Source organism: Labrus mixtus, chromosome 3 (assembly GCF_963584025.1).
Source record: "Labrus mixtus chromosome 3, fLabMix1.1, whole genome shotgun sequence".
Taxonomy (NCBI): domain Eukaryota; kingdom Metazoa; phylum Chordata; class Actinopteri; order Labriformes; family Labridae; genus Labrus; species Labrus mixtus.
In genome coordinates this window covers 7533724-7768164 of record NC_083614.1, presented here as the reverse complement: position 1 = coordinate 7768164, position 234441 = coordinate 7533724, and the positions used below count along the sequence as shown (strand labels likewise).

General features: G+C 39.2%; 1 protein-coding gene across 4 annotated transcripts; it reads left to right on the top strand.

Moving 5' to 3' along the window:
- Nucleotides 1-14886: 14886 nt before the first annotated feature.
- On the top strand, nucleotides 14887-197004 carry lpp (LIM domain containing preferred translocation partner in lipoma). Of its 4 annotated transcripts, none has more exons than XM_061030555.1 (12): nucleotides 14887-15097; nucleotides 20869-20937; nucleotides 37108-37151; nucleotides 73283-73482; nucleotides 90190-90290; nucleotides 95556-95678; nucleotides 117009-117596; nucleotides 140309-140405; nucleotides 157001-157170; nucleotides 182406-182584; nucleotides 186272-186392; nucleotides 189320-197004. In XM_061030555.1, the coding sequence occupies exons 4-12, from the start codon at nucleotides 73287-73289 to the stop codon at nucleotides 189446-189448; spliced, it is 1704 nt and encodes a 567-aa protein (XP_060886538.1). In that variant the 5' UTR covers nucleotides 14887-15097; nucleotides 20869-20937; nucleotides 37108-37151; nucleotides 73283-73286; the 3' UTR covers nucleotides 189449-197004. The 4 variants fall into 4 exon arrangements, with proteins under 4 accessions (XP_060886538.1, XP_060886535.1, XP_060886536.1 ...); XM_061030552.1 differs by having other exon boundaries at nucleotides 14888-15097; nucleotides 90187-90290; XM_061030553.1 differs by having other exon boundaries at nucleotides 14888-15097; nucleotides 20862-20937; nucleotides 90187-90290.
- The last annotated feature ends 37437 nt before the right edge of the window (nucleotides 197005-234441 follow it).

Genomic DNA, 234441 nt, shown 5'->3' with positions numbered 1-234441 from the left:
AGATATTGCTCTTTATAACTTGTCTAGAGGAGGGGGGTTATTACATCACACCAGCTGTCACTTCAACCTGCCACAACCAATAGGAAGGTCAGAGATGAGGCTGCAGGAGGGAAATTAGAGAGGAAAATCCTGAAAACAAAGAATTACATTTTGGGAAAAAGCTCCTAATAGAACAACAATCACGTTATATGCTCTTGGCGAAAGAAAATCATTAGAATATACAGTAGCTGCATGTATTTAAAATGTGATAATTTGGGTTTATTTAGAAGTGAAGGTAAATTTTGAAAAGGATTAGAACAGATATCATCTGCTTGTTAAAAAAAATGTGCTTAATGTTTAAAAATCCCAATGGCAGTAAAGGAAATCTTGGGGAAAGGGTTGATAATAGAATGGGATTCATTTTGGATTGTTTTGTGGAAATATTAAACAATTAGATGTAGCTGCATGTAGAGAAAGTGAAATATATTGAATTATTGAAGTTGCAAAACTGTTAACTTTGTGGTTGTAAAAGATGAAACATGTGATTTTGTGCACAACAATGTTTTTGCAGAAGGCTATATGAAGGAGAATCACAAAACTCAAAATCAACATTTTAGGAAAATGCACGTCATTATTTGAGCATTTCTTATATAAGCGTGGAGCTGCATGTTATCAAAATGTAACATTTTGTGTTTTGCAGTTGCAAAGGAACAACTTTGGTCGCTGCAGGAGGAAACATTAGAGAGAGAAAAATTGGAAACAATGAAGCAACATTTTTCATGATGGTGAAACATTTTAACAATTTGTGTTTTCCAAATTGCAAAAGTGCAACCTATGTATTTGCGAAATAGGGAAAATCATCTGAACCTTAAATCAAACTTTCGATTAAATGCTACAAGATTAACATTTTGTTGAAAATGTCAGGAATACAAAACAATTTGAGCGTAGCTTAATGAAATCATAATGTGCTAATGTGTATTTTTGCATGCTGCAAAGGCAAAACACATTTGGGACTTTTAACATGAAGTCCCTTTTAAGCACATGAATCCATAGTGTAAATGTAAAAAGCAGTGGTATCAGTGAGCACTGGAATCAGTGTGTAATCGTTCCTGACACCTGATGTTGAACTCAGATTAAATGAATACACATGCTGTCTGTGCAGATAAGCTCACCTCAGCGGGTAAGAACTCCCAAAGCTCCTGCTATTAACAGAGCTACATGCTGCACAGCTTTACTGTGTCAGCATCAGGCTCTGTGTTGCTTATGAGTGCTGTCATCCGTGCAGAAAAAGAAGACATGAATGCATCAGAATGTGTGTGCTTAATGAAGAAATCAAACCAAACATGGGAGGGAAAATGTTGTGATTGATTGATTGAAAATGAGATACAAATAGACGGTATATGTGTGTGTGTGTGTGTGTTTGTGTTTGACAGATCTGTAAAGTATGTTCATACAGCCATGGGATAATCTACTGGATGAGTGGACTAATATTCAGCCAATCCTGCTAAAGCCAAATTAGTCCAACACATTTCCATCATATTTCAGAATAAAGCGGCCTCAACAATCTGAGCTCTCGGGAAAGTGACGGCAAATGACCGGTGAGCCCTCAGATCCCCGTGATCCCGGGATAAACTTCTCATGAAGGAGCTTACGTCTCTGAACTAACACACAAATGGAAGCCAACAACAGGTCACACGGCCTCATAGGAAAACTTTGATTACTGTATTGTGCTCTTCATGTCGCTGACGGCCACGGCGAGGCAGAGAGAACCTGTGCAGGAGAGAAATGACAATAAAGACTGACTGGAGTCTGATACATGGACCCCCGCCTCTTCTCTGTGGGGCTTATAAGAGGATGGCTACAGCAGTGTATGAGTGACCTTAATCATCAGAGGGATATTTGGGTTTTATTCGGCAGCAGCGATGCAATGCACGCGGTCATCGCTGTGCTTGACTGGCAGGCATAAAAAATGAGAGGGGGGCAAGGTCGGTTTGCAAAGTGTAATCCATATCATCCCGTTATAGAGGCTGCACTGACGTCGGCCCCCGGCCAAACATTTTGATGTTGATAATGATGTTGGATTATGCTGTCATCTGATGTAATTTCAGCCTGCATCAAATGAACAAAAGAGGGATCAACCAAATTCTTTAAAAGGGACCCTTTTTTTTTTTTTACACAGCAACCTTCTCGATGCAAAATGGATTTGATTCCATGATGTGTTCATTTCAGCTTGCTCAACTCGACAGACTTATTTCTAGCTCAGTCTTTTCCTTAGAAATGTAAGATCAACTATTCATATTATCCTTGCTCTTTACAGCATGCCTTCCAGTTATTCAGACCAGCAGGGCCTGAAAAGACACATGGTCTGAAAGTTGAGAACATTGACCCCTCACTGTCTGCACAACACTTACTGTTTTTTTTCCAAGAAAAAGAGATGCAGTTTGTTTATTATTAAACGGAAACTAGCATACATATTTGCAGCTCTGTATTTTTACTAGAGTAGCGCTAAATCATTCACAGTGCAAAGAATGTGTCTGTTCTGTAGCCCGTCATGTCTAGCCTCTGAAAGAAACATAAGGTATGTCCCATTTCGGGGGCTGCATTATGTCACAGCGACGCGTCAAATGCCAGACCATATCGAAGGCTACTTCAAATCCGGCCAACAAATGTGTCCTATTTTCCCTGGCCAATGAAGACGCTGACTCTCAAGCGACCAATAGTACAAATCGAAACGTAAGTAATTTGTTTAAAGTCAATTGAATAGCTACAGATAGCTTAAGTTATGTGGTGTTAATTAAGTTAGAGTTTGGATGCAGCTATTGAGGTTGCATGGTAACACGAACAGCACTTAGTAACGAACGGTAAGAGCAGGGACAGCTGTTGATTCAAACAGGGAATCCACTGAAGACTAGATCGCCTCAGCGGTCTATATCACAACTGAATGGAGATACAGCTATAGACTGTAGTACGATGGACAACATGTTAGTCCTCCAAATGTGAAGCCAAAATATTTAGAGCTGCCCCTTCTGACTGGATGCACAGTACACTTCACCGCGCCTCCTCCATCTTAACAGACGGGAGTCAAACTATAAAGTTTAAATACATGCTAAATATATATTTTTTCAAACATGGTTTCTGTCATAGTTCTTAAAACCCATATTTAAGTCAAGGTTTCCATTCTTCTGAGATGTTTACTTTTATTTTGTTTTTAGATACTTAAAAAAAAGGGGGAGGGGCATAACGTCACAATTGGAAGCCCTGCTGAGCTGTTAAGTTTTTTTATTGTTAATTAAATTCTGAATACATTCAAAGACCTTCTATTAACAATCTGATATATTGTGATGATACAGTTTCCTGGAGCGTTTCCTGGTTGTCTGTGTGTGTGCATACGTATACATAAGATAACCTTTCAAAGGCAGTGCACGTCAGGTAATTATCACAGCAGTATAGGATAGTTTTCATTTTCACTTACCTGTTATCAGACAGATCGGTAATCTAGCTGCACTATACTAGCCAATGTTGTGCCAACATGGAGCTCCATGGTATCCATGCTGGCTGCTATCAGCTCTAACAAAGGTCACGACTGCCTAATCTTGTGCTTTGCATTATGGCTGGCATTTATAGAGTGAATATCTGAGAGAGACACGTTACATATAACTGATGATTGACAGTGACAGTTTCGTCATAGACATTCAAGGATTGCCTTTCTTCATGAAACACAAAAATCTCTGAGAATTCATTAAGTTTCATTTTCAGTATCGTGAATAATTTGAGGCTTGCATGTTTTGTCTCTGTGTCACTTTTCCTCAATACTGATGATTGATCCAAATAACCTAAACTCTAACAAATATCAAATATGTTACATGTGGGAAGAAATCATATTCTTTTTTAAAAAGCCTTTGGTACAAATAAGTCATCTGAGTGGTAAATTCCGGTGTCGACAAAGAAGTCAATACAGAAGTGCAAAAAAAAAAAAAGAAAAGTTTACTGGTTGAAAACACAAATTTGGTCACTATAGCTAATTTCTCTAATGGTTCACACTGAATGGGAGGTGAATGTTTTGAGGGCTCATCCATTTTGATTATATTAATCCTAAAACGTAATATGCTTAAAATAAGCTAAGCTCCACATATTTGCCTGTTTCTAGATTGATGGAAAGTTAGGTTGAAATAGCATTTCCAATATGGCGGCCGCCATCACTGTGCATCGTGACGAACAGTGCAGTACAGTAATTTACATTATTTCACACCACTTGCATAAAAAGTAGTGAATCTTTGTAAAGATCATTTTAATGTTGTTCTTCTTTGGAATCATCCTTTATCTTTGATGTGTCATTCATGATCATCAATCCGTTCCTGGTTGGTTAAGGTTTAGCCATCATATTTCAACTAAAAAAGACTCTAACAAGAAACTCACCAGGTGTGGACAACTGCTTCCCATTGATGACACTGCTTCACAATCTGCCTTGTTTCTTTTTCTGAGCTGAAATTACAAGTAAACTTAACTGTGACATAATTCTAAAGCCTTTAGGTATTTTTAGCAGCCAAAACTAACCCATTCATTTTACACATAATATATTTTACATCTGCTAATATATAGATAAAAAAAAAAAAAAAAGAAGCCTTTTATTATTTAATTTACTAACAAATATCCCTTTGAGATGAATCATTCATTTTTAAAGCTAAGGACGCCACCAATAGCTAACGTTAGCTTTGACCATTTGAAACTTCTCCTGTCCTTCTTTTGGACTTAAACCGACTCAAAGATTCAAACTGGTAAACTGCTAAGACTTGGGACTTCTTTTCATTTTCATCAGTCATCAGGTCCTCCTGTAATTCTAAGAGCCTTGAGTGACAAATATGCTCTAAAACGTCATCACTATCCATTCTAGCTTAAAGTGGAGAACTCCATGATTCTCTGCATGGTCTGGCCTTTTCAAATCAGCAGTTTCCTAATCCTTTGTCCAGCCATACAGTCCTGAATCACCACTTAATATACAGAAAAATGTATATCTAAAACCAGCTGTGTCCGCGTTTATATTTGCTTTTAAGGGCTACCTTTCACAGAGCAATTTTACATTTTGACTCACAAAGCATTTTAAAATACGTCAAAATTCAACGACCAAAATTCACTTTTGGCTTTTTATTTAAAAAGCAGCAAATTGCTTGGTTTCAAATACTTGCAGCTTGTTTTACTGAAGATAAACAACGAATGAATGAATAAGTTATGATGCTGTCTTAACTTCACATTTCACAGGCTTTCCAAGCAAACACAACAAACAAATGGTTGCATCTTGTTGGAATACTTGTGTAAATAAACGTTCTTTTGTCTTTTGTTTTAGGTAAGTAATGGCAGTCGTTTAGAAAGACTGAACTCCCACATTGTTTTTTATTCATGATTACAAGCTCGTGCACAGAAATCCATGGTCTCTGTGTTTATATGAGGAGTGCAGTCCCTTAGATTGTAGGAATGTCCTTCTGGTTTGTTTGTAATTTCACAGAGCAGGAATGTTGTTTTATGGTCAGAAGATGCTGGTCCACTTGTTCTTTTACCTCATTCAGGAACAGGATACACATCAAGAACACTGTGTCCCAAAAAGAAAAACAAACATTTAGGAACTATGAACCTAATTCAAATCCTTTGTTTTGATAAATAACAAATAAAGTTGATTTGAAAACATTTAACAAGTGTTTTACTTGTCCTAGCAGTTCACTTCCTTCCTCTCTGTTTCTTTTTTTTTCCTGTTTCCATTTATATTATCTTATATGATAACATGTTCTCTGAAGCAGAGATAGTTTCAGGCTAAAAAGGTTTTTCAGTGTTCAACATTGTTAAATAATTACTCTCACGTTTTTTAGACAACAAAGATGTTAAGGCCAAAGGAAAAAGGAAAGTTATGAATATCCAAGAAAAAGAGTAAATAGATTGCAAATTATCCATAATATTTTCTTGTCTGATCACTGTCTGGTAAAACAAATGGTGGCGGGGCACCGGTGGCCCAGTGGTTCATTTGGCTGGTGTCCTTGAAACTGGCAGTGAGCTGGAATTTGGCCTGCAGCTCTTTTCATGTCATCCACCACTACGCTATCTCTCCCTGATTTCTGACTTGACCTACTGTCCTGTTTCTCTTATGAGGGCATAAAAAGCCAAAAACTATATCTTGACAAACATTTTTTTTGCAGTTTTATAGGGATTTTTAACCAATTTTCAACATTTTCTTTCCCCCTTGAGGGTAAAATATGAACAAGGTTAGCAGTTGTTTTCAATGTTCTCTGTTTCTTCACAATATTGTTATTCTTGTACAAATCCCTTCATTTCACACAGTTGGTGGCCTGGCAGAACTACAGAGGGAGTACAAGCATTTTTTCTGCCTCTGACTTGAAAACTAGCAACAAAAAATTACACCATGAATACCAAAAATGTGCAATCCATTGGATGTTTGATATATTTATTGAAGTCAAATGCTTCCTTTAATCATTTTCTTACACTCAAGGGTTGTTCTGCAAAAGCATTTTTGGTCTGATTCAGTCTTAGTACCCATTACCTATTGTCTGACAACTCTATATATGCCTCTGGCCAACGATAGAAAAGGCTTCCGTGTGTTGCATTGGTCGTCGTTCAATTAGAAACTGGAGAAGTGTGTTCAGATCAAGGGCAAAGAAAATTCAGACCAAAAGGTGTCTGCAAAGTCAACACAATCATCCCATCACATCCCTCAGAGGAGTGCCTGTTCATTAGTTTCTGTTGAATCTCAGTTGAAAATGTAAATAATAAGTCACACAGAGGCTTAACTCAAGCTCACTTCAGCAGAATGAGAATTAAATTGATATTCCAATAACTTACCTGCAATTAACAGATCCTACGTTTTGATTGAAGCTTGTTAGGTCTGTTTTCAAGAAGACAAGAGAACTACTTTGAAAATGCTAGTTTCATGACTCAGTGTCAAGTGAATTTTGTTGCACAAGTTGATACTTAGGATCTAGAAGGGATTGATAGCTTTACTTGAATGCACATATCTATTTAAAAGACATCGATGAATCGCTGTCAGACATCTACAGATGGGATGCAGGATGTCCGTACTGCAGATTGTGTTACGGCATTTTTTACTCTCCTTACGAACACCATACCCCAAAGCCTCCTAAAACATGATTGGTCAATACTACTTGAACTAGAAACATAATACAAATGTAAACAGGAACAAAATGATCATAAAAAGAGAGATTATGTATGTTGTTTATGCTATATGCCAGCTAACATTAGACAACTTTAGGCAGATTGTGTTCTCTAGAGCTGTTTTCACATGCACTCCTGAAAATATCTAGAGAATTTCAGGAGGACTGCTGCGGAGATTCTCCCGACCTGGCTGTTCACACATGCAGGTTTGCATGTGTTCACACATTTGAATATTTGCCTTTATATCAATGCTATGTGTAATCCAACGGAATGACAACATCAACAAAATAGCAGAGAAGAACATACTGGAGGACAGAAAGTGTAATGCAGCGGCTTAATTACGTGCACAGAGATCGTAGTGGTCACATGCAGACACTCTTTAAACCGTGCAGCAGTAACCATGTAGAAACGTCACTCCTCCTTCTATTGGCTAGAGCTGAATTCTCCGGAGAATATGCTGCGGCGTTCTCACGTCAGCTCACTCGCACTTGCTGCGGAAAAAATACTAGGGGTCTGACAGGAGAAACTCCGGGTGAAGTCTGAGCGAACAATTCAGCTGTTTGCATTCACATACACAGCTCCTCCTGGAAATATACTGAGTTTTTCAGGAGATTTCTGCTAGTGTTAAAGACCTACATCTGAAATGATTGACTATTTTTACTGTTCCATCCCTGATGGTGTCCTGGGGTACTGTTGAACTTTTATCCTGATTATCCTGAAAATACCAACTACGTTTGCAGCAGGAAACTGTTCAGCAGAAACTTTTCCTGCTAAAAAAACAAGCTTTGAATCTCCAAATGCTCTCACATTACACAGCTATAGCAGTTTCAACACCAATGCCATGGTTATTGATTTTTATTTAAGAAACACAACTGACCCCTTCTGCATCCAACACCCTTCTGCCGGCTAAGCCTGTAGGCCTCTGCTTCCTGCAACAAATTCTTATTTTACACGGTTTTGGTTCAGAAAAGACCAACAGTTTAGTGCTTAATGTTTCTATTTGTTTTAAAGTGTTATTGAAACCATACAGTCCTGATGGCTTCATGTGTTGTCCAGGATTCCAGTCGATAATATCAACCAGACAAAGTGCTTAACTACTCTGTTGTTGCCAAGGAACAGAGCCAGCTGAATCCATAATGCTCATTGAAAGAAAAATAAATGCCATTTTAAATGGCAAACCACAAAAAAAAACTGATTTTAGGATACAACGACAAAATCCGGCTGCTTTAAAAATGCTTCAAAGGTGCAGCTTGAAGCTCACAAGCATGGATCATTTATGCTAAAACCTTTGCTGTAGGCAGGGATTGTCTCCGTCTACCGTTTTAATACATATTTACATGCTAAAACATAGGAATTAGAATTCATTAGTGTAATCTGAGGTCTAGATCTAGATTGGGAGTTGTTTGATTAGTAGCTTTGGGACATTGTTTTTGTAGTGAGCCTGCCTGTCTCCTACTTTTGTTTTTTCCTTATTTGGCATGACTCTCTGTAATATGGTTGTGCTTGAAGACTAATCTCCTCTATCTCAGCTCTAATTAACACAGCATACATAGTTCCCAGACACATTTGTTGTTTTTCCCTTTTTTTCTGCAGAGATCTCTGTGTTGTTTTTGTGCCAAGCACCTGGACTTGCCTGCCTTCTGACAATGATTTTAGTCAGATACCAAGTGACATTTCCTCCAAATGAACAAAAACATCATTCGACTCGTCTTGCTTTCACATGACAGAATGAAACCTGCATGATGTAACGTTGTCATCATCAGGTGTAGATTCCTGAAAGCTGGGCCTTTTTGAAACTCAGAGAGCAGCATTTAGAAGACAATTGCTTTCTTGTTTTCTCTTCAGCATGAAGGTGCCAAACACATGCTTTCACTCGCTGTTTAATGAGGAAGTGCACATCGACTGTGCAGCTGCTGCATTTTGTGTTTGAGGTTTACCTACTGCAGAGGAAGTGGTGTAGGGGAGAAGACAGTGTTACAACCAGCAAATAAAACAGGATATCCGACGCTGGAACAATTGAAACACTAAAATAAGACAAACGAGGTGATCGACTTTCCTTTTGGTGCTATATTTACTGTCTGAAGCTAAAATTAGTGAAGTTAAACATGCCAAAGTTAGATCAAACTTATCACCAATGTGAATTATCTATTGAGCCCGTGTGCTCATTTCTTTTCATATGTTTTGGTACAGTGAGTTAAAAAATGAAGCCCATGATATCAATGACATGCATAGCTACACTCCCTAACTGCCGAACATCAAAGAGCTCTTGATTTTCTCTAACCGAGCATGTTAATTGGGGCTTGATTGATAACTTGAGTTCACAGGCGATGGCATGTGTCGTCTAAACTGTTTCAGGGTGTCTTTTTGAAATCAGTGGAAGAGGAATCACTGGCGGGCCCATTAAGAAATTGCCAGTGTGCACACTTGCAAATAAGCTGTCACACATTACAAATGAGATTACCTTTTTCAGAGTGCCCTGGAACCTGGAGACGAGGGGATGCACGCTATATAAGACACTAAAATAGCTCAAATCGTTTGGTTTTTTTTTATCAGCATGCACAATCTGCAAGTGCTGTTTACGCTTCCTTCATGCACGGGGGAAAAAGTATAGTCACAGCTTGGAGCACAATGTAATCAGTTGCAGTAAAGTAAAAGATATCGCTTGAAAAATAGGTCTCTCTGTGACTGATTCTTTTTACATTTTGGTCCCTAAAAAGACTGACAAAGCTTCAATTTCTGTAAATATGTTCATCAAAAGTGTTTGAAGACACAAATCAGTAATTAGATCATTCATTTTTTTAATTTGTAAGAGATAAAGGCAACAATATCTGAACATATTGGCATATGCAAATACACAGACAAACAGTACCAGTGTTATGAACTGTGATAAAACAATAGGAACCAAATTGGAGGTGAAAAAGCAGTTACTGTATTTGCATGCAATCGTGCGCAAACAGAGTAATTGTCTAGTTTGCATAGCAAAGATCACTGAGGTCAGGTAAAGCCCACATGAGGCAACAGCTTTGTTGGACATCTGATAGTGGTTTGCATGTGTCAAACATCAGACGCTTTTTGAGCTTTGACATACGAGAAGCGGCAGAACAACTCCACAGTCAAGTGAAGCAGAGGATAACGAGTCGACACAGGAGATCAGTCATTATGAACTCCAGTTGTTCGGCTAAATACTAACCAGGAGAACTTCTTGCAAAAAATGTGACAATCCTATATTGAAAAAAATACTGATTAAGTGAGATATCTGCCACTGGGCCTTAAGCGCAGCACAAATCTTGACATGCAAATCAGAAGAGAAATGTGAAAATATTACCTGAAATGTGAAAGCGTTTGCTCTATGTAAAGCATTAATATGGAAAATGGTAATAATCTATGAAGCAGAATACATCTGCTCTGTTCCTGCTTTAACCATCTCAATGTCAAACTACTTACTAATACTAATGCTTAGTATAGGTTTTGATAAAGGCCAGTCAGGTGAGAAAAAAAAAAAAAAGTATAGTTCAATTCTCAGTACTGTTCAAAAAGTTCCTTTTTGTTTGCTTTTGTAAGTTTAAACAATGGTGCATGGAAAAGGAATTCAGTGTCATACAGCATCAAGGAGCTAGTTTCCAATGAAAAAATTCCAATCATTTTTCAGATGGTGGTGGTACAACCTTCAACGATTTTGTAGAAACAAACCAAAAAATGGATTAAAACTTCACTCTTCACTTACTTTTTTTGTGTTAACAATAGCTTTCAGAGCAGACTGAATCCACCACGCTCAGAGTCTTTTATTAACTTTCAGCTCATTGTTTTGGTGTCATGGCTGCAACTTTCTTGTTTTTAATTCAGTCTCAATGCTCTCTTTATTCATCTTTATGTCACATCCAAAAGATGTTTTCAGCAAAGAAACTGATTAATCCACTGTATGCTACCGAATCCCTGAGCAGACTGCTGACACACACAGCAGGCAGCTAGCTGGTGAATATAGCATGTCATATTACCTTGGCCACATGCCCACTTTAAATTGCATTAAGTTGTTGCGGCATATAATGTGTTAAAATAACTTTCCAGCATGGCTGGAACAATTCCAATACAATGTGCTTATGGGAGATCTATTATGCCTTTCCCATCAAAACTTCATGGTTAGTTTTGAAAAAAGATAGTGGTTTGGATTAATTAAGTTCTTATGTCAGTAAGAAACTATGTTTTGTCACGTCAAATAAAGTCAAGTCCTGCACGTAGCGCCATGTAGCGTCATGTAATGTCAAGTCACGTCACCATAAGTTACAATAAGTTATGTTAAGTTACGTTATGATACGCTAGTTACGCTACATTAGGCTATGCTAGGAAAGGCTACAATACGCTATGCTAGTCTATGTCACTCTGCGACAATATGTTATATCACATGATGTTATCTTACCTTACCTTATATTATAACAAGTGGTCCATGATCCAAACCAGAGAAAATCAAGTAAAGGAGTAAAAATATCCTTAATCTCACTTTTAAAATGATTTGTGTGTCCACCATGAGGGTTCCTCAGTTATTTCCATTCGCATTGTTTCCGCTGTGCCGGCACGAATCTTACATATGAAGCTCTACCACTACTTAATGCAGGTTTGTGGTACTATCACCTACTTTAGTGAGACCTTGTCGTATCAAACACACTTTTTAAATCATCATTTATCATATAAGGAAGCATGATATCAAACTGTCATATCATTGCTTTCCATGTAATGTTTAATGTATTACTGACACTTTGATGGACATTTATCATTTCCTGTCAGTACAATATTGTTAGGTTCATAATGACAGAAACAGGATATAATAATGAAAGGTAGACTTCAGGTACCGTCAGGTAGACTGGGAACCCCCAACACACACACAAACAGGCTGCTGAACAGCTTTTTCCCCAGAGCTGTGGACATGCTGCAAACACACACACACACACACACACACACACACACACAGATAGAACTCACCCGCGGACTCAGTGCAATAACTGTCGTGTTTTAAACCTCATTGCTCCCTATATTTTTATATTCAGAGTATTTATTACATTCTTTTACACATTTTTATGGGTTTGTTTGTATGAGCATGAATGTGTTAGGGTATGGGTGAGATGTGCTGGCTTGTGTTTGTGTGCGTGTGCGTGTGCAGGTGTATGTGTATACTTTATATTCTATATGCTGCAGCTGGATTGCTCCAACAGAATCTTGTTGTATAACATGCAATGTTATACAACAAGATGCATAATTATCTATCTATCTAAATGAAAGATCTTCACAGAGGACATGTTGACACGTCAGACGTCAGGTGTAAATATTACCATTAGGAATGCTTGAAATCCATTGAGCTGTAAGGGCTCCCTGGAACATGTGAACAGAATGGAACTATTGTTAATGTTATCAGTAACAACTTTGATCGTACTGCTGTGAAAGGTCAATATGTCTGCTGTGAAATCAAGTCCATCAGCAGTAAGTACTGCAGGCTACACAGTGCTTTGTAAATACGCTGACTCTCTGTAATGATGGAGGCAGACTGGTGTTATGAGAACGAATAAATACTTACAGTATGAATATTTATTTAATTTATGGATATTGATCCTCTAATTCAAAGCCCCCATGATTTGTTTAACCCCCAAAATCATATTTATTCTGCTTATAAGACAGACAGAAAACACAGAAGTGATACTGTTAAAAACAAGAAAGGTCTTCCTGTCAGATTATTTCACTCAATAAACTGTGCATCCATCGACATTTAAAAACAAAAATCATGGAGTATGAAAAACCTTACATTGTTGCCATTGTGACAAAAACACATGTGTCCAGGTTCTCATATGCAGTGCATGCATTCAAAGCATTTTAATTACCATTACTAAAAGGAAGAAATAAATGAGTCACACCTGACCACATTTCTAGTGTGACTCATTTACCTTAAAGTGTTTGATGGGTACAAAGACAGTGCACGTCACAAACAGGGGGAAAATAAATAAAATGAAAACAACACAGTCCCCTATGTATAACTGAATATATGTGCCCAGTATACTAAAGCCAAAATAACCCTTATTACTCTGTCTGTTGTAAAATCTTTGAATATAACAAGTCATATTTAAGTATTCACTATGGAAACCAGCCTAAAACTCAGATTATAATTAACAAATGAGTCACACTGTAACTCTGAAGTGGAAACCCCATCAAGTATTCACTCTTTCTCACGGTTCCGGGAGACAGACCATGACCAGATAACACAAGATCACAACACATTGTGGATGTATTTGAATCTGTTCAAATTACAGCATGTGGCAATTCACATGTCATTGGTTGAGTGATTTATGTTAGCTGAGCTGCTTCCTTTTTTCAAAACACACCTTGCATTTTCAAAGCCATTTGTTTAATTATCATGTATCGTGTTTCCGGCAAGATAAAAAAAGTCACCCATCCTTATGAAGACGACCTTTTAAGTGTTTAATACAAGTAAGAATGAGCTAAATGCACAACAGAAGTCTCCCTCTCTGACTGAAATGTATAGTTTTAATTTGTATGTAATGCAGTTTAGAAGCTCATGTGCCTCTACATTTCCAGTACACTAGTCATTATAGTATACAGTGACTCTTATAGGAAATAACTGACAGTCAGAAAAGTGTCCATTAACACATACTGAATCATAAATGTACAAACTCAAAGATATACAAGTACACGCAGATATAGATACTGATTCTAGTCCCAAGTGGAGCAAATACAGCCATGCTCTTTGTTTTAAAATAATCAGTTCCCCTAATTTTCTGCAGTAATTTAAACTCAATTTATAAATAAAAACAGATAAAGTAACCTTTGCATACACTAAGATACTAAGACAACTCAGCAGTTATGAGCAATATAACAACGTAAACTGTGAATCTGGCTTCTTTATTTACACCAGGTGAGTGAAATAACAGCATATACAAAGTGTGCATTGATTTATTTAACAGTTATGATATTTGTATGCTAAAAACAGGATCCAAATAAAAAGTGCAAAGTTAGCAACATCAAGCAAGCAACAGCAGCAAAGAAAAACTTCCTTTAAACAGCATTAAAATGATTTTTACAAGACATTATATCGTTAAGAGTTTCTGTTTTGTTATAGCCTGCACCAACTAATGAATGTCAGAAAGTCTAACTGTGGGTTGATAATTGCACATCGTTAAATGGAATTTAATTACGTTAATGTGGCTCCTTTATATAACCTATAGAAACAGGAAATATGTCTTGATGTATCAGTTCATGAAATAATGATTCATATTTTATATACCATGAATGGGTCATATATAGGGTACAGAAGAGGATTAGGGTCAGACATGAGGAATAAATAATGAGAAGAGGAAGATTTTTTTTCATTGTGCACTTTGTCAGGATGAAGAGAAATATAAGAAAAAAGTCAAAATACAGATAAAGGAAGTTGAAATGTCCAGAATGAAGTCGAAACGTGGGGAATAAAGTTGAAACACAATTTTGAGGAAAAAGTCGAAATGTTGAGAATGGATTTGAAATAGGCCTACTATTACGTGAAATTTCAACTAAACTTTATTCTTGACAATTCAACGTTTTTCTGATAGTGCATAATGAAAAAGAACACCTTCATCATCTCCTTATCTATTTCTCATGCTCTTCCGTAAAAAGTGTAGATTAAAAAAAAAAAGGAAAAAAAAAAAGCATTACAACTTATATATTCTCCTTCATTTCCCCCCCTGTCCCATACATGTATGTGTCTATAAACAGAGGCAGGGTGAAGTGTTTTGGCTGGGTGACACCGCTGGCCTGCTGCCTTACATGGGCAAACCTCTGAACTGACTGAGACGGCTGGAATTTCAGAGCGTGACGTCACTGCCTACAACTCTCCCAGAATTTTGGATCAAGAAGTTTCACTTTTTTTGGTGGGATTTTCGACCTCCTGTTACATTTCCTAGAAAGCGAGGTAAGCGAAACTATCGAGCTCTCCTCTTTCGCTTTAAACCTTTCTGTGACTGTCGGCTGTGTTGAACTGCTGTAACTTCTAAAATATGAGGGATTTCCTCAGTGTTTGGAGCAGCTCGTCTTCAATTTGTTCGGCCTTGTTAGGCTATAATATGATCTTTTACTGTAGTTCACTATGAGGGCGTGGACTACTCTCGATAGCCGTGGCTGGTACTAATGCTACATGAGGATACTAACTAACCTAACTTGTCGCCGAGCCAGGCTCAGTCATGCGTTTGAAAATACGATACATTGTGAACAAGTTTTGCCGAGAGGGACTCTGGGCGTCTCTGGTGTTTCTGTTTTTAGCCGAGTGGTCTGCTGCTGCTGAGCAATGCGGAAGACACACTGTCACCGGGGAAACATGAGAGCCCCCATCTGCACAGAAATATGTCGCTGCATGTTACCTTAGCATACAAAGTAACCTACATTTACTAAAGCGTCCCGTTACAGGAATATCTGTTAGCTGGGTGTTTGACTTTTGGGATAGCCGTCAAAGGTTAGCTCAATAACTGTGTGTCTGGGCTTGTTTACGACAGTGTAGATTCGCCACGTTGTTTAAGTTGTATTAAAGACATGTTTAAATGTTAAACTAGAGAGAAATGTGGGTTTAAACTGTTTGTATGACAATGTAAGTACTTTTAAAACGCTCCAACAGAGCTAACGCAGTGTTGTTGACATGCTCTTAGAGAAGTGGACTAACTTTACAGCACAGGCCTCATGTGTACTTTTACCCCAGGTTTAGATTAAAAGATAGAGCAGGAAACCATCACTGCTTTGATTCGTGACACAAAAATGCACAACCAGGCCCCACCCAAGTGAAATAGTAATTTAAAGTCTCTGCAGGGGGCATCACACTCCCTCAGCCTGATGCCGTAAACTGTATCTGTGACAGTGGTGACATCCTTCAAATATTGTCTGTCATGTCATTACCATTTAGTTGGATTTTCTTTGTAAAGTAACCTCACTTCCATGACATAAAAAGTCACTTTGAATGTTTCACGAAAGAAAACCTGGTGTCCTTTAGTTGCATCCTTTCTGTTGACAAGCGTTATTTCAAAGGGCACTTTGTTAAAGCCTGGCTCAGACTGCAGGATAATCTGGCCGATTTGAGGTTCAATTCCCCCTCAGGACAATCGCGGGGATGTTCCCAACTGGTAACCAATTATCTTCCCAGATTATCTTGTAGTGTTAGTGGTATAAAGGTCAAATATTAAGGTCCCTGATTTGCTCAGAGATTGTTGGGGACGACCCGATTTATATCAAATACGTTTGACATTTAGGATTTAAAATCTTGTCCTTCACAGGAAGGAAGTTTTCCCTGTCGGACGGCGAGGGTGGGAGGGCGCTCAGGAGGAAGGATGACTTAAAAAGAATAATACAAAAGTGACAATATCAACCAAGAAAGGAGGAGAACATACTGGCAAATAGAAAACATAATGAAGCATTTTTATTATATGAAGGTCGCACCTGTCATGTGCATACAGACCATTTCACATACATTTTCCAGAGTATTCCCTGCTGCGATCTCAAATCAGCTCACCCAGACTTCACGCGGATAACTTACTAGAGGGCTGGCATGAAAAAGTGAGGGCAAAGTCTGAGTGAAAAATGTAGCTGTTTGCATTCACACATGCAGCTCAACCTGAAAAACCTGAGTTTTGGACAAATGTGAAAGCACTTTAAAAGACTATTCAATCATCAAACTCCTGATCTTCTGATTGAAGAATGACCCACACTACCTCTGAGCTGCCCATGAATAGAATAGGTCAATAATCAATACTTTTTTGTGAGTGAAAAACAAAACCTTTAACTGTACCTTACATTTTGTTTTCCTGCTATAAAATGTTGCCAACGTGCAAAAATGAGTCTGACTTCCTCTAAAAGACAGAATTCAAACTCTGACTTGTGTTGGGTGTCAAACCAATAACAGCTTCCTCCCCTGAGAGTGCTGTCATCAAACTGAATACATCTGCGTCACTCCGACACATTTTTCACAACATTAAACGGAAGTGTCTTTAAAATCTCTGCCTAAAAAGGACTCATTTGACAGCGTTGATGATGTTAAAGTTAAAAGATGAGTGCTTCTGCTGCCTTTGAGCTCAGGCCCCCCCGGTGTTCTCGGTAGTCGTGTTATTCTACTGTTTGTGTTTCTTGGCATATTTTAATGAGGATGTCCCTCTCTGAAAGGGACAGCAGCAATTTCCCAAATTTAAAGTGTACGGTTTAAGAGTAGAGCCTGATGCCACGACAGTTGGCTTTCAAAAAGTGTCACCTTTGTAAGCAGCTTCAGTCCAACCAGTAGTTTGCATCTCTATAATGTTGGTACCTTTGATATATTTGTAAGATGTGCATACCTTACAATCTGATTTTATCTGAAAAAAGAAATGCCTGACAAAACTTAAAGCTCCTGTGAAGGTATTTCCAGAATCCTGAAAGACTCCTCTAATTATTTGGATGAAAAAGATTATTCCAGCTGCTGCAAGATAAGACTGGTTTGTAACCTCTGTCCAATCAACAGTGCTTTGTTGAAATGACTGATCTATATTTTTCCAGGATAAATCTGTCGTACTGGAACCAGAACAAAATATTTCTGCATCTTTCTAATTATTCATATTTTGATACAAAATAAGTTGCTTGTTACCTTTAATTTTCTACATTAGCATTGTCACAATACCAGAATTTAAGACTTTGATACTATTGATTTTATAATAGTACCAATCAATCATGGTTTGGATACCAAGGTAACAAAGATTGTAAGTGATAGGTAGGCAACCAATATTGGGTTATTTCTTGTTTTTATGTGCAAAAACTGCAAGCAAACTCCTGCACACTGTGTAATTCAACAGTGCAGGTTTTCTCTCTTTGGGCTTAATGTTTGACTAAAGAGTAGGACTGTCCTGAATACCATTTTTTGTTTCCAGCGCGTGCCACCAACGGCACTACGTTTCATATAGCCTACGCTGCGGGTCTATTTTTGCCGGAGTACGCTGCAGGCATGTGTCAAGCTGGAAAGAATATGACAGCCCGGACAGGAAGTCAGACAAGGAAAAGCACAGAGCATCCGGTCAATTACAAAATAAAACACAATATATGGACTCGCGATTGTATTTTTCATCACTTTATCAACATTACGTTAAAGCAGGCACCGAATGAACACCAAATCATCTTCAGAAAGACAAAGCAACATGTTTGCACATTTCTCTCTTTATATGCAGTGACATCTCTGCAAACTGGTTAAAATTCTTAAAAAAGAATGTTTTAATTCTCGATGGTAAGGAGACACTTGGAGGAACGACAGTTCTGCAACACCTTCAAAGATCATGGGGTATTTCTTCATCTCTGTGACTTGAATCATATGGTTGCACGCTCAAGGCTCACACTAACAAAGGCTCAAGTTGTTCTAGTGAAGGAGGAAATGTGTGTACAGTATATCTCCATCTTCCTCAGAGAGTCATGTTGATGATTTATCTCTCCAATGGCAGTGAACTGACCTTTAATGTGCACATGAAAGGAATCAAAAACTGAGGTCCAAAAAACTTGTCAAGCATTAAACTGATTTGATCTATCTTACATACATGTTTTTTTTATATATATATATATATAGAACCCAGAGGGAGGTTACATAATCATATTAGAGGAAAAACAAACAAAGTGTTTATTCTGACACACAAAGATGCATGACCAGACTCATGACACATCACACAGGGCATAGCATGGACATGTCAGTGCCCGCCTGCTCTGTACTCACATGCACAACAATCCTGTTTTCTGTCGCTTACATTCACATGCATTTGAGAACAATACACTGTCAAACCTGCATCGTACTTATAGGACTCATCTGAAATATTTGTCCATCAGGAAGAGTGTAAAGCCTCACAGTGCTTTCTTTAGTTTTGCACTATACATGCTACTTGCAGCATCAACTCTTCACGCAGCTTGTCCCTTCCTTAAAGAAAACATGGAAGTAAAAAAACTTGTGTAGTCTTATGCAATTTGTTTGCATGTTTGTTGCACCAGACGGTATGCTTCGTGTGTTTCTTTAAAAGGGCTTTTGCTGTTGCATCAGAAAAAAACAAAAAAAACCCATCTACTATCTTCAAGCTCCGTAGAAGAATTTGGGGTTTTTAAATAATGAGAGAGGAAGGATATACACATCCTATCCAAAGTCTGCAAAATTGGTGGTGTGAAAAAAAACCCAGAATGTAATAGAGATAAGAGTTGTCTCGCAGAGTATGCTGTTGTTTTCACCATCTGGAGAGAGCCTCATCTACTCTAAACTGTTTACTTAATGCAAGTTACAATGCAAACAGGATTGTTTATTACTACAGAGTGAAAGGTATCTCACCAGACGAGATCATTCTGAACATGATAACTAGACACATGCTCAATCAGGTAGATTAACTCAGACAAAGAGCACATCAAACGACTGAAACATCTCGTAAAAATGAAACGATTATCAGTGAACTAGTAATGGTTACTCTTCACAACATGAAGCATTGACGCAGCTTTTCAATGCTCAGTCTGTCAGATACACTAAGCCTTTTATGGGACATTTCATAGCATATAAGCTTAATAAAAAGCATCACTTTATGAACAAGCCAACCCATACATTGCTTGTAATTAAATTTTAAACCACACACACATTTCAACAAAGAGAGAAAAGATCACAAGTGAAACGTTTCCCCACTTATCTTTACAGTCATCAGTATGAAATTAAACACTGAATACCACAATGATGTAAAAACCATTATAAATATGTAGATAAAGATGTATTGATTAGAAATGTATAATGTAGTCACAAAACCTGGTTTATATAAATATTAATATAATAATAATTAGAATACAACTTTTGATAATTGAATAAAAATGCTTCAATGCAGATATATTCAAGACTGGATCATCAGTGCAATAAAAAGTTGGATCATTTTATTTTAATCCTGAGCAAAATCTTTCTTATGAATTTATATAGTCTTTGTTTTCCTTCTTTTTTTAAAGAGTATTTTTCAGGTTTTATTGACTTTATTGTAGAGGAGGACAGTGGATAGAATCAGAAACAGTGGGGAGTGAAATACAGTAAATTGTTTAGGGTCGGAGTCGAACCCGGATCACCTGTGTCCTGGACTATAGCCTCTATACATGAAGTGTGCGATATCACTGCTATAGGCTGTCCAGCAGCGCCTGAAGCTTGTGGTTTATTTTTTTTCAAAGTGTATTTTTGGACCTTTAATGCCTTCATTTTAGAGACAGGGCAGTGAGCAGAGTCAGAAATCGGTTGACAGAGAAAGAGAGTAGGGAATGACATGCGAGAAAAGAGCCACAGGTCGGATTCATACCTGTTCTGCCCTCTTAGAGGACTACAGCCTCATGAGAATGGGGCTCACACCCGAACCACTACGCTACCAGCACTCCGGTCTGTTTTTTCTTTAATAAAAAGTTGTTACACTGAGGTGACATATTTTCTTTTGTATCCCTTGTCAACATTGTTTTCCTTGTAAAAGGTGAAAAATTAGTGCAGCAGGCTGAGGCAGCTACCTGGTGGGAAATGTCAGAGTCAAAGTTAGATGGACAGTTTATGTTCAGTCAGGAGGATTCATAGCAGTCTGCTCGAGGGTTCATATTTTCACTGAAATACTCTGAGTTTATCCTGAGACATGTAATCCTTCACAGTTCAACTGCAGCCATGAAATCACTGTGAGTAATACAGACATGTCTCTGTTTCTCAGTCAACAGATTTCAACACACAGTGAAGGCTGACGCTTCAACAAACCAGGAAACCCACACATCCAGACAGGAGGAAAGGTAAAGGAACTTTTGCTTGTATGGTTTCATAACTTTATGTAGGATTTATTTTGTGTTTTAACATTTTGTTTTAAGGTTGATTGTTTTGGGCTTTTTGATGCCTTTATTGTAGAGATAGGACAGTGGATAGAGTCAGAAATCAGGAGAGAGAGAGTGAGGAATGACATGCAGGAAAGGTGCCACAGGGCGGATTCAAACCTGTGCTGCCCGCTTGGAGGACTATAGCCTCTGTACATAGGGCATGCGCATTAACCACTACGCTACTGATGTCCCATATTATTTATTTGAAGTAAAATGAATGAACACGTCACCCTCAAAAGGCCTCACAAGTGAGCCCATCATAATGGTGAACAACTGAGCCAAATAAGCTCTTTTATTCTCCAGTGTGAGGTAGTGTTGGTGAATGTAAGTGTTTGTGGGTAATCTTTAAAGTCATGTTTTGTCTTTTTATCGCTGTAATCTCTGAGGTAGCTCTCTCAAAGCTGGTGTAATGTCACTTCTGTGTTAGGCCAAGTCAAAACCTGGTCCTACTATTCTACTGCAATGCAAACCAAGTAGTTTAAGGCTTATTGCAGCTCCAAGGGGTTCAGGATATCTGAGAAATTACCTCATTTCATTTCTCTGAAGTTATCCTCAGTTGGGTCTGACTACTATAAAAAGTGTAGTCTATGTGTACTCACTCTGTAGCCCACTGTTCATTTGTGCTTAAGGCTAGCAACTCAAGGCTACTTTTGTGATACTTAGGATGTTCTTAAACATGTTTTTTTTTAATTAATTTAGCTTTGTGTTCAAGCTTTAGAACTAGAAGTGTCATCATGTATCATCAATAAGAGGTAATCACAGGAACAACTCCTGTTTCTACCACAGGTAACCTTTGTATTGTATTAGAGTCACATAAAAGTTATATTTATTCCTATATGTCTGTCAGGACTTATCGCCAGATGTTGAACTATAGTAATAGGAAAGGAAAGAGAAGTATTCAAGTTCACTGAATATCTGTGAACATGAATTTCAGTCCTCTAAACGTGCTCTGTCCTTTGGGATTTTTGATGAAGAGCTGTTTAAGGAAACAAGGGCTCTCAAGCCCAAATTGCTCTTCAGCATAATTCCCATCCAGGCAGGGTGGTGTAATGTTCTTTCTAAGCGTTTCTTAATGTTACCCTGATCTCCTCTGACCTTCGGCACTCGTGGGGAGTAATCAGACTTTAATTATACCTTCTTAATCATTGGAAGACAATCTGGGTAATAAGACAGCTTCTCACGATAAACGGGCTGTCTATAACTTCTAATCGGGCAATGACAGAAAAAGATGAAGTAAAAGGTAAATAGTTTATATTTTCTTTTCCAGGTTCCTTTGAGCAGTTTTAAGCGACCTCTGTTTCGCTTCTCTACAAAGTGGCTGTAAAACCAGAGCTTGCAGTGCAGGCCTGCAGTGTTACCCATCTTAGGTCAGACTGAACCCAAAGCAGTTGTGAAAAGTTCTCTACAGTCATCATTATTATTATTCCCAGTGAAAGGTATGCACCACAGAGCTGGCTGTGTGGAGCGACTCCCACTCTCAGAGTTTGGCATTCCAAGTTAAAAGCAAACCAAACTGATATTGCCCCTCAATACTGGCTTCATATTTTCTCCATATTTGGGAATGTTTACCTCCTCATGATGGTTGACAGAGGTTGGAAGAGGGGATGTGAGTCATTTCAGCTGCATAAGGCTTTCTAAGGGTGAGAGTAGTCTTCCAAAAGATTGCCATTCAGTGAAGCTAGCAGCTTTCTGTGCTTCAATGATCTAAAGAGCAACTGTGAGTATCGTTCTGTGTAACATTTCTGTTTTTAAATGTTGATTTGATGAGGGCATGTGCGTGTACAATAGGAGCGAGCTGCTTTTACTGTTGCATAATAATATAATAAGGTTGAAAAAAGCTCAGTTGTGTATTTTTTTAGTAGCATTATCTAGTGCTTGAACATATATGCTATGAAGGGACATGTGTAATCTTTTATCACTGCACAATCTTCTGGAGCATCTCTGAAATTATGGAAAGAAGGCATGAGTTGATTTTGAATGTTCAGATCTCCAGATAAATGTTTTAAAGTTTGGACAAACTCAGCTCTGCTGTAAGATTAGTTTTTTTGTCTTGAAGAGTGAGTGTATATACAGCTGTCTGTGAGTAATATGAGACAAAGAAGAAGTGTGATGTAATCTGTTGTGACTGATTGGTTGTATTTGTATGAGCGTTTTCCTTTGGATGGTTTCTGATTGTGCCATCAGTGTGTGTTGGGGGAATCTCGGTTCATTAAAAAATTCAGTTTTTGCACATATCCAGTCTGGCTGATCTACAATTCAACAGGTCTCACTTTACCTTCAGGCTCTTATGTTAACACTTCAAACATGTACCTGCTGGTGTCTGGCATTAGTATTGGAGGGAGGAGGTAAATGACTTGACTCAGTTTGTAGGGCTGGTACTGCTGACTTTATCGATCATCTGATGACTTTTATCTGTAAATGAAACATATACTTTATTAATATATAACCTCAGAGCTGTTCCCCTGTTTGCATGCCACTGTAAATGTACAAAGCGTCTTTCTTATTAGGTAGAAACACACCTTTTTTGTTGAGCTCGGAAAGCATTGTTGTTTAGGTTGTTACATTTTCAATACTTACATTTTTGCCATGTAATTTTTGGTATCAAAACAGTTCACGTTTTTGTGCAATTTCAATTTTAGACATTTTGTGTGTGTAGGAATTCTACTTTTGTTGCTGTGGAATCCAAACAGTTTTAGTTTAATTTGAACTAGTATCTAGTAACTAGTATCAAAACTATTTCTGGAACTTCCAGAAAACATGAGACAGAGATCTGCTAGTGAAATACAACAATACTCAAATGAAATGCTTTTTGACTGGTGAATAAATTTAGTATTATTGGCGCATATCTGCGATAAAATTAGACGATTAGTCACTTGATATGCTAATATCGTCCGCTATTATTGGCTGGCCAATTAATCAGTTTGGCTCTAAGTGTGACAACTCTAATATGTTCATATATTTCATACAGTTGCTTTATGTTTTCTGTCTGTATAATATGAACAAGTAAAGGAGAGAGGTCAAAGTATATAAGTATATAAACAACAATAGCTGTAACTCTTCATATGAACAGCAATAGGCAAGGACAGACTGATGATCATTGAGAATAGATACATTACCTTTGCACCTTGCTCCTTAGTCTGCATCCAGATAATGCATTGTGCTGATGGACACGATCTTGTGTTGTGCTAGCCCCATTCACTCCAGACCAGGCACGATACATTGTTTAAATCAAGCCCCTGGAGTGCTTTTTATGACCTGATTTCTTTTGAGTAGAGGCTAGTAAATGTATAGCACATTTCTATACAACCTGTCATATACATTGTATATTATAAGATTTAAAATTAACCAACAAAAATCCATTACCACTCCATTTAAAAATAAATGTAGATCACTTCCAGTTTTACTTCAAAGTTATGTTGCAGTGCAGAGTCTCTTAACAAATACACTTTCAGATGGTGTTATGAGATCGTTCTATTGCGTTCCTGGTTCAACGTGAAGTCAATGACGCTGATTATTGGTTACATCAGTCACTTAATCTGGTCTCAGTCTACTTCACCGTCTTTAATTTCAAGATGTTGGCATCCTCAGATTGAGAAAGATTGTCTGTTTTCAGGGCAAGCCATCCAAATGAATCTCGTCAACAAATTAAGGCCTGATTAACAAGAGCAATTACAGCGAGGATCCCACTGAGCTGAGGAGAATCCAAAGTGGAGGAGATTATCTCTCTTATTAAGGAGAATCACTTTAAGGGGTTTGATTACTTTCTGTTTTTGTGTTTAACTCCTGATTACTCTATAACTGAGGATGCTTGTAAACAGCTGTTTTTCTATACCACGGAGAGTTTAAGAGCGTGCAGATTGAACACAAGATTCTATGTAAACAAGGGCAGTGCTGCTTTTAACGCCGTTATACAAAATGTTGCTGAAATGGTGTCAAGATAGAACTGACATTTTCTGAATGGTTGTATAAGATGGAGTTTTGCTGGTTGATTTCTATTCAGATGCAGAAGTATCTGTTCTGCTCTTCTGAATTTTGGGACGTTTTACCTCTGTAAAGTTATCCAAATGATTTTCCAAGCAATTTCACTGTAGCTATTTTCACTTTCCTGGCATTGAGCTCAGCAGAACCAGTGATAGTTAAGAAGGAAGGAAATGCTTCACTTGCAGCCTGATAGCTAGTAATACCAACTCATCTAGCGGCCTCAATGACCACAGATGACAAACCGCTGCACACACCATAGCCCCTTATACACTGCCAGTTCATGACAGGATATTTACACCCCTGTTACCCCTCATTTGCAATGTGTTAACGCATTGAGGGGGAATGGTGAGGCAAGTTTTTCCACCCCTGATCCGCCATCAGCGGTAGTAACAGAGGCCGTAACACAACACTGTGTGTGTGCATGCCTGGGTGTGAGTGTGTACGTGAAGCTCCTGCTGTTTGTCTCCTGCTTCTGGCCACACTGTTTGTTAGTTCACATTGCGTTACAACATTGACCATGCAATGTAAACGCACAAAGGCGTAATGGCGGTGAAGCTTTTACGGCACTGTCACAGACCAGCTCTTAGCTAATGGTAGCTGTGACCTGAAGCTGCTTCTTTTCTGCTGTAATGCTTTTGTCCTTGTAATATGTGTACATTTCTACCGTGAGCCAGATTGGTAAGAACTTTGAGAGGAATCTAGTTGTTTTATTGTTAATAGTAACCCTGAAGATATCCGATGTTTGGAAAATCTTAGTCTGTGAATGAACTGTCTAAAAGCTCTTGTGAGAATTTTTAACTGAATTGAATTCCGATACCTATACATGACCAGGAAAGTAAACAAGAACATCGGCAATGAGGTTGTTCTTTTCTATATATTTATTTGTACTGCGTGTAACTGCTGCTGCAGGGTAGGTGTCAGAAAACTGAGCTTCAACCTTTGGTAACAAATACCAATAAAGATTTACAGTGAATGATATGTTTAAAGGAAGCAGGCTGACCTTTTTTGATAAGAAAACATTTAACATGTACGAGACAAGATCAGCAACGATATATAGGGTGTGTGTGTTTCAGTTATTATCAAACTTAATGGCAAATCTCACATTTGGTATTATTTTTCGATACATATTGTGCCTTGAGCTTGGTCCCTCAGTTTAATGTTGATTTTGCTGCATGCTGGTTGGCAGCTTTGTGTTTAAACATATATCATCACCTCAGTGTAAGGTCTTCGGCTCTTTGAAGGAGGTTCACCTCAAGACTCTGCCTGCATTTATTGTTCTCTTTCCAACTCAAAGAAATGACCCACACATGCGGTATGATGTCACGACTACCAAACATAGTAGAACATGGAGTGTCTCAAAATAAAGTTAAATATCACTTTTATTGATTAGCAATTTAAAACACTAATTAAAGTTACCTTAGTTCAGCCAAAGTTGCTTCTTCCCTATTAAAAAAAAAAACATTGATAGATTAAGATAAATATATAAATAATAATCACAATGTCGTCGGCCATATTGCATGTCGAACTTGTGTACTTTTCCTCATTTCTGGTCCAAAGTTCTGATGGTTTTTTCAGGAATTTTTATTTCCTCTGATTTATTTCTGAGCTTTTTATGCCTCTTTTTTTGAGAGGACATGAGAGGAGGACATTGGTTAGAGTAGAAAATCAGGGAGAGAGAGCGAGTGATGATGTGACCACCTACTTTGAGTACTATAGCCTCTGTACATTGGGCACGACTTGACCGCTAGGCCACATGCGCCCCAACTTTAGTGGAACTTTTATTTTATATTTTTTATTTTTGTTGCCTGTGTAGTTGTGTAGTATCAATTTACAAATCGAGTCATTCTGTGTCTTGCTTGTTCTTGTGTTGTTCCTTACATTTCTCTTAAAGAATATTGTATCCATTCTTAATGACGTTTTTAGAAATGGACAACACTGCTTAACAGTGCCTGGGACGTCAGACTTAGACTTAGCTCAGGGACTTTTGAAAAGTATAAACATTATCCAAGGGACCAAACAAGAACTTTTTGATGGACTACCAGGATCAGGAAAAGTTCAGGTCATTGATACAGTTTGACCTTGCATTGAGACCCGTTAAACCCTGAGGTGATAACTGTATTTCTGACGTTGGCCCATTGTCACTTTCTGGTGGGTAAATGATCGCTCATCAACACTTTTTCGTGACCAGTAAACATCAGTAATCTTTAACATTGTCATAATGACAGCGGAGTGATTGTGTGCCAGAAGTGACATTTTACTCCGTGCCCCTATCATTTAGGATCAGATGCCACTAACTGATTAATCTGAGATTAGGCAGAAGCTGGAGGCTAATGGGACACTTTAGTCAAAGTGACTGATACACTTGCTTGGCATGCAGCGACAGATGCCAGCCTCTAAAGACGCTCAAATTACTGAAGCATGTTGTCGGCAAAACACAGAGCCATTAATGATGTGCCAAAACATATAAACAGCAAGCACATAAATCAGATTAGAATGACAACAAGATGGATGTCAGAGGACGGAGTTAGTGTTACAACTTAAAACATTGTTTTACTCTTCAGTGCAACAAGAAGTTATTAAGAAATCAAACTGTGTATTTAACGTGTGAGAGTCATTTAATGTGAACTAAACTGTGAATGTCATGAAAGATTCTTCAGATGAATTTAACATAACTCGTGTCAGATCTGTTTTCCCTCTCACATGAGCGGTGAATATTACACTTCTTTACTGTTCAAACTTTTGAAAGACGGAGGGTGTAATGGCCAGAATCTATCTGAACGATTGGTACAAACCAATAAAATGAGATATGCTGCATTTATTCAAATTTAATTTAATTCTATTTTCTCACCTAAATGAAGAAGCTGTTTAAAAATAAAACTTGTGTATTTTTTATTGCTTAGAATATGTATACTATTAGTATTCTGAACAATTTTAATATAAAATGTAAAAACTCAACATATGATTTAGCCTTTTATTCTTCCAAAAATTCAAATAGTATTTTTTAATATGTAACTACCACAAGCGTTAATTTTTATTTATTCATGTTTCTAATCCTTTATTTTTTAAATCTTTTCCTTATTTTCTATTTCTTTTCCTTTTAAAGACCAATCTGTGATAGATCTACTAAATTAAATCATACGATGACCTTACAATATGATCAGACATTAAGAAAACATGATATGTTGTTGCTGACTTCTCTGACAACAACACAGCATCCAGTATGTCCTCCTCCTAAGTTTAGATTCTGGTCCTGAATGCTCTGTTTTTGTTTTGACCAGAGAAGGAGGCGGTTTTAAGGCACACCATTCTTCTGTTTTGGACCCCTCGGGTTGCCCGGTAAACGTCAAACCTACAGGTGTTGCAGCGATGGAAGCCGTCAAGCCAACTGGTTCAGATTAAACTGATTCAACCCGACCTAAAAAGCCTTTTTCTGACAAGCTCTACGAGCACAAACGTGGTCAAACTAGCATAAATATTGGATATGCTTTTGAAAAATGGAGAGAGGTTAGAACGCAGAAATGGTGAGATGGTTAAACACCGAAGCTTCCGTGTCCGCAATGTCTTGACATTAACATTTTAAATGCTAGCGTTACATATTGCTGCTTTTTAAAGACAGTGAATCAGCACTTTCTGGTTGGTCTCCCTGTCCACGATTTGTATTAAATTGTATAAAAATATTTTTTTTTTAAAGGAAAGGCATTTATAAACCTAAATTAAAAGAAACACATGGTTAAATAACTGTAATTAATAAATAAAGATCACTCTTTTGTTTTGCATTTTTTGCGCCTATTATTTATATTTGATTATTTATTCTGTAATGTATTTTACATATTTCCATATTTTTTCACTTTTCTGATTTATCCTTTTTTAGTGCATCATGAACATCTGAGTGTTTGAGATGTTAAGGCAGAGCTTAATTAAGTAGGACGAGTTCTGATTTCTAACATCACACTTTTTGTTCTGCTACAATCTTAATGCGTCATTGTAGCTGTGAGCAGCACAAATTATACACCATCACTCTTTGAAAGAGCCATGCTAACAGCGCTGCAGTTGTCAGACTACTGGCACACTGCACGTGTACATATTTCATGTGGCTCATTGGCAGGATTAATTGCCAGCAGGTCTCCTGTGGTCCAGGAACGCAATTACCTACTGACCCAGATCACTCTGCTGGCTGAAAGTCTGAGTTCTGACAGAGTCACACCTGGGACTGAGTCTTCACATTGCCTCTCTCTCACCCGTACATCCAGGAAGTCTATCATTTTTACATTTGTGAGAATGGCAGGATATTTATGAATAAAAGGAGCTTTTAGTGCTTTCTATGAGTCATGCTCAGGAACTGAAGATATCCAATAGCGTTCTGATTTTATCCTGTGCTCAAGTTGATCTGTGTCAAATGTGATTTTTTTTTATTAAATGAGCCAATTAACTGATTTAAAGTAAAGAAACATAAAAAGATTAGGGTGTTTTGCTCTGTAGTTTCACTTTTGAAGGTGACATTTATAAATATGTCATCCTAGATATGAATGTTTCCCTTTTAATAAATATGAAACATAATATTTCAGAGCAATCTGCCAAATTTACAATGTCATTGCAATGGACATTTTCAAAAAAAACGAGACATTGTCTCAAAGGTATCGTGGGTAGCTAGTCAGACAATCAACAATGGTGAGGAAGTCTATGCTAAGTTGTCTAAGTTTGAAAAAAAATCATTAACAGCTGGTTACACCACAAGCCTGGAAAAGCATGGGGGCCAACATATGGGTGCAAAGAGATAAAGTTAAACTAGATAGACAATGGTCATTAAAACAAAGCTGATCTTTGAAGAATTTTCATTCATTACCAGAATCCTCCTTCATGTTCTTCACAATTTCTTACATCGAAAAGCTCTGGCTCAAGAGTTTTTTGTAAGATCTGTGGTCTCATGCCGGGTCCACCAGATAGATAGATAGATAGATAGATAGATAGATAGATAGATACTTTATTGATCCCAAGGGAAATTCAAAGTCACCAGTCTGAATGTTTAAAACAGGGTCGGGGCGCTGGTAGCGCAGTGGTCAGTGCGCGCGCCCCATGTATGGAGGCTGTCGTCTCAAGCGGGCGGCCCGGGTTCACTTCCCACCTGTGGCCTCCTTCCCACATGTCATTCCCCACTCTCTCTCTCCCTGATTTCCAACTCTATCCACTGTCCTATCTATCCATTAAAGGCACAAAAAGCCCAAAAATAAATCTTTAAAAAAAAACAAAAAAACAGGGTTGACAGATACCAGATTTTTAAACTTCGATACAGTTGTATTAAAAAATGGAACAATACCTATTTCAATACCATGGCAACAAAAATACAAGGCGCCCATTATTGGATCTTTTCTTGTTTTTGATGACCAAAAATAGCCGGTGATCTTCTGCATACTGACTAAATTGCTCAAATATGTTTGCAATGTTCCAGTATAAAATAGAAATATGAGAGAAGATCCTACGTTTTTTTAAAGCTTTGATACATTTTGATGTTATCGAAAATTCAAATAACGGGGATGTTATCACTTTAAAAAGTATCTTTACATTTTGGAAATTGACTGTCTTGGGCAAGATGCTGTACATCAAAGTGCTCCCACAGGCTGTACCTTTGGTGTGTTAGTTTATGTGTTAATGAGTGTTATAATAGATCAAGACGAGTAGTACCTATACTGAAAGCCTGTGGCATCACTCAATGGAATGAACAGGACGTAATGTAAAGGACTCTGAGTAGCCTGAAGAAAGGTGCTGTATAAGTAAAAAAGTGTTGAAAGGTGACGTTTGTTGTTGAATAGCCTTCAACACTTCACGAGCTCTCTCTCCTCAATAGTATTGTTCGGGTTGATGATGAACCTAAATTGGATTCCACAGTAAAGAGACAAACAAACAAATATCAGAAACCAAGGCTTAACATATATAACGGTGCTGTCAGGAGCACTAATGCAGTCCGATTTAGACTTTAAAGCATTGTTAATACTATTTCAAGTGTACAGAAAGAGGCTGCTGGGACTTCTGCTGTACAGATCGTTGGTTTGTCACAGCACGAAGAGAAAAGCTCCTTTGTGTTTTGCATTTACTCTCACTGTTCTCATGTCATATCTGAATACATTAGAGGTTAAAGGTTGGGATCTGTGCTCTAAGTGACTTGCCCCAGAATCTGCTTCATTAACGGATTATCCAATTGTATAGCATGTAGCGTGCACTGTGGATCAAGTACTACAGTGCAGCCACTCTTAAGCACCTACACTCTGCATGTAATCTATACATTCCCTGCTTGCTATTTGAGCTCCCTGGCTGCTTTTTTAGGTTGCAGAGCGGGTGAAAGCGACCTGACGTGTCAGGTTTGAGGTCACTTGTGTTAATATCCGACAGATCCAGTGCATTAGAAGCACTCTCTAATCTCCTAAATCCCACCACTTGTCCAACTCACATTTGGTGTGGAAGCACAAAATTAGTAAGAATCACAAAGCAAAGCTCTGCATTTGTTTTGCCACCTTTTAGGGATTGCTTTTGTTTTCCTACAATTGTTGAAGCTTTAAGTAAATATTAGAAGCATTGAGAAGCGAGCCCCAGGCAGTTTTTTTTCTTCTTGGGAACGGGCTGAAAATCTTTTATAACTTACTCCCAATCATAAACAGATTTTGTTCAGCTTTGGTTTCTGTAAATGTCATTATGCAACAACAATATTATTCACAGAAGTATTTTCTGGTATTTAAAGACGGCAGGGTGATTGTTTTTGCTATTAAAAACTCAAAGTGAGGTGTACTATTTCTTACAAACTCTTTATTTTGAGCAGGGGATGAAAATTAAAATATAGTTCTTCAGAAATTTCTACCACTCACTAAACTGTTTTCTAGAAAACTTCAGTCCCTATTTCAGATGTTCATTTTCTAAAATTAAAAGTTTACATTTTGTATTCTATCCATGAATGTCTGAACAGAGAAGAAAATAATGCTTCCAAGGGACATGTGGAAGTTTGAGACAAAGTGAATAAAATGAATGTGCTGCTGTATGAGCTTTGCAACTTTTAACTTTCATGTCATAAAAGTAGTAGCAGTGGATAAGGCTAACAGGCGATCTCTCAACACCTCATTTGTTTGCAGTGTTCTTAAACAAAGACGATTAGTATGTGACTTGAAATCTGCTCCGGCTGAGTAAAGGTGAAGGCTTTGAGCTGTTGTTGTTTGTCAAGCTGCAGTACAAGCTGCTTTCGTGGAGAACAACAACTACGAGAAAGGCTCACGCACACATTTCTGCTTGTTTTTTTCTTCTTCTTGTAGATTTATTTTGACCTAAACTGCCTGTGATAGTAGGTTCACCTGTTGTGTCTTAAACATTAAAAAAGAAAGGAAAAGTAAACAAAAAGATGCAAATAATAAGCAGCAGAAATGAATAACACCTCCTGATTTCAAAATCTAAAATAAATCGAATGTTTAATAAGACAAAATAACATCTGTGCCTCTAGTGAAACAGTAAGTGCAGCGGTTACTCGGGCTCAATCTCTGTACGCCATTAAAGGGCGCTGGCTCATGTGCACATGGGATGAGACATTGTAACCAGGCTTAAGCACTTTTAGTAACCACTAGACAGGATCCTCTAGAAATGCATATGCACGCATATAGGATTAAAAATGTATTAGCTCCGGTAATGTCTTTGACCCTTTGTCTTTTTTTAAAACAGAGCAGACAAGTTGTTGACGCCTTGTTTGTTTTTCATGGTTCTGATGATCGGCCCCTCTGGGTGCTGCCGTCTTGTCTTCGTTAAAATGGTTGACGTGTTTCCAATAACACACTGCACATAATCCAGAAGTTTCCTCACACAACTGATTTGAAGATGCAAGCAGGACTTGTTGCTCCGCTGTGCCATCTTGCTTTGTTACTTTTCTTCTTGAAAAGACTGATGCACCGAACTGTGATGGTTAGGGATGAGTAAAAAATGCTGTTACACCCCGAGCTACAAGTACAGTTCTTCTTCTTCTTCTGTTTCTGCTCGTACTTCTTTTTATGTCTTTCCTCCTTCTTATTATCATCATTATGATTATTAATATGAGTTGAAATGCCCTCCACCTTTTTCACCTGTTTTTATTTTTTGTATAAAAAAGTGTAGTAATCAAACATTCATTCAGGGGTCTGAGTCACTCTGCTGCCTTCCTCCTGGGAGCACACTGTCCTGTGAGTGAGAGACCTGGATGTACTCTCGGTCAGGGTGACGCTCTTGTGAATGGTTTGCAGGTCAGGTATAAATCAAATGAGCCACATGCTTCCTATCAGAGGTATTTCCTGCACTCCAGTGTGCCCTCAGGCACATTCCTGTAAGCCCTGTGCTTCTTCTGTAATGTACCTGGTGCAGAAAAAGGTAACATGCTGTAATTTAATTCCAACATGCCTTTCACGTTGCTGCCATGCTGTAAAGAAGTGGTTATAAATACACCATAAAGCCTAGGTAAAAGGCCAAGGTGTTTCATGGATATGTATTTTTCATCGCGCTGGACTGCCTTTTCAGGTTGTGAACGTTAAGGCCCAATCAAGGCGTCCATTGTAGGAGCACTTAGAAAGCATGTGTCCACACAGGAAATGGACCCTGCAGAGTTCAGGAGCGGTGGGTCCGCGTGGAGCCAGGAGACGAGGATGAGCATGGGGAGAAAAAAAAAAGACCATGACGCATGTTCACTTGTTTTTAGTCTCTTTGAATCCGTCCATCATAACCTGACAAATGAAGACCTTTTCAGGGCCTAAATTACATTTCTTTGACAGATTGGGGGTCTTTAGAAATGCTTTAATGGTCTAATGTACTTGGATGATCACTTGTGTTTGATAGCAGATGACTCCATCTGAATGTTAAATGGCTTTGATAATTTGAGTATTTAGCTCATTGTGTGTGTGTTTTTTTCTTCTTGGTCTTAAAGGCTGGAAATCATTTAACCTAAGTTATCATAATGGGTTTGGCATTGAAGGAAATTGGTTCTTATTTGACCGTCAGAAAGAAAAAAAGGTCCGAAAATTTCCAAGGGTCTGTGGTGTGACGGCAGATCTTTTATGAAAATAAAACCTATTAAACACATTTAATCTGATATCAAAACATGCCCTGTCTGCAGGAGGAGCATGCTTAATTGAGTGCAGTTGTGTAAGGTCACATCCAACAATAGAAAAGTAGTCCAGCTCAGATTGTGGTAGCGTGTGGTATGTGTTTGAACGGGCACAAGATGTAAGTAGCTTTTCTACAGATAAATTAATAGCAGTTAAGTATATTTTAGCTGTGCACAGAAGGTCATAACATCAGTGCCTTTTACATTTTTAATGTCTGCTTCACAAACTTTTCTTTGCTCTAAGATGTAATGTGTTGTAAGCCAGAGGTTTGTACACAGTGAGGGTGGGCTGAAGGACGGGGATGTGGGACAAAGATTCTGCATGACATGAAAGTGAAGCAGGTTTTTAAGAAACATCGTGAACTTAGTTTGCCCGTCTGAACTGATGTTTTTTTTCAGCTTCATAGTATCATCCGTGGTGTAAAGCTCATGGTAACATTTAAGGCACTTTAAAAAGTCTTTGGAGACTGATAGCTGTCATTTGTTTGAATCATTGTTTTTCATCCATTAACATCTACAGCCTATGATCTGAGCACAGAGACATAACTCACATCTTTTTAAAAGGTTTTATGCAACGTTTAAGCAGGGTTTCTCAACACCAGGACTTTCAAGAACCATCACGTTTTAGGTTTTCTTAGGTTTTGCAGTTATGTCTATGTTCCATGGAGACTGCAGTCCTCCTGCAGCGGCTGTAGGTTTGAATCCAAATTCAGCCCTTTGCTGCGCGTCACCCTCAACTGTCTCCTTCACACATTTCCTGTCTCTCTTCAGCTGTCCTGTCCAATAAAGGCGAAAATGGCGAAAAACAAAACACCAACAAACACTGGACTAAAGTTGTAGCCCTCCGTGCACCACTACAACTTCTCAGGGAAAGAGACAAAATAAATCGTGCGGATATTGATGCTACTATTTGCCAAGAAAGTTTTTGCTTTTTGCGAGTAGAAAATCACAAACACTGGTTTTAAAAAGTGTTTTTTTTTCATGATCATGGTGGTTCTGCGGCTGCAGAAAGTGTGTCTTATTGTTTAAAAAAAGAGCTGTTTTTTTTCTAGTTTTTGATCCGTGACGAGTTAATTTTTCTGTGGTTGAAGATCATGTCCTAACCTTTGATCTACATGAAGATGCTTACTTTATTTCAAAATAAAAGCAGGCTTGAATTCAAACAGCAGTTGAAGTACTCTCATCTTAAGACAGTACAGAAATTCAAAATAAAAGCCTAACAATTTTTTAAATGGGAAATGATGACATTTCTAATATGCGGTTAAAACACGATAACCGTGACAAACCATTCAAATTAAGAGATTAATCACGATTCAAAAATGTAATATTTTGACAGCCGAAATTATTATCTTTTTTTCAGCAATAATATTAAAACATGTATTTTCACATCGTTACACTTTATTTTAATTTTATTTGTTTATCTGACATGGTGATACATATATAACATTTAACCATGCACAAGTCCCAGAAAACTGCTTTCAGTGTTTATAGCAAGATGCTAAAAGGGAGGGTTTTAGAAACAAGAAATAGAACAAAAGACAAATAATAAAGAGAAGAAAATGAAAACAGTTCAGTTATAAAAGCAGAACAGATCAAATACAGTTATAATTAGATGGCAGTAAAAAATAAACTACACACACTACACATTGGTGTTATAATAACATTTAAAACATACATTTTCCCACGGCACCCCGGTCTATAATAAAAATTAAAAAAAAATCTTAAGCTTAATAGTGCATTCACACTTTATCATGTATTTTTTTTACTTCCAATAATTAAAAAAAAAAGTCCTTGCATAATATTTTTCCACATTAAACTGATAGAAGTAAAGAGAAACATTTTGTTTCTGCTGAGGCTTAAAGTTTAAACTTAAACTTCATTTTAAAAGCAGGAAATGAAACCGATTCTTTCTACAATGAACACATTCAAATACCCTGAGTAGACAAGACCATACATTCTGGATAGTTTCAGCATGTCAAACTGTAAGAATAGACACCACAATGGAGTTCATTAACATCATTCTCTACAGTCACACGTCCACAGCATCCCTTCTCCTCTGCGCCCAGCGTCACGGCTGCTCGGTGTTTGTGGAGAACGCCGCTTCTGTAAATAGGAGGATGTGCTTCAACAAGGAGCACAACTTCAAGTAATACTTGTTCCTTAACATTAGCACGGCGTAAAGAAACTGGAGTGAACTTTAGAAAAGACTTAGTTGTCAGTTGCATGTTCCCAAAACATTGTTTTATATTTGAAAAAAAAAAAAAACAACATGCAGGAGGCCTGGATAACAATCCCGAACTGGCGCCCACCAGTAATTATGATGTGGGTACAAAGAGATTTTTGCCATTCTAAAGGGAGAAGGGGAGTGTAGGTGTATTAATTCCTATTCCTTCCTGCTTCCTCGACTTGGAAGTTCAGATTTAGAAAAATAGACCCCCTCCCCCTCCCTCAAAAGAAAAGAAAAAAACAACTGTCACATTGACTGACGCCGATCATATGTAGCATCTGTGTTCCCACCTCTGTTCCCCATAGTATAAGCCACACACAGCCAATGTGGGAAACTGACAATGTCAATTTATCAGAACAAAAGAATTCCTCAGCAAGAGGAATACACATCTTTGGGCCCTGGAGACGAAAAATCCTTCCACCCCCACCCTTACCTGTATCTAAACAGAATGTAGGACATTCACAACACCCGAAATAGAAAACTCACTCACAATTATCATTTTTGAATGTATCCCCTGCAGTCAAAAGTTAGGATTTCACTTTAGGAGTTAGCGCTGCACTTTAAATGCCAACTTTCTGAAAGTAAACAATCGAAGAGAAAAAAACACAAGGATGAATTAAAGAACCAAACAGCTGCTGCAACCCAGGATGGGACAGTTTAGACCAGCTGATCCAGATCCTTTCTGCCCTGAACAATTATTCTTTTTTAATGACTTTGTTTAACATTTAACATTTGTGCCTTTCATTTTGAGCTGTTGTGCTGATAATGTTGTGTCTCTTTTCAGGTGTCAGATCCTGAAGTCCCCGCCATCACTTCAAGTTCATATTTGTAAGTACTCGACCTCATTTCCTTTATTTTCTTTTCTGTAAAAAATCGTAATATTCACAGCAGAGCGACCTCGAAACACTAAACCTTACTCCACGCCTGTTTGGCTTCACAATTTCATTTTATTTGTTCAACTTAAACAAATGTGTTTTACAGTACAAAATGACATAGTACACCTGTTATAGCTTTAGAGTCTGTCTTTACTTTACACTGATTACCTGCAGAACGTTTAAAGTAAAATCCCTGTTAAAAAAATCAAAACCTGTTACATTTGTTCTGGTAGCATTTGCAAAAAATGGCTTATAATTATTATGAACTTTTCGGACATATGACATGCATATTGTCTAGATTGTTGAATGAAGTGTTACCTTTTTCTTGCCATTTTTTTTTGTAACCGTTCAACCTCCCTCACGTTTGAAAAAAAGAAAATCAAAAACTGAAATGCAGCTCATGGGTTTAACTCCAATCAAATCAGAATGATCACACATTTTACAAATGGTTGGACAATGAGACTTTACGTGGTGCTGAGCAGGATGGTGTGAAGGATGCCCAATTTTAGTTTTTTTGTGAAGCAGTATTTTCAGAGCTGCATTTGAGCAACAAGGGCTGCAAAGGTTTTACATTAGAATATACCAAAAAATTGTTTAAAAATACAACACTGAGAACATTTTTTTATATTATTTTTGTATGTGGCTTCCTGTTTCCATCAAGTATTTCTGCATTTGTGATAATTTAACATAAATGTTATTTTTATTTCTGCCTTTAGATTGTGGCACGAAAGAAAATAGTAGTTTACATTTAATTAGTTTGATTCTACATAATAGTGTATTTATCTCAGGAATTCTGGAAATATGTACGACTACTTATCATTCTATACTGAATTCAATTCTTTAGTAAATAAGTGATTCTGTTTTGGCGTCCGTATTTGTTTAAATTCCTCTGCTCAGGAGATGAATATGCGTCATAGACAATCTGCAAAGTGTAGAAAGCTGCACTCCTGACGTACAGTAGGTCTCCTCATGATACATGATTGAATTACACTATTAGACCTGTTGAAGAGAAAAACAAAGTCCCGTGAGTGAGAAGAAAACAACGCTCGCTCTATTCAGATGATTTCTCGGTACCCAGCTGAAGCTTTCTCCTCCAAAGGAACTTTTTCTATTATCAGATGTGACAGCGTGGTCACATGATGTCGTATGGAGAGTCTGCTGGGTTGGTGAACTTGCTTTATGATGTACTTTACATTTTATACATTTTTGCATGACTTCGGTCTATGTGATACATGAATGCACCTTATATATATTTGATCATCTCTGCACATTGTACATTTCTCTGTGTTTCAAGTTTTGCGCATTGTTCTCTAACACCTCGTTTTCCTTTTTAAAACATTTTTCTAACGTGATAAAACAACAACAAAAACATTAATGCAAACAAAAATGAGGGCATAATTTCTGTGATGTCCGGATTTTTCTTTTTGGAACTAGTCCATGTCTGAAAAGGGGGTAGGATGAGATGAAAAAACTCATCCAATTTGTTTTGTAAAGCTTTTTAAATGAATCCAAGACCCAAGCCTTCAGAATGAAGTCAAAGATTACCAATAACTATCTAAGTAACAAAAGCAACAACATGTTTAATACATGATACAAACCTTGTTTATTTTAGGCTCATAAGCCTAACAGCTCTTTACTCACACAGAACAGATTTTTGTCTTTTTTTTTCAGTACCTAACATATTTTGTAGTAGTTACGTCAAATACACCTTTTTTGTTGACCTTTCCTTTCATCATGACACTTGGTGTTAGATCAAGTAGACACAATATAAAAGTGAATCTGTGTCATGAAGTTGTGCCGTATTTGTGTTTTCATCTCAACATGCTTATGCTCGTGGAAGCGTAAGAGGAAGATGCTTTTTATGATTGTTTTCTTATCCAAACTTTTTTTTGTAATTCAAACCATCTATTGCATATTCATTTCTGCTAACTTAAGCCCTGCATGCTCATAAGTGACGCAAGAGTTGTTTTGATTTGAAAGTGTCCCTTGAACATGTATAAAGGTGAAGTGATTGTACATATGGGCAGACAGACAGAGAACCAAAATATTACTTACTAACAATAAAAGTATAGTGCTAAAGAAATAGTCAACACATGATGAAACCATTTACATATCTGAAAAGGAGCAGGAAGAAGTATAGTTATGCAGTTTTACATAGATCTTGTAATGTAGTGAATGCAGGGCCAAAGAGATGGATGGATAGGTGGATGGATAGATGGATGGATGGATGAATGGATGGATGGATGGATGGATGGATAGATAGATAGATACAGTATATGGATGGATAGAGAGCTTTGTGGATAGATAGATGGCTTGGCAGTTATATTTGATGACTTGCGTTTAAACACTCATTCAGCTTTTGCAGCACCAAAATCATTGCACAATATAGCATCTACATATTTGAAATCATATGGGATTAATTTCTAACATAATGAAACACACAGTGACCTCCTTTGCTTTAACGTTTCTGTTTGCAAAATGACTCCTTAAGACAGTAACTGTGATCATTTACTGTCTTTGTTTGGTTGATGTTACATGAACTGTCTGCTGCTTCTGATAGATGGGAGAAAATCCAAAGAAAGACCTCATCATTAAACCTAAAGTGAATAATGCAAACAGTGCTTGTAGACTTTGCTGCTGCATATTAATGAAGCATTTTCTACTTTAGTTCAGCCTTCAGTGAGTCTTTGTTTTTATCTGCAGATTAGCGGACTCTCTGTCGGCATTATTTTTGATAAGCTGCTGGAAAGTGCCTTAACAGCCACATCCAAATAATGGTTGCATGTCCTGATAACACTAATGGTCCTTGCTTTAATTGATTTCAGATAAAAGTCCATCAGTATTGTAATAATGCTTGTGTGTTTTAAATTCTAATAGAATAAAATAATAGAGTCATGATATGTTTTTTTTACTTGAGTCTTCTACTTTAACTCCACTCGCCCATCTTCACTTACATTAGGACACAGTAACGTTACTCGAATGAACCAAATAACAAACAGCAGACATATGAAGACAGTATGTAAACTGTGATAAACACACATTGAATTTAGGGAGCTCTGAGGTGTCTGTGTTTAGCAAAGCATGCACCGTGGTTGAATACCAAACTTTGATATATTTTTGAAACAGATGGGAAGGTGCTCATATGGGAACCTGAGCTCTAATTCACTGAATATGAAAATGTTGAACAGGTGGTCGGAGAAGCTTCCTCCCTACGACGGCTTTCATTAACACTTTTATTCTTCTAGTGATAATAATAAGTTATGTGTGCCCTCTGAGATATGGAGCACACAAAAGAGATGCTTCAGTTATTATAGGGAATAAATGGAAAAACCGAGGACTTTTTTGCTATTATTACACCATTGCAAATCCTGAAAAAAGACATGCACACTACTTGCACAGTGAAAGTGTGTGAAAGGATATGATAGGGGTCCGAATAGATGGGTTTATTAGAGTAAGTGTTGCAATGTTGCAACGGAAATGTAAAACCACCCTGCAAACATATTGGAGTGTATGCCTAAAAAAAAAGATATCCGTGTCCTTTACAACTAGGGCCTGACCAATATGGGATTTTAACGATATCGCTATTAAGAAGAGAAAAAAATCTGATACCAATAAATCTGCAGATATCGTTCTTTGATTTGATATCTGAGTGATAATGCTTTTTGTAATCCATATACGTAGCACACTCTGCTGGTGAAAGACAAATGATAGAGTAATACAATGAAACTCAAATGCAGTGCTGGCTCTGGCTGGTGAGTAAGTCTACTAATATCAGCGATGAAATTATCCGATACCGATTTGAATCGCCCCCCTCTCTGGAATTGGGAGCAGCAGAGTACCAGGTGTCAGTTTCAGTTTTGAGTTTTTCTTAAACAGTACTGTTCTGTAACTCAAGTATTGAGAGTTTTTAGTTTCTACATTAAAATCATATCTTTTATCTTTTGTGTTCATTTCCCTAATGTGACTAACAAACAAATTCAGATTTTTAACTACGACTTCTCTGACCGTAATTTGATGTTTTCTACGTTCTTACAAAAAGCTTTTAAACGTGGTTTATTCCCACAGTGTACAATATATTTTCTATTGATAAACAAATTAAAATTTCAAGCGACTCCTTTGAATTCCAGTTGACCCTACGTTGTGTTGGGACCCCAAGGTTGGGAAAGCCTGGTCTAGTGAGAGATATTGAAAGATAACTGAAGTTTTTATGCCATTGTCACATGTAACGTCTCAAAGCATTGTTCATGCAACAACTTGGATGAAATACTAACTCTACCAATATTCAGTTATATTCTTGTCTGTCAACGCACTTCGTTATCTTTTGTTTAATTTGATATTAAAATCATTGGTTTATATTTTGACCTCAAGAACATCTCATTGGTTAATTTTTAATAATTAACAATAGTCCATATTTCTGTTTATTTCCTCTAGCAAATTTTAAATTAGTCCTTCATTCAAATAATGTTTTAGTTTTGTTGAGTCGCCTTCATCTTTTGGTATTCATGTTGATGTTTTCTTAAAAAGAGCTCTTGGTATTGTTTTTGTTGTCTGCCGGTTGCATTAGAGTAAATCACCATGGAAACAATTGGCAATTGTTGTCAGATAGAATATATATCAAGGTCGTCTGCGATGGAAAAATCTCTTTGTCTTTTATACAATCAAAAATCTTCTAGAGTCTTTTGAAATGTATCTCCTTTTCTTTTTGTCAATAGCAGCCCAGCATCACTTTAGTTAAGACTGCAGAATGCATTGCTCAGCAGTCGAGGGATGAGTACCAGGTATAGATTTATTAAAATGTTATAACCACCACTGAGATGTCAGTTCACAGAATTTTATCATCAGACAAGGCCGAGCTGAGGGGCTTCCAATGAAAGACGTTAGACGGGGAAGATTGAGGTCCTTCATCCTTTAAAAACAGGATTATTCATCAAGAGGAACTGTTGAGCATTTCATTTGACAGATACAACACAGTGTACGAGATCATCCTGTTTATGAAGTCGAACCTTCATTTGGCAGTTTGTTCAATTTGAATTGACAGATGTAACTGAACTTGTCATGATATGGTCAAAATGAGCAATAACTTGCTGCTGCTGTCGATGTGAAAGTTAAAGATCTCATAGTAAACTCATTCTCACCTTTCATTTTGTCAGTCTGTGAAACCTAAAACATGCTCTGCAGTGCTGGGAGAAGAGAGCCTAGGATTCAACAGCTCAGGTGCGTGTCCAGAAGGAACTGTCGTGTGATTTGTAGAACGAGCACGAGAGGCACAGTGCAGATTTATCCTGGGATTACTCCCTACATACATTCACCTCATGATCTGAAACTTCGCTCATGTTTAGTTGTTTAGTTTGGGTATCCAGCTTTGTGACACTATATGTGGGTTTTAAAATAGGGTCCAGAATAATAGGTCAACTTTAAGACAAATGACAAGAAATAGTGGGAGACTTCAGATATTGAGCACCATTGTTGAATTAATTTCTTGGAAAACATGTAAAATAATCAGTGACAACGATGTTTTCACAAGTTTATATCAAGCGAAAAAATTCTAATTTTTATCAATATGATGTTTTTCTTTCAGTCTCACTGACCTTTTTATCCACTGCTTCATTCAGATGTATGTGCTGTAACACATACAGTATGCAACCTCTAATTTCTGAGCAAAATAGACGACTCAAGCATGCAGGCTCTTATTTTGTGGTGAATCCATAGAAAAGCCTTCATATTTAAGTCCTGGTTTAAATGCATTCATCCATCCAGCCTGTAATGACACTCTATGTGAATCCAACACATTTCTAAGTCCAACAGTAGAGTTGAAGTCAGCATTACACTGTAGCACAGAAGTGGATTGATGGAGACCACCTCACATGCTCGGGCCACAGCGATGCTAAACACAAACTTGCCAAGGATGCTTCTTGGTTTGTTTGTATTCCTGGCTCACGGTCGGTCTGCTCAGGCCAGGTTCTTGAAGCACACATCAAATCGACGGATGAGTAGCGAGGGGTGTCTGCCAGCTGAATTTCAAGAACAGTTTAGCTTCACTGTAGAATTGAAAACGCTTAACTCTTTGTTGGGAGAGTTATAGATGTTCTACTGCTTTTCCTTGACACATTTTACTATAAAAATGCTTGATAAAGATAAAAAAATCCTTCACTGATGGCTGAACTCTTAGGGAAGTGATATACATTGTGATATAAAGCTCTTTTCTTACTTTCTTTTTTTTAAACCAAACATTTCATCCCTACCTCATACCTCAAAACTGCATGTAAGCTAAACATCTTTTATAAATAGAACATGTTTCTCTGATTCATAGTTTTCCTCACATTTTCTTCCAAGCTTTTTCCAACAAGAAAATCTAAACAGTTTGTAAGAATTTTGTTTTAACGGCTTACAAGACTCAAAGTGAAATCCTTGTAGAGTCTTATTTAAATCTTTGTTTTTGCTTACAATCCAAAATACCATCTGAAAATCCTCTATTTGGCTCCTATCATTTCAAGAAAGTGCATTTGTGTAAGGTAACACTGTCAGAGTATCTACAATGTCTCCAAGATTCATATTTACCTTTTCAGATGTGTCTAAATCTCAAAAAGGGTTGTCACAGCCAGATTTTTAAACTTTGATCAGGTCTAGTAAAAATCTGTTGATTTGATACTTTTTTTTGATACCACGGCAGTAAAAACACAAGTCTTAGGCACCCAATGTTTGGTAATTTCTTGTTTCTAATGACCAAAATGTTGCAAGTCCTCCTGCATACTGTCCTCATTTCACAAAATACATTATGCAACATTTAGAATTGAGTACAAATTTCTGAAATTTAGACAGTTCTCTCTCTTTCGCCCTTGCAGCAGCTTTTCTTTTTGTCAAAATAACACAGTTTAAGTCATTTTTGTGGCCATTTTTGCCTTTTTTAGATATGGACAGTTGTAGAGAGACAGGACATGTCAGGAGGAGAGAGAGATGGGGATGACATGCAGCAAAGAGCCAAGGTCAGATTGGAACCCATGGCCACTGCAGGACTACAGCCTTTTTAAATGGGGTGCTAGCTTATCCTGCGTCCCAAAATAATATAGATTTAATCATTTAAAAAAAAAGTAACTTAAGTATCTAAAATTTGACAACCTTGATGTCATAACATCTTATCTGCCTCTCCAGAACATTTAAATGATCGTAGCTTTGTGGCCAATGAAACTACAGCATTGCTGGCAAAAGCAAATCTACCCATGTGATGTAACATGAAAAGACAAAGTGGAGCTCTTTATTTTCTGCCATGCAGGACAATGCAAAGGCAAGAGCAGTGGCTGAAGTAACATATGGCCGGCTCCATATCCAATGCATGATGATACACAAAGTATGCTTCATGAGGTGAAGTACATTCATAGGTTGCTTTGAATGTGGATGAGACAGATGTATAAAGGCACTCGTTTGGTGACTAAAGTCAGTCCAAAAACTTGCCTCCTCATCATTAAATTCAGCCTGTTTTTTTTTTTTTTTTTTTATAAATAAAAGTGAATATCTCCCTTTTTAACCAGCTCTCACTTCACCAGCCACAATATTGTCAGGACACACTATATCAATGCCACAAGTAAATATCAAACCTACCAAGAACTTTGTTTTTGGATTCTCTCTGGAAAAACAACATATTGGTTGGATGTTTGAAACTGTCCAAGTAGTTAAAGAAAAACCCAAAAAACAACACTTTACATCACACACATATGACTTTAAATTCTGCTACATTTCAATATGAGACATGATAGTATTGCAGCATTTCTAAGACAGGAACTTTCCCTGTGAGACTCTGTCCCAAGGGACTCTCCAAAATGTCACTGCAGTGGAGGCCTCACTTTCAAAAAGTACAGTCTTTTGGGGTCAATTGCAGCGAACACATTAACCTGATTGTTTCAGTTCATATGATTGTGGTAAAAACCCGGCTACAGACTCAAGTAACCATTTGGTACTGCAAAAAAGTAATCCCTGGAAAAAAAAACTTCAGGTATGGTGTGTTGAAATAGTTTTGTGTGTTTTAGTTTTTATACTTTTGACCTTCTAGTCAAACCTGCTTATCAAATTCAAAATTCCTGACAGCTCTAATTTGAAGTGATTTGAACCTTTGTTGTATGAACATTTAAACGTTTGTTGTAAGAACGTTAAACATAACATGTCTACTGTGCTCTGGTTGGATAGATCAGAATAAATGGCGTGTAAAACAGTAATATGGAAAAATAAATATGATACTCTTTAGAGTTTAACATTCAGCAGAACTGCTTAACAAAGATTCACACTGGCTCTCTTATGGCATCTTGTTTTTGGGATTGTGCACCTAATTAACAGTAAATATAGCAGGTCTTGATATATGACGCTGACAGTACAGGCCTGTAATATCACTTCACTCCCTTCTGTCTTTTCTCCCTGCCTGCTCAGCTTTTTAAAATTCTTTCCCTTTTCCTTCTTTACTCCAAAATATACACAGGATAAGAGTTTCTGTTCAGTCTGGCTCCACGCGATAAGGATCAGTGAGTTATGATGGTTTAGGTGCACATGGCCAAACAGTCCCAGCTTTATTACAAAGCTCCTGAAGTAAATAATCGCCCATCGATTGCTGTTCTAAAGATGTTATCACAAAGAGATGCACAAAGGGGAGGTACTCTATAAAAGAGTGTCTACTACGCCATCGACACGTAAAATGCTGTATGTGCCACGCTCAGGCTAATATGTGACGCAGCAGAATTCATCTTTTTGTAATGAAAATTAAGAAAACAACTTCTTTGTTCCTGAATGTCTAAGCCTCACATATTTCTTACTCATGGTTGTACCTGACCCAAAAGCAGGCTCTCTTCATGGAGGCCTGAAAGGAGGCTGCTTAAGATTGGATATTTGTTTAACGCAGGGAGGGATGTTTGTAACCACTGAAGAACCTGAAGTTCATCAACATGAAGGTCCTTTAAAGTTAACAATAAAATACTTGTATGTAATATTTGTAAAACTGGATGAACGTTTTTTACAATCAGTAATTTTCAATTTTTAAGCTATAAGGTCAGAAAAAGCAGGATTGTGTAAGGCACAGCTTTGCTAAATAAAAACTTTGATTACACTTTATATATTCATCACAATATTCAACATTAACTATTTGTTTATTAGCATGCTCATTAGTAGCGTATTAGCTGCTTATTAGTCATTATGAAGCGCTCACTTTTTTCTACATGACCATAGTCTAAAGGCCATTAACTAAGAGTTTGCGCTCAACACTCTCCTAATTACTGCTCATTGGTAGTAAGGAAGTTAGGAAGTTGTTGAACTTGAATTATGATCTTAAAATGCCTTTGTTTACTTTCTAAATCCATTCATACACATTCACGTGCTGCCGACGAAGCAGCGGGAGCAGTTTGGTGTTCAGTGTTTTGCCCAAGGACACATCAACATATTTACTGCAGGAGTTTGAGAGATGACGGACTCTACCACTGAGCCACAGCCGCCCCAGTTAGAATTCTGTTTGTCCTCAATGGTTGTTAAACACTCGCCTGGGCCTGGGTTCATCTGCATTCTCATTAAATGTTGTTGACAGTTTTCCCATTTGATCAAGAATATTAAACACAAGCTTCTCAAATGATGTAACATAAAAAAAACACTTCACAGTCTGTATGCTCAGTAAGTTCTAAAAAAAAATAATACAGTAAACTCTACTGAATAAGGCTGAAAACACGGCTTGTCGTTAATTCGGTTATAAAGAAGAAATCATCATTTTTAAAAGTTGAGTGTAGTATGTCTCTGAATATTTCTATGAAGTGTGGTATAGTTTGTGAAACACTTTGTTAGACAGCACAGCATTTATATATTTTTAAGGATATTTCTGTGCTTTTGAATGACTGTCAACAATATTTAGGCTTTACACAGACTTGAGAAAGATAAACATGTTAATATAAACTGATGCTGTAAAATTGTCCTCTCTTGTTCAGCCTCAAATTAAGACCTCATTGTGTTCCTCAGTTAGTTACAGTTGTCATTTTTAACATATTATATTAATTCAATGTCTTGTGCAGGAACAATATAACAGCAGAGGGAATATTTAAAATGCAAACACTGAGCATGAATGCATTGAACTGAATCAATGCTGCGGCTCTGTAGTGGGAGGGGCCACACGCCTCAACAATGCAATAGAAAATAATGGTGTATTGAACTGGCATATGATAGAGCAATTGTTCCCTTTGTTCTCAGCTCTGCAGATATGTTTGATGCTCGCTATCAAGCTGCATGTTGATACACTGAGGATGAATGGCTGCTCTTCAACAATAACCGCAGCCCTCCACAGGATGACATTCAGCCGAGCCCCGATCACTTTCTGCACGGAAAGTGAAGAGCACAAAACAAGTAAATAAGATGTGCTTACGATGGGGAGATTAAGACTCCCTCAGAGTGATTAAGAGAGCTGACATAGATACCCCGGCTGGATTTCTATTGCTGTGACCAGTGAGCAGGGGTTTAGATTTAAGCAGCAGGGACACATAAACAGCAACAGCCATCAGTCAATTAAGTTTAAAGCCTTCCAAAAACAACTAGTTTAACTTTGCTTTTCAATTAATCCTCTGTGGGTGTCACCGAGGGTCGGAGTGCTGCAGAGTGAGCAGTGAAGTAACAGATTAAATAAGAGTCCAAACAACCGGGCACAGAGGACTGAGGGTCAAAGCGTTTAACCCGGCCCGCTGATGCTGCACAGATGCTTCTGGACAGGCAGGATTTCAGAGCTTTGTTTTCCTCCTGGAGCTCCACAAAGATCCGATTTTTGTTTTTTGAACAAGTGATCCATGGATAAATCATGGAAAACCCAACTGTGTCCATTTGTTAAAGATTTACACAATCGCCTACACTCTCCTGTTTTGTTCAAGGACTTTAAAGAATATGTTCTCACAATAAAAAACACACACATCTGTGGTGTTGTGTGTTTGTCAAAGGGATCTGTAAGAAGCTAAAGTCCTCCTCTGCTCTGTGAAGGACTCTGCTGGGGATCTAAATAATCAAAGCACTTTGTTTACTGAACGAATGTGACAAATCTTATTGACCTTTTTAGAATTTAAGCAACAAGGAGGTGTTTGTCATCTTAACTACACTAAACTGGTATTGTGGATGTTTTTATAGTGTGTGGGACGTGGGTGGTAAGGCTGGCTATCCCCGTGCATCTGCTAAACAGTGTTGTAATATCACATACAGAATAAAAATGGAGCATGGCTCATTTAATTGGGGTCCCTAATTTTGACGTATTGACAGGTCAAAAGGAGTGTTGGGTAGAAACATTTTCGAGTTGCACAAACACATTAGTTAAGCCAGTGGCCACATCATGTAACATGGCTGTGACTAAATGTTTCAGGGCAAATACTAACCAATCAAAATAAGTCAACCAAAACCAGATTGTTATTCTAACTCTTTGACAACATTACAGAAAAGATAAAAAAACAGCTGTTCCTTCTCTCAAAGCCACCAGATCCCTTTGACAAAACAGTCATTTTTATCCCACAGAACACAGGAGGTGTTGGTCTACCCTGTCTCTATTTCTCATTTTGATTCGGTTTCTCTGTTTTTTTTTTAATGGTAAATGGACTTGAGCTTATATAGCGCTTTTCTAGTCTTCCAACTACTCAAAGCACTTTTACACCACATGTCACACCCACCCTTTCACACACTGATGGTAGTGATGATCGCTATGTAGTAGCATCCATCAGAAGTAACTAATCCCATTCATACACCACCACTAAAGCAATTTGGGGTTAAGTGTCTTGCCCAAGGACACATCGGACATTTGGCCAGCTGGGGATCGAACCCTCGACCTTCCTGTTGAGAGGTGACGACTCTACCAATTGAGCCACAGCACTATTTAAGACGAGAGAAAAAAATGAAGTCAGGCTGTGCAATATGTCGCATTGAAGGCAGCGAGCGGCGTTGAACTGTTAGTCTAACAACCATGATTTTAAATATGTAAAATGAATCCTTTTGGGAGCTTACCCCTCAAAACACCAAGACCAAACAACCAAACAAACAAACAAACAAACCCTGTGAGGCCGCTTTAGACCAGCACTATGTCCTGTGATTAGGTAAAGATTGTGTTTTTGTCAATGGAGTCTGGTGGCTTTGAGGTAACTAATGTTAACGGCTGGATCTGGTAAGAAGACAAAGCATCTGACCTAAACAAAAGGTCTATCTCTGGAGGGATTCTTTCTGTAACACTGTCAGACACTCAGCGACAGTTTGAGCCTGTTAGCTAAAAACAAAAACATTTAATGGACTGCTTCGATGAGGTCCATTTGCCCGCAGGGATTGTGTTGAGGCCATTACAGCCCATCTTCTTAATAAAAGGAATATACTGGAGTATATCAATACCACAGGATGTCCCCTTTAAGGATGGCAAAGCTGGGAAAATAATCAAATTCTTTCAGAGTATTCTGAATCCACTGACAACCTAATTCAAAGTGTTTCCATCAGTTCTCCTGTCATTCTCTAAAACTAGCTGATCAGGTTGCTTAAATAAAATGTATAGTGACTGGCAAGACCATGTAAGAATGTGAGTTTTTCAATTGTTTATAATAATAACACGATATAAGATAAGGCTGATTGATCAGAGGAGTCATTTAGTTATGTATATTTCAATGCACAGTCCAGTCTCTGCATACTTCTGGTTTCATTTCTGTAAAACAAACATCTAGTTCTGGCTGTTTTCAGTCCGTCTGTACTATGACCAGAGAAGATCAGTTTTCAACCCTGTGCTAAGTTAAGTGTGAATCCAGAAAAAGCAACCAAAGTTAACGGATAACAAGGGTTGTCACGACACCTGATTTTTCAACTTTAAAGGTGCACTATGTAGTTTTGGTAGTGAAATTTGAAAGTTGGAGAATTGAAACAATTCTATACTATATTTAAATACACAAATTTTACTCAAATAAAAATAATGGGTCCCTGGACACTGTTTGGAGCTTTAATGCTACCAGGAGAGTTACAGGAGTTCCCCCACCATAACTTCTCACGTATCATTTTATCTCAGCAGTTTTCCAGGGACCAAATTTTCCTCTGAGGACAGTTTGTGTATAAAGTTATGAACATATGCCACAGAATCTGTACAATTCTCCAACTTTCACATTTATCTACCATTTGTGCACATTTTAATACAATACCAGTAAATATCAACATATTCCAATACCTGTGTCAATACTACTGCAACAAACGAAGTCCAATCCTAGGCATTTTGTTACGGAGTAATTTCTAGTTTTTGATTCCCAAAGATTGCAAGCAAACTCCTGCACACTTTCCAAAAATGTTGAAATGTTGCCAATGTATTTGTGCAGCTTAGACAGTGTCACCTCCTCTGCTCTCTGTCTGTTTGTAAGAAACATAAATGTAACTTTTGTATCTTTTATAAAAGAGTCAATATTTGAGTGTTTCCCTACCTGGTTACTTGATTGGAACCACCACTGCTGTTTCTCTCTCTCTGTCTCTCTCCCACTCAGTCTCAGAAGCTTTTGGTTAAAATCTGAATAAAGATCTGTCGCTCTTTTGAGTTTCGGTATTTTAAGGGTGGTTTCACTAAGGGGCCTTAAAGTCCGGTTTATTTGATGGGTGTGAACACAAACGTACTGTACTAGGGTACTGTGCCTGAGTACACTTGAACAGCTGGCCTTGATTCAGGTGTACTCGAGTACGGTCTGCGGTGAACGCAACCGTGCTCAAACAAGGAAGTCGACCGCTGTATGATGTAATTGTAAACGGCTCCTGTCGCTTCAAAAACCATCGTATCCGTGCAGCACGTGCCTGTTTCATCCTCTGAGCTGATAGATGTGGAAGTAGGAACGGGGTCATTGTTGGCGTCTCAGAGATAACAAAAACATCTACAGTTAGCAGGATGGTCCTGGAGTGGTTGCCATGGTTACTCTTTCTTCTCTCTGCATTTTGGCAGATTTGCAAACCAACTTTGTGCATACTGTGTACATATGCTAGTGTACACATGGGTGGAGAACAATGACCACAGACCAGCTGTGGGGAGGGAAGGGAGGAGCAATTGTGCTTGGGCACGGTACGAAACAATCATGCCTTGCTTATTAATGAGATTATATCGTTTTAAAACTCATGGATTTCAAAGTATAGAACATGTTGACAATATTAGAGAAGAACCTGTTTTATGCAGCCCTAAGACATCAACTTTTAATCAACCTCTTGCTCTTGTCTTTGGAATAACGTCTCTGAGAGCCTTGTAGTGGGCTTAACCAGCAGTATTGTGAGAGTTGAAGAGAGTATGAGGAAACCCCGGCTCAGTGTGACATGATGAAGCTATGGACCTAAAGCTCCTCATTGTTATGTATCTGTGGTCCTGCAGTCCAGCTCTGCAGAATATATGAAGGAAACCACTCTGTGGCTGCCAACCCAGCGGCCCTTTCTCCGATCCTAAGAAAAGAGAGTACAATTGAAGCAATACCTGCAAGTCAAGAAAAAGGGCTAAAGCACCCTGGCTCTTTGTCGGCCTCTTTCATCGGGGCCAAACCAAATGATTCGTCTACAATTGTGATGTGAAATCTGTGTCTGCTGCAATTGCTTAAATGTCTGCTCAAGTGTTTAAAAAAGCTGAGATGAAATTGTGATGAGCTTACTCTCATTCATGTCTTTATATGGCGCACTGAGCTAAGGGGATTCCTGAGAAAAGTCATCTGTATGCAGTAAACAATGTGGTATTGATGAGTTGATTCTATGTGGCTTTGCCAGTGAGCAAGCCGGGGAAGGGATTATGTCCCCAAGCCAAAACCCGATACAAGTTTGAATAAGGGGATAGATGTGGCATGCTCAATGAAGCAGAGAGGATAAGCTGTGTTCAACATTAAATAACAGCTCAATACCTGCAAAATGAAAAGGTTTGGAAACCCCAGACTCTCTTAAAGGGGGGACATTTCAGTCTCAGAATTAGAAAAGGGTAAAAGTTTTTTTGAGAGGGTTCAAACTGCAGCAGAGTTTCACTAGATGTGTGTATTGATAACAGTAGAGATGGTCAGTAACTGACGGAGAGTTTTTCTTTTGCAGACCTTCAATGTTGAATTTACTAAAAGATTTAAGCCGCAGAGTGAGAATGTAAAGGTGTAGCTGCAGCAGCATATGGATGTGAGGAATTCAGAAATCCACTAATCCACCATCTATACAGTATAGGGATTATAATTCAGGGAGTTTTTTTCCCCCTCCCTCTCTGTTTGTAAGTGTTCCTTTCAATTTGTCTGTGCACAGTTCAGTTTCAGTCAGTCAGCTATGAGGGGTGTTACTTTCTGCATGATGTTGCATCTGAACGCCGAGTGAGAAACATCTCGTTTTTAACCACTGTAGAAGATTCTTTCCACCAAGCTTTGGATTTTTGCAGCACCTGCAAACAGTAAGCCTCTCCTTAAATAACCTGAATGGAGTGTGGATAACACTCGTGTTTTAGTCTCACTGTTCTATGAACTGGGGCTGAGTATTAGCACGGGTCTCATGATACGTAACATGATACATAAGTACCGATACGATACTTATTGTGATACTTTGTGAAACTAAGTTGCGCACCCCATGTACAGAGGCTTTAGTTCTTGTCATAGAGGCCTTAAGTTCGAACCTGGCCTCGGCCCTTTGCTGCATGTCATCCTCCACTCTCTCCTCTCCACATTTCCTGTCTCTCCTCAGTTGTCCTGTCCAATAAAGGCTAAAATGACCCAAAGAGTATCTTTAAAAGAAGTGGAACTTGGAAGTAAGCTTGCTGTGTTACTGAGTTACAAAATATATGAACATATACCAGACTAATACCAGACTACTTGAATCTTAGATTTTAAACAAGTAAAATAAAGCAATATAAATACTTGTTAAGATACCACCTCACAGCCAACACTCTGCAGGTCAGATTAAAGGAGAACTAAGCAGGTGACATCACCGTCTCTCTCCTGTTCTCTGTCAGACTCTCACAGTGACTATTGCATTTGCAGACCTGTCAACCATGTGAACGGTCTGCCCTTGTCCCGTCTGTGTGTGAAACAGGTCTGACTGAGGACAGTACAGAGACACACACACACACACTCACACACACACACACAGAGCAGGTGTATACAAACTCAATCTAGCTCTACTTGCATAATGAACTCGACCTCCATTGTCAATGTGAAATCTTAAATATTGTTCAAAGGATTAAATATTGACTTCAAGTTTATTTTTTATTCAGGAGAATCATACATTTTACATTGAAAATGTAACATAGCATCAGTTTGACGTGACATTATGCACTCTTATAAAATAAAACATAAAAATTGCAGCACATTGGATAAGATTTTTACAGCCTGCTTCTTCCAGAGGCTTTCCATTATAACATTAGTTTTAATTATTCACAAATAAGCACATGAAGCTTTCAGCTCAGACGCTATAAAGTGTTGAAAAGGAGAAAAAAAAGAGGAATATTTCAAAGGTCAAACTAAAGAGAGGGTTTTTAGATGTGAGATAATATTAAAAATCAAATCGTATTCCCCTCACTTATTCTTTAAAGTCAGAATAACTGACTGTCATTGTAGTGCCCCCAAATTTGGGGTAAAAAAAATCTTCCTTCTGGGACTAAATATATTTAAAAAATGATTCCTGTCCGTTCTTACAGAGTGTCCGGCTCTGATTTCAGCCACGTTATTCAGTTATATTACAACCATCAAATAAGTGCCACCAATGATCACTGTGACGTATCTCAAGGGAATGTCCCCTCCAAATATGTTATTCACATGTTTATGAATTTACTAATATCAGCCACAATAACCACTTACTTCCAGGGAATACCATATTCATCTGTTATTTATCACACAGTCCACAAACAGCTGCCTCCACTTCCCCGTTGTTTGTTTTCTAAATTGATTTAATCCAACAGATTTGTGCTCGTCACTTTTATTCCACAGCCCTCATCAGGAATATTATACTTTCTATTCAAAGGCAATGCACAACATCGAACTATAACATGTACCTTATTATTTATGGAGAGTTTCAAACTGTTTCTATCAGTCGTCTCTCTCATGATCGTGTGGGTGTGGTATAATCCCATTTGAATGACAACAACCAACAAGCAGTGTTAGGGACCAAGCAATGAATCAGGAGACACAGGAGTCATTTTAAAGAAAAGGCTGGTTTTTATTTTACCCAAAAAGATGGGACACCCCTCCCCCTGTCGAAAGAAATTGAAAAAGACGACACATCGCCCGTCATACCTATATCGAATAGGTAGTCCAATGAGCTTGCTCCAGTATAAGGCCATGCCTTTTGCCCAGATCAGGAAGTTCCCTTCCTCAACATCCAGGTTACTCAAAAGAAAGAAATAATGATGAGTACAACTGGAATGTGTGTTTCATCTTACAATGTATCAACTGTGTGCACTAAATTTAAAGAATGCAAGACTTAATGAAATAACAAATGAAATCAAAGTGTGTAAGCTGTTTGTGTGGATGAGTGCAATAACCATGTGCTGGTGAACAATGTGGTGAGAGTGTGGGTGAGGGATATTACCCCCGTGTGGCTCTGGCCATCACATTCAATTTTATTCTGAGTTGGTAGAAGGTGACTCTTGAGTCTGTGTGGTCTTTATGAATACAGTTCCTGGTGAACACCTTCTTAAATGTAATGAACATTCATAATTCAGAGATACTTCTTTTGTTCCCATATGCATATATATAGAAACATAAATGAGAGCTGACACGTCTCTGTCACCTCTTAGAAATACAACAAAAGCAGAGCTGACACTCACACAGAAAGCTGCGGAGCAAAACTTGTATTGGAGTCTACACTCGAAGTAAAAGACAATTTATTAAAAGCATTTCTCGCACAATTTCAGAGCCTTCACCCACACATGTTCCCTTTGAGCTTTGTGTTAATTCAGTCTGACTTCTAAAGATCTCTCTGTGTTTGGGATGTTGGAGAGATTACACTTTGACATCAAAGTTAAGACTTCAAGGCTTTATTGTGTTACAGAAATGGGATTTCTCCACTTGTTACTGAACCACTGATGATATTTATCTTCTCTTTCGTTACATCGATCCTGAGTTTTTATGGGTGACAGAATTTGTTCATCTGTGCATAAAAATGAGGGTGAGAGAGAGGAGGTGAATTGAACTAAATCACTTGGAGTAGCTGGTAATAAAATTGATAGAATTCAAACGGATGTGTTGTTATCATACGGTTAATCATGATGAGCTTATGCAAAATGGTGAGAACATTGGGGTATGGGGTATTTCCCTTTAATAATAGGAAAAATCACATTTAGGAAAGTCAAATATATATATATATATATATATATATATATATATATACATAGCCTACTGTAAACCTTCAAGTAAAAGCCCAGCCCATTAAGGCCCAGTCCTTTTTTTCTGGCCTCTTTCTGCACGTTTTGACAAATACAGTCAGGTCTTTAAGAGGCCCCTGTACATGTAGTTTGGAAAGAGTTTGCAGATCAGAAATAAGGAGAAAAGGCAGAAAGATACAGACTTTCTAGCTGCATAAATTCCCATAAAAGACTTGACTTGTATCCACAATTCTAATCTATTAAAGATCATAAATAAGAATCCCATTGGATGAAAGGATGCTGGCAACATGGTATTAGCTTTCAAACAAAACGCATATTTAGGTCTGTCTACAAGACGCCAACATCTCAAGTCACTTGTTAGTAAGCTAGGAGTTTAAATAACTAGATGGAGGGAGGTATATTAGCGGTGGCTAGCCAGATTAGCCTGTGTCTACATTTCTCAAATGTTATTATAACTTGTTTGATGAAAGGAGTTGTTCAGTTCTACTGTGTGCATGTGAAGCAAATGTACCCCCCTTTGCACACATGAAGTGTACTCCTGAAAATGTGCAGATATTATCCTCTGAGGGGCGAGAGTTCAGAAGACCAAAGAGACATATGAAGAAGCCTCCCCGCTCTGAATAACGAGAGTTATACTAAGCAGCAATGTAGATTAGAGTAAAAGTAGAGCAGTTATGAAGGTGAATGTTTAAAAGACAAAATGCGTTACAATGAGATCCATAGAGTGTTACAAGTCTTTGTTGAATTAGTGACCTTTGCAAATGCCTTTCAGAAGTTTTAAAGGAAGGAAGATTAAAGGAACGTCACCTGCTTTATTTTTTTAAATGTGGCAGCGAGCTGATGTACACATTACAGTTGTTATTGGCGATAGTATCTCGCCTGTTCAAGTCCTGGTGTGGACCAAGTCTGGAAATTGACCCCCCCCCCCCCCACCCCCCCACACATGTTCATAACAGAGTGTAAAATTGAATTCCCCTCTTGGGATTAATGAAGTCTTCTTCTTCTTCTTTAGTTAATTGAGCCTTGCCCGCCTCAGCTGCCGGTGTATCATTTATTTACTCTCGTGTATTGTGGATACGTCCTTGTACAGGTTGTAGTGATGTTGAGAGAATAACAGTCACAGTATCAGGAGAGTCCACCTCCTGCTCCATGCTCTGCCCAAACACTGCCTCTCACTGAAAGCAAACACAGTATTTCTAATACTTGAAAAGACATTGACAGTCTTCCTATGTTAGCTAAATGTGTGAAACAGCAGGTCAGGACAATGTCAGGACCTGAATGTCTCAAGTTAATATTTGGACATGGCTCTAAACTGCAACTTCTGGAAGAATCTGACACCATAACGAAAGGAGTGTTGTGTGTTTTTTTTTTTTAGGAGTGATCAATAAAATGATTAGTAAAACATGTTAGAAGTGTAATAGAAAATGATCATAAATACATATTATCAAAAATCGGTCATCCTGCAGCAATCCTTGCACCCAGAGCCATGTCGGCCTCTAATGGGCATCATACTTATTTTCATTTCAGAGACTGGATTTAAACCTGATTAAAACTGCAGTCAGATTTCATATCATCCCCATCACCAATGGTTTTAAAACAACATGTATTCAAAAGAGATTTACAACTCCTCCACCACACACATAACATTATAAAGATACACACAGCTGACAGTTTGATCCCCCAAATTACACACTTGGCTCCTTCTTGTCATATTTCATCTCCTCAGTGTCCTCAAGCACAGGCGGTTACAGTCGTACGGCCAGTCGCTCCACTTGTTTGTGAGTTCAGGATCATAATTAACTCTGTCCAAGGCTAAAATGTGAACTCTGCAAGTTCATCCTTTTCTCATGAGAGGAGGAATCCAGTCTGCCTGGGTCTTCATAAATTACTTTTCAGAAAGTTTTTAGAGAGTCTTTGTGTCGACTTAATTATCACCTAGACGCGCATCGTAGACTGTCCATGAAAAACGCCCAGCTTGAATGTATCTCTTCCACAATCCAGAAGTATTTGTCTTCCTTATAAATCTGTGTAACGACTGCTTCCAGCACCGAGAACAAATCTTAAGTGTGAGTCCAGCAGCAGACGCTGCGCTGAGAGTGACTTTTTTTTAACATCAAGTGCTCATTTCGAAATAAAAGGCAGCAATTAACACATCAAGGTTGAAGACCACACATTAATTCTTTTTTTGCAGGTAGCTACAGCAGAAAGTCTCTCAGTAGTTTGATAAGCGTTTCCTGTGCTGTGATAAGAGGCCCTGGGATAATGCCTGTCAGATGAGGCCAATTAATGATGGCTCCATGTGATGTTTTATCGGTTCAAGGCAAGTCTGCAGCTCTTCTCGCTCATTGTTGTTTCCCTCCCAGATAAGCTTTACTTTGTTGACTTTGCCCCGATCCGCTCCGACACCAAAGGCTCTTATTAGCTACCTATCCGAGAGTGACATGTGTAGCTAAAGGCCAGCGTTGGATAATGGTCCTTCATTGTCACGGCTCTAGTTTCTGGATTAACAGTTTAAATTACATTTTCAGCCATCACAACACGGCTGTTTGACATCTTTGGAGGCAAGGACCAATGATGTCCCTAAAGCTGCTCAGAGGGGAAGTTTGGAAGTTAAATCATGCGTAACACATGTGATACACTTTGATGAGAACTGGTTGAACAAAAAGTTTTGCTCATGAGAGGTTTTGCTAAAATAAGGAGACCTCTATAGTCCAATTTAAGCAATGAGTAGAAAACATGGGGCTTCTAGTATAAAAGCCACCAATTATTGTGAGATTTCTTTAAAGTTTCTGATATCCACAGTTAAGTTTTATACATCTAAAATATACTTTGAATACTAATTACTGTTTCAAATGTAGTTTTAGCTCTTTAACTCTTAACCTACCCACCTCAATGTCATAACAATAGTCTGTGGACTGTCTGTGAATCCTCGTCGGAGTGCCATCTCTGTTTTTGGAGCTAGAAGGGACTACATTTCTGAAAAGATCTTCAGATGTGTTTCCCTTTTTAAGTGTAAAAATGTCTGTGCCCCTTAAGGGCCAACTATAAGGTCCCTCCACTGATGTGATTTCATTGTGTCATGCATTGATAAGTAGCATTAGCACTAGCCTCCTGACTACCATTCGCTTTTTCAGCCTGGTATGATGCAACTTGAGGTGGGATTTTTACTAACTTCACTTACTAGAGGTCTCCATGCAGGTAAAGTCCTTCACAAATACATATTCAGTCTGCATGTTTTATTAGTTCATTTGTACAGCCAGTCTATTTTTTTGTAGCATCTTAAGAGTGTGGGCTCACATTTCAAATGAAGAATGTGCCGTTTTATTCAAAATAGAGAAACCATCATTTAAAATGTTCCATTTACCTCAAATTAAGGTTTCCATGTTCTGCTCTTTTATCCTCTGTATGAATACAGTTTTTAACACCTTCCCCCCTCACAACCTCTTGGAATTGCATTGCTTTGGAATCATGTAACCAAATGAAATCAATTATTTTGTTAGATTTGAGTTGTTGCAGTCAATCCATTTATTTGTCAATCTGTATGTGCACATCATTACCCGCTACAATCAAGTGAAGGTAGATCATCTTCTGTCATCTGCTATTGATTTGCTGAAAATGTGAAATATAAACATCCTTCCTTTGTTTGTTGATGCAAATATCTATATTTTAAAGTGAGCTATCTACCACAGAGGTATGTGGGAGATGGTTAAGGTTGTGTTGTGATATATTTACAGCTGTCACTCACTAACCTCCTGAGACTCAGATAAGATAAACTCCTGAGACGTCGCTTCTTACCACTTGCAGTATCAAGGAGCACATACTCCAGTCATGCAAGCCATCCGATTCTATTTGATACATCCCAAGCCAATAGCAGCTGTCAGTCAGCATTAAAGTCACATTCACATATTTACAGAAAAGTTGTGCTGCTGTCATTAGGGAGCAAAGGCCAACAACTCAAGTAAACTACTCAACAGCCGTGCTGAAGAGTCATGCAGATCTTGTTAAGAAGTTTTCAGGTGTTTATTTTAACAAACACTGTTCTTATCTGGTGGGATAAACGGTGTATTTTATGCCCAAGTGACTCAGGAATCAAGTTCTTGTTTTTTGCTCTAATTCTTGAACCCTGCAGATGAATGAAGAAACATCTGAGCACAAGAGAAGCATGGAGCCAAAAGTGTACTGAAGTATTTTAACCTCTCAGCCTTTCTGTTTGCTACTCTTTCAGTCTGAACGTAAACTTTATTAAAAAAAAAAACTTCAATCGAGATGATCACAGCCAAACAAAGGTGAAGTAGATATTAAAGAAGAGCTTTTGTGAGATGACTCTTAAAGAATCCCCAACGAAAGAAATGACTCCGAATTAGTGACTACAGAAAGAGACACCCTCTGTTGAGATCCTGGAACAAATAGAACAGGCTCATACAAATCTAAGAAATGTAAGACCTTGAAGTCCTGCTTTCACTTCCTGTACCGACAGTAAGGCACTCTAAGACCGAGCTGTGTAGCCATGTCTGTGAATCCTAGAGGTGGGAGAAATAATGGATACAGCATAGTATCGCGATATTTTGGTGGCGATATTATATCGCCTCATTGTCGCCATTGATCTATATTTTTATTAATAGCAAATATGCTTTTTTAAAATTTCTAAACGCTGAAAGGGTTGCACAATTCATTTTGAACAAGATGCATTGTTAAAAATGACTGCAATTGTACAGTCGTTGACTCTCATTGTGTAGAAAAAGAAAAGACTGAAGTTAGATAGACTAAGACTGAACAGTTCTTGTTTTAGTTAAATTTTGTTGACATATGATGCAGTTAAAAAAATAAAATCCTAATACTGTATATTGTATCGCAATTCTCAGCATATCGCAAAATGTTTAAAATCATTGAATCGTGACTCAAGTATCGCGATAATATCGTATCGTTGGGCCTCTGGTGATCCCCACCCCTAGTGAATCCATTTCTGAATATATACGGATAACAATAAAAAAGAATCAATCAGGTAACCTACAACCCAGGACTGGGAAATATGGCAAGAATTCAATTCATCTCTTCTAACCTGGGTCGCCTGCCTGTAGGACTATAGCCTCTTTACGCAGAGCGCGTACACTAACCACCAGGCTACTGGTGCACTCATTCAGCATATTTCTTATGGATGTTGTAGTGTTGACTCTATGTATTCCCCTGGCTGTGTCTTTTTACAGATCCATTCAAAAATGGAAACAAACATGCAAATGCTCACTTATGAACAGACATTAAGTAGGACGTTGATTGAAGACTTCAAGGCCTCGATTGTATGAAGTTATTTCTCAGGCAGAAAATGACTCCTTAAACACTTCTAGTTTCAATCTTAATGTAAAGGAGCCTCTGTAATAAATGTAAGCGCTCAGATTTAATGTCGCAGAGTATTTTACACCTTGAAGTTATTTTCTACTTAAAATCCATCTCATGTGAAGTCTAAACAGTTGAATGAAAGAAGCCCGGCCACCTTTTCATTTCTCACTCTCCTCTTTTTTTCTCTCGGCTTTGTTCAGTGAGGAGGTGCCGGGTGGTGGAGGTGGAGGTGGTGGGGTTGCTACTCTTTGTAGTAGTCACAGCTCCAAATCTCATTTGTTACGGTTATCAACTGGTTGGGGTCTTCACAATAGCTAATGGGGAAAACAAATCGGTGTTTGACATGTTTATCATCTGATTAACCTTCGTATTATCCCTCTGTGTAATTAGCCTGATTATGAGAGGCTTTACAGCGGCTGTCTGATGGTGCTTTGTACACATTTTCAGGCCTTTAACAAATTGAGCCCCCCTTGTGTTTTAAAGCTGACTCTGAGCCAAGTAGCTGTAAAACAAGTTTGAAATGCTTTCACATCAGTGATGAAAGATTAATTTGCAATTTAAAACAAACTCAGTGACGGTTTAAAGCTCTGCGTCCTGTCAGACCTCATTAAAGCACATCACATTAATCATTTTAAAGGTATGGAAAGGTTTTGTGGGTCCTTATAAAACAAAGAGAGCACTGTTGCATTGCTGATATAGAAGTGGATAAGTAACCGTTGTTGTCTGTTGCTGCAACCCACCAAACAAGTTTTCTCTCACCTCTGTGGGTGAACACGTGGGCCTGTGTCACACAGGAGGCAGCCTGCTCTCATCGGCTCACCGTCTGAGTGCAGACACGATGAGTTGTGATGGAGACCCTCTTTCTCTTTGAGCTCTCTGTACACCTGCTTTGACACAACAACAAGGTGATTTTGCCTGCTAGCCTGTTGTCACGGCTGCTTTGTGTAAAGTGGCCAGTGCCTGTGCGCAGACTGACGTACAGCAGGTCACTTGCAGACAGAGGTGTTGAAACCACATGGCTTGTTGTTGGTATCAGAGGTGAAGTCACTTCACTGTGGTATAACAAGAACAAATGTGACCTTTTTTCTCTCCAGGCAGTTTAGCCCCTTGTTAAACTTCTCTGTGAAAACTCCTTTTGTTCCCTTGATACAATCTTGAAGACTTCTTTTTCTTAAAAGTTTACCTTTTTTTAACCTGACTAGTTGTGAAAATGTATTTTTCAAGAGTGTCCTAGCCAAGATACAACAGAATAAAAGATAATGCCATTAAATAGCCATACAGTAACATGTAAAACCAGCAAATGTCCGTTAAGATGAACCACAATCATAAATATATGAGGGAGAGCACACATCTGAAGGGGAAAACTGGACCCTTACAAAAGATAATATGCACAGATGCATGTATGAATTCTTATTCAGTTGAGAGGATCATTGTTCTTAAAAGTTAGAGAAAACAAACTATTCAAATATAACAAGAAAGGATGCGTTATGAACCCTGGACCACCCAGCCAAAAAGCCCCCAGATTTGGTGGTCTTTGAACATAGTGTTGTCACGATACCATATTCTGAACCTTGATACAATTCTAGTCAAAGCCGTACGGGTATGGATACCATGGCTACCAAAATAAAAGTCCTGAGCAGCCAATGTTGGGTCATTTTTTTTTTTTTTATAACCAAATATTGCGGGCAAACTTCTGCACACATATATGTTGGCAATGTTAGGGTTCCACAACACTGTTCTCTCTTTCTCTCGCTGAAGCTTTTACTTTGAAATTTGATTTAAGTTCTATGGTCTTTTCAAGCTTTGGTACATTTACATACTGTTGTCATTAAAATCACGGAGATTGTGTTGTTTTAAACTCTGATACTGCAAAGTATTGAACATTTTAAAACCCTTAAATGTACATTTAGGAAGCCTGAGTTAGAGCTTACTAAAATAATAAACATAAAGGAATCATATAACACTTAACACAGCTGTCCCTCCTGACACTTTACACACTCAATCAATAGAATTTCATTTTGAGCCGATGTGTTTAATCAAGAACTCAACATCTTTAAAAACACATGATATACTCACATAGTCCTTTAAATCTCTTCACACACTCAAACCTGCAGACAGAAGGTGTCTGCTCTAAGTGTAAAAATCAGTGACCACAAAGAGCTTTATGTTCACACTTTAGCCTTTAGAATTGAAAGATAATGCTCATAAAATCCCACTGCTCTATTAATCAGTATGTACATGAGGACAGTAGCAAAAAGCCCGGTACAAAACTCTCAATAACTAAGTTTCAAATTCTGAAGCGAAATGTATACATATGTCTGATTTTCTACAGAAAGCTTCTTTGAAGGTTTCATTTTGTCTCCCCCTCTTTTTTCCTGCTCAGATTTGTCAGACATGATGAAATGTCCTCACTTTTTTAACCCCCCGGTGACTGACTGAGACCTCTCACTGTGCCGTAACTCCACACTGATGTTTTTACTTCTCATAATCCGAACCCTACACGCTTTATAGGGATAAGTCAAAAATAAGTAAGTGTCTCACATTTATGCAGAGCCAATCCCAGTCTCAGAGGGATAAGGAAGTCAATTCCTACTTACTTTTTTGTTTGTTTGAAATGACATGCACCTAAATCCTAAATACTTCAACTGGATAATCTGTAGGTCATTGTGTGATTAGGAACAGTCGACAATGTACAGATTACTGAATCAAGAGGCCACTTGTGCAGCAGCCGTCCATGTGTTTGCTCAAAATCATTCTGACGCCGATTTCCAGTATTTGTCATTATTTCACGTTTTTAATGTCGATTATTCAGTGATGCTTGGAGCGAGGAAAAAATACAGACTGAATTATTTGTATTTTATTTTGGCAAAAAAACATGGCAGTACATAATGACTAGGAGTATAAAATATAACTTCAGAAAGAAATGTGCAGGAGAAGCCAAGAAAGAGAGGGGCTTGTCGAGAGGACCTCCTAGTGTTAAACATTTGAACAGAAACCATTACACTAGTCCAAGCAAACACAATATAGTTAAACAGTAAGCATACTTAATAAGTGTTAAAACTAAGCAAACAAGAAGAATTTGAAGCAGATGGAAAATGGATTGCCTGCTATTGCGCTGAATCAGTATTTAAATCCTTTGGTCCTCAGCTGGCATGAAGACGGTCTTGTCATGTAGCTGTGCTGTTTGCAGTGGCTATGTTTCAGAACATGATGTTAGACTTGCCCAGTCCTCTGATGCCCTGACACTGGTCTTGCACTTCCACTATTAAACTTTTAGCACTTGAAAGAGGTCCAAAACAGCTTTCTGCTTTTATTAATACGTCAACAAGGCATGGTGTCAGACTTCCTGCACTTTCAAATATTTACCCCTTTTGCACAAAACATTTCCAGATCCATAATGACCACTTGAACTCTTTGCTCTCGGCTGTTTCCAAACAGCGGAACGTTGGGGAGCGAGCTCTTGTTTGTGTAATGTCGCATTAACCTGTTCAGCCATTCAACCAGCCCTCTAAAGCAGAGCGAGTCCAACGCTGGGAAGACTCTGCAGCAGCCTCATGCAGATGGGAACCTTTAATTTTTAAAGCGTTTTCTTCCGCATGACTGAGCCTCCGCACGTTGCGTCACGAACCGTGAGTGCTAATCCCTGTTGCCTACCATCCCTCTGTTTGGTATGAAAAATCTGCCAGCCAAAGTGTATCTCCATCTTCATCTCCGCAGTGTCTCTTTGAAGCGATGTTTTGATCGGTGCCCACTGAACCAAGGCTTGTGTAGATTTTACTGAACTCCACTCATGGGACTGAGCTCAAGGTGGGAAAAAAAAACCCTCCATAATTGCCCTTTAAATGTCAGTTTATGCTTTTTCATGTAAACTTAAAGATATACAGAAACACATACAGGATTATTTGGCAGCTTTTGTGCAAAGAATACTAGATGTCTAAAGGATTTAATTGGAGGTCACTATTCTCTTCTTCGGTTAAGTCAGTTACGCTAAGTCAGTTAGCAGATTGCTATCAAACTTGGATCTCAAGTATCTCAAAAATAATTTGGCATCAAAATATTAAAAGTATTTATTATTTTAAGAGGAGCTGCGTGGTGGTGCTGTCGGACAGGGTCTACCTGTGTGGAGTTTGCATGATGTCTTCATGTAATCCAGCTTCCCCCCACAGTCCAAAGACATGCTTCTTAGGTTCATTTGGGACTCTAAATTGGCCGTAGGTGTGAATGTGAGTGTGGCTGGTTGTTTATTTATATAGCTATATATCTATATATCTCTCCTCTTGCCCAATGAAAGCTAGGATCGACTCCAGCCCCCCGCGACCCTGAGTGTAAAAAAGCGCACAAGATAATGGATGGATGATTGAAAGACCTTTAAGACATCATTTAAAATATATCTACGTTCAGTTGTACTCTTAAAGTCAGACATTAGTGAACATATAAGTCTTAACAAATAGTAAAGTTCAAAAAGGCCCGACCCCTTGGTCAACCTCGTAACAAGCAAAGAGCTGGAGTTGAGATGGGCCTTAAGCTGACAAACAGCTATAATGTCAACCACACCTCTTATTAATAACTCCTTCATTGAGTTATAAAAATACTCACCCCCTGTAGTGTGTGCCCATCAAGAAATGTGGTATTCACAACAAATACATATTTTGAACCAGGCTTTAAAGATGTTTATTTCTGCTCTCTTTTTTGAATGGGTGTGTAATAGGCTTCTCATTCTTTTGCAGCCAGCCTCGAGTGGACACATGAGGAAATAGACTTTTTTGTAAAAAAAATTTTGTAACATTAGCTTCATTTTTTCCAACAGCTTGGGTTGCCTCTTGGACAAACCCCATTAAAAGTCCAAATCAACCAATGAAATGGTCCCTCAAAAATGATCGCCTCATTAGCCATATTGCTGCTTGGTGACATGTTCCTTTAAAACAACAAGACATACTCCTATTTATATGACAACAAATGCACATGCACCGTCCTTCTGTAAACACACAAAATGTGTATAAATTCATAGCTTGAATTAGAACCCAACAAATTCTCTATTTACTTTTGTTCTAGTATTTATTTTCTACTAAAGACTACATATCTCAGTGGATGTACAGAGTATTGTAAGCTCTCTAGCTTTTACTTAACCTCTGCTAAGTTGTTCATCTTTCACTTGCCTCACATTTTCAGAGTGAACAAAACACTTATGAAGGTAAAATACACTGGAGTCTACTGCAGAAACAGGAGTGTGTCGCGCATAGATCTTTGTGTATTTATCTATGTTTAGAAAGGCAAAAGAAAGAAACTATTGAAGCTACTACAGCTTTTTAGAACACTGCCAGATCAAGTTCTGCGGTTTTGTGTACGTTTTCAACATGTGATTCAGTCTCCCAGCCACAAAAGAAGATTTGCTAGACAGCATGTCATACCCCAAAAAAAAAGAAAACCTGTGAACCCCCTGCCATTTTATGTCAGAATTCTGTACTCTCTGTGGTCCTCTTTGGATGGGTTTGTTTGATAGTTTCCTTGGTGGATATGAAAGATTAATGCAGCAGAAACACCTGCAGCAGTTCCTCAATGACAGCTGTAAAAGTGCAGTGGAACAGCTGTGAGAAGACAGCCCGACTGCTGTGCCCCCATAAAGCAAACTGTTAAAACACGGTGTCACAGCTTTGTGAGTCATCGTGTAAGTGCCCCGGCAATCACAATCAACTTTCTTTTCGTGAGGCTTCAATACGGACGCAGCCTTTTCATCTGAATACATGTTACTTTCGACCTGGGCCATATGCCTACACGTCAACCAATATACTGTGTGTATCTCTATGTGGTTGTGCACTGTGCACGTCTTCCTGTGGCGTGTCTTCAGGGAGGGACTTTTCATTTTCATTACAGACACAAGAGGAGTAAGCAAATGTATAAATTTGCTTAGGTAGCAAAAGATCACAAAACAGAGTCAAAGTTAAAAAAAGCACTTTATTGGAACATACTAATTCATACAATATTATCTGTCCTATTGCAATGGGTTCACATCTGTTGAGCCATATAATGGGATTTTATAGGCTATACATATTGTTTCACATATATATATGTGTGTGTGTGTGGATTTCCTCTGGGTGCTCTGGTTTCCTCCCACGGTCCTAAGACACGCAGGGTGAAATGGAAACTACCATGTTTGTGAACGTGCTCATCGGCCTGTGATAGACTGATGATGACTGTTGTAGGAATACACTGTCACTGCTGTGTATTAGCTTAATCTCAGACCATGCTGTATAGAAAACAGATGCAAAGAAGACGCTCTGTACTGAACGTTTTCTCTGCTCCCCCAAAGATTTACACCGCCCTGTACACAGTACCATTTTTCCATCCCAGTACAGATTCTGATCTTGAACATGTGCATCAGCAATACAGAGTAGCAATATGTTTCCAGTACATTAAAAAAACATGACTCTAACAGCAGGTATATACTTTAACGCTGCAGGGCAACGTTCAGTGTAGAATAATGACAACCTTTTGACATTTTGTGAACTTTCTCTTTTCTTCTAGCACCACAATAATCTTGGTAGTTATTCTCACGTGTTGAATTGAATTCTGTTTTTCACCACTCTAAAACAGAAGTATAAAGTGGAAGATTAAATAAATCCCCGATGGAAGTAAAGTGAAACTTGCTGTGTAGGTTTTTATTTTTTTATTTTGGAGCTGCCAAAAATATTTGCTTTCTTTTTTTTCAGTGTGGGGCTTTTGATCTATCCACGCTCTTATTATTGTAGAGATAGGACAGTGGATAGAATCAGGGACAGAAAGAGAGTTGGGAACAACATGTGGAAACTTGTTGACATGTTGATTTCTTGAGGCTAATAAATAATTGTTATCAGTCAGGTTCATATACTAGCATACCTGCTCATTCTGATTCAACATTTTAGTCAGTGTGATATATTTCTGAATATATATTCAAACGGCTTAACTGGAAACCAAAATCAAAAGGAGTCTTGTACCTACGTACATTACGGTCATGTGCCTTTTATAAATATAAGAAACAAGTTTTAAACCAAATTCAATATAGTTTTTAAGGTTTTTGTATCTTTCTTGATGTTTGAATCAGATGTGGTCAGCTCAGCTCTTCACAGTGTTAGCATCATCTGAAGCTGAATATTTGACAGATGTGTTTAAGATATATTTGTAAGTTCTGTTGGTAAATGTTGGCGGGGGGAGTTTAGTTCCTTAACACAAGTTCAAAGTTGCTAACGCTTCATTTAGCATTTCAGCTGGTATTGGATGCTCTGTATGCTCACTGCTTCCAATGATATCGTTGGCAATCAGAACTCGTTGAAATTCTAGTGATTTCATATGTTGCTTTGGATACATATTTCTGTAGATTCTTAAAGAGACACTCCATATTTTAGCCTTGCATTTCTCCTATTCTTAGCCAATTTAAAGAGGCTATGAATCTGATGTGATTAGACATAAATGATCTGTGAAATCAAAAGAGGACTGGTATTCTACAAACATGTTTAATGAGAAAATCTTCTAGATGTTCAGAGTTTGTTGGAAGTTTCACACAAAAGTGTGGTTAAAAGTGTATTGGAAGAAATTAAAGACAGCAGACAAAGAATTAGGATATTTCCAACCTGCATTGAATGCCAAACAGGAAATCAGTCAGATGATTATAAATACTGCAACTCTTTGAGGAAAAAGTTGGCAGTATTTATAATCACTATCATAAATCACAACACAGAGAGCACTCTCTTACAGGAGCCATTGTCAATAGAATTTCTCCAGGCTGAAAATAGAAGAAGCAAACCATGCTCTATCCCGAAAAAGGTCAGATAGTTTCACTTCCTGTTCTAAAAATGGGTCAGTTTGAGGATACACATATAATCACATGAAAATTCAAAGCGATCTTCTTTTTATACCTTTAAAATGCATCTATTGTCATGACATGGTCACGCTAGACCAAAAAACAAACTCTGACTCAATCAAGGAGTTCGAAACCTGCCACTTCGCTCACATTTCTAAGCCCTTGAACGATTCAGTGGAGCTTCCCAATCAGCAGTTTCTGTCAGGAATCTCCAGAATTGTTTGATCCAAGAAAGTCACATTTTTCTACTGAGCCTTTTTGGTTTCTGATAAGCTGAGCTGGTACTTTTTGTTTAAAATTACATTAAAAAACTCTACATATGTTGTAAACGAAACAACAGCATTTTTTACAAGAGACTATTTCCTTGTAACTTATTTATAACTTTAAAGTTGTATTTGTGGGCTTTTTGTGTCTTTATTTTTAGATATGGGACAGTGGATAGAGTTGGAAATCACGGAGAGAGAGAGAGTGGGGAATTCACATAAGAGAAAGGTCAGACTTGAACCCGGGTTGCCTGCTTGGAGGACTGTGCCTATTGAGCAAGCACACTAACATAAGGCTACCAGTGCCCCCAATTTCCTTGTTTCTCTTAATACTGGACTGTAGAAAAAAAGTGGATGTAGCATGCTTTCAACAACAACGCTAACATGCTGATGTCAAGCACGTAAAACCAACAGACAGACCTGTACTACCATCTTTAGAGCTTTGCAGCTAATGTGGCTAAAACCAATACCTCATTACAATAAAAAGTCATGGAGCACTAATAATTATAATAATGATACATGAGACTTATAGTGCTTTTCTGAATACTCAAAGAGGCTTAAAAAAGAACAAAAACAAAGAAAACGATTGGCTCATTGGCAGCTGCAGAAAAACTGTCTAACTTTCAGTCAACCAAACGACAGGCTGAGAGCTGGAGCTGAGGCGTGTTTTAAGCCTCCTGATGAACTGTTACATTGCGCCCACCTGTCAATCATGTCAGCTATGTGCCTAACTATCCAGGCTGTAAACATGTATATTTCTGCTGGAAGAACTTGCTTTTTTGAATGTGGCGTGTATGTGACTTCCTGGCTCTCGGAGCCAGCCTCAAGCGGAGCCTCGATGAAATGCAGGATTTTTGCACTTCCGCAATGGCTTCACTTTTCAACACCGGAGGTTGCTGCTTGATCTATATGCTCTTTGTAAACCACAGAACCTTTGTTTTTGATAGAGGGTACATTTAATGTATGTTTGTCATTAGTTTACATGAGATTTATTTTGTTAAATGGAGGTAAACTGAGGTTATCACCATTTCTGGTCCAGGTTTGTGTTCCATAAAACGAGAAATACATTTTATTTTTTGAAGAAGGTTTCTTTCTAAATAACAAAAAATCTAGTTATTGTGGGATTATCGTGCACTTCAGGTCCCAGTGTGCATAAAATGACATCCCACTGGGAAATATTTGCCATCATCAAAGACCGTAACAGCATCCTGAAACATTCAGCATGTCGTGTATGGAGTCTTACTCACACACGCTAAGATCATTTCTTCTTTTTTTCCCCCTCCTCCTTTTAATTCATCTTGTGTTTTGTTAGCCATTTGAGCGACGACAAATGAAAGCATTTGCATTGAAAGGACAGGTGGGTGTGAGACACCAGCGCGCGTCTGAATCGCAGCATTAAGAGCAGGCAGAAGAATATCAAAAGTAGGAAGCATTCAGACGGCAGGAGGAGCAGGGATTTGAGCAGATATTAAAAGATGATTGTGCGTGGGCTTTTCTACAGTGCTCCAGAGAAAGAATGTAAACCCCGTATCAGTCAGACGGAGGATAATAAACAGCCAAAAACATCAGAACACAGCACAACAAACACAAACAAAAAGCAGGATGGGAAGAAGCGCGGCGTATAAATAGTTCAAATATTTCAAGTGATTTCAGAACGCGATGGTGAAACACTAGATTGTTGTGTCCTCAGCCTCAGCCAGTTGTTTTACTCTGTTGTACTGTTCTTCTCACTGTAACTGTATCCAGGTCATAAAAGTCCACATATTCATACACAACACATAATTAGATTCTGTGGTTCCTCAGTAACAGCTTCATTATAACATTAACATTTTACGTCACAATCTTAGTGTAGCAAACTAGACGAGAATGAAAACAATAATGAAGTCAAAATGATAGGTTACCCATCTCCATGTCTTTTCTTTTAGAGTTCAACACTGATCAGATTAACCTTTTCGACAGCTGCCTCAACACTCAAAAATGATTGCAACACTTTTCTGTTATTTTGTCTTTTTGTTGTTTTTTGTTGCTCTTTGTCTCAAACATCACTTTTTGATTTGTTATTCTGAGACGCAAAGTAAGAAGAGAACGGAGTCAAAAATCTTTACGATATCAAAGTGATTTCCTTTCAACTCTGACGTCTTGTTACTTCATGAAATCGGACACGTTTCACTCCGAGTGAATCACTCCGTCTTTTATTTCACAAAGTAGTTTCTCCAGCTAATAAAGAAAGAAGTGTAATCGTATGTAATGGTAGTGTGAATACAACCTCTACTCAATTCATTAAGACATTTCATTCCTGTTTCTGTAGTGGCGACAGAGGCCCGCTTCCTCCATTATCATGGAAATTTGTACAAACTGCAGGATGTCTTTGTAGTATACGTATGAGGGGTGATTTACACAGTAGGTTTGTTCTCTAATAAATTCAGATTGAGTTGGAACAAGTATGACAAGAGTGTGATAAACAGAAACTAACTCTATGCTGTTACTGTACAGTAAATAATGATTTACAGCTGATGGTTACTCTCTGTTGACAAAGGGACCACAGGGTTTTAAGAAGCTGATCATTTAAAACTGCCAAAATCAAGACCTTGCTGGGGCAGGAGTCGCTCAGTCTGGGGGGGACCTGGGTTGGGATCTGGATGGTTTGCTGGTTCAAGACCCATCGCCGACCAAGTCTTGAAATTTGTCTGGTTGCTTGAGAGATGACAATTCACTTCCTGAGTATTGTTGAAGTTCTCTTAAGCAAGGCACCCACCAACCCCCTAAATAAAAACAGCAGATTTAGGTAATATAGTTTGCAACTCAACTGGGATCCCACATGCTAAGTGCCAGCCCAGAGCTAGCTACCGGGCTTTAGCCAGGGGGGCCCTTAAGAATTCAATTTGAATCAGAATTATGTACTCGTACAACAACAATGAAAGCAAACATTACAACTCCTGTCCTGATTTTTTGCCTTGATTTATTGACTTTTAAGACCCTCTGGAGACATTTCTTAAGAACGTAAGCAAGAAATGTAGCAAATTGTTCACTCAGACTATGTTGATGGTGTAACAGGTTTGAGCTCAATGTGGCATTGAGATCTTTAAATGAACGGACAATGTCTTAAAGGGTATTATATGTGACATCCATACTCTGAATAAGCTGTTTTCCTGTTTAGTGAGGCTAGCTATAGAAGTCCAACACATGCCCATCTGCATCTTGTCCTCCTCACATCTGCAGTTTTTAAGGCGCTTATAGGATGTTCAGAAAATGGTCCAATGCCACCCCTCTTTCTGAATTTTGCCATCACAGAAGGGTGTTTAGACCTTGTTGGAACATTAAATAAGCACCCTGAACAAGCTTTAAAAATCTTCAACCAACAGCAACAACAACTTAGAACTTCTATCTAATCTGGAACTTATCAGTAACTTTGACATCCACTGTTTGAAAAGATACTATGTATGCACTATGATGGCTCATACTCTGTTTAATGAATATCAAGAAGTTAAAAGTCTCAGCACTCCTCTTCTTTAACCACGTCTCTGTTTTAGAACTGTTTCCCCACACCACACCACACACAACCACAACACCCACAGGTGCTACCAGCCCACTCTCCAGTAATGTCATCACATTGACCTGGTGGAAACTATGTGTAGCAGTGCAGCCAGCCAGGTTTCCATCGCTTAGCATCACTTTGTATACAAATAAACAAAACTCTTATTGTTGTTCAAAGGATCGCTGCAGATTGGTTTAGGAAAAACCTCTTAACATTTCTTTTTTTTAATTCTATGACTCTGTTATGTCACAATGCAGTCAAATATTTGGTTAGTTTATTGTTACCTTAGTCCTAAGGGTCTTATTAAGTTTTCAGAGTCTTAATTGCTTTTGTGTACTGACCATGAAGTTGTCAACATGTTCGATACACCAATAATTTTCTTTGCCTTTGGTTGTAAAACAATACAATCTCAGGTTTTTAACTATCAACAGTGTCAAAAAAGTGCTGAAGATGAAAAAGAACACATTTAATTTAATCGGATAGGTTCGTAGGAGGAAGTGAATCCATCAAAACTGAAGACAAACTCCTCCAAACATTGGCAATGTTTTGGTACCAAACAGTGCCAATGTTTTTGTGCAGTTTTGACAGTGTTCAGGAGTTTGCTTGCAATTTCCGATTCCTAAAAAAATAAATTTGCCAATATTTGGTGCCTAGAAGGACTCCTCTTTAAGTTACCTTGGTATCACAACAGGTATTGATATCATTTGATTCTTATCAGTGTTGTATGAAAGTTTGACCTCTGGTACTATGTCAACCCTAACTCACTAACAGTCACTCTCAGATGTTTTAATCCCTTTAGTTTCTTCTCTTTCAGAACAATGTGGAACTCACCGAACAGTACCGAGCAGACGGGACAAGTGGCAGCCAGGATGGAGACTACTCCGTCTTTGGGAAGCGCCAGCATCTCTGTCTCCCAGCAGCAGGCGCCCAAGAAGTTCGCCCCTGTTGTCGCACCCAAGCCCAAGTTCAACCCTTACAAACAGATGGGAGAAGACCTCCCCTCAGAGCTTGGAGGTAAAAAACAAGACATACAAGACATACAATCCAAAATATCAAACAACTTAAAAGAAAAACTGTATTTGATCTCTGTAGACAGTTACAGTCTGAACAGAGCAGACCCAAACTGACAAGATGAGAAATGTCAGACTTTACGTGAATCAAACTGATTTTAGGTTTCACTCTCAGTATTTTGTAGAAGTCTGCATAGATTCACTTTTGCCTAAATAACTTTTTATTGTATTTTTAGCTACAGTATATTTTTGCAGAGTATGACTCAGTCAGGCTGTATACTTAAAAAATCACATCACAGATTAGAGCCTGTTAAGCCTTTAAACTATGAATACATTGGTTAATAAAGACGAATAGCTATGCTACTAAGAATGGTATTATTAATGTGATAAACAGGATTTAACTGTACAAAGTTGTTCACTGACAACAGCTAAATTAGATTTAAGAAGACGCATGAAACATTGTAAAGAGAAGACTGCATCCTGTGGTTGTTAAGGCTCCTGATGTTATCAGTGAAGGAGGCCGTGGTGCATGTCTAATTTCTAATAAACAAACAGTGTTAGTGCTTTTGTTTGCAGTCATGTGTGAGCTCAGGAAGCTTTGCGAACGCTTTGTCCCTTGGGGAGCTGAGGGTTTGTACGTGTGAAAGGTTCCTGAAATTAATTTGCAAAAAAACATTTAACTGATAGAGATTAAGAACTGTAACTTGTACTTTTAACCTATTAAACATGTGTTTATTCCATTACAATGATGTGACTGTAGGGCTGCTCGATTATTGTGAAAATCGTAATCATGGTTATTTTGACTGATATTGAGATCATGATTATTAAAGGAACAATGTGTAGCAATGTGTTTACTATAGATGTTCAAAACATGAGAGAGAGAGCTGTCTCCCCCTCAGTCCCCTCAGCCCCCTCCTCTCTAGAGTCATTGTGCACGCTGGTTGGCATGTTGCGGACACTAAAGCTTCAGTGTTTAGCCAGCTCTTCATCGATCTTAAAACCTTTCTGAGTTCTAACCTCTCTCCATTTTTCAAAAGCATTTTTAATATGTATCCTCCTCCTTTTACCATGTTTCTGCGCTGGACTATTTGAAATGTAAACTCAATGAATTTCCCAGCCCTACGTGACAGTCTGCCATTATTAAGAGTTACATTTCAGGTAGAGATGATTTTAAATGATGTGGAAATAAGTTGAGCAAACACAGACCAGAAGCAGAACTGTGTCTGTTTTACATGAGACAGAAACGACTCCACTCTTTAAAAAAAAAACTGCTTTTATGATCATCTTTGATGAGTCATACCGAGAGAGAGAAAGGCTCACATACAAGATAATATTGAGTTATCTTTAAAGGACTTTTACTAAAGACAGCAGACTCCTGGTAATAAGACATATTACAGTATAGTATACAGTATACTACAGTATACAGTATACTATACAGTATATACTGTTTCAAATATTCACCATTAACTTCACTTATTGTCTATTTTAATGAATCCACCGAGACATCCACCGATCCACTTATTTCCTGCTCCGCTCTGATTCCGATACATATGCACAGATACCGATTCTGACTCATATTTGTTTTTAATCGTAAGTAATATTGTTATTGTTGTCGTCAGTATTATGTGTAAGGTAACATAAAGCTGTAGTAAACCCAACACTGCATTTCTTATTCAAAGAGCACAAAAAAAAAAGAAAATTATTCCCTTTGTGCTGGCTGCACATACAAACAGGAAGCAGCAACAACCGTCAGCTTTTCAAATTCTATATTTAAAACTGAAATGTAAGAATTGTAATTTTATCTTACAGAATTCAATTTTTTTTGTATAGCACATTTAAAACAGCCTACGCTGACCAAAGCGCTTTACAGACATGCCTTAAAAACAACAACAAAGAAACACACTTCAATTATTTCAAAGGCCATGGAAAAAAGATGGGCATTGAGAAGGAGCTGTTGCGTCTTGTCTGAATGTCTTGATGGAGACGATTTGAGGGCACATCAGCCTGAATGTCTTTAAAGCGAGTTAAGAATGTTTAAAGTGCCCAAAGATCTGTCTTGATCGGTGACGTGGATCAGCGGTGTAAGACCGATATGTAAATTTACTTTATTATCGGACCCGATACTGATATAAGATCAGCTCTGTTCCCTCTCTCTACTCATAATGCACTTTTTAAATATCTCATTCTGCCTGGAAACATTTCTACAACTATGAAGCTGTTGACTAAGCAAAAAAAAAAAAAAAAAAGTTCTAAATACAGATTATTGGTAGTAAGTAAGGAAGTTGTTTTGCATGAATTAACCCTTTAAGAATTATTTGTTCAGTATGGGCTTATAATGTTATCACCTTACAATAGAACTACAATACTCAGCAAAGCTTACTTTTCAGAAACAACACGTTTCCCGCTCTCTCTTATGAAGCAGTAACCAGAAGGTTAACGAGGTAAAACTCTCAGTTAACGTCCCAGTGTTTGTAGAGCCTGGTCCTGCATAAGAAGCCTATAATAGTTTATTATTAGTGTCTAATATAGAGCAAATATTCGACTGGTTTGTACGCTAATAAGAAAGTATTTAGTGTTTATTTGATCTACCATATTATGCAATTTTACAGTTTTCATAACTAATGAGTGTGCTGTTACTTTGGCTGAAGTCTTCAGTGAGGAAGTTATTCTACAGCGAAGGTAAACCATGGCACTTAGAGCATATCATCCAACCATATATCTCCCACCTCCCCATCTGCTGTGTGTTGTAATGTGAACATCATCTAAACCTCTGCCCTCAAACCCCCCCTGAGAACCCTCGATTTCCAAAACACGGGAAACGGTTATGAAATTCAGCGAGTGAGCGCACTGACTGGTTAAAAAACACGGCTGCCTGTTGGGGTTTGTGGTTTGAGATGTGGACCCGTCTTCTTTTCCAGATGTTAGTTTTGTTTTTAAAAAAGTTCTTAGATGGCTTCTGTTTCGGCTCTACCACCGCCGCCGAGAGAAAAACAACAACATCACCAGTGTAGCATTTGTAGCTCTCCATGATGTGGTTTGTTTTTGACTCCTAATTATGACTCTTGGTGTAAAGACTCTTGGTGTACTTCTCAAAAATTGTAGGAAGCAAGTCATGTTTGAACTTTTTTTTTTCGGTTACAAAATTGAAACAGAAAATTCCATTTAAGGCCGGAGACATCCACACAGAAATACCAAGCCTCGGGGCACCGGTAGAACAATGGTTAGTGTGTGCGCCCAATGTACGTAAGCTACACCTCCAAGTGGACGGGCCGGGTTCGAATCTGACCTGTGGCTCCTTCCCCACATGTCATTACCCACTCTCTCTGTCTGCCTGATTTCTGACTCTTTCCAATGTCCTGTCTCTAAAAAGCACCAAAAAAGCCTAAAAAAAGAAAGAAAAAAAAAAAAGAAATACTAAGTCTCAATCGTAGTTCTGCACCTTTAAGAGGACAGTATGTCAATTCCCCCACCAGGGGGCTCTCAACCAAAACAATAACAAAAAATTACACCAAGGCTAGCGGAGGATATCTTTAGTGATTCTCTCAGCAACTCCACCCCCACCCCCGATGAAAACAAACTCCACAACGATAAACATGTCGTGTCTGTCATTGCGGCGGCCACGAAAGACACGGACCATGACAATTATAAACTAAGGATTTCTCTGTCTTATAGTTGAGCTAATGTAGTTACTCAACTATAAAAACACATATAGCAAAGGCTGAGTTAATTATCAAATAGATATTTTAGTATAAATATTCTACATGTTACTCCTTTAAGGAAATAACAGAAGAAAGGAACCTGGAGTATTGATGTATTAATATTTACCTTTGCTCTTACTCACAGGTTTATTTTATTTTTTTAAAGCCTTCTTCTTCCAAAAAGAGATTTTCCTACAAAACATTTAATCTGGATTTATTGCCACCTTCTTCTGTTCCTTTATTAATCATTGTCTGGGTGTTAAGAGGATTACAGAAACAACAGAAAGAGGCTGGAGAAGCATGTGGAGATGATATAGTGGTTGTTATGTTGGACTTCTTAGTGTAAAATGTTGAACTGTTATGAGTTCAGTCATAAAAGAGTTGCTTTGTTAAGATCTCGTGACCTCAGCGACGTGCCAAAAATCCCTCTCTGTCTGTTTGATCTCTGACACGGTTTCCTTTGACTGTGACTGTCATTATAGAAATCAAGTAATGCTTTGAATATTTCACATTGTAAAACGTAGTTAGGGTCAACTTCAGAGGTGACTGGAATGTAAAATCTGTAGGAAACGTGAATGAATCGATGTTTTATAGTCCCTAAAGCTGCTGTACATTCAGCGTTTTCTCATTGCTTGTTACCTGCAGGTTGCACAGCTTGTAGTGAAACTGTAGCCACATGTTCAGACTTAAAGGCTGCTTGAGCATTATTTATTAAAACCACTTTTTAATAAAGACACTGATGACTGCTTGTTGTCAACATTTGGAACATGCACATGTGTAAAGCCATCATCAGACATCTCCACTTGTCAAAAGATAAGACGTCTTTATGAGCAGATTATCTGGGTCTCGCTGTATTTATTTATTTAATATCTTTGATATCAAATGTGGGGAGCGTCTGATGTCAAATTGAGGATTAGCATAAAAAATTAGGGGCGAGTCAGTTTGGCACCGCGCCTCGCTGTCCCTTTGTCTGGCAGAGGCCAGCAGCAGGGCCGCACTGCGCGCTCTGAGGACGTGTTTATTGTGCGAACAAAAGAGCCGGAGCAGACGGGGCGGTGCACAGTCGGAGAGGTCTGAACTCTGATTTCTTTTAATAGGAGAACTTGTTCTGATTAAAGTCCCAGCAGGAGGAAGTCAGAGACATATAGGACTTAGAGGGTGAGCCGGCACTCTGAGTTCTTTACAGCAGATCAGACTGTAGGCTTTCAGTCGATCTCGTATGGTACATGTACTGTAGGAGAGAACATTGATGTTAACATGTGGAGCAGCTGGTCGTCCACTTCTGTTAAGTACGCTTTGGAACTTTAAGATCTTTTCTTCTGCTGTTTTTTATGGTACAATGATACTTACTTCGGTTGTCACATTATTAGAATTTGATACGACACCAGTAAAAATAAAACAATATCAATACCAGTTTTGATAACACAGGAACAAAAACTGTATTGGTTTGCACCCAAATTTGGGTAACTGTTGTTCTGAATCACCAAACACTGAGGGCGAACACGGGCACACTGTCTTCATTAGCAGCTTATGAGACACAAAAAGGACTTGAGAAGTGTCGGTGTTTGACTATTCCCCTACCTGGTAACTTGACTGGACCACCACTGCTCTCTCTCTCTCTCTCTCTCTCTCTCTCTCTCTCTCTCTCTCTCTCTCTCTCTCTCTCTCTCTCTCTCTCTCTCTCTCTCTCTCTCTGCTCTAATAAAACATAGGTTGTATCATTTTAAAACACATTGGATTGAAAAAGTATTTAAGCGTCGGAAATGTAGATAATCTTTATACTTCAGGTTGTAAAGCGAGGTGATGAATGAGTTTTGTCATTTTTTTTGAATCTATGGAATATGGGTTCATTTCTTCCAGCCTGAGCTCTCATTGTTCATCTTAATAGGAGCACTCTCTCAGACTCAGGTAAAACACTCTACATGAGATAAAATGAAGAGTTTTTTCTCCTAACTTCCCTTTAAGTCTCCTGGAACTAGTTCAGTTTTACAGCAAACTACTGTCTTCTCTACTGTTTGTCTGAAGCAACACAGACATGAAGTGTGTGACACTCCATGTTGCACGAGGCAGTTGTAGTTTTGAACACTCACTAAATATTAGGCCACTTTAGTCGATTATATCAAATCAAATTTTTAATTCCGTTAAAAAAAAAACCCTCATAGATTTCATTATGAAGCTGCATCACTGAGTCATAAATTGTTTGATTCAAATCAGGAGCAGCACTAAAACTTGTGTTGGGAGAGGTGGACACAACATTGTGAACACGTGCAAAAAGAAATGCAATCCAGTGCAATAGTCCTGCAACAAAAAAACAAGGTTTTTTCAGCACATTAGGTTCAGTTTTGTTCAAATAATATTGACAACAATCTGTCTTTTACTATATGCCTCTAAATGAGAAAACTATACATGATAAAGCCTTCATGTTATTTTAGTGTCAGATGGAGTTACGCATGTAACTGTTACTGCCGGCTTTCTCTTTACACTTTCTTTTAGGTTTGATTTTGAAAAGCTTCTTTGATAAAGTGGTTTTCACTCATGCTATTAGATTGAAGTGCAGCTGTCTTCATAGATCAACACACACCGGTGGTGAGTTCGAGTGTGCTCCGTGCTCTCAGTGCAGGACTTCTCTGTTTCAGTGTCAGCTACACGTGAGGACGTTCTGGGAGTTTAGAATCTGTGGACGCTGATCAGTCATGTTTGTTTGATTTCACATCTTTTGATTTAATTTGACCTTCTCTTAACACGTGTGCATGACTTCATAATCAACCCTTTGAGAGATTTCTTGAGCTCTTAATGTTTAATTTACTCCTTTTGTTCCTTTTATGAATGATTGAAAGAGCAGCTTCAAATGTTTGTTTATACCGATTTGCCATGAAACGGGGATTTCTTTTCTTTACTGTATGAAGTTAATATAAACATCGATGGAGCGTCTGACACTATGAGAATGATTCACACATGAATGAGTCATTGTGATCGTATCATTCAGAATATTATAATATGAAGTGATTAAAAAGGATAACATTATTAATAACAAGAAAATGAACCCGAAACCACTTGAATAAACACTGAAGTCCCTTTGTTTAGTAACTCTTTTTAGAGTGTCTCATGGCTCCCGTCCGGCTGCTGATCATGAAAGTTGGTACGTTTTTATGTGAGATAATCATATTGAAAGTTCCAAGCATCCGAGAAGTGCTCTTTTTTTGAAACAAACTTTTCACACTGAAGTTACCACAAACACGCTAATTGTTTGCTCAGAGCAGTTCAAAAGTGTCGAACATGTGCAGAATCTGTTTTTTTTTTTTTTATTCCTCCCTGCTTGACTGGCCAGAAGCAAACTGACTACCGGTTGTTATGTCAGAGTCCCTCATGGGTGTCACCAGGAGAATTTACAGGAAATGTAGCAGCGCGCGTGTCAGTGTCCCCATAGAAACCACAGGCTCCTGCTCTGAGCGTACACAAAGGCCACTTTTATCTAAGTAGAGCGCATACCTCCACTCTACTTGTTGTATTTTGTCTGCAGTTTATGCAAAGTCTCCATCAGTGAACTCTCAGCTGTGTTTCATCTCTGCTTCAAAGTTTATTTTCTTCTCTTTGTTCTCACCATGTTTTTTAAAGTGTCAAACTTTTTGTTTAAGATTCAATCTGATCTGCGTCCCGAATAAGACATTTCACTTCTCTAAATCTAACCACTGTCCTAAAAGGGTCGGAGCATTATGAAAATGTTTTTCTTCATATCCTGTCTGTTATTTCAAAGTGTCCATATAATGATCGGACGTTGAAATGCTGAGTTAGAGTTTAAAGAACGTGTGTGTTGGAAAAAAAAGGATCTTCTTCATTTTGGAAGCATCAACACACTGTTGTTCACATTTTGTAATAAATTATACATAAACTTCAAATTTAGATCATATTTTTAGTTCAACTTTGCACAAACTTTGAGGCTTTGATTGAAGAAAGTTTGTAGGGGTTGAAACGATGCCAGAAGAGCAACCTGTTTGTGGGTCTTCCATCCCATTTGCACCTGGTATTAAAATGTGATCCCTGTCTGCACAAGATTGAAGAGTTGGTTTATTTGTCTTTATATACCGTAAAACTCAAAAAAGAAGCCCCAGTCCCTTTTACCAGCCTGGTGCCACACGTTTTGCATAATGAAAGCATATCTCAGTAAGGGGCCCTTAGATGCATTGAGTGTTGATTAGATTGTTGATCACAAATCTAATAACAGGGGTCTGCTCTCTCCCCAACAGTACAGCAGCTTGGTATAGATGGGCTGTCTTACAAAGTAAGACCAAAACATTGATTTGTAATTTTTAAAAAATTATCGATATCCTAATTTTGTGCAAATTAAAATATTGTTTTTTGTGTGAATTTATAATTTGATTGTCTTTCACATCTTTGCTGTACATGTTTTTTATTTTTTTAAGATTTACTTAAGGCTTTTTGTGCCTTTAATGGAGAGATAGGACAGTGGATATAGTTGGAAATCAGGGAGAGAGAGATGGGAATGACATACGGGAAAGGAGCCACAGGCTGGATTCGAAACCCGGGACCGCCCGCTTGGAGTACTACAGCCTCCATACATTGGGAGGTCCCAAACGTCGTCTTTCTGACTTGTTTCATGTCATTTAAAGCAACATTATGTTGGAGTTTGGTTTATTGTTCTTTGATGCCCTCCAAAGTTGAGTGCAACTGCACTGTCATAAGACCCATGTTGTCTGACAGTAATATGACTGGATGTTGTGCAGATATGACTCTGCTAGCATCTACAGCTCGTTGTCGAGAACTTTTGGATGTAAGACAGATTCATTGATTTATTTGTATGCAAGCCAAAACTTGGGTTGAATGACTTTCTGCACCCAGTGAAGCTGCCTTAAGTTACGCAGTCTTTTATGAGCGATATACTGCATGCATGGATGTATGTACACTCTGCTTCTTTCTCCGTCACTCTCTTAGCTTCATCTGTTACAATCGACTTCTTCTAAGCCTCAGCCATTGTATCAAACACTATCAAGACCAGCTAGGCTAGCTGAATGCACTTCTCCCCAGAGAAGGCCTGCTGCCAAACTTACATAGGGCTAAAAATAGGTGACTGGGCCGATCTGTGGACATGGGAGACACCCTATTCTCCATGTTGGAGGTTGTTGTACTATTAGATCGACTTTCAAACTTCAATTTCGAGGGTGTACAAGTTGCTTTCTGTTGCTTTTACATCCTCTTAAAAGCATCGAGTGGGACCAGCTCTTTAAGTGTCAGCTCTTTTGCTCCTAGTAAAGGGAGCAGTTCAGTTCTGACCTTTTGGAACAGACGGTAAGAAAAGTTCCTGGTACCAAAGATTATTAGTTCCTGTACTCCCTCTTGATTGATGTTGGTGAAAAGGTCCAAATGAAGCAGACCTAACAGTCATAATGGTTTTAGCTTTAATACATTACTGTATAGATGAGATACCTTAATGCAATCATTTGACTCACCCTTGTTTTTATGAATCTGAGAGGTATTTAATAAGGTCTCATAGCGGGGCTAACAAGCCCATCGGAAGTTCTCTCAGTCACATAACTTGAGACACCTAATTAATTACATTAATGATCCGTTAAATGGTAATCATGTTTAAATGTCACGTCTAGATTTACACAGTCAAAGTCTACTTGTTAGCCTGGGAACCCCCTCATAAGTATGTCGTTTTAAAGTGTCATGGAGCCACATGATACAGGTTTAAAGATGATGTATGGCCCGTCTCCTCACATGCCCTCTGAGACGCACTGTAAAGAAGAACTGGCTGTAAGTTTACTGTAGAGTCTCAGCGTGACAGAAGCTGCTTGGAAAGGCTTCATGTTTTTTTTTTTTTTTACAGCAGTGACTGACTGACTGCTGTGACATTTGACTGGCTTCATTTACTCTCTCTCCCATTTGTTTAGAGGAAATGACAGCAGCGCTCCTCCTCTCTCCGCCTTTGATGAATCACACTTTCACTCATCTGTAAACCTCACTAACATCACACTAATTCTTAAACACATTCCCTGCTTCTGCGTTGGCCTCAAACTGTTCACCTTTTCACAGAATTTGTTCCTCTGCTTTCATATAAAAATCATAATCTATCTATTATTCCTGATCCATGTGAATTCTTCTTAAAGCAGCAGCAGCAGCCACTTTTGGTCTGCTACTTTACACTTAAAACACGTCTATCTCCAAAGACCTCAAATCCCTTCCCTGCATCTCTTAAACCGAAATGAAGCCTTAAATCAGTCGTCTATACATATCATGCTAATTAAGAGCAGGGCTCAGCTGCTCCTCTCCAGCGGAAGATGGAATCAAATGGCTCCATAATTATATCCAAAAAATGTGCTCAAACCTCTGACCCAGAACTGTTGGACCAGTGTCTGTGGAGATAAAACATGTGGACTGACACCCAGGACTTTAACACTTTCTCAGGACGGGATTAAAGAGCCTTGCTTCTAAGCAAAGTTAAACAACGTCTGTGAATGTATTTTTCTTTTTAGTACAGATAAATCAATTTTTTGCAAATATAAAAGCAGGAACAATTAGGATTCTAGAGGACAGGTAAACTGGCTTTGAATTATTTCAGCACTTGAATTCAATTGGATTTGTCAAATGATCCACGTAAACCCCGTAGATCTCACTCCCCTCCCCTTATTTGGGCTTGAGCAGCATGTGTGAATGCAAACAGAGACAAACCACTCAAGCTTTCAGCAATAAATCAAGTTCAGATTTATGTTCTGTGCAGGAAAAAAAAGATACTTTTTTTATAGTGATGGGAAACAACTCTCCCCTCCCAGAGTTTCTTTACTTTCCTCTCCTCTGCTCTTACTTTTGCAAACACTTTCCCTCCACTTAACTATTGAAGGCATTATGCGTATAAAAAAAAATCAGTTGTCAGGCTTTGTCCTAAGTCCGTAAGGACCAGATGGCCGGACGCTAACCCACGTGTAACTCTGATAATAGTGTACATATGTAAATCTGTAAACATATGCTCAACCCTCAGCCCCCACAGAATGTACTAATCCATACCACAGAGCAGAACTACTTAAAAAAGACTCATCTGCATCCTTCAATGGGGTTTTTATCTGACAAATAAAACTTCTCTCTATTGCTGCTTCACACATGAACAAAAATCCTGAACATTTTCCAGAATTCTCACGTTGAGCTGCATCAGAATGCAAAAGTGGATTTATTTTTCACCCCTATATTACATGTTTTTTCCTTCCAGCCCTTAGTGAAATTAATAATAAAACCACCTGCCACTGGAATAAAACCACTTGATTATGTTTTCTGTTTTTGCCAGCATACTCTCCTGCCCTCTTTCATTGATAGCTCCCATTAATATGTCCAAGTTCACGTGTCAGACTCTGTTGTTTCGTCCTGCATTTCTGTGTGGTTCTTTTATGTCATTTATGTCATGTCTTGCCCTCTGAGACCCCCCATCCCCTCCCGTCCGACAGGAATAGTCCCTCGCTCAGGGGCAGTCTGCCTGAAGTCTTATATTTAAAAAAATCTGTACTTCATATGTGAACAGCTTATGCTGGTATTTCTCATATTTGTATTATATTGTAACAAAATAAATAGTTGTGAGGAACTTCTAGTTTGTGTTGATTCTGGCGCCCCCTGTGGACAAAGCAGTTCCTCTTTCATTTTGATGATTTTGTCCTGTACATTTATAAATCATCGTTTTTAAAAAAGAAAATCTCATCCTGCTCTCTTGTGACAGTCAACTGCATCACTCTTAGAGAATCTTTACTGTAGAGAAGAGGCTGTTTTCACTTTATAGCACTTTCTCTGGCCCCTACCCTGCAGCAGCTTTTACAGACATCAAAATTAACTTAATAGAAATAATCACTCTTCCTCTGGATGGTCTTGTTTGTTGTTGTAACTCATTTTGAGGCATCAGTATGCATTTGAGTGTGTTTCATAACCGTTAAAAAAGCCCTCACAGAAGCTTTAAATATGGGATGATCTCAGTTGCCAATCATTCATCTTGAGCAGTTTCTGTGTTTATTCTTACCACTCTGAAAAACAAAGTTTAATATTACATCCAGCTGACACAGCTGGATCCATCTCCTCTCTTTTATCTTCCCCTTAACAATACTCCGGTTCCCGATAACCAATTACACCTCTGATAGCCTCTCAAATAACTTTAATCACTGATTAGGATTCCTTGTTCACAAAGAAGCTACTTAAAAGTAATTGCTCAATAAAGAGAGGGGAAGTTGTCGTATTAAGTAGGTCTTCCCGCTGCTTCTCTCATTAGCGCTCACTTGGAGCTTTCAACTCCCCATTGTCACAAATGGAGCCAACTTCATTCACAGCACAGAGAGCTGCTCTCACTCTGACTGTGTCTAAAGCACGACGGCATCAGCAGCACACAAACCCGAGTGTGTAACAGCTCAAACACGTGTCTATTTTAGATACATTAAAAAAGGCGAAAAATATTGTTTTCATGAGTGACGTGGGGGGGGACGTTTGAGGGGACAGCAGAGGCCAAAGTCTGTAGTCCCCCAGAGATGGAGCCTCTGGGTTGGTTGTGTTTTCATGATCACAGTTTGGTTGTGTTTCATGGTGGGAACCAAGGGAGGGATCTTGTTTAAATTGAAAATAAAATATAATATTTTATTGTCTATTTTTGCATGCAAAGGCAGAAATTTGTCTTTGGCTTATATGTGTAAATATATGCCATTTAAAACACGAGATAACACGTTATAAAAGGTGCATAAAAAACATTTAAACCAACACTCTTAAAAACACAACATATACAAAAGAAAAAAACCAAAAAACTGTTTGAAAAACAGAATAAAAACACAATAGAGCTACATGAAGGCAAGGCACTAGGATCTTAAAGTAGGTATTAAAGGGGTATTTAATTATAACAGTATATTAATACTACATAACAGTCAGTGCAATGCGTTAGTGTATGCATTTGGTTAATGTTTTGCCACATTGGAATTAAGTTTTTCACGATACAGAATTTTTAACTTTAGTGTGATGCGAGTAAAAATCAAACGATATCAAAACTTCGATACCACAGCAACAAACATAGAAATCCTGGGCACCCAGTATTGGGCACTTTTGTTTTCAATTATCAAAAATAGAATCAAAGTCCTGCACACTGTCGGAAATTTGCACTGGCAACAATGTCAAAGTGCAATTTAGACCGTGCTCTGTCCTGCAGTGTATGGTGAAGACTGTGACTGGAGATCTAAAGTTTGTTTCAAGACTCTGTTTTTGTTTTTCTCTCGATACTATATATTGTATTGTTTTAAAAACAGGTTGTTGAAAGTATTTATAATGTTGCCAACTTTAGGAATTGTAGCTTGTTAAAGGAAATACCAGAAAGACAACAAAAATGAAAAAGATTAGTCTGTTTGTAAGATTATAAAAGCAGGAAAGTGTCAATTAAAAGGCTCTGTGGAGATTCTGGCCACTAGGAGTGCTATCGAGTGATGTTTTCATCATGCATGTTTCTGCACGTGGACATGTATTAGCAGACGGGGGGACATCACATGTTCCTGCTGCTGGTTAAACGATATATTGTCACTAGACACTTGGTGGTAATAAGGTTGAAAAAAAATGCAATAGAGGCCAAAAGTAGTAAAGAAGGAGACTGCAGGCTATAAAACAAGCATGTAAAACTGCTGGATTTGAAATATTTAAAAAATCTTCTTTGCCAATGTTTTATGAAGAATGAAATTCATTCAGCATGTTTGTCTAACCCTGAGGATACACACAGCATGTTCTGGTCAAATAAAGCACAAAAATCTCCACAGTCGCAGCTTTATGATGATGTTTTTTGCCGTGTGATAATTGTTCAGCCACAGCTATTTAAATGTGTGCGTATTATGAGGTATTGTGTTGAACGGGCGTGTTTAATAGCTCTCTGGCTTCAGCACTTTGAGCTCCTACAGTGCTTCAGTGACAGGTTCCACTTCTCAGTGTTTTGCTACATGAAGCCAATAAAATGATTATTTGATTAGATGCTGTTATTTTAACGGAGCAGAGAAAGATCTTTTGGCTGTGATGTCTTTTCAAAGCTAGATGATTCCTTTTATAGCCGTAAAAAAGCGATGTCTTTACTCAACGTTTCATTGAAAAAGAGCTTCTATTTGTTTCTTAGCGGACCCTGATTCAGCTGGAAACAACTTCAAGGTTGAGAGCGGGCTTTCTGAGAGAAAATAGTTTTACTTGGAAGGATTACAGGCTATAAAAACACTACAAGTGATCGTGTTTAACATTAGCACATTAACACTTTTCAATCTTTTATGACTGGCATGAAGTCAGGTACTAGAAAAGAAGGTCAAGGGGGAAGTAACCAGAAGATCCTTTCAGCAAAGACGTTTAATATCCTGTGTTTCTGCAGCAAGTCTTGCTTTCCACTGTTCCACATTCAGAACTCTAAGACCTCTTCAATAAAACATGGCCCTCTGAAACATTTACAACCCTTGTGTTTCCTGAAATGATAAACCCAAAACATCTTTGATGTTCGAGAGAAATGTACATGAAACTTAATGTTTTAATTCTCTGTAAGCCACAAGTTACAAGTGACTTATATTCTGGCAAAAAGGATCCGTGTGGAGCGCGAGGGGAGGACGGAGGGAGGGGGGGGGGGGGGGGGGGGGAGCACAGCCTTGTTGGACCAGCATATTTTATTTCCTCTCCCAGAGGTTTAGTGAAGCTGTTACACTCTGGAGTTTTAGCGGAGGTCACAAGGTTATTATATTAACAATTCACATGGAGGCCCTCGAGCACCCAGAGGGGAATGTTTAATGCAATGCTCACAATTTCTGAAATGTTGTAATGCTCAAGACGCAGACATGTGTACAATTTTAACCATGCTGCATTATCTCTCTGTCTTCCTTTTCACCCCTCCCCCCTTCCTTTCAGCTGTTTTGTCAAGGCAATGAAAACCACGCTTAATTAATTTGGTCAGCTGCCTTGGATAAACTACATTGATGACATCAATTAGATTCTAATGAAAACAGATAAAAGCCATGGAAAGCAAATGGAATTTCTGAACAGGGCTCATCAAAGTCTTAGCATTGGAACAAATTCCCATTACGTCTCATAAAAGCCTTTAATTTGCAAAGCTCATGTCTGGTTTGGTACTTAGAAGTACATGGTCAAATGATGCAGTCTTAAGTCCTGTGCCAAGAGAGGCCGAATCCCAATTTAATTTGGCACCAAACTCCTTATCCTGTGTGAAACATGTGGATGGATGCAATCCTTGGATTAGCGTGGACTTGTTTCTCGTCCTCTGGCAGAACAAACACCTAGTCCAACCCGTTTGTAACACAGCTTTTACATTTCCAATCTCAGGGAGAGAAAAAAACCACACATGCTTACTCCAGATTAGTGCTTCTTCGTTAACCAAATTGCTGCAATTATGTGTGTCAATCCATTGACGTGCGAAGTCAAGGCTTCATTTCTTTCTCTCTTTTGTAATAACTGCATAACCTCTTTCGAACGTCTGAATTCATTTGACTTTTCAAGACAGACTTAAAAGAAACTTATTTTCTTCTCAGCATTTTATATAGATATTGGTTTTAGAGAATGGTACACTTCATCGAGACATGTTATTCAAGTTGTTCTTTTCAACTCTTTGTCTTTCAAACCACACACTAGACGTCTGAGTATCTTTCATCACCATGTGTTTAATTTTGAGATCAGGATGATGCAGCAATCAAGACATTAAAGACTGGGGATTCAGCACCTGTATAGGTTAATGAGGTGAGCTCGTTTTGGGGATTTATTTTTGAGGTCAGGATACATTTCTTCAAGCCTCTATGTAGCCGTGTTCATTGGCTCTTCTACCAGCACACGACTAGCCCTCCCCTGGCAACCCTGCAGCGTTCTGCCCCTTTTAACGGCTTCCAGAGAGCTGGCCAATTAGCAGACGGTGGGCACGTGGGGAAAGGGGTCTTAAAGAGACAGCAGCAGAAACGAACAGTTTCACTGACGGCGGTATGAGATAAATAATTGAGCCGCAAATAACGCTAAGCTACTCTTTAGCTTTCACTGACGGACAAAATGAAAGGTGAACATGATGATAATTTGGGATCTTTAATGTCTAATATTCATGCTTTTTACTCTCTATCAACTCCTGAGAGAAAACACTTAGCTGTTTCGCTGTTAGATGTCGCTAAAAACTCACACTGATAAAATAAAGAAGTAAGGCCCAGAACCAAAACAATGAGCTGAAAGATGCTAAAGTACTCTGTAGAGCTTTGAGAAACTGCAGAGTTGGGTCATTATTCACTGTTGGAACATCACTTTACTTTTATATACGTATAATCATTTGATCCATTGTATTTAAAACATAATCATCATGGCAGCTTTAAACTTAAGGCTGTTAACCTCAAGCATCTGGTGCTATAAAATAGAAATATGTTAACTATAACAAACACATGAGTTCTTCCCTTTATAAAGTTCTTTGTGTTACAACTTCCACTTTTTAAAGAAAATCTACAGTTTACAATAAACTGCTTAGAATAGGGTTTTTTCTTTTTTTGAATGGATGGACATGATTTCTCAAGAATGTGTGAGCACTTGCTCCACACATCGGCTGAGCCACGTCCATTCATATATTCAAAAACAGTCATCTCAGGAAACTTACTGTGTAATCAACATCAAACCCTGACTGTGCAGAGTATCATTGGAACCATCCACTGTCCACATCTTAAATCTTACTGGTGTCCTCATGAAACCCTTATCCAATGTCTTTTTTATAACCCTCCTATTATTTCTTTAAATTAGATTTTTCTATATTTTTGTTGTTTTTTGCTTGAAATGTGAACACAATGCTAAAATGATCTGATATCATTCCTTTCATTCAGTGTCATTATGTCTGTTCTTTTAGGTTTATGACAGTTTGAAAGTAGTAAAAAAAAAGGGGAAGTATTTGATGAGCCGTTTTTGTTTTTTTTGTGTGCCTGTGTTTATGTGTGTGTGTGTGTGTGTGTGCGTGCGTGCGTGTGTGTGTGTGTGTGTGTGTGTGTGTGCGCACACCCCAGCAGACTACCCTCCCCCTCCACCGCCGGCAGACGACTCGGCTGCTCTCCCTCCATCCTCGGGCTCCTACCCTCCTCCTCCACTGATGAACTCGTACGATTATCAGGTGAGAGAAAAGAGTTGTTGTTTCCAATGTTCTTGGTTGTCAGTAACTCTCGAAGAGTCGGCGCAGAAAGCAAAGACAGCCCCGAGCTCTACACTGAGTTCATGCACCGAGTCCAGCAAAACTGTCTGTCCATTTGAGCTGCAGCCAACTGCAGAGACATCCAGCTGCAGAAGCTGCCTGGAGCCAGACACCCTATAACTCAGGGACCCACACACAGTCTTCACTCTGAGCTCTCCTGCAGGAAGGATAGAAGGCTGACACCTATTGGTGAAGTCTGGTCACTTGTCTCTGCTTTGCCTGTCATACTACCCACAGGCATGTGTCTCTCCGGGGATATCTGGCCTCTCTGCGCTCTCACTGACGCCCTCATCACTTGACCTCTGCCGTGAAATCCTCCGATTGCTTCACATTCCTTTGTTCAATGAGAGAAGGGGAAAACTCCTCCCTCCTCAAGCTCCTTTTTTTGATCTGAAAGGTGTTCCCTAACAGAATGCTTCCTGTGCTAATTTGAATCTTATATAATGTAAATAAGTTCTGCAATGTGTGTAAGTTCACCCCTCTGCCCACTCAAACTGTCAGTAAGGAGCTGCATCCTGTCAACGTGATGTTACGACCTCTATGTAAAGTGCGGAGCTTTACAACTATTTTACAAGGCGCGGTTCTGATAACGGTTATAGTTATAAATCATAAATAGTTTCATATAACCGAGGCGATGTCAGTCAAAGCCAATTAACAGAACTTGTTTCACTCAATTGACTGAGCACGAAGAAACGGGCACAAACAGTAAGACGACAAAAGATCAATGAGGAATCAAATCAAAACTGACAACTCATGTAAGAAATCTTTTCCCCAGTTTTTCAGCAAAGCAGGTTAACAGACAAATACTTTCATCGTAGATCAATTTAGCCAAATTCTGCGTGCCATACTGAGCAGTCTGTCTTCCATAGTACCAGATCTGTTTCTGGCCTGTATGGCATAATGTATTCCTCACTGTATGGAATCATACATCTGTGTTTATATCAATATGAGCCATTACTACCAGTTATTTTCTTTGAAACAGTCATACACAAGTCTTCATTTCAGACTTTCACAAGGTTTAATTGAAATGTCTGATAATATTCTGCTGTTAAAATTAGGAATGACCCTCAAAAGCAAACTGTACAAATCATCAGTGGAGCAGATCCTGAGAGGACTTGTTATTATGCACCGAGCCATGCAGGAGCAGTCGTAGTGGAAGGTGTAAAGTTTACAAAATATCTCTCAAATATCCTGTCAGAGTTGAATCCTTGGCAGTTTTCCTCTTCCAAAGAAAACATATCAGGTGATTAACACCAGTGCAAACAATGAATAAAGCAGTTCTTATTAAAAACCTGTGGGCTTTAGCCGAGCCTCGGCTAAACTCAACCCCAGAACATTAGCCGATCAAAATCCTCCGTCCTGTTAAATGAAAAGAAACACTAAAAGAAAGTCAGTTAGACATCTTTTCACATCCAGCTGACTGCTGAGGCTCAAGTCAGACTGATAATGGCTTCTTCTTCTTCTTCTTCATGTGAACATGAGACTCATGTGGTCTGTTGTCAGAGTCGGCTGTGGCCCTGAACTAAAACCAGAATAGTGTGGGAAATAATCCGTCACACCTGTCCTGGTGATGTGTTTGAAGACGTCTGTCTGGTCATGATCGTTGTGTTTTGGGGCTTTTTGTTTTTCAACCTGGATTCTCAAAATAATTAGAGATCCTCCACCCAAAACAAATAGGAACTTTCTGTTTGTTTTAATGCGATTTATAATCTATGAACAGTATGTTGATATGAATGGCTACTTGCAGAGCCTCCATGCACATACTGTACCTGACATCACATAAATGGCCTTCTTTATTCCGTATAAACAAGTTTCCCTGTTTCATAGAATTGTGCATCATGTAAAATTCAGATAATTGTCCCTGTCCTGTGCATTGTAATTTCTTTAGGCTAAAAGCAGTGAAAAGGTGTTTTCTATGTATTGGTAAAATGCCCGTACTTTTAAAGGACAAGTTCACAGTTTATCAAGTATGTCTTGAAACAAAGGTTACAGTGTGTGCTCTTATGGTCACTGAAACAGGTGATGCCTTCTTTAATCACTTCTCCTGTTCATAATGGTCGTTAAAACATTGACTGCTAATACAATTATTAAGTAAAAGGGAGACAAATTCTGGGTGCTGGTAGCGTAGTGGTTAGTCGTTAGTGCAGGAGTATGGGGGCTCTAGTTCTCCAAGCAGGCGACCTGGGTTCAAATCTGACCTGTGGCTCCTTTCCAGCATGTCATTCCCTACTCTCTCGCTCTCTCTCTGATTTCTAGCACTGTCCTGTCTCTAAATGAAGGCATATAGAGCCCAACAATAAACCTTAAAAAAAAGAGGGAAGGAAGCTGGGAAGGGAAGGAATTTCCCACGCTAATGGAAGAGATCCACTTCATCGATCTAACTCGGACTGTGAAGCCTCATGTGAGCCTCAGCTGAACTCTGGAATTTGTATGTGCTCAAAACAATGACTGTGTATTTGTCCCCAAATGACTTATATTTCCAGCAAATAAGAAAGAGATCGTTTATTGAACAGACGAAAGGGGGAAATTTTCCTGCAGCCAAATACAGTCTGGATGCATTTTATTGACACAAAAAGTAATTGATTAAATAAAATTGATCTCGTAAGGGCTAACTATTGGTGTCCCAGTGTGGGGGGGTTTACATTGCAATACTAACCTTATTCAGACTGCCATTTCAAAGCATCATATTTATGCCCCTGTGAAGTTTCTCCTGCAGTATGAATGTAGTGGAGGCGTAATTGGGGGGACACAGTGATCCCCCCCTCTGTATCGTCTTTGGAGGTAGTAACAGAGGAGTCCCAGGGGCGGTGTATGTGTCTTACTGTGTGTGTATGTGGAGCTCCCTCTGTGCCGTGCTCTCTCGCACTTCCTCAGTGCTGTAACACAGTCAGTATGTCTTAACACGTGATGACAGCGCATCTCCGTTGTGGAATTGCACTAAGAAAAGGGCTGCTGTATTGCAGAAGAACAAAGAGGCAAGACACGTAAACAGACAGCAGGAGCTTCACATACACACTCACTAAGACATGCACACAAACACACACACACACACACACACACACACAGTGCAGCTCTGCCCGGTCTGTCTCCCCCTATCACTACCTCAGATGTCAGCTCAGCAGCAGAGCGACTTAACTCCATTACACCTCCAAGTGTTTCACATTGTGTAAGAGGCGTAACAGAGGCGTTAAAGTCCCGCCTTGAACTGGCAAAGTAAAAGGGACTAGTAAGAACTATTAGTGTTAGTATAAATGTTGGCTCAACTCTGTCCCATTTTAAATCTTCAGACATTTAATGAAGGAGAATGAATGTCATATTGCAAAGGTTATAAGGTCTCAAAAGCCAAGTGACCTCCTGGCCGTGGCAACAGGAAACACACTTAACTTCTGTTTAGTCAAATGAACAAAGTAACACCTGGAATATTAAAACAAGGCACTTTTCTTTCTCTGGGTTTGCATCGTTTCCTCAGAAAAATATTCTAGCTGTTCTAAGTCTACAGTATAACAGAGACAATCAGGCAAACAATAAAGTTAGTTTACAATTTGCTTCCTTCTGTTTTCACAGCTCCTATCTCCTCATCTGTCCCTTTTCTCTTTAACCTAAAGATATCTGAGGTCTGAAAATTAAGAGTTCTGTACACTTTTTATCCAGAAGTTATTATCTGTGGAGTAACTCTGTCCAAGCAACATAATTCCTTAATTCCCTTCTGGTATCTTAAGTATGTGTCCTGTTGCCAGAGCTGGACTCTGTAATCGTTCAGAAAAAAAAAAGGGGTGGATATCAATCAAAATGTCTTCATATCTTCTTCTCAGTGCCACGGTGGAAAACTTTCACACACTGAATGAATAAATCAAGGATGAAATGGTATTTCCGCTGAAGAAAACAGAAAATATTCTCTTGTCTTTATCACTCTTTAAAGTGGGAGATGTCTGGATTGTGACGTGTTAATGCAGAAGGCAGCTAGTTCTCATCCTGACCGCTTTCTGAAGCTCTACACGGAGAACCAGCAACCATCACAAAGTCTGCAAAGTTTCCTTTCATCCTGCTCGTTATCACCGTGAAACAAGTTTGCCTGTTTTTCTTTGTGTTGATTTGAGACAAGCCATTAGTGTTTTGCTTTGTTTACCCCGCGCTCGTGATTGCTTTAGATGTTTTTAAGCAGTAGCTCGGCTCCAAATGGAGGCAAGCCCTGCCTGTAATAGATTGTGACAGGTAATCCAAACACATAACATTAGAATAAGAAGTAGTCACTGATCCAGCCAACTCAAAAAGCCCCCGCAGGCAAATTGCAAGAAGTCTTCTTGCAGTTGCAGCATAGTTCAGAAGACTAAAAATATATCTGTCATTCCGTGGAGAAATTCCCGGGAATTTTTTGCAGAAAACTGCGTGTCACTAATGGTCAAATCATTTTAACTACTTTCCAGATTTTTGGGCAACAGTTTTCTCCTTCATTTTCTACGATTTTTTTTTTTTTTGTGTCTTTTTTTTTTTTTTTTTTTTTTAAAGATTTTGAAGATGTGTTTTCTCTGAGGTGGAAGTAAAAAAAAAAAAAAAAAAAGAAAAAGTGGATGAATAAATCAGTGAGAGCTCAGAGTGCTGAAGTGATCCTGTTACTGACGCTTTCAAGCCTCCTCTGACAATAAACTCGTTAAATAAAAATCGCAGCAATGCTTATCATCTTTTATGGAGCACATTTTTCAAATGTGGAATAAAGAAAATATCTGACTTTAATTTTAAAAAAATTGACCTTTTTGTTTGAAATTCTGCTTCAAGAGAGTGTGCTGAATTATGCATGAAGAATGTGATACTGTAAATCCAAGTGCGCTGAAAGGCAGGAGGTGAATAGTGCACAGCGTTATGAAAGTTGTCTCTCAGACAATACATTGCTTCTTCTTTCTCAGAGCATTTCTCGCACACAGAAGTCTCTGCTATTGATGTGTGGCTTTCAAAAGGATTGTCTGAGGTCAAGGTGAAACGTGAACTCAGAAACTGTAATCTAAGGTGTAAGAAGTGTGACAAAAAAAAAAGCAGAAGAGAATATCTCAGAGTTACTCTGAGTCAGAAATATTTGTCATTGATGATTATCTGTCCTGAACTTTTCAGTGCAACAAGAAGAACTAAAGTTAAAGTGTAATGGCAGGCTGGTTCTGTTGAGTTCTCTCACTGTTCTGCCCTCGTTTGTCCCAGACTAAAGGACCAGAGAAGACTCTGGAGGAGAGGCGCTCCAGTCTGGATGCAGAGATCGACTCCCTCACCAGCATCCTGGCAGACCTGGAGAGCAGCTCGCCCTACAAGCCGAGGAGCACACAAGTATGAGACAAACACACACACACACACCTGTGCAGGTCAACACACACAGACACCTGACACATGAGCCTAACCTTTATTATCCCCACAGAAGTATTACATTTACTGAAATGAAAGCACTGCACTGTTTCTGGTTAGTTACACTTTAAAGTTGACCTCCACCTGTTTTCAAACAAGTTCAGTTTGCTATTACATGAAGATCAACATCCAGTGTGTGAATCCAGCTGTACACAGGACGCTCTCAAAAGCTGTGCTGTGAGGCCGCGACTTGATATTTTTCATCTGTTGTTAGCACTAAAATAACTGTTTTAATGGTTCAGTAATAATAATAGTAAGGCCACACTTTAAAGGGAAAAAGAAAGTTGACATAATATGTTTCTTATTTTGCATTTCTAGAGTTACCTGAACCTTTTTAGAATATAGTCAAAAAAGTTTGCTTTGTGGTTTTCTGGAGGATTTTACATTATATGCACTTTTATTAATTCATCTTTAATTTTAATTTTATCCATGATTAGTTTATATTCAGATACCCCCCCCCCCCCACACACACAGCTTCCTCTTTTTCCATCCAGTTTGTTTCCCTTGTCCCTCACGCCTTAATGCTCTTTGCATTTTAAACTTACATTGTGTTGTTTTTATAACGATTAGAAACTGTCCTGTATATATGAAACCATACAGTTATTCCTTAAGAGAGAGAAAGACAAGGGGAAAGAAGAGTAAAAGCTTAAGTGTCCTTTTTTAGGGGACTGAGCCCTAAACTGAGGACTGTACGACCTTCATCTTCTGTCCTGAAAACTCTCTACTTTTACATTTGACGTTTTGAGTTCCTTTTCTCTGATAATACTGGTTTACTTTTGTTAAAGTAGTATGAAGCGTGTTCTTCTTAACTTCATACGAGTAGAAGAAGGTGATCGCTCACGTTTGCTGAGTGTTTAAAGAAGGGCAATGAGTAAAGCATCTGCAGAAAAAGCATAGCATTGTTGAATTATTTGATATGATTGATCCCAAATGATTTATTGCACTAAATGAGGTTTCTGTATGAAAACAGACCCAGATGTTGCATCCATACAAAATGTTTTGCAGCAAAGACAAAATGAGTCATGACCTATATCATTAGTTGATATTAAACGGTATTAAGAGCAACTTCTAAAAGTCAAAGCCTTGGGCAGTTCACTAAATTGTTTGACACACAATAAATGTAGGACAGACGAATAAAAAAAAAAAACCCGAACCAATTGTGTTTGGAGAGGAGAGGCTCACGGGGGCTTTAAACAGCACGCAGATCCCATCTCTAGTGAGAGATTCGAGAAATCAGCTTTTACCTGAAAGGTTGTTCTCTCTGAGGGAATCAACGGGGAATTCAAGTTCCTAAAGGTTTAACTGTTTTTATTCGCTGAGTTATTTACTGTGTAGGAGCCGTGTCTACATGTTGTCTGTGTTATTTATTTATTAAAGGATGCATATGTAAGACTGAAAACAGGGTTAAGATGATGAATTATTGACCAAGTATTCGTTTATCTCCAGATGTGGGTTAATGCCCTTTTACAAGACGTCCACATTAACATCCACTGATCCATTATGTCACTTTCATTCTTTCTTTTATTGCACATCTGTTGCACTCTTTTCTAGAAGAATGCACGTACAGGATGCTACATTTGTGGAATAAATGACACTTGAAACATGCTTATTTTGGTGGAAGTGTGCAGCGTGAAGTAGCTGCATCCTTTGGTTTGGTGTCTCCTGGCTCGCTGGTTAGAGGGAGTGAGATGGGTGTACTTCACACAAAGTGAGAATTATTGCACCACACAGGGGAAACATGGCGGACGCAGGGTGAAAAGAGGAGAACCGTGTGGTTCTTTAATAACAGACTTTAAAGAAAAGCCAGTCACATCTGACTGAATGATTTCTAGCATGTGTATTGTTGTGGTGAGTCAGTGTGTTCATGGCTGCTGATGTGAAATGTGATGCTGTAATAACATAACATTATGGGCTCATAAAATATGATAAATTGTCCCTTTTTTCACCAATCAAGAAGACAGCTTGTAGTAAAACAAATTGATAGAGTTGACCCACGCTGTGCAAAGATCAGGGCCCACACAGGAATGTGCAGGATCTCATACTGTAGATAGAGGATTCTATTCTATTCCCTGCTGTGACCCCAAAAGATTCCTTGTAGGTCCTCCACCTCATTCACTTAGTAGGTTTACATGCACAGTTAAGTCTAGCTGTTGTTATAGCCGTTTAACTAGACTACTGTTCTTGTCCCACTATTCAAGCACCGGGGGAGAATCCAAATCCGCTACAGTAGGTGGCGATATGCCCCACACAGCTAGTTACTATTTGAGCTTTTTATGGTTGTCACATACCGAAAAATCAAGTCACCATTTCACATTTTCCTACCATTCATGTACTTCAACATTAACTGTCTTCTTGTCTATCCATTACTGCATGGTTCTCGATAAAGGACTCGCCATGTTGATACTTTCGTCTTACATTTTCCCAACTTTCCTCTACACATTTATGCCGTTCAAAATCTGGGTCAAAGCCTTTTTCATGGGAACTGTAGAGCGTGCTCAGTAGGGTCTGATTGTGGTTTATACATGCAAGAGTAAATCAACCCCCAACCGTGTTATCGAGGTGTGTTAGTCCATTTGGAGACATTCAATTAGTTTTTGCATGGATTTTAAAAGTGCAGTTTTAAACAAGCTAATGCAATAAATCGGCTTTTACTAACTGCATCTCAACAAACTGACTGTTTAGCCACTTGGACTCAAATTGTTATATGCGCTCACTTGTTCACCTTCAACCAAACACATCCAGATGTAATGTCTGTATGCACCTTAATAGAAAGACAAACAGTGAAACAATGACAACAATAAACATTATTGTTTCTTCCTCTGCAGAGCCTGGCAATAAGCCCGTTCTTTTCCATGCATTAAAGCGTCACTGCTAATGTCATGTTGCAAAAGTCAGTAGTCTGTCTGAAACATTTTTTGTCCTCTTTTTAAGAAAAGCCTGCAACATATTTGGAGCATCTTTGTATTATTTTTTTTCACAAGTAAGACAAGCCACTCTCAGGTAGATATGTAGAACGAGTTACATTAGCTTAGCTTAGTTTATTTTAGTTTATTTTAACTTAGCTTAGCTTAGCTTTGGGGGTTTCTTTGTCAGGGCTTTAACAGATAGCAACCAGAAATGTGAACTAATATTTAAAGTAGCAACAGCCAATGGGAAGCAATCACATGACCAAGATTATAGGTGACAGGTAAGATAAATATGCTGGACATCACATGGCATTAGACAAAAATACATTCACATCATGAAGTTGTGTTCAAAGACAATTGATGGAAAGGTTGACTGATATGTCACAACACAAAAAAAATTCAGCATTCAGAGTATGAAGAGAAAATTTAAAGCAAAATATGAAAGAATTGAGGCGCAGATGGTTTTCTGGGAAAGTCGCTCCACATGTACGGCGGCTTTAGTCCTCCAAGTGAGCAGCCTCGGGTCCAAGTCTGACCTGTGTCTCCTTTCCTGCATGTCATTCCCCACTCTTTCCCAATTTCCTACTCTATCCACTGTCCTATCAAATCTAGACAAAAAGCCCCCCCCCCCCCCCCCCCCCCAAAAAAAACAAAAAAAAATCCTAAAAAAAAAACAAAGCATCTGTTTTACTTTGTTGTTTGCTTGGTGTGTTGATTGTTTTATGTAAACAAACATTTACTTTTACATAACAAGTAAACCTAGTGAAGAAGTATGGATGATAAAGATAAACAAACGTGTTTTCAGGATGTGGTGCTGCCAGTTGATGAATCACATTGTACCTTTGTTGGTATAAAAACATGTGCGCTGTATGTTAGAGCAGCACTATGAAAAGCTTCTGTCAACATGACTTGAAAAATTGATGTGCATGCACCTGTACATCTGTGTGAGAGCCCAGCTGGCATACGAACAGTCATACTAAGTAATGCATGGCTGTAGTGCTGCTTTTACCTGTCAGGGCCAGAGTCGCTGCAGGTTTATTTTTATCAAGACCTGCTGTAAGCTTCTGGATGTATGGCTGAGGAGCCACACCACCTGTGTCTCAGCAGAGTACACATACATGCTGGGACATGTATTAACCATGAAGTGTTATGTATCAGACTTTTTGTTGACTTAACTCTGTTTCTGCAGTGTAAGGTCTGCAGCTCTCTGCCTTCATGTTGCCCTTTCATCGCCACTCTTTCTTCTCTCAGATTTTCTTTCATTTTGTAGTTTTTATTGTCAGTATTGCGAGCACATGCAAACACACACAATGTTATTCTCTCCTCATCTGACGCTGATTCTCGCTGATTAACTCAGGTTGACCTTTATCCCCCTCCCAGCTGCTCCTGTCAGTCCGCACTCCCCTTCCTTCAACCTTTTTATTCTAAAAACACAACGCTGTCCCGTGCCACGCTTCTTACTCCAGCTTTGGCAAAGTAATCTTCCGCTTGTATAAGCAAAGAGTAACCAGCAGTTTAGATTTACAGCTTTCTCCGCTCAAGCAATTACAGAGCCGAGTCTCCAAAATCAATAGGCCACCCCACGCTCTCTCCCTGCAAGTCTCCAGGAGAGGAATTCTCCTCCCCACGTTCAGTTTGGAATCAGCAAAGGGACCTTATGTGTGCTTAGCCTTCCAGATGAAATCGAAATGGACATTGCTGCTCATTCATAAAAATCTAAGTAGCATTGCTGCAAACATTGAGCCTGCACCGATGCCTCACAGACATCAAAACAATTTAGTTTGCTTTGGTTGGTATTCTCTGTGGCATAACAGTGGGTAATGAAATGTGATCATTATATAATTCCCATTTGTTCTCTCTCCACTTGTATCTTACATGCCATTTGTTGTTTGACACAGGCAGCTAAATCTGTGTTACAGTTTGTTAGCTTCATCCTGCGACAGCAACAATCAAGGCAGACCTGATAACAACACGATGATACTCTTTATTCTTTCTGGGCATCTTTTATTTATTCTTTTAACCTGTTTGAGTCACACATGTTTAAGTATATTTGCACTGAATATCACAAATGTTAATTTACTGTCGAGTCTTTGTCCTCGGCAGGAGTGGTGTCAGTAAAAGAGATGTAGCATCAGTTTGAAACAGACACCTTTGCATTCTCAGAATTCATGTCACACATGTGCAAGGCTATTCGAGCCATATACACTTGCACGTTTTGCAAAAGTGATTAACATGAGCCCTGCAGAGAAGACTTTTCAGCACATCCAAACGTCTTCTACAGCCTTTTTGGAGGTACACAATGTAGACAGTCAGACTAAAATCCTGCCCAGTTCACCTTAGTGTTGGCCTCACAGTCAATGAAAGACTAAAGCTCTTTTAAGAAAAGTTCAGCCTGCTTCTGAAGTCTTCCTGAGAAAGACGAGGAGGAGGAGGAGGAGGAGGGGGAGGGTTCAAGAGGCTAGACATGATGTTAAAAAAAGGAGGCATTGGATATCACAGTGTAACCTTCACAATGTATTCAAGATGATGAAGCAAAGACTCCAAGGCTACATGTTTTGCTTTTATATCAATGCTAAATCTAATTTGCCTGGATACCTGGTTGTATCTGGTTATGAAAAACACTGAAATGAATAGCGATGAGCTATTTAAACAAGTTGCACCATCAGCACTTCAGCAACCAGATTGATTATTTCTATACATTTGTTTTAATGCATGTTACACTGCTCGTGGTAGGGGTCAGGTAGAAACAGCTTGTGTTTACATTTTCCACTGCAAATATTGACAGGGAGTGATGATTGACTGTAACGAGGCGGCAGGCGGAGATTTCAGTGAGAAACACTTCTCACACGTGTACAGAACAAATTCAGCTAACAGGTAAGAGGCGATAAAATCAACGAACCTGCTTTATTCGGTCGGGATGAAGTTGGGGTCAAAAATTCATCTGTTGGCGTTCACACATGCAGTTTCTTGAAATTTCCAGGTTTTTTGTGCACGTATGAAAAGGTTATAAGAGAACTAAAGTAGTCTAAGTGGATCAAGTTTTTGTTGGTTGGTTTACCAGGAAAATCTTTGGTCCGTGGCAGCTCTTACACAATGTCATATGACAAGGCACTGCGTTGGCCAATCAGATAAGCCCAGTTAAAATTTCTTGAATGAAGCAGATTTTTTTTCTATTTCTTCTGTTAAATTCACATTCATACAACAAAAGTTGACGCTGATTTCGGCTGTGATTACTAAATAATTTGTGAAATTTGGTATCATAAGTAAGAAATAACAGTGCAGCAGTTAGCTGTAAAGGTAACCACACATCCATTTAAAAGGCACAGCTGAATAGTTACCTGGTGTCCTGCCTCAGCCATTACATTTTTTGTCCCTCATCACTCACAAATCAAAATCTGTTTTTTGGATTTTTTTTTACTTCAGTTCAAAGTCTGGCTCTGTGATTGGAGGGAACACAAGAGAGCATGTTTATGCTAAATCCTGCAAGTGTACTGCCGTGCAATCTGAGCCCAACCAGCCCCGCTATAACATGCAGCGTAGGCCTGTCTAAGCACATCAGATCTGTTGTGGGGGAGTTAACAAGGAAGCCCAGATGAGTGTCAAAATAGCGCTCACATCAAGCGCCCAAGCAGCCGCGCTGCATGGTGGAGGCCAGAGAAGCTTTGGCCATCGTGACCTCTAATTCACACTGACCACTGGTTCATTTCTAGTAATCAAAGGCACCACAAGCTCTCTATCACTGAGTTACATCGTATTCACGGTATGCTTTTTAAATTAACATGGTCAAAATAAGTTAAAGGTCAGGATGATCCTTTATTGTGACACATTAAATATGGGCCTTAAAGGCCTTATTAGCAGCTTTAAAACTTAGAGCCACCATTACAACTTAAGTCCATAAGTACATCATAATAGAGGAAATACAACCCGAGCTCTGCATATGAATGTGTCACAATATTTAAATCCTCATTGGCTCTTTCACATCTGATTAGTTTATTTTTATCCTAGTGATATGTCAGGTCCAATGTGGACATTCTTCATAAACAAAGAATAATTTTGCACATTTCTTTTAGCAGGTAGAGAATTGGTTGGAGTGTTGGATCCAAGTAAACGATCATCAGTTTAACTTGTTTTCTGGTTCTCTGAGTTGTAATGACCAACAGTGTTCAGTGCTTTGGTTGTTCGCAGAAAAACAGGATGAAGACAAAAGAGGCAGAAGCATCAACTCTAATTGTACATTTGATCTTTTTATAATCTATGAACATAAATCTACGCATGAATCCACGAGGAGATGTTTATTACAACTCCATTCTCAGCTCTCCATTACAGGTTACACTGTAAACATTTACAGGCTGCTGAAAGAGGAAGTCTTACCCCAGAAATCTGTCATCATTTTTTAAAGATTTCTACTGTCTACACAGGAGGCCAAAACATATTGGCTGTCACTTCCAGAGGATGAATTGTCTTCAGACTACAGCGGGTAGATTCTGAGTTTGTGTTAAGTGTAACTGGGGTTGGTAGTCAAGCTCAACATACCTGATTTAGAGACATTCTGAAAAGAAAAAGTCACATCGAGACACAGTTCAGTCAGGAACACTCACATTTATTGCATTTAAGTATTTATTGCAAAATGGGAACGAATCCATCAATCAATCTTTATTTGTATAGCGCCAATTCATAACAAATGAATGACACTTTAAAAAAGAGCAGGCGACGGACCTTACTCTTTGTTATATAAGCTACAAAGACACAACATTAATCCATGATCAGCACTAAGCAACATTTAGCAAAGTTACAGTGGCAAGGAAAAACTTCCTTAAAGAGACAGACACCTCTAGCAGAACCAGACTCGTGTTGAACAGCCATCTGATGAAACTGTGCTGGGTTTTGAAAGTGGGATAGAGAGAGATACAGGAAGAAGGAGAAGGATAGAAACAAGCAGAGAAACAACAACAATCAAGAAGGTAGAGTTCTAGCTACAATGTCAGTTATAATGGTAAAAGTATGTGAAGTATAAGCACTAATATCTAGTAATGATAATAGACTGATCAGTCTAATATTAATGTTTGCAACTGTAATGATGATAAAACGGTGATTACATTTACTATAGAGGATTAAATACTGTTACACTTTGCGTTGTTAAACTCTGCGCTCAATATTCTCTCTGCGTTAGCCGAGCAGTATGCCACTTCTTTCCAAGGCGCGATGCTAAACCTAAGGTTGAACCAAAGGCTTTTAGGGTTGAAAGGAGGAGGTCGGGCTGGTGGAAGCACAGCTTTGCCAGAAGCAGCGCAGTATTGGTGTAGCAGGGATCGATGAGGAGGAAGTCGGGGTTAAATGTACCGCCATGTAATGTGAATGAGCTGTGATTGGTTAGTGAGTGATAAGAAGCAATGACTCAGGTTATCAGCTGATTACAGCTCGGGTGTGTGACAAAAACAATATTATTTTCCGTTTGTCTTTCTTCTATTAAACTATGAAGATCACTTAAACATGTTAATTATACCACATTGTGTGGTTTATTTCTTGAGATGTATCCACAGTGTGGATTAAACTAGCTTATTAATAAAATCAATTAAGTGACCAAGTTTATAACACGAGCAGGGACAGTTTTGTCCTAATTTAGCTCTAATGCACTGCCTCCGTTAAAGCAGCGCCTCATTCTGATCCGATTCCATCTGCTGTGATAAAGATCTGTGCTGAAATTAAAAAGCTCTTCCTGTCTGATTCATCGGCACGCTGCAAAATGATAATGTGCAGCATAATAAATAAAATATTGAGAGCCTCAGCCTCATGCTTGACATACACTTACCACCACGATTAACTTCCCCTGTTGAACTGCACTTCATCAAGAGGTGTGTGTGTGTATTCTGCCAGAACTTCTGGGACCTGAGATGTGAGACTCACTTACAGTCATGGTTTCACTTCAATTAACAGTCGGGCAGTGAAGTGCACTGAAGCCGTCTCTTTGTTTGTGTTCATGTTGGGAGCTGAAGTCTGTTTTCACCCTCTAGAGATGTACATGGACGAGCTGTTTGGTGCCTCTGAGGTAAGAGGTTGTGAACCAGTGACATCACATGTAGAGTTCATGTGTACATTATTTAAATCTGGTGGTGAACATATGTTTTTCAGTTAAGACTGAAGCTCTGAACTCTCCAGACTGGGGGCTTGACTTGATTATAAAGTTGGTGAGGGCTCGTTTCTTAATCATGCCAGGTCTCATGAAAATTGGCTGATTTTCTCTTTTTAATGAATAGCTACAGAAATGTTTTGACCAAAATTCAGGAGATTAACTACGCAGGGCGTATTAAAACCTAAAAATAATCAGCTCTGCTTGACATCTTGTTGATTATTTGTATGTTTGTAGAATAATCGTTTTCAGGTTCTTTTCCATACAGATTGTGCAGTCGAGCTATGACAAAGCTGCGCTATTTACGCTGTTTTTTTTCTTTTTAAACTGTCCAGACAACACTGTCATAATGATGTCCCAGTTAGTGTTTTTACACAGAGATATGATTTTGTGATTGCAATAGAAGCGAGGCGCATAAAAAAAAAAAACCCACTGCAGTCACACACACAACCACAGGAGTCTTTTCACCTCTAATACACCTCTGTTGCCAATTTAACAGTGAAACAACTTTGCCCCACCATTTCATCTTTTTTCCTTTTACATAGTAAGGCATTACAGTCCAATGGCAATGTAATGGAATTACAGTCCAAGTTACACAGGCTGTGTAAAAGGAGGCTAATGTTCTCCTGGGTCATTTGTGTGGGACCAAGCTTTGGGACCAATCATTGCAGTTCTACTGTTGTGTTTGAAACAACTCAAAGAAAATGTCCAAGGGAGGAAAATGAACAATAATCTGTTTCAACCAAGCAGTAACCGCTGGTGTTGAAAAATAAAAACAAATTGAAATGCAAAAAGTTGCAGTTCCTTGATTGTCCACTTGAGGTTCCCTATTAAAATGCCCATTTTTATAGCAAAATGTCTAAACCCTGGTTCAATTAAATGTTTTGATCTCTGTTGCTCACTTCTTTGTGCATGAACTGCATGGGTCATTTTTTCATGGTTTTTCACAACAGGTTGTCGGTTATAGCTGTTTGCCAGGAGGAAAACTACTTTAGTGTGATTGAAAGTTAGCATTTCTAATAGCGCTCCTGTCATTGTCGTAAGGCCTCTTCAGAAACACAGTGGGTGATGTCACTGAGACGTAATGATGATAAACTGTACTCAGCGGTGCCTTTCAGTCAGGTGAAAAAAGAAGGTAACACGTTTGCGTGGCTCAGTTTCAGATCCGGTCTCTAATACTGGTAATTTCCTTTCACAAAAAACATTTTAGTTTTTAGAAAAAAAAAAACATTTCCTACATTCCATGTATTTTTAAATGATTAAAAAACAGAGTTTTGTCCCATTTTGTGAAATGTTGGAACATGCTGCAGAGGAATGTGGGCAGTAGTTGCGTTTACTTTCTAAATACTTTTGATGCAAATCCAGTCTGCTTGTTTTCCTGGACTGTCCCAACACAGCATGAGTGTTTGCATTGAGGTCAGTAGCAGAGGCTCTGTTTGAATCACACTGTATAAAATACTGAGGAGAAGGGAATCATGTTACTGTCACTTTACGGCTACGTCAGCAGACAAGCTGCAGCATTGCACACATCGCTCTGTTTGTATTTTTACTCTGTGTCAAATAGCTTGATGTCTGTGTAATAAATTGTCATGTCCGTTCAGAACAGATGGGCATTATTGAAGTCTGCTGACAGTTTAGCTGAAGCCAAGTGCTTGAAATGCTGCTGAGATGGATCCTTCCACATGAGTGCCCCAAGGAGGCCTCACTTCACACTGTGCCAGTCAAGCCATGCCGTGACACTCCCGTCTCTCAACAGGAAAAGCATTGCAGATGGCACTTGCTGTCACAACATGGCAGAATGATAGGCTCTCGCTGCTCGCTCCCAAGTCTCCCACTGATCACGGCGTCTGCTGAGCCGTCACAGAGAGCGCAGACTCCAGACCACCCTGGTGGTGTCTCTGCTCCCTGAGAGTATGATCGGGGTCTGTGACCTTTCCTCTGCTTCCCCTTTGAGGCTCAAACTCTGGAGGCATCCGCACCATTTGAATTCATCGTGCCTTCAGGATCGTCATCCTCCCTTAAACCTGTGAACTCTGTGTTTCTGCAGTCGAGGGGTTCAGAGATTCTTTGGTATGATTACGATCACTATTTTTTTAGATTAAAGATGCACATCATTAGGGAGCCATTTTATGTCATCACCATTTACCCACATGTATTCATATTGTTTCAAAGAGTAGTTTGGTGAACCTGGAATACAAATCTTATGATATTGTTAATGAGTTGTGGAGGACTATAGGCTTTCACCCACATCATGTACACAGCTTTCTAAAGCAGGAGCTGGAGGATGATGGAGAAATGAATAAATTAGACCTCACACATACTGTTTGGAAATGTAAACAAAGATTTTGTCCAAAAGATCCCCAAAAACACATCTTTGGGCATTTATTTAGCATATATCAAGAAATATGTAAAGAAGTTCCACAATGATGTGGGTGTAAACATTGTAAACTGTTTTTTTTTATTTTTTTAAATGACTCTCTCCTTTAATTGGTAGAGACTGCAGTTCTGGTTGTTTGTAGCTTCTCTGACATCTCTTCGGGTTTCTTAAGAGCTCCTTCCTGAAAAAATGAACCTGTCTTAACTACAGCTCCTGGTTTATGTAAACAATCCCCTTGTGATTTTAGAAGGAAAGTTTTAAAATCTGGAGGGTTGGTGATTGGTTTGTAAAATGGTAACTTATCTTGTAATTGGGATAAAGATTGGAAACATTGGGCAATGTCTTGCCAGGCATCGTTCAAAGTTTGTGTTAACGTCCTTGTAGTTGCTTTTTATGAAGTGTACTTCTAAAAAGTATCACACTGTTCTTGACAGTTTTAATAACAGTTTCACTCTAAGCCTCTTTCTCATCAATGATACCACCTACACTCTCTACCAATGTCATCCTTCAAGCCATTTTAACAGATAGTTGTTGCTCAAACAATGTGTTGGGTTGTGTTCAAATCAGCCTTTCATGGTTAGGAAGGTTCTTAACTGATGGATGACCCAGAAGTATTCGAGTGTCAGAACATGATACACTGGACCATCCTTTACCAAAGAAGAGAAGAAAATGACCCACAATTCTCTGCACCAACTTTATTGAAAGTTACTCACCTCTCAAACATTCATGAAAATGAGGGATCAACATGATAGTAGTAGATTAAAATGCCATCTTGACTGAATTCAACAATAATTTGGATTCAAACAAACATGTTATTCATGTGGATACGAGAGGGGGGAGGGTTAGTAGAGGAATATTCTCAACCTGTCAACTCTGTCACCTCACTTATGGTCTTTAATATTCACTTTTATTCAATCCAAAACTCCAATCCATCAATCTATCAATAATTAGGGCCCGAGCACGCACAGGGTGCAAGGACCCTCTTGAAACCCAAATGATTTTTATTAGGACCCGAGCACTGACCTCGGTGGGAGGAACTTATTTTAAACCAAGGAATTATTTTTATCGTTATTATTCCACCACTTCACTACGTCTCTAGTTAGACTCTTCCCCTCTGTAGTCCCCCTGTGGTGGGATGAATTGATGGTCACATCGATAAATATATATATTTTTTTATAACCCCATGCTTCCTCCATGCACCATCTGTCTGCACCTGTGTCAGATCAGATTCAAAGCTGTCCGTTAGCACTTACTGATGTTGTTTCATCTATAAATCCTTGTTCGTACTTGCTCCCAGATGTACATTGCTTTGGACAAAAGTGTTGGCTAACTGAATTGTAGAATTTGGGACATATTAAGTAAAATCATATGGCTATGCAGGTTTGCAGGATCAATTCATTTGTTGTTTCTGTCCAATCTAAACTGCATGGTCAAGGCAAGGCACCTTTATACATGCAGCACAATTTAAACACAGAGGGAAGTGTTTGACCCAAAAATATATTGTGAAGAAAACATTGTGTATTTTAAAACCAAAATTCAGAAACCCAGCTAATCATGGCATCTTTGTTGCAAGACATTTCCAGTATATAACGAAGGAGAAGAAGATTGTAATTTTGACATTTTGGTTCAGTCAGTTCTTTGGAAATTATTCAAGTATCTGATTTTACTTTCTTGTCCAGTCTGTTTCAAAAAGAAGAAAAAAAATACACTTTCACTCATTGTTTTGATGCACTCACCTGTCCTCTTTGCCCCCTGTGGCCAGTTTTGCAGTGTGTGCATTATGACATGTGTGTCCTCTTTTCCAGTGTATCTCTTTCCACTGTTTCCATGTGTGCTTATGTTGCTGTCCTGCCAGAATGTCAGGGACGTCCTTCATGTGTTTGGGCTGTCACAACACTGAGACATTTGGATTTAAGCTTCTCTTCAGGCTAAATATTTTTGCATCAGTCAGGAGGACATGTAATAAGGTGGATGTGGTGACACATTACGCTTCAGTTATCACCGGTGGCTTGACTTGCACAAAGGTCAGTCATAAGGGCAGCAAAGGGTCGGATACATTTTTGTTTGTGAGGATAAATGTTGCCAAGACAAATGTTATTTCAATTTGGAAATGTCTAGAAGAGTGAGAAAAAGGGGCTTTAACTTTATTGGTGACAGCTGAGGAATGTTGGCTTCAATTGTTTCCAGTTATTGCTGCTGTCACAGATATGACACTAGCCAGCATCTTTTATAAAAGGTCAAAGCCATAGGCAGCTATTTGTTGCAATGGATATTCTGCACTTCAGGGCTCTGACTGTGTGTTTCAAACCGCTTATCTCCAACAGCTGCCTGAAACTGCATCAGTATGACACTCCAGCTCTGTAATTACAGGGCTCACTGGTGTTTAACTTCTTCCTCTCTGTTTGTTTTATAAGCTGCGATTCTCTTTGATTGCTTTGTTGCTGCGCGGAGCAGAGATGCTGCCACAGTGCCGGTGGCGCCTGTTGACCTTAAGGTCAATCTGGCAGCAGGTTTGGAGTTTTGACAGGAGCAGCCAACTGTGGAGAGAGGAGCACGCCTTCGGGCGCTCAATGTGTTCCGTCAATGTTTGTTAGTCAAATAAACTCCAATCAGCCCTTTGTCTTTTATTAACAGGGTGAACCAATGACAAATTTAGTTGGAGCCAGGGAGCTGTGACTGTCAATGTAAGCTGCCTCTTTACATCACAAAGTCCTGGTAACAATGCTAAAAGGCTTACTATCTACTGCTGTCATTACATATTATCCCTTCTTCTATAACATGTGCAAGCTTACAGAGGATACACCCCACACACACACACACACATGCATGCATCTTCAGAGGGAGCAGTTACATGTCTCTAAGATTGATGACATCCGCACACTGTAAGCGGTGGCCATTTTCCGCTGTGCAGTATTTCACCTCTTCGTGGAGGAGCTGGTCACAAGTACATGAAAAGCTCATTACAGGGATGAGTCAGGGGCCGTCCCTCAGTACAGCAGGAGTTGAATGAAACAATTAGTTTCTGCTGTGTGAGAGCGACAAAACACACATTTCCCTCTTTTTGTACAGATAGCCTGCAGAAGAGCCACGATCGCTGACTCTCGGGGACTTCTGTTTCTATCTCTTTTTTTTTTGCACCGCAGCCCAGAAAAGGATTTTTTAGTTGCATCAGTGAGTAATACGCCCTACTTTATATGATGTTGTTACATCATACAAGAAATATTACATACTTTTTTTTTCTGAAATCCTTTTTTGAAGGGGATTACATAAGTGAGGATGGTGAAACATGGACTTAATGTTAAACTGCATTGTCTTCAGGTTGTCTCGGTGTTAAGACCAAAGAGTGCACACGTCATGTATTGTATATGTGACTGCTACCAAACGACAAAAGTACATCTATGATAACTCTATGTTATGTATCAGATTGAGAGAGTAAGCCATTCTGAAGAATCAAAAAGTAAAAGAATGAACAATACTCTTTTAATCCAAACAAATAAGCAAAGCTGTTTAAAGCTGCAGAAACCAAACCAGAAGGTACAAACCATGCATGGACGTTTGAATTTGAATTGATTTAGTAGGATAGCCAAGACAGTAGGACTGTTACTGGTGTGCTGATTTATGGTAGTCTGATAACAACTTGGTAACAATGCATCAATGTTTTTTTTATTTTGAATATGATTATGTCCACTTAAAGTTTTCCCTGTAGTTTCTTACTTTAAGGGCTACACGTGGTGCAGTGGATAGTGTTGTCGCCACACAGCAACAAGGTTCCTGGTTTGAACCGGGTCAGACGGGGCCTCTCTGTGTGGAGTTTGCATGTTCTCGCTGTGCATGTTTTCTCTGGCTAGTCAGGCTTCCTTCCACATACGAATACATGCTCTTTAAAGAGCCCATATTATGCCCTTTTTGGGGTTTGTATATTTAATCTATGTTCCTACTTTTGTACGTTCACAATAGCTAAAGTCTGAAAAAAGTGTCTGTTTTCATGTACTGCTCCTCCTTGCTCCCTCTCCGCTCTGAGTCCGTCAGCTACGCTCTGCTGAGCCCACACTGTTAGACCCCACGTGGGCCAAGTCTGCTCTGATTGGTCTGCCGATCCGCTCTGTCGTTATTGGTCAGTTGCTCAGCACGCGTCTCGGAAATTTCAACACGAGCTGCAGGGCTTGCCACAACGAGCCAATGGGCTTAGATCAGTGATCTCACACTGACAATGACGTCGGACTGACAAATTTTTATCGAGGGGGGCTAGAACCGAGCGTTACATGCAGCTAATGCTACAGCTAACAGGAGGACGTAGGAGAAGCCGCGTTTCTGCAGACTTTGAATTTTTGACAATAGATGTGCCTAAACATGCACAGGACACTTGGAAAACACACAAAGAGCATATAAAACCAGAAAAAGCATAATATGGGACCTTTAAGTTAAATGGTGACTCGTAATTGTCTGTAGGTGTAACTGGTTGTCCGTCTCTACATGTTAGCCCTATGAATGACTGGCGACTAGTCCAGGGTGTACCCCGCCTCTCAGCCAATGACAATAGAGATTGGCTCCAGCCCCCTGTCACCCTGCACGGGATAAGCAGTATAGGTAAGGGATGGATTCATGCTTACATTAAACATGCCAATACAAGTTTGCTTATGTCTGCAGTTAAAGATGTGATTCCATGTGCATCTCCATCCACTAAAACTATAGAGTAGGTGATGAAATGTCATGTATTTATTGGACAGTAGTTTTCATACTGCTACACACCGGTCTATGTTTTCATTCTCTTATATTTATAATCTCTACTCTGAAGTCTTTAGACTCATTCTTCCTGCAAGTCTTGTTTATTGAACTTAGTTTATTTTTATAAATGTAAATATTTCCACCTAAACCAAGCTTTTCTGACTGAATTTTCAAACTGAATAATCAAAGACAATGTTTTACACGGATAGTTGGGCGCCAGTAGCCTAGTGGTTAGTGCGTACACTCCATGTACAGAGGCTTAAGTCCTCTTGGCCTGAATTTGAATCCAATCCATGGCTCCTTTCCTGCGTGTCACTGCCTTATCTCTTAAAATTAAGACATAAAAAGCCCCAAAAAAACAAGGATACCAGTCACAGTGGAAGCATATTAGGACAACGTAATAGAGTACCCATTACACATTTGTTTGAGTTTTTCTGGCGTGGGTGAAAACATCGCTGAAATCCTCATTTGTTAAAGACGACGGTTGTCATGCAGCTATCACTTGAAGGAGCCCAAAAAGAATCAGATATGCAAATATAAGATAGGCAGACTGAAAAGCTCCCAATATGTGCAAAACACACATTTTATCTGCAAACTGAGAGATATTGAAAACAGCTAGAGGTCTCGCCATGTTCCACAGAGACATTGTTTAATCACATTGAATGAGCCTTATCTCAAACTATTTTAGGAAGGAAATTGATACCCTCAATGGCAGGATTATATTAAGGCAGAAAGATTGTCGAATGTGACTTTTGTGCCTGATTGTGCAGAGAAAAGATGACTAAAAGTGGAGGGCAGATTAGTGAAACCCGAAGTGTTGACTGGGAATTCTTCCATGGTCATTGTTTAAGTGCTGAAGCAGACAGATGCAAATGGACAGAGGAGCCGGCAGTCGTGAGCTCTGTTTGAATAAGGAGCAGGAAAAAGTCAAGTGAGAAATATCCAAGGTCTTAGATGAGTCTGAAAAGATGCAGAACTTCTCTCTCTTTAGGGGTTTTCCCCAAGCTTGCTTATAAAAAAAATCCCCCCACCCTTGTGGTTTGAAATGCAAAGTTAACAGTTTTACTCAGACCCCCCAAGGCCTGTATAGTCTCTCCTAATCTTTTTTAATGTGTCAAAAGGCTTTCTTGAGACTCTCTGTGAAATTTCACACTTAAGTTGTTTGCAAAGTCAGTCTGAATTACAGTGCGGAGTGAGGGTTCACTTTTCTGAAGGCGTGAGGAGAAACTTTTTGAAAAACTGTGTGTTTTGTTTGTGTGGTGAGGGGGTGTTGGAAACAACAACAGTGTGCATTCAAACTGACTATATGTAAGGTCGGACATCTAGATTTCACAGTTTGCCTGACAAATATATAAAAAGGTCTTTGTTATTACATTATGATTAAATATTGTTGTCTGTGTCAGCCTAAAATAACAAATTAAACTCACCAAATGAGTCTCTCAGGTATTTTTAAATATGTGTGAAGAGTTGTGTGTACCAAACCAGACAGTGGAACAGGTTATTGCACTGCACCTCAATTTAATACATTAATTTAGAATTTGTATTCATCGTACATGTTTTATATTTTACATTTGTAGGCAGATTTGTTGCGCAACAACATATGAGACAGATGGATGGATGGATGGATGGATGATAATTTATTGACCCCGAGGAAAATTCAAAGCATCCGGTAGCAGCTTACACATTTTTTTTACAATATGAGACGTATGTTACATCTAAACAACAAGCTCTGTCCTACATCCCATACGTATATATTAACCTGAACAAAGATTTAAAGAAACCCAATAAAAAATGCAATAAAAAATTAGACCTATACCAAGAAAATGTGCATAACCCGTGAAAAAAAAAAGAGCACTAAATACGTGTCCAACTAGAGGCTGTCTCTTTAAGACAGCTGTGCAGCTAAAAAAAATGCTACAGTTTAGTCCAAGAGTCACTGTGTTCTTTCCCCCTGCCATGACAGTGAGGTGTTGGACGGTTGTTTGGCCAGAGGGACAACGATGGAAGTCACGGAAGTAATTTATGGAAGTCCTTGATTTTACAAACATATCCAAATACACTGACTTTATATTAGAACAAGACATATTTTTAATACTTATTATAACAATGATCTTTATTGACTACAAATATAGAAATCTGTTTTAGGTGGCGTTACCTCTTATAGTAAACTGAAGTTCAGACTATACTGAAGACACACAGTGACATGAAACAGTACAGACTGTAACTAACATGCTACCAGGATGAAGCGTGTTAATGCATTTTGTATGCTGTTGGTGGTAAACAAGACTATATTTATTTTCTTAACAAGAAAGGTTAATTGCAAAGTGAATATAATTATAATACAAAGTCACATTTTTAATAATATAATATTACATTTGAATGCCCAGGCTTTAGCTATTAAAATAGTTCCACATAAAGTGCAAACACATGAGTTTTTAATTACTCTACAAAATCATGCATTTATTTTAATGTACACCAAAATATAAGAATCTGACAAAAATTAAGACGAAAAGGCAAGAAGCCATATTTGTGGTTGTGAGTCCGAAACATCTTTTGAATTCTCTGAATTCATCTCAATTCAATCTTTTCTGTTTTACTCAGTAAACTTTTACTTTTTTGCCATGTCTTCTTCAATATCTTTTGGCTACTGTCGTAACGTTCACACAGTGCTAAGACTACTGTGCTGGATGATTCGTGCCTCCGGGGTATTTTTACCCAGAAAGCTGTGCTGTAAAGCATTATGCACTTCTATACCATGATACATTCTTGCTTAAACCAAGTATCATAGTGCAAGGACATTATGTGTACACTACACATTCACCTTATCTGCTCAGAAGGAATACTGTTGAACGTTACCAGTGGAAGAAGACACACAGTGATGGCACAGGAAGTAATGACTTCATAGCAAGAATTAACATCTTGCTTTATAATATCATCTCAGGCCACACTCATTAACATTAAGAGGTCAAACACAAGCAGCGACTAAAACAGCAGCTTAGTCAAAGTGAAAATCCTCTCCACTACACTCACATTTTGGTTGAGATTGTTCGCATTTGATTAGTTTCATCCTCCTCAAAAAGGACTGAATCCATTCTCTTAATGTAATTTGCGGAAAATGTACCATGACAGTGTAATTATTTAGAGGGGGCCAATTTGCATTTCCACTGCTCTGCTAGCTAAATGCTACTGTAGGTTCTAAGGCCTTCAAGATAAATTAATAATCTAGAGTATTTAAAACCCATGAAACATTTAAATTAAGTAATTTCACTTCCTAAAGGGCATGGTGGAGACTTCTCCATACATATGCACACAGACACACTTTTTAAATAAACATCGGCACTAATCACTGAGACAGAAATCAGACTGAGAGCAGAAAATATCTCGTGGAGCTTTTAATGGTTCCTCAGGGGCTCCCCTCTGACTCAGATTAGATAGGATTTAGACAAAGTTGATGCATGCACCTCTTTTACCAAAAAAGTTCTTTTTTTACCCAAGTAAATTATAAGGATCAGAAACTAGATTTCACTGTGTACTTTTTCAAAGATAGAAGAACAACACGTTTAATTTTATTACATTAAAGCAAAGATTAAAAAGATGTGCGCCCATGCAGAAAAACAGCTATTTGGAGCATTTCTGTGCAGTGGCTTTGATCAACTTTTAAATGAAATCGATTGGAATTGATGCTCTGCCCCAATTTAGGAGACATCTCATCAAACCGAGTTACAAAGGGTCCAAAGTCTACAAGTGTTCATTTTTGTTCTCTTAGTGCTGCAAATTTAGTAATTGACTCTGATTCTTGGCCTCAGGCAGTAACCTAATAAGGCCATCCAAGGTTAATGATAGACCCTTTTTAGACTGGCTGAACGTCTGACACCGATATGTAGTGGTAGTGAAAAACAATTATTACTTACATGAGAGACACTCGGGGCAGAAGCCTCTGACATCTGAGTGAAACAATGTTATTATCTGTGTTAAGCAATGCTTTATTTGTCATAGCTTGGCCTGTGCATCAAATGAAATGGTTGTTCAGATGCTGTTATTCCCAGCAGTGTTTTTGTGTTGCTGCTTTGCAGTCGGCTCTTCCCAGGAACACCATCACTACAAATCTCAGTGATTTAACATCTTTCCCGTCCAAACAGCCGCAGTCAGCACAAGTGTCATGTGCCATTGCCAATCTGCTGTCATGGCGTCCTCTGCCAAACAATTTACTGCTTCCCCGCTTGCTTTATTAGCCATAGATTATGGCTGGTCGTGGACAGCGTAGAGCCTCTGCTGTCGAGGTAGACTGGTAATTGACTCTAGGGAGGCAGGCTGGAAAATCATTTGAACGTAAAGCACATAGTCTGTAAATAGCAGTTGGATATAACTGATACATTTCTACCATTCAGCAGGATTTAATTTATCGAAGTTTTCAGTTTGTCTCATTACCATTACTTGCTAATTGCAATGCGTTTTAGACATGCTAATGCATTTCTGTCAGTCGTTCCACTGCTTCAGTCCGGACCAAAATATTGTATATCACTTTGGTGATGTCAAGAAACACCTACTTCACATTAGCTTGCTTTTCTGATTTTTGTATTTTGGATGAATTGCCAAAAAATGATTGGTCTTCTTCTCGGTTGTCACTGTTGCAACAATGTTTTTCAATGGCAGAAAGAAATTCAAGATATTTTTGCTGGAGTTTTGGCATGTTCACAAATCTATCATTTGTTGGTTATGAAATCCAGTCCAAGCTGACTTTAGTCATTCTTATCTTGTCTTCATGTTCTGATACAACCAGTGATGTTTAATTTTAATATGACTTTTTAGTTTTGGTTAATAATAATCTTAAAGTTAAATGAACATTGTAAAAAACCTAAAGGTAAGCGCTCTCCACTACCAAACAGGGAAAAGCAAAGTATGTAAACATTGAAGGGAATGTGGATAAAGTTGTTTCTGCTCCATTGTTAACATTCTTTCTTCAACATTTCTGACAGCAGTGAGTGAATAATCTCAACAAGACTCTTAATTGATGTCATGTAAATACTAACCCTGCATGATATCCAGTTTTTGTAACGGAGTATGTATCTTACCTAGTGACCTAACTAAGTATGAGAACCACCTTTTCTGCTGTTTTTCAGAACTCTGGATCTTCAGCAGCCTCCACCCCTAACGCTCCAGTGACTGGCTACAAGCGTATGGTCATTCCAACCCAGCCACCTCTAACTGCCACCAAGAAGTCTACACCCAAACCTCAGTCTCCCGGGGGAGTTTCGTCCATCCCCCCTTCGTCTGCCAGCCCCATTGCCAAGCCTCAGAGCCACACGGGCCCTCAGCCTGTCCCAGCATCCTATGCCACAGCCTCAACCCCAAGCCAGCCAACCTTCAATGTCCAGGTAAGATCAGCCCAACCTGGCCCCCAGCAAGCCCCAGGCGGGCACCAATTTGGCCAGCAGCCCATCCGCAGCCCTGCACAGGTGCATTACATGCCGGCCCAGCCCAAGGGTCCTGACTTTGCCTATGGACCACCACAGCCGGGCTTCTCCCCAATGGCTCAGGGTGCATATCAAGAACAGCACCATCCAGGAGCACCCCAAGTCGGCGGTTTGAGGAGACCTGAGCCAGCCCCTGTCCAAGCATACCAACCACCAGGCCCCAAGAAGACCTACATCACAGATGTTCCACCAAGCTTGACTCCTTACATGTCTGGACCAGCCATACCACCAAAGGTAGGAATGTTGTTATCACACAACAAGACACTAGTTATTCCAAACATGGTTGAAAAATGTATAATAATAGAGAAAATTACAGGACTTTGACAAAAACAATCCACCCATTTATTCATTCACCCATCCGTACAATTTTTATAATTCTGCCACTCTTTCCTCTCTGGATTGGTGACACTTGGCCAAGCAGACTGGCACATCCATTTACCCAGCTTTGTCTACCAGCCTGTGGAGAATACCAAAGCAATCCTAGGCCAGCTGGGAGATTTAATCCCTCCAGTGAGTTTGAGGTCTGCCCTGGGGCTTCCTCCCAGTTAGGTATCCCTGGAATACCTCCACAGGGAGGAAACCGAGAGGTTTCCTGATTGGATGCTTGAACCAAGTCAGCCTGCTTATGTAAAAGAAGAGTCCTTTTTCAAACCTCTCTGGGATCTTTAAGCTTCTCTATCTCAAAGACTGAGCCTAGTCTCAAAGTGTAGAATACTAATTTCATCCAAAACTATTTATTTTTAGTACATCCTAAAATTCCATCACAATAGTTATGAGTAACAAATGGTAGAATCAAAATGCAGATAAGGAGCTTCACCAATACGACATCTGCTTGACTCTAATACCTTCAAAGATCAGACTGTTGAAGCCATGCTCCATTGATTTTAAAGAAACTATTAAACGTGATTTAAGTGTTTCACTCCTTTTGGCAGCTATGGTAGAGGTTTGTTTGTATTAGCCCTCCTTGCATTTATCAAAATTACTGCGGTGAAAGCTAAAACATTCATTCTTTTTGCGTCTTTATTCATCTTTGTTTCATGTTTGATAGTATAAAACTTGGTCAGAATGCATGGTTCCATGGAGCTGCCGTACTCTAGCACTAGGGTGCACCTAGCTGTTGGCATAATCCACAAAACTGATGTAGATAAAAACCTCAGCTGTATAAAAGATGATTTCTAGCTTTCATAGATAACTTTCATTATTTAAATAACCTGAAGTAGCCAACTTTTGTGGTTATGAAGCATTTGAAGAAAATCCCAAAAATGCCATTAAAATGAGCTTAAAAAATGGTGCACTATCCTCTACTCATTACAATGAGAATATATTCCAACAAGCTCAAATAACTGATTGTAAAGACATTTTTTTTAATCTTTATATAAGGAACTAGCTCTATTATTGTTTTTCGAATCAATATGTTCATATGTTTATACTGAAAGATTTGATAAGGATCACCTCTGATATTAGTTTAGTTCTTCTATGTTACATTTTCAAAGCACCATTAGTTTGAATGGTATTGACTTGTATAACATTTTAGCTCAGATTGTACAATTTTTGGAGTACAAAATGTTTAAAAACTTGGACAATTGTCATCATAAAAACAAAAATACCGTGGTATGCACTGGTAGACCATTTCTGTCTGAGAGTTCAAAGGGTTAAACTCGTTCAAAGGGTTAAACTCGTTCAAAGGGTTAAACTCGTTCATGTTGGTCATAAGCTTGCTGCCAGCACTCAGGCATGGCTTTAGATGAAGTGCTGACTGTTTTCTGTTGAGCCCAAGACCAGAATGAATTTATTTAATACAAAAGAAATGGGTGTGTTTGACTCTCCAAGAATGGAAGTGTGTGTTTAACAATACGTGTGTCAGTGTGCTGCGTACTGTTATGCACAAATCAGAGTAGATTTTGCAGCATCAAATGGTAATGCAGTGGGGAGCTGTTTGCAATCTTTCATTGAAAAGCTCAACATAAACAGTTGTTTTAACCTTTATACATTTTTAAAAGCTCTTCTCTGTTGGGGGTTTACACCATCTGATTCCATTTGTCTCATAAAACAGAGCTTGTGTGTGTGTATATATATAGATATATATATCTATATATATACCCATTGTGCATTTTATATAAAGGGTAAAAGCTTTATCATAATATTTAATATATACCATTCAACATACTATTTTAATTGTTCAGAAACTAGGCAGTCTAAAAGTTGTAATAACTGACTCTTTGTTAAACCCCTAAAACAATATTGTCAAATAACAGCTTAGTTGAAACATTAGATTCCCCCACATTGAAAGCAAAGACACGGGGGTAAACGTGTAAGAAATGGATGTAACAGTGTATTGAAGAATGATTGAAATGGAAGTTAAAATCTGAAGAATGTGTGGATAACTCATTCAGCTGACAGCCTGCAGTATCAGCTGAGTGTACCTTGAAAGATCAAGGACCACATTATAAACTCACTACTTTAGTTCATGGGGTTACAGGTTATGTCAAAGAAGCTCCACCCCTTCTTACTACTAGCATATCCACTGTGTACTATTACCCCATTGTATGAAAGCCTATCTTGGGTGCTTTATGTTTATAGGTGAAATAAGCATCTCCAATTAAAACAATCTTGCATTACATACATATTAATCAGTTGGGGGTATTATACTTGAAGCGTGTTAATGTGAACACTGAACTGAGAACAACAAACCCAGAGGGAGTTTGACATCATTCTCACTTTAGAAAGTAATACTCAATTACTCAAAGATATAATTTTTCATTCTGATATATTTGATATCTGCTGTTTAAATATCCACATATTATACATTGAAGACAGATATTTTACTTTTAACAAATACAATGGAAACAGCGTTCTTTCATGGAATAAACATTAGCTTTGTTAGCAAGCTAGCAACAATTGATCAATTCTACTGGAGAATGGAAGTGAAAAACCTGGTCCATCTACCTTTGTCTAGTATCAAGAATCTTTAGTTTAGAAATATCACAAATCATTTGTATCTCTAAGCCATTTGCTGGTCTGATGCATATGTGCTATGAGAGAATGAAAAGTGTAATTAGCATGGCTCGTACTTCAACATCGTCATAGCTGTAACATGTGTTGCACAAAAAGCAATGACGTGTATAAAATATCACCTTTAATCCAGTAAAGAGCAGTATGAGGCCGTATTAGTCCTGGCCACCTGCCTTTAAAAAAACATCATAAGATGTTGGTTTCAGCTTTAGACCTTTTTATAGAAGAGTACATGACTGAGACGAATAAGTAAACACAGTCGTCTCAGAGAACAGTGTAATCAATGCCACAGAGACAGCTATTCTAATCTTAATATATCCAGCAGTCGACAATCTCTGGAAAGTGAAAGGCCCTTGAGTTTTCCTTAATTCAAGGATTTTATGCTGGTTCAAAATACAAACTGGGCCTCTCAGCCTCTGGGAATAGCTCATCAAGGACTGTACTTTACTAAATACAAATTAGTTTCAACGTTGCAGAGAGTATCTTAAAAATAAGTCTAATTATATTTGTTCAGAACAAAAGTCTACATATTGCTTGAAAAGCCGGCTTTGGTCCCAGTTTGATGCATTATTAAAATACAAAAGGTGCCGTTTAATAGATTTGTGAGCTTTTCTTTGATTTCAGATAAAAGCAAATCACTAATTTTACAGAGATAGCATGTACGCTGTATATATTTGTCTTCTTTCCCAAGGATATACTGTAGCAGGATAATGGGCTCTGTGCCCACCTCCTCCCTCTCCCATGTGCTTTATTTGTCTGCTTTGAATCATATCAAGAACCTTGATGCTCCATACGTACACTTTCAGTTGGATGATGTGCTGTAAATGACTGTGGTTTCACATCATGTTTGACCCGGCCCTCCACTAAAGCCTTTGTATCCAAACCTTGGCTTTAATCTGAGTTTTGTTTGTGTCTAGTGTAGCAGATATTTCAAGCCAAAATCAACCAGAGACACTATAAAAGCAAGATTAGACTGAATGTAGAATATGTCTACTATGCTTTTATCATCATCACTCCACTTGACCCAATCTCATGACATGTTCATAACCTTCTACAAATGGTGTTAAATCGCCTTAAAATAAGTGTGTTGCTCCCCTTTTAATCTGTTGTGTAAATAAACCAAAACGCAGTCAATTAAAGGAACTATTTCCATATTTGTCATAATTATCAAAAATCATCTCCACGCTCTTAGAGTTCATGGTTATTTTATGTAATACCCGTTCTCAGTAGGGGGTCTGTGACTTTGATTGAGGACTTTATTCAAGAGATCAAGAGGGTATTCATAGAAGGTCAGTTTCATTAGAAGTCCAAGATCAACTCCTTGGTTGAAACGCTGTGATCTAGACTTGTTCCGATTAGCTCGCACGCTCTGCGTCCCACTTCACCCTCAGTCAACCCCTGCTGCTACCCAGCACCCAATCCCTCCAATGTGCTCCGCTCACACGTAGACGGAAGGTGTAAGAACAGATTTGCACATCAACAGGCTCCAAGATGCTTAATTACCCAAATCCACCACTGTTTGATCTCCATTGTAGTCCGAAAAATTAACAGATTTCATGGCTGCCGGTTAACATCCCAATTTCCACGAGTCCCTGCGTCTTTCCCGAAATTGGAGGAAAGCTAAGCTGGATGATGACTTGTGTTATTGCTGAGCTTGAGTGACGTTTGACAGGGGGGGATTATTTTGAACCACTCGATCCCTACAGCCAGTTAAAGCCCCCTCGAAGGTCAATGATGGTTTCAACTGTCACACATGTTAAAATATCTGACATTTCTCTGCCTTCTGGTTCCGGCCACTTTGCCTTTTGACCTGCATGACAACATTTACATATGGTGCCATCATGACATGTCCAAGAGACTGTTTTTATATAGTGATTGGCAGGAACCGTTATTAATCTCCCTCAATTTTCTTTAAAAATGTCAAAACCCAAAAGAAAGTTATGAAAGCTTATTGAAATAAGCAATTCACAGTCTACTGCTCACAGTTTTTAAATATACTTCGATTAAGTATGCATTTTTTACTGATTAAAAAAAAAAACAGCTGCACACTGTCTGTTGCTAAATATGTAACATTTCTGTCCAGTGTGCTGGATGACCTAGCGGTTATGACACACAAAAAAATCCTGACCGAGTTATTTTTGTAGCAAAAATAAATCAAAATTTGAATTTAATTTAAAAAAAGGATAAATGCAAATAAAACGTGGGAAAGCTAAAAAAATAAACGGGCTAACTAAGGTAAGAAAGGTAAGGAAAATACTAATTGAATGAAACAAGACTGAAGAACTTAAGTCAACTAAAATAAATGATGTCTGGATCACGGGCCTTTAGTGTGACTAAATTAGATAAGGCACCCAGACCAGATCAGAGATTATTAATAATGCAAGTGCTGGGACTAGGAGGGGTAATTAAAAGGATCTCTGATTTGGAGTCATTTAAGTGCAAAATCATTTAGACATCCTGTTCCCTATGTCAGCAAGTCAAGATGTAATGCAAAACTCCTGTTTATAATGAAAAGCATGCAGTGCTGTATCATCTGTATATCAATGGTGGTCAATAATACTAAATGTCTGTGGGTGATGTGCCTTGGAGAAAGAATGTTAATTGGGAATGAAAGGGGACCCAGAATATATCCCTGGGGGACTCATCCCACAAATAATTATTTCCCTGACATATTTAGTTTGTTTTCCTACTGAGTGGATTCTCAACCAATCATTCAACAGCTTTCTGTATTCTACATTGAAGTATAATAGCTACTTGTATGCCTGGAAAGACGATCAGGTCAAACACTTGTTGTGTCATACATGATGACTTTTCCTGAGGTTATTGACCTCAGCTGCCCTCCTCTCAAGAACTCTGAGCAGCTCTTAAAAAAGCCAGCCGCCTGAGTGCAGGGTTACCAGCTCGGCTGCAGATAACCACAGAGGATTCTTCGCTTGGTGCAGCGTTACCAGGTGTAACTACAAAGCGAAAGCCCAGGGCTTCGACAACATGAAGACATGTTATCTGCAGCCCTGTGATCCTTTCTGTGTGCAGAATTGCATTTTAAACAATTTGCACTTTGGTCTAAATCAATTGAACAATATTGTTATTTTAAATAATAAATCATTAGAAAAATGGTTCCAAATGTTTTAATGTTTTGAAGTAGCCTTTTTGAAGAAGAGCAGGAAATTGGTTCAAACCAGCAAACTGATATTACAAACATTCAAGATTTCTCTTCAGCTGATGCGTTTTGATTTTATTTATAGGGACATTGAACCATCAGATTGAGAGCTCAGACACAAATTGAATATGTTTTGCTTCAGTCCTGTCCACGAAACTTCCCTCTGGCTAGACTAAAAAGACATGAATACCTCCTCAGAATTTCTTACAGCTGTTTTCGCTTTCAATCAACCATACAGTGGTGACTGAACATAATAAAAAGGCAGCCTTTAATTCCCACTTTGTACCTATACACGTATTTGCTATTCACATGTCACCATGTTTGAAGGACAAAATCATGAGTTCTATTTCTGTACAGCAGTTTCTGCCAAATAAATGTACAGTGGTGCTTTCAGAAAAATAACACCACTTAAATAAGCTTTTGAATGTGTGTGGGTGTGATTGTGTTCACATGTATGTGTGTGATTGTGTTTGATGCATGCAATTTAGGTGAAAGGTGCAAGTAATGAAGCTGGGAACATAATTAGAATAAATTCCAGCAGTTTTTCAGACCACGATATTGTCATTACAGCACAATTAAAAAAAAAAAAAAAAGGAAGGAAAAAAAGGACACCCACTCATGTGAGTATAAATACTCCAATTACATCTGTGAGGCGCTCTGCCCTTTAAACAAATGTTCTTCTTCTTCTCAAACTGTTTAACAAATCAAGATCCTACAAAGAGGCACAAATAACAGGCCCTTTGCACTGGCAATGTCAGTGCATTAATAGTACACCTTGATGATGATTATTGCAGATAACCACGTTTTTAGAGTTTATTTGTCTGTTAATTTGTCTTCCTTTGGTTGGAGCTCGTGAGGTCGTATTTTTGTCGTGTGGGAATTAAATGCATAATGGTTCAGGTCACCAAAAGAACTGCAATTGAAATGATCATTCATCATTTCTTTTGCAAAGGCGTTTTTTGACACCTTCATCTGAATTAGAAATACAAAACGTTTGTATTTTCACTCATTGTGATGTCAGTTCTTGGAGTGTCTCCTGATGCTTCATAACAGGAATTTGTGCACAACATAAAGGTTATGTAAGTTACGCTTGTGCTATGCTTTTATCTTATATGAAATGAGCAAAAAAGATTATGCAAGCTAAGATCCCCTGCTGCTAGACTCCAACAAAAAATAAATAAATAGTGAGGTCATCAGCAAATGAACAATGGCATGACTCAAACGATGGAAGTCTCCCGCTGCAAATAGAATGAAGGCTTGAAGTATTCCCTGTTTTTTTAGATAGATTTAAAAGGGATTATGTTCCAAAAGATCTCCAGCTGCCGACAGTCGGAGATCTGTTTTCATTGGGTAGCACAGAGTTGTCTTATTTCTGTTCATCTTTTGTCTGTATATCCTTGATGCTCCACATTTTTAACTGTCATTTAAAAAGCATATGCAAAGGCCAACATTCATTGTTGACACCCCTGTTCACCTGCTCACAGCGTTCTGCTTCTAAGCTATGAGAACACGTTTGCTCTGGAATATGGTGGAAAATGCAAACAAGACAAGTAAATAGACAACAATGTGAATAATAGTGTATACTTTACATTTCTGTGACAGTCAACATTGTGAAGAAGACACCTCTCTGTCTCTTTTAGGCTGAGACACATTTTTTTTTAAACAGGACATATTAGACAAGATGAACCAATCAGGGCATTGCACATTATTGCACACCCCATAAATGCAGCGTCATGTTTTACACATGAAGCTATAGAACATGTTTCACCTTGATAAGAGTCCTTATCAGTCAGTGTGAGTACGCTTATATAACACATGCTGACACAAACTTACTGAGGCAGGAATATGAAACAGAATATAGAAGAGCAAAAACTGAGGAATGATAATGTCTTTGTACTAATTTACTTTCAAAGGGACAATGTTGAAGTAAATGTAATGTCAGAAACGGGGAATGAAGCTGTGATTTGAGCATTTCTGTGTCATTATATCATCAGAAGTTCTTTATAAATAATGGAAAGGTAGCTTCTAGTGGCTCCATACTTTTTAGAAAACATGAGTATATGTCATGGGTGTTGATGTCTTATAAAGAATTATCCTCTTTTCCATGTTGTTGATTCCCCAGCAGCGGGTCATTCAAGTTGATTCTTCTTCTAAATACGAGCCTCTCAAAGGCACCATTTTCAATACACATAAACATCTTAGATGTGTTTTTTACTGAAAGCTGCAAAAGGTGCATCAGGTAGAGAGGTGCATGTCAATATCTTTTTGAAGTTTATGGCAAGGCTGTGAACTGTGTAAGGTTTCAAAATATCAATACTGAGCCAGAGGTATATTTAGGGACAGAATCTGTGAGCCAGAAGACTTTAGAGGGGCCTCAGAAGCTGTTTGTAATGTCATGCAAACACTATGTTATTATACATTCACAGAGCGGATAGAAGAAGAAACCTACGCTTTTCAAGTTAATCAAATCAGAAAAACAACTAAAATAATGACTTTAGTGTGAATAGTAAAATACTCATTAAATATTCACATTGATTTATAGAGAATTCAATGCAGAAATCATGTCACACATGAACAAACTGTTACTAGGAAAAGCAGACTTTGCCGTAATCATATCAATCCATAGAAAGCAGTCTGGTGAATTTGACATCAGTTTGATTGCTGTTTGCAGAGATAAGGGAGACAAAAGCAGGGGTGATAAGGGCAAAAACAGTACTCTAAAAAAACAGAGGAATCAACCAAACTGAAGTTGGTACATGAAGTAACACGTAAATTGATGCGCTATAGGATATGGCAGTGTTTGAATGGAAGTTAAAATGTCAACATGCTCTGACATGACGAGACCGAAAAACTGGAATTAGGAGCTGTTTTATGTGTCCCAGTCCACCTTGTCTCACTTCACCACCAGAGGAAATGTTCCGTTTAAAGTGAGTAATAATGGCTCGGTTAGCTAAGATGTGGCTTCAGTTAACTGTTGCTAAATCAGTTAAATCATTTACAACTTAAATACTTTGTGCAATATTGTTGTAAGCCGTGTACTTACATGTCAGTTGACAGACTGACACCTTGTAAGCATGCAGCACACATTCAGGTCAGACGTCATTACACCTCTTATGCAGGTCAGACTGAGGGATTCCTTTAACATTACACACGTTACAAGCTCCTGTGTATATTTAGTTTTGTGCTCACACTCATGTTGTTGGATGACTTGGTGTTTGGAGGTGGTCCACACAGGCTCTGGTTACTGATTGAGCTGTAGACTAAAGGTCAGTTCACAAGAGGTGATCCTTGAGGTCAGTGATGGAAAGTGAGTCTCCTTACGTTTCGTCTTTTCACTCTAACACATCAGAAAGCTTCCTTCCAGTAGCTGCTTTAAAGCTCAACAAGGCTATGACAAACCTCAAATGCAAATGTAGCCAGAGGCGACAAAAAAAGGAAAAGCCCAATTAGCCTAACAGGGCCAGTACTGGTATTGATAAATATATCTGTTACAAGAGATGAATGGGCAAAGCTATGGACTTTTGTTTTTTACCCATAGTCCTCAGCAGTTATGTAATGAATCGATTTAAAAGTAAGTTATTGTCAACATATATATGATCAGATAAATGATGTGTCAGTTGGTCCTCAGAATTATTAAAAACAAAAGGAAAGTCACTTGGGGTTTTAAGGTTTTCACCTCATTTAAATTAGACTGATAGAAGACTTTGCAAACACTTCTGAGCACTGCCAAATTAATGAATCACTAAATCACTAAATAATTGATCATCTTAATTATTTACCAGTGTTAATGACAAACTCAAGAGTGGACTAAGATCCAGCCATATTGAGGGTTAAGAAGATATATGAGACCATGCAAAATCTCCAGGGCTAAATGAAGCCATCATTTGTAAAGTGCCTTGAATGACCACTGGAGGCTAGCTCATTGAAGGAGTCATTTCACCTTCAGCTCCATGTTAAAATGTCCAACTCACAGTTTGGTACAAAGATGAAAAAAACAGAGACACACATTTCCCCACTCATGACAACAGCATCTTGGGTACATTTGTTTTTTTTATAAGACTAACCTGTTTAAAGCATACTATGACCTAAAGTTTAAGAGTGTTGATGCTTTGAACGCCTTGTTTCTCCTTAGCTAATTAGACTAACTGAGTGAAGCCTCTTAGCTGTCTTTGAGGTGTTGGTTTCCGAGAACTGTTTAAACAAATATTCAATAAATATGGTTTGAGCTACAGTGAACTGTACTTACAGACTGCCAGTCATAGACTTTAACTGTGTGCACATGTTATTTTTAGCCCTCTCTTCTCTTCAGCTTACATGATTGTCTAAGTGTGGTCATTTCAAGCTCAGAAAAACAGAAGACAAATGGCCATAATGCCAAACTTGAGGCCTGAAAAGCAAAAGTCCACAAGCCTATAAGTTAGGTGAAGTCGACATGGTTTTGCCCATAAAGTAAACATATAAAAACCAAGCTGCAACCGACCGTTGAAAAATGAAGCCAATGCAGAAGAGTAGAAATCTGCAGTTCCTTCCTTGAGTGTCCATAAAAGCAAATAAATTTCCATTAAGCCCCCATGTTAAAATGTCCATTACTACAGCAAAAATAAACATGTTTAAAGCCTGGTTCAAACATTTAATTTGGTCTGAATGGCTAATTTATTTTTAGGTAAAAACTGTGAAGGGGGTGTATTTTTTATATTCCTTTAAGAGTTATTAATAAATTAGCATAATAAGAGGCCTGGTTGATTTAACTGACAGGTGGGCACATTGTAGCTGTTTGCCAGGAGGCTTAAGGCCCGCCTCACCTCCACCTCTTTCCCTGTTATTTGTATATTAAAATAAGTCAGGTGGAGTCAGCATTTCCAACATGGCAACCATTAGAGGTGGGAATCACCAGAGGCCGGACACTACGATATTATCACGATACTTGAGTCAGGATGTGATATTGTTGTGATTTTAAACATTTTGCACTATGCTGAGAATTGCGATACAATAAATTGTGATTTTACTTTTTGAACTGTGTATTATGTTCACAAAATTAAAGTTAAGGAAAATATCAAAAAAATATCAATACTTGGCGGCCATGAGAAGAAGATGAAATATCATCACAAAAATGGTCGCGATACTATGCTGTATCCATTTTTTCCCCAACCTCTAGCGACCACCATCATTGGGCTTCATAAAACCTCTTCAGAAACCAATGGGTGATGTCACTGAGGCTCTGTCCTTGTTATATACAGTCTATGATGAAAAGCAACATTTAGAAAATCAAAGCTGCACTGTGAGTTTTCGCCACTAGCAGTTCTAGAGATTAATTTTAATGAGCTCGTCCCTGTTAGGTATCTTGAGACATGATGGTGATTTGCGAGTTCAAACATTTCAGATAGAAATAGTGAATTTTGACCCCGAAGATTCGTTTTTCTTCAAGAAAATTCAGCAGTATACCTTTAAACCTAACATCTATAATACCATGTACCTACCACACCTCCCTCCCCTATGTCATTCATTCATTGCAGTTCACAGTAGAAAATGGGCTGGAACCATATGTGCTGAATTACTGAAGGCTTTAATCTCACAGAGTACATTTTGATCTACACAGTTGTAGCAAATGATGTTACGTAAGGTCTGCATGTATAAGGACCTCTACAGCATGTATGCGAGTATCCTGGTATGCCTACTTATGCAATGAACTGGAACAGAGCCATTACTAATGTTATTAGTAACATCTGTGCTTCCCCGCTGTGTCAAGGCAGAATGTTTGCTGTGGGAAAAAAGGCCTGCACACTTGTTCACTGAATTCTCCAAATATATATGTTGAAAAAACTCTGAAAGGAATGGCGGTTTCTGAAATAGGCCTCATTTAGCCTCAGATTGAATGGCTGACAAAGTAACATGGTGTTAAGTAGGGTTTAAGGTTTTCTCTTGACTGAGAAATCTTTCCCTGGGATTATGGGGATTTTTCGCAATGGATTGGGTTTTATTTATTGACACAGTAAAGGTTACATTTTTCTAATGTTATTTTTTCATATTTATAAATTTACGTCATATGAGATAATATTTCCTGTCAAGATGATGCTATTGAGCATGATGATCTCATCTCATCGTGTTTATATATTCCTGTATGTATTCTAGGTAACTGCATTGTTACACAATGTCTGTGGTTTGTTGGTTTACAAAATTTGTGAATGTCAATAACCTTTGTCCACACAGATGGAATGAAAGAAAAAAAAAAAAGAAAAATCCCACATTTATCCCAGGAACAGTAGATGACTCTAGCCAGATTTATACCAGGATACTCCTCTGATTTATCCTGACTTGGAGTTTTCAAACACTGAATGTCACAAATGAAATTCTCCCATTTTCCAAGAAGTGTAAAAATGACCACATGCAGCTTACTACATACAGGGCTTCGATGTGCAGATCTATCGTAAACCCTAGTCATCCACAAGACTGAGTTTAGTTTATTGATATGAAATGAGAATGAAAACTAGGTCAGCATAAGTACATCTGTTTTTCAAACATTAACTTGTTGGTTTAATATTAAAATAAAGGCTTGCATTGTCTTAAGGATTCTGCAAGTGTGACTGGCCGGTTCATTGGGTCACTGCTATCCCCTCAGTATAGATCAGAAGTGTTTGTCACATAAGCGTTCATAAATAAAAGGCCCTGCCACACTCTTGTCCTCTGCTCCCCTTCTGAGAGGAACAGCACGGCTGGTAAATAACTGGCCCGATCGATAGCTGTCATTGCAGTTCAGTGAGCCTCGGCAATCTAAAATGTCTGTGCAGTTTGTTTATTTTCTAGTTGTTGTTTTTTTTTTTTCCTCTCCTTGCTGACATGCAGTCAGGAGATGCACATGTAACCTGCAGCACAAAGATTACTCTGTAGATTTAAACATGGTCACATGTGATTCTGTGGCGTGCAGGAGGCTGTGCAGTGTTGGTCATATTAACTCTATTCACATACAGAAGCTATATTCTGTTAGTGTTGCATTTTTTTTGTATATGGTGTTAAAAAACACTAATAACTTTATTTGCATCAAACAGGAAATCGAGCTCAAGCTGGTTAAGATTGATATAAATACATGAACAGAGTGCGTCACAAACTAATACTCAGAATAAAGTCAAAGCAAGTTATAGTCCCTTAATAATAATACTAAGAAAAGATGGTTATAATAAGAACAATAAGATAACAAATATAATGAAAAAAGTTGCATAACATCATTGAAAACTACTTGATAAAAATAAGATAAAGGTAAAAACAAATAAATAGATTGAAACCTGGCAATCAATCAGAAAGTTCAAATAAAATAGAAATGAAATTCAACATTTAAAGTGAAAGACAGCAGTTCTTAAGTAGAGGGTATCCTAATGTTTTAAGTATTTAACAGGCTTGAAATTGTTAGGAACATGAAAGCTATTTAAATCATAAAACAGACAACGCATTTTATTTAGTTAATAAAGAAAACATATGGCTACAGTAGATGCAGCTGTTTGAATGCACTCATCTCTATCAAAGCATTTTGAAGTACAGCCTCGATGGAGGTTTGAAGTTGTCCTGGTTTGTTCACACAGCAGGCTGATCAACCACCTGCACAAACAGTGGCCCCTGCTGGCTCCTTCTGGACATGGTCTCCTGTCAGTTTAACAACTCACCCTCTGCACAGAAACATGTTTTCTCTGTTTTTTTTCTTTTACTGTTGCTAAAACCAGATTCCTCTCTTTAACATCCTCTTCTGTCCACAAACAGCCTCTCATCTGCCCCTGGCTCAGAGTCTGTGAAACGTGTGCACTTTCGAAACATTCTTTCTCATCAAGGCAGCATCCCTGAGCGGATCAGGCTCTGTGTTTTGTTGGCTGCAGTGTTTTATTGTCTGGTCAGCTGATCGGCTTCAGGGTGTCATTCAGATAAACCATGTGGTTGTTAAGGTGGACAGGAGGAGGATATATTATGGTTTGTTTAGAATGGAAAATTACACAGGAGATGGACACTCTGTGTGTTACAGAAGGGAAGTGCAGGATGCCAGTACATCGATTTGAACACATAACCTGTATGAATCCTCATTATATCCACCACATGGGTTTGAATATAGATCTGTGCTACCACATGAGGAAACAGCAGGGAAATATTTTGAGCTTTGACCAAAACCAGGGAAACCTGCTTCCTGTGTAATATAGTGTTTGCTCCATTCACAGGATTGTAATGGTACACAAAGAGACGCCAAATAAGTTTGATCTCCGTCCCAACAATTTGTGCAGTCATTTGTTGTTGTTGTTTTTCCCCATTGCTTGTGGCTCCCCTCTCTACACTCTCAGATTTTCAAATATCTGTTTGCAGGGGGATGTGTCAGTTCCCAACAGATGACCTAGTTTTTACACACGCACAATCTTGCAAACATTGAAAGGCCCCCCTCTACATACATTACATGTCTGTGAACACGCTGAAATTCATCCCTTTATGCGTTTTTCGGTTTACAGCAAAAATTGGAGTGTCTGTGGAAAATGTCAATTACAGAATCTGTTAATTTTTAATTATGTTGGCTGCTCTGTACACAGCTGCTCTACCGTTGACTGTTATTTTTTCCCAGCATTTAATTGGAGCTGAAACAGCATGACCTATTTTGTTTGTAGAGAATGTATACTTTATCTGTGCCTCCTCAGAAGGTGGCCTTGAGCTCAATATTCAGCACTGAGATGGTTCTTCTTTCTCAAAGTGTGATGCTTTTCAGATTATTCAGAACCTGTTTAAAACATAAGCAGCTCATTCATCACCTGGAATACATAGAGCCATTAAGATGGAGTTCTTTCACAGACTTAACAAAGTTGTCAATTAAACATGCAGCAGCTAGAAAAATGACAAAGCAGCTTTAGCACAAATATTCTGTCTATGTGTTCTTTACACTATGGATGGATTCAAGGACTGATTAGACAGAAGGTCTGTTTTGCAAACATTTGTCTTTTCAAATAAATCCAAAGACAAGACAGTTGTAACTGAGCATAGTGAATAACAGCGTTTTAAATCCGTATTTGGCTCATGCCTCCTCTATATGCATGCAGGCCTTATGCTTTATGTATACCAGGATGGTCTGCATTCGTTTTCTCTATCCAATCCAATCCTTTCCGATTCTATTTCTGCAGCACATTTCCTACAAACATCAAATCAACATGCTTTAAAGGTCACATATTATGCAAAATACACTACCAAGTTACTCTAACACGAATGTGTGTCTCTAGTCTGTCTACACGCCCCCCAATTATGAGAAAAGTCCATCCTCTCCGTCCTCTCTACTTTTTAGAAAATGTGATCTCGAACAGGCCGTTTGGAGATTTTCCCTTTGTGACATCACAAAGGGCAGTAACCCCTCCCCCCAGGTGGGTGACATCTCCCCAGCTAGGTGTTTGTTCTGTCCTCTGAGTCTGCCTTCTCACTGTAAACAATTGGGCATGGTGCAAGAAAGCCCAAGCCACAACCTCTTTCAGAGAGGGGTGTGGTCAGAAACAGCTAATTTGCATTTAAAGCTACAGACACAGAAACAGCCTGTTCTGAGCAGGGCTGAAATAAAGGGGTTTATAGGCATGATCAAATACAGGATCAGAGTGGATTTAGAACAAGAAACTTCACAGACATATTTTTGGGACCTCTGAGACTGATTTACACTGGTTGAAAAGGAGGATAATATGTGACCTTTAAAGAGAGACCAAACATCCATCCACCACGAGTGAGCACTTTGGCAGCAGTCAAAAGGAGAAACTTCCCCATAACAGGCAGAAACTCTAAGCAGAACCAGACTCATTGGAGAACGATTCAGTTTGCATTGTGGGACTCTGTATGGTCTACAAGATGTCAGATATTCTTATGTGAACAGGGAAGTCAGGAAGATTTCAGGGGCAGCTTGTCATGAACTCTTCTAGAATTTTTCAGTAGTGTATGTGTGGAAAAAGGCTTGACTTAACAACACATGGGGAAAAAAACTTGACTGTGTCTGCGAACATCAATGTTTGATTCGGTTGACTATTTGAATGCAGCCTTGCTATGGGGCCAATACTTGGAACAAGCGTAACAAGACAGATATGTAAGTATTTCATTGTCATCATCTTGACAGCACCAGGTTTTCTTATTGACCCTCCAACATACTAACCGTATCTATTTAAATCAGAATACCTGCTGCATGCTTCCATTGCTCAGAGTGGCATCTTGACATCACCTGTGTAATCAAAACAGAGCAGCTCTTTGTATTATTGTGAACATAACCATGTCTGGTCAGACTTAACGTGCGAATCACAGTAATGAGGTGCTCTCTGTGGTTCCTGCTGAAGCGCTCTTCTGTGTCACAATGACACAAACAATCTGTGGCTTTTTGAGAAAATGGGTCTTTTGCTGTGTGGAATCAAATAAAGCCGTCCATTATAAAGTGATGGCTCTTAAAAACACACATTTACGTGTAAAAAAAAAAATCATCTTTTAGTGTTTAACCCATATGTTTGATTCCAGACTCACGATATACTGTGGTAGCCCCACTCCCCTTAAAAACACCCACCACTATCACACACACACACACACACACACACACACACACACACACACACGCAAACACACATTAACTCTGTGGAAGGATAGTGTGACTGATCCAGCAATCCTTTCATTGTTTCGGTAAAACAGAGTCGCCTAAGCTGCTATAATCACTCGTTTAGTGTTGCAGCTACAAACGCATTTTTTAGATGTTCCAATCCAATAAAAAAACAGCAATCCCTCATGAACCCTAACTAATGCAGAGGTCCATTTCCTTTTGTTGTTGTTAATATTGCTATTATTTTAATAAGCCATTTCTCCTTTCAAAGGCTCAATGTCCATTTCAAATAATTCCATTGTGAGTTATTGAGACAAAAGCCAGGATGTCAGATTGAAAGCTGGCTAAAGCCTCTCTTCTAAAAGCCTGACTTAAAGCTGCAGCTCCATTGACACTAAAGAGCATTTGAATAGTGAAGTCCATCATCATTTAATCTGTGGATAAATATGTCTGTGAGTGATTACGTCCTGCTGATCGTGCAGGAAATTTGAGCTATTGTAAAAAGAGAGACAATTGCTTTCGGTTTAAGGTGTAATTTTAACAGGAAGTGAAACAGAAGCTGTATGACTGCAGGTTTAGAGACACAGATTAGTGTTGTTTAGCACTTGTCTTTCATTGGGCTGTCTCTCTTTATGGTGTGTGTACTTTTTCCTTCTGGTTATCACTCGCAGCTTAGTGGTTTGTGCTGTTTATGCCATGGCCCTCAAGCTCATTGTCTTTTTGCACATTGCGTTTGAGCAGTGCAAAAAAAGTGCTGGCCTAAATACAAGCAAACAGCTCCATGATTCCTCAAAAGTTGAACTGAAATTTGAAGTCTTGTCACTTTTTCTGGGAAAGGAAACATCTCTAGCTATTGCACATTTCCAAGTCATTCATTTACAACCCAGTTGAAGAGAACAGAAAGTATCTCATCATGCCTGCTTTTATTGTGAAGGCCCACGAACTGATGCAAGTATGAAGGTAGATGCAGGTAGTTAGTTCCAACATTAAATTCATATGGCATGTGGTCCAGCATAATACACAGATTGACTTGACATAGTTTAATAGCCTACACTGTGGCTCAGTGGTAGAGTCAGTGGCCTTTCAAGAACCAAGAACATGTCCATCCTAGGGCCAGACATTGGACCCCAAATTGCTCCTGCTGCGGTGACTGCAGTGTGTGAATGTGTATGAATGAGATTATTTCATACTGATGGGAACTTTACGTAACAGCCTCTGCCATCAGTGTGTGAATGTGGTGTGAATGGGTGAATGTGACCTGCGGTGTGAAAGCGCTTTAAGTAGTCAGAAGACTACAAAATCGCTATACAAGCTCAAGTCCATTAACCATTTAAACTGTGCAGTTTATTGTGTTTCATCCTGTTGAATGCCTGAACAGTGCCGGCCTGTCGGTCATTGTACAAAGCCTGCTTCATTAGATGAACAGTTTTGATTGGCCCGACCTGAATCAGGGCAGATGGAAATCAGTCTGAAAGCATCTACCTGTGCTAATGACATTTAATGGATAGAATGTTTGTTTTCCTGAGTATTTGGTATTTTGAGCTAAAACAATAAGTACACAAGTTGAAAAACACCGTATGTGGGCTGATTTTGGGAAAAATGCAAATTAATATTAGCTCAACTATCTCTTTCCTTTCTTTTTTTCAAAATAAAAAGAAGTTTGTTACCGTCTCTTTGTCTGGATCCAGACACCAGGAGGAATAGATCCACAAACTATTTGCATCCTTCTTGCGTTAATGTATAACTTCAATGATGTTGCATCATTATTGTTACAAGGCAGAGTTCAACCATGGGTTGCTCTGCCACTAGATGTCTTGGAGATCTGTACAGTAAGTTCCCCCTGTGCTGTACCAAAGCAGGTGACGATATGTAAATAGTTCCTGCTTTCTGTTCTCCTGCTCTCCTTTGTTCCGGCGACACTAACAAAGGTTCAGATCTGATCCCTGAGAACAGTTGTCTCTCTCGTTCACTCTCTATCACTGCAGCGGGAGCAGCAGAGACAGAGCCTGAGGTTTGGTTCTTAGCGGGACACGATGCTGTCAGGGCATCAGGTGAGAGTATGTACGGTGCCCCCTCTGCTTACCACCTCTCTAATCCACTCTCCTCACTTAATCAGTCCTGACACAATGCCAATTCCACAGTGGGAGGCGCGCACAGCTTTATTCATAGATGTGGCAGTCAGGCAATGATCAGCTCCCAGACCCTGCTCACCTTTCAGCGTCATGCTGTATCATGTTGCGTGTAAAAAAAAGTATTATTTTTCTTAACCTTTATTGTTTTTTCTGAGATCTAGTGGACCGACAGTTAACAACACCCTGACAATTGTTTGTAATGTGGATTCTCTTTTGATGCTTCCCCATTGTGTATTACTACAGATAGGATTTCTGTCACTAAAAAGCAGATGGTAGTTCACCTGAAACTATAAGCCTCGACATACGGGAAAAACAGAGGAGAATAGGTGCAGCTTTTAACCCAGTCACCGCTGAATTTAAGTGCCAACTTCAATGAAAGTGCTGCTAAGTTTCCCGAGGGCAAAGGCAAACAATTTACTGAATCGAGCCAGACCTAACTGAAAAATCACGTCTGCAGCATGTATAGCTGCTGTATGATTTCTATTGTTGCCTCTGAAAAGCTGACAAGGAACTGCGAAGCAATCATAAAGCATGCAGAGAAGCAATTTCTTTCTCTTATTCAAGTGAAAAATTATTCCGTGCTGTCACAAAAGACTCCCTAACAAGGTGCTTTAAACTCTCTGGCAGAGCATTGCTGCAGGGTGTCAAAGAGTGGATAAGGTATAAATGAAGCTTAAACTCAAAAGTCTGTTTCTGGTAATAGCAGCATTTCTTCCCCTCTCCAGCGAGCTTTTGATGTGGAGCTAAGATTAACAGTGTTAAATCGTCCTCTTCACTGTCTCAAAGTAACAACACAGGTATAATGAGCCGAATCTTGACAACAAGGGCACTTCTTTTGAGTCTCAGAATACTAAACTGACTTATTGTTTTCACTTGTATGCAGATATTTGTATAAGAATTCACCCCCCTGACATATACCTCAATTTATCATGATTTGTATTCATAAAAAGTCAAATAATTTGAGTTGAGAGAGGAACCACAAAGGAATGATTCATTTGGGTCTAATGCTCCACAATCCTATCCTGGCTGTTTATGGTCCAGTAGGAGAGGACACACAAGGTGCCAAGAATTCGCAGAGCTCAGACCCAGCTGGCTCTGCAGAGTGCTCCAACAAGGCAGAAAGATTTACACATCGAAAGTGTCGATCCCTCAGAGTTAACGAGGCCTACTGTTTGGACTTCCAGCCGGCTGCATCCTGGGCCGGGCCTAGCAGAAGTCATGCTCCATAAAGTTTCAGGTGCTTTTTGATACATTGTGGACAGTGATCGGAGCTCAGCTTTGGTAAAATGTAGGGTTATATGCTAATTTAAGCACGGACCACAAAGCTCCTAAATTTGTTGGACATACTTATTTGGTGGGTAAAATGTATCCTCATGTAAAGACAAAACAGAAAGCAATGTTGCTGAACTTAACACAGCCTTTCTTAACTGTGACTCAACCCTGAGTCATATGGAAAACATTAGATAGGAAACAATTCCCATTAAACATTTCCTGATGAGGACATGAATAGATTTATTTATGAGAGTTTATTTTTTTGCTTTTAAAGATCAATGGCAACCACAATAGAAACAGAGCAGGAGGATACAGAGTACAGTTTCTGTGTGAGTGTCTGCTCAACCTGCTTAAACTCTTTAACTACTGCAGTTCAAGAGATACCAAATATAGTGCCCATGATTCAGGATGTTTGTGGAAATGTTATTTCATGTTGGTTAGAGCTAACGGTTAAGCTTTGAAATGACACGTAACATTTAGTATCCACAGTCACTTTTTTAAAGTAATAATTCTATGGCCAATTCCCCCCTATTTATAAATAAACACATTTAAAAATATATTGATTCTATTCAGTTAGTTTGTTGTTTGGGTAGTCTGTTGTTTGGTTGGCCCCTTTGTTATTCTGTTGATTGGTTGGTTGGTTGGTTGGTCGGTCGAGTGGCCCGTGTTCATTAGTTGGTTTGCTGGATTGAAATCTTACTGGTTGGTTGGTTGTTTTTTTATTCTGACAGGGACAAGCGTAAAACAAGTAAATCAATGCCACACACTCCAGCACTTGTAACCTCATCTAATTTTCAACGACCATCCCTAGAGGAGCCTATAATATACATAAAACTTGACAACAAATACATAAGACACAGTAAGATACAAACTCAACAATAAAACAGACAGAACAAAGAAGAATGTCAAATATACAATAAAACTCATCAAAGGTGAAGTATGAGATCACACATGATTATTTACTCTCTAAGCTTGACTGACATGTACAGCCAGACAAGTTAATGAGCATCACAAGCATACAAATGTAATCTTTAATGATTCAGGAGATGTTTGTGACACACTCCATAATTACTGTTTCATACTGAATACAAAAACATTCAACACTCAATTCCATATTGACTAATCTGATTCCTTTATGTGACACAGTAAACCACGGATAAATTACTACAAAACCAAGCCGGTCGCAAACATTCACCCAGCTCCCCGATGTCACAATTAGGAACACCTCAAAGGTCAGCTCCAATCTCAGCCTGTGTTACAATATTGAAAATCAAATATACTGTAAAGATCCAGACGGCTCCGGATCTAGGGAAGGTCATCCAAGAGTCACTGATTTTGTGAAAAAGCTTCACGGAACCGCACAAAAGAGTGTCAAGTTCAGGCCTCCAGGGTGTCTGCAAAGGACGCACACACCTGTGATGGGATTGGCCGTGAGACGAGGGATTGGAAGATGGGGGAATGGGGATGATTGACAGAAAATGTCAGGCACACCACATCAGCGGTGTACAGACACACAGCAGGCAGGTGTCAGCGACTGCGTGATAAGAGGGGGGGGCATGCTCACAAGGAAAGGATGGAAGTGGCCTCTTCAGAGAGTTATGTCATCCTTCTGAGATCTCTCACAGATGAGGCCTCAACACGAATCACCACTGAAGTCTTTTGTTCTGAGTGTATGACTAAACAGCCATCTCCTGACGTATACCTCTAATGTGCAACGCTTACAAAAGTAGCTTTCTTTTCATGTGTGCCTCCTCTTTCCCTCCTCTTATCATTTAAAAAAATACAAGGATTAGCCAGGGTCACAGTTTTTTCCCCATGCTTGTGTTGTACAGAAGGATATGCACAACCTTCTGGGCTGCAGCACCACCGGGGCCTGAGCCAGGGTCAGATATCTCAGAGGGGAAACCAGACTCAAGACCATCTACTGCATGTTGATTACAGCCAATGCGTTCTTTTATGACCTTGAGACAGCCCTACATCCTGATTTATAGAAGTCAGATTTTTTTGTAAACCATGAACTCCAACCTAAACATATGCAATACCTTCATTCTCTGGAATTTAAGGAGTATTTATTAAAAAATCACAAGTGATGCTCACCATTTACATTTGATCTTATAGCATGTTAAAGCTTTTTCTCCACTTCTGTTGGTCCAAAGATTTAGAACAGAAAAACAGCTTTAAATATGCTGCTCTTTATTCCTGAAATAATGTTGAATATATTAAAGAGAGAGCCCCTTGAGATGCAGCATCTCATATTCAAGGGTGTCCTAACACAAATACAAAGTAAAGCACAAACAAAAGTAACAAAACAGCTTTACTGCACAGACATAGACTACCACCACACAAATACAGACAGCTACAGACCATAACGTAAAGAGAAATATCTCAATGCTGATCACATTGAAGCATTTTAAGACCATTTTCAAGGTTAGAAAAGTGTGCTCTTGGTCAATATTATTGCTTCTAAATTGTAACTGCAACTGTTTAGAGAATGGTACCTTTTTGTAATCGGTTCTTGCCCTAGTATAACATATTAAGTTGATTTAGTGTCCCACTGGTAATTGTGTGTGATGGTTGTATTGATCTGTTTGTATGGTTAATGTTTTTGCTGCAACAGTGTTTGTTATTGTCTTTTGGATAGGTCAAAATAAATAGTTTAAGGCTTTAACCTGGTTCATTAGGAAGAATATTTGTATCAGTTGTAAAACAAACTTCTAAAATGTTCTTTCTTTTTCTGTACACATCTTTTACTTATACAGTATTTATTGACTGTAAATCACAGCTATGTTTCTCATCATGTTTTCAGGGAAGTGCTTCCATGGCTCACCCTGAAGACGAGCTGGAGCGCCTGACCAAGAAGATGCTGTTTGACATGGACAACCCCCCATCTGAGGAGTATTTTGGTAAGCAAGATAACCCACACATTATAAAGACATTTTCACATGTCATACGAGGAAAATTCCCAGTAGGTATAAATTACAAAGTTAAAGGTGGACAAAATCTATCGTTGCTTACTGGAATTGACCAGTTGTTCTGTCAACATTAACATTAGGAGAGGTCAAACTGTCTACCGGCAAAAAAAGCCTCAAGTCTGTACTACATAATAGGGATGTTCTGAGGTGAGTCATTTCCCAGTTGATTAAACAGAAATTAAATTTAGATGACCAGTCGAAAGATAACAAAACACTCAAACAGTTAAACAGGGTCATTTGGTTTGCAGAGTGTGGATAACGTTCAGTTATTGCACCGCCAGCCTTCAGCCCTTCTACGTTAACATCCACATGGCCGTGCTACATGTGGTTACACTTGCTCCAGTGGGTATGCAAATTTAATCTGACACAGCATACATACATTTTTATTTCCATTCTGGTGTTATCCATTCACTGTGCTTGTTTACATCCAGGTAGTAGAGCACAGAGAGCATGCCCATTAACTGGAGTTACAGCCTCAACTAGTGGCATTGAAGGCCAACATGTAAAAAATATTATTAATTGGTCTAGCCGACTGGTAATTCTGATGGCAAATTGCGAGAGTGATGGCGTTTAACCTTGAAGTTGATTAACAGCACACATCTCTCTTTCTTGAAGTACACTGTAATGTTTTGACTCACTTTTTAGCATATGAAGGTAACCAAGCAGAAGAGCTTTTTTCTTTTCATCTGATGTATTAGCATTGACTAGTTATAGCATGCTAGCCAGACTTGGTTTGATTCTGTTTCATGCCCAGTGTTTACAAGCTAGCAAATTTAAAAAGGCAGACTTTGAAAAAAATCAAATATATATGTTTTACTATTTACCACTTGCTGCTAAAAAGATTTGTAGCTAGCAATACAAATGTTATAAATAGAATACCACGAACAGCTACTAAGTTGTTAGTGATTAAAACACAAAGAGAACATTTTGTGACTTTCAAAGCATTATTTTTGTTTGTTTTTAAGATATGTTTCTGGCCGTCTTTGCCTTTACGTTGTAGGACAGCTGAAGAGAGATAGGAAATGTCAGGAAGAGAGAGAGAGGGGGGTGACATGTAGCACAGGGCCGAGGTTGGATTTGAACCCACAGCCGCTGCGACAAGGACTGTAGCCTCCGTACATGGGGCGTGCAACATAACCACTAGGCTTCCGATGCCCCTTTAGCTAACATGTCTCAGATGTAGAGCTGTATGAGCCAGTAAGACAAAAGATCAAATGGATAGAGCGCAATTTTTTTAAACATTTGAACAGAAAACTCAACTATAAAAATAACAGTTTCAATCATCTCTTACTGTTGTCACTTTTTTAACCAGACACATATATATATCTTTATATACATCGTCTTTTTTTCAAGAGAGACATTTCCCAATTTGAGCTACGAGTAGTACCCTCATGAATCAAATATAACAACAACAAACACACACAAAATGAAATTGTAACTGTTTTTAGTTTATAGTTTTTTCTCTAGTTTCTTTGAACAACATTTGTAAGGTTTCACTTTCCTTATGTTGTGGGGGCTGGGGGTCCTGAATACTTTGCTTCGTTTGGGAGTATCCTCATCTATCAGTTCTGCAGTCCTTTTTTTTTTTTTATATATTTATTTTTGGGCATTTTGTGCCTTTATTGTAGAGATAGGACAGTGGATAGAGTCAGAAATCAAGGAGAGACAGAGTGGGGAATGACATGCAGGAAAGGAGCCACAGGTCGGATTTGAACCTGGGCCGCCCGCTTGGAGGACTACAGCCTCCATACATGGGGCGCACACTCACCAATGCGCCACCTGAGCCCCAGTTTCTGCAGTTCTTACATGGTGTTATATCCTGTGCTATGACACACCAGTTACTTCACATTGTAGCACAGGTGAGAGCAGCGAGGGGTGAAAATTAGCCTGTGAGTCCCTGTTTGATTCACATCTTACTCTTAAACCAGGGAAGGCTTTGCACATACATAAAGAATTAAACCAAATTAAACCTCATCATGTGGCACTCTATGACCTTTCAGTAGCGTTGGTTACATGGAGTATTCTGAACAAAAAGGTTAAAAATCCCAGCTGGGATAAAATGCTGGCTTCAGATAAAAACAGTGAAGGTAACGGAGGAACTCAAAGAACCAAGAACCCCTGATGTTCTCTCTTTTGTTTATGTTGCAGAGCAATGACCTACACTACATCTCAATCTTATTTGACACTGTGTTTTCGATCCACATGAACTGTTTTTGTCGTTCATTGGGAGTTTCCTTTCCCTCTTTATTTTGATTTAGTTGGAGTGAACCCAATGTTGGAACCCATCAGCTCTCATCTTACCGCGGTATATCCTCTGGGGGCAATAGCACATTTTTTCAGGGCGTCTGGTGCAGCAGTATGAGACTAAATTTTCTGTCTGTTGCTTTTGTTTACATAATGGATTTAAACTTGAAAAGCAAAAACTGAGGTGATGTTGAGAACTATGAGTAAGAGCTGATTGCTTGCCGTATTTATAGCAGATACCAAAAGTGTTGGAGGTTACAAAGTAACACGTTCCTCCTAACAGTGTTCATACACCACGAGGAGTCCCTGTGAAAGACAAATCATTAGTTCATCACTTTGCATATACGTCACAGAGCTGTAACAAATTAAATGTGTTGAAATGGCAGCTGCTCTTCATCACATTTCATAAACGTTTCACTGGATAAAGACAATCAGAAGGATATTAATTAAAATAAGAAAAGGTATGCATCACAGCAGCCAAGAGGTTCCTCAATCCATCCAGAGAAATCCAAGAGAAAAAACCAAACACCATGTCACACTTCCACTGATAAAGGCTGATTAAAACGATGTGGAATAGTGGGTTAATGAAACGAAACTGTCATAAGGTTTCCTAGATTAGCCAACCCAATGACCCACAAATTAAGTTTTGTATGACAAGCAGCATGTTTTTGGGAAATGGTCTGGAAGATATCGAGTGAAGTGCAGGTGTGAGTGTTACAGACGAGCCTAACCTTGTATTCTTGGTGCTTCTTATCCGTTGATTTCAGAGTGTAGACACAGCAGCAGCATTTCTAACCGTCTGGGAAACAGTCCTCAAGGTAGAGTCTCAAAAATATAAATCAGTGTGATCAAAGGATAAGGCACAACTCCTGCTCCGGAAATAATGAGAATGAGAGATAGAGGCCTTGGACAGATGAAACACACTGATTTTGATAAAACTCTGTTTCTACTTTGATTGTCCAGCGGTGTTTTTTACTGTATTTCTCTGAAGCGCCTGATATTTAATTTTTCTCTCTCTGAAAAAAAAATATAAATATAACTGCCAGGATTAAACAAAATAGCAATTTTTAATACTATTTCACCAAATAGGATTTAAAAGGCAAGGATTCTGTGCATTTATATTTCATTTCTATTTTTCCGCCCTCTCTACCCTCTGCTGCCAGCGAGTGCCATCCGCTCTGCTGCTGTCTCTCCTCGAGCCTTTAATCCCCTTTGCCCTGGAATTAGTTCCCATGCCCATTAGATACCTCACTCAATACATTCAATTGCACTCTGGCGCGGGCTTTATATCAGCACATAATCACACAGCACACCACGATAGCATGTGTAGGTGTATTATAGCTACAGGGACATGTATTTAAGTGGTATTAAGGGATATTCGGCTCCACGTTTTTGCACACTGATGTAAAGTCCTTAATTGGTTCACATTAGACATAGGTCAAATGGATCTGCTGGCTTAGGCAAAGTGTAGTCATTTTACACAGAGATGGCCCTCCAAAGCCTGGTTGGCCTAATTTTTCGGTGAATGCGTACGCGATGCAAGCCTGGCATGAACTCTGTGTGATGCTATACCATGCGTGCACCTCCTGCTATTCATGAACCATAATGGCGGCTGGCTGTCTGCTGGTAAAACAAGGACATGGGAGTCGAGAAATGGGTCATATGTTAGCCGAGGTAGCCAGGACAAGTTAGGGATAGCGTGTGCGTCCCCAGCTGACAGCGGCTGGCTGTTTCATGGAGCGGTGTGTGGGGGGGGGGGGGGTCATCTTGTGGTTAAACAAGGCGACAGCTGAATTAACTGAGAGATAGAGAGAGGATGAGGGCAGGGGCCTCGGCTGAGGTGACTGCAGGGACTCATTAGGAGAGAGTTCAAGCGCAGGCACACGCTACTCTGCAAATCCACAGAGCCCCCTCGTCCTCCCCCGCTGAATAATGTACATATAGACACCACACTAATGTTAAAATCGCCTTTAGTCCGGCTTGTTCCTCCCTCTATATCCAGTGGCTGTGGGAGAATCAGTCCCAAAGCAAGAGACTTTTGTAATTACAAAGAATCTAATGGAGCACAAGTCTTCCTTTTTGTTGGCTTACAAAGGGGAAGAGGGCTAGCCGTGTTAGAGACCCTAGGGCTAGTAATTAACAAGATTAATCAAAGCGGGGCTGCGATCTGTAGCGCGCTACTGGACTGGATCATTGTCTTCCTATAGCAAACTTTTATTGGTGTCGCTAATGTCTTTGATGAGCTTCTAATCTGAAACAGCTATAGAGAGCTTTCATTGGTCCGGAGGGGTTTAATTGAATTGAATTAACGTTACACTCTCGCTCTGTTATGTCACAGGGAAACTTTTCATTAGACTCAACAGAAATTCATCTGTAGCTTCTTAGTTACACAACATTATTTCTATAGCGACTCCAGTCCTGCAATCACATCAGTCACATCTTGTCAGGCTTTTTTGTAGCACATGAAAAGCAGCTGTTCTCAAATGCAAACTGTAAAAAAACCTGAAAATGATGCACTATAAAAGAACGGCTTTTCTTGTGAGAAACCCACTTTGCCAGCCAAAAATTCCTCCTATGATTGAAGCTTCTTTGAAAAGCAACTGATTAGTCCTGATTTAGAGTTCCAGATTAGATTTGAGTAATCTGAAAGAGCCTTTTCTCCAAGTGTCATCATCCGTCATATTTAATCCACTTAGGTTGTGCGTAGGTGTACTGTGTTTGTGGAAATCTAATAAGACACAGCTACTCAGCTTGCAGTACAGATGCCTTGGCATTTGTGCATCACAGGAACTTACAATATTTTGTCATCACTACATTTCTGTCAACCAAAACCAGGACATAAAGCTGAATAATTGAAAGGATGAGATGCGTTGCATTATTTACAATTAGCAACGATGATACGTATGCAGTGTAGTTCATTCTGCCGTGGAGAATCTGCTTTTATTTCCTCTTTAATACCAGAATGACAAGTTGAGAGTTCCTTTATGTGATCCGAGACTACTCCACTGTATGGAATTAAGACAAATGTGCAATTTTAATATGCAATCAATATTTATACAGAGTGATTTTCCAGAGGGTTTTTTGAACAGAGGCATAAATGTTTTGGTAATGTCATCATCAGATGTTAGGGGGGAGAGAAAGTGATTGGAAGTAAGCTGAGAGATTCATCTGGGCATACTGTACTCCACGCAGGACTCTGAGCTGTCGGGAAAGCCTCTCCTCCTGCTTTGAGTTGGCCCTTTGTGTTTGTGATAAGAGCCGGAGAAGAAAAGGCAGGCTTTGCCATTTTTCCTCATAATGTCAGCTGGAGAAGCCCTCATAATTTATAAGACACCTCGCATGAAATGTTCATGAGGAATCTTGGTAGAGACACAAATGACAGTGTAGCTCCAGTAACAGCAGGCCGGAGGAGTCAGAGCAGATCAGCTAAGGTAATTGGGTCAGCGAAAAAAGTTCGGGTTCACACAGAGCTGCTGCTGTTTCTTTGCAGCACGCGCGAGCATCATAACTTAGTGTATTAAGCTTCCAGTTTAGACAGCTTTGTGCATTGTCTAAGATACTCCTGTGGAAAATCATTTGCATATTACTGAGGTCGCCCTCAGCAACCTCTTAGGAGTTTGCTTTTAGATGTGTCTCTGCATGTCATAACAAGTGGGATGTGTGTCAGAGAAAAAGCTTTCAGCTGGCTTAAAAACACCCCACCCTCACCCCACACACCGTCAACCTACTGCACCCCCTCCTCCACCCCTCAACCCTGTTTCCCCTCCGCCTCCACCAAATGCCTTTGGCCAACCGTCTCCCCTAATAGAGAGCATTTTTTTTCTATTAAGTCTATGAAGATGTTCAGTTAAAGCTGTCTTCATTTAGAGCGTAGACAGAGGAAACAAATGCTCTTGTTAACATGCAGTAACAGTATGAGCATTTTAAATTATTAATATTTTCACAAAATAAATGCAGCTTAGAGTTCAAACGATTACATTTTAAAATAAAATATACACAAAGTTAAAATCTGTTGTTAACCATAGAGATCTCCTATACTTCCAATGAATGTCCAGACTTCAAGTCACTGCTTATCTGACTCAATCAAGAGTATTTGATTGGATGTCTTTAAACTGATCATAGCATTTCAGACCATTTAAAAATTGACAGCAGTCGAGCCACGCCCCATTTTTAAAAAGTTTCAAAAGAGTGTTAGGTGGGATGAAACACAGAGCACATTTAAATGTGTTATGTTGTTTAAGTACAGATTTTTTGTTGAAACTGCGAGGGCGTCAGGAGCTCAGTCTGTATGGACTTGGGTTGGGAACCGGAGGGTCACTGGTTCAAGTCCCTGTGCGTACCAGGTCTGAGAATTGGTCTGGTAGCTGGAGAGGTGCAAGAGCACTACCTGAACACTGGCGAGGTGCCCTTGAGCATATCTCTCCATTACTTGTCCATAGGATCCTGTTTGTGCATGTGTGTGTATTTCAAAGTGTCAGATTGAAATCCCTTGTGGGATTAATAAGGTACATCTTCTTCATCTTGTTCTTCTTTAAACTTTGAGATCTTAACTTAACATTATCAAAATATCATATAAAAATAAAACTTTGACTGAAGATTAAAAAGTCAATCATGAAAAAACACCATTGAAATTGTTTAGGGATATAAATGTCACCTGAAGGCAGATAGTTCAATATTGTCTTGTTTTATTCTGACTGTTCTTATTAGATTATTTACTGGTATAGTGAGCTTGTGGTGCATCATTTTAATTATGTCCAAGAATATTCACATTCAGGAGACTTTGAAGTTACTTTTTACCTGAGATAGTATTTTTATTAAAATACTAACTGCATAGAGATGTCTGTATCTAAATGTGTTTGTTAATTTTTAGTCAAGACTCAAAGTAAATTTAGCTCGCCCCATGAGTCATATATGTATATTAAGATGTATTTGTGTTCCTTATTATGCCTTTAGAGAGACAGGACAGTGGGAAATCAGGGGGAGATCAGAGAGGGTGGGGAATGACATGTGGCAATGTAGCCACAGGTCGGTTTCAAACCTGGGCCACCCGCTTTGAGGACTGTAGCAGTTGTACATGGGGAGCGCAAAATAACTACTAGGCCACTGACGCCTCTTCTGCAGATATGTTTACTAATGAACAGCAATTCAGGCCTTGAATTTGGCGTTTTATATCTTTGAATAAGATGTTTATCTTGACTTTTCAGGTAAATGTTGCTAAAAAAATGCCAATATTTCTGACTCATACATTTGCTTAGATTTGAGTTTTTGCAGCACGCTCAGTTAGTTTTTTAGTGATGCAATAAGGGGTTCAGAGAATTTAACATCAGCACTAACCATATTGGCCTTACCTGGATGTAACTATGAGATCACAGATTTGTCTGTAGTTCTGAACTGTAAACACTCATCCCAAGTGGCCATCAGTGTCTCCAGATCAACCACTGAAACACTGTGGAAATATTATTTATGATTGATTAGACTCCAAAAAACGAGAAAACAAAGTGGGAAAAATCAGTCAAATAAATAAATAAAGTACTGGAGTAAAATAAACAACACCATTTCAATAGTACTACCTCCATAATTCAATTTCTACTTCCCCACAAATATGACCAAATATAATTAAAAGAGTCATTGAACTCAGTTTTAGTCTTTATCTAAAATATGACCACATCCCCTTTTTAAGTCCCAAACTGCCTAATTTTTCTCCTGGCAGTAATCTACTCACTGGCCTTTTAGCTTGAAGGGTCTGTTTCCTGGTTCACTATCACAGGATTTCCTCCAATCACAGGCGCTAAGTGTTGCCTCTTTGTTGTGCTTGCTCTACTCTGTGTTTATGTGTATGTTTCTGCAATCTCTATGAGGCATAAGAGCATAATGCTGTGGAAGCAGGTCAGCTACCACCCAGGGGTGGAGGGGAGAGGGGGGGGGGGGGGGCTCATATGAGGCAGTCTGGTGACATGGCAACTAGTCTAAAGCCCGTACATCACCATACCACCTACAGAGGATTATAATGTACGACTGCAAAAGACTAGATTATACAGCACAATGGCCACGGATGATCCGTTATAGCTGCCTTTTTTAAAAAGCAAAATGCTCTATGTGTGTCAGTGTGAGGATGCGGATTTGACTCCCAAGACCCTTTTTCACATGTAAATAATGTTCAAATACAAATTTGTCACATTGGTGAAATTCTACAAAACCCTGCAGCTGTTCAGTGTAAACTGTCTGTAAATCTCTTCTTTTATGAATGAGATCTGAGCAGGTTTTCTGCGATGTCATCATCTAGCTTGTAATTGGTCACGTGGTGTTTTCAATACTTAATTATATTTGTTTTTATTTGAAGCAGTGGGGGCAGTTTCATGAAGCATGAAGTAGTTTTTTCAGCTTAGTTTATGGGTCCTTCTTTGCTTCTTCTTTTTTTTTTTTTCTCATTATCTTGTCCCAGCACTGCAGCTGACCTCGCTGTGCTGCTTTCTAGTTTCTCAGCTGATGCAGAGTGCCAGCATGGGGCTTCTCTTCCCTACGACAGAAGTCCGCTTTTTGGCAGCGGTTCACGTGAGGTGACCAAACCCCCTCCCCCTTCCCTCCCTCCCATCCTCTCCCTCCCCTCCTCTTCCTCCCCCGCCAGGCTAGGCGCTTGCTATCCTGCCTCGTTGAGACAGCTCCACTGAGGCTTGCAAGATCAGCTGCCGTGCGAGCCCAGCTGAGGCTTCCGGGCACTCACGTTGCTAGATTTCATTTGTGAGTGAGCGTTTGACCTCAGGAATGAGTAGACATCCGCATGCTCATGCACGCAAACGCAGACATAGTTGCAAGCACACGGGTGCGCACGGATAAACAGAATATAAACACACAGACATATTTGAACACACAGAGTCTGATGCACACACACTCACCTGTTCCCCCCCCTCTATCTCTATCTTTCACCCCATTCGACGGCCTCCTCTCGCTCTCTGGCACCCCTCCATGTCGCTCCTGCCAACCTGCTTCTAAAACATGTAACCTACACTCAGAGCCCCTCGCTCGGCCGCCGCGGGCCCTGACAGGCCGAGCGGTAATGCTTAGTGGCACGGGCACGCCTCTCCTCCATCCTCCACCATCGCCGCAGCAGTTCTGCAGATTGCTATTTGCTGACATTGGGAATGAGATTAAAGGCAGGGGGTTAGGAAAGAGGCATTCAGAGATTGAAATGCAGCGATGACAGCTATTTCTCCCGTCATCCTAAGGCAAGCGAAGGCCACAGCATTGTCAGGCTGCACGGAGGGCAATCTGAAGCAACAAAGTAGATTAACCTAAAGGGGGAGAGATGAAACAGCGCACAAATCGTGGCCTCTGGGTGTTGAGTCGCTGGCAGTAACACTCCTAATGTGTTCCACAGACTTATTTTCTGCTGTTAACCACTCGTTGACCTATTGTTTAAGTCTTTAATTAAGTGTGAAGGACTTATCACAACTTAATACCATTTATTTTTGCACACCTTTTTCAGGCTGTCACAGTGAATAAAAGCTGTATTAGAGGATGGAAACAGTAAGTAGATAAATATGTGAACTAGAGCAAGAGAACAATTTGTTTCTCTTAGTTCTGTTAATGCATCTCTTTAAGCAGCGCTGTGTTGTTAATTTTGAGTAGTTTTAATATCCAGTAGTTGTATGTGTTTTTTGTGTTTTTACCACCATAACCCATCAGATATTTAAATCCAAGCACAAGAACTTTAGTGGAAGTCCCAGAATGGATTTTCTGCTTCTTTTATTAGTTTTGGATTCGAGCTACAGTTGCCGGCTTTGCCTTTGGGCTTTTGCAAGGGTTGCACCAGCAGAAATGTATTCTTTAGTAACATAGTGTGAAAAGTTTGGTCTCCCGCTAAAAAAAAGTTCCCTGCGATCCTTCTTTACATGCACGATCTTTGATTTCTGACGATGTAAGATCAAATTGAGCTGCAAGTGTGCTCCCTCTCTGCCTTTCATGCTGCTTCAATATCACGGCGTGAAAAAACAAAGAAGGCAAAGACTGAGGGAAATCTGAAGCGTTCTGCCACTCAACATCCCCCATTCCCAAACAACGGCGTCTCACTGCCACTACAAATACATTAGAAATCAATTATTTATGGAACAGAGTCAGGGCCTCTTTAATCTTTTCCTTTTATCCAATTAAATTGTCTAACCACTCTAAGCCTCTCCAGCTCACAGGGAGTGTGCTTCTTTAAAAACAGAGAAGAAGAAAAGACTCTCTCTTCAGTCCTTCTTTTGACTTTCCATGTAACACAGAAGAGACACTTCTGAGGGCTGAGGAATGAAAGGAAAGAAAGTGAGTAAAGTGTAAATGAACTCCCCCCTCCCGCCCCGTCACCATTGCATTGGTTCTACAGGAACTATTTGAAGTTTTGATATTAAGACTCTGGTTCCATTTCCCTGCGCAAAGGGACGCTGGGGAGCCGTGAGGCCTTTCATGATTCCTTTATGCCCAGCTGAAATAGTTCGAAAGTATTTGCGATCATCTCCACGGGGGTAAATACGATGTTGCTTCAATTGCTGTCCTGTATTATTCAAGGAGTCAATTGAAGTAGTGTCTCCAAATTGAAAATGCTCACTTCTGATGCAGACTTGTGAAATAATTGATGTGAATGGTTGTAAAGCACTTCTCTCTATTATCACACAGTAAGTGTGTTAGAGAAGAAAAGTTACAGACGCACTAAAAAGCTTCACACTTCTACACTTAGAATCATTTCCATATCCAACAATAAAAGTCAGCAAAGAAGAAGTATTCTTCAGAGGAACATGTGTTGTACTTTATTAAATGAAACACAATGATTTAAAGACTGTTTTTTAATTGGATCAGAGATGAGTTAAGACTAGAGTGGATTTACAGTCGACTTGATTGATGAAAAAAACTTTTTAACAACAAATCAATCATAGATTCATCATTAAAGTAACATGATCCTGCTCCACCTTCTCAAGTCAAAGAATTTACTGCTTTTTCAGGTTTTATTTGTCAGTGCAGTCAGTCAAACCAAACATTGTTAGACTGTTTAGCTCATAGAAACCGTGACACCCAGTCACATCATCAACCTGAGCAGCATACTGTAGGTGAATAACTCCTGCTTTTTATTTTCAACATTTAAGCTTCACAATCCAGGACGGCAACACGGCACAGGAAGTGCTTCATGTGTCGTTCTCAGGAATAATAGAGGGCGGTTATCTTTTTTTGTCTGAGCCACATTACACCCCTATCATAGTTTAACGATGTGTGATGATGTATGCTACGTTGCCATTTAGCACCAGTCTTTCAGACCAAACAAACTGTCCTGCTCGCCCTCCTCCCCAAACCCCTCAACTAATCTGAACTGATCTCCACTCAGTACAATGCAGAACAAAACTGATTTGGTTCTTAATTCTTTGAAGTATGTTATACCAAATAAAGTATTTTCTTTGGTTTGGAGAGTCTTCTGGTTTTCCTTGAATTGTACTTAAAACTCCGCCATTGTGCAACTATATACAGAATCCCTGAGTGGGCGGGGCCGTCTCTCTTCCCCTGTGTGGTGGCGGGGCTAACAGGTTGTCAGGGAGGGGTTCATGTGAAATAAACATGTATGAAACATGGACACATAGACAAGCTGAAGCAAGCTCCATCCAGTCAGAGTGAACACAGAGCTGAGAACAACAAACCCACAGGGAGTTTGAATTCACATTTTTATAGAATGTCATTACTCAACGAAAAATGTAGTTATGATATATTTGACATTTGCTTTATAATTGTTTAAAATGCTGGACATTATACCTTTTAAAGAGAATATTAGATTTTTTTTATAGCTATTTTGCTTTACCAATAGAACCGCTAAAAAGAGAGAGGGAATGTGGGGTGATGAGGGTGGGGTAGACATGCATCAAAGAGCTGTGGATGGAGACTATACTGTAGCCTCCGTATATCAAGCGGCTGCTCTACTGACTGAACTGAATTAGCACTCTTTGTCTTAAGAATTTGCAGCACACACAAATGTAACAAAAATGCATGTTTAACAATTGAGCAGCAGCTGTTTAACCTTTTCTGCCTGAATGTAATATTAGCATTTTGTAATCAGTGGACGGTTATCAAAAGACAAAGTCTGTGAAGAGAGAGAGGACTAGCAGTGGAAGCAGCATCACTGTCAGAGGATACAGGTGTGCACGCTGCAGCAGATCAGCCAGGTAGCTGTTACACACAGTTAGAGGTCTGTCTTATTGAACATATTTTATTTTACCAGGAAGTCCCATTATAATTAAAAATCTCTTACACACATGAGACCCAGCTAAGCTAGAAACTGTGGTGTTATTGTTATTTGATAATAATAGAAGAATAGCTGTAATAAGAGTTTGACATATGGACCAATAGGAGTCAGTGTAGTTAGGACAGCGAGGCATTGTGGGTCAGGAGTCAAGTATAAACGACTCGTGTACGTTACACGGTTGTCCCAGTCATGTGTTCTTCATCGTTGAAGAACACAGTAGTCAATCACAAACATGTTAAAAGACAACATAACACAACATGGAAATATACACATTTTTACCATTTTAGACTCCACATTTATCAACTGATTGAATGATAAAGAGGCACTCACAAATATTTAAATTAATATTCATTAGTTATTTTTCAAGAAATGATTATGCAACACTTTGAATAATAGAGTCGATAAGACGTCTTTCAAAACAGTTCTCTAGATTCAGATGTTTAAAATGAAAATATTTGCTGATGTTTGTAATATGTAAAGTCAAAAGAGGTCAGACAACGCGATCAATAGCAAGACTCTTTATTTTCAATTAAGTAAATTTGATACATTTGATAATTGTTTGCTTTACAGATTTACAATGAGTCAGATTTTACACCAAAAGGACAAAAACTATTCTTTATGATTTGATTTTGTGATTGTGATTCAATTCCTTTGTTTTTATGATAGTAAACTGAAAATCTGTTCCTAATATCCTAAAACGTGTCGTGTCTGATGAGAGATCATCAATGACAGTGTCACTTTTGTAGTCTCTTGAAAACAATGTATTTCATTGAATAATTTCTCTTCATTTTGATTGACATGTATACATAAATAAACATACAACAGTGTAAAGGCTGTAAACCTGCTCCGCTCTGCTGCTCTTTGTAACATGATGATGTGTGGGCTGTGGATGTGTGTGTGAGCAGCCTGCCATGACATGTCTGTGGAAATTCATACTGTATGTGTCTATTTGTATATGTACTCATCTTCATGTGTGGCATGTCTCTGTCTGACGCAAAGACATTTATTTTTTCATTGTGTATGTATTTCTGTGTGTGTATGTATAGGTATGTGTGTGTGTGTGTACTGTACACACAGCCGTGCACAAATAGCTCCTGAAGGCCCTCGCGATCACAGACTGCCAAAAGGAAAAGGATTTCCGAGAGGTTTCCTTCTCGCTATTTAAAGTGGGAGCCCTGTGGGACATGTTTGGCATTCTCATCCACTCACTGAAGATGGCCTGTGATCTAAAGCCACTAACAGGCTCGGCATGCTCCGTCTCTGTCTCTCGCTCGCTCTCTCTCCCTTTCTCTTTCCCTCTGGCTCTCTGAAGTGATTACCCTGCTTGTGATTCCACTGACACCCACATGCCCCCCTGAGACGTGCCTTCACCAGTTTGTTTAATCTGCCTCCCTGTACAGTAGGTAACGCAGCCATAATTGAGGTGTGGATGGAGCCGTGGGAACACATGAAACCAATAGCAGGTTTTATGAAAAACCTGTCTGCGCTACAAGTCGCTCTGGATGACAGCAGTCGCTAAATTAGTGAACCAAACGATGTCATGTAATCGCCTTTAACTGCAATCTGACAGTCGTTTGTTCCCTAATGTGTCCCCAGTCAATACACGATGATTCCTGTACTGAAAGAGTCACAAATATTGCTTCTTTAATAAGGATTTTGACATGTTTCTGGAAAAGTTGTATATCAAGTCATTTGTGAAAGAACTTTTCTCAGTTTCCACCACGGCTGACAGTGAGATAATGAGTAATCTGAGATTAGAAAACCATTAGCAGGGTCTCACAGCCAAGCACATATTTGATCTCAACAACATATGAACTCCAAACGTTGTTTCTGATACCTGAGACAGATTCTGCTTTACACTCTGTTTGAATTTTTTGATATGAAAACAGAAAGTGGAACTGTGAAAATGCAAGCATCAGATACTCTATCTCCCCCCGGTTAGTGTCTCGCCTCTGTCTGTAACACGCCTGAACCGCTCTGTTCAGAAACATACAGAGTGTCAATCAACGCCCAAATCAGCCGTTAGATGAAGCACACACAAAAAAAAGAGAAAAGTAACAAAAAACTGATCCATACAACTGAACTTGAATTAATTAAATAAAACCGTGTATCACGCTTCCTCTGCGAGATTACATCTGTCCTCAGATGTGTAAAAAATAAAACATTGTCAGATATCTTTTGAAAGCCTATTATTGTAAGATACCAGTAATTAAATTGACAGTGTTATTAATTGGGTTGAAGATAAGTTGCATTGAGTCGAGGACATCTTAAACTCAATTAAAGATATCTCTGAGTCAATTAAAGATATTCAAATGCCATGTCCCGCAGTATGCAATCAGGCTCTTTCTGGCGCAATAATATCAGTTCACTTGTGCCCCTTTTACAAAGACTTTAGTTATACTTCTAAAGTTTTCTTTTTATCACTTAAAGCCTGATTTTCTTCTTCTTTTTTTGAAAGATGTCGTCCATGTCACACTTTAGTGATGTCTATAGTTTCTTTAATGTGGCATGATTATAGTATTTAATCCTCCCTTATCCAGTGTTTGAAATAGAAATGAAGATTAGGCACTTCTGACAGCAGGAACTGAAGCTATTAAAGGGGTAGTTCAACATTTTGGGAATCATTTGGTGTGAGTTGAATCATGGACAACAGCTCGGGGGGTTAAAGCTGTGGTTGAACACATACCAGGAGGCACACAACCCTTCAGGCAGAAATGATCCAAAACATTTAACACAAACATCTTCAACCTTAACACTTGATCTGTCTTAAGCCACTGATCACTTGACATTTGATTATGCTTTAAGTTAGGCTTGTTTATCAATCAAAATAACCAACCGTGACACTGCTGATTTTCTCTTCTTGTTTGTGTATTTTTTTTTTAAATTTAATAAATTTTTTGCCGCCTGCAGAAAAGGCGCAGCACTCATTGTCCTTTTTCTGAGCCGATGCCTTTTTTGAGCGGCCGCTCCAAGTACTTGTAGTTGAAAATCTTTCAACTTTTCAGAATGGCACTGTTGTCACCGGCACTCTTTTCAACCAACTTTTTAAACTACTGTACAAGGGGATGATATTCTGAAATGTTTGTCTCCTACAGATCGTGTACCCACTCCTCCTTGCTCTGTGTCCGATCCATGTCATTAAGCTTCTCATCCAAACTAAGAGTGAAGGAACTGTAACATGTTCATTCCTTCTGTCAAAATCAGCTTTTTTAAAAGGGTGTGTATGTGACTTCTGGGGCTTTTGCAGCCAACCTCAAGTGGACACTTTAGGAACTGCAGTTTTTTGTATTCCCGCATCAGCTTGGCTTTTTAACTCAGGAGGTTGCCGCTTGGTTTGTGCTGGAAACCTTTATCTTTTCATACTGTTTTTTCTCTTCCTTCTTTTGTGCTGTTAAAACAGGAGAGGTTTATGGCCATGCAAATGTTCAAATCACTCCAACTCTGAATCATTCAGTGTGGCAAAGAAAACTTTCATTGTTTGATTTTAAATTGTCATTTTAAAGCTTTCCTCTTAATAAGTAAGTCTTAAATAAGTAATAAGTAGTCTATAATAATAATGTAAGTAGTCTACATTGATATTCAAAATGTGTATATGTTTCTTCTCAGATAAAACTATCTAGGTATCAAAATATATTTAATTATACACACATGATTTTAAGAAATGTGTTAGCAAGATACACACACAAATGAATTGGACTATCATAGCTTTTTATCGGACTGGGTTCAAGCGGTTGTATCACTGACCTAAAAGGTTGTGACAGATTCACTGCACACTGTACAATGTTTCCTATAAGGTCACACTGCTACCTTCACCAGAGAATCTGCAAGTATAAGCAAACAAAGTCACGCAGCTCTCTTATGTAACTCTTTACCTGATATGATATTTCATTTTCATCTCTGTAGTTTATTTTTTTTTTCAGTGACTGGAATGTGACTGTTTCCAGATGAATGTGATCTATTTTTAATATTTGTGGCTTTTTATGATGATTGTGTTCTAACCCTCCCCTCCTCTTCCTCTCCTCAGGGCGCTGTGCCAGCTGTGGAGAGAACGTAGTGGGTGAAGGCACCGGCTGCACCGCCATGGACCAGGTCTTTCATGTCGACTGCTTTGTCTGCATGACCTGCAGCACCAAGCTGCGTGGCAAGCCTTTCTTCGCCGTGGAGAAGAAGGCGTACTGTGAACCCTGCTATGTTGTGAGTAACTTTTTTTTCTCTCCATCACATCATCTTGCCTCATCGCCTGGTCTTAGCGAACTCTGGTTATTTATGTGTCCATGGTCCATAAGTGCACATAATGATATCAGGGGTGGGTACATTGGCTGCCCTGTGCCAGGAATGTTCATATATATATTCTCCTCAGGCAACCACATTTCATTTCTTCAAAGTCCACCGTGCTGCCACCCTCACCACACACATCTTCATTTCCCCTATTTTGTCTTTGTTTTGTTTTTGTTTTTGGTCAAATCATTAAACCGTCTTTCTTCATTTTATGAAAGTGATTTCTTGGAGTTACACAGGGAGAGGAGCATTAGCCTCAATACATTTTTCTCTGACGTCATGCTCATGGCGGCAAGCTCAAGTAATGTTATAATGATATACTGCTGTATTCCTGCTACAAGTAGTACAAACATAGACTGTATGAAACATGGACGTAGTCTCAGTCATTCCACCCATTGATTTCTGAAGAAGCGCTATGAAGCCCAATGATGGCGGTCAACATAATGGAAATTCTATCACAACCTAACTTTTTATCATCTAGCGACAGGCAAAGAGGTGGAGCTATGTCCGGCCTTAAGCGTCCTGACACACAGCTACAACAGGATCACCTGTTAATCAAGTGAGCCACTCAGCCATTAATATAATCAAAACAGATTTGTTTTTTTTTAATCACCCCTTGTACAGTTATCACTACAAAGTAAAACATAGCCAAAATCTGTTTGGCATTTACACATTGGTTCTTTTTTTGCAGCCAATCCCAAGTGGACACTTGAAGAACTGCAGGTTTTTTGATACAGGAGGTTTCCTGTATGAACAAAAAGAAATCTGACAAACTATAACTATTTCTTCAGTTTTTAATTGATCAGATACTGAAAATGCAATACATATTCAAAATCCAACGGGATATGAGGCCATATACGTTAGATCAATGTATTTTAGAGCCAATAAGCTTCATTTGGACAATAGCTAACGACATCATTCAAACAATTCCTAGATTATCTTACTGTAAAATAGGAATGTATCTCCTGTATAACTTTGAAACATTATTATTTATTTGGAAGTTGCTAAGTGCCAACGTAAGCTGTTGCTTGATTAGCTTATGGGTTGTTTACTTTGAAATATGGCCAAAAGCTTTTCCTGCTATTGATCAATCAGGAAGCAGTTGATAACAATCTATCAGGTTCTCTTTGTTAATTCAAAATGCAAACCCTAAACACAATAGCATTACATATTCCTTAACATTACAGTATTTTTGCTCCTCACCCTTAGCATGTCGTCAGTGGAAATGGCTTCCATCTGAATATGGTAGACGTGGAAGATGCAGTAAATAATGTTAACTACAAGATCGGTGTTCAGTGGTTTTTGTTTGATATCAACGTTTAGGCATTTTTAATGTTTCAGCAGGCGCTACTACAAACTTAAGCAAAAGAGCTAGCCAGCTAGTAACAACTCACTGTCGCACTGTTAGCAGTTAGCTTGTAGCTAGCAAAAGGCACATATTTTCATCCACAGGCAGTAAAGAGAATATTGAACTTAAACCGAATTACGGATGAAAACCTACGTGTCAGAAAAGTTTTTGCTAACAATTTAGCCATGTCGACTTCCATAGAAATCTCGATTGATCTGTTAGGCTGTTATCACTAAGCGGTGATGCATGATACATTATTTTCTGAGGATTATCAGATAAGTCTTGGCTGGTGAATCCGATGATTATATTGTTTCATTTGCATTTCATTCAGAGAGCTGTGGCATACAAATCAGTGAATGATAAGATGTCAGACATGTCTAAGTTTACATGAGTGTTAAAATCATGAAGGAACATGGTGTAGATGAGATTAACTCTGAGGTGATTCTGTCTGGTTTCTTTCCTCATTTTTGCTCTTTAAATCACTCTTCTGCTCAGAAGTTGACCAGATTGAAGAAAGGACTGACAGTAAGTTATCACAGAAGTTATTTTTTGATTTCTGGTGTTTAGTTCCTACAAAAAGATAAAATAAAAAAAACTTTGACCTGTTTTCCTGTCACGATGTTGCGCAACACACTTGTAAGTATATCCTTGCACAATATTGTTCCGGAGAGACACATCATCTCGCAATACCATACGGAAATCATTTTGCAGAAGTATTTCCCTCATTCAGTTTCATTGGAAAATGGTTAAGAATTGTCCTCAGTCAAGTCCCTGTATGTGACCTGTTCAAAGTTTCATATTGTAAGCAATACCCCGGGTAATTTTGTAGGTCATGAAACTGAGACTAGAAGCAGCTGTGGAAGGCAATATCTTTAAGGTATTTCCCTTGTTTAAATTTAGAAGTAATTTTAGACTCTTGGATTCGTTTGTTTGTGGCCAATCTCATCAGATTACCAAATAAAGCCAGACAGAAAACGTCTACATTAAAATGGATCTGGAACACATTTTAAGAATTAGTCTGTGCACAGATGATTGGAGGTAAAACTCTGTATTTGATAAAGTAGGCTTGTGTAAAGTTTGTCTCAAGAGGTAGCCGTGCTAAATCACAAAAACTGCCTTAAGTGATGTCAGTTAAGTCACTGTTGGTTGTGGTTCAAGACTTTAAAGTTGCATTGTGGGCAACACGGGCATATTGTATCGACAAGGATTAATCATATTTCATAAGAAAGACTTTATCACCACTTCTGTTGCTTGATATAATCATTTTGTACAAACCCATGTAAAAAGTTGCTGCTCGCTTACAAAACAGCTACAAAAACAGCCCCTCCTTAACTAAACTCTATCATCCAGGTCTACACTTGTCTAATCCAACCTTCACAGGGCCCTAAGTCTCTAGCTAGACTTTTCTGCATTGTCGCCCCCTGGTGGTTGAACGAACTACCAAGCTTCATTTGATCTGCAGAGTCCCTTTGCACCTTTAAGAAAAAGCTAAAGACCCAGCTCTTTCATGAATACCTACATGATGATGATGATGATGATGATGGTTTCGTTGGTGATGATTGTGGTTTGATAATGACGTTGATGATATTTATGATGGTTTTGATGATGATTAGAACTCTAAAGAACAGCTGTTGATGTCGTGCTTCCCCTCTGTGCACTGCCTGTTAGGACTCGTGTCCAATGATCGGACTCATATCTGTTAGATTACAATTACTGAACGTTGTTTCCTCATTTCTCGATCCTTGCTTGTGTTGTTCCTACTCTCTGATGTATGTCGCTTTGGATAATAGCGTCTACTAAATCAATTGTAGAATTTAGAGCCTGACTGCGATATGATTGTTGAGACACATGCTGATACAGATTTCAAAGGAAAAAATAGCCAGAAAATACCCATAAAGCATCTGATGTAGTGGCTTTTTCTTTTCCTTTTCTATGTGTATTGTGTACTGATTTTAAACAAATATGTACATGCAGATGTACTCAAAATGCTTTATGTAAAGATAGAACTATATTAAAGGACATCTTACATTAACAACCAACAAGTAGTGTAAACCACTGCCTGTTGAGCTGTGAAGCTCTGCTACATTTGCAGCAGACAGTGCTGAAAGTATTCTCAAGTATGTACAATTTTGAAACCATCTCTAAATTATCCCCTTAGGCACTGTTTACTGCACTAATTGTTTTTTGGTATGATGTCACTTCTCCTCCTGACCATGCCCTCTCAGTGGGACGAGGTGGTAAAACAAGATACCGCTGCCTAGGACTAATAACAGAAAAGATGGCACTTTTCCACTGATTTAAAGCCATACTAAACACATTCTTCTGCTGCAAAAACTGGATACAATTCTTTAAAAAAGACTAGAACCGGTACTAATGTTAGGTATTTTGGTTTTTGGTTTTGAAAAAAGTTGACAGTATTTTATATCCTTATAGATTTGAACTCATAAGGTAAATGTTGATTTTTCTGAACCAGAACATATTAACAAGTATGAACTCGTACACTTTGTACAATTTCCCTTCACATGAATAGCAGGAAATGTCTTAATATGCACTTTACCAGTAAAGACTTGAAGCCAAACTACATTACATTTAAACTAGTGGCAGGCCATCTCCTAAATCACCCTTTTCAGAGGCACTCACTGTGATTGTAGTTGTCTTGTCTGGAAGTTCTCCAACTCTGATACATGCGCTAAAGAGAGACGGGATAATTTAAGAACTTTATTTATGCATTTCATCAGCATAAATGTTCTTCTGGCACAAGATCAAAAGGATGGGGGAAATCTGAATTTCTTAATGAAAGTAATTTCTTCTTCTTTTATTCCCATCCTCAGGGTCATACGCCTCTGTACGATTAGAGAATGAACGTGAGGGTTGAGTCTCTGAAGAGAAATGTCATCTCCCAGAGAAAGAGAGAAAAACTTCAAGTTAGCCTTCAAGTCAGTCGGTCTAGGAATCACTGAGAGCAAATGAACATAAATCACACAGTAGAAATATGTTTTTAGACTTAAGGCTCCTGTACTGTTCTCCCAACCCAACCTGCCTCATTATAGTTACAGCTAAATAAACCCTGATCAACTCTGTGTTTTCTATTTGATTTTATAGAAATGTTGTAAATGGAATAATGAAATGGGTCTTTAATCAGTAGGAAAGTAAACAAATGTTTGGTCAGTTATTTATTTGCTCACTTGCCTGGAGTTGGATGAGATGATTGATACAAGGCTCATGTTTATATACTTGATAATGAGCTTAAGCAGGGGGTTAGCTTAGCTTAGCATAAAGACTGGTAGCAAAGAGGAAACAGTTAGCCTGAAATCTTTCAAACATTTGAAAAACTTTTGAACCATATATCCACTTTGAATGTGGCCTTTACAACATGAAGGACAAATGTGCGATTACATTCATGTTATATGGAAAAGAAGCCCGATGCCCGTTTCTGACTTTTTGCTGTTGCTCAAAAACTCAAGGGTATAACTTCTGGGATTCAGGAGACTTCAAGAGAAGAATGGAGGCGGCAGTAGCTCAGTCTGTAGGGACTTGGGTTGGGGACCGTAGGGCCGCCAGTTTATATTCCGGTGCAGACCAAAGTATGGAAGTTGGTCTGGTTGCTGGAGAGGTGCCAGGTCACTTCCCAGCACTGCCGATGTGTCCTTGAGCAAGGCACTGAACCCAAACTGTTATGGCACGTTCCCTGTGTAGCAGTGTGTAGCAGCCCCACTCTGACATCACTCAATGAATGCATGTCCACAGGTCATGTTTGTGCAAGTTTGTAACTCGGGCTTATGTGTGTGAGACGCTTGTCTCTCAATAAAACCAGAATTTCCCCTCTGGATAAATAAAGTATGTGAAATAGAAACAAAATCATTAAATTCAATTAAATTAAAGAGCAGAGGAGAAGATATATAATATTATAGAGGTAATAGACTTTGTCTTGAGCAATCATCAGAAGGGAGAATGATGAACATTCAGAGCCTGACAGCTGGTACACATATGAAGAGTCGGAACTGGACACAATCCATTTGAAGACAAAAGTTAGAAATGGAGGCTGAGCGGTATCAAAAAATTGTGCAACTCTGACAATGCTACTTTATTATGCATTCAAATGTGTAACTGTGCCATTTAGATAAAAAATGTGGAAATAAAAAAACATAAAGTCCTAAGCCACAAGGCCTGGAAATGCCTACATTTTATTCTGAAATAACAACAATACAAAATTAAATTTAAAAACTTGACACCTTAATTTCTGTCTCTAAGTAAACTACACTTAATTTGTATAGTTTTAGGGTTCCCCTTTAAATTCACATTTTACCAGTCAGTTTAAAGTGTGTTTTCTTGATTCTTTTTTTCACAAATTCAGTGGTTTACAGATCGAAATGAGTAATAGCTTTATTAAAACGAATGAATCAAACTGAACGACAGATCAATGTTAGTTATCTTAAACAAAGTAGTATTAACCTTGTTGAACCTGGTTTTATATATCCCCCCTATGTTTTATGTCTCGTGAGTGTGAAATAGATTCTGCTCACACCCTGTGGCGGTGTATTACATTTGATGTAAAACACCTTACAGGTAAAACAGGTCCCTGAGGAAACTGAGTGTGTAGAATCTCTGTAACAGTATGCAAAAATCCATTCATCCCTTTTGCCAGGAATTACAGGAATACATTTTGCACGCCACGCTGATTGCCATCCAATAAAGTTTTCTTCCATGTATCAAAGTAGGCGATCAGCGGCACCCCTTATCTGTCTGAGATTCTACATATTCTGTGGAACAATGCTGGCATTTGCATTAGTAACATCTATCTCTTCCGCTGGCTGATTTGCCTCATTCACACTGTTTGTCTAGATATCGTTAATTCCTTTTAGTAATGTGCAGGAACTCACCCACATCTGTTATCCTCACCCGTCTACTTCCTCATTTTGCAACCTGCTATCTCTCCGTCTAACCAACCTCAGTCACACCACCGGCCCACAAACTGCAGCGAGGCAATCAGCCTTTGTCCCTCGCTGGCTTCCCTCCACACACAACTAATCACTGCTTATTTGAATACACAACCATGCTGATAAACTCCACAGATGCACAATTAAAGCCCCGTTTTGCATGGAGCGCCTGTAATTGTGTTAATATGACAACATTGGATTGCCATTATTCTTGTTCTTGCTCTCACAGCCGGAGGTTTCCCAGCTTCGTGTTTACACACATGATGAGACTCTAAGTGTGAGTGTGTTTGCAAACACCACCCAGCAGGCCGTCCATCACTGTTACAGAGAAACAGCAGTTTTGAGTTTTAATGCCACAAAGTCTTTTCCAAGAATGCTTTCATGTGAAACATTTTCCCACAGATTCAAAGTATTGCTGACAGTTTCCTGCAAAGTGAAAACAAATGATTCACAGGGCGTTTAAATACACAAACATGAGAGAAATCTACGGGGCTGGACAGGAGGGCAACTGTGTTTCCATTGCCTACAGTCTCTTATAATTAAAAACCTGATTATGTCATTTGATATATGATGATTCACTGTATGATCTGCACTATAATTCAAACAGCTATATTAGACGCAATCTGGTTTGGGGGTCTCCCAGATGGAACACAATTGAAATCTTGTGAGATGATTTCCATTGAGTTCAGCAAAGTAAACATTCAGTTTCTGTGCAGCTGTGTAGCTCTTTGTAGTACCATCAGTTTTTGCCATGTGTTTTTTTGTAATCCTGCTAGCTACCGGTACGCTAGTTGAGCTCTCAGCCTACGTAAACGTTGATAGTTGTGAAGTACAGACTCACAGCCCATGAACTATTTACAGAGAGTCGCTCTGCCCACCTCCACTGGTCACTTGTTGCCTTTAATTCAGTTTTTTTCCATCAAACCAGCACGCCACAAGGTTTTTTTGTCTTATCAGTATACTGTTGAAAGAAATCTGTGCACACCTGAGTGTGACAGGTGAACTTAAAAGACAATGAGAAAGGCTCCCGCACACTGTCTCGCTTGATGCTGACATATTTATTTGATAATACGACATTTTGGTCTTACTGACCTTCATCAATTTGAATATGTTTATATATATATATATTATATAGTTAGACTTAAATGTTGTATGATGAAATGAATATGTCAGCATAAAGTGAGACCGTGTGCGGGAGCCTATCTCATTGTCTTATCAGTATAGCTGCATTTAAATACATAATGATGTCATAATGAGGGAGAAAAATAGTTAAAAAGTTTCTCAGCCTGGTCCACATCACCATATATCCCAGCATTAGTGAAGCAAAGGAAATGATTGCCATGAACATAAATGGAGGCCTACACATTTCTGACTATTTATATCTCGTGAAGTGATTAAAAAGCATGCATGGGGAAGTTTACACTTATTCTTCTTCTGCAGAACAATTACAGTGAAGTATAGTCTGAATTTAATTCTTAGATTTAAAAGTGTAAAAAGTCGACCAATTGAAACTGAATCTATTGACAATCTATAACATAAAAGTGCAACAGACAAATATAGGAAGTACAAATAATGGAGATGTTTTTGAAGGTGAAGCTTTGTGGCCTTTTTGTGTTCTTGAAGGATGTGATCTCAGATGAAGCTTACTGAAAGCAGGATATGAGAGTCAATATGTGAAAGAAGAGCACTCCACTTGAGAAGGAAAGTGGCGCCATTTCACAGTGCAGGAGCACACTGAGTGTCAGCGTTGTGTGCGAGCTTCAGCGTCATGTGTTCTCAACATGTTCTGCTATGTGATCAGGAGTGGACTGTTATTGTCTTCCATTTTCGCCTGGACCTCTTTCTCTGTTTCTCTAAGACGTGGTTGTAATGGGAAAAAAACGTTTAATCCTCAAGATCTTCATGACATCGAAACCTTTTTTGACACCTTTAATGTGCTGCGATTTTTCTGCAGGAACCATTCAATGTTTATTCTTTATAAACATCTGAACGAAGTACTTTTCATTGTCACTGGTCACTGACTCACTAGATTTGTAATTGGTATAGAAACCCTTTTTGTATACCCCAAAAACCATGCCAGTTTTAGGGTGAAAAATCAGTGCCAGAGTATCTAAGCAAGAACCTAAACACAAACAAAACACCTGCATGACTCTGAAAACATAATATTTCTATAGGTAAGGGCTTATTGTAGCGATATCTCTCCATCAGGGAGAAAAAGATATTTTGACACTTGACACTTAGTCTTGTCGGCTGTCGTGTTTCTTCTCCTTACGTTTTTTCTTGTACCAATGATCCCACCTAAAGGATCAGATTTTAGCCCCTACAAACGCTGACTCTAATGACAACACTTGAGGAAATGAATAGGATAATAAGAAGATCCCCTTGTGGCCATGAAGGGCTATACACAACTTTTACAAACAGGCACGAGTAGTCCCCAAGACCTAAGAACATAGCATTATTTAATCAAATCTGTCGACTGTAGAAGACATGGATGCAGTCTCAGTGACGTCGGCCATTGGTTTCTGAAAAGGCGTTATGAAAAAAGGCCGGTAAGAGCTGTTGAAATTCTATGTCCAGCTGACTTTGGATCAATCTACAGATGTGGGATGGCTGGCATTAAGCCCCCTAGCAAACAGGCAAAACCACTTTTTAAGAACATTTTTGAATAATTCTCAGGATTAATAAAGTCAAGCTAGATGATTTTCATTTTATAAAAACACCCCGTATAGTTAATACAGAAATGAGGTATAGAGACCAAAACTGTTTCTTAATCCGACTGTAAACATGTTTATTTCAACTGTACAAATTGTGCATTTATGTATGGACTCTATAAGGGTTTCTTGGCTTTTGCAGCCAGCCTCAAGTGGACACTTGAAGAACTGCAGTTTTTTGCACTTTGACATTGACTGCAGCATTTTAACACCAAAGTTGCCTCTTGATCAAATCACAGAGTCAGATCCTCATTTAATAAAAAACAAAACATAGATCAGTGATCTCACACTGACAATGACGTCGGACTGACAATTTTTTATCAAGGGGGGCTAGAACCGAGCGTTACATGCGGCTAATGCTACAGTGCACATAGATGTGCCTAAACATGCACAGGACACTTGGAAAACACACCAAAGAGCATATAAAACCAGAAAAAGCAGAATATGGGACCTTTAAAATCTTCATTTCAGGTTCCTTACCCCTCCGCACAGAAACAGTTCGGCATATTTCTGTCATCAGACATATTTCTGTCAAGAGGCAGCTTCATACAATAGAAACACAATGGAGGGTGATGAATTGTTTTCCAATCCTGTGTGGGCAGGATTGAATTTTGCTCTGTCCTTAAACCTCTAAAAAAATGCTTCATGTATTTCAGAATTCACTCAACGATATCAGCCTTACTATTTGTGCAAGAACCACAAGAACTGTATGAATGAACATTATTTGATTACTGGCCGTAATACAAGCTGACTTTTATTTCACTGTAAATTTAAGTCGTGGAAAAGCAGTATTTTCTTTTAATCACTCAATCAAAGGATATATGACAGTAAATAAAGACTCGTATTAAGATGTTGACTCGTCTTGACTAGTCTTTGTACCTCATAAAGAGTTCAAGCTCAAATGGTGTTGGTCAGTTGCATTACAGAAGTCTCAGATCTATTTGAATTGACGCTCTAAGAAATGAAAAAGTCATTTCTGTGTCCTTTGAGTGTAACCATGTGAGTATATTGGTTAACTGAGCTGAGAGAAACAGGGACTCTTCTCAGTCTGATAGCTCCTCTGGTCTTTGGAGAAGTTCATGTGAGGGACTCGGTGTCACTGAGGTTAATTGCTTACCCAGAGTACCATGACTACTGTCCTTAAGTCCTTTCTATGTTGTCCATATCTGCAGCCTTATTAGTTCAAATGCAAAGTCCCACTGGAAGTTTTTTTGTCCCAGGTAGTTTCCTGTAGAAAGAGCTCATTTGCTGCCCTTTGCTCGGAGCTCTATGATGGTAAGCAGATCCATTCAGTCTCTTTAACTGACACCAGCGGATGGTTAAAGGAGTTCTAGACAATGCTCAGTTGGTTGTTTGAGGCTAAATCACATCCCCACTTTACTGTTTATACCACCACTTCCCATGAATATAGATCATTCAAAGTGCAGCCAGTTTCAGCGTACTGTAATGAGACTGATGTTAGTAACACAAGGTCACTCCAGGAGCTCCGCTTCATATTGAAAGAGCAGTAATAAAGAGATAGGGATTTGCCCACACAAAAAACTTAATCTATTTCCGCCTCTTTTGACAGAATTTCAGTGACCACCAAGGTCACGGACGCACAGTTGCTTGAATGTAATTACGTTCATTATCTGCTGTTGTACTTGGGCTCAGTTATTTAAAATAAATGGGCTTTGGTCTCATCGGCTTCTCTCTCCCGAATATTTCCTATTGTGCTTTTGTAAAGGAAGACGTTCACACAGCGGCCCTGACCTGCCAGTCACCAGGAAACGTTCATGATTGACTGATGAGCTTTTACCCTCCGAGGCAGTTTGTCTGTCTTGGAAAGTGGTGATGTCAGTCTCGCTGGTCACCCATTCATGCCGCCTGTTTTGTGGTTTAACTCCAGTACCAGGGTGCTTCTTTTAGGTATCATTAATTTTCACAAGCAGATCCACAGTTTGTAGCACAAACTCTTCACATGACTCATGAAGGCAAGACATGTTTATTTCTACAGCACATTTCAGCAACAAGGCCTTTCAAAGTGATTCACACAGAACATCAAAAGCATCAAGACACAAAGAGAAAAAGAAACGTTAAAATAGAACATTTTAAAATCACCAAAACAACAATAACAATCACGGAGAAGATTAAGAAAATATAAATACAGAAATATGACATTAAGAGAAATGAAGACATTGAAATCTAAAATGTATACACCATACTTTGTTGGGTCTGTCACTAATAGTGGACGATTACTCTAATAGTCAGCTCTGCACACACATAAGAATTGAGTGCTCTGAAGTCGCTGATCACTGAGTCTTACTGTCCCACCAGACACAGATTCACCTGCTGGTCTCGCCTAATGGAAATGGCTTCTGTTTGGCTATCCACCTCAGAACGTCTTTCCGAGGACTTAGGCTCACAGTTTGCTCCGTCTGTGTCAAGTCACAGCTCACAGGCTGGCTCAGATCTCCAGGTACCCAGGGGCCCCTTACATAGCCCAACTCTCACCTATTGCAACTTCCAATGCCTAGAATCTTTATAATAATTAATTAGAAATAAAAATTATTGAAATAAAATAAGAAAGTAAGAAGTAAGAAAAACATTTGCCAGTTTGACCCCATTTTAAAGACAACATGCTGCCTCTTCAGACTCTTGGTAAAGGGCTTTCAGGGTCATTCCTGTATTTTAAAATGTGGGCCCTCAATTTTGGATTTAAATGACCAACAGGTACTAAAAGTTTAATAACTTCTTCAGGAGATCACTTCAGCCTACAGACACAAACAAGACGTAACTGGTGGAACATATCCTTTGAGGCAAATGTGCTCTATCACGGTACAGTTCATCCAGTAAAAGTGCTGGTTTTATGACTTACAGACCCAGATTGTGTAATAAAAACAAAAACATCAAATGAAAACATTATGGAAAAGGATTTCTACACACACAGACCTTTTGGATAACGTGTTAGACCCTTCTTTTGAAACAAGCCACATCTATTATGTTGCTCTCCTCAAAGCCACCACACTCCATGAACAAAAACAATTGTTTTACTTTGCACAACACGACAGTTCATTGTCTACTGTTGGCCCAATGTGTTTGTGTTTTTTGTTTTATTTTCTGTTATGCAATCAGTGTGTTGAATCTGAGTTAACCATATCAAACACCAAAGTCACACAATAACACAAACACTTAACCAGGAAAGGAAGCTGTACACCAGCAACTCTTGTGTTCTTCAAGGAAAAATAATGTTGTTTTTTTATAATGGAGTCTGGTGGCCTTACAGAGAGTGACGATTTAACTACAGACAGACAGGTGAAAGAATTAGCACAAAGTCATGGAATATGGTCGACACATTCAGCTTCTGCCGGTCACAGAGAAGCTGGTATGAATGCAAGCCAATCTAACAATGTCAATTCAAACAGACATTGTAACCTTACCAGCTCTTTAGAGCGTTATTTAAAACCTGCAGTAATCAAACAGTCTATCTAAACATGATGTGAGGTATTGAGGGAGGGGTCAGTCTGATAGTGATGTAGGGACACCTTAGGAAATAATGATTGGATTAGGGCTGTCAAACGGATAAAAAATGTAATCTCAAGTAATCGCCAAATTTCAATAGTTAATTTTCAATTAATCACGTCTGTCATTCTGGTCAGCCTTGCACCTAATTATGGATAACACGTATCATTCAATGTGTTATAAAAGAATTCCCCCCGTACAGTGTTGCTCATTAGGACATTAACTCATCAGATCAATATCGTCTTTTGTACCAGGCTGTAAACATTATAAATTATTATCAGAAATATCATATTAAGACCTGATGAACAAGCTTTTTGGAATGTGGTTTGTATTCGACTCCCGGTGCTTCTGCAGCCAGCCTCAAGTGGAACCTCGATGTACTGCAGGATTTTACACGTCCACATTGGGTTAATTTTTCAAAACCGGAGGTTGTAGCTTGGCACAAAAAAAAAAATGAAAGCATTAATTTCAGACCTTAATTATTCCGGATAAACTAGTCAATGCTGACAGCCCTAGTTGGGATCTACTGTCGTATTTTCTGAATGTTGTTTACTGATTACTTTAGGTAGAGTGAGTCCAAACACACAATACTCTATGATGCAGTTATCAAAGGGAAGTTTCCCAGGGTGGTACAGCACCCAGAGGCGACAGGCATGTTTCCAGCTGTATTGGGGCTCTTGGTGATGAATGTCCTCCACAGCTCATCGTACACAGAATACTCTCCCACCTAACAATTGGGATATCCCCGGGTTCCCCCCTCGAGCCTCTGCTGTCATTGACAGAGGGGATTTACAAAACAATACGTCCAATCACAGCATGATCTGCTCTCACATGCACTCACAAGTATTCAAACACAACAACACATAATGAATAAAGTTTGTATTGCTGCCTCTCTGGCAGTAATAAAGCTCTAATTAGAAATGACTGCACACCACCCACACACCTGTCACTCCTCACTGATGGATATGCAGGTAGTCAGATCAGAGGCAGAGGATTTGCAGCCAGCGTGGTGAGTTCAAGGCCCCCTTGTGTGCTCGTGGTTGTGTCGCTGCAGCTCACTGTTGCCGGCGCTGCACTGCCTGTCTGCGAGCGGCTGCACAGCTGAGGCTCTCTCTGGGAGAGCTGCCACGCACGCCACGAGCGGCGACGGCAGGTAAACACACTCCCTGCTTCTTTCCTTGTCGTCTGAGGCACGCTCACCAACACAGAGCAGCTTTTCTGCTGACTGCGTCATCAAATATTCATGGCTGTCTGCATTAGCTCGCAGAGTTCTAATTGAGTTCTGTATATTCAGACGTGATTAACTCGGTCTAATTCCTCAAAGGAGTGAGCCAATTAGATAGCACTTGCATGAATAGGATTTCACATCATAGTACGTCTCCAGACTTGCCAAGACAATTATATGTGTGTGTCTAACTGTGCCGTACAGTGGGTGTGAGCCCACTCAACTCAAGCAGGTCATTATTTCTTACTTATTACTGATCCACAGGAAATGCAGCTGTCCTATCCATTACTAACACCTAAATGAAAAGCAGGAGTGTTGTTATTAGAATACACTGTTTGGACAAGAGAAGAGAGAGCGATTCCAAACACCAGGCCCTCTAAACCACCCTCATGTTTTTTGTCGAAGCACATTTCCTCCCCCCCAGGAGCGAGCAGGAGAAAAATATCTGTGACCCAGTGCTGACCCACCACAATGTCACTCTAACTCATGGCATGAGAGAACTACTGCCGGGGTCTTTGTCAGTTTCTCTCTGTAACCAGAGCAGGAGACATTGCCCAAAGTCCAGAGGGGTCACATTCTGCTGCAGAGCTGAATTTAAGGCAGAGAGGCAGACGGGCAGGCCGGCCACTTTGCCCGAGCCGGAGAGAGAGATCAGGGCCCCCGCTGCCACCTTTTATTCTTTAAAGAAAGGCCCGAGCGAGGCATGATCTGTGCGACTCCTGTCCCTTCACGTTGGCTCCAGCCTGATATCATCGTCACTCGGCTAAAATAAGAAACATGCGTGAACAAATAAGGCTGCGCAGCTGAGTGTAATAGAATGTATGAATATTTAAATCTCATTCGACCGTGGCATTTTTTTTGTTGTTTTTGTCAGATCTCATGATCTGAGGTGGAGGAGTGAAACCTGCACAGGCGAGGCAGCTTCTGGTGAGGATCTCAGGGTTGGGCTGCTCATAAAGCATCCAGGCAGAGATATAAAGTAAATGTTAAAGAAAACAATCTGGATAGGAGGCTCTGGAAGAACGCCATCCCATTCCTGCACACACTGGTCATCCATAACACAGAGTGGATTTATTACAGCGACAGACAGACCGAGCTGAGCGGTGTAGACCTGATCTCAGAGGCCGTTCCAGGTCAGAGGCACTGAAACCTTGGCTGCACTCGTCCTGACTGACTGTCGTGCACACAGATGAGTGTCACAAATGCTCCGTCTGTGAATTACACAGCTGATAGTTTCAAGGTCACTGATCTTCACGAGTTACCAAACCATTATGAGAATCACTTTTGCACTGCGTGACATGCTCGCTCACACCCACACGTAAACAACAACAACAACAACAACAATAACAAAAAACTTGCACACCTCAGTCATCTGCATCCAGGCAGCGGAAAAGATACGAGTGGGTGATTTACATAACATGCTTATAGATGACAGGGTGTTATAAAGGAGTCAAGTTGTGTTAATACATCTTCATGTGCTCTCACTTTGGATCTGATGCCCACAGACTACACAGACAGGCAGAGTGAGGATGTCCGGGAATCCACTGATATATCAAATTGAATTAAAGCTGTGTGTCAGGGGCCGACGATGGGATCATGTCAGAGGGTGACCACAGGGTGCTGTTCACTTGTTAACCTGCCCAGTAAGAGGTGGGAGATATGATCATGATCACTGAACCCACCCAGCTGAAAGAAAACTCCACACAAACAGTTACACAGAGAGGGAGAGAGAGAGCGAGAGAGTCTTCTCCACCTCTGCGGCCTCAGCAGACCACAGATCAGGGTGCTGCTCCCACAATCCCCTCGTGAGTGTGAGATTACTTAAACAAACCCCTTAACCAAAGCAGATTTCTTTAATATTCTACAGCTCAAGCCCTCCATGATTTGTCTTCAGAATGTGAAAAACAAGATTGTTTTTTTTTCTTTTAAAGCCACTGAAATCCAAATCCACAATAGCCTTCCAACTATTTAATTAAGGGTTTATGTACTTAATAAAAGGAATCCCAAAGTAAAAGCAATAAGCTTTGATCCCAAAAACAAAATACTGTTAAGGTGTCTGTAAATGTTCCTTAAATATTTTCTTTCCCTCTGTGTCATGGCCCAGGCTCAGTGAGCTGGACAAACAGGGAGACCACGCCATTTTAAAGCAGTTTAAATAATCATATATGGAAAAATAAGGTAAAACATTTTAATAAATCAGTGACGATTGCAATGGTGTGTGTGTGTGTGTGTGTGTGTGTGTGTGTGTGTGTGTGTGTGTGTGTGTGTGTGTGTGTGTGTGTGTGTGTGTGTGTGTGTGTGTGTGTGTGTGTGTGTGTGTGTGTGTGTGTGTGTGTGTGTGTGTGTGTGTGTGTGTGTGTGTGTGTGTGTGTGTGTGTGTGTGTGTGTGTGTGTGTGTGTGTGTGTGTGTGTGTGTGTGTGTGTGTGTGTGTGTGTGTGTGTGTGTGTGTGTGTGTGTGTGTGTGTGTGTGTGTGTGTGTGTGTGTGTGTCGTGGAGGCCAAACAAAGACAACGAACTAAAGTTGGTGATGGCGAGAGAGAGGCCAGCTTAAATACTGAGGCCGAGCCTGCCCAGGTGCATGACATCAAATGAATTGGCTCCGCCCCTCTCCACCAATGGGCAGAGAGACAAGGCAACAGGAGGAGCACTGACACAGTCAGGGGTCGTCACACTCGGGCACAGTTATGCTTAGATATTCTTTACAAAAATTGTGCAAATAAATCTGAAGAATAATCACACAGTAGTTTCTTTTTAAACAGTAGACTACTTATACAGCTGGAAAACGCAACTCAACCTCCTCTCATCGGTCAGGGATTCATTCTAAATATAAAAGGTTAACATGACGCTCATTCAGACACTGAGTCTATGTATTTCAGGATCAGGAGGAACATGGAGGAGGTGGGCTTTATAACATGTACACTAAACGTCTCTAAGGAGACCTCTACATATTTTGCCTTCACTTGCGGCTAGGTGTTGTGCTGTCCATTCTTTCTTTAGTCTATGATTTAAACCCAGGGTATGTAAGAACATAGTTCACAGCTGAGGTCACAGGGTGTCCAAACCGTTTGGTTCTTCTTCTATTTACAGCTTCACAAGTTCATTGCTGTCATTTGATAAACTATTTTCAAGTTCAGAAGTTACTATACCATACCATACCATACCAAATGTGCCACGCGCACAAAGTGTGAGAAATGATCTCAGCACCAAATTAACAGTGTTTTTTAACTAGGTGGTTAGATAGTTACAACGGTTTCTTTTGAATTCAGTTTAAAATAAATGTTGAAGCTCCTGTGAGGAGTTTGTTTTACAGTTTAAGAAACCGTCTTAAATTGATGTAAATCTACAAAAGCAAATGAGACCATCAGAGACATCAGGAGAGATATTATTTCTATATTGTTGTTTTTATTTCCTGAAACTGCTGCCGGGGGTAAAATGATTAACGATGCCAACAATAACACGCTGTCACAACCGCCTTTTTTAAAATGTCCCATGCCAAAGATTCATTTTGAGTTACATGTTAGATATTTAAAATAAAGAAGGATGAAAACTTTGTCAAAAAATATGACTTAAACATGTGCAGGACAAGATCGGCAAAGCCATAAATCATCAACAGGTGTTGCAAAAATCAATAAAACCCAAATGTTCCTCACGCTAGCTTTAAAGAGTCTCTCAACTTTGATATTAAACATTTTTAGTGTTTTACTGCCAATTTCCAAAGACCCTGACCACCATTAAGTTATCTTTTGACAAAAAAGTGTTTTAAGTGACTTTAAGTGGATCCCGAAACCTCCTAATTACAGAAAATCTAAAACATTTACTGAATATTTCCTTGACTGTGTGGAACCACAATTACGATTCAATTCACAGCATCAGTATCTGTATATGCTGACACCGGGACACTTTTGCCAAATCTGCTCTTTAAATATTCATGAACAGACGCTTGTGCCAGCTAGTCAGGTGTGACTGAGGAAACTCTGCTTCTTTATGAAAATCAATTAATAGAAGACTCGCATAAATAAACTGAAGCCTGTTAAAAGCTTTTTAGTCATGACCTTTACCTTCAGAGTTTGCTGCAGAGCAATTTAACCCCGGCATGCTGATTCCAAATGTGATAGATGAAATGAGACCTTGTAGATAAATAGAATGACATTGTAGATGGGAAGTCAAACATCTCTCGTTTTATTCAGGTATTTTAATGGAGGTCAGGTGGAGCTGAGCATGTTTACAGGTAGTCATCTTGATTGTCAGAAAACAGCAGGTATCACAAGACAAAATACCTTAAAATAAAACCCAACCAAATAAAACAGCACTAATATATTCAACCTTTTTAAAGTTCATGAGTTTTTGTTGTTTTTGAGATTGTTGTTGAGTCTTTCAGAGCTGTGTTTACCCTGTCACTTTGTTTAAAGGCAGATTTTTGACATTTTGAGAAATATGCTTTTCACTTCCTCGCCAAGAGCTGGATAAGATGATTGTCACCTCTCTTGTATCTGTGTCAAACGTTCACACGCAGCAGCTGGTTTGATTAGCTTAGCATACAGACTGTAAACAGGGGAAAACAGCTGGACCTGCTCTGACCTGCTCTGACCTGCTCTGACCTGCTCGGACAATCTGAATTGCAGCACAAAGGCTGACCCATCAGTATGTTAAAGGTCACATAATGTGCAAAACATGTTACCATGTTTTTCTAACACTAACATGTGTCCCTAGTCTGTCTACAAACCCCCAATTATGATTGAAGTCCATTCTCTTTGTCTTTCCCCTGCTCCACTTTTCAGAAAATGTGTGCTCAAACAGGCTGTTTCGAGATTTTCCCTTCATGACATCACAAAGGGCAGTAGCCCCTCCCCCAGGTGGGTGGCACTCCCACAGCTAGGTGTTTGTTCTGTCCTCTGAGTCTGCCTTCTCACTGTAAACAATAGTGCATGGAGCGAGACAATTAGGGAGACAGAGACGGAGTCAAGAACAAGACCAATGCAGGGGGAGCTTGAGACAAGACCAAGACCATAAATATTTAGGCTGTAATGGGGGGATAAAAATCAGGTTCAATCAAATTAATTTCAGTTATTTGTTCTTTTAGAAAGGGGTGTTTTGCTTCTAATCACAGTAATGACGTGGAAAAGTAGCCTGTCAATGTTTGTCTTGACTTGAAATCAGGAGTCTAGTCTGAGATCGAGACAAGACAGAGTAAAAATGCTTTCGATATCGAGAGGAGACCACAACAAAGGGTCTACTACAACACTATTAACAAGTATTTTATACAACCCCACAAAAAAACTGAACCATCCCTTTAGGACGTGGATACCTTGTGTCTGACAAGTTGGTTCCGTGGCAAGCTGAATAATGTCATGTTCAGCGTCGGTTTTCCCAAACGACACAGAATATTACACTGCTCAATTGTTGCTTAAGTAAAGTTTTTTTTTTTTCTTTTTAAAGCTTTATTTTCCCGGCCAATATTATCATCAATCAATATCTGAGTTATGGTAAATTCAGTTTCCCCCTTGCCAAACAAGCTAGAATCCTGTCAACTCCACACACATATGGTCACTTACTAATTTAAACAACGAAACAGATCTTAAAAACGTGGGGCTTGGGGTGCTGGTTTAGCTCATTTGGTAGAGCAGGCACCCCATGTATAGGAGATACAGTTTCTCTTAGACACAATAGAGCAGTAGAAATATAGGAATGTAAATAGAAATAGAAATAAAATAAGAAATGCAAATAAGGAATAAAGCAATAAGCACAACAATAAAGAGTGTTGAAGAAGCTATGTACCAAGATAGTTGCCGCTGGTTCGACTCCCAATTTACAAGTAATTGGTTCATGTCATCCCCTCTCTCTCCTCCCCACACTTCCTGTCTCTCTTCAGCAGTCCTATCAATAAAGGCAAAACTTTAGCCTTTTAAATTCTAGTTTGATAAACCAGTGGATGGCTCCACAGTTTCTATGTACACTTCTTCTATAATGTCTAACAGAGTAAATGACTGTGAGTCAGGTTTGATGTAGTACTAACACTTTATATTGTAACCTCAGGGATTAGATTTCTTTCATGTTCACAAGCGACAGACAAGGAGCGGCTGTAAAGAAAATAGAAAGACTGAAAAGTCTACAAAGAGTCTGATGATGAAACTATTTTGAACCTTTTCACTTGTGCTCACAGCAGGTCAGCCAGTCGGGCTCTGGAGGATTAACCACTTTATATACTGGAGTACCTATTGTATGAATGAGTATGATGAAGTCAAAGATTCAGTGACAGATTATGAAGAATAAATCACAGGACTTAATTATTTTCAAATACTTTCAGAATGTCAAAAAAAACCTCTTCCTCTGATGTATTTTTTCTGACATAAAACACAATTATTATAATAATAATTCATATTATCATCCACAACATGTCTATTCTCCTAATGCCAAATATAAATCATCTTCTTGATTTGATTTTACTTCTATCACATAGATACCATACTTTAACCAGTATGCTCACACCTAAGTCCCTCCATAGGTACAGCGAGAGGTGTCTGTTCTGCAGCAGGAATAAACCTTTATTTTCTGGGAAATCCTTTAAAGCTGTAGTTAGTATTTTCTGTTGTCTTTTGTTGACCCAAGCAGTTTGTAACTGTCTCACTTTCTCTTCATGTTTAACCTCACTATGAGTCATTGTTTCTTCAGCTCTATATCTCCGTTTCCCAATCCTGGCTTTTTCTCTTCTCTTTGTAACACCTCCTCCTGTAAAACAAGCTACTCCACTTCATAATTACTCATCAAACATTGTTTGTCTTTGTCCTGCTTGATTGAGCCATATTAGGCAATGAAAGGGAGAGAGGCTGCTTGTCGAGGTTCATTAAGTCAGACGACACCTTCCCCGGGGACGGAGGAGGGTCGCTCATTTGACTCATAGTTCACGACCGAGTCAGCGTCTCTTCTTCTCTGCAGACAAAAAACAAACACAGAGACGGACCTTTTCTTTCGAACAAGTTCTCATCTGAGCCACCTCCAGCAGGGTGTAGTTAATTCACACAGCGTGGCCTGGCACCGACCAGCACATTCTGAGAGGCTCTGTACTCTCTCTCCACACACACACACACACACACACACACACACACACACACACACACTCTGAATCAGATCATCTGTGAATTTGGCCCACTCTGAGTTCAGCGTGCCAGGTCATAAATCGCGTGCAGTCTCGCTGAACTCCAGCCTGCCTCCTGACAGCCTGACGTGGTCATGTGAGAAAAAGAAGTGATAGGTGTAAAATTTGTGTTGATACGGTTAGAGGAGATGGTAAACAGCTTAAAGTTAGCGCTACGCCACAGCACATTTCAGACCGTTTCATCTGCAACCACGGAAAACACATCCTTGTTTCTCTTTGTTTTTAACCTGTAGCTTTGTGCTAACTATAGAACATAGAAGAATGTATACTCTGAAACAACCCTTCACCCCGGAGCGTGAGCACCAATGAGATGATTAGAATCACAAACAGTTTAAATATAACAATTCAAATAATAATGACTGCTCTTATTCCTGCACAAACATCAACGCTCTTACAGTTACATCCAATACAAATATTGTGAGAATTAAAGTCCTCATCTGTCAAATGTTGATATTTTGTCTGACTTTATTTAGGTGTGAAAAAGCACCAAGACAAATCCATTATATGTGTAAACTTGGCAATAAACCTGAATATGATTCTCATAATACTTCATGCTGATCTAACATGTGGTTGTGCTCTATTAATAATCATTTTCAAGCAAAAATAGTCAACTCTTTTTTTTTTGGTTCCAGCTCCTTAAGTGTGAAAATGAGTTACTTTTCTTCTTTGACAGTAAATCATAAAAAAACATCTGACACCACGCGCTCTGAAGCCAATCCATCAATTGAGATATCTATCAGCAAATTAATTTTAAAAAGCGTTATACAATGTATGTGTAAGTCTTATCAGGTCTAGTAGGTTTCTGTTTTCAACCCTCATCATACCAACATATTTAAATCACAAGGACCACCGACTGAGGTCTCTGAGGACCCCAAGTTTGATAGCAAAAAAAAGATGTAAACTTAAATCTCATTTCATTACTCTATACTTGTATATGTGTAATGACAATAAAGTTGAATCTCATCTCATCTCATCTCATCTTCTCCAAACATACAAAGTTATGTGATACATATCATGTGAAGGACCCAAACAATGACTGTCATAGTTTTAGAAAGTTTGAGTACATTTGAATATTGTGAAAAATGAAATTGTGTTAAATTTGTAAACTTTTTGCAGCAGACTTTTCATTTGCAGCGTGTTTCCCCCAATGGTGTGTTATACTTTATATAAGCACCCATCACAAACAGGAACTTCATCATAACCAATCTCATCTATTTAGAAACAATCACAGTCAGATATGTATGTTTTTTGTCTGGGTTAGTTTGTATCACAGTAAACTGTGATGTAAAGTCATCAGGAACAAACTGACCAATGCAGTCATGAATAAATATCAATCAATCAATCTTTATTTGTATAGCGTCAACTCATAACAAGTGTTATCTCGAGACACTTTACAAAAAGCAGGTAAAAGACCATACTCATTGTTATGTTAAATAGAGCACCTGTGAGATATAAAAAAATGTTTATGTCTGTGGGTGCACGAGTCAGTCGGGTTTAAAAACAAGTGAAGAACAGAAAAGTTGTTGATCTCGAGTATTTTTTTCTCATCTCTAATTTCATCATTTATTTATTTAAATCCTCAGAAAAAACATTGAGGCAGAACCCTCATTCGCAATGGTGCTGAGGTACAGACAATAATAGAAAAGAGGTACAAGATACAAATAAAATAAAAGGGATCAGGTGTAATTTAGTTGTCCTGAAGTTTGATAGCAGCATCATTTGATCCGGCAGAGCTCTGAATTACACGAAGCTTACCAGAAATCAGAAACATTAGAAAAGTGATCCCACACATGATTTTTTTTGGAATATGAGATTCCACCAACTAGGGATGTTTTTTTTTTTTTTTTTTCTGGTGATCTGTGTCCGTGCCTGTGTCTCTCTCTGCAGGATCCTTCTCCTTCTCTCTGCAGAGCACATGGGACCTCTTAACTCACAGTCACATGCTTTTCTGCCATCAAACTATTCATTCCCACAGACAGCTGTGTCAAACACTTTTTAGGAGCATGAGGCTAAATAGTGAGAGTCTAGAGTTGGGCTGTTTGTGCACCAGTGTGTTCGGCGTGAAGGCCTTGATAGCCCTGAAAAACGACCAACAATGAGACAAAAAGGGGCCACAATTGACTCTAACGCTCTCGACTCACCCCTCAGTTCAGCAAGAGGCTGTCTGACCTAAATTCACTTTACCTCATCTGCCTAGACATTTGTTTAGCCTTCTGGGCAAACACTTAGAGAAATGTATGAGGAAGAGGAGGGAAAAAAAGAATACATATGCTTGAATACATCACATTTAGTCAGGGGAAAAGCAGAACCCGGACATCTGCAGACATATACAGCCCTCTAGTGGCAAACTGCAACGGACCTGCATGTTTGACAGAGAGAGGCCGTGAAGTGATTTTAGCAGAATTTTCTAAAACCATCTGTGGAGGTTGTACACGAAAAATCAGCAAAAGTCATGCACATCCTCTGTTTTGGCAACACACAGTAAAATATGTTACCTAATCCCAAATAAAAGGAGTCACGGGTGAGTAAAAAAAACAACACAGGCTGAGCAGAATGAATGAATCGAGGTCATAGAATCTCACCATCAGAGAGAAATTTTGTCTTTTGAGTACTGTACTCATTACAATGGCCCCGAGGAACTGTGTGCTGTGAAATCATATGCTCTAGTTAAGCTAAACAAGGGCAAGGTATTCCCACATGAAGGGCAGATGAGAATAAGTAAGTGGAGATGCAGGCAGATGAGTAAGGTTTGAGGATGGTTTAGCGCTGTTTGGCCGTCGTATCTCACTCACATTCTCAGGTTGCAAACATATCCTCCCTCCCTCCCTCCCTCTCTCTCTACCTCTCCGTCTCTGTGTCTCTGTGTGCGTGCGTGAGGCAAACCTCAAGGGCTCAGTGCAGCGAGCTCATTAAAGGCTTCATTCCACTTCCAGGATGGAGCAGGATTGCAATATGGACATTGTTTATACACAAATGTTGCCGTGGGAATTATGTTTATTTCTATTACCGTCTTGCAGAAAGAGGAGGGGGAAAGAAGACAAATAAGAATGCAAAGCTTGTCTACACACATTGCTTTTCATGAAATAAAGCCTCTCCAGGAGTGCTTTGAAGAAACGGCCATTCTTCAAACCACCTCTTTAACGCCTCGAGTGGTACATCAGCAGCTCCCATCTCTGACCCTCCAGTGACACATGATAAAGGGTTTGAGGAGGCCGGAGGAGCAAAAGTCAACTTACAGAATCCCATCCGGAGCGTTTTACATTTAATTCCTCTGATATCCTATAAAGCTGCTCCGCTCACTAGCATGCAGCATATAAATGTCAGCGCATGTGCTCTGCGTCTGGACAGGGGATGGTCAGGAGTTTACCTCGGCTGAGCGGTCACAGAAGTGTCATTTTAAACAGCAGGGCCCGGCGGTGCGTCTGGGAGGCAGCCGATGACGCAGCGCAGTGTTGCTACACACCCCGAGCTGTGTTTGGAAACACTGAGGCAGCTTGCTACTACAGTGGGAGCCAATGGGAACAGCTGAACCATGCACTCTTTAGCCCAGCCAAGCAGAGAAAGGGGGGGGGGGTGAACAGAGACAAACAGAGATCCAGGAAATGCCTGAGCGCAAGGCAGCGACAGCGAGGGCCCATCAGCCCGCACATCACACCGCACATTGATCAGCCTCACATGATATATCCACCCCCCTGTAATTGCATTGCTGTTTAGAGAGGCGGTTGTTATTTATGAAATATTGAAATAACAAATGGTGTCTCCCAGCCGATATTAAGAAGAGAGATGCCACAGATCAGTCAGGGGCGGGCGGCCGCCACGTCCCCCCGCGGGCTGCCTGCCCGGTCGCCTGGCGGCAGAAAACCTGCAGTCATCACAAAGTGGAAATATTTACTGCTCACACTTGTACATATGGGAGGATGGAGTGTGGGAGAGGGCAGCTGAAAAATGACTGTGTTTGTGTTTGGAGAGGAGTGCTAATCAGATTCCTTCAGCTTCAGAGGCATTCGAGGACAGCCCAGCTAAAGGTCCTCAGTGTGGATTTATTTGTTGCACGGGCACAGATGGGAAGTGTAACACTGGCAGCAGGATGTTAAGAATCAGAAAAAAAGTTTTCCAAATTTGTCACGCTGATTAGAATTTGTCAGCAGACAAGTGCTAATTGTAAACAAGTGCTCAAAGGGCCTCTGGGAGTGAATCATCAGAATCCCTACATTCATCATCAGGTTTGTTGTGTAATCGTGTGGCTGTCTGTGGTTTGTGTGTTTGTGTCTGCAGAACACCCTGGAGACCTGCACCATCTGCAGTAAGCCCATCATGGAGCGCATCCTGCGGGCCACAGGGAAAGCCTACCACCCTCACTGCTTCACCTGTGTGGTGTGCAGCCGCAGCCTGGACGGCGTCCCGTTCACCGTGGACGCGTCCAACCACATCCACTGCATCGAGGACTTCCACAAGTATGTCGGTTTAGATGCCATTCATTTTAAATGATGATATGAAATGAACATGTATCAAATGGATTTTAAGTTCCTCTCAGCTCTAAATAACATTTGAGCTCCTTTCAGCTCTTTGTTTTGGTTCATTGTGATTTAAAGTCATCTTTGTGTTTTAGTATAAGATCTCTGTGGTACATTACCTGGACAGCTTCTTATTGCAGACAAAGTTAGTGACTTGCATGACCAACATAGCAGAGCATTTAAAAGCTAAAGTTTGTGGAGGTGAACACAGAGAGCAGAGCAGAATATTTGCTGAACACTTTTCACATGATAATCAGTACGTCTCTTTTTACAGTGTCTCAAAATCATTTCAAAAGATATCTTATTCACACTATTTCAACAACTTACTTGAAGTTTTACAGTGTAACTTTGTAAGTTACAAAATGTGCAGACGTACAACCAAGTACAGGAACATAAACTGCAGCAATTTGAAGACAAACTGCTATTGGACCATCGTGTCGTTGTCTTCATTTTAAAAAACATCATTCATCAGTCATCATTTGAAATGAAAAAAAGAGCGTCCCGGCTGCCTCAGTTTGAGTTTAGGGAATTTAAGATGAAAAGTTAAGACAAATCTGTATTCATTCAAAAGAAAAAACCTTCCTCGCCAGACTTGTCATTGTTACTTCACTGAACTTGTATTTTTAAGTTAATCGTGTTCAGTGAAGGACTCAAACTAAAGACCGTCTGAGTGTGAGGCGCCAGCAGTAACTACTGCTCCGTACAGCCACTCTGTGTGGAGATTATCTTTGGGTATCAACTGTAGCATAAAGTATATATCTGTTTGACTTGTTTTCAGTCAAATCATTGATGTGTGTTAGACAACTTTACATTAGTTCAGATGACATCAACTCAAAATATCACAACATTCACTCTCACTTCTCGTCACACTGACAAAGAATGTTAAGTTAGCATGACTAACAATTTTTACAGAGTTGTTGAATCAACAGGACCTGTTTTATGAAGAAGCTTTGGATACGTTAAAAGAGTTGACCTTGATTTTATTTATTTTTTAAACTAAACACATTTTCTTATCTACCCTACAAAGACATGAAACCTGTGTACCATGCCCCAGTCTCTTTCACTAGCCTGGTGTTGCTGCACGTTTTGACTAATATGAGCAGCTCTCTGCTAGAAGCCCCTTTGCATGAATCGTTGAAACAGTTTGTGGAGAAAAAGCAGCACGACACAAAAAAGTAAAGATGAACGACAACATCTGTCAAAGAAAGACAAAATAATGCTTCTATGTGTGCAGGCCTAGAGGAGGTTTGCATGCTGCCTAACAAAGCAAGATCAAACAAATGATTTGTAATTGAAATTGTTTATTGATACCCTCATTTTGTACACAATAAAAAAATCATTTCTCTCTGGAGTAAATTTACACTTTCCCCTCTTTTGTTTGAAAATCATTAAAGGCCTGTCTCGTATTGACGCCTGTCGCAAATAGAGGCAGCGTCATTTCAAAGACTGAAGAAATAAAAGCCCTCATAGAAGTTTTAGGGTATGTCCAAAATGCAAAAATATTCCATAAAGGCTGTATAAATAAATCTGCTGAACATAAGTTAATATAAATATGTTAATATTTATTGTAATATACATTTAATAACAATAGTGATGTTAAATTTAACATCTGATCAATAGCTCCTTTCTGGTCCTGTTATCTGTCAATCAATCTCTTCCTATTATTTGAGGGTAACATTTCCAAACCTCGTAGTCTCTTGATTTTGTTGACATTTTTGAATAAATGTAGGTTAATGGTTATTATTATAATGATAATAATCTTTATTGATAGAGAGCTTTTCTAAACTGATGTTACAAAGTGCTTTACCAGAATAAAACAAAGCAAGAAACAAGCCAGGAGGGAAAATCAATCAAAGCCATAAAATCACCAAGTCACCAACTAAAGGATGACCAATGAACTGAAGTGACATCAGGAAAAACTGTCCACAAGAAGTTTGTTTAAAGAAGAGTGTTGATGAAGTCTGCTGACCAGATATCCTAGTTAACTTCTACTTTTCTTTGATTTAGCTGCAGACTGATGGTGGGTCACACAATGAAAAGAAACATCCTAAAAAACATTGTCCCCCTCCCCCTCCCCCCCTCCTTTAAACAGACATTGACCAGGCACTGTAACCATCATCACTGATGCTGAGGTGAAACATCGGCCCCCCTCATTCACACAGCATCTTCCTGTTACGTTGAACGTCTTGTAGGAACGTTCCTGCTCTGACAGACTGTGAAAAACTTTATGTTAAATGTTTAAGGAGCTTATTAGCATATTTAATTGTTTTCTTTGAATTGTTCTCATTCGACGTATTTCCTGCAGGCAGCTGTTTCCAGTAACAGCTCTGATTAACCAATGGTGTGCAATAAAGAAACATAATATCAAATCAGTGCTATTGTTCCTCTGTGCCTGCCCGAGGTGTAAATATGTAACTGTTTGCATGCACTTCAGCCACAACAAGTGTGGACGCTGATTTTATGTAAGTGTTGTGTTTACAGCGTGTTCGTCTGCCCTCCCTCGAGCTAAACTCACCGCACTGAAATGTTTAACTGGCCTTAGAAATCCAGCTCGACTTATCGATACTCTATCTTTGGTTCTTCCCTTTCGGTAAAGTAGTGCAGCCAAATGCCACAAGCCCAATGACCTTACGAGATGAGTCAGTAGACGTGAATGAACGAGTAAATTCCTGTCACTGTGTCACAATCCAGTTATTGCATAACGGCCACCTTACCAGAAATGTTCCTCTGCTCAGTGACCAGAAGAGAAACAGAAGTAAACAGCTGGCTCTCGTTGTGTGAGCGCTCAGCATTCACTTTGTGGAGTCGCAGCGCTCTGCCCATGTTTAATTCCACATGACAAGTGTGACTTCAACAGCGCAGCCCTTTTGTGTCGAGGAATAGTCACGGCCAGGCCTGAGCTGTTTCTCTGCCTAACTGTACGACGACAAACCCCCCACCTCACTTCACTTCAGCTCCCCGTTCCCAGGCTGGCCCTCGTTCACCTGAAACGACCTGAGATCTCATGCTGCTTTTCAGATCCTCATAGATCCTATTGTTATACAGACCTCTTCCTGCTGAAGGCATTTCAAGAATTACAGATTCCACTGGTTCTAAAAAATGGTACACTGACAGTCAGTTATGATATTTGTAAATATATGTGTATATATATATATATATATATATATATAGCCTTTCCTCAAATATTCTACTTTTTGAACAGGAACCAGGAAAATTGTCAAGTGTCTTCCTTTTAGTTGAAGTAATGGTTTCATAATGTAAAAACACTATTGTTCTTTATTGTTGATTCTATTTTGACACTTTGAGGGAGAACTGAAACCATCAGTTGATCTATTGTTCGGTCATGTGGAGATTCAGAGAGGAGGGCTGAAAAAAACATTTGTTAAATCTTCTCAAAATAATGTTTACTTGACCCTGTTAGACCTTTGTAAACTATTTTTATGAGGGGCCCCATACCTCACTGAGACCAGAGTACTCTATCATGGTCTCTTGAAAGAAATTCAAAATACCTCCATGAAAAAGTGTAGAAAAGCTCATCATAAGGAGAAAGTCCTTAGCGTCTTAATAATGACATCTCTTTGGGTTTACTGTTGTTCTGAGCTTCTCTTATTCTGGATTCTCTCACAGGAAGTTTGCTCCACGCTGCTGTGTGTGCTCTGAGCCGATAATGCCGGCGCCAGGTCAGGAGGAGACGGTCCGTATTGTGGCCCTGGACCGGGACTTCCACGTGCAGTGTTACCGCTGTGAGGTACGTTCTCTATGTGTTTTTCTTGTCTGGTACAGTGTATGAGAGCTCTCCATACTTGGACGTATGTATGCAGCATTCTGCACAGCTCCAGGTGACAGTCAGTTATTACACAAGGTCCCCGGAGTCACCTTTCCATCGAGACGACTCCATCATCCCTCTCTCACCTGCCTGGAAATACCTCTCCATTTCTCCTTCTGCAAAGTTCACAGACTTACATGGTAACCGATCTGTCAGCCACAGCTAGCCGTCTGATAAGCCGCGCAGAGACATATCGTGCCCGGCTAAAAGAGAAGTAACGTGTCACATTGTCGAGGAGCTGAGGCGGTGTGAGTACACAGAGCGTTTGGCAGACATAAAGGTCAAAGGAAAGCAGAGCAGATTAGTTCAGCGGAAAAAGAGCTCAACGAGAGGAGAATATTGTCACCAGGGAGACGAGAAGACGGAGACGCATTTCTCGTGTGTGTGTGTGTGTGTGTGTGTGTGTGTGTGTGTGTGTGTGTGTGTGTGTGTGTGTGTGTGTGTGTGTGTGTGTGTGTGTGTGTGTGTGTGTGTGTGTGTGTGTGTGTGTGTGTGTGTGTGTGTGTGTGTGTGTGTGTGTGTGTGTGTGTGTGTGTGTGTGTGTGTGTGTGTGTGAGAATCTGTCCACATGCTTTGTTATTCTTATTAACCTGTAAAAAGAGTGAAGAGAACACATACCTCAAAGACTGATGGACAGGTAAAGATCAAAAATAACCTGAAGGTTGGAGTTTAAAAAAAGATATATATCACGTTATCATCGAGACATTTAGATTGAGTTATCGTCTTCAGGCTTTTTCAAGTAAACATCACGGAGCAGAGCAAGCAATATGAACTCTGTATGTACATAAATACAAAAATAACTATGGTATTTAATATCTGTATGATCTGCAGAGGGTATCGACTACATTAAAAAGGGGTTTTAATATTGTTATATTATATCATTTTTTTCTGATGACCAGATAGAAGTTGAGGAAATAGACAGAGCACTGAGGGAGTGGGGGGGGGGGCATGTCCAGAGAGTAGGCCAGGGGTGGTATGGACCCCCTTGAAAACGTATTGGCCACCCCAGGCGCGACCCCAATATTCCTCAACTATGATTGGCTATACTCTTTGCCAGAGGTGGGACTTGTGTGTAAATCCGCTACTCAGGCTGGGTTGAAACAGGCCACTCATAGTTCTCAGTGTGCAGATGTTTGTATAAAAACTTAAAATTATGATGGTGATGCTCCTCATTCAGCTGCGTGCACACAAACTTTCAGGCCACTCCTGCACAAGTCAGCGCTCCAGTTGGGCCACCCCAGTCCAGTGAGTCTAGACACGCTCCTGGGGTGAGGGCATGACATGAAACAAAAGTTGTCAGAACTGAGACGAATCAGATTTTTTTTTTTTTTTTTTTTTTTTTCATTAGGCTTTATTTAAACAGGAATATTCCCATTGAGATACTCCATTACAACGGAGTCTTTGCATAGACAGCAGCACAAAAAAAGTTCCATACAAATAAAAAACAACAGACCCTATCAAACAAGAATTTAATCAGTCAATGAATTCAGCAGTAAAACAACAACACTTTTCAAATGATCCCCCATACTGGTGTCATAATCTTCCAAACTTATACAACACTGAAGTTGACTCAGTAGCTCTGCATGTCAAGAATATCGCTCTAGTCAGTTAGCCATAAAAACGATGCTCATTAGACTCTCTATATGTTGATTAAAAGACATTTTCCTCCAGGAGAAACCCCAATATTTATACGTATACATATTTCAAATTTGAAGTCTGAACACCATCTTTAATTTCTGCCTTAGACCTTGAGAAGCACATGACTTTAGTCTGGTTGGCATAAAGTATGATTCTTCATGTTTCAGTGTTTCTCTACCAAACATAAAACCACAAAGAAGATTTGAACACAGACCACATGTACAGTGAACATTGGACCTATTTTTGAAAGAGACTTCAACGAGACAAAGTCAGAAAAGAAATGGATAAATTGAAAACATCCTCTCCGTAAAGTAATCACATGACATATTTTCATCCTAAATCTGTAAACAAGAAGCAGACATGTATAATCCCTCTTGGAAAAATAGTTTGTTTCATCTGTAAACATTTAGAACCAACAAACTAAAAGGGGATTTCAGGTCATTTAGTTTGTTTTAGGGGGGTTTAGTTTAGTTACTTTGAGTCATGTTATGTCACGTATCACTATCTTATATTATTTCATGTTGTGTTTTCTTATTTTATGTTTATGTTTGCTTATTTGTCCTTTTCCACATTTTAGGGTCTAAATGAATGCTGAACAAATGTACTGTGTTGTGTCAGATAAAAGCTAAAGTTCTTGCTTTTAACAATGGAGTCTGCTGGCTTTGAAGCAGTCATTCAGCAGCTGCTTTTAGTTTCAAAAAGCCTCAAAATTCAAACAAAAGTTGCATCTCTGTGGCAACCCTGAGCATCGAGTTGTTAGACACTTTGAATTACAATCTGAGCCTCAGTGGGGAAAACAAGCAGTGCAAGGGGACATACTTTTTTCACATGTGCTTGTCAGCTGCAGCCATGTTGTAGAGCATTGCCAAAGCTATTTGTCATTTAAGCCTAAAAATATATACAAATAGAAAATAGGGTCTGTTTTCAGAAATGCAGTTTTGAGAGAAATGTACCTTACTTATCCAGTCATAACAACTCATTGGCTCTCTAGATTCAGAAGCTGGTAACGAACCTGAACCTTGGTTCAGCCTCAGAGGATTCTCTGCAGGGAGCCGCCTGTTTCCTGACATTCACTGTCTGAGTTCTTAAACAGCAGAAAATGTCTCATTCAGGCTGTGAGCACAGCGAGGGTGTGAATGTGTCTGATCGGTGAGCGTGGAGAATCACTCTGTTTGTGTTGTGTGGACTCACCGAGTATCTGTGTCCTGCAGGACTGTGGCTCTCTGCTCTCAGAGGGGGATAACCAGGGCTGCTACCCTCTGGACGGACACGTCCTCTGCAAAAACTGTAACTCCAGCCGCATCCAGGCCCTCACCGCCAAGGCCACCACTGACCTCTGAACAACCCGCTGCCCGGTCACCTCCACTGTGATAAACACACGCTCTCTCTCTTTCTTCTATTGCAAACATACCCATACACAGAAGCTTGCATTCCTCAGCTTATCTTATAATATACCTTCACTTACAATAACAGAAGATCACCTTCACATGCAAACATGTACTGTACGTATTGACTCGGTACAATCACAGCAGAAGAGGTTGTGCATATTTAACTCTGTGGTTAAAACAATAACGCAACATTTAAAAAACACGCTGATACATTTTTATGTTGAGAAAGTTAAATAATTAAACTCACAGTTAGGGGCCAGTTAGCTTCTCTGCATGAAAACAGTCTCTGTCCAAAGTTAGAAAACCTGACTGTACCTTTAAAGCGCCCTGATTACATGTGGGCTCTCTTTGAATGGTTGTACACGGGCTAATGTGATGCTACTGGCCCAAAAATGATCCACAACAGAAGTCAGTGTGAGCCACAACGTGTTGCTTTCATCTGTTTTTATATGTTTTTTAAATATGAGACAAAATGTGTGAAGAAGAACAGAAGCTTTCAGCAGACATTAATCCTTACATTTATTTAACAGAAACAGATTAAAATCAAACTTTAGATGAGGGCTGTCAGCGTTACGGTGTTAATCACAATGAAGGTCTGAAATAATCATTCTTTTTTTCCCCCGCATTAATCACGTGCTATTTGTCCCTTTAGGTGAGCAGTATCTCCCTGTAGATACAGTGATGCCAAAAGAATGGCAACACTGCGCTTTAAAATGTCTCATTTCACTTAAAGTATTTCCCAGTCAGAAGTGATATCCACCTTGTGATATCAAACATTTGACTTTTTAACATTACCTTTAACTGTTTTTATTTCCTTTATCCATAACCAGTTCCTTTTTCCGTGGTTAAGTTAATATTGTAACTTCAAAAGTTCCTTATTTAATCAGGTTTGTATCCAAACAGGAAGTAAAGTAACTTTAGCTTAAGTCACTGACACATTTCAAAATATAAGCATAAAAAAGAAGGCTTTGCAAACATTCGATTACAAATTCACTATTGAAATGTGTTTGTTTTTTTATGAATCGTATGACAGTCTTAGTAGTATGGATGTATCACTGCTGAGAGCTTCTGTAACTAACTGAGTGTTGGAGGAGCGAGTGCACAGCGTTTGCTATCTTTGGACAGATTAGCCTCTTTCCAGTCTTGATGCTAAGCTAAGCGTAAAGGTTGGATATGTGTTCCTGAACAAAGATGAGTGATGTTGTGTGTGTAATGGACATCTGTATGGACAGATAATTATAAAAACACTAAAGTAAACAACAACACAGCAAGTAGTAACTTATGTTAGCTAGCTGAATGAGCCACATTTTGTCTGCTAAGCTAACACTCTAGCTAAGAATCAACTCCAGACAGTGATACTTATTATTCTTTTGCTACTAAAGCTAAACAAAAGCAAATTAATGTCTATCAGAAACTATCATGATCAAATCATAATCAAACATTTCTATAATTTGCCCGTCTGTATTGGATTTGGATTGCATACCCATCTTTTAGCTCCGTGCTGCATCAGTGTTTTCATACACTCCTCATAACGTCTCAATGAGTATGTAAATACAAAATGTCTCAAAATGATAAGAAACTGCTTAAATCCAACCTCAGTAATCGTTCAAATAGATCCTCACTCAGTGTTATCATATTCACAATCATCTGACACCAGCATCTTGTAGCCAGGCTGCTCGTGCATTCGAGCCTAGATGTTTCCCCCCGACTGCTTCATCTCAAACAGCCCATAAATACATTTGAAATGTTTGACGCTTCTGCCCTGCAGGTGAACACATAAAGATGTGTGTGTGTGTGTGTGTGTGTGTGTGTGTGAGCAGTATTTAGAAAAACTATGATCATTGAACATTCATTTTACTCCTCAGTGTTTCTCACAATGAGCTGACGGTACAGATATGTGGATAAAATGACACAATCAAGCTCATTATCACGACACCAGCTCCGCTAACTGAACACCAAAGATTTAGATTTTAACTGCCACATTTACTGTCTGCAACTAAAGTAAACGGACCACAGGAGCAACACATGCACAGCTGTTGAATGCACTTCCTCTCCAACATAACACTTTCTTTATACTTTCCATTCAAATGTTTTTATGCACACGATACTTTTTTTTTCTTTGGTGGCCTGAACGGCACAATCCTGTCATTCCATTCATAGATACAGCTTCGTATTTGAGTTGAATTTTAAAGTATTTGAGCATATATATTTATATATCTCTTCTCCTCGTTTAACATGACATAGATTAAATTAGTGATCGTAGTTGAAGCAGTTTGGTAGAGATTACAGATTTCAGATGGCTATGCAATTTTTAATATTAATTGCATCGACACTTTATAAGAAATTTTATGAATAAGGAAATATTTTACCTGTACAGATTCAACATAAGTGTCCTTATAGTAACTTCTTTCATCAGAACGGTTCTGTTGGTACTCTGTGACTGTGCTGTTTGTCAGTATTGATTGTACCACCGACATTTGTCTTTTAGTTTTAGTGTTTGTTCAAAGTTTGAGTTTTGGAGGAAGAAGGGACCGGAAGAGTTTCCCAAAAATGATGACGACGATGATGACGATGATGATGATGATTTTATTTGTTCCATCCAAGAGTTTTTTTTAAAGTAGTTTGACCTTTTTGATTTGTTTTATTTTTTCATTACAATAACTTGACCAGCCATTAAGATTTTTAGGGTTGTGAATTAAAGGTACCTTGTGGAGTTTTTGAACACCGGAGGCACTGTGGAGCAATGTTTTTATTGTAATCTTGTTTTTATGAACAGGTCCCATTTGAAGCTTGTACAGGAGCCTTGACCTTTTATACAGAGGTCATGGTAGTCACCAAATGTTGCTCCATCGAGTCATGCAAGACAACAACAAAGAAACACACTACTATCAGAAAGTGAAGCAAAACTTTGTCAATGTTCTCCAAACCAACAGCAAAGACACAGAAACAACCATAAGAATGAACACAATTGACATTAAGACAAGCAAAAAGATTAATATCTATCATTAAATTACATCAAATATATTTGAAGAGACACAAAACAAACAACAAAGACAAACAAAATGACACAAGGAGCTAGAACAAGGTGTAAAAAGACTGCAAAGAGAAACATATCAACAACAAACACAAGACCCCTCAAAGACTAGTCTTTAAAAAAAACCAATGTATTGTGTGCCTCTTTAAGTCTACAGAGAACGTAAACACAACATGAATGAGAAAGCTCCACAGTGTACCTTTAAACAGAAGATAGATGGTTTCATAAATGAGTTCTTGTTCGCTTATTTTTGGTTTACACTTTGATGATTTGGTTTATTGCCATCCTCATGAATTAAGACAAAGTATTTCCCAAGCCTCCGTGGCAGATGTCTTGAGCATGTTGATGATGATTTTATGAACAAAGCAATCAACACTTTTATAGGATTGACTTCTCTTCACTGTTTCCTGACACTCTGAGAGGTGAAAGTGTTAAAATGTCAGGAAGTGATTTTTATAAACAAAGCAACAAAACCCTCTTTGTGCTGTGCCTTCTAATCAGTTTGTCTGCTAACATCAGAGTATTCATGATGTCGTTTAATGTTTTGAAACCATGGCAACACCATGTAAGAAACTGTGCCAATAAGCCAATTAACTAATTTCAGTGAAAAGTGTTTTGACATTCAACAGACCTTTGCCAGGACACAAATTCTACAACTTAAGTGTTTTTACCTTTTTAAAATTTGAAACAGCGTTTTATACTCCACAACGATCTGTAACAGCTCTGCACAGCCGGTCCTCTGGGAGGTTAAAGCAACTCACATTTAATTAAAAATTTTGTAGACACGAAGTTCATCATTGAAGGTCAAAAACCAACAAGAGGTAAAAGCTGATTAAAGTCAAAACTGCCAAGTGCTCTCCTTGAAAGAAAATGTAATGTGTTTTAAGTTCCAACTGAATGTTAGCACTGTGCTTTGTGATCCCCATATTTTAACATTTCCTCTCCTAACGAGAAGCTGTGAGGGACTGTTTGCAGATGTTGATAGGAGTTTATGGTCTCAGATGGGCACTGAATGTGACAACAAACAACATGAACATAGTGACGACCCTCAACTACTAGTTAGATCTTATCCCATGGAGAGAAGAAACTACATTTTCATCCCCAAGTTCAGAGGGAGTCATTGAGTGTTCACATGGACTTGAGTATCTCGGTTTTGATCTGGATTTTTTGCCCCATCCTGATTTTAATTAACCCAATTTTGCCACCTAAAGAACCTATAGAAAATGTGTTACTGTGGCATGTGTACGCCTTATCCTAGTTTCTAACAGATGCCGACTACCTGCACAGGCTGACGAAGCAGCTGTTCTTACTTAAAGGTCATATAATATCCTATTTTTAACAAGTTTAAATAAGTCTCAGAGCTCCCCAAAACATGTCTCTCCATTCCTGTATTTGATCATGCCTATAAACCCCTTTATTTCAGCCCTGCTCAGAACAGGCTGTTTCTGTTTCTGTACCTTTAAATGTAAATGAGCTGTGTCTGACCACGCCCCCTCTAGAAAGGCTTGGGTGGCTCAGGCTTTCTTGCACCTTGCCCGATGGTTTACGGTGAGAAGGCAGACTCAGAGGTCAGAACAAACACCTAGCTGTGGGAGTGTCACCCACCGGGGGTAGGGGTTACTGACCTTTGTGATGTCACAAAGGGGATATCTCCAAACTGCCTGTTTGAGCACACATTTTCTGAAAATTGGAGCAGGGAAAAGACAGACTTTTCTCATAAGTCGGGGGTTTGTAGACATGCACATATTTGTGTTTAAAAAACATGGTAAAGTGTATTCTGCATAATACAGTGAACATTAAAGACCAACAAAGAAACTGACTTCTGTCTTTCTGTAAAGTTGGTATTTAATAGTACCAAGCCCACAATGAGTATAACCATGTTCCTCTCTGTCCGAGTAAACACCATATCCCGAATATGATCCAAACCGGGACAAGGCTCTTAACCGGGATACTCATGTCCATGTAAATGCACTCATTTAAATCTTTTCCAGGACATGACAAACATCTTAAATACCAGTTTTAAAAAAGTGTCACAGAGCTAATATCAGAATGTAACATCTTCTGAGTCCTTGTTAATTTATTGCAAACTATCATTACTATCATTTTTAACAAAGGTCAAGCTGCAGGAGTCAAAAACAGTTCAATCCGTGCATCTCTAGAGTCACAGATTACATGTGTTGGTCTTGTTGTTATCACTATACTTAAATGTATATATTTGGATCCATCAATTCGACTTAGATTCAGTGAGTGGTGTGATAACTGCTCTTTGTGAAGCAACCCACCTTATAGATCAGTATGTCACATGTGTTGCTAGGTTTCAGCTCACAGGGATGTTGTTGATCAGGCGTTAGCATTAGCGTCTCATGGCTGCCTGTTAAAGGTCCATGCAGGGCTTTCTGACATGCTTTCCCAATCAGAAAGCAGAATCTAACTTCTACCAAAGAAAACACACAAAAAAGATTTCTGCAGTTAAACGGTCAGAGACCTACATTTTGAAAGTCGTTTTGGAATAAAAACAGTGCAGTTATGCTCATTTAAAATGATAACTCCTGAACTTTTCATCACAGATTTTCTCTAAACACAACATTACCGTACTAGCTTAGGAAGTTGATGTGAGGACCTTTGTGTTTTGTTGTTTTCCTTCAGTAGTCCACAAGTTTTCTGAAGCCAAAACGGTATCCATTATTCAGATCCGCCTCTGGTTCTCGCTCTACAGGAAAACATTTCATTGCAATACTGCAGCAATATGTAGCAGGAACATTTGCTGTGCTCTGAGGCGTGAACTCTCTGCAGCTGAATCATTCCTGTGCTGTGTTCAAGTGAATCAGTGACAGTGTGAGGAAGAAGTGTACAGTAACTGTGAGCCACAAATATCAACATGTTCATGAAATGAGTTGGCATCAGACAAATCAGACGCTCTGTGGGGTGATGTGTAAAAAGAACAGTAAACAATCAAACATTCATTTTATCTGACATATAAAACAGTCAACACAAAGAAATGATAAGTGTTCAGTATATTTTCAAACCATGTGCATGCCTGTGAATATAAGTCAATGTTTTAACCCAATAAAAGACGTTTTGACTGATTATTAAAAAGACCAGTGCTGCATTATTACTTTTTACATGTTACCTTTGCACAAGATTGGAGGTCATTTAAAGCTACAAACCTTTTGACCATCCATGGCGATTATATTTTGCAACTAAAAACCAGATATTTCCATCATGATTGTGCAAACTAAACCCCACCATATACTATATAAGCCTCATGTTTGTGGTGGAATGTCAGCTCACACTGTACGACTGAATCGTTTACAACGCACGACCAAAGCTCGAGATTTGTGTGCTCACTGTAAGAGTTAAATCAGGACGGAGCATTCACGATTGGCAATAGATCTGTGTATTTTATTGGTCTCATATGCAACACTCAAACACACACACAGGTGTACTCTATGGCTAATGACGCGCAATGGGCTGAAATTATTCCCGATTTAAAAATCAGGTCAAATGGGTCTGAAGTCGTACAGTATACATCTGCTTTAAGATAGAGCTAAAAGGAGAGGGAATTTTGCAACAACTCAAAAAGAAAGCTAATGTTTGCTGACAGCTCTACGTCTAAATAAGCTAATGGTTGCTAACATGCTTCCAATAAAATCACAATAAGTGAGAATTCAACCTACCCGATTAGTGTCGGTAAATAAACCCAAACCAACTGGGAGCATTCAGCAGCTTTGAGCACGTTTCAGAATGTATTTATTTCTTCTATTAGAGCCAGCATCTCATTTTCACTCTTTACATTTCAACAGTTTATATGAAGAGTGTTACAAGGTCCTAGCTTTTCAGATTTCTAAGAAATGTCCATAAAGTGTTCAAACGTATATTGTTTAATAATTGGCTTATTAGCACGTTTTTACAAAGTGTACCATGGGAGTGCGAGTTAAACCTCTCTGACTGTAGGTTGTTAATGTGCCATAAAATCTGTATTAAACTCCCCTGTTTACATTTTCTTTATAGACAATCTGTGTTGACGTCTTCCGTCTTTGTTGAAGCTTAAATCTTCAAACACACATTGAAGCTTCAAATATAAAGAAAAGACAGTTCAATGATATCTATTTGCTCAGAGTATTTGTGTTGTCTACTGTCTTTGTTCTGCCAATGTTTGTCAAAGTGCCTTTGTCGGAGCAGTATTGAATCACTTTACTGTTGTTGTGTGGTTTGCCCTGCTCACATGTTTACTCATCTTTACCAAAGTACATAAAGTAGATCCCTTAGTCTGGGGTCCATATATCCTCCATACAGTGGATGTTTCCATCAGGCTGCAGCAGCAGCAGCAGCAGCAGCATCTCAAACAGTGTGAGACTCGCCTGAGCTTAACCCTGTGATGTTCAGGCAGAGCGTCTCATCTGCTCTCAGTTTTTGGAAGGGTCATGTAGTCAACTGTTGTTTTTTTCTCTTCAATAAAAGCTTTGCAGTAGCAGCATGTCTCTGTGTCTTTGTTTGCTTTTATTCATTGAACGATGTAAGAAAATATTAAGTTTCTGTTTCAGGTCATTGCATCCTGCCTGTGCGTGCAGCTCCATCGGCATTCCGCTGGTTACCTCTCGCTCTTTGGTTGCAGGTCAGTCACACAGGCCCGGGCAGTGACCTCCTTCTCTCTGACTACTTCTCCTCATGCAACCCTAAAACCTCCCGGTGACCTCCTGAGAGGCGTACTGTTTTAACCCCGGGCTGCTTCACTCCCTTTAAGAGTCATTTAAAAGCCCTTCAGTGGCAGCGAACGCCCTGTGCTTACACAGCTCCGATTCATTTCCTCCTGTCTCATGCTGCGAGTCCCAGACCGCTCCTCAGCTGAATTGAAATCACCTGCTTAATAGAAATCCTGCGCTTGCAATAGACTTCAGAGTGTACATCTGGGACAACGGTTTAATTACAGAGATACAGTGTGCAGGATCGTTTTTTTCTTCCTGTGGCCACGATCAGCAAATGCACTCAGCTGTGAAGTCTGCTTACTGCAGAGATCAGCTTGATGGAGTTGTTAGAATAATTTAAAGACCTCCTGAAAGTCTTTTTCTTTCTTTTTTTTCTCCGCTGTCGCCTTCCAAAGACCCGCTTGATTTAATCCTTTCCATTTGTCATCTTTACTTGTGTGCAGCAGTAAGTCACTGAGCACTTCATTTCCTTCCAGCAGATTGTTAAATTGAAACAGCAATCTAAAATGTGAGAGTGATCTGTGTGGACAAAACTAGAAAAACCCCCACAACAGCAGCACAGGGTTTGTCATTGTCACTGACACGTGGAAACAAACAGATTTATCTCTGACTGACATCATTATTGTGATAAATACAAAGGTTATATTACACAACTATTATATTCCCTTTAATAAGGACAGTTCAAGTCAACACAGTCCCAATACAGAGCATCAAACTGAATTGATGCAACAGGTATTTTGTGGCTATTTGTAATTTTCAGTTCTTGTCCCTTATGAATCTTTTCCATGGACTGTGAAGAACCATTGAAAGAAGCCATGCAGCCTAAAATCATCCAGTGGATGTTGAATGACTTTTTGGATCCAGAGGTGACCATGTTGTAACGAGAGAGGGGAGCTGAAGAGGTGAGGGGGGGGAGACAAACAATGAGTTGGGCTTTTTAACCCTGACTCAACTCGCTTTTAGAGCAGGCCTCCAGTGGCCACAATGGGAACTGCAATCTTTGGCATTAGCTGTATTTTCAGCCCCATTTGTTGCCACTCTGCTGTTATACATGTAGATTCATTTAAAAATACAGAAGTCAATCAAATCAACAAATAAAATCAACATCACAATAGACAACGTAAGCTAATATAACATTAACTGTATTTGTAATTAAACAGTAAAATAAGATACTGAATACAGATATAATGTTCAGTTTGTTCTGAGCAAGCACTTTGACTTTGTTGTTAAAGGTAGAGCCAGTAGTGATATCCTAAAATATAAAGTATAGACTTTTACTAAAGTGATGACCTCCGTGTGGTGCTGACTGTGTCTGCAGAGAGTCTGTCCTCTGTCTGGATTTTCAGGATTTATTTTGTTTTGGTAGACACGGGATGTTTATGGGCGGGGAGCTGGTGTGTTTCTCCCAGCCAATGACAGCGGGCAGGAGAGTTTTGGAGTGGATACAATTCAGCGATTGGACACTTTCAACCTGGCAAATATGACTGTGAGTAGACGCAGAGTTGGCCTGATGTCTGTTGACAGGCAGGTGCCAAACACCGTAGGTTAGCTTGTGCTAGTGTGCGCTAGCTTGCAGTTCATTTCATTTCATTTATTATACAGGAAAGTTTAAAAGTAACATTAAGTTACAGTTTAACGGGCCTGACTCAGTTTAAAAACTGGTTTCCAGCAGGTTCCTGTCCTGCAGAATATGAAACATAAACCACAGTCATGACACATCAAGACAAACACATTTACAGCACATTAGCATGGGCTAGGCAAATACAGACAAATAAAAACAAATCAGATCAGTGAAGGTTCAAGCAGTAAACGTACACACTACGTGCTGCAGTGGGTATACGCTTCTGGTGGCGTTGAGCACAGGAGGAGGAGGGGCCTGGATTTGAATGTTGTGTTTACGAACTTCAATGAACGAAGCTCCTGACTCTACCTTTAAGTTTTACACCTGGATCTTGTGATCTCACCATGTAATGCTCGTCAGAGTCCACGGCCCTTTATGGAGAAAGTTTGTTCACCAAATGTTCATCCATGTTGTTTACTCTCCATCCTGCTAGTCACCGTGTCACTGTCTTGTCTTCTGATGTATCTGAAAGAGGCTCTGAGGCTAAACTGCTGATACATCTGAAATGTAATTTAAAAGAACAGAAATGAGTAAAGCTCTCAAAGCTATGAGAACGCATCGTCTCTGTGACAGTGATGCCACAGGACAGGCTTTCTGGATGATATTTTTAGTCTGTGATTGTATAAGGATGTGTTTCTGATGGTAGATGAACATAGAGTGCATAAATAGCCGGGCTGCGTGAGTTGGTAGAGAGTGTCTTATTGGTTTAAAACATTGACGGCTGGTCCTCATGTATTTTAAATATTCTTAACCCTTTTTTTTAATTGCCATGTGGATAACGTATTTTTTCCTAACACTTATATAACACTATAACTGGCCTCCTTCATTATTTCGTTCTGTGTCCTTAGTGGGGCATTACGTTTTCAATCAAGACCCAACAATAATCCTCCATGGGCGAAGCACTTGGCAACATGCAGCAAAGTAACAGTGGCGAGGAAAAAATGCCTCTTGGGTTTGAAACATCCCGTTCTTGACTCTGCTTAACTTTGAACCATTGTTCAAATCCGTTGTCAATTTATTTTAAATATGACGCCCAAATCTATGAGATTTTCACATTAGCAAGAAGCAGCTCTACTGCTAGTAAATAATTGAGAGATATTAGTTTTGGTCATGCAAAGAGAAAGTGTAAAAGTAAGAAGACAGAGCTCAGCAGGACTTGGTAAGAAACGACCAGTTTACAGGAAATCAAACAGCTCTTGTATGATGCAAAATAATCTTCATTGTTTTTTTGTTTTTTTAAATTCTTTTGTGATACATTTTGAGAATGTTTTTCTCTGTCAGGAGGAGAAATATGTTAAATGCAATAGAAGAAGACAACTCAGTGAGAAGAAACATGAACAGAAAACAAAGCCTTAGATGTTTCATTATATGAAACATCGCATATATTATCGCAAAATACCGAAGATAGTAAAAGAGCATACCATAACGCCAGTTAAATATTCATGTTAGCTTTTTTCTTTTTTGCTGAAATAAACACACAACCTGTTTTATTAGACATGAACATGAGAGTCGAGTTTCTCTGTTTGTAAACTGTGAATTTAGGAATGGCAGCAATGTGGAGATTTCCTGGTAATTTCATCCTCAATATACTGGAGGCAATGTGTGTGTGTGTGTGTGTGTGTGTGTGTGTGTGTTTCCGCCTGCATGAGTGTGTCAGACAGAGAGAGAGAAGGCCTGCAGCAGTTTAGCCGAGGACTTGCTTTACTGCGCATAAATCTGGTGTTTACAAACAAATTGATGAGTGATGGGCCCTCCAGCCAACATGATGTACCCTCCAATTTCTTCCTCTGCATAAAATTCCTGCGCCGAGTCTCCGGGGGCCTTCCTCGGCATTTTTTAATGTCTTCTTCTTCTAATACGCAGAATTATGGCCTGAATTATTTACCGGGAAGCAGAGATAAGCACGAGGGAGCAAAATGGGCCACTATCATGCATAATCTTGCGCACTCAGATTTAAATGAAGCTGTCATATGGTCAGATTTGCATAACATTACAATGTGGGTCGACATCGCAGTGCTCTGAGCTTAATGTTATTAGCTTTAAAGTGAATTCCCACTGTGCATTTGCATCAAGAGCATTGATTTTGTGCGTCCTTGACTTGGCTAAAGGCAGTGATGTAACCACTAAGTCAGTGTTGCTCTCGGAAGAACTTAGATCACTGTGAGACACAAATCCATGCATTCCCATTGTACACGTCGATTGAAACCGTTATTAGCGCCGTCTCTTGTTCTACAACCGGCTGTGAGCGTCCAAGGACTGGCCAAGGTGCCCAAAGAGTTCAAGTTCATCAGCCATCTTTATAACTTACTTTCACAAGAATAACTCCATCAAAGCCGTTTCTGATTGTGAACTTAAGAAAAGATAAACTATTATCTTGCAGATATGAACCAGACTTTATCAGGGCTGTAGACACTGCCACAGGTTGCTAAGTAGGCAAACTTTTCCCTCTGTAAATGTGCCTCCATTACATTACAGACAATTGCAGAAGCCTGAATGTTGCATGACTCATTCACAAATGAACAATACATTTTTCTGAGTGCCATTATCCAAGCTGCGGAGTCTCTCAAACAACGACGTAAAAAGAAATGTTCTCCTCTGGCGGTCACTCTGCTGTTCATCACGTCGGGTTGATCTTTGAATATTTTTGTTTCTTTAATATTCTGCAGCTCAACTCCAGAGCATTTTGTTTTGTTCCTTAAACTTTTCAAAATACACAAAAACAATAATTAATTGTTAAATAAACCAATAAAAGAAATCACCATGATTTATTGGATGAAACATAATTTTCTCTGATAAATCACGATGATTCAAACTTGACTGGAATGAAGTTTCTTTAGTAAAACAATCTGCAAAGTCTTGCCCAAACAGATTTACATTATTTATGTTGTTACTGTCCATCTAAAGGTGACATCTGATCCAAACTACAGGTCCAATCAATGTGGGAATGATTTCTTTAAGAACCATCTGGAGCCTTACAGACACATTAGACATGGTTACACACTGTAAGTTATCTCAGACTGACACAGACTGCACTATCTACAGTCTGTCAGAGATTAATAAATGAGTGATAATTGATTTATTACGGAGCGTGTGAGCTGAGCTGTTAACACTTGTTAAACTGACAGTGACAGTGAACGCCTCTGCTCAGCTGAACAGAGCGCGGAGCTGTACAACAGAGCTGCTTATAATTTGTCTTCATTTTTTGAAAGAAAAATGTATCTCCAGAAATCAATCGAGAAATAAACCAGGATCAACTTTCAGGGGGCGTCTTTTTTTTTAATAACAGAGATTCATTTCAGAAGCTTCAGTATCGTAGTTACCGAAGCTAAAAAAGAAGTGTCTCCGTGATGTCGCTTCATTCAAACACTCCCACACACACACAGAAAGAGACAATAGGCAGCAGAAATAACACATTGATTCATTTTCTCCTTCAGATTGCTGTCACTGTGATCATATTGGATGCTTTTGTCTCTGGGTTTCACAGTTAGACGCTTTGAAAAACTCAAGCTGTATGAATGAACTCTCAGCAGACCTACCACATGAGCAAGGGGTCCAGAGAGTCACCTGGAATTTAATGGAGCTAAAATGACAAAGTGAAAACCGATCTTTACTGTCATAACAGCAGCCTGTTACCCTGTTAGTGACAAATGAACAGAGACAGCACAAGCCGTATAAATGAAGGATGTGCGTGATAAGGCGACCACACGATCACCCTCACTAGTCGGCTCCAGAATTACTAGTCTGTTAAAGACAGTCAGAAGCGCTGCTTGTTAACAGGCAAGGCAGTCAACTGCTTGAGGCCCCAGATCAGTAGTGGGCCCCAGAGGGCTGACAAAATTTGAACCAAAGTAGCGACCCATAATGTGCAAATTTTGCAATGACAGTAGGAAACCTCCCTAAGGGGGCCCCATCCGACAACATTCACTCTCTGCCCTGACGAACGCTGGTTGGAGGGCCCCTCAATTGATTTTTGCCTTGGGCCCCAACGGACTCTAGAATCGCCACTGAAGGCAGTCTATCATGTCAGAAGTTAGATGTATAAAAAGGATTAGAGTTGTAGGTTGTGTCAGGTTAAAGGAATAGTTCAGTGTTTTTGAAGTGTGATTCTTGAAGTACCTGTAAATATCAAGTATATAAGTCAACGCAGGTCTCCGTCAGCTCAGCCTCTTTCTTGAGAAACCGGCAGGAGAGCAGGATGGAAGCTACATTTGCTCCTAGTCATTTTGCTAATCATTTGGAGGAAAACTGAGCTAAAAACAACGTCAGTGTAAATGTTTCTATATTCAAGATGTCACAGCGCTTTGCTTTTAGCTCGCAAGCCCCTCTGTTTTAGCCCTACTTCAGAACACCACATAGCCTACGTGTTCTTCCATCGGCAGGGCGCTGATCAGCTGTTTGGGTCTAAAGTGTAAGACACTTTGGCAGACTGATCATTATATTGTGAATATTACATTGTTTGAGATCATTTTCAGTAGGCTAACAAATCAAAAACAAAGACTATCATTCTGAAACGGCACAGCACTTTAAACCGGCATATCAATTAGAGTAATGTATAACCATCACAGGCAGGTAGAGGTTAACCTGTAAGGAGGATCAAAGGCTGAAAGTGCTAGCATTGCTCAAATTAGCCACACTCAGCAAACCAATTTGACATAATTATTATTATAATACCAGCAGACACTGATCCTGTGTTTAGCCGTAATAAATCAATAGTGTTCAGTTTTGTCTGTTTTCTGAGTGCTGTCTTAACTTTAGAAGAGTCGACTAGTCTTACTTTAAAGTTGCATTTAATCAACTTAAAATTAGTCGCCTATGAACATCCCTATAACGCACATTTGAATCCCACAGTGTACTTCTATAATATATGTTCATCAATTCATCATGATAGATAAGATTCAAAGCCCAAAATCCTCTTCACACTCAGCAGTCTTTGTTACAACCTGATGCCTACAATACCCAGAATGCATCTCATCTGCTGGCAGTTTAATCAGTGACTTTTGATTCATTCCTCAAGAAGCTTTGCCTCGCAGGTAGTAGGAATATTCACTTCTTGCTACATTCCTCCAGATTTTTATAAATCAGACCTTTCACATCTCCCACTTGTAACACAAAAGGCTTCAAACGACCGATCTTTCTCTGATTCCCCTTTAAGGTTACCCACCTGTCCCCACCATCTTCATCTTCCTTTGTTTTTTCCAACCAGAAGTTCTTCGTTTATCGTCTTGTGCTTTGGTTAATCTTCCTCAGCTCTGCTTTGTGTTGAGTCTAGTTTGCAAATGTTAGCTTGCTAAGCTGCGTCAGGAGGGTGATGAACGTGGTAAATATTATAAACCATATCTTATCTTATATACAATTATGAGCTACTAAGAGTATTTTAGATGTATTGTTGTTCCACCAATTGTAGTTAACATGTTGATCGTTGCTGTCATTTCTCATTTTACAGGCCGGATGATAAATTTAGATTTGTTTTGTATTCATCACCAGGAAATGTCACCACAAACAGAGCGGTAGAAACAAAGACATTTGACCTAAAATCTAGTTCCACCTCATTGATTTTGCTTTAAATTCCAACATATCAGAGGTTTAAAGGTGTACAACTCTATAAAAGGGTAAAAACGCAGAGCTGCCCTCTACCTCTCCCCACGTCCCAACCAATCGCTCACCCGTCTTCCCCCGGTCTGACTGCCTGGCTCACACAGCACCCACAGAGTCCGACCCAATGAGTGCTGATTTATATGCAACACAGGAGAGGAGTTCAGATCCACATAAATCCACAGACTTTACTGACTTAGTGTAGGTGCGTCTCTGCGGCTGCACTGAAAGGTAAAGCAGTTCTCATGATTTAAGGCGCTCTTTGAGCTGTCACCTCTTGACCTTAGGGTAAGAGGCAGAGAGTCGTCCGTGGATTTAATGCAAAACCTTGTGTCTCATTGTGAACTCTCATTCTCACACTAAAGCAGCCGGCTGATTAAGCCAGCCGAGGATATCTGAATGCTAGAACAGTGTGTGCAAAAGGAATACCACTTTCTCGTTTCCTTGACAGTCGGTGCTGTAGTTGAGTGCGACCGAGTACACCTGAACCCCCACAGAGTGATTTTAATAGATCAAGAGCTGAGTGTTTCCATGTGAACCACTCTGCTTTCTATATACAGGAATATCAGAGAGCAAACAAGAACCATAATGAGAAGATGAGACCACGTTTACCTGAAGTACTAGCTGGGGATAAATTGGGTTTTCTCTTATGTCAGACTAACTGACATTTTGATACACAGATAATTCTCTGGTTATGCGACGTCCGCCGACATAGAGCTTCACAACTGGGTCCTGTTCACCTGGGTCACTGTTGGATTCAAATCCATTGTAAAAACTCACTCACATAATCCCTTACCTATCCCAAGCAGTTTCTCGAGTGTCCACTTAAGGCCGGCTGCAAAAGCCAAGAAATCACGAGGACCTTTTTTTAAATGCCCGTTGAAGCTGTTTACCAGGAGGCCGAGGCCCGCTGTACGAGAGTGATCCAAAGTTAGGAAGAGGCAGCATTTTCAATATGGCAAACGCAAATGATTCAGGCTTTACAACACCTCTTTAGAAACCAATGGACAGATGATGCAAATAAGAGGCAACTTCTAAAAAATGTAATAACCAAGAGGAGGGCCAAAGAAATGTAGTTCCTCGAGTGCCTGTGCAGCTCATTCAGTGTTTATCATCCATATATTAAATTGTCTGCCAGTGTATAATACTCATGATTATTGTTGGCTCTTGCTGAAGACATTGCAGTACAGTGAAGAGGAGCCAACCGCCGCTCGCTCAGGGCCCCCCTCTCCTCCACATATGATCACTTCTTATATGGCGATAATAGAAAACACAGAACTCGAGGCTTCATTTACGCGGCCCAGAAACCAATGGACGAATCGACAGTGGCTACGTCCATTAGAGCCCCATTCACACAGGATTAGAACTACCTGGTGACCTGGGATCATTTGTAATAATTGTATAGACATCTGTGTTTTTAATCCTGTGAGAGCGACCATGTCTGTTATTTGTAAATTTTGAATTCCAGGGAAAATGTACCACTACATTTCAGCAAACACTGAGGTCCTCTAACAAAACATATCCAGTCCTAACCAGCATCTGAGTATGTTGGGCTGTTTCATTTGTTTGTTTAAAATAATGGAGGCTGCGTTAGACATTGTAAATAAATGTTTTGGCAGCAAGTTGGGTACAAATTTAGCTAGCTCATCTCACTAAACATGAAGACCCATTCACAGAAAGAGTGAACTAGAATCTGTCAGAAGATCCAGATGTTGAAGACTAATCATGTGGATAACATGCTTTGCAGCGTGGAACATTTTCTGTCTTTCATGAGGCTCAAAAATGCCTTATTAGTGCTTACAGTATTTGTGCATTAAGGTGTTGAAGCGCACTAGGTTTCCTTTTTTTATTGAGTTAAAAAGAGCGTAGCGCTTTGTGTATTGTTGCTGTTGTGCAGCTCATTGACGTTTTTAATCAGAAATGTCAGCGAGTTTGAATATTTGACAGACTTTGCTCATCTAGTGTGACTGCATCGCACCAACGTTGGGCGGTTATTCCCAATTTATGAGAGGTCCCCAGGTAATACTAATCCTTTGCAAATAGGGCTTAAGATGGCAATGGTATTATCATTGAAACAACTGTTATGCATTGTTGCAGACATGCAAAGTTAATCGCCCCCCTGATGAAGTGGAAGAGCGTAGACCTACAGTCTGTGCAGGAAATAAACCCTGCACAGCCCAGGTTAAGTTTCCCCCTGCCCACTAGTGGAACTCAGAGTGATGGGATGTGTGTGGTCCGTCAGCTGGTCACCTTCTTTTAAGTTTAAAAATACATAAAATGTAATAACATACATTCTCAATAATAAAAGGTGAGGGCACAACCAAATTAAATCTTAGTTTCCAGTTCTTCAAAATGCTTCTCAGTTTTTCCTGATACCCCGTGGCAACTGGTCGGTCATCAGCTTCTTCACATTAACAGAATGATAAAAGCAGGCGTTTCCTTTTAAACAGGAGACGGGTTGAGTCTTTAGCATGCAGTTCTCATGTTTATTGATGTAAATTGATTCTTCACAATGATGTCAAAGCTCAAGACACATCTGGAAATATCTCAATTTTAATCAAGTGTTTTCTTTCCTTTTTTTTCTGCAGAGGAGGCCGTATAATTGAAATTTCGCCTCAGGGAAAGTGCCACAGAAGTTACCCTTTCACTGAGGCCCGCCTTCATCCATCCGGTGTTCTTCCTCTTAGCTCATGAGCTTTTAATGAATGCGTGTTTGAGGTGCCTGAATCCTCTCAGAAGCGTCGATTTCAGATAGTGTTTAAAAACCCTTCAGACATCGCAGAGTTCAACTGTTAACCCCAGATGATAAAGTGAGACGCCTCTTGATCACTTCAGCTTCATGTTTGTATTTGAATTTCTCTCTTAACATATCACCCGTGTGATAATTACTCTTTAAACAAGATAACATCAATTTGCAAAGTTATCTCAAACAGCAGCTCCCAAGCTAAGGTCTTCTTTTCTTTGAACTGTAGAAAACCCCTCTTCTATCTTTGTAGTAAACTTCTGCAGCCGCTGTCATTGTTGCATTTAAATCGTTTTTTAAAGTATAATATATAAAAAGACTGTGCATGAAGATTTCATAAGGATGGATTAGCATATCTTGCTTGGACTCAGTTTGGTTTCAGCACACTGTATTGAACAAAGGAGTCTTAAGAGACGGATTAAGAATGAACTTATTGTTGTGCTGGATCCATCTGTTATTTCCAGTTTAATGTGAACTTTTACCAAAGTAAATGTTTGAATCAATAAATGATTGAACAACTCAGAGGAGTGCACAGTCATTGTTATAGCACAGACACTGTGTGTGTTTTGCAATATTAAAATGAGAGGGTGAAGGGGGGAGAGAAATGGGCTTTACCCATGTGGCCTCAATTACTTACATTGCTCGGGAAAAAAAGAAAAGAAAGAATACTTATTTTTTTAATCCCAGGACTGAGAATTATTTGATCACACATAATAAGTCCAGCCACAAATGCTATTAAAACTTAAAACCCGGATCCTTTGGACCTAGAACAAAGAGAGTGGAAACATCAGTGATAAATTATTCACATCAGACGTGTCGTCCCCCCCTCCCCCCCCTCCCTCCCACCTCCCTCTCCCATCACTGAGTTGCCCAGACGCTCCAAACTAATCCAACTCCGCCTCTTTGGCTGGAATTACTGGAGAAGATACTTCGGATGCCTGAACTTCTGCACCTCGGCTCCGTCGTAAAGTTCACAAGCTGTTCTCTCTGCTTCTCTCTGTGCTTTTGTTAGGCTGAGGTAAATCAATCATGCCATGTGTTGCACACTGCGTGTTTATGTTTTTGCTTTTCTGGACACCAGTTTTAACACATTTTCACTTTATCTTTATAGGTTTAGAGTAGACTCTCTTACTTTCTTGGTTGGTTCATGACTTTTGGTCCAGACTGAAATATCTCAAATATTTCATAAATTGCCATTGAATCTGGAACAGAGATAAATAATGTCCAGAGATCTCTAACTTTTCATGTAGTGCTATCAGAAGCTTAAAGAGTTCACTCATCTAGAGAGATTTATCCAACATTAACTTTATGAAATTATCGGTTCCCAGACGATGTACCACGACCACTTTGGTGACTTTTGCTCTCTCAGCACCTTGACTTTATTTTTTGATATTTTGAGAGAAATGTCCACACACAGTTTGGATGGATTACAGTTTAATATGATAAACACATCTGTTTGATGAATTGTTACAAGTGCTGCTGATAACCTGGATTTAAAATATTTTATCAGACTGTCTAAACATTTGTGTTCATGCTGAGTCATATTGAGAGTCTTCTGTATTTTTAACACAGAGTAAGTAATTTGTTACGCAACCTCCATAACTCTCAACCAGTAAAAATGCGGCTCTATTATGAACAGACAAAAAATCTAAAAAAAGGAAAAAGGATACCATTCTCCAATATTTGACATGACACCTGTGTTTAGAAAATGTAGTTGGTAATTTGCAGCAGTTGTTATTTTCAAAATGTCAAAGTATTCTTTAAATCAGTGATTCTCAACTGGTCTAGCTTTAGGATCCACCACCAAGTCCTTCATGAAAAAAATCATCATAAATCATTCAGATTTATTTAATGAATAATTGTGCGGTTTGGACATCAGACGATACAACACCTGCTAAACCAAAGCTACATCCTGACTTAGCTGCTTTTTTATAAGCACATTTCAGCCATGTTATGATGTTAAACATGGTAAACATTATAATAACCATTCATCATAGGTGAGGGTTGTTAATGTGACCAGGATTGTTTTGGTTAGCATGTTGACATTAGCATTTAGCTTAAAACCCAAGAAGAGAATTACAGGGGGGGCCGCGCCCCTAAACTAAAATATTTAAACATTGTAATACAAGAAATACATTTGTTTCCAGTTAACATGTAATGTCATGATGATAGTGTCCGATCCCTCATTTGTATAGAGTCCAGAGCTCTCGTGGACTCACACATACTCTCCTGACGTCATAATGAGGGTTCAGTGCTCAGACTTTAGGGTGCAGATTGGGATTTGCCCGCTGAACTTTGAAGGCAATATTTCCTGGAGGGAATACAAGGCACTCATTTGTGCACCAGAACAATGACATTAAATATTTTAATGAATAATCAACATACAGAACACCCAACCTTTACAGTTCAGAGCAACAGAAAGAATTTCCTTTGGTTTGTATTACACACAAACACACGACAGTAAAACAGAGCTGAATTCACCCGCTCTGCCATTGTCCCGCGTCCTCTCTTCATGTCTCCAGTTTATCAAACACTCCTGAGTGAGTTATACACAGTGCTGCGTTCAGGATCAACCAGCTGTGATTAAGGGGATTTGGGGGGGATTTCATGGATTACCCACTCCAGCATTTGTGTATAAACAGCTGAGTGTCACAGGTTGTGTGTACTGTCATGACCGAGTCCATTCACTGCTCCGAGTGGATTAAATGATCAACACATCCCCACAGTAAAACAGCTCCTCTTTCATATCTCTAATTGAATTCTTACACATTTCTCTTTTTTTGAAGAGCAGGTTCTTTTGCTTGAGCTGCTAAGAGCATTTCCAGGGACGGTTTGCAGGAATATAATCAATGACAGAGACATCATGTTTGTTCGTACAGTGTTGTGATATCACAGTATAGAAATCTTATGATTGTCTTTCTAATATATATAATATAATATATATTCTTTTCATATTAACAGTGTATTTGTTTCTTTGAAGGTTTTTCCTGCTGTGTGGGACTGTTTTCTTCTTTCCTGGTTCCTCTGTAGTTTATGGTATAATCAACATTATTGAGCCTGTCTCCAAGGCCGTGTGTAGAAGCTGTGCTGTTGATTCACTGTGATTCAGTGAACAGGCGTTTCCTCTCTGGGATCTTTAATGTCGAGCTCCATTGGTTGATTTTGAACTTTAATGTGTCAGTTTTTTATACTTCATAATTTGAAATCCCAATTTATTGGTGTTTTTGTCTTCAGTAATTGATCAATCAAAATCAATCCATTTTCAACCTTTTCCTCCTACTGACACAAAGACTCACAGTATATGCAGCAAAAGTAGACTCAGAGGGAATGTTCAATAATCAGTCCTTTTAATCCAGGCAGGGGTTCAGTACACAGGTGAGCAAACAACAAACAAATCCAGAGGGCTAGGCAAAAGGCAAGCAATAGTCATACACTAGGAGCTGATACAAGAATGCTGGGACGAAGGTAAACTAGGAAACACTACAAACTGGCAACAAGAGGGACAACACACTGGGGCCCTTTCCGAATAGCCACAGTTCAGTATGCAGTACGTACTTTTCAGTATGGAGTTTCAGTATACTGAACCCTCGTGGTCATTCAGTATGCATTTTTTGGGTCCCCCTCAGTATACTGAACATTTCAGTATGGACACTAACTTCCGGGTTTCATGCAGTATGGATCGGATGCGTGCTTTCAGGAAATGAATTGTATTTTACCACCCACAATGCTGTGCGAAATTAAACGTAAATCGTCACTTCACGTCCACCTCCAAATCAAAACAAACGAGCGTGGATTAATTGAATTAAAGTCGCGACTGAAATCACTACTTTTAATTAACAACAGAAAATATAAGAAATGTCTGCATTATTATAAAACCTTTCCCCCTCTATTTAAATAATGATTTCACTATTTAAATGTGTCTTTATTGGTTTATTTTATATTCTGTATATTACTGTCTTTCATTTGTACTTTTCTTTATGTACTGTATGTTATTTAGTTATTTAATCTGTCTTTTACTTGATTTATTAAACCATAGACAATCAGGGAACAAAGAGACACAGGTGATGGTAATCAGGGCGGGGCTGACACACAAGGCAGGAACATGAGGAGCAGGATCTGAAAGACAGAGACAAGGGTGAATACAAAAACACAACATAAACCAGGAAATAATATTAAAAAATGGAAAAACACAAAACATGAACCAATGCAGGTTGAAACCCTTGTCACCTACAGTATATTACTGTATTATCATTATACGATTTTTGGGGGGGGCTTTTTGCCTTTATTTAGAGATGCAGGAATGGAGCCAGAGGTCAGACTTGAACCCGGCCCGCGGACTTGTAGGGTTTATCCTCTGTACAAGGGGTGTGACCTAAACCGCAGACCGTCTGCGCCCCATTACTGCTTTTTTTTTTTTTTTTTTAAAGTCTTCTTGATACAACATTTTAAGAAGTAATATTTTTGTTCACATTTTTTTACAGCTCCTTGGACATTTGAGAGCTGTGTACGAGATATCCTTAGTTCACCAGAAAATTTGGTAGCTTTTATTAGCTCGATTGGCAGTTCAGAGAACACTGACAAAATATTCTAGATAAAAGAATACTACAGAAGCCCTATAACTGGACATACATCTATTATTTTACTCCCGTGATAACAAATATTTTCAGTTGTTTTCTCTCGAGATCTAGACTTGTTTAAGTCCTCAAAATGAATATGTTGGTTTTCCAGTGATAATAATTTGATTTCTCCAAATCTTGTGAAAACAACTGAAAGTAACCATGTAAAACAAGAATTGTTTTTATTATCGATAACAACGTGCATAAGCCAAGTTTTCGAGTAAACAGCCAATTTCTACTCGTTATCACAGAAAAATGGACTTGAATACATGAATGCATGTCCTCTTGGGGCTTCTGTAGTTGGGAAGTTAGCTTATGCTCTTTTTGGACTCGTAAATGAGTTTGATAACATTCCTGTTTGTTAGTTCGAAACTAAACGTATCTGCAAATTAGCCTAGCTTAGCATATACACTGGGAGAATAGGAAAACCAAAAGAAAGGCTCTCTCTAAAGTTGTTTGTATAAAAAGTATTATTACAAGTGGAAATAAGTCATAGGCTGCAGCTTTTTCTTGACCAGTAGCAGTGTTGGCATCAACAGTGATTTTGCTCTGCAATCAGGAAGAAAGATGTCACTGCAACCAGTCAAGACATATTCCCTGAACTTATCATAATTCATTTTCAAGCAAGGTTGGAGTCCACTACACTCCCATAAAGTGTCTCATGTGTTATGTAGCATTTTAGTTTCTGTGTTTACCTAATTTAAAGCTTTGTAGGAGAAATATGAACAGCAGACATGATGAGATAAAGAGTTTCCTGGAAATTGCAGATTCCTGTGTTGTGGAAGAGGAGATGTCTGAATTCATGCTGGCAAAATGGCTGTCAGTGTTTCTACCCAACATCAATCACCTGAAAAGATGCCATGTGAAATATTTAGACCACTTGTCACTGAAGTATCAAAGTGACACCCTCACAGCTGCAACACCACTGTCTTAAAAATTAAATCCTGCTTGTCTGGCTCTTCATCACTCCGTCGAGAGATCCATGTGAGAGTGTGAAGCAAAGTTTACTGCCTTCTTCCTGCGTAAACACAGCGGCTCCACCGGACGGCCCCGCAGCGCCGCTCTCACAGCAGTGTGTCGCTCACATCTCTACATGTCACTGAGACGGATAAATGACCTGATTTGAATGCACAATCGTACCATATATGACCAGACTTTCACACTGTAGGCCGCCTCGTAGGAGTGATTCATGTGTGAAGACGTCTGCACACGATGAAGATAAAGAACCCAGACAGAAGGTGTGTTCAAGTGATGTGTCAGTTGGAGAATTAAGCTGTTTTCACATATGCACTCCTGGAAATTTCCAGATAATTTCAGGAGAACTGACCCTGAAATCCCCTGTGATGTGGTTGTTCACACATGCACCTCAAAGCGAGACACTATCCCAGTCAGACGGGAGGGGGGGGGGGGGAGGGGGGGCGGGGGGTCTCAAGAGGCAAGACATGGCGTAACAATACAGAAGTGGAGGACTAAGCTAAACAGTCTTTTATACTGTACAAGGCTATATTAAGAATATTTGCCTTTATATCCAAGCCATGTGTCATTCAACCAAATCATAACATCAATAATAGAGCAACAATAGAAAGTGTAGTTAAGCACTTTGTCTGACCCCTATCCCACCACATCAGATTTATACTTTCAATTTAACTTGACAGAAATGATTAATCTCCTCCGCTGATGGTCTTGTTTGTTATTGTAGCTCATAAAGAGACTTATATATATCAAATATAATAATAATATATCAAAACATATTTGAAAAGATATTCTTATGGTTTGAATACCATATAAATAAAACTTAGAAGTCTTGATGTAATACGGAATCAGATTAATCATATTTAATCATTTAAGTGATAAATGTGCATGCATATCAATCACAAGTCCAAACACACTTTGGGGCACTGAGGGCCTAGTGGTTACATTGCCCGAAGGCTTTAGTCCTCCAGGTGTACGGCCCAGGTTCAAGTCCGACCTGTGGCTGCTTCCTCACATGTACTTCCCATCCCCTTCTTTTCTGATTTCCTACTCTTTGCACTTCTTTTCTAAACTAAGGCAAAAAAAAAAAAAAAAAAACTAGAAAAAAAACACTGTCAATCCAGAAGTAGTCCTGAATGAAGAGCTGTGTGGGAGCCACAAAAGACACAACCCCCACCAGTATAGTGGCTGTTGATGCAGACTCTATGGCTTCTTTAAATATGACGCTGTTTCAGTGGTTTGCAGAGAGGTCAGTGTGTCTCCAATACATGAAATTTAAACCAGTGTTTATGGAACTTGATTCGGCCTCTAACATCATCATTAGCTGAAACACAATGCTCGAGAGTCAACACAGAGTGACGTTTAGTTTACATCCTGAGTCACAGAAAGCAGAACACCGTGACCTGCAGTACAAACTTTGGTTTTAATGAATCTGCTGCAGCGGTTCTCCATCTTTTCTGAATGGTGACTGTTTCCTTTCACTGATTGCAGCGATGATGTCATCACGTAAAAAAAAATCCTTAATGCATGCCATGAACAATGTGATACATCATTTTCATACCTTGTTCTCTGCTAAAGGTTAGACTTAATACCTTCCTTCGACTCCTTCTGAAGCCGTCTCCTAGCAACCTGTCGTCCTTTGACAGTCCTTATTCGAGGTAATTACAGTGAACAAGGTGTCTCCTCCTGCACGAAGGTGTCCTCCTGCCCTTTGAATTATAAGAATCCTCTTGCATGTTAGTAAAGCAGATCGGAAGTGCTTAATAAAACCGACATCTGTGGAACAAATCAGAAGATTAACTCTTTGCATTGATTCACAGGTTATTCCCTCAAACAGCTTGTCCCATACATCTGTTGACGTTACTCTAAATGTCAGTGTTTGTGGCTCCAGCAGGGAAAAAACTGAACTGTCATCTGAAGGAAAATAAGCATATTTAACCTCAGTTTACCGGCTAGAACTGTTTTCATGTGTGTCTCCTCGCCAAGGTGATGTTCTTCCAGAGATTAAAGATTCTGAAATGATTAATAAACAATTTTATTTTTTTAATTACCTGATACAGTAATATCCCACTCCTACAGCTTGTGTCATCAATGTCTTTCAATTGATTCAAAATTCTCTTTTTTTCACACTTAACTGTAATTTATACTAGAAATCATGTAATTGAGCAGATTCTAAACAGTCTGTGACAGAAAAAGGAGATGAATGCATCAAACAATCAAAGAATTTCACCCTGTAGACCGATGAAAGATGAAAAATGAAAGAGTCCCATGTGAGACAGAAAGTCAACAGGAAGCATCACTCACTCCCTCTACAATCAGGTGAAAACTCCTTCATTTATCATATAATTAAAAATACTGTGTGGTTGTTGTTTTTTGATGTTAATAAGATAATGTTAGGATCCACTGTAGTTAGTTCTTCACTAAGTATATTATTTAAAGTGTGTGATTTCTTGTTTCTTGCTGCTTTGATTATTAATCTTTGTTCTCTCCGAGGTCAACTTCCTGACTGGGGATAGTTCTCTCATGAACGCACGCACTTAAACGCACCATGCTCCAACAGGTGTACGCAGTCTTGGATATACCAAGTTGGACTCTAGGTTGGAGGTTATGATGGTTTCTCTTTTTCGTTATTGTCTTAAACCGTCTCGAGGTAAGATTAACTTTACCATGATTAATTTTTTGTAGAGTTTTTGTACATTTTAAATATTAAATGGACGTGTGGTGTTATTTTATTATCTTAAATAGTCTGTAATTTCAACTCGTGCTAGTAGGAATTTCTTTTAAGGTTGACGTATAAGCTGTTGTTTGGTCCTCACAACCACGATGTCAGAAAACCTGGAAAACCTTTTTTTACTGAGTCTCTTTTATTTTACTGCCATTTCTGAAGATAGTTTCATAATAATGAAAGGTAAAGCAAAGCTCAACAATTCCACAACTTTGCACAAATGCATCCATAGTTTTCTTGATCATTGCTTATTCTACCTGCTTTCAACATGTTTGTTTACTCTAAAGTCACTTTGACTCTGAGAGATTTTGCTAGGTTTCCAGTTGTGAGACTCTGATTGGTTGTGAAAGAAATCTGTTAGTGTGTGGTTCTACAGTCTATAGTGTGGTTTGCTGTTTTGGTCATATTGATTTTCTCCACACACTATAGGAACAGAATTCTTTAATCTACAGTATAGTTGTTTATCCGTATGTGTGGGGTCTCTCACATTTTAACATCTGTCAAGAATATTTTTTAACTTTAATGTTTGGGCAGGCTTAAATACCAGAGTCGTCCTTCTGATTCATTTGTTATCATATGGTTGTGCATTTTTTTTTTTTTTTTTTTTAGTTTTCGTTCCCTGTAATATGATTAAATACAAAATAAATTACATTGGAATTGGTACATGAAAAAATATTTTGGGGGGCCTGGAAACATGAGAGTATTCCTTCGGACAGATTTTCATTTTTTGCTTTAAAGCATTTGATGACATTAAGCAGGTTGTTGTGAATATCTTTTTATGATGTGTTGTTGGAACAGAAGCCCCCCCCCCCCCCTCCTCCACCTCTTCTTGAATTTTAATAAGTCCTTTTGAGGAGAACCATGCTGTTCGTGTTTTTAGCATTAGCCTCCTCATTGCTCAGTGGCCACACGGGTTTGGCATGCTCGCCGTCTCTCTAGTAAATGATTCAAAACTACACGATCAAAGTCATTTTGAAGATCTTGTCCGCATGGTTCAGGTTTTGCATGGTCCACGGCACACTCTCATGCTCCTGGCACGCTCCCCCATTCTCATAATATCCACGCACACATCGCCAGCGGAAACCTAATTTGTGGATTAACCTCGGATTTACATCCTGGAATGTGGCACCTTCCGAGGGAAAGTGTGAGTGATACTGCCTCGCATTTGAAGAAATCATTAACAATTAAGGGCAGGAGTAAGGGATGACTCCAAATGGTTGCAGAGCAGCACGGAAGCAACATCGCTAGCTGAAATAGTAATGTGTTTTCCTGTGTAGCTGTCAGCTCTCCTAACTCGTATCCTTTGAGTGGCAAACACTTGACATGGGATTCCAACAATGCAGATAATGTTCTGTTTCTGTTAATGGGAAAAATCCATCTCAACATGAATCTCACATATGTTGTTCCTTTGTGACTCCACATCTGCATCTACATTTTTTAAAGATTTTCCCATTGAATCTGAAAAACAAGGGCATGCCTATCTGATCTGAAGATATATGTGATGCATGTTCAGTAGGTCTGCTGCGTGATTCCAAGGTCCTCTAATATATACGTTCATCTCTTAAGATGATCTGAAACTAAAATGACACATATTTCAGATTCCACATATTCTGCTGCAGCTTTGAATCATCTGGTTAAAAGGTTAAAGGGTCATAAATCAGACATAGATTTTATATTTAGTCTTCTTCTCAGAGGCAGCAGCGCTTCAGTGTTCACCTCGCTTTCCCAATCTGCTCATGTTTTAAACATGTCGCCCTTCACACTGCGTCTTCATCTCGCGTGTTCCCCAGGCGTACATTGAGAAATCCAGATCTCTGTTTTGTTTCTGTCAAATGTTTTTCTCCCGGGCAGAGTTTGGGCAGCCTGATGATTTGGGATGTGAAGTGGAGAGACGTTAGGTCCTTGAGCACACTTAATAGTGTCTCCGCGGGCCTGTGGTGATGCTGCAGAGGAGATGTGTGGAGTCGAAGACCTGCGAGGAACTCCACATTTACTAGAGCTGCTGCAGCTTTTCAATATGGCTTGTTGTCTCCCTGCAGAATCAGACAATTGAACTATTTGTTGAACTCTTTTTCACAATATTACTTAATGTCAGAGAGAAATAATGTTAAGTAAACCCCCAAAGAGTCGTACATTTGCACACAATAAATGTTATCAAGAAGAAGACGTAAATTCACAATGGATTGCAGCACCATGAATCATACATCACTTGCAAACACTCATCTCATTAGTGTGCTAATGATATTATGGTGAAAACACGTTCTTTGCCCTCGTTATTTGTCTGATTTTGCAGAATATCTGTCAACACTAACACTCGACCCCCACATAGACGATCCACTGAGAAAGAAAGTTACCGATCTTTTACTGGTTTATTGTTAAACCAAGCCTCGCCAGAAGTGCGTCACTGTAACACATCTATCTCCCTGGAGAAATGTTAGGTCACACAAAGGAGAAAATAATGCAGGAGAAAAAGAACAGCTTTCTTATATGTAATCAGTGGTCACAGATTTCAACTTGTACTTGTTTATATAAAGGGGACCACAGTTTAAACACCACATAAGAAGGATCCCTTGTCCAGCAAAGCTGTTTCGCCCCCACAGACATCCTGATATGATCCTCTCCAACGCAGATAGCTCAGCATCGTCATCTATTATGACCAGAGTAAACGTTAAGCTACACTATGGCTCTGTGGATGATAATAACTGTCAGTTATTGCCAAAAGAAATACAAAGAAATGTAAATATAACAACCATTGCTTTTCTGTAATAGTTATATGAAAGGGTAAAACATATCAGTCACTGTTACTACAATCTCTTTTCAATAAGAAAAAAGAAGAATAAACACTTATCTTAATGCTCTATTTTTGTAGACATTCAAATGCTATTCATCTCTTTTTCAATCCTGATTTACATCTTCAAAACACACTCTGTGGACATTCTTTCATACTGTAGGCAACCTCAAAATTGCATATTACCGTTTGGCTGTTGTTTTTGGCCGGGTGTGCATGTGCTTCCAAAACCATCAGCCCCCGGGCCGGGATCCCAGAGGAGATAAGGGATGAAGAATAGATGGCATTCTGAGCTCTCAAGCCTCACGCACATGTTTTTATTTTTACCTCCAGACTTCTCGGGAGCCATCTGTTCAAACATTTAAAGAATACCTCGCTCTCGCCAGTCACGGGGAGTCGAGCAGCTTGACCAGCAAACATTACGAGTGTGCTGTCGAGTAAATGCAGCTCCCAAGATAGAAGGGCAAGGAGATTTGTTTGAGACCAAACCAGGAAATAAACATCGACAGCGATGAGGAATGTATCTGACACTGTGGAGCAACACAAAGAACAACTGGATGTGTAAGATTGCTCAAGAGAGCGTCTGCACGCTTGTTTTATGTGTTCATCTGAGCAGCTGGCTTAAATTATTGCTGATTAAAGTATTGATCAACTTCCTGTTGTTTTTCAATGCCCCCCCCCCCCCCCCCCCACCCTCCTCCTCCCCTCCCCTGCACATGTTTATGGGCTGCTTAGGGAACGATTTGTTCTTGGCTTTGTGTCTCAGGATCAGTTATGACATTCAAACATTGTGGAAAAGATCCAGGAAAAAAGCAAAAACAGTGGACTGGATTTATCACGCTGGATGTCTTTAGTTCATGTTCTCATAAAGTGGCAAAATGTGGCTTTGAAAAGTGCAAATGAATACATGATTTTAAATCCGGAGTCACATCCAGAGTCGAATAAAGCACTTAATAAAATACAATACATGAAAATAAACCTTCATAGCTGATATCCAATAGAAAATCGAGTTGACAAAAAAGCTAATTTTTCTTATTTTACCAGTGGTTCCATAAGTCTAGGCGATGGCCCCCTGTTGGGCTCTGATGGTAATGCAGATTGGTCCCAAGAGGTTCAAAGAGGTTTAAATATAACAACTAAATATTTGTACATATTCTGTTTCAAAGTAGGCTATTTAGACCAGTGGTTCTCAACTGGTGGGTCGGGACCCAAAAGTGGGTCAATGCTGTTTTTAGTGGCTGGCGAATGTGTTCCTGGAAAATTTTTTTAAATAAATTCTACAGATTGATTTTAAACATATTTTTTTCATTCCATTTCCTTGAGCTATGTCTCATGTTTTGAATCGTCTGAGGACAAAACTTCACAATTTTTCATTAAGTACTCTGATTGGTTGAAAAATATAATTTTGGATCGCATTTGTCATGAAGCAGTTGGTGGTGGGTCCTGAGAATACACCAGTTGAAAATTTAATCCATTTTTCTCAAGATGGCGATGTTATGAGGTAAGACCTTTCTTTGGATTATCTGAAGAACAAGTGCATGTGACTTTAACTCAGTGCAGAGTCATATTGAATGATATGAATTGTCTGAGACAAAAGGGGGAAGCAGAGGCCATGCTTTCTGAATAAATATTAATTTAGTATGTTATCCATATTTGTGTTATTTCAAAAAATGTGTTTTATGCTTTTTTTTTTTTTTAAACTGTTTTTGGACCTAAGGTTACTTAACTTCCTGTAAGGGTAATGTAACCCTGCTTTTGTTTTGAAAGAACGAGGATATTGTGGTAGACTAAAGGTTACAACAATAACTTAACCACAGAAAAGCTGCAGGCTCGAGTCCTGGTCTTGACACTTTTTGGTACATGCTGTCCTATCAAAAAAAAGTAAAAAAGCCCAGAAAATAATCTTGAAAAAGAAATCATTATGTACAGACTGGCCACGCCTATTTTTAGGACAAGAAACTTAAATGGCAACATTTAAAATTTTGATTGCAACATATTGCTCAACACCTTTTAGATGATAACTATTACAAACATTATACCTTTAATCACATGGTTATTTGACTTTGATGGATTTGATCTTAATTGGCGTTAATCTAAATTACAAAGCACTTAATCACTGTTCAATGTATTCTGTGTCATCAGGCAGAGATGTAAAGGTGAAGCAGAATAAGAGCTCCACAGTCGTTTCTGTGTGTTATTCAGATATGAGTGAACATCACTGAAGCTCATATTCTGAAGAATGTTATCAGGTTTAAACTTTAAAGACACTTTCCTGCTCTCCTGTCTCTCTCTGTTCATAATTGGCTTTTTTAAGAAGATGACAGTTTTTTTTCTTGAACAAAAAAAAAGACACATTTTGACACTGAGTGCTTCCCTCAAGACTCGCACGCCATTTTCTGAGAGAGCCTTTGAATAGATCTCGACAAGCCATTACTGTTCTTCACTTCCCCCTGTTTATTTCTATTTACAGCAGTTAATACAATTATTCCCAGTCGTGACCTATTTAAGCGGTGCATGCTACGAGCCATTAGCATTCAGCGAGTCTACAAAGTTAGCACGTTGATGGATTTGTGAAAGGAGGTTGTGTTTTTTAGTGTGCGCGTAGGTGGAGGTTCAGAGGCCTCCTGTTTGTCTTCATTTAACTGATTTTCTGTTGCCATAGGAGCAGGCCTCTTTTTTTCTCGCATGAAAGTGCAGCACTTCAGAGCACGCCGTCTGGATTCAGATCTACAAGAAGGTGTCAGGGGAGTTGTCCAGGATTTTACACTTATCACCGCTTCCATTAGATGACTCGCAGCTCACTTTGGAGAAATGTTTAGTTTAAAATGTCTTTATTAAAGCAGAAGCGTTCAAGCGTACACAGTGAGGTGGTTTCAGTAGATCTTTTAAAAACAGCATGTATGCACTGAAGTATGCACAATAGAAGGAGCAGATTCTGTGATTGTTTAAAATGTCCATGTGGAAGATTTGTTATCCCTGTGTCTTGATATCGTTTGGAAGATTTGCTAAGCTGCCATTTTTTGTTGCTTTTGAATTATTGCCCGCTCCGAGAGCAGTTCAAAGACTTCACAGTAAATCCAAGAGAGAAGTCAGCTGACCATCCTGGACACAAGCCATCCTCTGACTGCTGCAGACCATTCCTCAAATCTAGTCAACCAAACAGATCACAGAGGGCCCTAAAGATCCCTCACTTGTTTGTTTTTTAACTGATGCACCCTCCTGTCTGTATCTGAAAGATAGGACAACTAAAGAGAAACAGAAAATGTTGTGAGGAGAGAGTGGTGGCGAATGTGCAGCAAGGATCAAAGGTCGGATTTGAACCCACGGCCGCTGCAGCGGGGACTGTAGCCTCCGTACATGGTGCATGCCACATAACCAAGGCCATCCAGCGCCCAGTATGAAGTTGATTTTAATGTAGATATAAAACAACAACAATTAAATACTGGTGCTCGCAGGAGTCAGCGTTTAGATTTGAGCTTTAATCAAGTCTGTACACCCACTTCAGTCTGCTGAGGTTAAAGAAGCTGATTCTTAGAAACCATAACTCATGACATCACAGCTACTTCGTTCTTTCAACATTCACTTAATCTGGAGGAATCATCGAGGGCATTTTCAATGATGTCGAGAGTACAATTAAAACAAAGAGGTGACGAAAACAAAGAATCAAAATACATTTTAAGTGACAGGAAAATCATCAAACAGAGGAGGAAAAAATGACAGTTACACTCATGAGCACATTCAGTCATTTGTAATCACTCTTATGTTACAGTTTTTATATGTTATGTGTTCCAGGTGTGTGCAGCTGCAGCACAAAAGGTAAAGAATGTTTTACCCATGTTAGAGTTTACTCGAGGTCTTAATTCTCACTAAAAGCTAACAACAAATCCCCCAACAACTCAAACAACCACATTGTTTTTTACTCTCTCTTTGTATGTCCAATTGATCCTTGATACCACCTCTCTAGAGTTTTTTTACTTCCTTTTCTCTCGTAGGTTCTTGTGGATCGTTGCAGATTATTGTGAACGTTCTTGACTCCAGCTGTCACAATTATTATCAATCATTTATAAAAATTCAGTTAGCAGACGCTTTTCTCCAAAGCAACGGAAATCTGTGAGTAAGTACAACTGGACTGATATTTCTAATATTATACATAATGTAATCATTATTATTATTGTAGCCATCAGTCTGCATTATCTGTTGTTGTTGCTCTGTTTGCTCTCTCTCTCTCTCTCAAAGCCGCACAGCAGACGGCTGTTCAACACGGCTCTGCTGGTTCTGCTCGAGGTTTCTGCCTGTGTTAAAATGAAGTTTTTCTTTTCTTTTCTGGTTCTCGGTGTATTCCTGTTTTTGTAAATAACATGAAGCGTATACAGAGTAAACTAGAGGCCTGTTTCAGGAAGCAGTGAGAGTCTGAATCTATTAAAGCAGCACAATGTTGGGGATAAAGGTAACGTACATTGAAATAGCCACTCAATCATATACTTTTATTCAAAAGCTTATGTCAAATATGATAAGGCTCCTCCCAGGAGTAGTTTGTTCTTATATTTCATAAGGCGCTGCTTCCAAGTCTGCTTTTCACCCGCTGGATTAAACACAATGAAAATAAATGATAGGTTCAACACAATTCCACCAGAGTTTACCTGTGATATTATAAGTCTGATTAAATAGCCTATTAAATAAATATACTACAATGAAACTATCGCACTGACTCGAGCAGCAGTTTTCTCCCACACCACTCCTCTCTTCTTTGTTGTGCTCCTTTTTTTTTTATTAAAACATGTTCATATACGTCGTATGTCCACATGAGGTTGTATAGTTCGAGAGGGAAAAGTATGAGGACCTTTTTGTCACCTGTTGCCATGGTGAATGGTAGTATCCGGGCTTCATTGATGTTGGCTTTTTATAGCTGTGGTGCACGCGCTGAACAACGAGTGAACCTACTTAGTGTTGACTGAAGAAACTCAAATCAGCTGCTCTGGAACCAGAAACTCAGAGTTCCCCTCAGAGCTCAGGGTAAGCTTTTGTAAAGTGTTATGAGACAACTTTTGTTAAGATTTGGTGCTATATAAATAAACATTTTCTGACTGATATTGACCTATAGGTGCACTTCTAAATGAGCATCACTATCAATGGCGGTCAGCACATCTTCATACATACCACTCATAAGGCATTACATGTTGAACAAATAGTTATGGTGTGATTTAATATAAGTTCACTGGTTACGTTATTGAACTTATTATTTTTCACTTATCCTTCTTGGGGAAGTCGCCTTGAAATGTTGTCCCACTTTGAGCTCAAAATCAGCTCTTGAGGACGAAAAAGTTGTTTCTGTTTTTTTGTTACCCATCTGTCACATTCAGACTTAAACTGGTGATTCTTTGTCTTTTCTCCATTAACTAACTACATTACTAGCTCTTTTTACTGGCCAGCTATTTTTGGGTTAGGGTTAGAGGTTAGAGGTTTTTACTGTTCTGATCGCCTCTCTTAGCTGATGGCTTGTTGGTTATTATTTAACATATTTCTGATTTAAAAAAAAAAAAAAAAAAACAACACAATGCCATTTTAAAAAATACTTTCAGAATGTTCCAAACACGTGTGGATATTTATAATCTTTCTCTAAAAGTAGGTTTAGCTACTCTGCAACCTTTTCATTTGCAGAAGTGGACCTGGTAACAACATTTCACCTACATGCTGATAAAAGTCAAAGACACACAGTAAAGGTCTTCAGAGAAACACGACTGAGGTCAGAGCGTGGCCTTATTCAACATTTAAACAGAGAACAGCATGTTGTCTGAGATTTCATCGAAACCTCAAAATTACACTGAAAAGGTGATGATTTGAAGTTTGTATTAAAGGTCTTGTGTGGTGTGATCTGTCCCTTTTCACAATGCCAGCGAGTCCTTTTGTAAAAGTGGGTCAATGGAGCTATTTTTAGTAGCCATCGCACGCTCTTTTTTACAAACAAGCAAAGGCACAAATTCAGGATGAAACATCACGCAGCAGCATTGAACAAATATTCCTGGGAAATGAAGGCGTATGGCTTCCCGGTAAATGGGGTGAACGATTTATCTGGTTTCAAACTTCACCTCTCGGCGGAGATGAGAAGCTGCGTGAGGGCATGAAATGACTGAAGGGGGGGTTGGGGCTTTGCCTCCTGGATTGGCTTTGATAAACTGGGGACTTGTAAGATTTGTAGGGCTCTCTGTTCTAAAGTGGGCTTCTGTTTCATCATCTCGGGGTCCCGGCTGCCTTGCGTGGCTACCTTGTTGTAATTCCTCCTCATTTTCTGGGTTTTTCTCTCACATCGCCTTTCATTCCCAAAGAAATCACATGAAAGGGAAGTGTTTGCAGCCGTCTCCTTTGTTAGAAGTGACACTGTGGGCGGTGATGTGATGGAGGCGTACCACAGACAACATCCTCACACGCACCTTACCGGTTTAATGTTCCGCAATTGCACAAAAAAGTTTGTCAACTAAACAGAGCATAAAGTGGCATATGTGCAAACAACAATCACAGCAGTGCAGGAGAGCAATTTATTCCGAGAGAAATGAAGGAGATAAACAATAAAAAATTAGGCCTGTTGCAGGATTACATACTGTTAATGATGGAGGGGGAAGCAGTGAATTTAGGCTTGTCTTGCAATCAAGCCCAATAAATCACATGAGGCTGTGCAGCGCCCCAACAAACGAGCGACAGAGCGTCAGTGGAGCAGAAGGCGATTTTTGCGGCAGAGCAGAAAATGCACTGTATTCCTACAGGCATTGCATGACAAATCTGTGAACTTCTACTAAGTAGAGGTGGAGCATTGTTTGTAGGAATTCCTGAATGGCTGTTTCACCTCAGGCAAACCGGAGACAAAGGAAACATAAGCATCATGAATTATAGCTCACGTTGCCCTTCAACTGAAGTTTTTAGTTAGACACCAAATTAAGGTGAGATGTTGCCGAGGCTTTAAGAAAGTGTGGCACTTTGCATTTTTAGAAGTGGCTCTTTGTGTTTCCCAGAGGACCTCACATACACGCCAGACACACTCCAGTACTGCAAACAGTGAACTCACATTCTGATGAAATATCTTAAATCACTACAACATACTCTTCACATTTTATATTTTTTATTATGTGGTTATAATGTTTAAAAGCTTTTCTGTCCTTGATTATCTGATCTGAATTGATTCTATTTTATAACCTGTCACTGTGATTTTCTTAACGGTTCGGACTTAAATACCTGAAACTAGAATTATTCTCAACACTGATAAGTACAAAGGTGTTTTACAGTCAGAATCTGTAATTTAAGACATCTTTCCCAGAAGAAGAACAGATAATGACCAAGTGGAAATTGTCTTTTTAATTGGCAATCTTACACCATTGTTATGTATTTATGTAGACAACAACAAAGAGAGAACACTTCATATGTGGGGAACTAACTATGGGGTGAGTTTAAAAATGATATACACAGTCATCACACAGTTGGTATTTTATGCAAACACACATTTTGAGAAAAGTATCACTATGCATACATTATTTCAATCTTTACAGTGTGTTTTTCAGAGTAAAGCACTCTTTACAATTTTTATGTATTTGAAGCACAATATGCTATTTTCTTCCTGGAGTGCCGAGGATAAACAGCATCATTAGCTTTGGATGCTAAATGTATGCATAGCTTTGTTTTCATATTTAGAAAATCATTCTTACACATACTTAATTTCTGTAGCAGTAAAATGTATTGTCCACTTTGCTCTTCTTTTAGTCTTAAAAGAACACAATTTTCAGGGTTTTAACGCTAATTATTTTTAACTTGTTTGGAAGGGACTTTTCTCGTTTTATGGCACATCATTTTGTGCCAAAAGTGATATTTTTCCCCGTTTCAGAGAGCTGAATTGTGGGAAAACATATAGTGACCGAAAGGAAAATCAAGCGAGCAGCATGTGAGCAAACCCTCAGCAGTGTAATACCTTCATCCCTGCAGTCATAGTGACAGAGGTTGTGTTTCCAGGAAACCCAGCTAATATTACTCACCTCCACTGAAACCCTCATGATGTAATAACTAGGAAACCTCAGAATTCATGTGAAGAGATTTCGCTTTCCTGTTGAGGCATGGGCAGTGAGAGATTAAAAAAAGAAATTAAAAAGAAATGCTAATGCTGTTTTGCAGAAACTAACGTCTGATATAGTTTTTATTTAGTTTATTAAGGTTATGTAACATCAAACAAACACAGCAGGAAGCTGACAATGCCCAAAATATGTTGCCTTGCTCAAAGGCAGCAGTTAAGAATAAATGTGTTACTTGCCACCCTTAATTCATCAGCTCAGATTTGGCTTTCATCCTCCTCCTGTTACCCTGCACATATCAAAGCAATCATTTCCTGGCTAATTTTCAGCACCAGTCACACTCGGGCTCTGGGCTAAAGTGCCACAAACATGAGTCAGAAACATCCAGAAATTCCCTAATGAACTCTATGAAACATGAGATATGGGATTTTGGGCCTCCTGCTGCTCGGTTTTGGCCAGCGGAGCAGTCAGTGTGTCCAGAGTGACACAGTATGTCACAGGGAGACTGTTTGGATTGGTAATGACATCTCCCAGGAGGGCTTGTCTGCTTTACAGTTAGAGGTGATGTGAGAAAGATGAGACAGAATCAGGATGGCAAGGGCGGAAGAAAGAGTGCAAAGCATGATGACATGAACGATAGTATTGGAGTATGCTGGAATGTAAGGATCGATAAATCATAGTCGCTGTCAGCTAATAAGCAAACATTAGCAGATGAGTTCATACATGTTAAACATATAATCACACATGTACAACATGAACACATACATTCCCTGTGCTCCCGCTCTCCCTGCTCTGCTGCTGTTTTATCATCACTGGAACAACACTGCCCCTCAGTGGCCGGTTTGTCTCTCCCTCTGGACAAAAAAAAAAAAAAATCATTGCAAGGTTGGCTTAAGTGCACTCACACAGCTCTTAGCCCTGTGTGATATTTGCACCATAACTGAACTCATGAGGATCACTTGAGGTTTAGTCCCTATGGGGGGAAACGCTTTGCATGCTTAAATGTGGAGCATGGGGAAGGAATTTGGGGTGAATGTCTTGTTTGAACCGTTCGTATATACCCTCTTCTGCTGTTACGATTTAATACCATGCCATCTATTATTACCCAAGTGGTATTTACACAATCTCTAACTGTTACTTTTAAACATTGCATACTTCACTGGAGCTAGGTTTCAGCCTCAGGAACTATGTAAACATTTTAATATTCTCCTCTGCATCTCATTGCCTCTGCTCTGACACTGAAACCTCTTTTTAAACAACAGTGTGCTTTGAACACTGTCAGATTGTATTGCTTTTCTACTGTGCATTCTGCCATGCATTCTTTGGTGGCTGGATTAGCCTGCAGAGGACCTTCTTAAAGACAGGAGATAGAGAATTAAGACAGGCCTGACTTAAGGACCTTTACATGTTGTTATTGTAACTGAAGAAGACGATTTACTTTATTGATCCCTGCAAGGGGAAATTCTGTTTTTACACTCTGTTAATGAGTCATGTAACACACACACAGGCTGACATATAGTACAAACAGGATCCTATGAACTTGCATTAATAGAGAGATGTCAGAGTGAGGGAGCTGCCCACAGCGGGCGCTCCTGAGCTGGTGGTGGGGGGAGGTTTGGTGCCTTGCTCAAGGGCACCTCTGCAGTGCTCAGGAAGTGATCTGGCACCTCTCCAGCTACCAGAACAAAATTTGGTCCGCACTGGGACTTGAACCGGCAACCCTCCTGTTCCCAACCCAAGTCCCTACAGACTGAGATACTGCCGCCTAGAGGAACATTTTCCAATGCTATGTCAAAGTGAGCAGGAGGTGGGGCGCTGGTGGCGCAGTGGTTATTGTGTGCACCCCATATATGGAGGCTATAGTCCTCCAAGCGGGGGGCCCAGGTTCGAATCCCGCCTGTGGCTCCTTTCCCGCATGTCATTCCCCACTCTCTCTCTCTGATTTCCAACTCTAACCACTGGCACAAAAAGCCCAAAAATAAATCTTGAAAAAAAAAAGAAAAAGTGAGCCATCAGGGTCATCAGGGTCCCTGGTTGTCTGGGGAAATGGGGTGTCACCTACTTTCCTGGTTTACAATCCAAACTGGCGCCAACCTAAATCTACACTTGTTAGGTTCAATTGACTGAACCACATTTTTATTCAAATGTCTTTTATTGAGCAAGTGAATTGGACATACATTCAACAATATATTCCAGACTCATTTGAATGGTTATTGTGCATGTAACCCTGATGTTATTTGAAGCTCAGATATTTTGATAGGGACTTAATCAGATTTGAAAAAACTCTGTCATAGAAAGAAAAAGGCTCAACATTTTTTGGGAAAACGCGTTATGTTTCCTGGCCAAGTCCGACAGATATAGATACATCTGTCGGTCTATTGAGGTAAAGCCAGCCTGCTAGCTGATTTTCATGTACAGACCATAGACTGTACACACTCAAAGCAAAGGGAACACTTGGCTTAGTTCTACAAAACATAATTAAAATAAAACAACCAAGCAGGCAACATGAACAAATGGGAAGAACAAGAAAACCACATGTTACATTGACTATGGAGCACTGTCCTGCAGCAGGTCTGATAACATTTGATAAACCTACTCAGCAGGTAACAAGAACGTTTTGTCATGCTTTCAAAGTAAACAGTTTCAAACAAACAAAAACTAGATATCCTCATGGTTCAGGGAAATGGTTAAAATGAACGTAATGCAGTCAGGAAGCAGGGAAGAAATCTATGTTTTTATTCCGGACACTTTTTAATAAAAATGATAAATCAGATAAAATTATCAAGTGTGATCATCCACCAGGATTTTCTTTTGTATTTTGAAGGCCTGCAACATAACCACTGCCCCTCTGTAGGCTTGAGTCCAGTGGGTAGTTGCAGGATTGCAAAACTGGACCCTTGCAGATCTACTCTACTAAGTGTTACACATTATAAGAAGACAGTTTCCCTCACTGTTGGAAAGGAAGACTAAAGTTTGCTTCTTGTCTTGACCTTCATATTGAAGGTAGCTGGATAATAAGAAACATTGCTTAATGAAGTATACTGGTGTAAATGTTGGATTGTACTTAGAGGTACCTAAAGGCCTTTGACTGTGCAGCAATTTTGCCAAAGGGTTGACAACTTATCATCAAACTGAAAATATGTTTGCTGTCATGAATTTCTGATCTTTCTGACCTTTAGGCATAAAGAAGCAAAAAAGATTTGCACACCAAGAGCTCCCGTTTGAAGGATTTATTAACAAGTGACGTTTTGAGCCAACATGCTCTCTTCAGACAAGGTGCTTAGCTCTCTGACCTCACAACAATACTGCTTCCAAGGGTTAGGGTGGCAAGCTTTGTGTAACTCTGGTGTAAAATATAGTCTATAGCTAAGGCTGGCTGTTTGTCCTGCTTCCAGTCTTAATTCAAGCTAACCATTTGGATTTACATGGACTGGCAGCTCGCTATCGTTCATTATTATTGTATCATTATGGTATCATATTATCATATCATGATAGTTTCTTTGCTGCAGCCTCACCTAGTGCTTGTTAAAAAGTATTTTGTAACTTTGTATAAAGCTAGGCTAGCAGCTTCTTCCTGCTTTAGGTCTTAAGATTAAGCTAACGGCCTCTGTCCTCTATGTTCATACCAATAGGAGAGCAGGGTCTACATATTTCCCAGTATATGTAAGAACTCCTTTAAAAAAAACTTTTAAACTATTTTTATTTTGCTATTTTCTTCTTCTTAAACATGTCTACTAGTTGCACTCAGCTGTGTTTTACGTGCCATCTCTTAACCCTGAATGTGAGCCAATGAATCAGGAGCCATTCATGCAAAATTTTGTTTGAGATCTGGACGCGAAAGGTCAGGGCCTTCGTCCTTTTATCTTTGAGAAATAACAGCCACATGTCACTGAGATTTATGTGTGTATTATGACTTTCAGGCTCAGCAGGCACCGAACACACTCTCCTCAAACTCTCCATCGTTGACCTAAAATGTCCCCGTGAACCGTACCTGACAGGTCAGGTCGCGTCCTGCCCGTCTTAACGGCCAAGGTCAAGGGAAACAGTTGTCTGCAGTCATCTGGAAGTGGAGCCTGTGGGCTGTAAACACTGTGGTCAGCTCGCGGTCAATACGTGCAGCTCTCCCACGCCACATCATTGTCAAGTCAAAACAACATGCAGGGGTCCTGAGATGCAAATCACTGTCTGAAAGGATTAAGTGAAGTTCAATTGACATGCAAAAGTTAACTCTGGGTAGAAACTACGATAATGTCTTTAACATTATTTGACCTTCTTCTCTAGGAAATAGTTGTGTAAGGAAGTATATAAATGTCTTCCTGTCTCGTAGCCTGATGCAGTTTTGCATAATATTCAAATGATCTAACTCAAACTGAATCCCTGACAACAATGCACCTTTATTTTCAGCTTCTTTTTTCTATCATCTGTTAATAAATGTTTGGAAATGAAAGAAGACCTTGACATGGACTCAGGCTGTTTGCCATGCTGGGTTAAATTAAAGTCCTCTGTGGAGCTTTTTGCTGGGCTAAAACATTGAAGGTTAGGAGTTTTCCGGCTCATCAGGCTTCAGCTGAGTTAATGAACCCTCGTGGCCCGGCCCCCGCGCTCTGGTCTGAGCATTACTCACGGGCTAAGCAGGGGAAAAAGAAGCTGCCAGTGTTGCTACGCCTCAGCGAGCCACTGCACACACACGGATCATGACTGTGGAAGTTACAGGGTCACAGAGGTCTGCACAACATCTGCTGATCCCGTGTGATATCTCAGGAGAGTTAAATCGGGCTTCGCCGCAATATGGATAAACAAACACAAACATGCTGGGACATAATTGAATTACTTCCATCCACCAAGAACACTGGAGATGAAGGGTGGATGCCCCTGGACATGTTTGTGTGTTTGTTAGAGCTGTGAAGTCAAATGATGTCATCTCACAGAAGATCTTCTGGCCCAGATTCAACCATTTCACTTTGATTCACAGAAGTGTACAACACGCCCATCATGGAGTGATACAATCTCTATTTACAGATTCTACAAAAAAATGTAGAATGTGTGGGGGTCTGGATGGTCAGCATGGGAAGTGTTCTTGTTTCAGTTTGTTGTAGTCCGAGCTGTGTTGAACAATTAGGTATCAGCAGGCTTTAGTACAGGAGAAACAGTCCGTGTGGACAGCCAAAACAAGGCAGAACGTTTTTTTGCGCTAATGACATACCAGCTCATATAAGCGGTAATCTAATGACGTTTTATTGATCTACGCTGACAAGCCATTTGAGATCAAAATGATTTCAACTTGCACGAATTAGCTTGAAGCTGTGTTGGTAAAGCTAATTAGCGTTTAGATTTCACGACTTCCTGAAATACATCAGAAATTATCAATCCGACCTCCATTCAACAAGCAAGCATCTTAAAAGTTGTTTTCTTCTTGACGACAGACTTGACAAAGCTTGCATGTTCACTTTTTACAAATCTGCATCATGATGTTGTTTCAGCAGACTTATGGTAATAGGGGACAAAGCACCAGAATCCAACGCTGAGATGATAGTGCTGGATGATAGAGGCAGCGTCAGTGCTTGTCCGATGATTACATCGCTTATTGCTGCGTAGGTGTAATGTAAACATCATCACCCTTGCACGCTTGCTAACTTTCCTGAATATGTCCTGCTGTATTCCCACATCGGCTTATCCTGACTTCACAACAACATTTTACCCATGGACCTGCAAGGAAAGTTACGGTAATATTTCAGTGACCAAATCGGCCGTTGACATTCACACATGCTCACCCCACAGATTTCTGGATTTTTTAAATTTGTAAATGTTAAATGTACTTGAGCTTATATAGTGCTTTTCTAGTCTTCTGACTACTCAAAGCGCTTTTACACTGCAGGTCACAGCTACACATTCAAACACATTCACACACTGATGGCAGAGGTTGCTTTGTAGTGAGACCATCAGAAGTAACTAATCCCATTCATACGCCGCCGATGAAGCAATGGGAGCAATTTGGGGTTAAGAGTCTTGTCCAAGGACCCATCGGACTTGAGGCTGCAGGAGCTGCAGGATTCTCCACTATGAGCAGTCTCTTTCTCCTAGCATGCCATCAGTGTATGGATGTGGTGTGAACGGGTGAAGTAGTCAGAAGACTAGAAAAAGGCTGTACAAGCTCAAGTCCATTTACCATTTGACCATTTCAAAGCTCCATTAGGAAGTTAATATGAAATGGTGTGCTGTTTTTAATGAAGCCAATACACAAAACCATTTGGATACACTCAAAATATATTATTAACTTATGAACATTAACTGCACTTATCTACGAAGAAGAACACATGCTGCTTTACTCACCATGCAATTACAGAGCATTACATTCAGCGCTGTTTCATCGAAAACATCCACCGGAATTACAGCATGCATTATTTAACTTATTATTAATTCATGGTCAATTCCATCGGTGATAAACATTTATGTCTCTAAAAAGCACAAAAATAAACTGCATGTAGAGATGAAGCATATATTTGAGGAGATACAGTACAGACTGAAACGCTTACAGCTTGGCAACAGAGAGCTTTTCCAGTTATGCAGTGTTGATTACTTGGCCTAGATACAACAATATGGATTATTCTTATCCTCGCTTGTGATGCATCATGGGGCAAAGGGTTTTTAAGTTCACTGGTTTACATAAAGCATGCAACATCAAATATCCAATGTTATGCTGCCATCATGCTGAGATTTTTCCATAAAACTTCTGTAATTCAATTAAAATCTGGTGTCTAGTTATTATAGAGTCAAAGAGGGAAACAGCAGCGAGGACATTTATAGATTTCAAGAAGATTGTGAGAAATTCTAGCTCCCTGCACTTGTGTTTTCATTTGAGTGGAAGAAAATCCAGAGATTTCATTATTAACCCATCACTGAAGCAAAGAAGCTCTGTTTGATTAGAAGTAATTACTTGACCGCAGACCCAAAAAAAAAAGCCTTAAATGGGATTTGGACTGAAAGCTACTGGCCATTCACACAACACTAAAGAGCATGTAAATCTCCGCCTGCGGTCCGTGGGAGTAGCTAAGCAGCCGTGCAGAAAAGAACGCCTTTAGAAATCTGTCTACATTTCTTTGACGGCTGCAGATTACAATTGGATTGGTTTTAAACTTCCACCAAGGCGCTGGAAGAGCTCCCTGACAGAGTTTGGATTGGGAATGAGTGGCCTTACTGTATGCTTATATGTCACAAAACATTAGCTTACGCGCAGACTGATGTTTAAATGGTGATGCTATTCAAGGATTTGTGGGTGGGAAGAGTCTTATTCGCTTTCAATGATCTGGTTCATCCAACAATTGCTTGATTGTGTTATTGTCCAGCTGAATCATGAATGCCATTCACTGGTATTTTAGGAAAGATGTAAAGGCAGAGCATAAGCCTTGAAAGATGAAAGAGAGAGCTACATCTTTCATAAAAAGTATAAAAAGTGTGTAGCACAAATCTGCAAGGTTAATCAAGGCAGCAGCTAACAGCGCAGTGATTTAAATAAGATATATACTCTATGGTTAATATAGTCAAGTTTAGATAAGGAGCAAAGGTCAGGCTGATAGTATTGAAACTGTTGTAGCCATTTAATTTGACTTTCCTGTGCATTTTCGTTATGTGAAATTCAAATGGGATTAGTGTTTTATCCTTCACAAAGAAAAAACATGATCCTTGCTCCACAATCTGTACTTTATTATACAGAAATATGCTAAATTTGGATGTATTGGAATGAGTATAAATGTGATTCATGTGTGTGATGTTAACCCTCTTCATCATATGTGTCCTCTGTTGTTATGTGCAATGTAAATGACTGCGGTGTCACTTGAGGAGATGGTTTCTATGAGATGAGTTCTAATTTTGATCATAATTTCAATGAGAAAAACACACAGTGATATCACTAGTGTTGATAAAGCTGGCCCTCCCCTCTCCCCACTAATCATTCAAATTATCCTGAGTCAGTAGTGTGTGTGTGTGTGGTCTTTTGCTAAACAACACTAAAAAACTGGAGATATCATAGGCCTATATCCATTAGTTTGTTCCATATAAAAGTTTCATGCTGCATTAATGTGCTCTAAAAAAGATAAAACATTT

Excerpts from the sequence above, each read along its gene's own strand:
- lpp (XM_061030552.1), top strand. The coding sequence starts at position 73,287 with ATGTGGAACTCACCGAACAGTACCGAGCAGACGGGACAAGTGGCAGCC. Across the intron at positions 73,483-90,186 it reads CCTCCCCTCAGAGCTTGGAG|CAGACTACCCTCCCCCTCCA; the intron begins GTAAAAAACAAG and ends CGCACACCCCAG. Across the intron at positions 186,393-189,319 it reads TGCAGTGTTACCGCTGTGAG|GACTGTGGCTCTCTGCTCTC; the intron begins GTACGTTCTCTA and ends TGTGTCCTGCAG.